This window comes from Lates calcarifer, linkage group LG13, assembly GCF_001640805.2.
Source record: "Lates calcarifer isolate ASB-BC8 linkage group LG13, TLL_Latcal_v3, whole genome shotgun sequence".
NCBI classification, from domain to species: Eukaryota; Metazoa; Chordata; class Actinopteri; family Centropomidae; genus Lates; species Lates calcarifer.
Genome location: NC_066845.1, coordinates 15,580,451 through 15,824,243, shown reverse-complemented (window position 1 = coordinate 15,824,243; position 243,793 = coordinate 15,580,451). Strand labels below are relative to the sequence as shown.

Here is a 243,793-nt window from a genome sequence, read left to right as displayed (position 1 = left end):
ACTTTCGAGCGTACGCTTGTGCCTGAGACAACCAGTGAACCTGCTGAAAAATAATTTGACAGAGGTTACTGCAGGGCTGACCCGCTTTAGTCAAACTGCATTTAGCAGCAGTTGGCTCTGTACCGAAAGTATACGGTAAATAAACACAGCTGCTCAAATCTGAAAGGGGCTTTTTAAAAGTCTTAGAAAAACATTGTCATGCCTGGCACTGAACTACGAACAGAGATGTAACACAGGTCTTGTCACAGTAGTGGACATCATTTTGGCTGTAAATCCTCTGAGATATAAATAGTCTACAATATTCCTGGCATGCTCGTGGTGTGGGAGACAACTTGCTACTTATTTTAGCAGTTTTTATAAAAGGGTCTTTAAGATTTTTCCTTGGCATGACTCCAGTTTTGGGTTGGGACTTTCACCACTTAGCATCTACCAGTTTGTGCTTTTTGTGCCCTGCTCTGCTGCAGAGAACAACATTTTAGGCCTATGAATCATATAAAGAGTCATTTTGGGGGTGAAATGTATGCTTTGCTCACTAAGCATTTTTCTCAGGGTTCCCCTTCCTGGTCTTTCTCAGTGCCACTCAAGTCTGAGACGGCTCTTTCATTCCAGTCCTGAAGGTAATTATTGTTTAACAGACAAAAAAGTTTTGCCCAGACGTTGGGAGACTTTGGGTGGAAAGTCTGCAAAGCACCTGGTTTTAGCACTGTTTGGGTTTTCACTTTGACTTCAACTGAACAGGGACAGGTTTGGGGTCTCCGTGTCTCTAGTTTAAATGAAAACAAGTGATAACTATAGTGGCAAGGAGCGCTTATTGTGATTATGTGGATCCAGACATTTCCTTTCACTTAAGAACAGATGTCTCAAGTCCAACAATTAAGAATAAGCATCAGACATTGAAGCAACAGCCAGACAATCCTAAAATATTTTGCATATCCTATTAACACTCATGCTGTCCTTTTTAGAAGTAATATGCAGTGTAGAGGCAGTGAAATTATTGTAAGCCTTGAGTAAGTAAAGCGCCAATGTGTAGGGAGAGACTAATTTCCTCCTAATTGAGCCACAGGGTTTTTGTTTTGTCAGGAGATTTTAGGCCAAATGGAGTCAGATTCCCGCAGATCTCCTGGGATGACGGGAGGGCCGGGCTGGAGTCTAGCAGAGCCTGGAGATCCCAGCAGTCCCCCTCGGGTCCTTAATCCCTGTCATTAACTCTACTACACAGAGAAAACTTAGCCTGCCTGTCCAGTCACTACCCTCTCATCAGGCCTGTCCTTTGTCCCTTTATTTCTTCCCTCACATCCTCTCTCTCATTAGACTCATCTCACGTTTCTTTATTTTCTCCTGTGCTGCCGTTTCCTACGTTTTCCACAAGCTTTCCTTCCTGATCTTCCCTGTGAGTGCAGGTGAAACATAAATCTTAAGCGTTTCACCTGCGCCTGCACCTTTGTTAAAAAATACTTGTCTTATAGAAACTTTTAATTCAAGGGAGGAATGACAAGATGTGAGAAATGTTTGTGTCACACCTTATCACAAAATCATTGCCCTGACCTATTTTTACAGCTCCACTGCACAAAAACAAACCTGTCGCGGGATGTATGTGGCATGACAAAAAAATAATATTTATACTATCATCCTATCACGCCATCTACTAAATAAATAACTTACCTTAAGCAGCTATAAAACAAAAGTCTGACAGAAGCATCTCAGTTGGAGAGGATAAACTGTCCTATTATAGCACATCCTGTGGTGCTTGCTGTTTTGTCCATTGACACACACAGTGTGTTGGTGGGGAGATAGAGGATGGGTGCGGGGGTGGTCCAGGGTCCTGAGAAGGGAGAGGGGAAACACCTTGTGACCCCCTTGTTCCTGACCAAGCTAGTGGAGGTTCGAAGACAACAAGGATGGACAGCTACTGGCTCACATTTCACATTAGAATTAACTGCTCTGATCTTTTTTAATGTTTTAATCAGGGAGAAAATGTGTCAGAAAAGTGAAAATTTGAAATTAGAATTACTGCTTGAAATGGTTTAAAAACAAGTGGGACATATCCTGCTCTAATCCTCTCTGTGTGTGCGTGTGTCTGTTTTTTTTTTTTCTTGGCAGATGTACAACAAGGAAGATAGATAAGTAATAAATAAACAGTCAGGATTCTGTTTCTCGTGGCAACAACAATAATCGTCTGGCAAACACTGCTGCAGTTTGGCTGTGACTGGGTCATGTTTGGGTTTTGATACAGATGTCAAACTCGACTGTCTCCCAGGCCCAGACTGCACGACTTCTGCTGCAGATAAACCCTCTGCTCCGCTTGAGCCATCCAAGGAAAACTATGCTTTGATGCACGCACATGCTCACTGTCACAGAATGAAAGCCAAAATAAGTGAATCTGGGTGGGTTTACCTCCTCATACTGAAATGCCAAATAGGAAATAAATAGGAAGCGAGAAGCTCTTGGCACCTTCCAAGACTCAATGTAGCCTTGCACTCCTATGACTGTTGAACTCAACGATGGATGGTTAACAAGAAAGTATCAAAATGATTCAGTGCAACCAGAGATATTGTCTTTTTTTTATTCCAAGCATTCTTCTTTCTCGTCAAAACCTGGATTTTAAACATAAAAAATGTGGTTTTGTGTTTATGTCTCAGGTCACAAAGGTCTGTTTTGCAATGGACAACAATCCTGTCATAATATTGGCAATTGGTTCCTTTGTGAAAGTCATTGTTGCATTAGCATATCAACCTTTAATTTGGTTACATATGAACTTCCTTATGCAGCTGGACTAATTTTGTACTTTATATTACTTGGGAGAAGTGTGTTTCAGTTTTTATTTTACTCAAACAGGGGTCAATAACTTTAATGAGTCAGTATTCTGCATTACATCACACAGTCAACTGTGTTCCACATGTTTTTGGGACTACTTCACCAGAGTTGGGTCCTCGCAGTCCTCGCAATGGAAGAGTCTGCAGTCTGCAGTCTCAGGGTCACACTGTCAACTGCTGAGTTTGCAGCATAGGCACTGTCTCTTTATACTTTTTGATCGCACTCCATAAAGACCAGGCACAAAAAAATCACCAAAATCTCCTAAAAAGAGACATTTTCTTCTGGGCTTACTATATACATACACACACACACACACACACACATATATGTATATATATATATGTATGTTTGTATTTGCATCTGTTGTTTCAATCCAATCCAGGACACTTGATGACATTTTTAATCATCCATCCATCAACAGGTGTATTGCTCATTAAGAGAAAAGTGCTTAGAGCGACAAAAATGAAACAATAGAGCAGTCTTATCAACGCAAACAATTCTTATGATTGGGTGGAGGTCTGTATTTAGTTTAATGCTGAGGTCAAGAGTAGGCAGATGTGGAGGAAAGATAGCTAGTTGAAATATGGCTGACCTCGAGCATAAGGATTTAATTAGCCACGTACAGGGCAGTACAATGCCCTCTGGACGTTTACAGGACTTTCCATTTCATACTATGAGGATGTATTTATTTATTTTTTTTTTTTAATTCGACATGCAGAAGCAAATTTTCACGCGGGGGCAGCAGACGCACGACAGCCAAAGATCCTCAGATAACCTGCAGTTTGGCTGTGTGCTCTGCCAGTTAGCAAAAATCCCTCAGTAGGAGCAGTGCCCTCACACATCTGAGGGTGTGGCGCTGGCTCCATGGCACGGGAGTGCGACGTCGTCTGACACAGCAGAGTCGGCACTTAGCAGGCCGATGTGAAAGGTCTGCTGCTGTGGCTGACAGTCAGCAGAGGAGTGAGTGGGTGAACACTCGAAGCAAGGCTCGGTATGAGTTATTGTCTTTATTCCAAATAAGTGCAGGGACAGTGTGCGTTTAAGAACTCATCTCTGAGGTGATTCATGAGACACCACACTGGGACCCTAACCGCCCCCCCTTTGCCCCAAGGCTCCAGGGTTCCTCCACATGATTTGTGGGACCTAGGGTCTGATGAATTGGCCACAAATCAATGAACTGGGGGATCTGTGTGCCGCCAACAATTTTTACACTTCAAACAGACCCCAGATCACAGATTACACCTTCAATCACTTATCTCCTCCTCTGGCCACACTGGAGCTGACATGCGTCCATTACAAATGTCCCCTTCAAGTCGCCTGTCATTGACTTCAGTGAACATTTCTACATTTTGTCCACACACAAACACAGTGACGTCTGAGCGAGACAGAGGCAGTCATATCACAGCAGCGGGGTCATTACAGCAGCAGATCAAAAGCAGTCACAGCTGTGGCAGTGACGCATGTGTGGTCCAGGCCTGAAGAGAGAAAAAAATGTGTGACACACTGCAGCTAGGAGCAGCTAAAGTAGCTACAGTCTGCTAATGTATGATGGAGAGGAACTATGACACAAAATAAAAGCATGGAATAACTTGAAATGTAATTAAATCCTCACTCCCAGCTGATAATCATCCTCCCCACATCCACTCACCCCCTCCCTGTAAACCTGAGCTCAGGATCAGCAGTGGGACTTTATCTTAGCACCTATAAAAGCTATGATTAACAAGTGAGGAGGGTCCTCTGAAGATATCCAAGACGATGGTCTAATCTGACCATCTGTTCCTTATCTACTCACCTTTATTTTTTAGATTTGCAAATTTATTTGTCTAAGGGACACCAGGTCTACAAAGCAGCAGGCGCCCAATCCTCTCCCTGGGGAATGAAGTAGAGGTGGGACCCACCTGGTGTGTGTGTTTGTGTGATTGCTTGTGTGTGGTTTTCTAAGGCTGAGGATAAAGCAGAAGCAGCAGAAGCACAGCAAAACTTGAAATATTTGATACACGATGACAGAATCGTGTGAGCAGAACTCAGTGCGTCTCACCTGATCATCAGCTGTGTGTCTGCAGAGCAGAAACCGGGCGCTGGCGTCTCCTCATTGTTGAAAGAAGGATGAAGTCTTTGCCACGTTGGACTCAAGTACAATCACCAACCACTCACTGCAGGCTGATAAGCTGTGAACCAGGGAGCCCTTCCTTTCATCAAACACATCTTTTACAGCCCGTGCATTTACAGTATAATAATCCACAGTCTGGGATTCAAGCAGCAGCTCCCCGTTATCACCACAAGGAGGACTGTTTTACACACATCATCCAAACTAAACCTGCTGTAAATAATGTCCAGCTGCTCACAGCTTGTCCACTCTTTGTTTAACTGAGTGATTCATTTGAGTCTTACTCTTAGTTTGATATATAACATTATTTTTAGCTTATTGAATAGTTTGTAAAACTGTAGTAGAATTTAGCAATGCAAAAATGTAGCTTACGCTTTTCAAAACTTTACTCATGGAAGTTGCATTAAGTGAAACTTGTACAAACCAAAACATCCACAAACCTTTTTAAAACCAAAAAAAGAAGCAATTCTGAACAGGTTTAGTACTGCAGTAAGAACTACACAGATAGTAGATTTGATCCTTTAAAAGTTGATCCCTGTATCAACTCCTGATATGATGCAATCAGCAGTGAAGTTTAATGAACATGTGGTGACCAACAGGTCCAGTGAAAAAGGATTTAGAGATGATGGTGTCAATGTGAAGTTTCCTTTTGTTTTTGTTTCAAACCGGTGTGTTTGCTCGTCCTTTTCTCATGGAAATTAATCCTCAGACTTGAGAATTGAATTCACACCTCCGTCCCCTGAGCTGCCCGTTGACATTTAATCTAATCTTCAAACGCTTTGCATTTCGCTGCCGATCGAATTATACGTTACCATTTCGAAGCACATATGGAATTTTTATCATTATTTCTTATTTTTGGAAGTATTTTCTATGTTTGTTGAAGTATGTTGAAGTTACAAGATTTCGACCAGAAAAGACTCAAATGTGACGCATCTGGCGATTTGCACCTTTAACAGCCTCTCGATTGGAGTGATTGTGATTTAAAACGTGATGGTGAAATGTCCCGACCTGTTCCGCACATGAACCGAATCCACTTTTTCTCACGAAGTTGCTGGGGAAGTGAAACAACACTGAAAAGCACAGTTGTTATGCCGATTTTTTTTGTCTTTTTTTTATTATTAAAAAACGTTATTACAAGAACAAGAAGAGAGGCGCAAGGTGGGGCATCAGTCCACGTTCTTCACTTGATGGGATTTATTCTCATCGGAGATATATATTAACTGATTAAATCATCACTTTAATGACATTATTGTTATTATTATTATTAGCAGCAGTAGTAGTAGTATGAGTTGTTGATTTCACAAACATGCCACATTGCGTAATGTGGGTTTGACCCGTCTACAATGGGAGAACGTGTCGGGGCTCCGCGGCCTCCGAGAGGAGATGAGAGAAGAGGAGGGGGAGCAAAAGATGTCTTAGAGGGAAGGAGGGTGTGTGTGTGTGTGTGTGTGGATGGGGGGGTGGGAGGTGGGGTCGTCCTGGGAGGGAACCAGGGGTGTGGAGGGCCGGAGTTTAAAAAGGCAGGCACTCACTCTCACACACAGTCTGTCTTCTCCTGCGTTTCCAACACCAGCAGCAGCTCAGCAGAACCAGCAGCTCCTGTAATTCACTGGTTTTTGCTTTGATTCACCGCAGAAGCCTTGGAACTGTACAGGACTCTACCTTTTCTTCTTCTTTTTTTTCTAAAAAAATCTAAGGAATTTTTTTTGCAGCATGGAGACCACCACTGGGGAATATGTTGATAACTATGAGTATTATGATGACAATGAGACTGCCTGTGACTTCTCAGAGTGGGAGCCCTCTTACTCCCTCATCCCGGTTCTCTACATGCTCATCTTCATCCTGGGCCTGTCAGGGAACGGCGTGGTCATCTTCACTGTCTGGAGATCCAAATCTAAGCGTCGGGCTGCAGATGTCTACATAGGAAACCTGGCTCTTGCAGACCTCACCTTTGTTGTAACCCTACCTCTCTGGGCTGTGTACACGGCGCTGGGCTACCACTGGCCCTTTGGCGTGGCTCTGTGCAAGATCAGCAGCTACGTGGTCCTGGTCAACATGTACGCCAGCGTTTTCTGCCTCACCTGCCTGAGCTTTGATCGCTACCTGGCCATCGTGCACTCCCTGTCCAGCAGCAGGCTGCGCTCACGGGGCACCATGCTGGCGTCCTTGGGTGCTATCTGGCTGCTGTCCGGCCTGCTGGCTGTTCCCACGCTGCTCTTCCGCACCACCGTGAACGACCAGAACAGCAACCGGACCACGTGTGCCATGGACTTCAGCCTGGTGACCATGAACCAGAGGCATGAGTACCTCTGGATCGCGGGACTCAGCTTGTCCTCCTCCGCCTTGGGTTTCCTTCTACCCTTCTTGGCCATGACCATCTTCTACTGCTTCATCGGCTGCACCGTCACACGTCACTTCAACAACCTGCGCAAGGAGGACCAGAAGAAGAAGAGGCTGCTGAAGATCATCACCACCCTGGTGGTGGTTTTTGCCATCTGCTGGACTCCCTTCCATGTGCTGAAGAGCATGGACGCCCTCTCCTACCTGAACCTGGCTCCGAGCTCCTGTGGCTTCCTGCGCTTCCTGCTGCTGGCTCACCCCTACGCCACCTGCTTGGCCTACGTCAACAGCTGCCTCAACCCGTTCCTGTACGCCTTCTTTGACCTGCGCTTTCGTTCCCAGTGCCTGTGCCTGCTCAACCTGAAGAAGGCCATGCACGGCCAGATGAGCTCCATGTCGTCCACGCTCAGCGCCCAGACTCAGAAGTCAGAGATTCAGTCTCTGGCCACGAAGGTGTAGAAGAGGGTAAAAGAAAAGGTGGAGCGGTGCCGCAGGACGGTCCCAGCCGCCACCACTGGAACACTTGTAAAAAATACAGACTTTACGTGTCCATTGTTCAAAGCTGGTAAGATGAGATGATGAACTTTGAACTGTCACTGCTCACGGTCATGAAATCCTTTCAATGTTCCTCCTGTTCTACAGCGAGAGGCATCGACGCTCTGTTTGTTGTGCGGATTCGGGAAGCCAGAGCCAGCTGGCTGAGCTCCTCAGCTGCTTTGTTCCTCAAATTCTCAGAGAAAAAAAAATCTATTTTTTTGTTTGTTTTGTCCTGCTCTGCAAAAGTTGTCATTTATATCACGAAAGGGGGCAGAATTCTGATTTTAAAAACACATGCTGGTTTTTGGAAATTGTGAATCGATTTGCATGATAAATCTGTTTACACTGGATGAAAACATAAAGCTGTACAGTATTTTCATACCATAGCATTTTCTTTTGTTGTTGTTGTTGCTCAGATCTATTGCTGTTTTGTTTTAGAAGCACTTGTATAAAAAAAATGTGTGAGCAGGGAAATCAAACAGAGCAGTGTCCTCTTACAAAGATTGTTGTTTGTGAAGGTAGAAGTCTGGGCTGCAGGGGAGGGGAGGGGGTCGTAACAGGAGAAAAGGTGTTGCAGCTTAATTATATAGTTTGCGGAGAGGAGACGGGGGCAGACAGGCAGATGGCAGTTGACAAATGTTGGGGAACAGGAACGGGGTGGGGCGGTGGTTGGAGGGGGGGTTTCACAGTGTAGTCACGGCACTAAAGAGGGACAAAGGAACTTTATAAATGTTCCAATTTGATGTATATGTTTTATTTTTTTGACATCACTGTAACTAACTACTGTATTAAAGATGTGTTCTATGAACTAGACCTCTTTCATTGAGAGTGTGTGTTATACTTTTTGCCTTGAAAATGTGTTTTTAAAGGTGCAGAAGAGAAAGTAAAAACAATGCCAAAAGTAAATATTTGCACAAAAAACCTTGTAGTTTCACCATCATCAGTTTCATTCTGTAATTTCAGTGGGAAGTATCTCCAGTGGGTCAAAGCTTTCCTATGAATACCTTGCATTTAGTTTACACCTTCAGACTAATAAATCTCTAATCTCTATTGATTCACAGCCAGCATCCAGACTGTAACTGGATTATGCAAAGCACCGGCCATCCTGAGAGTGTGTATTCGATACTCAGCTGTGACTTCTATCAGCTGTGGTGCTTTAACTATTTGATGACAAAGTCCTGTGGGTTACAATCAAAGGTTTTTGAATTTGAAACAAGGAGGTTCCATCCAAGTATTCTCAGTGACGTGCTTTTAGTTAAACAAGGGAGTTAAGTCCATTTTAAAGTACCTGCAATTCATGTGAAACAATGTTATTCACTGTCACAAAAAGACCCATCTATCCACAGGAGGTAAAGCCAACCAAACCCCACGTTCCCTGAATAATAGGGTCATTACCAATGAGTGACTCTTCTGAAGGATCCTTTGAGTTGACAGTAATGAGCTCTGTTGGACATAATCACCGTTTAGAGATGGCGGTGGTGGCGGCGGCAGTGGGGGTGGGGTGCGGGGGGGGACTCTAATCCTGGCAGAAGCCGGGCCTACCGAACAAGTCAATATTTGTCCCCGCTGACAAGAGATTGCAGTTAGAGCGGTTGCTGGGGTGCGGGGAGGGGGGGGGTGATGCTGGGCAGGGGAGGGCATCTGACTGCAGATGCTCCAACGCACTGAGCAGAAGGTTTCACTAGAAGAGAAGTAAAAGAGAAACTGGGGATGAGGTGAGGAAGTTGGGGAAAATCGAGACCTTCTGTTAGGAAAATGACCCCAAAGGTCATCTGTGCAAGCAGCCTATTATGACCCATAGTTTTATTATCAGGCGACCTCTAGTGGTGACCTTTTAGAATTCTGACAGGAGCAAAGGAGGAAGTTGGATGATGAAGAATATGAAGATTCGGAGGAGGCTGGGGTATCTGTCCTTCACACACGAGACCACCATTTGTTTCACATGTGAAACCAATAGTCAGCTCTGTTTCTTTTATCCATGACTGTTCCACAACCTTAACTGTATGTTAATTGATATTACCATGATGATTATGGTCTTCGAGGCTGGGCACAGGCGACCTATATGGTGTTGTAGTTTGGAAAACTTATTGGGAAAAAAAAAAATCACAGCTATAGGAGTTCGTCCTGCATCACATCTTAAAGTAACAACATGTGTGAAAAGACAAGAATGTGAAGCCGCATGATTCATCTTGCGTTTGTGTGTGAGGGATCATATGTTACTTATTGTCCATCCTGGCAAAATGCAGCAGGTTTGACAGCGGAGAAGCGTAAAGAAGATCAGAGGATGGACATTGTGATGAATGTGAAAGGCTTCCACACACACAAATAGAAATGGGATCACTTAAACATACAGTTATTTTTCATATGGTTCAGTCAGATGCCAGTTGGAAGGATTTATAAGTACAGTTTGAACCTGTAACACAGACTTTTACTGTCATTTAACACTATAGGATCATAACAGAGGAATTTATCTGGTTCATCTTCACACTAAACAGTTGATATACGTTTGACAGTGGGAACAGGGTGGAGTCAATCATGCATGCTGGCCTGGCCAGACTTGTTGTTGTTATTGAGATGAGCTGGGCTGACAGCTTGTCTGATGCTGTTAGCCAGCAAGTCCACTTTGGGATAACTCATCCAGAATACCAGCTGAGCAAAGCACCAGGGGTCCACAAGGGGCACAGCCAACTCAAAAACAACAGTTGTGTAGGCCTCTAAATGCACATAAATGTTGCCTGTGCTCGTGTGTGGCCTGTGTGACCTGTTTGTGTGTATGGATGTTTGGGTGTGGGCTTTACAGTGCACCCACAGTATTCTTAGAGGGAGGTCAACCATGGTAATCCACTGGCCCCCTTAAAATTTTCCTTATCAGGAGAGTGGAGCGTGAACTTTCTCATTAACATAGTGGTTTTAGTATCTCTATTTAGTATCTATACCAATGGCTGCCACGTCTTTTTTTGTTATTGTCAGATAATCCCATGAAAACACCAACACCTAGCTACCTAACTGTCTCCCGCTCTTAACTCCAAACCCAGTTGTTCCACCTTAAGACGGACATCTTTGAAAACAGGTGAGAAATTAATTACATTTTTCAAATGGGAAAAGTTTTTCCTAAAACAGCTGAGCACCATAGTTCTCATCAAATGTTACTCAAAAGAATGTATATGTTAGGGACTATTTTCAGCTGCGAATTGATACATACACACATAGGTGAGCATTTACAACTGCAAGACACTATGTGGGATTATGTTGAAATAATCTACCCAAGCCCATTTTTATCACAATGAAAAAACATGTCCGCCAGTGCAACAGTGAGACTTACTCACATGTTTTTAATGGTTGGACAACAATGGAGCTCCATGTTGCAGAGGAAGGAGATCTATCAGGCTTTGGCTCGTCATTAGGATCAATTCATTGTTGGTTTTGGTCTTACTGCCGGTAATAAGAACAATATAAAATATCACCAGACTCCTCTGTAAACACATTAAAGCAGGCCACACAGGTGCCTGCTCCTGAGTGTGGGTGTCAGTGTGAGCTGCCACACCCAAATGGGACTTCTGAACCAAAACGCAACTGCTCGCCTCTCCTCAGATCTCCCTGCTGTTCAATCCCACCCAAGCAGCAACAAATGCACTTTATAGTGAGTGTGTGTGTGTGTGTGTGTGTGTGTGTGTGTGTGTGTTCATATGCACATGTAAACAGAGATCTGACGCATTCCACGGCCTGTCAACGCTAACCCTACTTTCTCTATAGCATTCGTCCACCTGTTGCCCAACCTTAACATGCACACACACAAACTCTCTCTCTCTCTCTCTCTCTCTCTCTCTCTCTCTCTCTCTCTCTCTCTCTCACACACACACACACACACACACACACAGAATCAGCTCCCCATTCCAATAATCATTCCAAAAACAAACAGCATTAGCTCAGGGAAACATATCACAAAAGATGCAGTTAGGGAAAGTATCTCTCCATACAATCCATCCATTAGTTGATTTAACACGGAGTGGGTGGGGGGATTACTTTGTTTTTCCCCCAAACATACAGGATCCTTTTGATAAGATCAAAAGGACCTTTAGGTGTCCCTCTCCCTGCCTGACTGTCTGCCTTTACCTGTGAATATTGAGCACAAAGGGTCTACCATACCAGAGCCCCCACAGAAATCAGGAGAGAGTATTTGGTGGAGGGGGTGAGGGTGTTGAAGTGTGGCCTGCATTTGTTCCCATGTGTGAGAGTGTGTGTGTTAGGAAGGTGAGGAGGAGTGTGTGTGGTAATGTTTGTGTTCTTCTCTTCCTCTCCCTTTTTCTGGAAATATCAGTTATTTCTCAATCAGCATGTTATTCTAAGCTGTGGGAGTTTTATATGAATACAATATTTTCCACCAAGGTTTGAACAGTTTTGGTTGTTTAATTTTAGAGAAAGTTATATTTTGATACATGTTGTTTTTTCCTCTCTCTCTTTACTTTTCTCAGTGGTTTGAAGTGGGCGGGGCTCAGCTGGAAAAAGATGATGTCATGTACATCACCACCAACCAGAGTTTGTCACTCAGCTCTGATCAAACCAGTTAACCTTAGACTTAGACTTAGACTAGACTTTATTGATCCCTTGGGATGACTCCCTCAGGGAAATTAAGTTTCCAGCAGCTTATATGGACAGAAAAGCAGCACACACAGGACAGTTTGCAAGCAACAACAGCAACTGCTTGCAAACAGGTATAGAGAATAGAATAAAGAAATAAACAATAAACAGTAAACTCTTAATAGGATAAAAAAAAACTGTAAACTCTTAACCAAATATACAAAATATATAAATAGAATAAAATAAGAATAAAATAAGAATGAGATAGGATAAATAAATATGGAGAACTGTATATGGCAGAGATAGGATAAATAAATATGGAGAACTGTATATGGCAACTGTACTGTATAACCTGTACTGTATAACCCCAGTGGCTAACTGAATTTATGAGTGTTACACTCTTAATAAATACACCAAAGCTGTCTTCCCCCCTCCCCCCCCAGTTTTTATGTTACAAAGAAATTCTAGATTTCAAATCAAGTTTTCAAAAGCAAAACAACATGTCTATTAATTATTAAATTATTTTTTAATATTTATCAAACTTTTTTAATTGAAGTTCAATGAATAGTCTGGCATTTTGGGAAATAGTTTCATCCACTCTCTTGTCAAGAGTTAGACATGAGAATTGATACCATTCTCAAATCTGTCGCTCCAAAATAAAACTTACTAGCAGTGGTCAAGTTATCTTAGCATAAAGACTAGAAGCAGGGGGAAACACCCCTCTCCAAATGTAACATAATTTCCTGAGCTGAACTTCTAATGCCCAAAAATTAATGTGCAGTGTCAAACTACTGCTTTAAATAAAAGATATGATTAAAAGTTGCCTGTGTAACCCAGATTAACTACAAACCCTAAGTTTACAGAAGTTCCACTTATTATTATTGCCATGTACCTTCTTAATCCTGTTAATGTGTGTGTGTGTGTGTGTGTGTGTGTGTGTGGCTAATGGAGGATAAATCTGTTATTCGCAGGATTGTGAGCTTTTTTGTTTAATGAGGAGCATCAGACTGATAATTTTTAAATGCCAGTTGTATTTTACACACACTTTATGGATCAGTATATTGCTAGCTTTGATCCCTCACAAACCCTGGAATGAAACATGAGGAGGAAAAATGAACATACATTCAGTGAACAGGTGGAATTTGGTATCAGGAGCCTTATTTTTTAAGCCCCATTCATGCTCACTGAGGGATTGACAGCTTTGTGATGAGAAACTGTCCAGAGGATTAAGGCTTACACTGTACTGTTAATAACATAAAGTGTCTGAGTCAGAGTATGAACCCTGCACCAGTCTAGACAGCAGAGCCCCTGATCCATCAAAACAAGTCGGTCCAACCTAACACAGAAACCTGGAAAGTAGTAGTTTCCCTCTGTAAAAACTGACACCCCCTCACACTGATGCCATACTTGTTTACAGGGTACCCACCTTAAAAATGCTGATTTTCTTTGTTCCTGTCTTTTCTGTAATGTAACCCCTCCCCAGAGTGTGAGATCCATTCAAATAAAAACCCATTTCCTACATTGTACTAAACTGTTAGCCTCAACAAAAACTAACACGTTGCAAAGCTGTCAGTTTCAACAGCTGCTCAAATAATCTCTTAGCTGATCAGTAGAAAATGAATCAGCAGCTGTTTTGATATCAATCATTTTAGTCATGCTTTTACTGTAAAATGCCTGGCTTCTCTAGTTCCAGCCTCTCAAATGTGGACATTTGCTGGTTTTCTATGTTGTTTGTTTTTTTTGGGTGTCGTAAAATTTTTACTATTTTACGACATCTCACAGACCAAACGATTAATCCAAGAGAACTGTCACATTGATTGAGAATAATAAGTAACTGTTGTTTTTTTTATAACTAATGTGAATAAAAGATATTGAATGAAGTTGAGTAACATCCTGTTTGTCCTGTGAACTTTTTGCAGTCTTTTCTTCTGGAAAACAAGCTAAAGGCCACCCAGTGCATTAACAACCTCCTTTACCTTCACATCGTTTTCCCTTTGCAGATAGTGATGATGGAGCCTTGGAAACTGAGCCAAATTGCCATGAATTTTATCAATACGGTCTCACAAATAATGGGGTATTATATGTCTAATCATGCCTCGCAAAAGTGGCCACTTTGAGTGCCCAATACACGCCACAGTCTCCCTCCTCAACTTCTTCCCCACATGCTGGTTGTAAATTGCTACCACGTCTGCTCCCAAATCACTACTGAAATCAGTTTGTTTAGTGTAACCTGGAAGTGGCCTCTCTCTGTAATTGTCCAGACCTTGAGAACAATGGAGTAGAAAAATACATCATTTACATGAGATCAGTGTTTTCATGGTGACGTTGTTATCTTTTGGCACATTTGAAGGGGTGATTAGGAAATCAGGGCTTTCAAATGGATCCGCACCCCCCCCCCCTCCCTGTCATTGTTATTCACTGTTGCTCAGGGTCGTGTCCACTCCACCCATTACAGCACTAACTGGGTCTGATTGAGGGTGAGAGGATTTTAGTCAGCTGAGAAAATACTGTATGTAAGAGGATATACCTTGTACTGTAAAGGCTGAGGTTAAACCTCTAACATATGTCGCACATATGTGGAAATCTATCTATCTATCTATCTATCTATCTATCTATCTATCTATCTATCTATCTATCTATCTATGCTCTATCTTGCTGCATAGTAATGAGCCCTGCTGCTGGTGGATATCGTTAGGCGAGAGATGCTGCTTCCGAGGACAGCGTGGCTTGGCCAGACCTGAATGTGCTGGGCTCTCGTCCCCTCCGGATATGGTCGCTCAGGGCTCATCATCCCTTAGACACAAAGATCCTCTTCACATCCTTCTCTATCCCGTCCATTGTGGAGGGCCCGCCTCGAGGCACTCGGCTCCTGTGCCTGCCTCAGGACTAAATGCATCTCCTGTCACTGGCCGGTCCCAGTGCCAGTTCAGCTGCTGGAAGCACTCAGGTGCTCAGGTCTCGGCTAATAAACGTCAGAGGTAAACGACAGGGTTCAGATCACCTTACTTGCATGAATTATACCTACACCACAGGGAGTGTGATCCCTCATAAAGGGGGAGGAAACAGGATTAGGACATAAATATGGTGGTATGTCAGTTTTGAAATGTTGCCTGTGTGTATTTTACCCCTGTTTGACCCTCATTAAAAGATAGAAAATTATATCATATAATGTTTTTGCAGGGGTTTTCTTTAGGAGGTCATATTGATGTAAAAACTGAGTAAATGGGTTTTGTCCCATTTGGAAGCCCTCCTTCATCACTGCCTTGTTTACATTCACTTAGTTACACATCTTCTTTCCTGGGAGCTGATCAGCACAGAGCAGTCCTCTGCTGTTTGGCCACTGGGGAGCAGCAGCAGTCTGTAGACTGCTGGTCTCTGACTTCACACTGGTGACTTCATGGGTCTGGTAGTCTACAGTGCACAATCACCAATTTGATTTTTTGTCGATGGGAAGAACCTTCCCAGTCACAGGGTCAGCTTTGTATTGGATAACTACAACACCAACAGTGTATGTAAATATGTGCATTCATATTTACTTTAAAGACAAGCGCTGCACAGGACAACAATAATGTTCCTCCACTGCAGCTACAAGTTGGGGGGATTCTTGTGAGCCCATATAAGTGAACTGCTGCCACCTGTTGGTCTTTTTGCAGAAATACCAAAACTGTACAACTGTCAGCAGTGTACCAAGTTTTCATTTGATGATGGTTGAAGGATAGGTTCACATTTTTCAAGACATGCCCACGTGTTAAAAGGGTCACTGTGGTTGTTCCTCCTGTCCATACCAGTGGATGTCAGTGTAAGTGATGGGAGACAAAATCCACAAATGTTTACCTGGAGCTAATATGAGGCTTCAGCTCTGTGAGGTAGACATGCTTGTTTTAGCAGCAGAGGGATGTTGACAGAAAGAGGGAGATGTGCTCCTAAAAAACATTGTTAAATCAAAATATATTCTTGTAACCTTGTATCTGTAAAACATGTCCCTGTAAAAGCCTGGTTACTTTTAAATGTGACTTTTATATCTTAAAGTCTGGATTTTATATCAAGTTACTGTCCTGGTTGAGGCCTGGGGAGTACTGACCCACCCACCCCAGCTGAACATGTCTGAATCATCAGTAATCACTTTTGACCAGGTGCAATGATTATATACTGAGTCCCAATTACCATTTTTGTTTTGAGAAGATGTACACTATCACAAATAAATCACATTGTCACAATCATTTCATGCGAAGTGGTATAAAATATTTTATTCCGACCTTATGGGCAACAGTATAATACCACAAAAATACACTGAAGTGAATGTGAAGTCTCTTTTCAGTCTCTCTCAAGATGCTTTATTATTTTTACAATCGTAAATACAGTTTTCAAACTTACATAGCAGTGTAGCAGGTACAGTCATGATCATGGGTAAAAAGCAATAACAGATGTTCTTATTATATGTAACAATGTTAATGTGTGTGCATAAATGATCAAGATTTCCTTTGTTTCACAAGTTGAGTCAGTTTCCTGTTTTAGCGTTGGCCTTGACAGGCTTTTTGCGCTGATGCAGTGGAGGGCAAGTTGGTGGGAGGGGCTTGCGGCTCTGGTAGGGCCTGTTTCCTGGTATGGAGACCATTGGATCTCTGGGCAGAAGTTGAGAGCACCTTCCCTTTGAGGTCAGAGTTTCTGATTTAGCACGTGGACCAATGATGACGGGAGCGCATGTTTTAGGGATGATGGTGGTCATGGTCCGAGTCAGGACTCTCCCTCTTCTGGACGCCAGTGAAGGAGTCTGTTGCAGAATATCAGATCGCCAGCTCTGCATCTTACACTCCAGGTCTTTCAGAGCCTTGTCAGTGTAGGCCTGCATTTCTTTACGCACCTGAGAAATCTGCTCCTCAAACTCATCCCTTAAGGCTTTTTTATTAGCCTCAAGCTTTTCCTCAAAAACTGCACACAGCACCTCCTCTTTTAGATCCATTTCATCTTTGCTCTCATCTGTTGCCACCTCTGCCTCTCTCTTCTCTTCACCGTTGACAGTTTTGCCCTCAGGTTCACCGTCCACCTGTGCCAACTCTATCTCTCTGTCTCTGACTATTTGCACCAGCTCCATTATCCTGCTCTTTGGAGCCTTCGCATCCACCTGTGATCTGATCTGTTTACGCACCTGTTGAAGAACAGACTGCATCTTCACTTGTGTCTCCTTCTCTGTAGTGGCGCTGTCCTCTGAACAGTCACCATCCAGACTGAGCTGCTCTTCCACTGTAGCAGCACCGGTGCCCTGGTGCTGTTGCTCACCGTTCACCAGTATCTGCGGGTTTGTTTCGGAGGATAATTCACTCATTTTTTTTTCTTGTCTCGACAGCTGCACCTTCAACTGAGCTACTACAATTATGTGAGGAGTGCTGGTGTGGGAAGGACCTAATTGACTGAGGTGTCTGTCCTTAGAGATGCTGAACACCATGGGATTTAGGTGCACAGTCTAGTGTAATGCAGTGTGATGTAAACAGTGCAACAGCAAAGAAAGTTAAGCCAGTTAAATCATCAAATCTATCAACACTCACCATTTCCAAATTGATGACACATTAAAAGCTTAGAATAAGAGCTGTGTAAGTGTATCTCTCTCCAGTGGCACTAAAACTACAACAAACTACACCTCCCATATCACACTATTAAATTATCAAACAGCTGTAGTTATGAGAAGCATCTGTAATTATTTAATCCAGTATGTTATGTTCCTCTGTCTGCATGTGTGTCTGTGTGTGTGTGTGTGTGTGTGTGTGTGTGTGTGTGTGTGTGTGTGTGTGTGTGTGTGTGTGGCTGCATCCCGTGACAACAGCGATTCTCCTGGTAACAGCATGAAAAACATCCAGATCTTCAGGGACAGTCACAGTGGGATCGCTGAGGGGTGGGCTCGCAATTCTCATTAGTGTTTAGTGAGCAGTTACTGGAATGCAGAGCTGTAACACACAGCTAATAAGTCTGTGACACTACACTGAGGCTGTTCATCAACATGTTTGACTAAGCTTCCATAAAGGTACTGATAGACCTCGAGCCAATCAATGTCTTACCTAAAGCTGCAACTAAACAACCACACAACAAAGACAAAAGACACCACATAGAGTAAACAGCAAGCTAATCTATAACAACCAAGTTGGTATAAAACAGCGATGCTTTAACATGACTGAGGGAAAATAGGCTTGTATAAGCAAAAGGAGCCATTATTGAACAAAGATGAATGCTGACCAGAGTGACCTAAATGCCCCCATACTCAGATATTTGGTCTCAGGTTCATCTTTTATTCTTAAAGAACTTCAGAGGGCAACTGACCAATAGTTCTGCTTTTAAAGTTATAAAAGTCCCTCATTGCATGTCACTGCCTGGTCAGGCAGTTCCGACATTTCACACTATTTCTCATTCTTTACACAAGCCACCAACTATTATTTTTATTTTTTTAACATTTGCATAATTAATGATGGGACATACTGTAGCTGATGATAGGTTTGTTGTAAGAGAAGCAAAATTATACCAAACATGATAAAGGTAAATGTCATAACGATCTAATTATTACAATCAAATCAGTCAGAATAATCCTAAAATAATGACTTGGATTTGTTGCAGGATTATTTTAAGGTAAAGACAGTTTTATTGCCTGGTGTCGAGACTAAGGGAAAAGAATGTGTTTTCCTGCCAGGATTGTGGTTCAGGAGCAGTTTACATTACACAGTTGCGGAAATTATAAATTCACTAATTTGTTTGAACTAAACTAAAGGGGAGAAACTGTAATTAACTATACATGCACTATGATTCTGAAGTATTTTGAGACATAAGACAAAGATATGTCCCAAATTAAATAGTTGTAATGTAATTAGAGCATATTGGCACCAGCTACACCCTTTTAATCCCTGCTATAGTCTCCTCAAAATGAGAGTACTTACTAATCTTGTTGTTTGATTTTTTCCTTATGATGTTTGTTCGGCTGAATCACATTTTCACAGTATTACAGGATGAGTTTGCTTTTTCCCCTCAAGAATAGTCTTTTTAAGTGGAGTAAACACAATTAAAGAATACAAAAGAAACATCTTGAGGGGGACTGATGGGCTGGAGGCATTTCAAGGCGCTCAAGGGTTCTCTCAGCTCAACACCACTGAGCCAATGAGAGTCCTGCATTAGTGAGCCTCCTCTCGCCACTAAACGCTAACATATGGGCTTTCTTCTTCTTCTTCTTCTAGGAAAATCCAGCTGTAATTCTAAACCTTTTTGGACAAACGGTTTTCAGTGTCTCTGCAGAAAAAAAGTTTTAACTTATTCATTCATTCATTTATGTATCCACATGCAAAATCTGATCATGATGCATTATGAAGCAATGAAGAAAAATAACTCAGTTACAACAGTTTTTTTTTTTTTAATTTGCAAAAATAAAATCTACCCCAAGTCTCTAGACAGATATATTTCTTGACGTGACATTTATTGGAAGCATTGCAGTCAGTAACATCAACCCGACAGTGAATTTAGTGGGGATTGGACCTGTGGTATGTTGACATGTTTTCCCAAGTAATCATTGTATAACAGCAAAAGTGCACCAAGCATCAGTGCTCTCTCCTCCTCCTCCACCTCCTCTTCCTCCTCCAATACCTCCTCCTCACCGGTGGGCGTTGAAACTTCCCTCTCGGTATTTAAATTCAGAACTTCTTTGTAGCTTTCATTCTGACAGTCAGGTCAGGTCACCGGACACAAGATGGTAAGTCTCCAGTTACTTATTTCTATCATTACCTTCATTATTAGCAATCACAGACACCTTTAATTTATATAGAAATAATATTTGTTGGTGTATTTCAACATGGCTATTCTTTTTCTTTGTAATATGATGTCTTAATGACGTGCTTTTGTATTATAGACGACGTACACAGACAAAGGAGAAAAGGTAGGTAACCTGACAATATATGCCATACTGAACGTGTTGAGTTCTGCTACAGCAATCAGGCAGACTGACAGTGAGTATAAAATTTCTGCACTAAACAAGGCTTTTAATGCTATTTAACTCAGCACCTGTTACAGTTAATTTTGCTCTCTCTCATTAGAGATTTATTTATTAATCATTTCCTCTTGTCTTTAGCATGAGAAGGGCAGGTTCCTCTGCTTCGATCACTTAACATTCTGGGTTGGAAATGCAAAACAGGTAAGTTAGAAAATATCTGCTCGCTGTCCATTTTTTTGGGCAAATAATTTTTTTTTTTTTTTTCTGATCAACTTCTCTCACAGTTTGAAGAAGTAGACTATGCATTCAGCAAGACTATTGGTTCCCCAGAGGGGTGGAGGGGACAAAGCATGTAAAAACCCCTGACCACATACTCCTTATCCCACTCCCAAACTTTCATAACTCCAACTGAGTCAAAGCTCGCAAATCACCAGGAGATGGCGCTACCAGACAGTTTAAAGCCACACCTCTTGCAATCATGCTCGATTTTAGCTTCACTTGGAAGTGAAGCATCTTAATGATTTTCTGGTGAGTAAAAATGATTGTCTTCAACAGGCTGCATCGTATTACTGTAACAAACTGGGCTTTGAGCCTTTGGCTTACCAGGGTTTGGAGACAGGCAGCCGTGAAGTGGTGTCCCATGTGGTCAAACAAGGAAAGGTAAAGAACCTTCAGTGTTTTAAGCCTCAAAACACATATCACCCCAGCAGGAAAGTCAGGCACAGGATACAAAAACAAGCAACACTGCTCTGTGTAGGCAGAACTGTGTGTTTGAATGTCATTGATCAGTCAGTGTATGGATACATATGATCCAAACTATGGGACTGTACTGCAAAGTAAATGATTCATGCCAATAGGATTTGCTTTTAATGTGCTAATGTTTTGAATTTGTATTTGACAGATCATTTATGTGTTCGCATCTGCCCTCAATCCTGGAAACAAAGGTACAGCACTGATCAAGAGCTGGGTTCACAATATGGTCATTGCTGAAGTATTTGCATTTTTCCAAAAATATCACAAGACACAGTTTTAAGCCAATATCTTAAAAAGAATGAGATGCGCCTTGGGCACATCATCAGTGATCAGTTTATCCCTCACTATCTTGTTTAGCCCTTCTGTTATTCTACAAATGACCTTTTGTTCTTGAAGGTTGTGGTCTCTGATACTCAGTTTAGGCAATTAGTGGTTACTATTAAAACATGTTCTCTTATGTCTCACACACAATTTTTTAATATCTTAAATAGCCTGCTACAAGAACACTGAGCAACACTGACAACACTGAACAACTGAACCATAAATGTCAGTAAAAACAGCCCAAGGAGCCCCAGGAGTAAATATTTAAAACATTTCCTGACAAATACTGAAAGGCTTTGGTAAAATCAAATAAACTCCAAACAATGTGTTTTGCATGAAGCTTGCAAAGGACATTGAAAACAAATGTAAAGTGCCTTTGTTTGGCTTTTTCCCAGAGATGGGAGATCATTTGGTCAAGCATGGGGATGGAGTGAAGGACATCGCATTTACAGTGGAGGACTGTGACCTCCTTGTGCAAGTAATAGTTTGGAGGTTATATTAAATTCCTGCTAATGAACACTATTAGATGAGTGCTTTTGCTTTCAATGCAGTAACATTGTCTCTACACACAGAAAGCACGTGAGCGAGGTGCAGTTATCATAAAGGAGCCTCACACTCTGGAGGACAAGTATGGTAAAGTCAGGCTGGCTGTGCTTCAAACGGTAAGAGAAGTGTGAATCCTTTGAATTAACACTGAATATTTTTTAGCATAGCACATTAAGAAATGAGTTGAAAATGTCCATAAGAAATTCCAGATCTGTAGACCTGCCTTTCTTTGCTGCAGTACGGTGACACCACACACACATTTGTGGAGAGGACGGGCTACAGTGGGTTGTTTCTGCCAGGATTTCATCCCCCTCTGTTCAAGGATCCCTTTTTAGCCAAACTGTGAGTAAACACAAGTTATTCTATTGTTGCTACACTTGTAAGATGCATGTTTCTGTCTGAATGATAACTAATGGTTCTGTATTCATCCTTTCAAACAGACCGAGTGGGAAACTGGACTTCATTGATCACGTTGTGGGAAACCAACCGGACAAAGAGATGGTTCCAGTGGTGGAATGGTAATGGACTTACAGGGAGTCTAGCACATGTGAAAGCAACAGACCTGCTGTTCATGCCTCTGCATTGTGATGTGTTCCACGAGAGCAAAAGTCATGGGGGTGGATAGAAGGAGGAGTCAAAGACGTCTGATTTTTACATTTGTTGGCATGACTCAGGGACTAGCATGACTTTGCGTTTTCTTAAGTGAGTCTCCAGTGGTGCTCCACATCTGGATCTTGTTTTTACCCCATCATATAGGCACGAAAAGGCGGGGTAAGGCAGTTCTCTAAATGAGCAAGCTCATTGGTTACTTCTGGAAAGAGGGGTGTAACATAGGCTGGTGGTTTTAAGATGTGAGGAACCTCATAACTCTAAATGTCACTTACTGATGCTGAGCAGGCTGAAATTCCCAATTCTCTAATTTAAATAGTGCGATTCCGTAGTGGGATGAATTCCAGACACCAGAGTAAAGCAGAAACACAAAGCATTTAAAATTATTTAGCACATGGTGCATTTACACGTGTGTTGAACCCACCATATGATGTCTGTCTGATATCTGTGGCCGTGTATCTCTGGCTCATGATCACACAGGTACCAAAAGAACCTTCTCTTTCATCGCTTCTGGTCAGTGGATGACAAGCAGCTTCAGACAGAGTTCAGTGCCCTGCGCTCCATTGTAGTGGCAAACCACGAGGAAACTGTGAAGATGCCCATCAATGAGCCTGCCATGGGAAAGAGAAAATCTCAAATCCAGGCACGTTCTGTGCACTTTAACAAATACATGGACAGATAAGTGGACTTTATTTGAGCAATAATGGTTAAATAATCAGGAATCCTTTCCTTATGTTTTCACCTACAGGAGTATGTGGAGTACTATGGAGGGCCAGGAGTGCAGCATATAGCCATGAACACATCAGATATCATCACTGCAGTAAGTCCATGAAACACTGGCTTTGTATGTGGATGCATCCCAGATGCAGCAATAATAATGCTCTGATGAATCCCTTCCTTGCAGGTTCGTAACCTGAAGGAGCGTGGGATGGAGTTCATGTCTGTGCCGGACACCTACTACGACCAGCTGAGGGAGAAGCTGAAACTCTCCAAGGTCAAAATCACAGAGGACCTCAACGTCCTGCAGGTCAGAATTATGGCCATATTTTAACCAACGTGGAGAACTAATGCTGTGTGCAACAGGTTCATTTACTCTTCAATCACTGTGAGTTTAGAGAGAAATATCCATGGTTAATGTAATTAGTTTACAATCAATTGTTCATCAACCTCATGGAGAAACTCCCTCCAACACACAAACATTATGTGACCCTACTCATACACAGGAGCTGAAAGTCTTGGTGGACTACGATGACAACGGCTATTTGCTTCAAATCTTCACCAAGCCAGTTCAGGATCGCCCCACTGTGTTCTTGGAGGTCATTCAGAGACACAACCACCAAGTGAGGGCACCACTGGACAGATGAACTCTTTTTCTCCATGCCTTAATATGAAAACATCTGTTGTAGGTAAAGGATATCAGTAACTTAAACATATAATTTGTCCACAGGGCTTTGGTGCAGGAAACTTCAAATCTCTTTTTGAAGCCATTGAAGCCGACCAGCACGCCAGAGGAAATCTGACCATCCTGACACCAAACGGAGTTTCAGAGAACATGTGAACCCAGTGTTAAGTTCATGTTATACTTCAGAAAAGTCTCAATAACTATCAGTTTACTATGAGAAGACACTGTCTGTTGAGGGTCCTGTTTACTTCTTAGTGTTATACTGATAATATGCTACATAGATGCTCTGATATTGTCAGATATACAACAAGAATGTTTATTGATGATGTTACTTGATGTTTTTGTGACTTGCATGTTTTATTAGAATTAAGTGTTTGTTTTGAGTTACTTCATTAGTGAGAAAAGTACATCACAACTAAACATTCATAATGCAATGCTTTCTTATTATAAAATATTAACAACAACCATTATTATTGATATAAGCTTGACTCAAGCAAAACACCATTTAAGCTCTCATAAATGAAAACAATTAACTATACATTTGTGAAATCATTTGGACAATGAGGTCAACAGACATTTCATTGTAACAGAGGCCTTTAGCATGATATTTAGAGTGCCCATTCTTCCCACTCAGTTATTGACTATACAGTTTTGAACAGTATTAAAATGGCTTTTGACACATATCCAGTGTCTGCGTTTGTATTGTGCGGTACCTCAGGCAACTTTTGCTCATGACATAATCAGGACACTTCATTAGAGATTAGTTCAAGGAGCCCCGGCAGCTATCTGCTCCGCACAAACAAGGAATCTTTGTTTCTTCAATGGGAAATTTGTAGTCGTATGTGATCTCCTCATTGATGCTTATTGGCTGTCGGGAGTATATCACTATCTTCTTCTGAGACTCCACAGTGATGATCTTAGCGTAGCAGTTAGGCTGCAACACACAAAAACACAAGTGCAAACTTATTAAACAGATCTCATTTTGCATTTTGAATCCTATTAAAGAATTGTTGATCTTATTCAGAATCTCTTTAATCTCCAGCCACCGGCCTAGCAGCTCTTACTCACATTGCAGCTGTGGTTGATAAACCTGGCTAAGTTCCCACATTTAGTGGCATCAATTATGGTATCCTGATCAACTCGGAACAAATAGCTGCTTCCAATCCCTTCCTCCTCGTATCTCTGCTCCCTCATGTCAGCGATGACCTAGGAAAATGGAAAACAGGTGACGCCTATTCATAACAGCGCTGTTTATCTCTCGCAGTCTACTCACACTCCTGGAAATTACCCAGAACAACCAGAGGGTCCCAGTAGGCCTCTGGGCCAGTTCACAGAAATAGTCAGGGGGAAAGTGGTTTATTTGAAAGCTCATCTCCAGTGTTTGCTAAGGGAGATGTCTACAGTATGGATTTGTTTCTGAGTCTTGTCATTAGTTTTCCTTTGTCTCACCTGTCTGATGATTTGACCCACATACTCAATCACCATCTCGTCTGCTGCTATAGGCTCCATGGCAAACAGCCCCCACTCGTGGATGTGACTCCGGCTGAAACAAATCCTCTTCTTTCGAAACTGATATGAGGAAATACAGAGAGTTTTGTATCAAAATGATGCAAATACTAATGAAACTATCTGAATGGCTAGATACCACCAGGGCTCGGAGAAAATGTACATGTATATTTGTGATTTAGTTAAATTGAGCCTAGTTATTGTTTCTCATACAATTGCTCTCATTATTCTTTGTTGTCCATATAAGCATATGGGGAAGTGCAGTTATAAAACAAAGTTACACACAAAGAAGTAGCTGAGATATATCCAGTTCATATTTAACAGACCGGGATTTAAAAAAACAATAAAAGACTGAACAGTTCAGATAAATCCAGCGTGTGGTTTAAGAATATTGACATGCGACAACATATTTATGTCATATATATATAATCTAACCTTAGAGTAGTATAGTAATCTTACTAACAGTAATGGTTTACTTACCTTCAGTTGGTTGAACTTGACCAGGTCACTATCACAACTGAAAGACGAAAGCAGGCGGCGCTGTTCAGACCTGAAGTCAGATCCAGCACGCAGCAGTGAGGTCGGCTGCTGAGCTGGGATGGACATTCCCTGCAGAAATATATATTGACATGTAACAATGAATGGAGTAAACTAGGCATTCAGATCATCACAGTTTCCCCTCTTTAATACCTGACTACTTGTAGATGGAAGGTCAGTGGTCAGCTTTGTGTGGTTGAGGTATTTAATTTTGTCCTTCCTGCTGATTTTATAGAAACCTTCACTGCGAGCCGAGCCGGTCCTGTGCTTTGGCTGCCAGGACTTGTGTTCCTCACTCCTCTCGGTGTGAACTTTAGTCAGTGAGCAACAGTTAAAGATATGATCAACTGTACCATGTGTCAATCAAATATGGTTTTCAAGAAGACTGCAACAGTACTGTACGCCCCCCCCCTCCCAAAAAAAAAAAAAATATATATATGTAGCTCATAAAATTAATCTCAGTAATTTGTGCATGGTACAGTACAACCTATAAGATAATCATACCTATGTATACATTATCAGTTACTTAGTTCACTTAGTGTAACCTCACTTTCATTTCACATTAGTTTAATTTGATCATGAAACTCTGTTGTGAAGGATATGAGGGTGAGGTATCCAGAGGGTGTCACTGAGCCACCCACAGCCATTATCCTGCTCTTGCAGCCTTTCATATGTGCACTTGAGCAGCCTTGCATCCTCTTCATCCAGACCCTCCTTCCAAACACTATGAAGGATTCTCCTCTCCACACACAGTGGACGCCACCTGTGAGGGTGACTGTGGAAGGAAAGTGAACCTTTGATTCTTTTAAGTGATCTCTGCCGATGATGGGTCCTCCATCTCCTCTTTAGCCTCTTCCACCTTTTTCGCCTAAATAAGGATTTTTCTTCATCCAAAAGGCCAGGCATATTCTCCAGTCCCTGCAAGGGTTTTGTTCTCATGGATGAACCGATCCACACGCCTCTCCCATCAACAGAGTCAGATGAAGATTCAGAAAGGCTGCATGGGGAGGACACTGTGGTGGGGGAGCCTCTGAGAGAATCGTCACACAAGAGGGGCAGTGATGTGGCCACCCTGTGTGTTTTCCTCCTAAGGACTACTGCTCTTCGGGGGAGGATAATGTCTCTTCCAGGAGTTTTTGGGGCTGTTATATATGGATTGCTGGATAGAGATGGAATAGGTGGTGGGCTGCTAAGAGTGGTACTGCCCTCTGACATCTCTCTGCCAGGTGTTGCCGGAGCTCTCACAGAGCTGTACTGAGCCCATCCATTTCTCTCCTCTCTACCAGGAGTTTTAGGTATCTCCTGGTACAATGAGGCAGAGGGAGCTAGAACTATCTCACTGCTTACCGGAGAGAGAGACAGGACTTCACTGGCTTCATACAAGTCCTCACTTTCCAGGTCAGCCACTATCCCCCTGCCTGGTGTTTGTGGTCGTTCCACCTCCTCCACAACAGGAGATGTTGGTTTGCTTTTAATCAGAAGGTCAGGGTCACTGTCCACCAAGCAGCCAGTAGGAGTGGGAGGCCTCAGGTTTTCTATGGTTTCGAGAGACTCCAACGGCCATTCAGGGCTCTCCATCTCCACCTCAAGCTCTGGTTCCACTGCTACACAGATGCACAACAAAAGATTATTATATAATCATATTTACATCATTCATTCATTATTATCTAATCTATAGAATGTAAATGCTAGATATTCAGGAATTTCATGTACATCAAACAGTATATGCTTTAATAGTTATTTTATCCACATTAGGTGCCAGAAATAGGAAAATCACAGGAAACTTTTTGAAACTTTATGAAAATAATCTTTGACATGAAACATTATTTGAAATGTCCTTGTGCAGTAAACTAATTAAATCTACAGCATGCTGGACAAATAACCTGGACGTCCTAGAGGTGATGGAGGATGTAGGTCCTGGGGTTCGCTGGTCTGGAGCTCCATCAGGGCATCCAAGTCACAGGCATCTTGCTGATAGGGCGTGTACTGGTTTGACTCTCTTTCTTCCCTATGAAACGGATCTGACCAGTCCTGCAGGCACAGATCCAGCTGAGCGCCAGGGGTTCGCGGGGCTGCGTGGTTAAGCGGGGGCTCGAGCTCCATTGACTCTTCATCTGACGATATCACTATGCACTCATCACTCCTGTCGTCCTCCTCATCCTCCTCCATGTCCTCATCTTCAGGACTGAGGTTAGAGCAGGATGAGTCCTCAAAGCTCTCTGAGGAGAACGAGTCAGAGGAGTCAAAGTCTAACGAGTACTCGCTTCCCCCTGTGGAGCTGCTCTCTGAAAAAGTCTCTGTAATTGAAAACAGAAACATATTACTCGTAGTTATGTGATTCTTCATCAGCTTTCAGTGTTGCAATTATATGACCTTGTGACCTACCGCCATCTAAGCTCTGCACTCCATCACTTGTGTGGGAGATGACAGCTAAGTCATCCTCCATCTGTTTTTGTGCCACTTTGTTTTCTTCCTCAGGATGATTACTGTCTTCATCATCATCATGATCTCTGTCACACTAAACAGGGAACCAGTTATATGATATATGATGAAATTTCAGAATCAACTATTTTCAACTTCTCTAAAACCACCACAAACAATTATGAGCTGCTTATGGAAATACATGTAACACAACTTCATCAACATGAAAACAAAGTTTTCAATTAAAAAACTTGAAATCTTAATACCAGGTTGTGAGCAGAACTGTCATCTAGCACAAAAGCCTCTGGTTTATCAGGTATCATTTCTTCATCTTGAATTGGGTTACCGGCTTCTTTCCTTTCAAAGTCATCATCATCATCACTGTCAAGCGCATGTGGTCTTGCATGTCTGCGTTTAGGTCTCTCAGATGCAGAGCTCAATATGTCATCCACCTGTTTCACATCTACAGCCACGTGGAAAGAGAGCAACACAGCTGATCAAGCTACAGTCTGAAGTAGACAGGTGAAGATGGTAATATGTAGTAAATGGGTTAGGTGCACTTGTTACCAGAATTTTCATGTGTAGAAGATGACACATTTTCTGTCTCTTTTGATGTAGCAGGATCATCGGCTCTTTTCCTTTTTACCTGCATAACAATTTGTTATTTTACATTACATCACATTTTGCATCACTCAGACAATACATGCTGGTATGTTTCATAGACCAGTAAGCAGAACAGTTTACCTTAAAGGATGGCAGTGGAGGTTTTTTGCCCTGGCCAGTGAGGGAATGTATTTGTTTGTTCATCTCCTCCACACTTCCCAGTCCACTTTTCAAAGGGGAAACTTGCGTCTTACAAAATAAACAACAACAATAAGAAACTAACTGACTCCAAAATTTTAGTACAATTAAAACTGGCAAAGGACACAGCAAAAAAAAACAAACCTCTAATTCATGTAATTTCATTGACCACTGTAAAGAACTTACCTTTGTTTTCTTCTCTTGACAGTCCCACCAGTCTTCAAATGCCTTGAAAGCGACCCCTTCAATCATTCTACGTGTAATGTCCTTCTTAATGATTGACTTCATTTCATCCATGAGAACTTCTAAAACTTTTTCTACTGTGACCTTATGAGGGTTCTCCCGCACAAGCCGGTAGTCTGGTGGTGGCACAAAGGGGTTAAACCTTGGAAAAGGAAGACCAGGCCAGGGCGGTCGGGGGAACAGTAAAGGTGCGCTGCCATGTCTTGGAGGATTCCCCTTATCCAAACAGCCTGCAGGCCGCATGGGTAAGGGGTACCTGTGCACAGGAGGTGGAACAGAAGGCGGCACCATCAAAGGTGGAGGAGGTCCCAGAAAAGCTGGTGGGGGAGGAATAGAAGGAGGTGGTGGAAGAGGAGGGGGAGGAATGGGGATGGGGATGTGATGGCCCGGAGGTGGGATCCAACCTGGAGGTGGGATGGGGATGGTGCCATTTGGCAGGCGAGGTGGGACAGGTGGAATAGATGGGGGAAATGGAGGAATGGGGAAAGGGAGAGGGGTGACTGGTGGCTGGGAGCATCCAGCTGTAATCACAGGAGGAGCTGTGGGGGCAAGGTGTTGAGAAGAAAATGATGTAAGCTGAGGAAGCGAGGTGTCTTTTGTTGGAGTCAGAGCTCCAGATTGTCTGTTATCCGACTGCTCCTCATCCTCATGTGCTGCATGATGGTCCTGAGTACAATGACAAAAAACTCTCAGTGGCTGATTTGTAACACAATAGAAATACTAGACAGACAAAATAACTACTACTTTTAATATCATCATGATGTAAATAGAGATCTAAAAGAATTACCTTTGGACAGGATAATGACTGGAACCTCTCTACATCTCTTTCATTGTTTATGTGAGCCCCGATTTCAAAATGTGTGAAATCAGATGGAGAGGGAGACTGGGAGTTTCTTGTAAGAAATGAAACAGCTTGAGTAGTTTCATCCTCTTCGTTTTCAGTGACAGATGTTTGACTGACAAGCTCCAAGTCATTGTAGGGGCGCTGGTGGTTTGTTGCAAAGGGCCCACAGGATGTCAGAGTGCAAGTAAGCGAGTCATCTGGGAGAGGGATGTTATGATCTGGGCAAGGTGAAGTTGGGCTGTCCTGAGAGTACACAACAGCATCCAAAGTCTGTCTATCAAAGTATGAGGCGTTAGTGCTCTGGCTGTTTATCAGCAAACTTTCAATGCGGGAGTCCAAACTCTCTACCTCTGTCTGGGGGCTGTGTACAGGAGATGGAGATAATTCCGTTATACATGCATGGTCATCAGGTGGGGAGGAGGCTGCTGTCTCCTGGTCAGCTGTGAAATTAATGCTCAAGATGCTAAAAGACTTGCAGTTCAGAGATAAAGTCTTGGAGGTATCTGTGACCACGTCTCTGGACTCTTGACAGGGGGAATCAAGGTTAAAGGAAGGTTCTGTGTTATTCTGAGTAAAGGACTGTGCACTGTGACCCCACGGTGCAAGCTGCTGGCTGCTAGTTTGTATTTGAGTACAGAGGGTGTGTGGAGGCTGTAGTTGGCAGTGCTTCAAAATCAAGTTGACATCGGAGACTTCACTGAATCCCCGGTGATACCTTGCAGGTTTGCGACGGCAGAGTTCTCGTCTTAAAGGTTTGAGAACACTGTAGGTGGAGGGCTCTCCCTGGAGGATCGGAGTTGCCTGAAGACTGGAGTAGCAAGAGTCCTGGGAGAGAGGAGTTGCAGACAAGCAAGGGGTACGAGGGGTTCCCTGAGAACGCGGAGTAAGCCCAAAGCTGCAAGGTGTATCCTGCCAAATACTGGAGTAGGCTGTGTCCAGAGAGAGGGGTGTGGCAATGCTGGTGGGGCTAGAGACACTCCCCTGTCGCTGTGTGTCTGCATTGTCCTATACAACATACATAACACAAAGAAAACAAGAAAACAACGGAGACCTTTAAAAATGTGTTCATTTAAAAGCTGCTAAATAAATATTGAATAAAAGATAACAAGATAACAAGCATCTTTAAATATTTACCAGCAAACTGTCGACTAAGCTTTGAAGAGCTTGCTCACTGCTACCCACTGGCAATGTCCAAGGAGTGTAAAGGCCACGTAAGAGGAGCTGGAGATATCGCGCCCTGTTTTCACCTGATGAGGGTTGCAAATTACAATTAATTGACAAAGCCAACGAGATTAAAAATCACACTTGTATAACACAATTGTATATACACTCTCTGTATAAAAATGCAAGGTATTCCTAAAATCGGCATTACCTTTCGGATCAATTTCCACATGAATAATATTTCCCATCACAGACGTCTGATGGAGGTGCTGAACAGCGTCTCTTGCAGACCGCACTGTGTCAAAGACAGCCTTTGCGATCCCTAAATGCTTCTTGTTTTTAGGATTGTAAAATATTTCCACTTCTTCAATATTGCCATATTTTTTGCACATACTAATCAGGAAGGCCTCCCTGACATTGTCATTCAACCTGGAAAATGTCACTTCTTTGGGAGGAACAGGTCCAATATACCATTCATCAACCTCAAAGGACAAAGGTAGACAATAACAACAATCATTATTATGATCATATATAGTAGCAGTAATAGAGTTATTATCATTATGTTGACGATAGGAATTACCTTAAATTTAGGCACCAAAAGATCAGTTTTATTGCTTTTGCTCCATAGGCGGCAGATGCGAGGATCTCTGACAGTATCCAAAGGAAACAAACCTAAGTCCTCAACCTGTTGAGGTAAACAATACCCATCATTATAATTGCAAAAATATATACCTGTTTGGCGCAATATTATGGCGGGAAAATATATTTAAAAGCTATTATCTATAAAGGAGAGACAGTAAAAAGATATTTAAAAAATGCTTACGGGTATGTTAAAGTGTTGTCCATCATAACGGTACACTTTGTACAGTCCTTTTGTCAAAGCGGGGTCAATAATCAACTTGCAATTTCTCCAGTGCTGAGGCGGTGTCTCTCTCTCAGTAGTTTGTTTTTCGCTTTCCATTACATTCGTCAAAACCTGGAAATATAACAAATAACATCACCGTATGCCGTCACTTTCTAGCAAGGTTAAGCTGTTTAGCTAGCTCACATTAGTCCTTCACTGCAGGTTAACACGCCCCAACAGGTGATGGAGAGCATCACCTGTAACGTTATTCCTCTCTTCAAAGAGAACAGGTTGTAAAATGAAACATACCCGAGTGCTCCACACTATTTACTTAAATCTAACAAAACATTTTTACTTCGCTTACCGGTACCAAAGTTTTATCCTTTGATGGAACAACATTGTGGAAAAGCTGTTGTGATTTTCGGTGCCGTCGCCCAGGTCGGATGACAAATCCATCCGCCAACAGACAGGGGAGAATTACAGATCCTTTGCCGAGGCGGAAGAGTACCAACAGTTAGAGGAAGGTGAGTTAAGGTTACAGGTGAGAAATTTCTATGCACCTTCATGAGTTTTTGTTCGCAGTTATAAGTATAACTGTTGATTGAAAATCAACACATTATTATGTAGTGGCCACATACTGTAACTGTAATGTGCAATACTATACATGGTCCCTTACAAAACAAAACAAAATAGAATGAAACAAAACAAAGTACCACCCCTAGCATTTTGACTGAAAATGAAAGGAAATGTTCTGAAATGATCTTTTAAATATATATAATATTATAACACCCAAATAAAAATAAACGGATCCCCAGCAATACAGCAGTACAAGAAAGCCACCAGCAATGATAGCAGGAAAGGGATGCAGGTAAATAGAAAAAATATGAAAATAAAAGCAAATATCATAACATTTTAAACACTAACACATACACATGACATGAATAAGTTATACATAAATAACAGCTATAATACAGTGTATTGATTATACGATAGTGTAGCTAATACAACTTCATTTGAGGCTGTTCACATACTTGAGATATTCAGACAGAAGGTGGAGCAGTACATTAGGAAAAGGTGGGACTTTTTGTAGGTGTGTTTCACACTGTGAAGCATTTTCAAACCTTTTCATCTGTTCACACCTATGCCTCCATTATGTTGTACCAATGACTTGTAGGTAATCTGGCTTCCATACAGGGCTTCTACTGTGGTCTCAGTTTTTGTTTGTCTCTGGGTTGTCTCTACAGTATATACACTGCCAGGACCAGAGGCTGGAAGCATCCTTCCCCATCTGTCTTTCCACAAAACATGACCCAGAAAGGATCAGGAGCGAGCAGAAGAAGCACCAGCCAGCAGGAAGAATTCAAGGTTGTTATTGTTGGAGACAGAGGTTGTGGGAAAACCTCACTGTTCACAGTTTACACTACAGGAGTCTTTCCAGAGGTGAGAGACTTACAGTGGAGCTCAACTGTACTTGGCTGTTGTCACTGAATCTTATGCATTGTTAGTATTTTAATGTTAGTGGCTGAATAAATGCTGAAGAAAGCTATTTTCAGTATAAAAACTAAATAGAATAAAGTGTTTATGAATAGTATCATCACTGACAGTCAAGTGTAAAGAGACAAAAAAATAATCATTTCTTTCAGGAATATGTCCCATCTGTGTTTGACAAAAGTGTTGCGAAAATAAGGTACAGAGGGCAGCAGTTTCAGCTACATCTCTACGACACTGCAGGTAAGGTTTCATTCTTTGCTCACACTTTCGAAATGACCTTGTTAAACAGGTAGCCCAAGTCTGTGGAAGGCGTGTCACGTCATTCCTCGACAATGTTTGTTTCCATTTGCGTCTACTAAAGTGATGATTTTTATGTTTGAGGAAGAAAAGCCCAATTTGTCTGTCTTTACTCCCAAAAGTCAGAATACTACAGTTAGATTGGTGAGAATCACCTGAGAAGTTTGCAAAAAAAATTCTTGTATTTAATTTTAGATAAGTTGCTTTATTATTTTGATTTATTATGAGGCACGACATTTTAAAATATGATAGTATATGGAGATATATCATGTTGTAAATCAAATATGTTGTCCAATGTCAGGTCAAGAGGAGTATGATCGCTTGCGGCCTCTCTCCTACCAAAATGTCAACGTGGTTTTGATCTGCTACAATGTCATGTGCCCTTCAAGCTTTGATAATGTCTTTGTAAAGGTATTGTAAAGGGGTTGTTTTTTTTTTACTGTTTGTTGTTGCTCTTGCTCATATCAGAGTTGGTGTAAATTCACTCTCACCAATTACTCCAAATCATTATTTAAAGACAAGTTGTGCTTTATAATTATTTTGCAGGTAGTACTTCCCAAAAATAATACTACAATATGTGTATGTTCAATTTATTTTAGTGGTACCCTGAGGTGCAACATTTCTGTTATGGAAGGCCTATCATACTTGTTGGGTGTAAAGCAGACCTACGAGAAGACAAGCTGCAGATGAAGAGACTCTGGGCATCAGGCCAGAATGCTGTCACATTTATTCAGGTATCCTGACCTCCTGTGGGCATGCCTATAGTTGGTTATTACTTGACAAGCAATATTAGTATGTAAACACAGGATAGAGCTCATTGATAAGTAACACATTTGTGGGACTAAAACTCCACTCTAACAGGGTGAAGAAGCCAGAAGGAAAATTGGTGCTGTGCTGTACCTCGAGTGCTCTGCCAAATATAAGGAAAATGTGGACGACTTATTCAGACAAGCAACAAAACAAGCGCTAATGGCCACAAGAGAGCCGGAAGAAGCCAGTCAGCAGGGGAGTTTGTGTGCCTTGTTGTGATGCATGCGTGTGGCTCTGACTGACTGAAAGTACATGTCTGGACGCATTTCCTGTGTGCTACTCCTTTGGACTTCATAGTTTAAAACTGATTTTTTGTGTGAGATTATGTTGTTATGTTTATTTTTCCTGGTATTTTTATATATGCAAATACACAAATAAATACAATAAATACAAATATGACACTCACAAATCATCTCAAATATGTTTTATTCAAACTGGCAATGTAGATCCTGGTGAATCCTCCCAGGTTAAAAAGCTGCAGCCTCTTGAGCTGCTAACACCACACGAGTAAAACTTAAAAATACAGTATTTGCTAATAATTCACTTTAAAGCTGTGTATTCACACAAACAGTGGAACCTCCCTATATACAGTAACATACACTGGGTTAAATAAATAAACCACAAAAATGAACCAAAGAAACATGCCTCTGCTTGCATTCATCTATTTTTAAAGAAAGCACATGTAGAATATTCCCATTAGAAGTGTTATGAGTATGTGCAGACAACCTGCATTTAAAAAACAGAAACACCATTGGCAGTGTGTTGGAGAGTTGTAATCATCATTTATAGTCTCAGCTCCTTGTTCTCTGTTCTGTGTCCCAGAGATATAATCATCTGGTCAGGATCATTCAAATGCAAATATAGGGAGTTTGTGGTCTACAGAAGCTATTACATTACCATGACTCACCATAAACCATGTGTAGGAGGTGGATAAGAAAGACAAAACTGATATTGCAATAATGATCATAGCATTACTTTGGTATAAACACAGTATTACAGTATTACTATTACTAGTAAAAATGCATATTTTCATGTTGTGTAGGATTATGCTAATTCAACATATTCTGGGATGTAGAATCTGAGATATGAAAATGACAGCATCACATGAGAGAATAACTACTGATAATGAATTTCTCTCCAACACTACATGACTGTACTTCTTCTGAGTTTCTGTGCCAATTTTAAAAACAAAAACAAAAGTAAACAAAATGGTCAAAATCCAAAAGGAACAATTCAACAATGCACCACAGGACAACACACTTAAAAACATCTGTAACCTAAACAATGTGTGAACATGCTCAAGCTTGTAAACTACTCATAGTACAAAACATACAAATTTATACACAAAATTTCACATATGTGCATTTGTTGTAATAATACATTTAACAATACTTCTTCAAAACCAGTAACTTTTTTGGATTACAGAATGGCAAAAGCAACTTTAAAATTGAGCAGATTTCTCAAATTTCCACCCAATATTGTTTTACAAGAGCATGACTCCTCTGAGAGAAGAAAAATCTGTCTTACACAAACTCAACCATCAAGCTCAAAATGCTGCCCTTAAATATTCATATTCATCCTCACCATACCGTCACTATAAAAATATGTGCACTGCAATAACACAATTTGGTTAAAAGCATTCCCTGGCCAGCATTTATTTTAAAGAAATGTTTCCTCAGGTTGCACACAAATACTGTTGGATGTTAACATTAATTAATTTTATTTGTTTTGATAGAGAGCTGAGAACAGTGTTTTGCTCAAATCATAATCTTCAAAACGTGGATTGTGCAAGTGGTACAATTGAAATTGTTCAGAAGACTGAAAAATCTTTCTGAGGGAAAATGAAAGGTGCAAACATACGACACAACCTAAAAAAAGTGGGAACTAGGGGAAATTAAAAAGTTAAGCAACCATTCAGTCCAGTGAGGATGCATGTGTGAGTATGAACAAAACCAGCGCACAAAGGACTGCAGAATGTTTTGAAAGGATGCAACTCCTTCCATAATTTTGGTTTGAAAGCAAGGAGATTGTGATTCTAATACAAATGACATTTAATTCAGACAATTCACATGTTGAATATGAACGTCTGTATTGATGATAAAGGCTTGGTAATGCTCCCTACAGAACCTGATTTAAAGCCAGGCTTGTGAAAGAACAGAAGAATTCAAATGAAATCATGATGCTATAAAGTCCACAGGTGGATGCTGTGGTGGTGACAGGTTTTACAGTATACCTCCATCAGTAGCACAGAATGAACTCCTTAAACTTATAAGTTTAAAGAAAGAGAGTTTTAGCTTCAGCTAAAATAGGCCAGCAAAAAGAGTTACAGCTAAGATAGCCAGCAAATTACTAAAAGAAAACCTGAAGAAAGGACAGCACCACTGTTCATTGCAGACATCACCTACATGAATATTGAAAAGAATTTCTTGCCTTGTCATATTCAAACAAAGAAGGAAGTGCACCTTTAATCTATTGTTATTGTTTGGCTCTGACGTGGATCTTCAATTTGACCCAGATTTTACAAGTATGGATGATATTATGTACTGTTGTTTACAACTAAACAGCAACAAATTATTCTTTACTATAGTACATGTTTCTGATACCATCAGTAGCCAGCTTTGTACTGTTACTTCATAAAAAAAGCAAAATGAATGGGTATCACTCAGATGCACTCAAGTGCCCATGAGAAGTCCTTTAGAGACTTAAGCCTTAAAATGTGTAATGTTAGAGTATGATATGTTATTCTGTAAGCCACTGAAATGCTAGTACCTGAGAGCAAAAGATGTACCTTCAAGTTAAAGGTAAAAGTATTTCCCAATATATAATAGGTTGAAGTTGGTGCGCATGCATTATCCAAAAGTGGACTGAGTCAAAACCTGCAACACTCGACAGATGAAGCTTGCAATTAAAAAAAAAAAAGCATCCGAGTATAGTTCTTAGACATTAAAAATAAAGCTTTAAGAGGAGATTTCATAATAAAAGCACTGCTGAATGTCCGGTGTTGTTGTATGCTGCTTGGCTATGATCAAGGGAAATGAACAGCTGCCTTCAGGTCGTCATTCTCAGCCCTGTGGTCGAGCTGGTTCTGGAGCCGAATGACCTGCTCCAGCTCTCGGATCTGTCGGTCCGTTTTGTGACTGACCAGTGTGCGGTAAAAGTGGACGGCGAACACAATAAAAACAATTCCAAAAGGCACCATGATGCAAGTGGAAGCAATGGCTGCAGCCTCACCAGAACTTATGGTCTCGTTTTTTCCCACGGTTTTGAGGGGTAAGAACTTCACCCAGCACAGGAGCATCACCTCTGTCAGGAAGAGGAGGGTGCCGATGACTGTGGAGAAAGCCCAGGCCAGTTCTATGTGGCGGTGCATGCGCTCGTGGGGAGACTCGTTGACAGAGTTGAGGTTGTGAACGTTGCTGACGGCCTCGAGGTTGGGCAGGATGCAGGTGCTGATCATCAGGGCAAAGAGGTGCACTGCAACTAGAACTGTAGTACAGGCACTGAAGGCTATGAGCAGCCCTGGAGGATACGTATCCTCCCGCTCCAGCTGTACCTCCACCATGGCAACCTGGGAAAATCAAACAAGAAAGTTTATATATGTGTTTATTAAGTGTCTAGAATATCAGGTATTAAGGGCTACCTGATATTCTAGACACTTAATAAATAAATGAACAAATCTACCCTGCTCCACCTAATAGCTAAAGATAAACAGACAACTGTGCAAATAATATAGTATCCACCTTAAATCATTTAATCCAGATTCCATCAATAACACAATAAATAAGGCTGTTATGTTCACAGTACATGCACCAAGGCTGTACATTATGTTCTGGTTTCCAAAATGGGATCCAAGGCCAAATAAGTGTCTCTTTGACAATACTGTTTGATTTCACTAGATGCTGTTTGCGCAACGAAAAATAACAATAACAATAATAATGTTGATATCTCCACCTCACAGTAAAGCCAGCTGTCTACAGAAGCCCTATGTCAATAAAAATAAATGCAATGCTGTTATATTAAATATTAAACAGTATGAGACAAAAAAGACTGTTTATGAAAAAGGGGACAGACGTTTCCACAAATAGTTGTCATTCTAAAGAGTTGACTATGAGTCAGGAGAAGAGCAGGGGCTGTGTATATACAGTAGGTGTATATGCAGGAATGTTTAGCATGTGGACATTTTTGAAAGAGGTTCACAAAGGAGGAGGGGAGCAATATTTTTATAATGTCTTATGTTGTAGGATAATGCATGTCATACTGTGTAAAAACACATTCTGAGAACTTCACGCAATAAATGTTTAATGTGTAAAGAACAAAATCGTGTGGTTTAATACTATGCATGTTTGTGTATATTATGAGCGTGTAGTTTATAATCTTACTGTTAATCACTGTGTTGGCATCATAATCACTGGTGTATTTTTGTGTGGTTTTAGAAACAAATATTCAAACACTTGGTTGCACTGCAGGCTCACATTATGGACTTTTGTATTTTAAGCAATTAGAAGGTGTTGATGTGTGTGTGCTGAATGTTGGCGTGGATGCCTCAGCGGTGCTGCTGTGCGGTCTACTTGTCACGGCGGAAGAAAAGCATGAACTTGAGGGTGTGAAGACATAAGGCAAGCCCCCTGAGATTTACACAAGCTGTGTACTTCACTCGGTTCGCTAGTAGCCTACTACACTGTCGCACCATGAGATACATTTCATGCAATGGCACACATGACTTAACTTACTGACTGTTTCTTTCTGATACAGTGACCTTTTTGTTCTCACAGACTCAGTTCACTGTCCTTGCAGAAATAAAATGGTCGTTAATAGTAATTAGTAACACACAGGAGCTGCCATTAGGCCTCTACAGTGTAAGAACCGCCACAGCCCTTCAAAACAATAATCTGCGTCATGTGCATATGTGCGGTTCATGACGACGTGGCCTAAACTGTGCGTGCATTCATGCAGTTCATATTGTGGAACCACTTAAGTCAAAGCGAACTCACCATTGCGAAGCCCGACAACAGAGCTGAAGTGCGACTGGTGGCTTTTAACTTGGCTCGACTCAAGTACAGTTTTCTCCATGACAGAGCCTGTAACGAGTGCTCGTTCAAACTCATTCCGAAAGTTGCTCCAAGTGACCAGTTGTTTTGTTCTTGCTTTTTTTCGTTTTAAATTAAATATAAAGCTATGAACCGGATTGGTTTACCGGGCGGTACTCGATGATAGATGACAAGCGCACGCCGGAAATGAAGTTCCGACAAGCTAACATCTAATAAACACTAGACACGGGAAGCTATCAAACTATGTCAAAACTTTCCTGCAGCAGCTGACTGTCTGTCAGAGTCTATCAGGAAACACAAGATACCCACAATCCAATGCTCTTCACATGCGCTGCAGGAGTTCGCCTCCTTGTGCCAGTAACAGACAATGTTTGTCATAAGGCTGGTCAACATTTCCCCCTATTAATATAATGTCTTCATCATAAACCAGAAGGGTGCACTTTTGTGCCACTTTTATGCCACACTAGCATCTGTATGTGTTTGTAATGACAGTGTTTCCTGGATTTACCGTCAGCAGTTTGTAATGACTGTGGTGAAACTGATCTCAGGCTGAAAGTCACAACAATGAAGCAAAAATATACACAAATCTAACCGAAGTCTGGTGGTCTCTTTTATTTGAAGCAGTCTCTAAATTCTCTCAGTCAGGTCGTTGCCAGAAAGAAAAGGTTACTGAATAGTGAACATTTATTTACACCACAGTGACATAATCAATTATTTGTTGTTGCCCTTTCTCCTGTTACAGTAATTGACTGATATTACTTAATAATTAATTAACATCAACTCTCCACATATTAAAATACAATTTATTAGATTTGTTTGACAGTAATTAAAGTAAATTCAATCCTGCAAGCACCCACTCCTAAATACTCCACTGAATTAAAGTTAAAAACAGAAAGCTAAAAGTTTATTTCTGTCATGGTGCTGCAGCAGCACTGGAAAATTTTGAGATGTCTTGTCACAGAAACAGCACGTCCTCCTGCCACTTTTAGGTTGTTTTGATGATGAGGTTTTGCAGGCCTCCCTGTGAAAGTTCACACCTCTGAGCACATAGGACAGAATTAACAAAGTAACCACTATGTAATCCCACAAGTCAAATGCAGAGACACATGCACACTTTAAAGTTAAAAAGCAGCGAACTGCAATATGGCTCAGCTGTGTTATCTGGACAATAATAAACATAATAAAATAGGCTTCAGGTGCCACTGTAGAGGGAGTAAATGGAGAAAGCTGCAATAGAATGTCATAGCAGTCCTTCACCACCTGAGGGCTGACAAGCACAAAATATCTCCGGGAAAAAAAATCAGAAAAGGGGAGTTTATTTTTTAAAGGCAATACAGAATCATATAGAAAAGCAGAGTAAAAACATATGGTGGTTTATGCCTGTGCAAACATAGATGCATGTTTGCATGTTCTCCATTACCCCAGAGAAAACTCCACTCATCACAGAGGTGTAGCAGAAGTACATTTTGTAAGATACTTTGGTTCATTTCTCACCGATTAACCATAACAGACATGTAACTGTCCCTCATAAAATCAGATGTGTAACATTTCCAATTCTAATTTTGAGCACATTGAAATCTGACCTCTGCCACATACAACTTTGCAGATCTCCTGCCCCCATCTATCACAGTCTAGATGTAGTCACATTTCACCAGACTCTGAAGGAGCTGGAGGCAGAAAAATGAATCGGGCCCTTCTGACAAACAGACTGCAACAGTAAGAGATCGTACATACAGAGTTGACATTCCCTTTATGAAAGAAAATAATAGCAGCATAGTTAGAGGGGGAAAAAAAATCAAATTTCATGTATGAATTCCTGAAATAAATCTTTTAGATTCTCTACATGGACACTTGGCACATCACACAACTGATTCACTACACAAGCTGTTTTCCCACACTGTTTGCCATAGCGTCATTCTTGATACTACCACCAGATGCCACCAAATTACGACATTTTCAAACCATAAACAGAGGGTCTTTTACATGACTCACAATTAAATCACTATCATTATATCATACAATTCAGTCCTGAGTAAGTCAGTGACACATCTCTTGTTGTGCTGGCTCTGTACTCAAGTGCAATAAATCTGAAATGAAGAAAGGCTAAAATGCTGACTCTCGCCTTTGGTTTGAGGGTGTTTATTAACATCAGATGAGCAGTGTGAGTGCTTGTTTTCATTTTCAGGGGAATAAAATGTATTGGACAAATAAACCAAGCCTGTCATGGCTCTCATGCAATCAGTGACGAGGTCTATGACCTGTAGACATAAGTGGACACTTGAAATATTGATGATCAATGAACTACAGCCATACTTAGCTCTTGCTCTTGACTTCACCTAAAACACCTGCTCAGGTGGACTGAGATCAGGTGACTGACTTTGCCAGTCAAAAAAATACCACACTGATTGGCCACTGGGTCATAATATGTGGAAAACGTGAATAATCATTACTGACACCAAGGCTAATAGGCTTCACATAATGTTAAGTAAACGTATTCAAGGGCATGTCGTTTGAATGTGAGACCATTAGTAACGTACTAAGTCTTTAAGGATTAAGATGTTAAATAAATCAAATTAATCTTTGAGGAACCTGTACAGTCATTAGAAAAACAGCAGAAGCAAACTGAGACGTGTGTGGGAGTGAACTTTCTTGTCTTACCTGCTTATCTTCATTTCCTGTTGCATCATGATGCATTTACGCCATACGTCAATAACGGATGCAGGGTATGGCAAGGTCCTTGCGACTCTAAGCAGCGACAAAAGGTTTATATGTACCTTACCTTTTGTTTTATGTTACTGTTTTACATACTCTTAAGCATTTGAAATGTGAGTGGAGTCACTGTTATTACTTTCATCGTCGACTGTTGTTTGGTAGTTTGAATGCAGTGGGTGGATAAAGTAAGCAGGAAGTTGTTGTTTCCCATGGTTAGTGAACGTAGCACAGTGAACTTAGCAGCTAGCAGCTAGCAGCTGCCTGTGTCGGTGTGATGCGAAGGAGGAGGGACGGGGGCTGAGCTGGTCTGGAGGAGCCTTGTTCAGCCATGTTAGTTTTCTCTGCTGTTCACAAACGATGAGAAAGAGGAGCCATGGCCTTGTCATTGAGCGGAGACGATGAGGAATATGATTCAGAGTCTGAGCAGGTCAGAGCTCTTACATTTCATAATGTGACCTCAGTGTGTGCCTGTGTTGCTTTAGTTTGCGGTTTCGAAGGAAGCCTTTTGTGAGTTGGATGGTGTTTTTCTTCAGTAGGTTCAGGTTAACGTTTGGCTTTCACCCGCTCTTCTTCTTCTGTGTAATTTTAGTCGAGTTGAAAGGAGAAAGGCGTCTTTTAAAACTCTCTTCAACAGTTAACCGGGTTACAGAGGGATATATAGCTAAACATTTAAAACATAGCACGGAGTTAAATGGAGACGGACAGCTTATCAGTATACTGACCGTCCAAACACAGTGTCCTCTTCTCCTTAGACACCATCTATCATGTTTGCCACAACTGACCCATTTTGTACTGACCGCCTCTCAACACAGAGCATTTACCTCCAGTAATGTTACATATCCGTGGCTGTGACCAGACCCCAGTGTCCTCCATTTAGCTGTAAGACCACCCAACTTCGTGCTCGTAAAAACTGTGATTTACTCATGTACACTAACCTCCCATATTTCCTCTCAGAAAAAATGCTTTTCTTGCGATTAATTTCCTCATACTTCCTTAACTTGTCTCATCACCCTGTGCCTTTAAGAGGGCTTTAGGCAAAATGTTGTTGAAGCAGGGACTGAGAAGGGGGGATGGGGTCAGGGAACAATGAAGTGGCTCTACTTATACTGGGTTCCCAAACTGGGGTCCCAGTGACCTCCACAGACCCCTGGCAAAATTATAGTTGGTTTGGTTTCAGCTGCATTTTGTCCATGTTTTCGACTGGGAGGAGGGATATACAATGCTGATGACTTTTGCTAGACATCTTACTTAACAAACTGTCTTAGACACAAAGTTTTTATGTGATATGAAATCCATTTTTACTGGGATCCACAGCAAGAATACTTTGTAACAGGGCTTTTATGGGATATTGCACAAGTCTACATCAGACAGTTGGCTTGCACTGTTCAGGAGAAATGTGAGAAGTGTTGACATGTGAGCCAGCTCCTTGTGCTTACATAATGTTTATACCCACACCGCCCATTAACAGTTCCTCATCAGAGGGAGTATTTTGACCTCTTCTGTTGTTACACATTACTGGAGACAGTAACACACTATTATTTGTGTTAAGGACCACTGACTGTACATGAGCAGCAGATGATGAGCCTTGTGACTCCCTCCCACTGAAATCCATGTTGAAGCTGAGTCAGAAGACTGTGCTGAGAATATAGGCCATGTTTTTGTTCACAGGCCTCAGCAACCAATCCCAAATTCCTGACATATTACTGCACAGAGTCACAGTAAAGACGGATCAGGTGATGGTTGCTTTGGCGATCATGCTCTGCAAAGTGGCCAGAGCTGTTTGATTTGTTTGTGGCCACAGTTCTATGCTATTTAAGTAGCTAGGTAGAGGTCTGGGATGTTCAGAGAATAGAAGACAGTCAACTATTAGTTGTGGTCAGAGCTTTGCATAGACATCAGATTCTCTGCTCAGAGGCTCTGCAAACCTGACTTTAGGTAAGCTATTAGAAAAAACAGTTGTGTCAGACAAGGTCAGGAAAATAATGAGGTAGCTGAGGCACCAAAAACACTGTGATGTTGACAGTGACAGTCATCTCTGCAGTAGCAGCAGCAGCAGCAGTCATTTCTTTTGATGTCTCCCTCCCATATTTTCGTGGTAGTCCAATGGGTTATGGAAAGCTGTCAGATGGATTAAGCCCTATTTTGAATAAATACTCCATCAGCAGCAGCAGGCAAAGAACAACCTATTGTGTTGAAGAGAAAAAATCTGCTATTTAAAAGAAACTCAGTGATGTAAATCTATAGAAACAAATCATCTCCTTTCAAAATCCGCCTGAGGAAAAGTGCTAAGAAGAACAGTTTCTAGTAAACATGAAGGAGCTTGTTGTTATGAGGTTGTCCTGACAAAATCAGGACAACATTAATAACCTACTGAGTAGGTTATTTTTTCACAGTCAACAGAGTCAGGGCTGCTTTCTCCTCTTTTTATGTAATGTTATTCAGAAAGCATTAGTCTAGATTGTCGTTAGCCTGGAATGTCTTGTTCTATTTCCATCTTGTTTTACCAGTTGAACCTGTCCATAACCCTCCAGCATTGTTACACAGAAATGAAATCAATGTGTGCTCAGAAGCTATTTGATAAAATACTAATGTTTCATAAATATGAGTTGAGTGATAATTACTCAAAGAGTCATCAGTAGTATGTGGGCAGTGTGTAGTTTCCAGTAATAGAGTCAGAATAAATGACGCTGGAAAGGTGCTCACAGCCTCACACTAAATAATAACCTCCATTGTGAGCTTATTTTTATCCATCTCTTGCAGCCCTCTATTCACACAGTTGCCACCAGCAAGGCAAATGTGTTGCCAAGGTAACCTCTCCTGCTACAAGAAGAATCACAGAAATGGTCTATGATTTGTCTTATTTTCACAGTGCTTTACAATCCTGCCATGGCAACAGGGAGGAGACTAAAAATAAATGTTAGAAAATCACAAATGTGAATTTAAGGTCGTTGATCGAAAGTTCAGTACTGGTGGTGGTGGTGGTGGTGGTGTGTAGGTGCCCGGTCCTTTCCCTTGCAAATTTGTAAGATGAGTTTAATCATCATGCTGCCTTTTCTTTCATTCACTCCCATGAGTCACGGGTACAGTTTAACTAATATGATGAGTTTCATCTTGTTACCTTTTCTTTCAGTCACCTATGAGTCACGCATACAGTATATGTGCGTAATTCACCAAAAAGGTCAGAGCATAAGGCAGGTGTTGAGCAGGTTTTGATCTGATAACTTCTGCCATCAGCATTTCATCTGATGCCATTTTAGATTCTAATATCTACAGCTGAAAAAGAGAAGTCTATCAATTGATTATCTGATCAAGAAAAAATTAATTGTCAACTACTTTGATAATTTATTAACTTTTTAAATTAAATAAATCTCCGTAAACTGAACATTTAAAGACTTCACCTTGAGCTCTTTAAAATTGTGATTGACCATTTTTCACAATTTTCTGACATTTTAGTCTAAATGTTTGATCTATAAATTGAGAGGGTAATTATTAGATTAATCAATAATTGTTCATTGGAGCCCACCAAATATTTGTCCACCTAAATGCCACCATATGTCTGGTGTCCACTAGTGTAGCAACTAATTGGATAATTGAGTAATTTCCTGTTTCAAGCTTCTGAAATCTTTCTTTCTTCTTTGTCTGACATGACTGTAAACTAAATATCTCCAGATTTTGGATTGTTGGTTAGACAAAATGAGATATTTCACCTTTGCTTATTTTGCTATTTTCTGACATTTTGTAGACAAAACACCTAATCAGTGATGAAAATAAACATTAGTTGCAGCCCTAATGCTTGGTGCAGACATGTAAAGACAACCCTTTATTAGTACCTGTTTCTTTGTGTCTCCATTCCCTGAATGAGTTGTAAAATCTCTTCAACACAAACACAGAAAGCATGTTTGGTCTTTAATTTTTTTTCCAGCAGGTGGATCCTTGAAAGCTTCCCTTTTGTTTTAATCATCACATTCAAAATTGGCTTGGATTTGTCAAACAGCAGCAGAAATGGCCGATTATGACTAAAATTGAAAATTTGAATCATGTTGGTGCAACACTGTCAGGAATAACTTCAATTTCAGCAGCTCCATACTGATAAGTTGACTTATATGCAGTATGCTGCACCCAATATCTTGCTTAAACACCCTTGTCACAGTGGACGACACAGTTGTGGTTTCCAGGTACAATCCTGTCTCCCAATTTTCTCACCTTTGTCTCACCTTCATTCTCACTATTTGTCTTCCAGCAGCGGGCAGCCAACCGGCCGAAGCCCAAGATGGGGACGTCGTCAGCCGTTAAGCTGCCGTCCAACCGCAGCTCATCCGGTGCCAGGCGCAGGAGGACACGCTGCCGAAAGTGCGAGGCGTGCCTCCGGACTGAGTGCGGAGAGTGTCACTTCTGCAAGGACATGAAGAAGTTTGGAGGGCCGGGCCGCATGAAGCAATCCTGCATTATGAGACAGTGCATTGCGGTGAGTCAGTAGTCAGAGAGTTAGAGATATTATGAGATAAGATATTAAAATATTTTGATAATAAATATTTATATATGATAATAAATATTTTTTAGATTTATCAGTATATAAGTCTGAAGAAAGTTTTAGAAGTTGTAAGCTTGTGTTAGCTGACACAGTCACAATGAAACAGAACTCATTATAATATGGTTCATTGATGTTAAATTTATTTATTCCTAGTTTTTTGTTTGTTTTTGATCCATGCAGCCTGTCCTGCCCCACACAGCGGTGTGTGTGGTGTGTAAAGAGGCAGGGAAGGAGGACACACTGGAGGAAGAGGAGGACAAGTTCAACTTCATGCTTATGGAGTGCTCTATCTGCAACGAGATTGTCCATCCCAACTGCCTCAAGGTACAGAGGGCCAAGCTGGGAACACTTAAACAACTCCACCTCAGTCAAAGTCACACAGTGACTCATCTGTATTAAAGTAGTGTGCCAGCAGTCCCAGACCATCGAAACATAATTTGAGTGACTCAGGCAGTGGGACTGTAGACACTGAAGGTAACTGAATGTGGGAATGGTGTTGTTTATGTAACTCTGCAGACACTCATCATTGTTGAATTAGAGGTTATTATGGCTCAAGCATGACAATACCATGTTTGAGGGTTGGACTCCTTCCACGTGCTCAAGTAATCAGGGGTAAAAATATTTACAAAATGAATGAAAGTTGAGCTCATTGCCTTAAAAGGAAGTGTGAGTGTAGACTTTACTAGTACTAAAGGCATTTGATGAGATAAAGGCAAAACAAAATGTAAAGCAGCACACACCCTGTTTGCAGCTGTTGTGTCAAAAACACAACAGGTTGTTGCTAGCATAGGCTTAGTCAAACCTGTTTTTCAAACTTGCACGGCCCAGTTGTTTTGCATCATGCAATGACTAAGATCTTATTTCCAGTTTTGTATAGTTATAGTGTATCAGAATTTAGACATTACAGCCATTCAGCGGTGAGCATTCAAGCTCCTCAAGTAGGAGTCTTTAACTTCCCCACTACTTCCCTTTTCTGTTTAATGCATGAAGCAAGAGTGCATGTTGACTATGGTTGAGGTTAAACTGAGCTGACCTGCCCAACGGCCACACGTCACAGCCTTCACTCTCACTTCCCTTGTCTTGTTTGTGTTAAACAAACTGTACATAGGAATCCGTTAAAGCTTGTTGGTCTTGTTGAAATCCGCCTCACTCTCTCATCGGTTCATCAGGTGAGCGATGCATCAGGAGTGGTCAACGACGAACTGCCTAACTGCTGGGAATGTCCTAAATGCAACCATGCTGGGAAAAGTGGAAAAGTGAGTACAAATATGTGTGAGTCAGACAGTTTAGATTAACAGTTCATTAAGTGTGTGTTGGAAGTATTTTTAGTCACTACTAAAGAAACATTCTGAGTTTGGTTATTATTCATAGATAATAATAACTGTTTTGTTATTTCAGTATTGCTTTCTTTATTTCGGTTTGTGTTTTCAACTTGCCACTTCCTGTTTATACTTTCCTAGTTGGTGAAAGTCATTCACATGTGACTGTGTTTGTCACAGAAGCAGGAAACCACTGACATACAACATATTTCTTGTCTTGGTTACAGCGATGAGTTTATTAAACCTTAGCTGCGCTTGTAGCACAGTTGCTGTTCCCCGTTGCTTTAGGCTAAAGGTATAAAGTTGTCTTGCCATTTTTGTCCCCTCTGGTACTGAAGCAAAAAAGGGGTCCAGGCTTCAAGTATGCTTCCAACCTCCCCGGCTCTCTGCTGAGGGAACAGAAGCCCGTGAAGGAGGAGGGGGACACTTCTTCTGCAGCCAAGAGGAGGCCAGACAGAGAGGAAACACCCAGGTACAGACCTGAGGAGCCTCTCCACCGACAGCCACCGCTGCTCTCCCCCAGCAGCTTGCCCAGGCCCAGGCCCGAGGACAAACTGAGGAAGAAGAGGAAGCTGTTTGATGATGATGAGGAAGAGGATCTCGGTGTGAGGAAGAAGGTTTGTATCATTTACACAGTGACTGATTTTTTTAAAAAACACATTATAAATAAGGTGTCTGGGGGTAATTCTCATGCCATTTATTCCTGCAGGAAAAGTCAGATGATCCTTATTTTTCCAAACTTCTGCACCAAATCAAGACAGAAGAAGAGGATGAAGATGCTTATGAGGAAGAGGATGAAGAGGGAAAAGAGCCTCACTTCCGTAGTGGTATAGAGAGGAAAGGGCGTTTTGGAGACGCTGAAGAAGAAGGGGATGACAAGGACTCCAAGAATGAACTTTTGAACCACTGCATTAAAACACCAGTTGGAGACAGCGACCAGTCTCACTGCAGCTCTCCGCAGGCCGGCCCCAGCAGCGAGGGCGGAAGCGAGACCCAGGAAAAGGGTCCACGTCCAAAAGCTCGCCGCAAGCGCCGTTTACCCAACAGGGAGCTGAGCCGAGAACTGAGCAAAGCACTGAACCAGGAAATCCAGAAGACAGAGGACTGCCTGGCCAACGAGAACCGGCAACCCCTCAAGGTGGAGCCGGAGACGGAAAACGAGGAGCCCAAGAGGTTGTTCCGCAATGGCAGCGAACTCGGGGATCAGAGACCCCACCTCAAGACCAAAGAGATGAACGGGACCCCATGGGAGCTGCGCCACTTCTACCCAAGTCAGATCACTCCGCTGGGCTTCAACAGGAGCACCCCAACCAACCGGCCGGTTCCCCCACGCTCCCCGCCTAAGTGCGTCCAGATGGAGCGGCATGTCATTCGGCCCCCTCCGATAAGCCCGCCTCCTGACAGACTGCCTCTAAAAGATGGTAAAACACACATCATACAGCGCGAGGTCTGGATGAAGATCTTTGGCTACCTCACACACCAGGAGCTATGCGTCTGCATGAGAGTTTGCAAGACGTGGAACAGATGGTAAATGCACAGCACAGACTTAAAATAGCTTGTTTACATATTTATGTTCAACACCACAGGCATTGCAAAATGAAAAATATTGCTGCACAGGCTGCACAATTTTTTTCTTTTGTAAGTGTGAAAGAGCAGTTAGAGCTTGTGTTGTTTTTTTAGCTCTGCTTTGACAGTGTAACATAAGATTTTGTTTCTGACATCTAGGTGTTGTGATAAGAGACTGTGGACAAAGATCGATCTGAACCGCTGCACCTCCATCACTCCACTAATGTTAAGCGGGATTATTCGCCGACAGCCAGTTTCCCTAGACCTCAGCTGGACCAACATTTCTAAGAAACAATTAAGCTGGCTTATTAACAGATTGCCAGGTACCCAACAAGGAAAATTCTTTTTTTTTTTTTTTTTTTGTTTTCAATCTGTTCTGCATCTGTATTTCAAAGTGCTGCCTTGTCTTTCAGGTCTGCGAGTGTTAAAGTTGTCAGGGTGTTCTTGGGCTGCTGTGTCTGCGCTCTGCACCTCCAGCTGCCCTCTGCTGCGCACCCTGGATGTCCAGTGGGTAGAGGGACTTAAAGATGCACAGATGAGGGACCTCCTCTCACCCCCTACAGACAACAGACCAGGTAAATCAGTAGGACAATAAAGCACAAGTGTTGCCATGGATGGAGGTTTTATTCCTTTGTCCCATGCCATAATCCTCTGTGGTTAACTTTTCACATTACCTACTCAGTTCACACTTTTCTAGAAACCAGAGATTATTTTTAGTGAAAGACAGGTGTACATTTTTTCCCTCATATTTTTAGATTTCAGGTCTTAGGACTAAAACATACCTTTAAGTTTATTGCCAATAAGAACATAATGTGAGGGACGCCTCCTTGTAGACTATTATGCTGCTATTGACAAAAAACAAATATTAATCAGTGATGTGACTTTATGTGACTGACAGGTCAACTGGACAACCGCTGCAAGTTGCGGAACGTAGAGGACCTGCGGCTCGCGGGACTGGACATCACCGACACATCTTTACGTCTCATCAGTCGGCAGATGCCTTTGCTGTCCAGGCTGGACCTGAGCTACTGCAACCACATCAACGACCAGTCAGTCAACCTGCTGACAGCTACAGGGACCACGACCAGAGACTCCCTCACAGAAATCAACCTGTCAGGTGAGAACTGGGACCTGAGGAATACACAGGCACAATTGCAATGGTTTCTGGGTTGTAATTACATACAGGAGTGACACAGCGTGAAGCTCAGTGCTTTTGCTAGGTGGCTGCCTGATTCAGGTTTTCGGGGGGATCCAGACTGTTTTGTCACAGCTATGCAGGAGACCAGTCCCGGGGTTCAGTTACTATGGAGTGCATTCTCAGTAATCCGTGATATCCATAACAGATAGTGAAAGACTATTAGACTACTAGAGTATTATCTTCGCTTTTTCTTTTTTCTAAACTTCAATGGCCACATGTACCCCAGGTACTAAAGGAAAAAGGAAGAGGCACACAAAACAGATATTTTTCACAGCGTGACAGAGCCAGCAGACAAATTACCAGGACACTGAAACCAAATCAAACATTTATGATTAATTTCAGCCATCATGTATTTTATTATCTACACCTGCACATTTTCTACTGTGACACAAGTCAAAAGACTTATACTGCCAATGATTTTTATACTTTCACAAACTGTACTTAAATTGCCACCACAGGTATCTGTTTAATGATTTTGAGGTATTTGGATAGGTGGGGAGAAGAGGTATAAAGCTGTGCTCATTTATTCACACTGAGCATTCTCAATATAGACAGTATAAGCACAGTGGACAACTAACATGCCTTCAGTATGTGCAAACGACAGAGGAAGTGGAACGAGTATTTTTACGTTAATGCATTGCAGGCAAAGAGGGTATATCACAGCTGATTTTAATCACATGAATAATTTGAAGGCTGTGGGCTGCATTTAATCAACGCATTAGAAACAGTAAGTAGTTGAACATACTGAGATTAATAATTAAAAATCAAATAATTACATTTTAAATTTTGGAGAATATAAACGCGACTGGAGGTTTTTCAGGACTTTTTGAAATAATAAATCACTTCTTGAGGTGTTCTGTCTTACACAGCTGTTTTGACTTAGTCTGGTTGATTAGACCTCTGTTCAGGGTGGACAGAGCTATACCAGAATTACATAAGGTCACCAAATTGAATGAACCAATAAGAATGACACCACCTGGACACATGTAGACACACACAGACAGTCCTCAGAAGACGTCTAATCAGGGATAACTCAAAACACCTGTGTGGTCTATCTGAGTGCCTTTTGAAGGCAATCTCAGTGTTTCCGTGAACTGTGGCACTCAAACATGGCTCAGATTGTAGGAGTGTTTTTTGTTTTTTGTTTTTTTTTTGTAACACAGACACATTTGAAAATCAGATGTCATCACACAGATTTTACAGATCTGTTTAATATTCCATGCGTCTCCTCTTGAATGGAATATAGTTGAAGGTGAAAGTTGTAAATGAAGTGAGTCAGAGCTCTACTGAAACTGGCCGTACAGGAAAAGACAGGACTGTATAAGAGTTACGCGTTTGTGTGATAATATTCATTTGTCCTGCATAAATAATCTACATGCACTTGTATTTTTCTTGACATTACAAATGAAGAAAAAAAGAAGAAATTTCTGATTTTCAGTGCATTTTTCTATACATATCCATTTTAAATATCAAGCTTGACTGATTATTGTCTCTCTGTTTTGTTTTAGTTTGTAACCGGGTCACAGACCATTCCCTGAACTTTTTCAAGCGCTGTGGAAGCATCTGTCAGATAGACCTTCGCTTCTGCAAGCAGGTGACCAAGACGGCCTGCGAAAGGTTCATCGCAGAGATGTCTGTGAGCGTCCCGTTCAGACTGAAAGAGGAAAAACTGCTGCAGAAGACAAGCTAGTTCCTAACAGGACACAAATGATTGAAAGACTGTCTTTGCACTTAATGGAACAATTAAAAAAAAAAAAAATTGGTCCCTATGATAAATCTCTGAGTCACAGTAAACAACCTGAAATGGAGAGACAGATTTCTGGATGGAGAACTTAGATGGACTCTCAATGTGAGGAGGTGATAGACATTCACTGGATGGACAAAGAGGAAACAACATGCATGTATTTGTGTTGAGATTGTACTTTTCTAAAGACGTGCTTGTAATTGACAGTTGGGTTGTTTATTTTTAATCTTAAAATATTAGAAAACACAGTATTTTTATACAAGCATCATTTCATGAGTTTACAGTGTCTCAGGAGCTAAATATCACAGAGAGACTATACGGCATGTGAACTGAAATTTGTCCCCTTCCTCAGTCTGCCTTCATACAATAATGTCTCCTATTGTGCCAAAATCTGTATTTGACTTTATAAAAAAAAAACATGTACCGTGATAAATATGTGACTAAATTATCATATTTCCTGAATATGTAGAATGTATTTCAGATTGATAAAACAGAGTAAACAAATTTCATATTCCTGTTGTACCCTCATGTCTTCAGTTACATTAATACTTTTATAAACTGTTGAGTGTTGGTTTTTGATGGGGTTTTCATCAACATTTCAACATTAATTTATTGTTTTTATTTTTTATTACAGTTTTTGTATTTATTCATTTATTCAGTAATTTGACATGGATGTCTCTCAGAGCTGCTGGGTCAAATAACGCTTGCAAATTATTTATCAGGGTGGTTTGAGCCTATCGCAGCACCCAGTTGGTGGGTTTAACACCCAAAAGCCAGTGGCAGGGATTTAACAGTCACAGCGAAAATGTGTCTGACACTGACTTTCTATAATGCAGTCAACCCAGCATATCTGGTTCTCTATACAAGTTTATATAAGCAACTAATTAAGACCTTTGCAAATAATTCATTTGCATACATTTAAAAATAAAAAACTCCATACAGTAGGTGTTGTGTGTATTTTGGGTGTTGTGCTGTAATCTCCGATCACCTCAAGTGAATGTGATAATGTTTATATTTGTAAATCCAAGAACTAAGTGCTAATATGCATTAAAAGAATTTTCATTTGTACCATCATTGAGTCTTCAGTTTTCTTTGTTGTATGCCTCCAAAATTTATTTTAAATGATATCTTAAAATTGTTGATTAATTTGTGTTGATCAGATAATTGACCGATCATTTCAGCATTAATTATCACTTCATCCAATATAATACAGGGACACAGTTTGTGATGCATGATTATACAAAAACAGACTTTAATTAAAATCTTTAATTACCAAAATAAAAAGTTCAACATTCCAAATACAAAGACAAAACCTTGCACACAATTATACCCTCTGTAAAGGAAAAGTGCAACCTGCTCCACTACTATTCATGATTGTAGGGGACATCTTTACTGTAATAGCAGCAACGTTGACTTAGTGTGGGTACAGTAGAGAGCTGAATACTTCTAAATGAGCAGGATTAAGGGAAAAAAGAAAACCAGGAAATTTGAGTTTTAGACATGGGGTCAGATGGTGGATATGACATAACCAGTCTCATACAGGTTATGTTATGCTCTGGTTCAAGAGGGACTGATAGTTCAAGCAAACCTAATGCAGTTTAAACACATTTCAAACCACTTGACAGGAGAATGTAATAAACTAACCCAATCTCAGGGACATTTCAATAATCTGATATTACGCAATTTAAATCAAATGGAAAAAAAATATAGATATATACATCTCATATGGATCAATATATGCAAATGTACATTAGCAAGTCATTATTTCTATATACTTCCTATACCACAGGTGTCAGTAAACTCGTCGCTATATCTTTGAATAGTTAGTTCAATATATTACTCCTACATGAGAGAAAATCAACTGAAAAGCATTAAGACACTTCATTCCACTCCTGACAATATACAAGAACAGAAATAAAAACATTCAGAGTTTCACATCCACAGTTCAGCTGGACAACAGGGAAGATGGTTGGATGGAGTTAGCACCAGTTTTTGTCTTTTGTCTCCACTAAAGTGCTGAGACAGGACAGAGGTGACAGCGGAGGTTAGCTATTGCTGTAATGATAGTTTGTATGATCATTATAATATGTAATGCATTACAATAAGCTCTTTGATAAGAAAATAAGTGAATATAATGAAATTAATAACACATTGATGTAATCATAAATCACCATTCTAAGTCGTCAGTATGCTTGAATCTCGGCAGAGCACCTGCTCATCTCTGCTCATCTGTGGGCTGAGTAACACCATATTTAACTTGAAAAGTTCAATGATTTCTGTTTAGATTTTCTCACTGACCCTAAACAAAGTTATTGGCCTTCAAAACTCAAAAAACAAAACAAAACAACAAGTATTCAATAATTACTACATGTGCTACCTCAGCCACTATTACTGGTTTGCAGTCAGTTGTGAGCAGTGGTACATTAACACACAGAGTGAACAAAGTGCTTTTTGTTAAAACGTGCTGAACAATCGACAGCAACACACTGGCCCACACAGTCGAGGGAAAAGAAAGAATGGGTGAAAGAGCCTAAGGACACAACCCATTATTTGGCACCTAACTCTCCTGTGCTCAGGCTCAGTGTGTGTCTGTCCTTGGTGTTACTAAGATATGTATTCACTTGCAGCAGCTGCAAAGAGAGGTGCTCTAAAGAATACTCAGCAAGAGTCGAGTGCCAGCTACAGTTTATAGGCAGATCTGAGGGTGATGAGTTGTGTAGAAGGAGACTGCACGTGGCTCAGCGCCACACATTCTTTGTGTTGAAAAAAATTGTAAGAAAAGCAAAACGAACATTTAGGAATGAACACAGATTAGAGATATGTTTACTTGAGGAATGACTCACAGGAGGGTACGATTCTACACTCTGCCCACTGGTGGAAAAAAAAGAGTCAAATTCTTAAGAAAAACACATTTCTCATAATATTTCAATGTGCAAATAATGTGAATACAAACATGAAACATCCACAAAATAAGTCTTTTGGGGATTCAAAGTTATGAGCTGCATGGTTGAGTTAAGGTACAGTCTCAAGTCTGAACTGCTGCGGGTGCTGTGGTCGTTGCAGTGGTGCATTAGGACTTGAAGACGTGCACGGCCCTCACAACATACTGCCTGCAGATTGGGCACTCGTTCATCCTCTTGCCACACTTGGTGCAGGTGACCATATGACCGCACTCCAGGAGGACGCAGTCAATCGTGGCGTCCATGCAGATCCTGCAGAGGTTGTCATCGTGGATTGTCAGCGGACCCTTCTCGCCATCTGCAAGAGGCAGACAGACACACAGAGGGGTGACTGGAAATGTTAAGAAACTGTTTTAAAGTGGGGGAAAAACACAATAGTGATATCTCATGCACTGAGGAAGGATAACTGGGGCAGCAAAATACTCAGCAGCTTAATAAAACACCTCTTCTTATCCTGTGTGCCTTGTCTCAGTCAGGTCATGCTCACAATCTCCTGAAAAATGTCAATGCCTGATGTGTCAAGGTGTTTCTATGGCAACCACACAGTCTTTATCACTAGAGGTGTGCTGATAACAGAGCAAATGTACATGGCTAACATACTGCAGTTCTCAGTATAATTAGCTTCACATGCTGAACACATGAATAGATGACCTTGGGGAGATTGATCTCATGGTGGATCAATGATCCTGGAACATGACAAATGGAAATGAAATATTTAAATCCACATTTAAAATAGCCGGACGCCCTCACAGTAAATGCCATTCCACAGGGGAGGAGCACACATGGGGATTTCACAAAGAAAGGGTTAGATAACGAATGAGAACAGGTTCATGGCGAGTACAGATGTGGTGTAGATGTGACACAGTTCATACGATGGAGAGGCGAGCCACAGATGGTGTGTGCGACCACGGCAACGGTGGCGAGGAATCTATAAGCCTTACCTCCGATGGCACCGTTGCAAATAGGAGGGGGGAAGGCCACCACTTTAGTGTGGGAGGAGTAGAGCAAGCAAGAAACACTTCATCATCATTGTGAATCACTAAACTCAACTACATGTGATCAGAGTAGGTGCTTTAAATGATCATTATTACCTACAAGATGTAATATTGTCAAAAATATTAGGCTTGTATGGTTAAAAACAGGATGTGGCACCCAATACCAATCAGGGACAGTTCAAACAGATGAGTGACAGCTTACCTGTGGTTACAGTACTGCTCACATTTTCCACTGCAAGACAGAAATAAGACTCAATCATTGAGTGCACAGTAAGTGAATACTTATATAACAACTTAAATCAATATATACTCTATACTTGAGTTTGTATATTTAACAATACATAAAATTGGGATTTTTCATAGCTATCAACTAATAAATAATAAGAAAACTGCAGACAGTGTCATTTCTATGCACAGTATTTACTCTCTGTGCTCAATACCCACATGATTTCCTGTTCTCCTCCGTCTCTCTGTACAGTCTGCTGACACGCTCCACCAGCTCCCACTTCTCACAGCACCCTGAATAGTTGACAAAGTTCCTGGCCAGGATCTCCTTCAGCTGCCTGACAGACAGACCCTCGATGTCTCTCAGGCTGGAGATGTCGGAGAGAGATGCTCTGGCCCGACGTCGCGTCTGAGGACTCACCTAAAGGGTCAGAGGATACACTAAATTACACTTTCTGTGCATAAAAATCTTGTTGTCCATCACAGATCATTTTATTTATTACTGTTGCTTTTATGCAAAAAGCCCTTTTTGACTATAATTTTTTTTGGGGGGGGGAGTATATTGAGTTCTGCAATCTGCAAGACACTGCAATTTTTGCAGCAGGGGAGAAAGCAGGTTTCAGATCCAGCCAAGAAGTTCTAAGCATTAGCATCTCATTTTCTACCGCCACATTGATTTCCTTGCACTCCCATCAACACTCAGCAGCAGAACTGAATAGCATTCAATATGTCATGTCAATAATTCACATATAAATTACTTCAAAATAATTGCAGGAAATTTGATCACCTCAGGAGTGTGTTCACTGGGATCCAAGTTGAGGAGAGACACCGATGTGGCATCACCTATATCCTGCAACATAACAACAGCAACAACAAACATTAGTGTGCTCTACGAGCAAAGGAACAAGACTGTTAACTGAGGATTAGGATTAGACACTCTTCAGACAGCCCATTGACACCATAGGAACAACAATGCCTCGTCCCTTCCATTCATAGAAAAGCTTACTGCTCCCTAAGCAGGCCAAGTACAAGTATTTATAGTGGATCCTGGCTGCTTGGAGCTGAGCTTCCTTTTCTCCAGTTATGGTGCTTTTCATTCTCTGTTTTACTTTTTGTCTCTCTGCTTTCTAGAATCCTGAACAGTTTCCTTTCAGGCAACTTGCAAATTGTAGTAAGCCCAGAGTGAAAAGATGAAAAATAAACCTCTCTTCAACGTTTTGTTTCTATATTTGTCTATGGATGTGTCAAGTGGTTCAAATGGTTAGACTCATTTGTAGCAGCTCAGTAGTCTCCTGGAACTGATGACAAATTGTACTAAGAATGGCACAAATAACCTAACTGTGAAAAACACCATTACTGAAAATCCAAACTTTCACCAACTGAATTTTAAAAGCAAGCATGTAATGCCCAGTTACAAAACTAAGAGGCTCGCAGTTATATTTCTGTGTCTCAGCAGACAATTACAAGGATTACAATCCTCCATGTTTTAAAGGTGGTTCTGACCTGGTTGGTATCAGAGCTATCACTCCTGCTGAGCGGTTCCTCCTGGGAGGCGACGAAAGCAGACAGCTCAGAGGCAGATTGTGTGGTAGAAGGGGTTGGTGTATACAGGGAACGCGAGTGGAGGCTGGTCGTGTCGGGGTCCTCCTCTTCCTCTATACCTTGGTGACAGAGCACCAAATCCACCAGGTCCTCCTTTTCCCTGCAGGTATCGGTGGGGATGTTACGGAGCAGCAAGTACTGACGCAGGTCCTTTACTCGTAGACGCATGAGCCGAGGCCGCTGAAAGGCTGTTGCTTTCAGCAAGTGACATGTGGCACAAATGCGTAGATTCTCCTGAAGCACAGAGCACAGCGAGCAGAAGCTCTTCTTGCAGTCGCAGCAAATATACTAGGGAAAAAACAGAGTGAAAAAAACAAATGATGGAATGAGGCAATTAGCGATTTATGCACACCTTCTACCAAGTGTTACTGCCAAAAATCCCTCATATCAGAGTGATGCATTAGATATGAAAATGTGGCCAAATGTCTCTATCTGCCATTTTTTCTTTTAACATTAAGCTGTGATATTACAGAAAAAATAGGAAATCACAAGTGGAGAGACAACATTTAACAAATCACTGTAAAAATATATCCATGCCAGTCCATCTGCATTTTTCAACCTCTCACATCTGCTCTACCTCTTCAGGCACAGAAGCAGGAGGCTGTTCATTTCTTTTAAGTGACAAACATCAAACAGTAATAAATGCAAGACATGGGATTAGTCTGGCACGATGAGTGAGTGAAGCACAAGGTTCAGGCAGAATGAGACCCTGTGAGCCCTACATGAACAGTGAAGATCAGTGAAAATGACATTACAGAACCAGTATGTTGTCCATCTGTCTCTGCAATCAGCTAGAACAGCACAGAGCTTTCAGTAAAAATTAGTAGCCTCTGGGTGTAAATTAAATCAATGTTTTTTTCCCCCCACACAGCTAAATACTGTTTCAGCTCTTTAGAAAACATTGGCTAATTACACCCTGCTCTATACACCACCTTTGCTATTTGTTAGATTTGGGTATATTCTAAAAAAAGAAAATGTGACAGTTTAAGATACAGACTTTGACTAATTTCACTCTTAATTTTAAGTCCACTGGGCAGCATTAAAAAATAAGAAGAGCCATTACAAATGTTGACATGCATGAAAACATGCACTCAATCTACATGCCAAAAACTAGATTGCTGTTTCTCACAGCCAAGTACAGCAACTAATTAGTACTTCTGTCTAAAATATTCATTTAATATCCCCCTCTGCTTCCACACATGCACCTTTTCCCTCTCATTAAGTCAGCAGACCAATTAACATGTACTTGCATCACACAGAGCACCCAGGCACCTACCTTCCTCCTGAAGACCGAGAAGGCCTGGCCACAGGCCTTGCATACAAGACTGGGACTTCCTGAGCTGGTGGGCGGGTATGTAGAGTATCCCGCACTGGGGGCAAATCTGAAGGGTCCAGCACCGGCCCCAAACCCTGGCTGCTGGCCTCTGACGGCCCCAGTACCCATAACTTCATTCAGCAAACCACAGCATGAAGCCCACATGGACGAGGCCCCTGCCTGACAGTCACAAAACACCTTCACTTCAGTATCTCCTATCTTCACATTAATCTTCTCGATGCTGTAGATGCTGACAGGACATTTAACATGAATGGGTGTACACATGGTTAACACAGAAACAAGCCCTGCTCCTTGCATAGATACCACCTATGGGTATTAATTATAAATGAGATGACTAAAAGCCTTTATCCCACAGTGCTGGTTTAACATAACAAAAGCACATACCAGAAGGAGCAAGCAGCTACAATTGCCACAACACAAACACACAATTAAGCTAGCTACATTGATAGAATATTTAAGATAACCAGCTAACGTTAACGCTGCAAGGCGGCAGAAAAACAACGAAACAAAATCTCAAATATGAAAACAAATTTAGCCTGATAATTGCATGCTTAACATTACTGTCTAGTCGATTTTCGGTGACAGCTGTCAGCTGTCAAAGTTCCCGTTTTGACAATTAGCTAGCACAGGCTCGATAACACAACGGCATCTCCCTCGACACAGCGACGAGAAGCTTGTCTTGCATTAGCTAACGTTAGCTGCTAGCGATAGCCTAAGAAGAGCTAAAACTGGAGCAGGGGTTATGTAAAGAAAAATGCACCTTCATTGCAGCTCCGGCGTTTCTACTGTGAAAGACCAGACTGTCGGTGTAACCATTGCAATACGGAGCGTCACTTATTTAGCTGAACTGCCTGAATGCGTCTCGGTGTGATGAGAGCAACGATCGTACCCCGGGCACAGAAACAGCTACTGCCTCTTCTTCTCTCTGGTGTTGCAGTACGGTGGACGCTGTTTTGCTGCCCCCCACAGGCCACACGTAGAACTGAGCGGACAAGCGGACTGGCTATGTTGTATTTTATTCCTCATCTCCCACCCCTTCTTTCTATCATCTCCCTACTCTCAACTCCACGATAAAAGAATACAAGTATTAATGTGATTTCATCTGTTTGATAAACAGAGGATCTTTAACTTCAGCCTGCAACACATCTGGTTTCTTCAAAGAAAGCATGCTGGGTAATATGCACTGCATAAAATGTGACAGTGGCAGAAATTATGCTAGGATGTGGAGCTACAGGACTGACAGGGCCCTTGTAACTACTTTGATACATCAAACTTGTTGGATAAATCAAATGTATCTGAACTGTGGAAGATAAAATTTGCCAATTTCAAAGAAGAGATATAAAAGTGGTTCTATTTCAGGATTTTGTACTTTATATGACAAAGGCCCCAGATGATATATTAGCAATATCAAAGAGTTAACCAATCACACTGGCAAGTTATTTGCCAGTTTATTATTCTTATTTTTTAATATGTGTGTTTGATTTTAGCAGGGCTATAGGAGTCACTGCCTATTTACTTAAATTTTACTTAGATAAATAAATTCATCTCTCAGCTAAAGTCTGTAGTTCCACACCTCATTTAGGGGTCTTTGTGGAATAAAATCAATGGGAACCAATGGCAGCTATAGTTTTGATATACACACAAATAGGTAACATCTCTTACCTTCTTGAATTATTAAAGTGCACTTATTTGTTTTCTTTGGTATAACTGATTATAAGATGCAAGATGAAAGCCAATATTCTATTGTATATTTTATTCTCTATTTTATAATAATATTTTACGAATGGTCAGATTCTGTGTAAATGTATGATAGGATTTTAGAAAATGTTAAGGCTATGACAACTTTTATTTACCACTTTTGTGCATTATCTTTTATTTATTTTATTCATTGCTAATTGTATGTGTTGTGACTGACTGTACATGTACATGGTTTGTGTCACTGGCTATAAAGAATATAATTATTAAACGATGAAAAAAAGGAAAAAAAACACTAACGCTACTTCCGGTCCATTTCTCCCTCTCGGTGAGCGCGCCAACTCCAAACGTTTCCACGTGATGACGTGAACAGACGCTGGTCTTGCTTTGAGTTTCAGCGCGTTTACAGTACAGGAAAGGTAGTTTAATCCTGTTTGGTGATGGAAACCGTGGCCGGTGTCAGTTTAATGATCATGTATGAAGATGAGTCGGTAGATGTTCGCTACTTAAACGGATCCCGGTTACAGCTGTCGCCGTGCGGCTGCGAATTCCTGCTGGTGAAAGCCACACACCCCTCCGGCCATCCTCTGCAGCCCAGTGAGAGTGTCCGACAGAGGACGAGGTTCACCATCAGCACGTACAAGGTATCGTGTCTTGTCTTGTTTGTTCTCTGTATTACAGTAACTTCACACACTCAACGTGCTGATGTCATTTCGCAGGAGTTGATGGTAGCTGCATTGGCCTTTAGGAATAAATATGCAAGCCGACCATATCTACCAGAGGAACTCATCCCTGCTGAACATAAGAAGGTGCCAAGATCTACCTCCTAGCAGACTGTTAATCCTTCATAATGTGCTGTGCCATCAGTGTCTGTATTTTTGATGCATCTCCTCCTGCAGCCTTTCTTCAGCATCAACTCTGACGTGCAGTGGCCTGAGTGGTCTTCCAGTGAGGCTGAGCTCGGGCCTGGAGGCGAGACCATTGTCAGGTCAGAGGAAGGTCGAGCTGCGCTGATGCTGTCGCCCTCGGGTGAAGAATTCACAGTCAAGTTCACGTGCAGCCTCAGTCAGATGCAGAATCGGCACCAGTCTTTCAGCAGAGATCCTGATGGTACGCCAGGCAGTCAGCAGCAAGTTGGCAGTCTGATCCATCAGACCACCAATAACAAGATCAAAGAGGCTCATCAGGGGAGAGGAAGCAGAAGGAATGAGTCAGTTAGATCAAGGTCTTGCTCTCCTCGGTTTTCCAGCACTTCTCAGCCAAAGGTAATGCTTCTTAGAAACACTCCTGTGCTCATGTCTCAACTTGGATAAACTATTTCATTTCTTGTTTCTTCCCATTCCCAGCCAGGGGAGATGTACCAATCCACCACAGTGGTCCAGCATCACTCCTGCAGTGCTTATGCTCCCATGTGGTCCTACCCTCTCTGCTTGGCTCATCATCACTGGACGACTCGTCTCTCTAAATCTAAAGATGTCGGGGCAGAGGGAGCCGGCGATTCTGCCCAGGCAGAGAGGAAATTAAATATGTCTGACACATCTAGTGAACAGAGAAGGTCTCACTTACCTCTGGCGCTGCCCCTCACATGTCCTTCACCTCACAGGCACAGGTTTGTTGATTAATAGGTGAGGTGAAGTGCACTGTTTAATAATGTTCAGTGATTGATTTAAGCTTACTTGCTCGTGTACCTAAGGTGGAAGATTAAAGACCCCCTGGCTGAAAAAGAACAGTTAGATCAAGACCTTCCTACAGAGCTGGTGAGAGTGATGTGGTGTCAGGGAGTCACCTACAGGTAGGTACGCAGGTTTTCAAGGACCTTAAAGATCATTATCATATAAAATCTTTTTGTGTGTCTGTGTGTGTGTGTGTGTGTCTGTGTGTAGCTTTAATTCATTTTATAACAGCAAAAACAAGTGGTGCATATTTTTTAGATGTTTAGAATTTGATTTTTTCTCTGCTTTAACCTTTCTTATTTAAGAAACTCTTTGTAGTGATACATAACAGATACAGCGACACTGTGACTGTGTGTTTACTTGTATGTCTCTTGTGTAGGATATTGAGTGGAGCTGTCTCAGTCATAGAGGTTTCCCCAGGAGATGGATCAGTGATCCGGTCTAACGGTGTCCTTAACACTTACTTTACCCATCACCAACCTGAGCTCCAGTCTGGGCAGGTGAGCTTAAGCCTCTCATCTTTAAGCCATCATACAGTCTAAGTAATAATAGCATGCTGTTATTTTTTTGAAAGCTAACATACAAAGCCATTCAAGTTTCTCACATGTTTGTACAATGCCTAATTATTTGATTGTGTCTACCTCAAAGGTGAAAGAGGTATTATACCACCTGAATAACCTTCCACCGGATGTACTCGGACAGGCCTACTCTATACGCTCTATTGTGAGTCGTGCGAGCAGGTAAGCTGCCACTTCATCACAGTCTGATGAGTTTCATGGCTTTATGTCATTTAAGTCTCCAACTGTGACATGACATCATTTTACAGGATCCTCACTTGCTACGACCAGGCCAAGCAATCGCTGAAGCTTCCTGCCACACCCAGCTGCTTGCAAGAGGCCAAAAAAGTAGTCCCTGCTGATATTACTACAGTATTTACACTGTATTCAAGCTTCTAAGATGCTAATCATATTGTTTTATTTTGTTTGCAGGGTAGACATTTTTCTAATCCACTGGTGCTTGAAGAACATCTGTCCAGTCCTATACCTGTTGAGCATCACATGAATGTGACACAGACAGTAGAAAGTCGGTGAGTGATATCTTTCTGCTCACTCGTTTGGTATTATAATATTGAGAGTTGGATACTGCGTTGACAGCTCATGTGTAACGTTCATGTGATCTTCCATTCGCTTCAGGTCAGATCTCGTTGCTGCAGAGCTGGAGAAGATAAAACGGTTCAATTGTATCCTTGAACGCTTAGATGACGGCACAAAGTGCTGTGGACATGGATAGTGATTTTTCTGTCATGAGATTTTGCACATTATCAGTTTCTGTTTTGCGTTACTCTGCGCGCTCTTTGACTTCCTGTGTGACCAGTTCTTCTGGAGAACAGCCGCCTGCAGATAAGTATGAAAGGATGTGCGGTGTTCCAAGGTAATTCTGGAGAAGAGGTGACTCACGAACCAGTGAATGAGGCCTGCGTTGCTGAAGCTCTTCAGAGGACATCCAAAGCCATACAGGACATTGATGCTCTCGTATCTGCAACCACACTGACTTGAGAGAGTGAGAGAAAAGTAGAAAAAAATCCTGCATATAAACTTCACTGTCAAAATGTAAATCAATTTACCCATTATGTACAGATTCTCAAATAAAAACTTGAAGTTATGTGTTGCTTTATTTGAATGTTGTATTTAATATCACAAACCAACAACATATATATGTTTTCCCTTTTGCTAAATAGCACATCTTTGTGACCACACAGTCCCTTCCTGTCAGAGATAAGCAAAGGTGCAAAATTACTCCTTCCTGCACCCATGTCAAATATAGAATGGGGTTGTAATGTACAAGGGCTAATGAAAAAATGGCTCTGTGATATGAAAGTTTCACTATTACTGAGTTATAACTAAATAAATAAGAATTAAGTTTTAAACTTAAGTGCATATATATATATATATATGCATGTATGTAGGTCACTAGTCATACATGCTGCGGTTTCAAATGTAACCATATTCCCCAGGTGCAACACGTGTATTAGGACGGTGTACGCAGCCCAAAAAGGGTTAGAAACTTCTAAAATATTTCACTGAATGACATGCAGTAGTTTTGATCTACAAAAGGATCCTCTCTAAAAATGCATTTGTGTTTTTACCTTCCAGTATTAGCAGTCTACATTTATACTGAAAGATATAAGAGTAAATCAAATTTTTGCAAATACACTCCATTTGCCAAATAAAAGAAAAGAAAAAAGACACCAGTCCGACAACACCAAAACCTATGGAATCAGTAATGACACTTTTAGGCGTCTGAACAGGGTTTTAGAAATCTGATATATCAGTTTATATCATAGCACTTTAATATATAACTTAAATTCTTTGGTGGGTCTCTTAATCATTCCAAGCAGACAGGAGTTTCCTTTTTTCACACAGTTAAGTGTCAAATACTTCCTTTATAGGTGGAGCATTTTTGCTGAGTGAATTGTATCACATAAACCAGCAACGCAGACACACACAACGTCTGCATGAAAAGATCAGGTGAGTAATTAAGGACTGTGAAATTCTTACATTTGTGTTTTGAAGGTTTTTTGCTCCTCAAAGTGTGCATGCAATTCTGTTATTTATATTAATGTTTGTTACATTTGGTGTAAGGCTTGTCTTCAGTTTTTAATAATTTCTAACCTCTGTGTTGACAACTGGGGGATTTCTTTCCCTTAGTTGTAACAGAAAAAAGTTAATGCAAGAAAAAGAGGCTTGCTATACTGAACAGGGATTCTTTCATTTTTCTACGTAGAAAAGACAGTCATACATCAGGGCTCTCATGGCTCAGTCTGACACACGTCACAGCTTTGTGCCAGATACTTCCAGTAAACTCCAAGAAAAGGTCTGCACTGCATCCTCTATTAAATCCAGAATAGCTGTCCTGGAGGTGAATCTGCCAAGTGCTGCAAACACAATCAGCAGCTCCCACACTCCTAAGCCTAACAGAAGATGCACTGACTCCTCTGGACCTGCTTTTCATCTCAAAAATGTAGCAGTGAAGTCTGCAGTGAAAGCAAATCCTGATATTTCCAGCAACTCCAGTGTCTTCCCTGCTTCAGCCAAGCCACCATGGAATAATAACAATAGACACAAGCCTATTAGAGCTTTGCAAGCAGAAATCCAGAAGTTCAACGTGCCATCCCAGAGCACCAGACCATCTCTGCTGCAGAAAAACAGTATTAGCAAACAGCAAAGTTTTACCGACAGTGATGGTAGGGTGGAGAACATCATCTGCACTAAACCCCCTCAACTCCCCAAATACCTTAAAACCAATGACTGCAGAACCCAAAATCAACTTCAAAGAGAGAGCGCTGAGCCCTCTGTTCCTATGACAAGGTTCCCTAATGTGTTTGCTGTGGGAAGCCCTCCTCCAAAGCCTGACAGGCCTCCCAGTGTTGACATCCAAAGATTTAGGAGGAATATGAAATCTCTGACTGATGGTGAGAAACAGTTTTAAATGCAATGTGACTTTTGTTGTGACTAATGTTAAAAAAATGTTAAGTGACAGAATGTTTGGTTAGAGTTAAAGAAGATGCCATTTTTTGTGTGACAGGATCATGGATGAAGATACTACATTGTGCTAAACCTGCCCCTGCACCTCAACGTCTGCGACCACCATCCAACCAGGCTGCTGTTTTGTAAGTGTTTATATTGCAGAGCTGCTTTATCATAACACTGGAGATTTGTTGTTGACATAATGAAATATGCAGGTATACACTGTATAGAGTGGCTCCAGAAAGTATTCAGACACCTTTCACATTATTGTGTTGTCGGTGTAATTTTAAATGAAAAGAAGTTTCTCAATGTGTAATGAATAATAGATTAAGAATCCAAATTATCAGGACTCAATCACTTTTGTTGAAATGATAGACTGGCTTGATTTGTTGGCACAACAAACACAGCTTTCACTTTAAATTCTGAAAGTTTAAGCGTTCAAGGCCTAATAACTAATAATAATTCATTCATTCATTCATTCATTCATTCATTATCTATGTGTACCTTCCTAAAATTGTCCACTCAATTCAGTTAGCCACAGTTGGACTCCAATCAAGATTCAGACACATCTCAAGGATAATTAAAGCAAACAAGATGAGACTGATGGGCAAACATGGCTATTTTATCTACCTATGGTTGAATCTACAACATAATTAAATGTGCAAAAAAAGTGAAGTAGTCTAAATAGTTTCTGAAGTCACTGTACATTAGGTCTTTGGTAAAGAGTTTCATCAAACTGATCTCCTGTGGGTTAAGGCCTCACAGCTGCAGCACTTTGCCTGCTGCTTCTCTCTGGAAACTGTTGTAATTTGTCAGATCCTCACTGATCTTTAAGAAAGACCATAGCCAAGGAGTCAGCAGGGACAATAATGAGTGCTATGATGGTCATCAAAGAGGACAGAGGTAATCCTGCCATTGTTAGATTGCTACAGAAACCCATGGTGGTTGGTCCAGTGAGCTAATATTATCTACAGTGGATTGACTGTTAGTTTTCAGTTTGATCGACTTTGTGTTTGCAGGCAGATTTGAGTGATGATATGTATGAAGAGGCTGACAGATGGTAAGAGTAAGCCAGTAAAAAGGCAAATTATTGTACTGTGTATAAACAATATATCATTATTATCTTTTCAAAGGATGGAACCAGCAGAGAGGTCTGACAAACATAAAAAAAGTGAAGTCACAGAGGGGAAACAGGCAGTGAGTGGTTTCAATAAATGTGTGCCTTATATAAAGTTTATACTAATTACCAAAGTGATATCTTTGATGGAGGTTTGACACAGTGATAATTATGATAATCAGGATCCAAAAGGAACCATCAACTCAGAGGAAATGAAAAGTCATGCTCCGAGAGAGGACAAAACACATCTGAAACAACAGAAAGCCAAAGAGGAGGTGCACCAAGAAATACAGAAGATATTCCAGGTCAAAACAGAAAAGCCACACACTGGATTTACTTTTAGCACATTTAACACATTTAAATACATTGACACTGTAACACCAGTAATCTCATACATTGTGCAGACAACAAACAGCACAATAACAGAGATCAGGTAAATTAAAACAGACTCATAACTGATATCTCCTTGTCTTTAACTAGATTAAAGGACCTGCTCATATAATCAAGAAGGGGAAGGCACTTTTTGATTTTAAAAGAGTAAAATCAGATGTTACTCTGAGTCAAGGAGGACGTGTCCACAGTACAGGTAACGACTGGGCAGGAACATGCAGGGCTACTGTAAGTTGCTAACAGACATTCTTGGCTTGCTAACAGTTAACAAATATGGAAGAGAAACAAGAGGGTGATGATGACACATGCAAACTACCATAATATCCAGGCAGTGAACTATGCTGATATGTGGTCATATGTTCTTTCAGTTGTCTCTATGAAGTCAGAGTCTTTTGATACAGACCATGATGTTTCAAACAAGGACGAGGAGCCAATGTCTATGTCCAACCAGAGTGATTCAGAGATTTACGATGACATTGGGGCACCAGATGATAGGTACACATCGTAATGCCTTTGACTCCCTTCATAAACGTCTGGAAAAATAAAAAATGTTTTTTTGGTCACACATATAATTTCTTCTTGATTTTACACTCCTTCCTTTTCAGTGGCGCAAACGTGCAAAATGGCAAGTTGCTTATATTGCTTCTGAGTCATTTAATTAATTGAAATATACTAGTACAATAATAAGATGTCTATTCAGTCATGACTGTTGATTTTCTTTTCTTTCTTTTTTCTTTTAACTAGTTGGGGAGGATGACATTTATTATGATGTGGATAATCCAGAGACAAGGTTGTACTGTTTTTCTAGGTTTTGGATGTGGTTATTCAAATGCTAATAAAATGGAGGGACAGTGAAGCTCAGGGTTTAACCAACTATCAAGGTTGCTAATGGAATCAAGTGTTTGGTTTATTATACACAAAAAATGTTCCTTAGTCAAAAAGTCCATGTGTCACTTTAAATTATTTTCTGCTGTTTGATAAAATGTAGATTGTTATGTATGGCTGACACCTAGTGGTTATGATGATTATTACAACTATCATAAACTAATGCTATGTTGGTAAAAAACAACAGTCTATGGGAAAAACATGCATCTGACCTGGTGACTACAGCCTTGAAAATCTTGAACATCTGTGTAAACCAATTAAATCCAGCATAATACATCTCCACTAACTCTACCTTATATCTTATAACATAGTGTTTTGTTGAGGCTAAGTGTTAAATTGACTCCAAGACAACCATATGTGTGATTGTTTATGGTTTAATGTCCATTAACCTCATTTACAACTTGTAAATACATCAAACCTGTTTTAACCACAGCAAACTTCTTCTTATATTTTTTTTCTCCCCTCCCATCAGAGTTTCTCTTTTGCCACAGTCAACCGTAGATGAAGGTAACTAGCTGAACCTTTTTACCTAATTTTACCAAACAACCGTGGGGGTCATAGTGATGTTATATACTAAAACACTACTTGTCTCTGTGCCCATAGATGACGTGTATGATGATATTGCTTCCCAAAGTCCTCAACTGCCTTTTGATGGGTAATAATGTTGATGTGATAAATACACATTGTGACTCAGTGTAGGTTTTGAAATCTTTCCAGTGATTTATTTACTTTATTTTTATTTTTTTATTTTTTTTTACTGCAGTGTTATACAGATACACATTTTCATCCAACTGCTGCACCATGTCATGTCTGCATCTGTATGACAGTATCTTATGTTCTGATTATTATTTACACAGGCTTGAGATTTATGGCAACATCAATGAAGGTATGTTCTGGTGACTCAAAATACCACTACCAGCAGTGGTGTCAGTGTTTAGGTACTGTACATTTTTGGGGGAGGGAGATGTTTGACTTTTTATTCCACTGCATTTTATCTTATAAATGTGTTTATGAGTTTACATAAAAAATATTCTGATGATAATGATTCCTTGTTAAATACTGAGCCATATACAATCGTGAAGTATTTTTAATCAGCCATGACTAACTGCATACACATTTAAGCATCAGGAAAAATAAAATAATGATGTACATAATAATATAACATCATGAAAGAGGATGTTCTTCATAATGAGGTCTTTTACTTTACTTTTACTTTACCTACATTGAATTGTTAGTAATTCTGCATGTTTACTTCACAAATATTTTGAGGTGGCATTATGGTATTTCTTACTTTTACTTGTGGAAAGGCTTTGAGTACTGCAAATATTCATTAGGATAAAGAACAAAAGAAAGAATAACCTACTATGAATGATATAGACTTGTTTTTTCCCTGCAGACTGTGTCTATGAAATCAACTAATCTACAATAATGACAGTGCCAGCACAGATCTTCATTACCTGTATTGATCATTTACAGTTTAAATTATTGTGCATTTTCACAAAGCAAAGCTTGTAGGAATTAATCCAAAAATGTTCTACATTATCTATGATTAAAACATGAAACGTTTTGGTGAATATCATGTTGCAACCTGTTGTAGCAACTGTGCTGTGCTTTGAACTGTTACCAGTGCAATGGTGACATGGACTGACAAATATGGACAAATCCTGTTTATTTTCAGTAGGCTAAGTGTGTTGGCTGGTACATTATTTTGTTGGAGAAAAAAGCATAATCATCAGCATTTATTAAAGCAACTTGTCTGTATATTAAACAGATTGATCAATACCTTGTGCATGGTTTATTCATTGTTGATGCATAAATTTACTGTTAAATTATTGGAACTTTTATTCAGCAATAAATTAATGATTGGGTGTGGTGAAGTTCATTTTAACCTCTATTTTAAATGGTAATGGTAATGGCAATGGTATTTTAATGGTGACCCAATACCGAGCTGTTGAATAGCTCTCTGCTCACTGACCATAAAGCAGTCGCCAGGTCAGATGTATGTTTTTACCACTGATAAGATTAGAGGGGGATTGAGGAGGATCCAACTGATCTCGGGTCTGTGGGAGGTCTGCTGCGGCTATCTCGCCAACATCCCCCCAGTTGTCTGCCTTCTCGCGAGAAGGCGCGAAGTTTCCGGTGTTGTGTATGTTCCTGGAAACATGGCGGCCAGCTTCCGCGGCCGTCCTATCCGGAGTCTTCGGATGCGAGGTAAGCGAGAAAAACTCGATTCAGCGGTATCTGTAATAGCGGCATGGAGCAAAAATAGATTTTCCCAGGCATGTGATGACCTTGGCGTGATCCCTCACCATGTGCGCGGTGTGTGTTTCTGACAGGTCGGAATGACAGCGGGGAGGAGAACGTACCGCTGGATCTGACCAGAGGTAAGCAGAGGCTTCATCACATCACCCTGAAAGCGATTATTGTTCAAAATGGATGAGGGGCATTTCTGCAAACACTAGCCCGTCAAGTGAGAACCCAGCTAGTCGGTGCACTTGTCCTGACAGTGCTGTTGTTTTGTTGTCACTTTCCCCTCTCTGTTTCGTCTAATAGCATTGCCAGCGATATCATAATAACAGGCGGCAGCGAGCTAACTAACTAGCAGAGTTAGCGTTAGCTAGCTGCCAGAGCTAACCAGCCATGACGACGCTCTGTTGTTTTGGTTAGTGTGAGTGGGCAAGATAGCCTGTTATTTAGCCAACCAGACATAAGTGCTGTAGTCATGCATTGGTCATCGCTGGCTGTAGGAGAAATTGGGTTTCAGGGCTGTTAGCTGAGTAGCAATTAGACAACACAGGGTGCGCAGGGTGTTTTTTTCTAGTGGTACTCTGATACACAGCTGCACGGGCTGGTCAGATGTAGTCCTCCAGCAGCAACACTGCACATCAGCCCTCTGTCCGTATCTCAAGGACGTAGACTGGCTTTATTTCAGTCGTGCAATACAAGGTTATTTTGCACCTGAAATATCAGATGAATTTATCATATAAAGCTAACAGTCCCATTGACATCGGGAGCCACTTAATCTGTCAGCTGTTTCAAGACTAAACTATGTCCATGTCCTCACAGCAGTCCAATGCAAGAGACCATTGCATATGCATATCACTGCCCTGTCAGTTAATGGACCTTAGGCTATATCTGGTACTTTTATGCAACATTATATTCTACCCCATGATCGGCTGATCAGGCCGATTATCAGTGCTTGTGTAATTTCATCAAATCTTAACATCTCAGATTACATTATGCTTCGGTCTAGTAGTTTGCTTTTATGGATATATTAGTACATTTTGCAGTCATTTAGGGAAAATAAATTCAATGTTTGCAAAAGTCCAATATTTTGAAATTCTTAATTGTCTTTTCATGTGTTTGTGTTATTGTTTTGACTGACTAATACTCAGCTTTTTGTATTTGACATATTGAAACTGAATCTGGCTCATATTCTGACTAACTTTGTTACTGAGGAGAAAATATTGTATGCTATTCATTATCATAGTTTCTGCAGCATTTATGTTTTTGTTGTAATGCAGTATCTGGAACTTGTTTACTCTGTTTTAACATGATAGCAGAAAGGAACTGAAAACGAAAAACACTTCCCTGCTCAAGTCGTGCTTTTACTGTCTAGACCTTGTTTTGCCTGTACACACTAATTTAGTTTGACCAGCTAAACCAAGTTCCTTCCTGCATCATATCAATTACGGTTCATCGACCGTTATTTTGGCAATATGCCTTAATGCTTGTCTTAGTTACATTGTATTTCCGTTTCGTTCTTCCTGCAGAACCATCAGAAAACTTCCGTGAAATTCTTCAAAATGTGGCCAAACCGCACGGAGTCAGTAACATGCGAAAACTGGGCCACCTGAACAACTTCATAAAGGTAACGCCGTTGAGTTATGATGCTTTTACCCCAGGATTTTATTTGTTACTTGAGGCAGTCTTGACAACACTGAGAATTGGTGAAAGTAATTAAGTTGAAAGGTTATTATCTCCTTAGAACCAACATGAAAACCCTGTTAAAGCTGCATATGACAAACCTACAGCTTTTCAAGAAGGCTGATTCATCACTTACAGATTGTCTGTAAAGATCGACTAGCTGTGCTCCCCCTCCTCTGTCATGTCACCACTGACCTCTCCTTGATCCTCTCCTCTTGGGTGTTGCTGCCAGCAGGCCTAGCTGTGCCTGTCATTGTGATGCTGACAGTGAATGTAACAGGAGCTCTAGGGATTGGAAAACACTCTGACCTAATGTGTATCAAGAGCAACACTCTGACTTTGAAACCTGAGATTTTTAATGTCTGGTTATTGTTCTTAGAAACCTGAGATACTCTCACTTCTAAAAATCTAAACTTTTCCCTATATAGCCCTCTATTCTCTATTTTTCTATTCTAGTTTTGTTCTGTAATGTTGATGGTAAAAGTGAAGATTTTCCTGTACATACTGTACAATCTGCTTCTGAATTTCTCATATGTCAGTGAGACCAGCTAAATTGTCTTCAGCTAAAACTGAAACACAAAACAAGTGATCGTGGATTTTATCAGGCACTGGAGAAGAAGTTTAAAATGCTGAGACCAAACTGAATAACTGGGCTGTGTCTGTCCCACCTATCAGCAGATGATGGCTGTGATGTGCAGATTTATTGTTTGCAAATGAAACAAGAAGGGATTGAGAGATTTATTTGTTGCAGATAGAGAACATTTAAAAAAAAACTCTAAAAGCAAGTTCACATGGAAGTTGTTTTCACATATAAACAGTGTTTTTTTTTTTTTTTTAGATTTGATTGTTTTTCTCAGTGTGGACATGGCCTGTGTCTGCCCTGTGATAGGCTAGTGACCTCTCCAGGGTGTTTTTCTGCCTTTCACCCAACATATGCTGGAATAGTCTTGAGCCTTCCTGTTATTCTGAACTGGGTGTAGAAAGTGACTTGCAAGTCTGAAAGCCAAATATAAGGGGGGGGGAAACTAGCAGTTTGTTGTGCTCTGCACACATTGTTTTTGCTCACTGTCACGTCATTGAGAAATGTCAAAACCATTTACGCAACTGTCCAATTCGCCAACCTTGGGGACTGATTTTTGCTTAGAAGTTTGCCGATTTCTGCTGAGCAACCCTGCTGCCTTAAACCACTTCTGACTGTCTGCCATGGACATGTTTTGACCAATTGTTGGTGGCCATGAAGCCGGTGTGTGTTGGCCTTCAGAAAGTGGTGCAGCTGGCACTGCAGCAGGCTAAAAGCTGAGTGTGGGCCTGAGTTGTGCATCTAATCCGTAGACCTAGCTCGCTTGTTTACAACTGACAGCAGGGTAATAACCATGACGTGTGTGTGTCTGTGTGTATACGTCTGTTAGAGCACCGTGCCTCTGATTCCTTATAAGGGTTCCAGGACAGTGAGGGTGACCTAATCCCCCCACAGAGTGTCACATGCCCCTCTCCCCATCTCCTCTCTCCCCTCCTCCTGCCTGCTTGGGCTCTGACATCACAGCTGGTTTAAAACAACCCCCGACTCACCATGCGTCTGTCCACCCATCCCATCCTGCTCCATCTCTCCTGCTGCTCTGCTCTGCTGTGTTTTATGATGAAGGAGAGGGGAGGTTTATGTCCAGCTTTAAGAAACTATTCATGCATAAATTACCACTTTAATGTACTCATCGGCTCCCCTGCTGATGCCGCATTGGGATAGGCAGAGAGAGACTGTGATGGAGCAGCACTGCTGTGCTCGGGTGCCTCGGGGTGCCCATAAGAAAGGTGGCAGCTCTAAAATGGCAGCATCCTTTGCCCGAGGAGCTCATTGCTTTGTGCGTGTAATGAGTTTTGTTGGACTGTGCTGTTGTTAGCCTTGGCCTGCCCGTTGACACTGACCATCACTGAACACTTATGTACACAAAAGCAGTCCATTGTGAACTGCTTTGTGTACGTAAAATTTGAATCTTGTATACACCAGCTGTGTGTGGGCCGCTGTTAACGATGGAGGACCGGTGGTGAAGGAACTGCTAAAATTGGATATATATGCTGAAAACAGGGTCCATTGCCAGGCCTTGGAGGGTACACAAAAACAGGAGCATACAGCCAGGCTGTGGGCAGAGGAATACAAAAGAATTGATCAACCTATTGCTCACCCCCTGTTTTCATTTATCCAACGAGTACGAGCGCAGGCACTGATAAACAACAAATGGTGGAGGTGACAAAAGCCAGTGCCAACTATTGGACCTGTGCTTTTGTAATTATAACCTCCATCTAGCACAAGTGAAAGCATAACATTACCCATTCACGATTCACCTACTCCAAACAAGCTGGCGTGTAACAGACAAGTGGAAAACTACAACAAACACACCTGTATGGCTGCAGGAATGTGTTGTGCTGTTTGTTGGTTTGGTGCTTCTCATGTGTAGGACACTACCATTTTGTAGACACTGAACTTCCCTCTAAACAGCCCTAATGTCACCATAACAGGTTTACCTTTATCCTTAAAGTTATGCAGTCCTATTATAAATCAAATCATTTAGGTTTTGTTTCTTTATTTTTTTGTGTGTTACAGCTGCTATGCAGCATTGGCTACCGTGAGGAAAACTTTGGGTTTACACATGAAGAAATCATCATTTGGTGAGTGTCAGCAGCCAGTAGTTACTGATTGTGCATTGTGCACTTTTATCAACATGTGCTTTTTTTTCCAATTCATTGGCCTGTTGTTTATGCAGCCAAGTGAAACTGTTAGTAAGACAGGCCTGGTGAATAATCACTTTGGATGTTTTTCATTTGGAACATTCATTTGATGAGTTTCAATTTAAAAAGCATCAGATATTATCATGAAAGATTTCAGGAAATAATAGTAGTTTGTCAAGTCTTAGTAAATCTTTGGCCAGTTTTGGATTCATCTAAGTGTCTGATTTTTAACCCTTAGTCTGCGACTAGCTCTACTCAATGAGGCCAAGGAGGTGCGTGCTGCAGGGTTGCGGGCGCTCCGCTACCTCATTAGAGACACCAGCGTGCTGCAGAAGGTCCTCAGACTACAGGTGGACTATTTAATAGCCAGGTGAGATCTTCCTTTGACCAGTCGGATGGTAAAGTGCTGTCTGGCTGACTTTACATATAGTGGGTTAAAGCGTATTCTTTTTTACAGGAAGTCACTTGATTTGTTCAGAAATTTGCTAGGTCTTTTGAAGAGTCATGCCTCAGTCATAGTTAGTTTTCTTTTACTGACACCTTTTTTTCTCTCCTACTTGCTGTCTGTAGTAAAAAGAAGACGTGACTAATAATGCCTCTATGTTGTTTCAGATGCATTGATATCCAGCAGAGCAATGAGGGGGAGAGGACACAGGCCCTGAGACTAGTCCGAAAAGTAAGATAATGTGTCTATTTTTTTAATTTCCATTCCTCCACAGCCATTAATTTGTAGACTCCGTGTCATGTCATGAGGGGGAATTTGCCCTCACAGCTCAGCCTTAGTGCCTGTACAGTACCAGCAGAAAGATCATTGGGTTAGCAGCAGTGTCAGTGTGGACACTTTGCACAAGTCTGCAAGGTTATTTATAGCTCTTTTTGTAGTTTACTGTAAACCTTCTTCACACATACACACACACATACACATACACACATACATACACACACACATAGTCAGACTCTTGTTTCAGTAACAGACTGTCAGCCATACGGGCAGTAAGATAACTGCTGTGTTCACGACATATAGCCCAGTCTCTTATTTGTCCTCAGTACTACAGTACTGTTATCACTTTTCATATTGTGAATTTTGAGATATGTGACCCTCAGAATACATTCAGATGTGCTATATTTGCATTTCTAAAATTGGTCCTCATTTTCTAGAGAGTTAGAAAAAGAGGCCATTAAAAAAAACATTGTAGTTATTTTTTGCCTCCGTTTGTCCAGACTTGTTTGATGACTCACACTCCCCTCCCCCCCTGCAGATTATCACCGTCAATGCAATGCTGTTCCCCACCTCTATCGCAAACTCTCTAATTGCCGTGGGCACTGATGGACTACAGGAGAGAGACCGCATGGTCCGCGCAGCCATCGCCATTGTGTGCGAGCTAGGTGAGCGCCTGGCCTTTGTGGACGAAAGAACTTCATAAAATACCTCATTTGTGAGAATGGAGTATGAAAAGCCTCTAATATATCTTTGTTACCGACTTGTTGCACGTGCAGCCCTGAAAAACCCAGAGGTGGTGGCCAAACGAGGAGGCCTCAGCACCATCCTTAAGAGCGTGATCGACTGTCAGCTGAGTCGCATCAACGAAGCACTGATCACCACCATCCTGCACCTACTCAACCACCCACGTACCCGTCAGTATGTGCGCGTTGACGTCGAGCTGGAGGTACACGCAGATGTGAATTGTGAAATAGGAAGGTGCTGTTTATAAATGAGCCAGTGTGCTGGGAGTCATTCCAGTCAGGATTAACAGCCGGAGGTTGCCCCTCTCTTTCCCATGGAGCTTACAGTAATCAGTTACAGTTCTCCAAAGCCTCATTGTCTGCAAACAGACACCTGGGACAGGGGTATCTCATCATGGCAGTCATTATATACACATGGATGTCATATGAGATCTATAGCAGGTTAATTATTACTGTAAGATGTTTGGTGGGAATGTTTAAGAATGTCTCCACTTAATTGCACTTAATAAGTCTGTTTTATTATGTACTCATCCATCTTTTGTGTGTGTGTGTGCGTGCATTCTGTCCTGCAGCAAATCCTCGCCCCTTTCACAGATTTTCACTACCGTCACAACGCAGACACGGCTGAAGGGCAACTCAAGTGAGTGTGTGTGTGTGTGTGTGTGTGTGTGTGTGTGTGTGTGTGTGTGTGTGTGTGTGTGTGTGTTGTGGGCGGGGGGGGGGTGTTATGAAGAGAGTTAGTATTACAGTAGAGACAAAAAGATAGTGTTCTGACATTTCCCTCTGTTTACTGTTTGCTGTATTCGTATGTTGGTAACAGCATGCGTCGAGAAAGTTGAGGGTTTGTATAGTGTTTTTGTGATATGACCCTTGTTATCAGGGCTGCTTGACTCCAGAATGACTTCCCCGAGGATGTGAAGCACGCTAAGTCACCACAATCCTTTAAGTCACTCTGAAAAATTAGCTTTTATATCAAAAAGATCTTTTACTTGATTCTCTTTGACTTTGTTTGATGTTTTGCCTTTGCGGTCTAGTTTGAACCTTTGTGAAATGCCTTTCAATGCTCTGTGCAAAGAGAGAACATAATGATGTTGTGTGTATGGAACAAGGTGCCCAGTTATTAATGTACATGTGCGTGTGTGTTTTCATATTCTCAGGGAGGACAGAGAGGCACGCTTCTTGTCGAGTAGAATGGCCATAGTGGCAGCCTTTCGCTCCTGGTCTGGTAAGAGCTTAGATTTAGTGATAATTGTATGTGAATAGTTTTGCTTCACATTAAATGTGTTTTCATTTTGAGGGTATCATGAGTTAAATGTGTTCCTTTTGTCTCCTTTTGTTACTCAGGGATTATCAACCTATGCAAGGCTGGAAATTCTGGAATCCAATCTTTAATTGGCTTACTTTGCATACCAAATATGGAAGTTAGGGTGAGTATTGAAACAGCTGCATGCCAAATATAAAAAAAAAAATCTTTGACACAGAATCAGGAAGTTGGTAGATTTAAAAGCAGTTTATATCGCTTTTGTTTGCCCCCCTAGCAACCAAGACCTCACCGATAAGTAAATCTCTTGCCTGTGAAGTTTTTGTCCCATCAGCTTCCATTTTACTGTAGCTGTAGTTAGATGGAGAACCAAACAGGCTTTCACTTGTGTCTGGTTGCAGTCAGAGTATCAAAGCACACAGTGAGATATATTTGTCATGGCACAGACTGATCAAATCAGATCAGCAGATCAAGTGCTTGCAGATATTATTGTTCTCTTTCCTGTGGACTCAGAGTGAAACTAGGGCTCCCTCAAGCCTTTAGAGCATTGTATTACACAGCAGTAACATTAGGGTATTGGAGGTTCTGTTTCTAGCGCTGCTTAATGCACTTTGTGCCATATCAAACGTGTATGTATCTGATTCCCTCAATGTTATTTGCCCTGCAGAAAGGTTTGTTGGAGGTGTTATATGAGATATTCAGACTCCCTGTGCCCATTGTAACTCAAGACTTCACTGAAGCTCTTCTAAGTGTTGGTGAGTAAAACATCTTTTGTACCCCCAGAATTAATTTTTATATTCCCTCCCATTATCATGGTGTCTGGAAATTTGGGTGTTTTTACATATGGTATTTAATACTTAATTGCAGTTTGGCTGCATGGCTTTGACAAAAAAAACATACTACAGATTTTTCAAGAAGAAGAGGGAGTACATATTTTACTCCCACACAGTGTAAGTTAATCTGTGCTCTTTTTTTACTTCAGACCCTGCCAGGTTCCAGGACACCTGGAGACTCTCTGACGGGTTTATTGCTGCTGAGGCCAAAGTCATCCTACCCCATCGGGCCCGCTCGAGGTAAGAGAGAAGAAATGGAATAGGTTGACAAAACTGCTGTGTCTACACAAGCCATGAAATAAGTTTTGACTCTGTTTGCTTCATTAGGCCTGATCTGATGGACAACTACCTGGGATTTGTCCTGTCTGCCTTTATCACCAGTGGGCTGTTAGAGGTGAATTGATAGTGTGTTTTTTAGACCTTTGCACCTAAGGATTTATATTACATTTGGCACTTGCTAGTAACTATTACTAAACTAGCAAGCAATATTTAGCTTGAATGTTTTTCAGGAGGAGCACACCTCATGGCTTCTCTCTGTCCTTCCTTTTGTCTTTGTAGGGTCTTGTAGAAGTTGTGACCAGTAGTGATGACCAGCTTGCTGTCAGAGCTACCATCCTGTTGGGAGAACTTCTGCACATGGTAACATAAAGAAAATTTCAAAGTATCTCTGACTCATGACATATTTTAGAGCCCTGGAAAAAATATTCTTTTGCCTTCTGAAATTTAACTCACTAAATAATCCATAAATGTTTCCTATGATTCTAATTCAAAATGCTTTTGTGCTTTTTCCTCCACCTGCTTCTCTCATGTTTAGGCAAACACCATCCTTCCTCATTCCCACAGTCACCACCTGCACTGCCTTCCCACCCTCATCAACATGGCCGCCTCCTTTGACATCCCCCAGGAGAAACGACTGTGAGTATACTCCGGCTCACCCACATCTGTTTTTCCTCACAAAAAATCATTTTCAGCCCAAACACGTATTTATTTACCAGAACTGTATATTTTCTCACTCTTTCTCTCGCTCCCTCTGATGAGTAGTGCTCTTTAACAGTGACATGTGCTGATAACAAACATTTTTTTTGGGAGGAGGGGGACATCCCTGATATTTATTGTTTATGTTTCAGTCGGGCGAGTGCAGCAGTTAACAATCTGAAGCGTTTCCATGAGAAGAAGAAGAAAGGATTGAAACCGCACAGTCTTTACCTGGACCACATCATCCGCAAGTCTGTGTCTTCACATAACCGCAGAGAGTCACACTCACGTGTCCACAGAGACATCTATGTCATTAAGGTAAAAATTACCATGCTTTTAACATCCTAGATTTTAGGTTTAACAACCGTGTATACTTACATACAATACATTTTTGGATATATGCTTATTTGCCATTCTGCCTACAGTGGATATCAGTTTTATTGTTCTGTGTTCAGTACAAACATCCGGGGTGAGTTTAGTTTAGCACAAACACTGACAAAAGGGGAAACAGATACAGTAGCTTCCAATACAAATGGAAAGAAAAACCTTGTTTCACCTCCAAACGTCCAGTGGTTTTATTTTTTCATCCAAGAATGACCTGGAGGTTGGAAAGTCTGCAAAGCCAGCTGTGTGCAGCCAGCTGTTAGTCAGGAAATCAGCTTCAATTTGTATACTAAATTCTGTTTAAACCACCACTCATTTCCCTTTTCTATATATGGTAAATATACAAGATGCAATGTGTGAATGAGGTCACTTTGAAGTTATTAGAAAGCACCTTAGACAAAGCTAGGCTAACTGTTTTGTTTTGCTTTCAGCAAAGTAGATGAATGAAACAGATAAAATGAATACAATTTTCTTGCATAATAATTAGTGCTTTTTATCTTGCACAGTGAAAAACATCAGCAGCTATGTGTAGTTCATATTGTAAAATCTTTTTTTGTCTCTCAGGACACAGAAGAAGCACTGATGATGAACCTGAGAGACAGTCACATTCTCAACCACAAGCACAACCTGGAGTGGAACTGGCTGCTTATTGCCACCATCCTTAAGGTCAGTCTCATCTCCTGTAGCACCATAGACTCCATTATCACCCTCTTTTAACCTGTCTAATGTTTAAGTGTGTTGTTTTTCTCTCTCAGTGGCCAAATGTAAACCTCAGGAACAACAAAGATGAACAGATGCACAAGTAAGACCCCTTCATATCACCAAAAACCCACTGCAAGATTTGAAATAATTTTGACCTGCCTAATATCTTGTTTTAAATACTTACTTGTTTTCTGTGTGATGCAGGTTTGTGCGGAGGCTGCTGTACTTTTATAAGCCCAGTAGTAAATTGTATGCAGGGCTGGCACTGGACCACGTAAAGGCCAGACAACTCACTGTGGTTGGTTGTCAGTTTGTTGAGTTCCTCATGGACTCAGATGAGGTTAGAGAAGTGAACATGTGCACACAAACACACACATTCCTGTTTTATCTTCTGTCATTTTCTAACTTGCCTCTTTTCCCTCTCTCTCTCTCTCTTTCCTCTGCCCTGTGTCACCAGGATGGCCAGGGTTATTTGGAGGACCTGGTGAGAGACATGGTGTCATGGCTCTCCTCGTCCTCAGGACTGAAGCCTGAGCGCTGTCTGCAGAGTAATGGCCTGCTCACCACACTCAGCCAACACTACTTCCTCTTCCTGGGGACACTCTCTGCACACCCGCAGGGAGTCAAACTGCTGGAGAAATGTGGCCTGTTTCAGTGGTGAGTGAGCAGAAAAACCTGACAGGCTTTTCTAGGATTTTCTGAGCTCATGGAGTGCAAGAATCTCAGACATGTTTGTTCTATGAAATAATCACAACACACATTTGGTGTCACTAACAACTCAGTGTAACGCCTGTCCTTGTTTTCTGTATTCGCAGCCTGCTGAATCTGTGCTCTGTGAAGAACCAGGATGCTGTGCTGAAACTTGCTGTATCCACACTGGACTACAGCAGAGACGGTCTGGCCAGAGTGATCCTCTCCAAGATCCTCACTGCTGCTACTGATGTAAGACTGCCACAAGACACGACACTCAAACATACTTCTGAAAGCACGTAATTTTCAACATCATTTTTACAATAACCATGCCCCCTCTTCCTCCCACCAAGCAGACGTGCAGGCTGTATGCCACCAAACACCTCCGTGTGCTGCTGCGTGCGGGCGTAGAGTTCTTCAGCAGCTGGGGGATGGAGCTGCTGGTCACGCAGCTTCACGACCACAGCAAGGCTGTGTCCATGGAGGCCCTGGACATACTGGACGAGGCCTGCGAAGACAAGGTGACACACATCACTTAAAGTACAGTCAGCACAGTAGAGCTAATCGAGCAGGAGAAGGCTGTGGCTCTAGTGTGCAGCTCATATGTGAGAGTGTGAGAAACTGAATGAATGTAAAGCAGGGTGTTCTAATGGAAGGTATATGAACACTCCAGGACCAGTATAAAAAAAATCAGGTGTGACTTTAATAGGTAGATGTAAATTGTGGGTATTTTTATTTGTATTTCTGGTGGCGTTGTGTGTCCATTCTTCCTGCTGTCTGACTTGTTATGTCACGCTGCCTCACAGGCCAACCTTCATGCTCTAATCCAGCTGAAACCAGCTCTGTCCCACCTGGGAGACAAAGGCCTCCTGCTGCTCCTCAGGTGAGTGTTTTTACCACATCATCTCTGCTTAGCACACATGACTCAAAAGTATTGGGTATGCTGTAAGTCCTGAAGCATTTACATTCCCTCTTAAACACACTGTACATCTTGTTTCTGCTTTTTAGGTTCCTGTCCATTCCTAAAGGTTTCTCCTACCTCAATGAGAGGGGTTACGTCAGCAAACAGCTGGATAAATGGCAGAAGGTATTATCAGGATGTTGGCAGGCAGCAAAATAAACTTTCACTTGTAATCCACTTATTAATGATTTTTAAATTCATTAGGCTGCGAGATTATGATGACACCAGAAATGACTTAAATGTCTTCTGGATTGCAGGAATACAACCTGAAGTATGTGGACCTGATAGAGGAGCAGCTCAACGAAGCACTAACAACCTACCGTAAACCTGTTGATGGAGACAACTACGTCAGACGCAGCAACCAAAGGTGAGAAGCTCGACTTAAAGATGTCATGAACTGTTGGACAGCGATACCTGAAAAAACCACAGGATGCTCTGCAAATTGAGTTTTTGTAATTTCTCTGGTTGTGTCTCCAGGTTACAGAGACCAAATGTCTATCTCCCTGTGCACTTGTACGGTCAGCTGGTCCATGATAAGACAGGCTGTCATCTTTTGGAGGCTCAGGTAAAGACTTTGTCTTGCTCTAACAGCACACTGCGTTCTTGCTTCCTTTCAATTTCCTACGTTGTGTTTCTCTGGGGATCAGTGGGTCATCCAAATTTAGCTGCCTTTCTTCCTGACGTCAGTCTCTTTTCCAGAGTGTGGTTCCTGACCTCAGCTACACAGTTCGCTCCCCGATGCTGGACACCTGGGAGGGCATTAAACAGCTGAAGGCTGCTCTCTGGGCACTGGTCAGTAACACTTGCTATCAGTTTATGTCACCTCAGTTACCCTGTCACTATAATAATGATAGTTACAAAGAGATGGCTCTGGTGACGTGTTGTTTTCCATGCAGGGCAACATTGGCTCTTCAAACTGGGGTCTGAATCTCCTGCAGGAGGAGAATGTCATTCCTGACATCCTCACTTTGGCTCAGCACTGTGAGGTGCTGTCAGTAAGAGGGTAAGGTTATTATTTTTAGTTATTACCAGTTTTCACTAAACTGGAAGTTGTTTTGTTTTCTCCTACAGGAACGCAGTGTTGACAGCAAACAGGATTCCTGGAGATGAGAACAGCTTAAAATATAATTTCACCAATAAACAGTGAAGAGTTTAAATCAGTTAATTAGCTGAATAATAGATGCAGTCCATTTAACTATATTGATCTCTGCAGTCGAAGTCTATAATGGCCCAATACAACATATATATCTCTTTACTAACGGTCCTCTTCCATCCACAGGACGTGTGTTTATGTCCTGGGTGTGATCTCCAAGACCAGACAGGGTTGTGAGGTGCTGAAACAGTACGGTTGGGATGCAGTCAGACACAGTCGCAGGACGTTGTGGCCTGTCACTCCAGATGAGGTCGACACGCAGCTGACCTCTGAACTTTCCTCAGTGCCAAGCACGCTCAGTCTGAACTCCGAATCCACCAGCTCGCGCCACAACAGTGAGAGCGAGTCTCAGCCAAGTACGTGGGACTTGATTGTGTCTGTGTGTTACTGGCAACATTTGTAAAGAGTCAGGAAAAAATACTAGTTTTGTTTATGATGTTCCAACATCATAGTAATCAGTAATTCTTGGTGCTAGCTATGATAGATATCAGTGCTTTTTTGCTCCTGTTGTGTTCTTAATTCCTTCTTTGTGCTTTCAGACATGTACATTCTAGACGATGACAAGTGTGATGTTCTGGACCAGTCAGACGAGCCCTCTTTCTATCTACACCCCAAACCAGTCAAGGACCGCAGCCCCTTCACCATCCTGGCCTCCTCACGCTTTGTTCGCACTCGCTTCCTCAACTCCCTGTCCCTGCCCAGCAAGAAGCTGCGCTCCACCAGTGACCCGAAGACCCCTTCAGGCTCTCGCACCCCTACTGATCTCAAGACAGGGAGTATGAGGCGGAACCGGACAGTGACAGAACCATCGGTCTACAGCCCAAACCAGGGGGACGTCTTCACTCCTGTGTTTAATGGCAGAGGAATGCCGAAGAGTCCCACAGTGAGCCTGGAGACGTCCTTTGTCGGAACCAGGGGGGGCTCTGAGGAACACCTTGTGGACGGAAGGCTGGCTAGGGGAGGGGGCTCAGGCCTCGGACTAAGTGGTCTAGCCGGGCATGGGACTATGGAGCACCCCAGCCGGGAGAGGGAGCAGAGCAGCCGAGAGCGTCTGGCAGGAGACGGCGGCTCCTCTTCTAGCGGAGGCAACGTGGGAGGGGGTGGAGGAGGTGGCGGAGGTACGCAGTTTAAAAGCCGCAGTCAGAGCTTTAACACAGACACCACAACCAGCGGAATCAGCTCCATGAGCTCCAGCCCCTCCAGGGAGACCGTTGGAAACCCCGAGCATCCCGAACCTGAACCAGACTCTTCTGACTGTGTGAGCCTCAACACAGTGGTATCTGCCAAGACTGTCAAGACGCTCCCCTCTCTCACCCCCCAGGCACAGACCAACCACATGTCAACGCCTAAGTCCTCCACTGTCTCTCTGGTACCGCCCGGCTCCTCACACACTCTCCCCCGCCGAGCTCAGTCTCTCAAATCTCCTTCAGTAACCACCATCAAGAGCCTGGCTGACTGTAGCTTCATATATACCAGCCCAAGAGACGCACTGGGCTACGCCACGTTGAAGAGGCTGCAGCAGCAGAGGATACACCCGTCTTTGTCTCACAGTGAAGCACTGGCTTCACCTGCCAAAGATGTGCTGTTCACCGACACCATCACTATGAAGACCGGCAGCCTGGACTCCAGATTAACACCTCGCAGGTAAATCAGCCATTGCTACAGGGACTGTGTGACAGAAAACCAGCACTGCTGCATGTGTTTTTCTTTTGTCTACATTTTATTTATGACTGTTTACTCCTTTTTCCGAATCATGTGTTTCTTGTGGTATGATTAGAAGTGTTCAGTTGTCTGAGAGAAAACTCAAAACATGCCTCCTCCATTTGAGGTACTGTAGCTTAAGCAGCTATGTGCCTGGGGTAGAGTTTTGGTTTCTGTCTACCTTGGCAATAACAGGTGCAAGTGTTTTTTTGTGTGTGTTTTTTTTTTTTTTGCACCTTCTGCTGTGTCTGTCAGGCTGTCAGATAGGAGGGATACCTGTCCAGAACCCAGCGCCTTAAGTTCGCACCGCAGGCTGTCCAGAACACTCGTACCGTGGTGGGTGGACCGACCCCAGCGTCCTCCATAGTAGAGCTGTAGCTTCCAGACAAATACGTCCTTGCTGCTTTTACTTTGGTAGCAACTACAGCTCTATGCCTACAGTTGTTTTTGTCATTGCTTTGACTCCTGTAGCTCTGTAGTATGAGTAAGTCCCATGTAGACTGTTTGGTTGCTGGTTGTTCCCATCCTCTTGGAGCTGTAACCCTTCTTAGCACACAGGTAGAGAAACATGCCACAATATAGCTGCGGCTGTACTGTTTGTGGATTTTAATCAGGTCTCAGCTCAACAACTCAACTCACTGCATTTTAATCCGTGTCTGTAAACTTCCCTGTACTCATATATCACAAAGAAAGGTGGGCGAAGAAATTTTTGCTTGGAACCAAAATATTAGGGAACATGGCAATGAGCATGAGTGAATTTTTGAACATGTCCAAACACACAGGCTCTTTACTCTCAATATAAAATAAAATTTCCCTCTTCACAGTCACTGTGAAGTATTTTATTCATGATGGTTGTTTGATGATGGCTTAAATTTCGTGCTGATAGGCAGTCAGACTTATGAAATTAAGAAATTATGAGGGAAAAAATGAATCTGTGAATTACGTTCTTGATTAATGTATTAATGCTTTGGTCTATTAAAGAAAAGAAAATAGTGAAAATGTGTATCACAGGTAACAAATTCAAATTGTCTGACCAACAATCTAAAGAGTTTGGATTATTTAATTGTTTGACTAATGTTGAGAATGTTTGCTAGAAAAAAAAGCTTAAACAATTGTCAATAATCAGTTATCAGAACAGCTGCACCTGTTGATTGACTTGAAAAAAATGTACATTCTGTGACATGTATTTGTATTGTCTAGTATTTCATCCAGTATTTGACCCTTCATATAAAATTCAGCCTCTTACCAGGTCTTTTTTCCGTGTAAAGCTATAGACAACTGGTCATTGGGTGCTTTAGTGTATTTTAAAGCTTTGGCGTTGCCTGAAGGCAGTCATATCAAACTTCAGATCAGCACATGCCCTCTGCTGCAAATCTACCTGTTGCTGCTGCCCTGATAGCTTGCTACAGTAAGCTGGGCTTTAGAGCCCCTTGTGATCCCAACTTCCTTCTCACTCTCTGCTCACCAAGTCTCTGTCTCTGTGCTTTTATCCAACATTTTTTCATTTATTCCCCATGTTCCTTCTCTGTCCCAGTCTCTCCCCCCGGATCCTCTCACGCACCTCTCCTCTTGCCCTCCCTAGGTTTCTGAAAGCTCTGAGCTTCGCCTCTCTGGATAAAGAGGAACTACTCAGCCCCATCAACCAAAGCACCCTGCAACGCTGCTCCTCAGTGCGCTCAATGGTGTCTAGCGCCACCTTTGGGTGCAACGATGACTACATTGGCCTAGCACTGCCCATGGACATCAATGACATGTTCCACATCAGAGACTCGGCCTACTTTCAGCAGAGGATCAGCCCGCCGTCCGAAGAGCGGAAACGCTTCCTCTTTGGTGATGGAGATGGTAAATGCAGCTTTATATCTGATTAACATATATGTGAGATTTTGAATCTGATTGGTTGGTGTAAGTGTGTTTGTGCTCACCATGAGTCTCCCCCTGTAGGTGATCGCCCAGCTATCCCAGTACTAAAGCAGCAGTTCAGTATCTCTGAGCTGATTATTTGCCGAGGCGACACCCAGAACCACACGGTGGGTTCAGAGGAGACAGGACTACAGGATCACACTGAAGAAAACTGCCTCTACTGCGTAGGAGCCATCGTCCTTGGATACCCAACACAGCCACAAATCAACAGCACGCACCCTCGGACGGGTGAGCTGACATACGCTCAACCAGTCATATACATGGATGAACTTTAGACTCAACGCAGAATATAACAAATGCTCTTTTTTTTTTCTTGGCAGACTATGTCGACTTCCCGTCATGGGGAGGCCAGAGCGGCCATCGTCTGGAGGTGATGCCTCAGTCCAAGTTCTCTGGGGTGTCAGGCTGCAGCGATGCTGCTGTGTCACAAGGCTCAATCTGTAGCACGCCCACACCTGGTGACATTGTCATTGGTAAGAATAACCACAATGTGTAGGGTATTTTGTTGAATACCAAAGTGAATTACTGCTTTGTTCCCTTTTCAGTAAAACTGTTAGAATATAACAATAATTGTTGACACCCACCTGAACAAGAATAAGCCACCATGATGAGAAAGAAGATGGAATAAGGAAAATATTTATAAAGCACTGGTACAGTTCTATATTGTATTTACTGTGGTGAATACTTAATATTTATTTATGTGTCTTTCAGGTGGAAAGGCGATATCAGAAGACGGCCCTGCCTCTCGTGTTCTGCTGAGGAAGGAGGTGCTCCGCCTCATCATCAACCTCAGCTCCTCTGTGGGAACCAAAGGCCACGAAACAGGACTACTGACGTAAAGCTCTTTTTCTTTCTGTCATCATGCATACAGTATTTTAGATGCACATTCACTTGCAGAACAATAGAAGGTGTTTTTAAAGGCCTGTTAATTTCCCACCTCTCTTTAGGATAAAGGAGAAGTTTCCATATGCGTTTGACGACATCTGCCTGTACTCCGAGGTTTCTCACCTCTTAGCCCACTGTATGTTTCGCTTGACCTCAAGACGCTTCATACAAGAACTCTTCCAGGACGTGCAATTCATGCCAGTAAGACATGACATCACCCCTCCCCCCTATATTCTCTGAAACTCTACATCTAGCTCATGTATTCAATCATTTTTCCTCTTTTTCAGATGTATGAGGAAGCAGAGGCAATCCTGACAAAGCTACCAAAACCTGTCGAAGAGGATGTTGACCCTCCTACAGAATCCTGATTATCCTTCCCCCACTTTTGTGTTCCCTGCACAGCCCCGGTCCTGCCACCCTGCAAACACCGAACGAACGCTAGACAGAGAAAATTAACTTATGGCTCTAAGGATTTTGGGGGGGGGGGACTGGCATGTTTCTGTTGCTCAAAACGGAGTAGCATAGCCAAGGATGGAGGAGGAGGAGGAGGAGGAGGAGGTGGTCATCACTCACCTTTCTTCTAGCAAGTACGAGCTGGAAACAAAGGATGTCAGTATCTGTAAACAAAGTTTAACCCGACATGCCTAATGCTGTCTCAGACCTTTTTTTTTCTTTTTTTTTTTAAACAGGAAAAAGGGGGAGCAGTTTAACCAAATACTGTTTTCAGATGGGTTGGCAATCTTGAGCAACACTCAATAATACATCAACATAATGCTTAAGGACAAGCTGGATCATTAAGACAAAGACTCACGCTGTGTTTAAAAAAGAAAAAGAAAAAAGAAAAAATTCTATCAACATTTTATCTCTTTTCAGAGGTGGTGTTTTTCTGTAATGAAATTAATAAGGCATGTTGTTGTGTCTACCCAGTGATTCCTCGGACCCCACGTTCTTTTTCTCCTTACGAAACAAAACACTACAGGGGGGGGGAGGGGGAGTCCTGCTGTTTTTAAAACCGTATCTGGAGCCTTCCTGGTTCATATCCCACCCCAACCTGTGATCTGTTTTAGCCAGATATGTGCTTTTTGCTTCTCTTGCCTCACCACTTCCTACAACCTGTAGCCTCTTGTCAGCACAGACAGCCAATTACTTTTCTATTTCTTGTATCTCAGACAATCAAAACATCACTAGTATTGTATTTTCTAAAGCACTATATATGCCATCCTTACACAGTACATGAGAAGAATAGCATGTAATTTAATGCTAGTCTATGCCATCCTTTACTTCCTTAGGACCTTTAATGTTTTTTCTTCAGCCACTGCATTATTAGCAAGCTTCTCAGGAGGCGGGTTTATCTCTGGAGTAATGCTCGGTTGTACAAGTTATCTGTAGATTGATTCATTACAGATTTTAGTACCAAACTCTGCTCACAGACGTTTTCCAAAACATGCATAAGCCCAGCAGCTACCCGACTCTATGCCTTCTTACCTCTGTGCTTCACCTCCACTGCATGTGCAACAAGCATGGCAAAGTTGTAACATCACCTTAACACGTTTTCTTGCTTGTAAAACTTTTGAAAAAAAAAAGGTTGCCATTACATGCTGCCATTACATTGTAGGAATATAATAACCCCTCAATCTGTTTCCACAATGCAATATCACTGTCTGTCATTGGCTGAGATGGAGGAGGGGGGAAGGGGGTGTGTGTGTGTGTGCGATGACTAAAGGATTTGTAAAAGGTTTCCAGGGAAACAGGGATCTCTGTTTCCATTGGCTTGTTTTTGCTATAATGCTGCTACAAAAATGGACTCATAGAGAGATGATTCATAGATCAGCTGAGTGATGTCAGATCCGATCTATTTATTATATGTCTGTACCATAGAGTGAGCTCAACCAGAGAAGAAACAAAGTTATTTATATTTTTTCCTCAAGACTGTATTATAATTTAAAAAGATTTTTTTTCTTTCTTTTTTTTCTTTTTTTTTCTTTTTTTTGCCTGAATCGTGGTTTCCCTTGTATAATGTGTACAGTATGTTTTTGGGGGCATTGATGACCTAAAGAAACATACAATCCTATCAAAGGGATGCATTGTTAATAAAACAAAATTTGAAATACCCAAGATATTTGACACATCTTTCCATTTTTTAAATTTCTCTTTATTTACTCATAAAGTGTCATAATGTCCTTTTGTCTGAAACTGCTGAAATATTCAGTTTCTGCTGTGGATCAAAGCGTTGAAAGATTTTTAGGACATGCGGTTCCTTAATGTTCAAGTTCAACTATCAGATACAGTACCTTCCAATTAACTGTCACCTTACAGATTTATCCACTGTTCACAAAGTAAAATTTGTTGTTAAAATTGTTTCCTGTTTAGTTCCAAGTTTTATGCTTTCATAAAACATAAACAAAAGTCAGATTTCCATATTTTACAACAATTTTAACTGTACATCCAGCACCCAAACGTACACCTGTAGTGTACCGGCTGCACATGGTACAGTGGGTACATGTATATATACAAAGTCTGTGCGATTCAGAGGCAGTAAATGGGAACATGTGGAGCACGATGCTCCAAATCAAAAACATACTCAGAAGACACCAACCTGGCTGCAGCAATCCCTGTCCCTTTTGGGGCAGCTTATGGAAAACTTTCAGGGAAAAAAAATCCCTTGACTAAAACCAAACTGTTTTGTCACAAAGTCAGATGCAGTGCAAAGTAATAAAAGGAGTTTATCTGCCTCAACACAAATCGATCAAATGGAGATAGAGAATAAAAATTATGAGATGATCAGTAAAATTAGTGACAAAAGTAAACCATTCATTTTATTTCTGCTTCCAGAGGACTCCTGTTACAACATTGTAAAACACCCTTAACTGTTGTTATTTTATTGTGTTAAAAAAGGTTTCAGCCCAGACTTGGTATTCAATACTTCGGAACTTGAAGGAGAATTTGTCTTTCTCCTACTGTGGGAAAATACAAATTTTAAAGAGAGTACTTGACAGTGTTGTGAGTCCTTGGGAAGTGGAAATCACAGTCACAGTTTTGGACCCAAAACAGAATAAAAGTGTATTTTTCTCACTGAATCAACAACGACATGTTATTACCATGTAAACATCTCTGCTAGGTCATTCCTCCCTATTTGTAATGTAACACCTAAAATAGAAAACTACAATGCAGAAAGTTTTCAATAAGGATATTTATTCATGTAATAAAAACTAATATTTTTTTCAGTGATTGCATATTGCAATTGAAGAAACTATAATATGAAATACTGGAGTGTGAGTTCATTCAAATTACTGGACGCAGTGCTATGAAATACTCACATACAAAATAATTACATTCAATATAAAAATATAAAATGACTAATTCAGGAATGTTTGACTTCCTGTACTGTCAGATAATTCCACAGTTGAAAAACAAATCTTGCGTAGCCACAGGGCCTGTGAAGAGACACGTGTAGTTTCTCATTTGCTGAGACACAAAGATTGACTCTCATTGCAATAGTCCACTCTTGCATTGCTCAGAAAAATTGCACAACTGAGTGTTGTTGTTGCCGGTCCCACCAGTCCAATTCTGATTGAGGTACATAGTTAATGATTTCCATATGGAAGAGCCAAATACCTGACTCTCTGTTTGCTATCTCTGTCCTTTTCTGTGTCCATCCTTGTGCAGTTTGTTACAGAGGTATTTACTCATCAGAGCTTTTAGAAACAGTTTTTGTTGTTGGCGCTCAGAAATGGTCAATTCTCTCCTCCTTTTGGTTTTCTATAACTTTTGAAGGTCTGCTGTCGTTTGTTGCAGCCTGTGTCTCCCGTTTCATCTCATTGTCGTCGTAGCTCAGGTTATCATAGACTTGTCTCATGTTGTTCCTCATCTCCAGCTCCTTGGCTTTGGCCTGCTGGAGCTGCAGCAGCACCGCCTTATTCACACTAGGACCTGAGAGAAAAAGACACAGAGATTTAGTCATTGCTCTCGGCTTCACCGATGCCGTCTGCTGCATAGAAAAATATGTGCAAAATAAGGTGCATACCAAAGTAGCTGAGCAGCACAGGGAGGAATATGAGTCCATGAGCCATCCCTAGAAGTGTGATGACCAGGTTTAACCGGAAGAAGAAGATCTGGATGAGCTGAGCTTTAGCAAATGCCAGCACAAGGATGCCCGGCAGGTTGGTCATGGCAACACCAGCAAATACCTTCAGGGTAAAAAATAAACATGTTTAACTCAGATAGCAGTTACTGCATGGTTGGTTATACAATTAACTGTGTGCAATGTGTGCTCTAGGCAGCCTTCTGGTTCACTTACTGCACTGCCCATATTGGCTGTAGCCTCCATTGCTCTTTCCACATGTGTGGGCTTGGTGCTGAGTGCAAAGGATCTTGTCATATGTGACACAAACTCAACAGAGATGCCCACTGCCTGTAAGCACCATAGAGAATGTAAGTTAACAAAGTAAGACATGTATTATATTTCAATAACAGTTATCACTGAAAGGTTAGGCTACAATTTTACTTGTGTATATCAAAAGCAAGAGTGTGTTAAGTTAGTCTGCATGCACTAAATAGTAAGTAAAAAGTAAAATAAATAAATAAAAAAATCACACAGAGTATGAAACATTATGGTGATGATATAGACTATAAACAACAAGTATAACATCATAGCATACTGTGCAGGACATGGTAAAATTAACTTCATTTGTAAAATCTGTGGATTGCCCCTTTAATCCCCATCACAGACATGTTCTCACCGTGACCAGGTTGATAAGAGCCACCGCGTTGTAATCGATGCCCCACAGCGTCATGATGCCGACAGTGTCCACGACGATCATGATTATGGTGATGAGGTTGAGCAGGCCGGAGCGGAGATCCAAACCCAGCAGCAGGCAGCACACCACGAAGGTTGGCAGCAGACACATGGAGATGTTGAAGAGTCCCTCTGGTACAATAGTCAGGTACTGCTCGTAAAATACGTTAGTTACCCTGGACGATGGAGAAAAGCAAAATAATGGTCAGAAAATACAGAAATATGAATAATGAAAAGAAACTGACCCGTCCACAGTGTTGTGGACAGATGGTGACATGAAGGAACTAAAAGTACATACGTGTAAGGAAATACTTCAAAGTCAGGTGAGGTGCCTGGTACTTTCCGCATGCCCATTGTGATGTTGTGGGCCAGCTCTCTGGCCATAAGCAGCGCAGCAGTGAACTCCTGAGAGTTGGTTAAAGGTGTGTGGTAAGCCATGAACCGAGAGGCTGAGGGGAACGTGGGGGGAAGAGTTGACTTATTGCCATCATTTCTGTTTAAGAGGAATTGACATCGTTGGCTGCTCTGAGATTATTTGAAATGACTTACCTATAATTTCTCCACTCTGATCTCTCACCACGGCCGTGTCATAGGCTCCTAAACCACTGTTCAAAGAGAAATAATAAGCAGTGAGAATGTTGTTCCCATGTTCTGATGAATTTGTGTTTAAATGTGCAGCTACAATACACACACCCTTTGGGGCACTGCAGGTCAGGCCTGTTACCCAGGAAGTCAGGCAGGAAGCGGTTGAATTGTTCCACACTGGGCCTGAGGACGCCGTTCGGAGGAGTAGCCATACATTTACGCCCACAGAGGAAAGCAGCTATGGAGACATAGGAGCAGAATGGGAGTGTTGATAAAGTTAGGGTAATGTATTTCATCATATAAGGAAATTCACAGAAGAGTGTGTTTTAATTAGGTGTTTTCTCAGCGGTGATTCTCACATTGATTCGCAGGACAGAACTTTCCAGCATTTGGACCGAGGGTGTAAAGTCGACAACATTTGGATCCAGGGTTCAGCCAGTCGATAAAATCATCCACCCAAGAGTTGGCAGGAATAGCCAAGTAAGATCTACAGACCACATCGTGAATGGGTTAAAGAGAGAATGAGAATGCAAATTTCCACGTTTAAGGATAAAAGTAGTGTCATTCTTTATTTTTTGAATAATTACCAAATCCCATGAGTTGACCAAAAACAACAATGCATGAATCCATCCATCAATACTTGATGGATTCACAACTATGACTGAGATGTAAATCTCAAATATATAGTTTTGTTTCTTTAAAAGACAGGAAATATTTCCTGTCTTTAAAAGACAGGAAATATTTGTTTTGTTTTGTTTTTACCAGATGTTAATCAAATACAGATAGTCCATTTGCTGGGGACTATTTTCAGCTGTGGATGAATACCCCTGCTGTGCTCTTATGAGTATTTAGGGAACACATAGACAGATAGAGAAATGTACTTATTTGCAATGAATTAGATGAAATGATACCACTCTCTTGTCTCTTGTCATAAAAATGAAGCTATGACCAGCAGCTAGTTAGCTCAGCATACATGGAAGCAGGGGGAAACTAGCCTGGCACTGTCCAAAGGTAACAAAATCTACCTACCAGCACCTTTAAGGCTCACTGATATAACAATATACAATATAACTCATTTGTTAAAACTGCACAAAAACTAAAGTGTAAGTTTTCTTGACTGGGCTAGCTGTTTAAGCTAAGCTAACCAGATACTAGCTGTGGCTTCATATGTTCTGTACAGACATGAGAGCGGTTTCAATTTTGTCATCTAATTTTCCGCAAGAAAGTAAATAAGCTCACATTTCAAAAATATTTAAATGCCATATTTCTCTCTCTTTTGTTAGTAATATTCACATTACTGTTTTTAGTAAACGCAGAGGTTTGGCTAATGTGAGCAAACATTAGGAAGGTAAACTGTTTCACTTTCATACGATACAGTTATTCTTACAAATAAAAATTTCCCCATTTACGAGAGTAGTTTCGCTGTTTACCAGTAAGCAACTGATAATGTTAGGGATAAGTGAACTCCATAATGCTTCTTATCTCAAGGAAGCAAAAGTGTGTTGTTAATTATAATCCATCCAATGGTCATGATCTCCTTCAAGGAATCTGATGGCAATACCATATATCATAATAACAGATGTATGACAGTGAACATGGGGTAATATAACTCTCTATAATGGATATAGAGCTTAATTTATGCATCACAAGTTTTCTACTGGTTCTATTTAACTGGCAGAAATATACCAGGAAGTCATACCTATTCCTATTAATTGCAGTAATTATAGAGGATATAGAGTGTTTGCTCTTACTGCATGGTACAATCAGTTAGAGGCACCTTTTATCTACTTAGTGGCGTTCATGTAATTTAGTTTATTATTAACTGATCTGATTGGCTAGTATGCAAGAGGTTGCTACTATGATATCAGCAGGTTCAAGGATCTGTCAGTGAAAATAATGGTGAGTAAAGAACGAAGCAGAAAATCTCTCTTTACTCCTCTGAACCACGAAAATGTCTGATGCAGAGTTGAGCAGCAACAGTGTCTGCAAGCTCACATTTTCTCCTGTCCAGTTCATAAAAAAACTGACTCGCTGACTCACCGATCGGGGTAAGTGGTGGCATACTGGATCTTCTGGGTTAGTGAGAACTGATCACAGCCCACGCTGGAACAGACGGCATTCATGCCCTCCACAGAAGAGAATTTGAAGCCCTTTTTTGTTACAAAATAAACAGGGACTCCGACTTCAAAGTATTTGTACAGGTACTGGAAATAGTTCAACATATAAGATCCCTGCAGCAAAAAAACGAACAGAAAAACATTTATAAGGGTTACGTTGAAAGACTGTGCCAGCATTCATTTTATAGCAGTGCGCACTGACCTTAGGCATAGCCAGCTCCTGATCCAGGCCAACTGTGACATTAAACATGAGGAACAGAGATCCACAGAAAACGAAGATGAAAACCAACATCTGGAGAGAACACAGGACAGAATACATTCAACAAAGAATGACGTTTTAACTTTGGTTTTTATGATATTTGAAGCACATCAGAGTTTACAGATTGATAATAACTGTGAATCTGTCTTATGTCACAGCTGAAGTGTTACTAGCTTTACCACTATGATCCTGGTGAAACGGTGCAGTAGGACCGGGGCGTAGCATTTCCTCATGAAGGGAAGCAGAAAGCCTTCATTTGGCTTGTTGGGACGCTGGGTTGACACACTAACACAGCAGAGCAGTTCACAGCGGTTGTTGTCTTGGCGTCGGGCATCCAGGGACAGCAGCGCCACAAAGGCGGTCATCTGGAGGATGAAGTCCATGAGCACAGCCAGAGCAGCGTACAGAGCAAATGACTTGACTGCTGGCATAGTGGACAGGGCCCCTTGGGTAGCAGGACAGAGACACGGGTACAGGTTAACACATTGTATGGAAACTCAACGATGCCTTACTACGCACTGTATGTGGACAGACCTGTGCTGAAGTGAAACCTTTTAGTGTGTCAGTGTTACCTGTTGCACTTTGTTCATATAGTTTTTTCAACAACTAAAAAAATGAAAAATGTTCCTACCTAGAAAGAAGCAGACAGACTCAGAGAGACTGCACAGGAGCATGCTGGGAGCTACGTTTCCAAGGACACGACCAATCTGCTCCTCTCTCTTCTCCCCAGGCCTCCGTACATCTCTCTGCAAGGAAGGAAGAGTAGGGTAACACCACTAAAAATGATGCACATATTTTACAAAATCATCAATATTGCACAGTCATGGTGCACACATATATACATACCTGGTACTCCAGAACAAAAATGAAGATGTTGTCAGCTCCTACAGCGAGCACCAGGAAGGGCACAACCTGCAGAATGACCAGCGAGGAGGGGATGCCGATCCAGGAGTAGAAGCCCATGGAAGCCAGGACAGAACAGGCAACCACCAGGATCCCACCCAGACCCACCAGGAACTTAGAGTCCACCTTGAGGACACAGAGATAAGATTCCAGATTCATTCAACTCAGTGTACTTTTTCTGTTTCCCACATCTTTGCTATATCGTGACTTCTGTATTGTATAACTTTATGGCCAGTAAACCTAGAGATAAAGATAAGAACTATATAGCTGACATGGCCATAATACTGCAGTTTCTCCTTATCATATATGTAATAAGTACTGTTTCATCCATTTTACTTTCTTGGTATCCTATCACAGGTATTTCTATTTTAAGTAAAACAAAAACAAGTTACTTAGTCAGGGCAGTCTAGACATTACAGTGAGTCAATCAGAAAGTGATGAGCCAGGCCATCCAGACTGGTGATAGCTAGTTAGCATACTAACTTCTTTAGAAGAAAAGAAATGAAGGAAATAGAGGTAAAACTGTTGCTTTCCATCTTTTGGCAAGTAAAAGAATGAAGTTTGATGCTAAACTCACACAGTTTTTTCTTTACTGGTAGTAAAGTAAACTGCTGTTAATGCCAATGTTGGCTACATACTAGCAAAAAGCGTACATTTATCTCCTATAACACATAATACAGCTGCGGCTGCCAGGAATGTCAACAGTTTTGCAGGTGTTAAAAACTTAAGTATTAGACAATTTAAAATTCTGACTTGATGAAGTGAAAATTTTGGAGGGGTCACCAAAGTTATTATTCATCCTGAATGGGACATGAATGTGTGCAGAAAATATCAGGGCAGTCCATCCAGTAGTTGTCAATACATTTTACTTAAACCCACAAATGTCAGCCTGCTGTCTGAGTCATTAAGATTCATCAACTGGGAACTATGAATGTCTGTGTAAAACTGTATGACACTTGATCCAATAATTGTTGAGTTATTTGGACAATGTGGTAGAGTGACATTCCCTGGAAAAAAGCTGAGTCATGTGAAGTCTGCACTATAATAAATGTAGACATTTCTATCTGTGAAGTCTTACCAGTATACGTTTGCATGAAGAGTACTCCCCCAGTGCAACCGCAATGTAAACAAAGATTACAGCATAGCTGATCATAAAGATGGGGATATCCTCTGCTGTTGTCCGATTAATCTCATCCTCCAGAGACCTCTGTGGACAGAGTGGGGTGGGTAAAGTGGGTGGTGGGTGGCAGAGAGAAGTCAAAGATTAGGGGCTTAAGAGTTGCAACAGTGAGGTGATGGAAAAAGAGGCAAGAATTCAACACGCCCTTTGGAAAAGCTGTTACAGCACGTCTTTATCAGCATGTCACTGATTGCTTCTTTTTTTGTTTGTTTTAGCATTTTTGCTTTTAATAGATATGATATGACAGAGAGCAGAGCGGAAATAAGTGGAGAGAGGTGAGACTTGACATGTGTCCCTGGGTAGGCTCCAACCGGACACATTAGAATTAGATAGTCAGGGTCTTAAACCCCTTAGCTATCAGGCAAAATTAAGATTTTTAAAATGTGAATCATAAACAATGCCTTCTGTGAGTTGTCACTGTATGCCCTACCTCTGCCATATATGCAAAGGTGAAGTTGGTGGAAGGGTTTTTCTGGTAATCTTGGACAATTTTAAGAAACTCTTTCTCCCACTGCATGGCCACTTTAAACTTGGGGTTGTTGCGAGCATAATTGTTGAGGGAGAATGTCAGGATGAAAGCTTGAGCATTGGTGTAGTCATCATCTAGGAAAAGCACGACATATAATGTTCAAGTGAGTTAGAAGAGCCTTTTTGCGTTGATTGTAAAGGTATTATGTGTGTATAAGATGGTGCTGAAGGTCACTCACTCTTATAGCCTCCTACAGCCAGAAAGGGGAAGACTGGGGCTCCATAGTCAGCCATGCAGCTCAGACCCAAATCAGTGATGTCTTTGAAGGACAGGGGAGAGCTTGAGAGGAGATGGAAGATGAAAAAGTAAAGTTATGTTTAAGTCACTGAGAAACTGCAAATAAATCTGTGTTTTTTCCAGTCTCATTTGAAATTCCATTTGATGAATCTTTACTTAAGGCAGTAGATTAAGTGGTCTCTCCAGTCCACCTCTTTGGTCACACCCAACTCTGTCATATTCACTTTAGCATTAATGTTGTCCAGGCTGTTCTGGAAGTACTGTGGCAAGCTGTTGACTGCACAGTCCGTCAGGGAGGGGTTGGATGGGTTCAGCGGTGCAAAGCACACGTCCTTCAGACTTGCTGTGCGGTTCAGATCCTCTGACCAGAACTCGATGCCCTAAAAAAGAGACATCATTGTGTCAAAGCAATACGATGAGCTTTTGCAAACACTGTCAGCATTGATTCTGGGCTTCTTACCTGTATGTTTTTCTGGAGCTGCAACAGTTCGATGATGAGATCCTTCGATACAAGCCCGCTGAAGTTCTGCTGTCCAAACAGCAAGGAATCATAAATGTGGCCTTTTCTGCCCGGGGCTGTCAGTATGAGCTGGTTCGTCCTGAAGAAGGGGTCAAAATGTGTGTCATGGAAGTCTTTCTCCTGGCGGGCCCGGCTGTTGGCTGCAGACCACAGCTCGACCGGGTCGGTGGTAAGTTCAATGGATTTGAGACCAGCAGAGAAAACAGCCACGACCACAGCCGACAGCAGGAGCACCTTGAATGAAGATAAGATACTAACTGAGACATATCTTCTTCATCTGGCTGACAACCTTTGTTTTTCTACTGTGCAATTTGAATGTGTTTCATTCTTCTTAGTGTGCCTGTTTGAAACACCAATGCCAGAAATTCTGCACACAGTGACTTTTAACTTCTATAACTATTAGTACCTGCGATCATGCACTCTAAATTTCCTGGTGGAAAGTACTTACTGTGAGGGGATATGTGGCCATGACGGTCCCCCATTGCTGAAATTTCAGGCTCAGGAAAGCTTGAGCTGCCAGGCTGTTCCTGTCAGCGCACGTCACCTCAGAAGGATGAATGACCTGCTGAATCACATCGTTACTGTTCTGGTCTTTGCCTTTCTTCTTTCTCTTTCCTCTCTCTTCATCCTTTCTTTTCATAGACCTCATTGCGCAAGAGACAGAGAGGTATAACAGGAAGGCAAGTATCAGGAGACAGAATAAGACAATAGAAATCAGAAGGAAGCCATCTATCCCCAATAGTCTGAAGGGGCTGGGGGGTGGTAGTAGAGGAGGCACACTCGGGCACGACTCTTGGCAGTCTTGGCAGGAGCAGACCTGACCTCCTGACGGTGTGGTCTCATTACACTTCAGAGCGCGTCCGTTGTAGGGAATCACACCCTCTGGCACTCCCTCACTGTATCCCTCTTTTATCAACCTGAAGTCAATGTCCAGTGGAGCCAGGCCGTTACTGGAGTCTCCCTGGAAATCATACCAACGCTGGGGGGTGCACAGCTTGGCGCCGTACCGACCACACATGGTGCTGATGGCAAAGCCTCCTGTGGCAGGGATCCTAACATTTTTACAAGACTGGAAGGCGGCGTCTGCAAAGGTGGTGGTGATGAATGACTGGTAAGCCACCACAGCCTCCTTCGTTTTGCCCAGCGTAGTGACATTCATGACCTTTGTGACTTTTACCCTCTGGCTCTGGTTGGGGCTGCAGGTGTTGATGCAGTGCAGGTGGGCAAAGTTCTCAGCACAGGAAGGGCAGCGGATCAGCACAGCCTTGGACAGGGTTAGACTCCTTTCCAGGGATGACAGCTGTTTGATGGAACAGCAGGTGTACGTATTGTTCTCACCGCGGTCCAGAATGGGACACACCTGGAACGTCAAAGTAAGACTCAAACACAAGCTCACTTTTTGTGAAGTGAATACATAAAATAATTTCCTAAGAACAGATGAAGAGGACTAAGAATAGCTACTACAATGCTTTATTCATTCCAGTTCTCTGCTTGATTGAAACAGTAAGCAGGATCTACAGACCTCTTTGAGTTTCCTGTAGTGCTCTCCTTTTATATGTCGGGCTTGGCTGTAGTCGAGACAGGGGACAATAGGAGGAATGAGGGACTCTCCTATCGATGGGTTACGACCGCACTCCTCATAGAAAACACAGTGGCCAGGCTCATGTTGGGCCTCTGACAGCACCTGTGTGAAAGAGACAGTCAAACATTGTCAAAAATAAGACAACTAGAAAGAAGGTGGGAACATTTAAATGCAGAACATACACTTTACAAGTTATATTACAAGTAATCATTTATGTATATTCTATATAGTTTTTTGGCCCAACCTTGCATCTCCATCTCCATACGTAGTTGACACAAATACCATAAATAAAAGTTAAGGATGATATTTTCAAAAAAGTTGCAACTAGCAACAGGGTTTGATCAGGTGTATCAAGTTCATCATGAGTAAGTTTCCTCAAAACATACAGTTTTAATCCATAAATGTCTTAATAGTCATAATTACTTTAGAGCTGCACATTGTCCTGCTATGTCAGCTTATTGACACTGCCTTACAAGAACAATAAAATGGAAATGCTCAAGGTCAAATATGTTGCGTATGTTCAAGGTGGATGACAATATCCAACGATTTATTACAAATTAATGAACCTCTTTTATATAAAAATAAGTTAAATAATGATTTTGATAAGTTTATAGATTTATTGACTAGAAAAATGGTTAGCCAAACAGACTCTTAGAATAAATAAGTAATAAGTAATAATAATAATAATAAAAGAAAAGAAAAAGAAAAGAACATTTAATTTAGTACATATTCCAAGTAGAATTGGAAAATGTAAAATTTAGAATTTATGACTGAAAGCATTCATTAATCTGGAGATAATTTACAATATGTTTCATGTTTACTCTATAGATATCAACCAAGAACAGAACTACAAATGTTAAGGCTATTTATGATGAAGAATTAAAAGAGATTAATATAGATTGAAAAATGCTAACATATTTTACTTTTGAAATGTCATTCCACAAATGATTTTTACTACTAATTTATATCACATTACTTAATTTAAATATCATGTGTGCTATTTAATTAGAACTTTTAGTTGTATGGAATATTTAAAATGTCTAAACAAATCAACAAATCAAACTGGTAAAGTGAAATACAATGTACATTATTATAGTTCATTTTTATGTAGGCATACATGGAAATGGAATACATCTCACAGTAAGTGTTGTATTTCACTTTAGTTTGAGTTATTTAGGCATTTAACAACTTCCATACAATTTAACTCACACCACCACTTTGTTGCTTTTTGGTGCTTTCTTCTCTAAACAAATTCAGGTGTATTCAATGTGTATGCAATATAAAATTATGATACTGTTGAATGAAAAAAGCGTAGTGTTTATATTATTACAAAACTATCAGTTATCAGTTTCCTAACAAAGAAAAAAATGACCGGACCAACTCACCATACAGGTCAGAAAAATGATCAGTGCCGTGACATGGATCATGATTCTTGAGGGTTTTTCAGCAACAGAAGAGTCAGGGTCCTCAGGTACAGTAAAATGGAGTGTATATTAATCAGTTTTGGCCTGTTGGAAGATGCATTAGACAAAGTAAGACAGTGAGGGAGGTGCTCTGTGGTTTCGAAGTTGTCGTCTCTCTCCTATCGTCTGTCTGTCTGTCCCACAGTGTTAGGTTTGGGGAAGGAGAAACATCATGACATGCCCAACGTCATCACTCCTGTGACGTCTCACCCTTCTTATCTGGTCTGATGTGGTGGCTGCCCAATCACAGCTGTGGATGATCAATTCCTCTGTTTGATAATTAACATGGGAGAGATTTTGATAGGGTTGCTGCGGAGATCCAAAACAGATGGTAGAAACTATAGGACAATCCAAAACAACATCCGCACCCAGTTCTTCACTTCTGTGCCTCATTTCACCAGCAGTATATGCAGTTTTTTTTATTGTTGTAAGGACAGTGTATGTAACAAACAGCAAAGTACAGTACACTACAGATGGCCTGAATGTGACCTTTAGACCATCATCCAAGTAATGCTTCTGTGTGCAGGCTATCTGATCCCAAGGCGCAGAGAGAGTATCTGCTAATATCCCTGACACTTTTCTTTTTGATAGAATTTCTTTTTTTGCCTTTTCTTTTGTATAAAAGTTTTACATCAAACCCACTGACAGTCTGTAGATGGAATCAGGCTGTCTTACCAACATGACTAATCACTTCCTGGATCACATCCCACTATCTAAGATCAGCTGTGTAATTAATGTCGTTATCACATGTCAAGGTCAGAGCCAAGATAAAACTGACATCCAAGGATCCATGTTCGTACCACGGGATCATCAGAGCATTAGAGCTATCAGGGCGAAGGTGCATAAGGATTTCAATTCGTGATAAACAGAGATGGTAAAAAAGACAAGAAGAAATGGGGCAGATATGGTGATGTTCTTTGTTCTTTTGTATGCTGATAAGTCACGGCAACACGTACAATTTTGTAACTTGGCCAGCACACCAAAAACTGCTACAGTGCACACTATTCACATCAAAAGGTAAAATCATGTGGTTTATCAGTGTGAGTATTTTTTTTATCTATTGATTATCAATTTGCACTGTGTCCAAGCACTCTTACAGTGGCTGTGCAGTACTGAAATCACATTACGAACCAGATTCATTAATCTGAAAAGTACCTAACCTTTTCTATTTGCAGTGTTTTACCCTGCTCCTCTGTGAATAAATTAATTTGTATTTATATTCATATCTTGATTATTTTATTCCTGCTTGTTTTTATCATATTTATATGACCTGGAGAGGGACAGGGTGCTCTGACACTCATTTTTTATGACTGTTTATCTGCAAATACTGTATACAAGAGACTGCCCATTCATAAAATTGTTTTTTACATTAACTGAAATTCAGTAAACATCTGTATTTCCAAAAGAAATAACATCCCAAAAAATCTTTATGTACAAAAGGGCACAGACTAGATTAGATTAGATGGCCTGGACTTCAATGTAACCTTAAGGGTTTGATGAAGTCTACATATACTCTACAGTTATGGTTTTAAACATGAAAAAACAATATTAAAAAAAAGAAAAAAAGAAAAAAGACATAAAGATCTTTTTCTCTTTAAAAAAATATTCACAGAATTTGGTATTAAAAATTAAGTTCCACAAATAACAGACATCTCATTTATCTAAAGGTTTGGCCACTGCTGCTTTGCAAATTTGTGCATGTTTTTTCAAATAATTCTATGTTACTTTAAATGCACAAAGCAACATGTAATGTAACACAAGGGTAAAAAGAACATCCCTAAATAATGCAATGCTTAAATAAGCAATTAAAGGCATTCTGTAATATTTCAACACCATTTCTACATACCATATACACATTTTGTCTGTAATTCCCCCTTTATTATACTGAGCACCAAAAACCAGCTGTTCCTTGAAAAGAGGATACAAATTAATATGTAAAGAATATGAGGGAAAGCTTCTTATATAGAAATGCTCTCCTGAATTATCTTACAAAGGACATACAGACATTTGACTCAATGGCAAGAGGACAAGATTAATGCAGGCATTACTTAATAAATAATAATAAATAAAGCAACAAAAATCACCATAGCACTAAATCATATTTCTCTGACAGTCTGAACAAAAATGTAATGTTTTTAAAACACATTTTCAGAAATGTAGCATACAATATGTACTACTGTTTATATACCATATTTATTATGTTTACCTTGATAATGCTGCATATTTGTTCAGACTGTCAGAAATATGAATTTAAATGGTACGGTCATTTTTGTTGCCCCGGTTTTCCGTATCTTATGTAAGCAGTGTATTATCTTACACATTAGATCCTATTGTTCCCATTGTCCTGTTGAAATGAAGTCGTCATCAAAGTGGACTGAGGATTAAACAAATCAACAAATTTGATAAAATAAATGTAATTTGATAACCAATGCTACAATATTTTATCATAAAATGTTATTAAATAAAAACCTCAACCAAATCTTTGAGTGAGTTTGAAAGAAGAAGCAAATAAAGTTAATGCTGTGATCCTTATTGAATTAAGAATGAGTGACAGATGCAAGAACAGTTTTTATTATCATTATTTTTGCAAAAACGTAATATTTCAGCAGCACTATATTTATCTGACAGCTAAAACTGAAAATTGAATGGAATAGGGTTATAAATGGAAAACATATTATATGCTCATTAAATATGATACCATTGGTCATTTAAACTACTGTACCTACACCAGGTGCAACATTACATGATCATGATTATTATTTCTTTATTTATTCATTCTTTCATTTATTTATTTGGTATTTTGACAGTCACACACAATAAGCACCTGAGCATTTCATTTATGTTAGTAAACAAAAATCTTTATTTAAATGTTTTTTTTTATTGCAATGCACATTCATATGTCATAATAGTACTATTTGATATTCATACAAAAACTAATAATTTCTTTCTCTCATAAAGGAAACAGATTCAATCATTAGACTATATAAACTATACAAATTCATCTAAGGACAATACTATGCTTCAGGGTCAAATGTATTAGTCTTGCATATCTTATATTTATATAATCATAGTTGCAAATCTACTAAATTGTGCTTTTGAAGGGTGAGCCTCAGATTCATGACTGATAAAAAAAAAAGACACGTCTTACACAGAGAGAACTGCAGACAAACATCTTGCCGTTGATCGTCCTGAGTTGAGAGTGTTTAAAAAGTACTTATCTAAACCATTTCTGCTGATCTCATCTCCAGATAACACACACTGTCCCCTCTTTATGATCGAGTCCTTGTCAACCATTATTTATTGTGCTGGCTTGATGGTGTAGTAAGCTGACTAGCTTGACTTTTTGGACTCCGATACGGGTTAAGGGTAGTTTCCTCGGAAAAGATCTTGGCTATCAGCTGAAAACCACCTGAAAGGATATAAAACCTTAGTGTGATGGAGACAGGAAGATCCTCCAATATCTGCAATTCCCATCAGACTCTCATAAAATGGAGGGTGACAAATCACCAACAGCTGGATGCTTTGATATTGAGAATGATCAGCTGGTGCATTTGATTCTCAAGTTCATTAATACATCCCTGACTTTATTCTTAAACCTTTTGTATAGAAGTTTAGTTTGTACTGAACAGATGTTAAACCACCGGTGACTCTGAACCATTCACACGATCCTCCTGATGACATATTTTCACTGCACTAGCTTGGCACATGCGTGCTGCAACTGTTTAGCTATTATGCAAGCCCGGCTGTTTATGCAAGCCCAAACAGTTTCAGTTGGCTTCCATCAACTTAGACCTTGTTTACAAACCAGACTTTCTCTGCATGGTGTTTCTATTTTGGTTTCATCTTGACAGGTCACTAGATGAGAGGTTCTCCCCATGAAACTCAAACACGAGAGCCTGGTGTAAGTGACAGACAGCAGACATGGCACAGATTGGTGCTGAAATCAGCAATGGGAGCAGGCTGAAACATCTGAAAACTTGAAATAATTGTGTTTCACTCTGCTGAGATTGATGAACTTTGACCTTTAATCTTTGAGTAAATTAAGCTTTTCACAGAGCTGTACATAAAACTAGCTTCCCTCTGCATGACTGATATTTGACACCACTTGTGTTAAACTGGTGTTAAGCCTCATCCATCCTGTTTATTAAGCAAATAAAAGAAAAAAAATGTGAATCGGACCAGCTTCCTACCACTTCCCTCTACTGTAGGTTTAAGATAGTCTACCCCCTCTCTTTTGAATCAGTGCTAGTTGACAGTGAGTTGTGACATTTTTGGACACTGTTCATACAGACAGTGGTTGTTGTCACTGTGCAGGTATGCAGGTGTCACTACCCTGTGTGTCACTACAGACTGTGTGGGCATGATCTTTATTCTTCACTCAGTGATGCTCTTTGGTTAGATGGTGAATGAGTCACTAAATGTCTTCTTTAGCAACAACAGGAAGAGAATTCCCCAGGAATTCAGACATCAATAAAAAGCGGGGAGGATTATTTGTCTTTTTAAATACACACTGTGTTGCTATAACAGGGATAGTACAGGTGCAATTAAAACATGAATTATGGCTCTGTTAACCTGGGACACACCTAAATGCATTGTCCATTATTATTTACTTCACCTGTTCCTTTCCTGCTTTGAAATGTGATAACATGATGAAGGAAACCTGTTGCTTGCTGAGTGGAAGAGACATCACTGTATGGCCAACTAACCCATTTCACAAATTTATCACAGCAGCTAATGCTGAAAAGTATAAAGTACAACTACAGCACCATACAACATGTTAGTTTGTACTGCTTATTCTTTACTTTTCATGAACTTTTACACCATATTCTGCCAACACCGCAGAGATTATGTTGTTATGCGACATTATATGCTGCCTTAGAATCAGGTTTCACATCACTGATTCATCTGTACCACTGTTAATTAAACTCAATACTCTAATCATTGCCAGAAAACCAATTGAGAGCAGTGATTTAACGTTGAGAGTGAGACACACTTTGCCGAAGAATCACATAGATAAAAAATGTCCCGATTTAGTCTGTTTTGTGAGTAAAAGTGAGCTTGTTGAGGTGGTTTAATATTTGGCCCCACGCTGCTTTGAAGGAGAATATGTCTAATCTGAATAAAACAAAATTCTTAGGGAATCATGAATTTATTCCAGAAAAGTCAACATATCCAGGACAAAAACATTTTCTATCCCTATGAAAAATACATTAATGTGAGACATAAAGTAAAAACACATGGCTCATTTGGAGAGTTTAGACATTTTAGTACTAAAACATAATTCAAAAGTACAAATAAAAAGAAAAATTAAAAAAATACATGCAACAGTTTTTAAAGTTCAAAAGTAACGCCCACTATCTGAACTTTAAATTACAGTGAGTATGAAAATGGGGGGAAAAAAATAGATGTGATTCAAAATCTGCGTTGCTTATTAGGTCCATAGTCCCCCGGCCCAGGGAGGCCTCTGGGGAAGCCGCCCTGGCCTCCTCCAGGCATGTTGTTGTTTCCTGCCCCCTGCATCATTGGAGTATTCTCAGCTGCCATGCCAGGAGTACCGGCAGGACCAGAATTACCACCCAGAGAGTTTCTGTTCATGGGCATCCCATGGCCGCCCATATGCATCCTCATGTCTTGCTCCCTGTTTTCAGAAAAGTTGCCTCTGAAGCCCTCCTGCTGCCTCTTCATCATCTCTTCGTTGCGCATCCTCATCTCCTCCTCTCTCCTCCGGCGTTCCTCCTCCTGCCGGAGCTCAGCCTGTTTCCTCTTCTGCACCTCCTGACTGTGGAGCTCCTCCATCCTCCTCAGCTCCTCCTGTCTCCTCAGCAGGTCCTGCCTCATCAGCATCACCTGGTGCTCATGTCTGGCTGCCTCCATCTCCGCCTCCAGCTTCTCCTGAGCCTCTTTCATGTTGCGGTCCACCATTTCATACTGCTGCTTCTCCATCTCCATCAGGGCCTTCCATCGCATGGCATACTCGTACTCAAAGGAGCCCGGCTGAGCAAACCGGGGTGGCTGCTCACGCTCTTTGTGATACTGCTGGTTTTTGTTTATGAGCTTTTCTGACAGTCCCTCCTCTTCATCAAACTGATCCAAAGGCTCCACTGTAACAGGACGAGGGAAGGCTGTGAGAAGATAGGCACCATCACCGCACTTATCCAGTGCTTTCCTTGCAGCTGGCTTTGATGTGTACTCCACTATTCCCTTCCCTGTGGGCCTTCCTCGGTCATCCACGATGACAACAGCTCTTTCTATCTGACCAAAGACGGCGAAGGCCTCCTCCAGCAGCTCGTTGGACACGAACTCTGGCAAATTCTTCACAGATAAAGCAGCACCATGTGTTGCAAACCTCACCCGAATTGGTCTGCCTCTGAACGGAGTATCATCAAGCTCTGCTCTGGCTATCTCTGCTATGATCCTGGTCTCCAGCCGGATGAAGCCGAAGCCTCTCTCCTTGTTGACAAAGATCTCACTGGCCTTGCCGTACTTGGCGAATAGCTTCTCGATATCCTCCTCGGTAACTCCAGTTGGGAGGTTTCCTACAAACAGCCTGCTGCGTTGGGTGAAGGTCTTTTCTCCAGGCTTCCTGAAGCTCTGCAGGTCCAGGGTTAAGGCCTCATTGGGGCTTGTCTGCTCACTGGGCTCAGGCTGCTGGCCGTTTGTGTTTATTCCTCCGGGTTTTTTCTGGTCTCCCGGGCGGTTGGGGCCATGGTTCTGCTGTGGGCCTCTGTTTCCTTGCATTTTTTGCAACACAATTTAAACTCAGGTGGGCCAAAAGCTCGATAAAAAAGACGCAAACTCTTAGCAGACAGTGGCGCACAAAGAGCTGCGAAAATGGCGAGGCTGCGTGCTCCCGCGACGCTATTATGACCTAAACTAAGTGCGACCTATTGATTTGAATGAGTGACGTTGCTTGTGTGCGACGGTGCGAGAAAAACAACAACAAAAAGTTAGACTAATCTACTCTTCTTTAAAGTTTTATATTAGCATTGCCTCTTGCCTCTTAAAGCTGATGTAGGTTGTTTTCATTAAGGTTTATGGTACGATAGTTTTTGTGGTAGTAACAGCGGAACGTACTTTCACCGCCCTTTCTCGCGAGAATTCACGCACGCGTAGAAAAACAAGTGATGTTGAGCGGGTGATTTCGCGGGAACTGTCTCTACTTCGCTGGCAAGGAATAAAATACAAAGCATAACTTCATACCCGATTTAAGACGGACAACAGTTGGAGCTTGATTTTCCACATTCAAAGGTATGACCGTTAAATAAGTTTCTTCAGCGATATTCTCAAAAATATACGTTATGTTTTGGAGGAGCACCCATGGCTGTCATTAACGCGAGGCTAACACCTGGACTTGCTAGCCTCTTAAAACCCCATAACAAACGTGCACGTCAGTCATTAGAGTACATGTAACAAGGAGGATATATTTCTACGAACCTTTCCTCTGTCTCTGCTTCAGGGCAGTCATGTTCTCCGACTTGAGCGCACAGAAAGAGGGCTCCTCTCTGCTCTGTCGCCCTGCCTCCGAGGACCAGGGACCAGTGTTTGAGAGGATGTCGCTGGCCTACAGTCCTTGTTCCGAGCACTACAGAGTTGGCGAGAGGAGCTTCAGTCGCCAGTATGCTCATATTTACGCAGCACGACTTATGCAGATGAGGCCGCTGCTGACAGAGAGAGCCCAGCAGAAGTGGGGTAAGCTCAAAACATTTTAAAACTTTCAAAAAAATTGCTGTTACATGTTAATATGTATTCTCATGATGTTTGTTTTTTTCTGTCTCCACCAGGATCAGATGTGCTTATCAGGAAGCTGTGTGATCTTCAAACAGGGGAGCAGTGTTGCATTGTGGGCACCTTATTCAAGCGCATGGAATTGCAGCCATCTATTCTGAGAGAGATCAGTGAGGAGGTTGGCAGACATGCTAAATTCACCAGCTGACCCACTACATCTTAGGTGAAATTAAATCAGCTGTCTGGGTAGTGTTGAGTATCATCTCTGTGTTTCCCTTCAGCACAACCTGATGCCCCAGCCCGCACGAGTTAAATACATCAGCGAATCGGATGAGCTGATTCTGGAGGATGAGCTCCAGAGGATCAAACTAGATGGCAAAATTGACAGAGACAAGTGTGTCACAGGTCAGGATGCTTTTTCAGGATGTCACCTGGTGATCAGATCGGCTGTGAGCGTGTCTCTTGTATGTCACGGTGTTCTCTGTTTCTCTCTCAGGTAGTGTTATTGCAGTATATGGAGCTGAGAGGAATGATGGGAAGTTCACAGTTGAGGACTTTTGCACAGCTGATCTCCCTTTGCAGTCAGCAAGACCTGCCCTCAGCTCGGACAGGTGAACACCCACATGCACACACCTCCAGAACTTAAATACCGGCCTACTGTGATATAGATTCTAATGGCCTTGTATGTTTTTATTCAGGTTTGTGCTCCTGGCCTCAGGACTAGGCCTGGGCAGTATTCATGCAGATAGCATGCTGGGGCTACAGCTGCTGGTTGACATGGTAACCGGTCAGCTTGGTGACCAGGGGGAGCAGAGCGGGGCAGCAACAATTTCCAGGGTCCTACTGGCTGGAAACCTTTTGAGCCAAAACACCCAGGACAAGGATGCAACATCCAAGGTACCTGGAACTTACTAAACCTTGACACACATTTGATTGTATCTGTTGTGTTGCTGTTTCAGTAAAGAAGAGACATGGTTTGGAAAAGAAACATAAATAATCAGTTACTACTTTATCCTCTGTCTTATTCAGCCCAAATACCTCACCAAGAAGACTCAGGCAGGCAGTGTGGAAGCCATTCGTCTGCTGGATGAACTGCTGCTTCAGCTGGTGGTGAGTCTGCATCTGCTCTGTCAGGCTATATGCATGTATTTAAACTCAGTTGGTAGTTTATTAGGTAAACCAAGCTAAAACTGATGCTGTCTAGTACAATAACTGTGATACATCCCACTTTCATGAAGGTTATAATGTTTAGTTTATGTTGAAACTGTGACAAGGTGCTGATTTAACTTTCTGGTTATTTTGGAGGATGTAGGGACTGTTTTAAAGCTGTTGAACTGTGTTGCTTTATACAGAGAGGTGCTTCTGTTATTTGACCTACCATGACTGATATAAATGGGGTGGAAAATAATAGAAACACCTGTCAGTTCAACAGCACTACAAACTGCAGCCTCCAAAATTACCATGACATGAATCAATTTTAACACAAACTGTCCATTATAATCTTTATGAAGGTAGAATTTATTTCAGGACTGTTGTATTAGCCTGCATTAGTTTAAGGTAGTTGGACCTAATAAACTGCCAACTGAGAATATATTTTCATCTTATTTTCACCCTGTGTGTTGTCCAGAATGACATAAAATGAGCTGACATAAAGATAAGACAATTTGTGATATTTTACCGACCAAAGGATTAATCAAAATAGAGAATAAAGAAATTAAATAAAGAAATTAGTGACTTGAGAGAGAAGTATAAAGAAAGTAGTGTATGACCTGGAAGAAGAATTGATGAGAGAAAAGGTGAAAACCTTTCTTTCAGTTTTAGGATATGAAAATGTGACTTCATGTAGGTTCAGAGAAAGATAACATTACGATCTTGAATGTTATGTGTCACTGCTTTGTGCTGCTTTAGGCCTCTGTTCCCGTGGATGTAATGCCAGGCCAATATGACCCCACCAACTACACCATCCCACAGCAGCCTCTCCACCGCTGCATGTTCCCCCTGTCCGCAGTGTACCCCACACTAAAGCTAGCATCCAATCCATACCAGGCTAACATTGATGGAGTGAGGTGAGCACGACCACACACACGTCACTCACTGTCTGCCATCTTGCATTCAACATGTAATCTAAAGTGAGTGAACAGATATGTTTAGGGGCCTGTTTTTGTTTGTTTCCACTAAGGTTCCTGGGCACATCGGGCCAGAATGTCTGTGACATTCAGAGGTACAGTAGCATGGACAGTCATCTGGAAATACTGGAGGAAACGCTACGACTCAGACACCTGGCCCCTACGGCACCTGATACACTCGGTTAGTCAGACAGATTGATGTAGAATAAAACCCAAACTTTTTCACTGATATAGATTCAAATTATTCACACCATATTCTGTATATTTTGTGCCAGGATGTTACCCATTTTACCAAAAAGACCCTTTCATCTTGGAAGAGTGTCCCCATGTTTACTTCAGTGGCAATGCCCCAACCTTCGAGTCCAAGCTCATCAAAGGTCAGTGTGTGATGTCTTCATGTACACATAAAAAATGTATTGGATAATCACTATGGTCTTTCTTTACACTCCAAATGGATGAAATATTTAGATAATTTCAGCTATATTCCATTTGAACAGTGTCCATATATATTTCTTCCTCTGTTCCTGCTAGGTGCTAATGGCCAGGAGGTCCTTTTGGTTACCATCCCTGACTTCAGCAGCACCCAAACAGCATGCCTGGTCAATCTACGCACTCTTGAATGTGAGCCAGTCAGCTTCTCTGCCTTCTCGGCTGACGACGATGAGGAAAGTGAGATGAACATCAGTCACTGAGGGTCCATATCCACACACAGCACAACATGCTGAGAACTCTCGGACACCACTCATGTATATTCAGACTTTTTCTTGACTAGAGACTCTGGAGTCACATCTACATTGGGCCAGTAATTACAATCCTTGCTACACTGTTGCTTTCCATTATGATAAAGGTCAATGAATTGCTGTTAAAATTGTCTCATAAGGTTGTCACAAATATGATGAAAAAAGAGAACACAAATGTTTTGTATAAACAAGCCTTTATTTGAAAAATAACTCCTCTAACCCAGCTGTGTCTTAGGACACACAGCAGAAGACTCTTATCCTCTGACTCTGCTACCAATTGTTAATAAAAGCTTCTCAGACCTTTAGTGACTGTTCATACTGTAAAAACTTTCTGTCATGGATGAAGGCTGTAAATAATTCAGCTCTAGTGAAGGAAAAAAAATGTCACGGCTTTTTTAATGTGCAGCCACAATAAACCTTTTTTTCATAAAAAGAACTGAATAATGAGTCAGGAAAAATGCAATGTGAACTGTCAAACTGAAACGGGCGTCAGTTTCTGTGAAGAGGCATTGTTTCAAGTGTAAAGTAATAGATATGCTATCTTTATACAATTAATATAGTTAATAGTCTGTACATTCCCACTGCTTATATGCCCTTCAAAGACAGGATTCCTCTTTTGATTCTTTGTCAACCTGCTCGAAGTACAACAATGCAATGAGAACTACAAATAGGAGAGGGTGATAGTTTACAGAAACTGGCTGTGAAACAGGCTGTGAGTGTTTGGTTTAATAGTTATCGATCTTGTACTCGTAGTTATAATCCAGAATGGAGTCTGTGAACCCGCCAGGCGTCGAGGATTCTCCCTCATTTGTTAGCCACGAGTCGTACCAGGACGTGGTGGTTTCTGGTGTTGTGGGAATTGTGGTGATGGTTGTTGTTGTCGTCGGGGGTAACGTCGTCGTTGTCGATCTTAACCTCAGTAACCTCTGTTGCCGAAGGCGACGGATACGAGCTATCCTGAGCCTTCTCTGCCTTTCAGCGCTGATTCGTGAATTTGGTGAATACCCAGTGTTGCTCTCTACCACACGATTGTTGCCATTAACAACTTGGGGATAATGTGCTCTGTTGTTGCTATAGCTGAGTCGAATTGGCTTGTTGCCGTGGAGAGCCATGATCTGTGGAGAAGTTAAGACATCAATTTATTAAATACTAGATGGGCATGTATTGAGGGGATGGCAAGCTCAGGATGACAGTCCCTTACCTGTTTAATGCGGTCCCAGTTGGACTTAGCCAGGTTGAAGCTGCAGGCGGTCGCTCCTGACTGGTAACCCACCACACAGAGTTTGGTCACGGGGGCGAATCCCTCAGCTCGGGCTGTCACACGGTACTCCCCTGGGTTCAGCAGCCTCCAGTAATCTCCTGTTGGAGCTATAATAACAAAGAGGGGGTAAACATTTTGTTATGTTTTGAAGCACCTGACTTTAAACATACTGTATGATGAGACTCAGGAAGTGGAAAAGAGTGGAAGTGTTTCACCAGACCTGTAGTGACATCATGGTTTATGCCCTCTACAGACACAGTGGCATTTTCAATGGGGTTCCCCTGCTGATCCTTCACAATACCCCTGATGCCGCGATGCACCTAGATAGAGAAGGGGGAAGGGGCTTACTGGGCTGCTCACACTGGCCAAATATATCTACACTTGTTGAGTAATGGTGAAGTTAAATAATGGCACTTTCTCAGTATGTTCAGTAGCATGTTCTCTCTCTAGTAAATGGTAAATAAACTGCACTTCTATAGCTCTTTTCTAGTCATGTTGACCATTCAAAGCACTTTACAGTACTGGTCACATTCACCCATTCACACACATTTTTACAGCACTTGTTTGGTGGTCCAGAGACAAAAGCAGTGTGTATGTTTGTGTGGGAATAAGTGTGTTACTGACCTGCTCCATGAAGATGAGCATTGCCTCTCTGTTTTTCTCCCACTCATACGCCAGCTCACTCTGATGAGGGAATTTATCACAGCCCAGAAATACTGACAGCTCAAAACAGTTGGTGTGCAGGTAGCTGAAGTCATTCATACCTTGAGAGAAGTGCACACACAAACATGACCCTCAGAGCTTGCAATTCACACACTGTCCACCAGGGTGTGGTATAAACATTCAGACAGTTGAGACAAACCTACAGGCCTCTACTTACTGCCTGTGACTGGCTTCCATTTGGCCCGGTTGACAATGCCAAGAGCCCCTCCAGCGGTGTCTCCGTGGCAGGAGCCATGGTAGTTGTGGGTCATGGTCAGGTGAGTGGAGGCGTAGGAGACGGCCAGCCACCTGAAGAGGGACTCGTCTGCAATCACCCGAGGCTCGTCCTCAGGCTCAGTGTAGTGGTAGCCGGCGCCTCTACCTCTGTCATCCTCCTCTTCCTCTCTGTGGTCTTGCCCTTGGTTGTAACCTTGGTTGTAACTGGGGTCGTAGCCATGGTTGTAGCCGTGGTCGTAGCCGTGATCGTAACCATGGTCGTAGCCGTGACCCCTCCACTCCTCTTCTGGCTCTGCATATCCCCTGCTTCTCCAGTCTTCCTCTGGCTCCTCGTGGTAGCCCCTCCCCCACTCTGTCACATCAAAAGTTTCCTCCTCATACCTGTAAGAAATGATTTTAGTTGAACTATTTAACCTGATTGTCACTGCAGTGGGAGATATGTGTGTAAAGCAGAGGAACAAGCACAGAACACAGAGGGAGATGAAGAGAGTAACTCGTACTGTCTCTTCTTGCGGCTATGGGGTTTCTGGCTCTGGTCAGGCTTGTTGGGACGTAAACTGTCATAAGGATAGGTCACAATTTTCTCCCCGCCCTGGAAGTTCGCACCCAGCACAAATGGATGGCTTTTCATCCAGGAGATTATGGCCCTGGTTTCCACAGCAATCTGGAACAAAGGCAGGAAGATCAGGATCACCCATATAGTGGAGGGAAACCCAGTGCAAGCACAGTATACACTCATTTTTACCATCAATTAGACCACAGCCACTTTTATAAGAAAACAAAGGTCTTGTACAACAATCGTAGAGTAAAAAAAAAAAAAAACACTTGTACATGAGGCGAGAAGCTCTCAAGGGCAAACTGTTAGAAGTGTATTTGGAAATATGATACCATCCTCCTTACCGAGCTGTTGAGCTCTGCGTTTTCCGGTATGGGCACGTGATGGTTTGGGGTGAGTTTGGGCACCATGCCCTTATCTTCAGCATCCCACAGGATGTTGTTCAGGTCAGGGAAGTTTTGGAAAATGTCAAAGCCGTCGTCAGTGAAGTGTCCGGTGGTCCAGCTGCTCAGCTCTGATCCCTGTGGAAGGAGAAATTGGATAATTCAATTCAATATATAGCACCAAATCGCAACAATTGTCATCTCAAGGCACTTTTCATAAAGAGCAGGTCTAGACTGTAGTCTTTAAAATAGGTATTTATAGTGAGAGACATAACAAATACCACAATAAACGTCCCATTCAGCTAAATCACTTGAAACCATACTTTAAGTGCACAATGATCCCCTGGCATTTCCTATACGTGTCCCCTTTTTTTTTGTCACTTAATTAGAAACATACACATTCTTTCCACTGACCGCTTCAAAAGCTTCTTCATGTCCATCGGGGTTGAGCGAGGGCACCAGGTGGATGCGTATCCCCTCCACCAGCTGCTGGGCTCTGGGGTTTCGGTCCTTGTACTCTTTGCACAGGTACTGCATGAGAAGCAGAAGCATCTCCCGACCTACCGCCTCGTTTCCATGGAGACCTGCCGTGAAGCGAAATTCCGGCTCACCTGCAGAGACAGACAGACAAGACTGTAGCTGTTTTGTCTGTTAACCGTAATCTGCTTGACTTCCACCTGGTGTTTATTAGGGATTCACTGGAGTCATGGGCGGGGCCACCAAGACCCAACATCCTCCAGGTTTTAATTTCAGCAAATCAGCATTTCAGAGTGTTAGAAAACAGCTGGCTTTGGATCTGCTCGGAATGAAAACATGCTTTTGGGATTTTATTTTGTTGCATTATGAAATATATTGGAATATAAGCAATTTAAAAAACAGTTTTATATGCCTCTTTCACGGTTGTATAAACACATTCCCACCTATTTCGTGCTCTGTGGGGTTGCCGGAGATGATTATGGCCATGATTTCCCGTCCCTTGGAGCTGCGGCCCAGGCTGTAGATGCTGGTGATGTTGGGACACTCATCATGTACTGACTTCATAAGCTGTTAGAGGATGGAAACAGCCAGTGTGCAAAGCATTGTATATCATTATATTTACACATTATTTATGAAACAGCTCATGGTTAACAATGAACATTGCATTAGCTTGGACAGGTCACGTTGTCCTCTGGTGGTTGTGAAGGAATGAGCCCTCTGCAGGGGTTTCAATATAAGTTTATATTAAAGTGGATTAAAGCAGACCTTCTGCTTCAATGTTTAATTGTTCCAGGAGAAATTATTTTGTTTTAGTCTTTGGAAAAATAACTGAGGATTTTCTGTGGAATTTGAATCAGCCAGCAGATGTTCAGGGGCCGGGATATGCAGGGATACTTACTGCAACCATCTCTGAGTAACTGTGATGTTTGAACTCCAAGTAATCCACTGGTGTCACTTCATTTTGCCTGTACTGAACATCAGCTGGATCTATGAGGCAAAGGGGAACAAAAAAAACATTTTGTGTGTTTTTAGTTGAGTGTGTGCGTATGCATATGTTTGTCGGTACGTGTGTGCGTGAGGCTCACCAGGCAGTGGGCAGCCTAGGACCTCCAGCCTCATGCACAGAGAGCCGTTCCAGCTCTGAGGGATGATCCGGATGTAGCGGGCCAACACAGGCTCTGCCAGCTGGTTCATCACCGGAACGTCTTTATCACTGTTTCCAAAGAACAACTGGACAAGAGGGAACAGGTCAGAGGAAAGTGAGTCCGGGGGAAAGAGAGAGGAGACATCGTACTGGTTGTCCAGGGAAGTGAGATGATTTTAGGTGAACTCACCCAGTCAGCGTATCCATCATGGATGGTGGTCCATTCTCTGCTGTCGTTGCTGAAAGCTAGGAAGTAGGATGTCACATAGTCGCTCCTGCAACAAAAGCAACACACGGGCAACATGTTGAATTCAGGAATGGAAGATCAAGTGAATTCATGTCCCTGTTCTTGTGTACGTGTCTTACTCGTTAAATGAGTCTCGTCCCTGAGTAATGACTCCGGTGAATTCTGTCTCCCTGCGAGCATCAATCTCAAACCAGTGGATTCTGTCCTCTGCGTTTGCACACCACGCTCCACCTCTCATGTCGTCCTCATCGTCAGAGCCCTGGGAACCACAGAGGCCAGGACACATGCTGCTGGGTCCTTTGACTGACTGACATTTTGAGCACAAACTGCATATCTACTTTTATGCAACTTCATGTTCTGCACATAAATTACAGATGTATAGACTGGAGTAAAAAAAACAAAAAACAACAGCAGTGATAAGCAGAGTGATGTTTATCATCTGATTTAATTATTCTGCTACTAAAACTTCTCTTCTTAGATTCCTGAACGTGGAAGTGACAGATTCAGCAATAGCAGTAATTACTTTTCCAACATGTGTTTATTTCAAGGCCTGGCAGTGTGTAAGTGATAGCTGTAGTGTATGTAAGTGTTGAGACCAGGGGAGTCTTGCTCTGATTGTGTACCTGCATGTTGAGGCGCGCCCTCTGAGGTGCAAAATGATACTGAGACATAGATGAGGCTGAAAGCTGGTCTGGCTCGATCTTATGGGACTCCATCCCCAGGGGAGGGCACTCTGCCACATACACAGACACACAACAGAGAAGAAAACTGTATGTTAATTGTGTTAGCAAAGCTTATGCGATGTTCTCCAGATTTAAACAGACGTCGACTCACTCTTTGGCTCTTTGTAGACACGTGGTCTGCTCCTGGCTCGCTCCTCTGCCTCCTTCAGCTTCCGCGTTCTCTCTGACAAGAGGTCAGAAAAACTGTCTTAATGCAGAATAAATTGTACTGTCTTGGCTGATTTTTTCTCTCTTTCTTTCTCTGCCCAGAAATGATCTAGGAGCTCATCATTATTTTGCAAGAATGCCCAAGAGGACCTGGAGAGCTGGAGCACAGTGAAAAAAACACAAAAACCCAGATGTTGTGACTTCCCTCCGAGTCCAAGTGTGCTCTGATCAAACTCAGATCATCCTGACCCAGACAGCTTACTACTGAAGAAGAATTTCATCTATCACTATCATTATTCATGTTCTGACACACTGACCTGAGTGGCTTATTGACACACTGTACTTTATTGCAGGTAGTATGGTTGCCAGAGTGGGAATATAAAACATGTTGTAAGCGAGCTCACCTCCTGTACACACATGCACAAGCGGGCATACACATGCACACATTAACAAACACAGTTACGTGTATGTGCAGACACATCTGCTTTGGTGCGTCTGTGTTGCAGATGAGGTCTAACGTCTTAGAAACTTCGCTCCAAGTTAGCTAAAAATGCTTTTCACCTTAGACCCAGATAGCAGTGATCCGCGCACACAGGAAGTGCCCCATTGACACCAGTCCTGACAGTGCTATATATCATTGGCTTAAGGCTCGACCCCTTAACCACCAGCACCTCACCGCACACAGCAGACACATGGCAAAAATGAGCTGAATGTGATGTGAATACTTTAGATTCCTACATTACAACATCCTCTGCCCACTAATTCTCCTTAGTTCAACACTAATCCACTGCATGTGAATCACTCTCAGCTCACCTCCCCCTCTCTTTGCTTTCAATCCAGCTCATGACACATTTCTCAACCTTTTTACAAGCCCAATCTCCATTTTGTTTGGGAACGGATGAACATTTGTTTCTGTCATGACATCAATATGGCTGGAAATCACATCTGCATTTCCTTATAGAGAGAGATGTAATCCAGTCCAAGGGAGTGCGCACCTTTCCTCTGACCTGTTATCTGTTACTGCTTTGGCACTTAGGGTCACAAGCCAAGTTCATGGCTTTGGCAACAACAGTACTGCATGTAGTCTGACATGACTGTGCACAGTGGGGTTATGTAAGAAAAAAAAAAGATTCACATCTGGGTTTTCTTACCTCTCTCTTCCCTCTCTCTCTCCTTTGCTGCTCTCTCTCGCTCTCGCTCCATCCATTTCTCGTCCGTCTCATCTTCTTTTCTCCCTGTGGAAAATCATGTATAATTTTACAGAAATATCTATAAATACATCAGCCCCATGTACATCAGTGTATATGCATGTGTTTCTGGGTTTTTGTAAGCCATCAGGAACCATAAACAGAAAAAAAGGTCACAAATCATCATTTATAAATCTGGAAGGTTGTTGACCTGGCTGTTGTTTATGCTTTTTCCTTGCTGTTTGCTTTGTTGGCAGAAGTGTCACTGTAGCTTAACCAGTGGGTCTAATATAAAACACTTGGGTATGTCTATGTTTTGTGTGTGTGTGTGTGTGTGTGTGTGTGTGTGTGTGTGTGTGTGGTTTTGTTTTACTGTACCTGTGGGGTTTTAGAAGTTTTAGGTTAGAATTGGGTTTAATTCAGGGTTAGGGTTAAGGTTGGCCTAAGAGGCTAAGGAATTCATTATGTTAATGATGGGTCCCCACAAAGATAGGTGAACAAAGGTGTGTGTGTGTGTGAGAGAGAGAGAACATACTCATTCCATATTCGTCGTAATCATCATACCATGTCCCCTCATAGGGAGCAGTGGCTGTGGGCTCTTCTATGTAGAAAAAAAAAGACAAAGACCAAGCACAGAGTCAGACGATTCATTCATTCACTCAGTGGCACCACTACATTACAAGTGAGATTTTATGAGATTACATGGTTTAATCTGCAAAGTTTTACAGTTTAGTACAGCCCTGATTTATTCCACCACAACAAGTGCTTTCTGTTTGGATGCCACTGAAACGCCCACCATGTAATTGTTGTTAAATCTTTAATTTACATTTACAAGAATCATAACACAGTTGTGATCTGATGACAGGGCTTTCTTTAACTCCACAACAAAACTATGGAAAGTTTTGTTGACTATGGTGGAGCCAAGCAAACCCATCCACTCCTGTTTGAAAAGTAGGGCAGGTTAGTGCACAGACTCACTATAATGTTATTCCCATGTGCTGAATTACTCACAAATTCTCATCTGCCTCCAGGATAAAGGCACAGATGGAATGGATATTTCATCTGCATCTCAACTTTAGATACAGACTCCTAACAAGTTCACTGCCTAAATGGAAATCTGACATATTGACTGATGGATTCAAGTGATTTTCTGACATGTTTCAGAGACAGTAGTTACCTGGTAGAGTTTCTACTTCGATCTCAGGGCTGACCTCTTTACCATCAGGGAATGGAAGATTATCTGGAACCTCAACTGCAAGGATGGAAAGAAAAGAGATGGTCAAACACATTATTAGTGTCAGAAGCAGACTGAGGGGGGAATGTAATAGAAAAGGCAGTGTGGACGGGCCAGTGTGAGTCAATCAGTAGAAATGCTGGAAGAGCAGAGGTACAGTACAGTATGCTGGAAACACAGAGTAATGAGAACATGTCCGGTCTGGTCCAGACGAGTGTCACAGAACCACACGACACACTGTTTCCAGCATCTGATCCTGTGGAAAAATTAATTTGGTCACTGCTGACTTCAGGTGGCCAGAGGCTGGAAGAGATAGCAGTGGTCATAAATGTTTTCAGCATGAAGTAAAGGATATTAGTCACCAGGTATTAGTTATTCAGCCTTATTTGAAAAGGGCAGAACAGTGTGCCGTGATTATCATGGGACTGAGTTTGGAAGATTCTGTATTCAGTTTCAACCTGTGGGTGTCAATGAATTATCCTCTGTTGCTAAAACTTGTAATAAAATGGTATATTTCTTATACAGTTTTTGTGTCCTGTCATTTAAATGCTGTTTCAGAGTATTTCTTCTGCTCTAAAGTCTTAAAGTCACTTTTTTTTTTTCACTGTAAATACACCAGTTTGTACTCTGGATTACATATTGTTTAAAGTTAGAGAAAAACAAAAATCACTATCTAAAGTTCAAGCCCGTAACTTGCTTCAACAATAATGAGTGAGTCATAATAATTTTTGATCCTCAGCGTTGATTCATCATAACGTGCTCTTCACAGCATCACAAAAGTTTGGTTATCTTGTTTTCTTTAGTTGTGGAGCCATTTTAGAAACTATGCTATGTGGTGTTGATTAAATGTCCAGCTGATCATTCACTTAGCTCAAATCAAAGCAAGTTGTTAGAAACATTGTTAGCTTATTGCATACCCACTACCCAGCATGCACTGGGTAAAATTCTCCAGAAAACCATCTTTCTATGAATTGAAGGAAAATGTCCCAGATGAGTCATGTGGTTTCTCTGATCAAAATTAAAAAACCAGGATCTACTGATCCATGTTTTTATGTGGCTGCAGTAAAAGCAGTAGTGATGGGGCAGTGTGGTGCATGCAGGAATCAAACCTGAAACACTGTTAATGAGAAATACATACAACTGGAAATTATGTTTAACAACTCTTGGCAACATAACTAGAAGTCAGTGGCTCATCTTAATTTCTTAGGTTTGACTAGTTCAAATTAATCTGAGCTGAACTAAAATGTATCAGTTGCCAGAACAAGAAAAGTTAATTTTGATAATACAAACAGTAAATCTTGTTAAACTGAGCTGATGCAACTAGGCCCTGAAGTTGACTAAATTCTAGTTGCCTTATTTTTTATTGTCTTTGTGTCTACATTTTTACACCAATAGCATTCTTTTGCATAAATAAACCATTGTACATTGAACATCATAATCAAAGAAAGTTTCAAAAACCTCAGTTTGGTCAAACTAAATTTTCTTCTGGACTCAAACCTTTTTTCTTTGTTGTTGCAATGACCCCCCCCCCCCCCACCTCATCCTGTTCATGATTCATAAATAGTCACGCCACAAACATCCTCAATCAAAACGAAGCAGGAAGAAACAACAAAGACTCAAACATACATGTGGCATCCCAGTAATCGCTGTCATCTGTCCCAGCCTTCCCATCAACCTCAGGGGCAGGGGGCGTTGGTTCCACCTCTTTCCAGTAGCTGTCATAGTTATCAGTCACAGGAGCATACGGCTCTTTCTCGTCTGGTATCCAATAGTCATCGTAGGGTGGCAGGGTGGGCGGCTCTTTCTCCTCTGGTTTCCAGTAGTCTTCGTAGGCATCTGTTACAGGAGTGGCTGGGTCTTCCTCCTCTGGCTTCCAGTAGTCGTATGGAAGATCTGTGATTAGAGTATCAGGCGGAGGCCTGGATGGTGTGGGCTCAGCGTCCCAGTAGTCATCGTCCGGTTTCCAGTAATCGGTGTCTGACAGAGAACCAGATGGAAAGATTGGCTGATGGGCTCAAGTGTCTGGACAAAAATATTTTGTATGGCTCTCAAGCTTATAATTATATTTACTTTTATTTTACACTATTTTGGTTTTTAAATGGGATGTGACTGAAATGTGTTAAATTACAAACCTCCTGTACAATGCCTAAAGTTCCTAAGGGACTGAACACAAACTATATGGAAAGGGAAGGTCAGAAAAAGTGAAGGGTTATTTATTTTTTATTTTTCCTGAGGGGAGGGTACTCTTACTTTTTTGGGGGAGTAGAAAGTGGTCTTAGTTATATGTAATTATATACATACCTATATTTCTGTGTTACCGTGGAGGAACATCAATCAGTGTATCAAAAAAGAGTACTTTGTGATGAGAGAATATGTCTCTGTTGAAGGGATTTATTTTCTCATCATAATAACTATGGTTTCTTCATGTTCCTCTGCATCATTAATAGTTTTAAAAAAAGGTGGATATACAATTTTAAAAAGTAACAAAACAATACAACAGAACCAGAGATATTGTCTTTTTTATTCTACACATTCTTCTTCTTTGTCTAAATCTGGCGCTTTTATTACCCACAATTCAACTTCAGTTCAGTCAGAGATGCAGATGTGTCAGGCTAGTATTGGCTAATGTACTTTAGAGTGCTTAGCCTCAAGCAGAGATGAGGAGCAGAGAGAGGAGGTCTGGAGATCTCATTTCTTTCTACTTTCACACCTCCAGATTTTTTCTGGAGTTGGGTCCAGTTTATGTTGACTCAAGTGACATCACTTGAGTCAACATCACAGCTCCCTCTGGAGCCACAAAAGATTTTATATTACTTTTTTTTAATGTAATAGTTCTCCCCAGGACCCATAAACAAACTTTGATGCATAAAATGGGTGTAGTTCTCCTTTAAATTTTCACGGTGGAAAGAGTAGAACCAACACAGTACTATATTTTGTCATATTAGGGTGCTGCAGTTTATCTCATTGGTAGGGTCCAAGTAGAATAGGGTCTTGCAAATCTACAAACTGAAATGTAAGGGTTAAACCCTCCTTCACAGCCTATTAATTTCATACAGTCCCTAAGTTTGTGCCACTTACCAACATCAGGATAGGGGTAGTCTGTGTATGGCTCAGTGGGTGGTTCTGTCGGGATTGCTGGAGGCAGCAGAAAGACACAAGGTCAACAACATTCATTCGAGGTTCAAGACGTTCAAGTTCAGACTTAGCTCTCTGTTCTGCCCTGTCCTCACCTGTTGTGGTTGGTGGTAGAGTTGTGGTTGTTGTTGTCTGCCTGTCCTTCTTCTTCTTCTTCTTATCAGTTTTGGGCTTTTTGGTGGCTTTAGGGTCCTTTGGCTCTTTGTTCTTCTTCTTGTCCTTCTTCTTCTTCTTACCTTCCTCTGGTGCTCTCTTCACTCTGCCCAAAATACCTGGAAAGATGAGGACATTAAGAGAGAAGTTTCCAAAACTCACTTAGTCAACTTTCTCCCACACAAGCCCCCTATCATCAAGTGATAAGATCCCAGATTATTGATTGGTGAAAGCAAATTGATATAGAGTACCAAAGTAAAACTCAAAACTGTAATGTAATTCTGATTTGTATTTTTGTGCTTATCATTTATGAGTGATGCATTTGAGAATTATGCAATGATTTCTTCCTTGCAATGTCGTAACGCAACACAGCCAGGGGAAAATCCAGACAGCCAGATACATTTCAGTGGTTGCTTGAGGTCCATCAGTATTTCCTTCTGAGGTTGTCTGAAGTACTGAGGCTCTCTCATGGAAAACACTTCGCTCTTTTTCCATTAGTTGTGCTCCATTAACCACAATTCAGATTTAATGGCACAAAATGCGTCCAGATACTCAATAAATATATCACTCTCACCTCGGTAACATCTTAACCATGAAATGATAAACCCATCAGTGGGACTCATTAAACAGCTAGTTTGGACTGATACGCTTTACATGTGAAGTTCAGTTGGAAAGCTCCAGAAAATAGACTTATTGTTTATGTGTGTTAGTCTTTAAAAAACCCATTCCTCTAGCTTGAATGTACACCAGAGTCAGCATTAATCATGCAGGGTTACAGAAACGGAGGCGGTGGAAAAGGTCAGTGTCATAAAAATCTGTCTGCAAGATGCTCGACTCGACTGTCTTCTTCTCTTCTCCTGAAACAAAAAACATCTGTCCTGTTTATTCCCTGCTGTGGAGAAGTAGTAGTGGACAGGTGAGTACTTGGACTTTCCTGTTGGAGCTGACAGAGACCAAATGGGTGTGTGTTTGTGTCTATGTTTGCTTTTCCATGTCGTGTCATAACTCAGACTAAACCTGAGATGCTTTGATGGCTTGTCTGTGTAACATATCTGCACTCTTAATGTTAAAATTAATCTCACCTGCCCCTGCAGCCTCCTCTGTGCCTCTCTTGGCCTTGCTGCTGCTTCCCAGTGGGTGTGGGTCCTCTGCGAGTCCCTGCTCACTTTCTGGGTCATCCAGGGACTCATCTTGCAGCTGATCCCCTGCCTGTTTCTCCCCCTCAGGCTGCCGGAGAGAAACTATCCCCCCAGCGCTCTCCCCTCCTCTGGGGATCAGCAGGCAGCACAGGGCCAGCAGAGCCACAGACACAACCACAGTCTGGCTTCTCATACCTACTGCTCTTCCAACTGCAGAATCCTATTGTTTGGAGTTTTTTCTTTTATACCTCAGCCGTCCAATGCGCGGTCCAATTTGTCTGTCCTCCACGAGATTTATATTTCACCCTTTCTTCTCCTGTGTCCTTTCCATATGATCCACGCTTTTACTCCAGTGGTGAAATCTCTGCGGCTCCACACGTCCCAACAGCCACAGTGTCAACCAGGCTCAGACTGGGCTAGACAGAGATGGAGTGGGAGGGGGGTAGGGTTAGGCAGGGAGGGGAGGGAGGTGGGTTGTAGAGGGAGACAGAGAAAGATAGAGAGAGAGAGCAGGGCAAAGCAAAGCAAAGCAAAGCAAAGCAGCAATCCAGTCAAATGAATAGACTGGCTTCCTAATTGCCCTGCAGCTATGGTCAGCTGAAAAAATAGCGTAACGCCAAAGGATCCCCTTCACCTGGCTGACGAGTCACAACAGGTGCAGGGCTCAGACAGGATGATGAGGGGAGGGGGGGAGGATGAGGGAGGGCAGGTAAGGGCCTCAGACTGCGGGGTTTGCACCTCCTGTGTTAAGAAATAGACCAGCTCCCTCTTGTCTGCAGCTCCTCTTGAATTCCTCGGCGGAGCAGTTTTCGCCCTGCAGACTCACCAACGAGCAGAACAGCAGGAGAGAGGAGTGACTCCTTGGACACAGAATTCCACAAGAGGAGGAGGAGAGAGGGGCTGAAGGGGGAGGATAGGGATCTTTGTGTGTGTATGTGTGTGTGTGTGTGTGTGTGTGTGTGTGTGTGTGTGTGTGTTAACAAAACCAAACAGCACTTGTCATCAGAGAGAGGAATTCAAAGAAAATGAAAGCAAGCATGAATAGAACATAAATTCTTTTTCAGTTCAGGACTTGTTTTGATTGGGAATGAATCTTTTCTTTTCCATCTCGTCTCTGTGGTGCTCTGTCATTCTTTCCTCAGGGTGTTGCGCAGCTCGCTTTCTGCTTTCTGGAGAAAAAGTTATGGTAGGCAAGGGGGCCATGGAGGAGTACACATGCACACACATTAATAGGACGGGAGAATTGTTTGAGCAGCTGACAGAATTATAATCTTTTAAGATTTTGTGTTTTCTTTGCCATTGTCCGTTCACGTCCTCCTCTGTTGAGTGTTTGGAGAGCCTGTCAGGGCCTTCAAATGCTGGATGTGCTGTTTATTTTGCCACCAGTCTTGTCAAGGTAAACGTCTAGTCCTTTATTCTCAGTGAGGAATATGATAATGTAACTCCAGGTGAAAGTGTCAGACAGAAATCACATTTTTCAGTTCTCAACAAAATCAGATGTGTGTGTGTGTTTTATCACATATTCAATTAAAATGCACAAGCACTGCAGTATAAGTAAGGAAAAAGAAAATTAACCTGAGTGTAAAATCTGTAAAAAAAAAACCTAAAAACATCATGTTACTCTGCTTTTGCAGACACTTCTACAAAATGCAGTGACCTCATCTCAAGTTTTCGCCCCAGTTTTTCTTCACAACTCCATCGTCACCTGCACTCTTCCATGACAGGAGGGTTATTACCCAGAAATGTCTGATGTTTGAATAAAGCAGTGTAGTCAGAACGCTGTACAGCCCAGTGAAGTCCTCTTAACACTGCTCAGGCAGACAAATTTGTCTGAAAAGAAAACAGACTGTGGAGGATTTGATTTTAAGAAAACTGCAAGATTGCAGCACACAATCATATCTATTAAGGATATGACCACGGCTGTGAAGAATGCAGCAGATAATTCAGACTACAGTAAGGTCAAACAGAGGCCATTTTCAGCTGGCAAGGATACAGACACACACAGGGGAGCTGGCTGGAAAATGCTTTTTCTCCAAGGTTATTTCACAATACTGACAGAAATTTATGCTGGTCAGTGTTTTCAGTAATAAAACCAAATGAAAGCATAGAAAACAATATGTAAATATTTACTTGTAAAATACAGGTTAGAGAAAAGGCCCAATAAGATAAGAGATGTCTCATCTGGTGATGGAGGAAAGAGTACAGTTTTGAGGTACTTGTACTTTACTCGAGTACATCCATTTTATGCTACTTCTACTTCTACACATTTCAAGGACAAATGTACTTTTTTTATTCTGTGGATATCAGTTGGTACTTTTATTTGACAGTTATAGTTATGTTACAGATCATTTTACATACTCTTATGATCAGCTCATAAAACATCACACTGTTAGAAATTAAACTACTAAACAGGTAAAGGTAATTATTAGCGGCACAACCTACATTTAAGTGAGACTATGTAACTTTTGAAAGGAGAAATAAAATATTCTTCCTTTAATAAATGAAAAACTTAAGTTGTAAGCTCTCTGGTATGACCACTAGCTTTCGGTGGCTAACAGCATTTTAAAGTGATGATACGTAATCTTTGCTGAACAGAGAGAACTTTAGCTTAAAGTGGCAATTATGAGCAGTAATGTTGTATAAAAGTAGCACAAGTGGAGAAGAGTCATAAAGTTAATAAACTGAGTGGGAATGTCAGTTAGCAGTTGTTAGCTAACATTAGCTAACATTAGCCACCATAACTACTGGTCAGAGTACACTGAACAGTTTTATGGCTTGTGAGCTTAACTTTTCATCTCATTTCCTTGTGCAAAAGTAACAATAACACACTGTTAAAAAAAACAACCCTTGCATTATAAAGTAAAGCATGTGAATATTATGCTCATTGTAAATTATTCCTATATGTGTTGTACTATTGTATTTAATTCCTGGGTTATTGTTATTGATATGTTAAAGTGTGAGGAGCACTTTTCAGTTGTTCTTTTCCCCCGGGTAGTTTAATCTATAGCAATTCATCGTATTTTATCAACTGTTAACGTTATTTATGTGAAATCTTAAATTGTAAAGTATAACTGTCAAATTAATGTACTGAAGTAACAAGTAGAATATTTTACCTGATCCTATATGACATTGACAGGAGCCATTTTTTTTGCATAAGTTTAGTTTTGAATGGAGGAATTTGTATTATTGTATTTTTACAGCTTGGTGCTGCCAAAAAGTTAAGAAAAGGATCTGAATACTTCAGATATGGGAGTATGAGTGTGTACAAACATACGCAGCCCCCTCATGTCACTCACATGATTACTATTCAGACAGTATATCAGAGTGAGTTGTGATGACTCTCCTCCAAGAAGATTGTGTATATTTTGGCTGTTAGCAAATCCAGAAGAAACACCATGGATGATAATGACCATGCACACTAAAGGTCTTAAAGTAACTTACAACTGTTCATATTGGCCACACACACATTTCCACACAGTTTAACTGCAATGCAGACAACAGAAACCAGGACACTTCACAGACTTGGGTTTTAATGGACCTGACATCACTTTTATTTCTATGTGTAAATTCCTATAGGTCAGCATAAGCAGTATATATTAAGTTTAGGGTCTGCGTAAATAGCCTTGAGCTGAGCGTCAGCATCTACTGGGCAGGAAACAATGACATCAGAGAAAGAGAGAGAGAGCGCGAGGAAGAGAGTTGGGGGAGGGAAGGCAAGAGTAAGAGTGAGAGAAAAGTGCTGTAATCCAGCAGGCTCACTAGGTACAAATGGAAACAGACTTAAAAAGCTCCATCCTGCTCTTTTCTCTTCATTTTCACCAGAGACCCACTAACACATAACACTCCAGTCGGATATCTGATACTTGACTGATTTCTGTGTTTTACATTATTAACCCTTTAAAGGGCTCCTGAGTGATATAACTGAAGTTATGTCTTGTCCTTTGGTCTCCACTGAAACCACGTGCACATTTAATAAGGCTACTGCAAGCACAGACAGTATGACAAACTATTAGCAGATATGAAAAATAGCTTATGGAGCTGTGATCTTGACTCAGATTAGTGATATAAAAAGTTTTTTCCATCCTGTCTGTGCTGTGATTCAGCAGGTCCACCACAGCCCAGTCATCTGGCACTGTGGGACTGGTGCCATGAGTCTGATTAAGCACAGATGTAGAAACACACAGCACCAAGATTCCTTTGGAGGCATCCCAAACTTTATTGACCCACAACCAAAATTCCTTCTCTCTGATCAGTTGCAAATATTTCAACGTTGTACTGGACTGGGCCGGTATTATAATTGTGCTTCAATGACATCTAAGTGATTTGTTTTCCTGATGGAAGGTGAAGCGCAGAGTGAAAAGAATACAAACGTTTAAACAGTGTGTACTTAGCTTGCCAATATTGGTGCTCCTCCCCTAATGATGCTGCTGCACCAGAGGAACTCACAAGGTTCACTTGAAACTAAAAAACCAAAGGAAGAAAAAAAATATAAGGATTAGGTTTAAATTTCACAGGAGTCAGCTGACACTGTGCTGAAAGCACTGGCAAATAGTTGAGTGTGAATTATGTAAAATCCAATATGTAAATAAAATTTTAGCTTTTGCCAGTGAATAGACAAGAGTTGACAGATTATTTGTGTACATGAGGATATTTTGCAATACTATGATATGATACATAAACACCATGTGAATTGTGTGGCACCTGTAGACTGTGTCAGCTTACAGCTGTATTCATATGAGCTGTGGATTTATCAAAGTATGCACTCTAGTGGCTGAAATACATAAAAGCTACAGAAAAACTGAAGGTTCCTGCAATCCATAGTGTCCTGATTCTAAACTACATAGGAATTCTCAGCAATTTTTGAGTACTGTCAATTTTTGAAATGTCAGTATGCAGAATGAAACCCCTGCTTTCTAACTTTGCCATTTATGTACAAAACAGTATTGCTCAACAGTGCATTGCACCAAGAAAAGGGAGGAACTGCTGACAGTTTTAAAAAGTATGAAAAATAATTCTGGGTTTTGGACTGTTGGTTGGACAAAACCAGACATCTGAAGATGTCACCTTGTGATCAAGGAACTGAAAAATAATCATTAGTTATAACCCCAAACAAATGACAGTGAATGGTGGTGGAAGAGCTCCAAGATGATCTTGGAAAACAGAAAACAGTATTAAATCTTTGGGAAAACATTTTGCTCTCTCTTTGTTAAATTGGCAATGACATCCCAAAGTCATTGCTTGACTGATGTCCATTGGCACTCTTGTATAATTTTTTGTTAGTACAAAACTGTCAAGTAAATAGATCTGTTGTATATTAACTGGAAAAAACAGCATGCTGTTTGCAGATTTGCATATGTATACAATTACTATGTAAAATAGTAAAGTATATATATGAATGAGATGTGGCAGGACAATTCGTTAGAGAGTGAGGAAGGATTCAGTGATTTCACAGAGAAATCTATAGTTTTTAAACAGCATTTATTTAGCTTTCTCCATACAATACATTTAATGTACAACAGCACATACTGTATTCTGAAATAACTCTCAGTATAAAATAGGGCTTCTACAATCAAGGTACAGTCATAAAATGCTCTGAGGGACATGACGACGACAGCAACAGTAAAACATCTTCATATAAAGCGCAGGATATTGAGAGAAGTGATTGTATTTGCCGAGCTGCTGCTGTAGGAAGCAGAACTTCAGACCACACCTCTCAGAGCATCCGACATCCCGCAAGAACCCGTTTTTTTTTTTTTTTTTTGTTAGTTTTTAGTTTTTTTTTTTCTCTCTTGGTTCTGGTTTCACAACTGAGGAGATTCCAAATGATGATCAACGCATAAGAATATGATCTATTACAACTGCTGAAAATATAACTTTTGGTAATATGAGAGGATAAATCAGGCCTCGTTTGGATACTGAATATATACCAAGGTCAAAGCATACACAGTATTATGACTGCTAATCAAGCCTATATCTTTACAATCATATATTGAACAGCTTGTTTGTGACTGTAGCTGTAAAGACGGGATTGTTTCTGAGTGTTTTCCTGACATCAAACACTTAAACACAGCAAAAGTATACTGTACTATCACTGAAGCCACAAGAAAACCAGCTTATTTCAACATGGCAAACATCAGCCAATTATAGATCGTTTTTAAAGGATTTTTTATCTGCAGATGTGCATCAGAGCGTGTGTGGGCCTATATAGTGTCAATAAATGTGTCTTTAAATAGAATACACATAACATTGATCAGCTTTTGTGTTAGTTTGTTATTAAGTAGTGCTTCAGGTGTTGAATATACATTATATAACATGTCCAATTGGTATGAGAGAAGGCCTAGGTACAAGGAAACATAAAAAGATAGTGTCTGACGGAGAGGCCAAACAAACATCAGGAGAGAAAAAGGAGAGATTTGTCTCAAGTCTTGAGGTAAGCAATGTGTTTCAGTATAATGCCCTACAGACAATCATACAGTTACAATCATTAATTCTCTATATACAAACTTCCTGATTTACATACACTGTACTGCTCCTCAGTTTAAAATTTAATAAAACTAAATGCGAGATCATATCCGTGGTGCAATTCTTTTAGAGCGAGGAGGGGAATCTGACTCCACAAAGCCTGTTTAATGAGGTGGGTGATAATGAACATTATGGCTATTGGAGATGGCCTGTTTCCTCTTGCATACGTCACACATACTATCAAAGATCTACGACAGTGCAAATTTTCCTGATCGATCAAAACACTCGCAAACAATTGGCAAAACTACATCAGCTTGTTTTTGAAGTTATATGGTGGAGAACGGGGATGGCAAAGAACAATTATCTGAGTAGGTGCTGACATTGAAAATTTACATGCCTGTGTGTTTTTTTTTTTTTTAATGTATCTATCCATTAGGCCTGCATGTTTTAAGGGTCACAACAACTCTGTTTACTGTGTTACATGAATGGAGGAAGTCTATTGTGGCACGGTGGCTCAAATGAAAGAAAAAAAAAGGACCAGCATTCTACCCCACATGACTCCATTGGATGTAGGCACCATTTTTACCGTCACCTTCTTAGAAGATAGGGTTGAGCTCAATAACATGGCAAGCATATCCCACATCTCTGCAAAACGTACACTGTGCCACCTAAATGTATGTCTACTGAGGGAGGCTTAATGAAAATATGAAATGAATGTGCTATAGTAGTAACAGTTTGCGCACTCATTGACACTACAGACTGTAACTGAGACATGACATCAACAAGCTTTACGAAGAGGAGGAGGCTATAGGATGCTACAGTACTAGTGCTACCTGAACATGCTACAGATTGAGACTACGACGATGGGAGACGGTTTCACATTCGCACAAAGCAGGAACCAGCTTTGCTGAGGAGCTCTACCCATTCCAGGCCACAGAGCCGCTGAAACCATCTGTGTCCAGAGCCAACATCTGGTTTTTAACAAAAAAAAGCAAACCAAAGAGTGTGTACTTCGTTTTAGGATAAATCTTCAGCAATGTTATGTACCATTTTTTTAAATGACAAAAGTACCGTCTTTGCAGCTTGATGGATCAAGTACTTAGTAAAGCTGGCTTATTGTGTGCAGAGGAAAGCACCCCATCTGTAGTCAGTTCCTGTCATACAACACACATACATATACATACATACACACGCTCACACTCACTCGCACAAGCACACAAACCCTGAAGTTAGGAACGATTTCTATCGTCACACAGCACTATCGTTTTGATTATCATTTGAGTAAGAGCTGGGATTGCATACTGTACCACACATCTCCTAGGAGAGGCACCCTTCATCAATATCAGCTCATTCATTTTACCACACACAAGCTTTCACACTCTCTCTCTCTCACACACACAGACACACTGGAATAAATTTTTAACTGGTCAAAAAAATTACAATCACATGCTTTGTAACGGAATGTAGAGAAAGCTCATACCAGACCTTTGACTTTAGCCGGGACCAAGCCAAGCACACAGACTCTGCTATGAAGTGTCTCCTTGGCTTTAACCGTGAAAAGCTGAGAAGTCAGAAAACTTTCAGACCTTCTGGTGGAATTTAACAGTGTTAAAAATCCTTCTCATGGTCACTCAGCCATCTATTTAATAACAAATTCTGAAGTGCTTTTATGCATAACTGTGAAGTTATGACAGCTGTCCCTTCAGAAAGGACTAAAATAGGTATTTTTAAAATGATTTAAAATATATTTCCCCCATATTAAGTAGGAGCTCTGGACGTAGTCTATTACACCACTGGCAACAGACATCATGTGTACACCAACAAGTAGCTTCACCATTACCACCACACATATGGACCGAGTGTCCATCTTTCACATAACATATATTTCCTTCACACTCTGATAGAGAATGCAAAGTGATTAGACCTTCAAAGCAAGCTGCATTCAAAGCCTACCGTGTAAGATTTTTGAGAACAGCGTATACTTGCAATTTACTGCTGCCTGCTCAAAAGCTTCTGTAACCTCTCTGGGTTTTCTATCTGACACTCCCCACTCATGCTGAGAGAAAACCTGCTTGTGTTTGCTCTATGGAAGGGCTTGAAACTGGTTCATTTTTTTCCTCTTAGTTAAGTTAATCGAGCATGTAACAATATGCTTAACAATGCTGCCCTTCAGTTGCATTATGGGCCGTTAGCATGCTCACATGATGGAGCAGTATCTTGGAGTGAGAGAGATAGCCAAGCCTTTTGAAAAAGCCGCTCCATGCTTTCTCCCTCCTTCCACAATGCTAACATAACCAGATCCTTGGAACACAAGTGTGTATGTTTTGGATTTCTAGGCAGGTAGTTTAACTGCAAGAAATTGGTAGCTATTGTTTTGACTACTAAATCCACAGAAAAGTGCAAACATTCACTTTCTTGTTGTTTTGTGACATCTTGTGTTTCTGACCTGCATCAGCTCTTTATATTTGACTGTTCTATGTTCTCTGTTTAAAAAAAAATAAATTAATAAAAAAAAAAAAAGGAAAAAAAATCAAATATAACTTTGAAAGACCCCCAAGCATAATCTGATCAAAGTGCAGCACCCCAGCATCAATGGAAGGAGTGGAAGTGTTTAAAAAGGTTCAGATAGCAGGTCCTAGATCAGGGTCTGGTGGGGTTCTTCTTCTAGCTCTCTGAGTAAGCCATTCGCAAATACACTAAGATATACTCGCAAACAGGAATGCTAACACACATACGCATACATACACACACACACACACACTCACACAGAGTCTAGCTTAGATGAGTCTGGCCTCTCCCTCCATGTCTGGCGGTAGATCACACACTCCTGTGAAGTGCATCTCCTTTCCCTTGCTTCCCTGTCCCGCTCCGGCTCTGGCCACTCGATCCCCCAGGCTGGGAGAGGGCTGTTGGGCCTGAGGGTCTGGCGATGTCCCACGGGGGATTCCACCTGCCCGCCTCTCTTTCAGGAAGACCTCTAGTCGGCGCAGCATCTGCTTGGGGTTCTTTTTGGCAAACAGCTCCACCTCTGAAGGGTTAGAAAACACAGAAACTGTGGGACTCACGCTGGGATGACAATCTGTGTTTAAGTTCAATGCATATCAGTGTGCCTCATGTTTTAAAGGGAGAGTCTGACATTTTGGGAAATGTGCCCTCTTGGTAAGAGTTAGATGAGAAGACAGACATCACTCACATATCTATCCATTAAATATGAAGTTAAAGCCATCTGCTGGTTAGCTTATCTTAGCACAAAGACTTAAAACAAGAGGAAAAAGCTACTCTGGTTTTTAAAGTGGCAACAAGATCACCCTACCAGTACCTCTAAAGATCATAACTAACACATTATATTTCATCTATTTAATCCATAAAAAACAGAGGTGTAAGAATGACAGGTTGTGGGGTGCAGGACATGAACCGGTTATTTTTCATTGTTTTTCAGGCAGATTTTATTCCCTTGAGACAGAGCTAGGCTAGCTGTTTTCCCATATTTAGTCTTTGTGCTAAGCTAAGCTAACCAGCTGCTGGCTGTGGCTTCTGACATATATGAGAGTAGCATCTATCTATCTATCTATCAGCCTGATCACATACAACTGAGCAGCAGAACTAAGTCAAGAGAATGCTCCTATAACACTGTTCGCCTCATGATGGTCCATTAAAATAAATAAATGAAAAATAAATACAGTGGAAATAGAGATATTGTCTTTTATTCCACACATTCTTCTCTGTCAGAACCTGGTGCCTACATCACCCCCAATGCTACTCTGCCAACATCTCAGTCAGAGATTCATGTGTGTTATGCTAGTAGAGCCTTAAAAAAAAAAAAAAAAAAGGTACATGCAACACCTTCACCCCAACACAATGCATCTGCAACAGAATAATAGATCTTTTCATTACAAGAATGAACAAGGTTGATTTTAGTCCTTATTGTCAACAGAAACCAACACCAACACCAATTCCTTTACCTTTTAGTACAAAGCCAGAGTCAGCAATGGTCTTCTGTTGGGTCTTCCACACTTGGTACAGATGCAAATATGTGGCAACGTAAAACTCGTTCAGCACACCAACCACCTGCTGACGACGATTGCACTCCCTGGTATGACCAAAGACAGAGAGGGGCATTGGTGTGAGGAGATCACAGCATACCACATACAGACTCCAAAAGATGTGGTAAAACAATTACTGAGGACCAGTGACTTACTTAGACAAGGCTTCCTCTCTGAGTACTTGCAGAGCGATGCGGGTCATGTTGATTGACATCACACTGAATGGAAAGTTCTAAACCAAAGGAAATGTACAAGGAAACTTAGGCCCACAAAATCCTGAAACATGCTTGTCTTGTAGCCGACTTTACTGATCCCTGAGGGGAAATTCTCTTTTTCACTCTAGTTCCCTCTGCTGGGAGGACAAAGGTCAGGGTCAGCTAGAAAGCAGCACGCCTGGAGTGGGAGAAGGGAGTCTCTCTGAAAAAATGAGTGAAATCTGATTCCTGAATCAGTTGTCTAAAATAAAACAGCGTCTTTTTGGCCTGGTGATACCTGTGTAGGGTGTTGTGATAACTTGTAGATGTCTCTAGCCAAAGGCAGAGTCTCTGGGTCCATCACAAAGTACAGAGTATGCATCAGTCCCAGGAAACCAGTGCCACGTAAGTCTGTAGCTGGGTCTGTACCTGCAGTAGAGAAAACAAACCACCATATAGATGATACAAAAACACATTATCATAGTGTTTCCTTGTTTGGTGTGAAATGTGACAATTCTGGATACAGATTTTCATTTCTAAAACAGCAATCATAGCATTACTCTACCACACAAAGGCTTCAGAACCATTTATTTTGATCAACTGATGCATTTATTTAGAGAAACATTTAATACCAATCTTCACTAATAAACCTTGAGCTTTCTTAACAATTAAACCAGTAGTTCACAAGCAAGATGAATTTAATATGAACATCCACAGTCCTGACCCACTGTACTTATAGTGAAGCAGTGTACAGGCGTCCTACCCTGAAAGCCGATGTTTTCCCAGTGAGCCCCATAGCGAGGACAGTCCAGCCTGCTGCCAATCAGCCTCTTATAAATGGTCTGAAGGACACGCATGTGGACTGTTTGGCTGTTGTCCACAGGACCTACAGAGAATCACACACACAAATATGCAAAAGTGAAAAATAGCGGTTTTTTGAAAACACTGAGTTTTACACCCAGTAGGATGGTTACACAAACAGAACCTGCAAACACACACTCACACTGTGCGATGGCAAAGACCAGATCCCTCTCCTCCAAGAGTTCTCGATGCAGACGTGGAGGTCCGAAGAGGAAGTGTGTGATAGCGGCCAGACCTGTCCTGCGGATGGTTGGCTGGATGTTCTTCTACAGATGGAGGGGGGTGGCAAAAATAAGTCAGTTTGAGTCAAATTTCCCTTGGTTCTGATTTGCTCTTTTTTGCTGGTAATTTGTTCATTTCCTGCTGCTGGTGTGTGCTGTAAGGCAAAGTCCACTGCCTATCTCTTTTGCAACAAAATGCATCCAACAGTTCCTTTCCCATCCCTGGGCTTTTACATCACAGTGTTGTCTCACTAATTGAAATGATATGGAAATTGCACATTATGCTGAGTTTATCATATGAGTGGAGGTAGACCACATTCCCTGCTATTATTTGAGACTTGGCCATTAATGAAAGGACGATTTTTATGAGAGAAATTTGAGTATGTGGCATTTCTTACTAGCAAGTCCCCGAGATCTGTGGTCTGGAAGTACTGCAAGGCTTCATTGAAGGAGATGAGTGGGGTTGGGTTGGAGTCCTCAGTGACAGCTGGGGGATATAACATAAAAAGTTTCTCTTTTAGATCAGCAACTTATAGACCAAAATAAATACATAAATAAATAAAAATCCACAAGGTCATCTTCATTTTAATGCAAACAGGTGAAACAGCAAGATGCATCTGACCTGGTTGGACGTTCTCCAGAGCCTCCCACTCCTCTCTGGCCTTTTCCAGCTCCACATTTTCCTCTGTAAAGAGAATCACAAAGGTGAGGTAAGAAAACAAACTACATTTCTCGCGGTTTCCACATGCACAAATTTCACTGGCTGTAGCACTCAAAGGGGATGAGCATCTACTCAGCCAATGAGCTATGGTGGAAAGGCCGACACCCATCCAGTTCATTCTCAGTCATAAATCCTTCCTCTCTAAAAGACCTGCATCATGAGAGCCACTGAGACTCAGTGCTTCCTCCAAGCAGACAACCTTTACTCCTGAGGGAGGTTTTACCTGCAACAGCAGCCTGGTATCTAGGATACACTCACAAATTCCTGTGGGAAGAGGATGTGAGACAAAAGAGAGGTTGTGTGAGAGTATGTGTGTGTTACCTGTAGGCTTAGGCTGGTCCCCTCCAGCTGCCAGGGTCTGCAGAAGACCATTCTGCTTCAGTGCTGAAATCTGGACAATAACCAAATAATGGATTACCTTACATTAAAGGAGCGTTACACTGGTTAAAGCGAGATACTAAGAATGAAATTAAATTACCGGCAGGGATCTGAGTGGTGCACTGCCGTTGGTGTGGTCTTTGACATTATGACTGATAATCAGTCCATTCATGACCTGTAAATAAAATTAAGGTAATAAGGTAAAATAGCCAATGCTAAATAAAAGACAGAACAAATTACAACAGATCAATGAGGTGATTTTTAGCTCTACTCACGGGCTTATGATTGGAGTGTCCATTGGTGATCTCCTCTAATGGTTTACATTCATGGGACAAACCATTCAGCCCCTAACAGAAGGGCAGCCACACAGAGCAAATGCACAATGTAAAGACAGTGCAGCTTTCACTCCTTCTAAGACAGATAATACATTATCACTGCATGCCTCACTTTATCCTGCTGTTTTTTTATTTGTGGCATCCCTGAAATCTAATGCACACATCACACATTACGAATCAGGTCATTTAAGGGTGTACTTCCTTTAAGGAAGACTTTCCCTGCCCTGTTATATTGCATTCAGCGAGGCAGGGGACGTACTTATCCAACTGTTTACAAAAGAGGCAATACACAAGGATAGAGGCCAGGGAGCAAGAGGTAATGTTAGGGCTAGAAAACCAAGCCGTGGATAAGGGAAATGCCCTGTCAGCTGCAGCCATGGCAACATGCCAAGCAAGCCAGACCAGAGATTACAGCTAAAGCAGAGGGAGAACTGTTGACCTTAGGCCTTAAGTTAAACACATGTGATAGAACTGCTTAAACAAATGAGCTCTAAATTGTTTAACATTAAACAAGAGTGCAGAGCAGGAAGAGAACATTTATCCCTGAGGGTAACTACATTCATATAGTAACAACAGTCAGATAGTGCCCACTTCCATTTTGCTGATCAACAGGTGTTGCTGTTCTGTTTTAATAGTGTAAACCCAAACACTGGAATGAGATTAAACGGTTAACAAGTCCAAGATCGAAGGTGTAAGAATGTTACCTCAGTATGGGGTGTGACATCAATGTCTTCTTCCATTGCATATGAGTGTGTTGGCTGGCGAGCGTGTTCCTGATCCGGGCCTCTACAGACTTCTGAAGTCATGGACTGAGATGGGCTGAGGAGCTGCTGCAAAGACCACCATGTTTTCTGTAGTGCACATCTGTAGTGACTGCAAGTATCTAGGCTTTTCTCATTTTCTCCTCATACACACAGAGAACTCAGCGCCCACAGTCATCAGTATGATTTCACAAAACTGTCACCAGTGTAAAATCCATGTTGTGCACATCACATTCTCTGTTTCTGTGTAATAGTGACGATAGTGTGGTTTTGATGGGAGCCTGGTTTTATTAGCTACTCCAAAGTCTAACCTTGAATGTGTACACAGAGGGGAACGTGCAGGTATTTGTCTACAAGAGCTGACTGGAGGAAATGGCTATCCATCAATACACAAGTTTCCTGGAAACTTGCCTCCTTCCTCTCCTCCACAGATCTGCTTGGCCAGTGGGTTCACTCCTCAGCCCCATCAGAGGTGCACAGAAGTTGGATGATGACATTGCTTTTCAGGGCTGGGCTCTCCCTGTCCGGGACACTTCATTACTTTGGCACTAAAGTCAAATCCAGTATGCACCTTCAGGTACCAGTGCAGTTTGATTTTCTTTGCACCAAGGCTGTGTTATGTCTTCAGCCTAATATGAAACAGCAGCACACATCGAAAATAAGAGCTGCAGGTGTCCAGTGAGATGTGGCTCATGGATAGAGTTGTTGTATGGCCAGAGTCTTGAGGAGGGGCTGTCATATGTACACAATATCTGAAAGCCAGAACAAAAATATTATTAAACTACACAAAGTTAATAAACATCTACATGATGGTGCATTAAACATGAAAATTGTGGCACAAAATATGGGTTTAATCACATCAAAATCAATCAATATGAGACTATGGAGCTTTTTTACACACTTTGACTTGTCATAGCAGGAAAGGCAGAGGTGAAACAAATTTTGTTAACTATGGCTCCGTTCCATCAAGTGTCCCACTAAGTCATGCCAGTGAGCCAGCATGCACAATATCAGGACCCTGGAACTGGATTGTTTAAATGGAACGTGGTCATGTCTCATGTTACTCTTGTGGTTTTCCTGCTATGACAAGCCAAAATGTCTGCTGTGAAAATGGTCTATAAGTTGAATTGCCTCAGATAGGTTGGTCCCATGTATTATTGCTTTTGTAAGATATTTCTCAACAGAATAACCTTAATTCAGTGATGTTAAGTGAATAAGTACATTCACTCAAGTACTGATGTAAATACAAATTTGAGGTATTTGTACTTGAGCCATGCTACTTTGAAAATCTAATACACTACAAATCATTGTTTTATCATATTAGTTTATCAGCTATACTAGTTTTTCACAAATGAATATTTTACATATATACATTGTATGTAATGCTCATGCATGTAACAGATCGAACTGCCCAACAGTACATGAAATAGCCAAATATTAGTTACAACAATTGTTATACATTAACAGACTCACAAGTTTTGCTGAATTGAATTTTTGTATTTTTCATACTTACATACACTTTTACATATACTTTCATTTAAGGAACATTTTCAATGGCTGACTCTGATTTGCAAAAGATTTTTTTTTTCTTTACATGTAGGATTGCTACTAATACTCAAGTAAAATGCCTAAAATTCGTTACACTACAGAGTTACAGTAAAGCACTGCAGAGTATAAGCAAAATGCGGAGACAGAACATCAAAATTTATCGAATAAGTCTTTTCTTTGTGAGATGACAGTTGTCTACTGTAACATATCACCGCTTTGACAGCTACAGCAGCAGCCTAACGTCAGCTAGCTAACATTATCTGTAGCAACCAACGAGCTAGCAATATGTCAGATAGCAACCCCGCAGGCACAAAGACGCAGCCACAGCTTCATCTCAAACCGAGAAAGCAACGCCTGCAAATATACTGCGTGCAGGCCAGCCTAAATTTGCGGCACACAGCTAAAAGACTTATGTCATGAATATCAAGTGCAGTTAAGTAGTTGAGACCTGGCTAGCACAAGAAAAGCCAGCTGTCAGGCTAACTAACGGGCTAGCCGTAGCTCTATTGAACTGTAACGGGGATGGAGTCTATCCCCGAATACGACAGCAACATACGGATAAATCTGCTTTTGTCTTAAAGGTATATCAAATACGCCACAAAACATTACATGCTGCGGCCTGTCCGACTATATGATGCGATATGAAGCAATTTAAAAGTACCTCAGTTTCTGATTGTTTCTCCCTCCAATCTCAGCTTCCCTTCCCCCGTCCAGTGGCCACGGTAATTTCAAGTGCATCTTGGGAATTGTGGTTTCCTGTCGAACTCTAGCTTCATTACGTCATTGCTGTCTCTATCTCTCTCCCTGTATTGTAGACTCAGAGAGCAGAGAGCCTGTGACCTCCTTTTCTGTCTACACCTCCCATCAACAGAGATACTCTTCTTTGCTCAAAATACTGTAAAAAGTTTCCTTTTTTCCTTTTAAGAAATTATGAATATGATAATTATGAAAATGTCTCTAATATGAAGAGTTTTTCTTTTGACTAAACCCCTCCAGAAAGCTTTGGTGTCCCCTATAAAGTGCAATAACTTGCCTACATATCTCACTAACTGGAAAAAAGTTGATGTTTAGAGTTGAATTTCAGTCAAGAACACACAGATGGATATTGGATGCAGAAAAGAAAAGAAAAAAAAAGATTTAATCAAGGCTGTCATCAGTGCCAGGGATTCGTTTGACTGCCAGATAGTTTGTTTTGTCTTCCCGGTCTTATTACACAACTTATCTGCACTGGATAATTTTCTCTTCCCCCAGAATTTCTCCACTCCTTCTCATTACACAAATAATGGAACAGGATCTCTGAGTGGCTACAACCCTCCTCACATCTGCTTATGTGCAGATTTTGAGGGATTTCGAGCAGATGTCAATTATTACCCTCTGGAACATTCTTTCAAGGAAAAAAAAACATTTTTGTTTTGCATTACATGAGCCAGCACTTGGAACTATTATGCTGAAGCTTGTGTTTTTTTTTTTTTTTTAACACACACTGGAGTCAGGCTCAACCAAAGTGGGCATTTGTCTCTCAAAAGGTCTTTGGGGAAAAAGTGAAAAACAGTCACCACAGTTCACAGGTTGCAGCCAGCCATAACTTCCTATTTCATGTCCGAAACTTCCTTCAGGTCTTAATGGTATGACATAATTACATAATTCTGAAGTCATTCTGGTGAATATCTTGCAGCCAACTAAATCATGTGAGACAGAGAGTGAAACCTCAGCTTGTCAGCTTAACTAATCCTGGCCCGTGTAGTCTGCGCTACATCCAAGATGTCCAAAATGAGCTGTTACAAAACATTTTGGATCTATTTAAACTGCACAAAATAGGAAAAATGTTACACAACTGGCAGTAAATGGAGGACAGATTTCCTGTTCGGGATGAGATCCACCGTTACTTGATCTCGGGGAATGTGCTGCTGGCTCACACAGGACTGCTCGCTGCTGGGCTCCTCACACATCTGAATGGCCAAACACCTGCTCATTCTGGCAAACTGTCAGTCTGAAAACCCATCAAGCAACAGAAGGACATTTTACTTTACGGACTGCATTATTTTCATGGTTTTAAAAAAGAACCTTCAAATTCATCCGTCTCCTCCCTGTTGAAGTGGAATAATTGTGCAATTGCTGTGGAGTTTCCAAGACGAGTGTTATGTTTTCTGTTCAGTTTTGTGTTTTTTATTTTTCCTACGGGGCTAGAGCTGCTGTTATTCTTTCAAAGCGTGCATGTGGGCTGTGTTTTCAGTCTTTATCTTTCTACTTAAGCATGCTGATGGAAATATTTTATGAGCTAAGTTCTCATACATCAGGATAAGACAGAGTAATCATTCTCCAAACTGCTTTTCTCCTTTTCCAACAGCGTAATAAAAACATAAATATCATTGACATTGCAATTGTTTATTCACATGGCAGTCACTGTAATGTAATGCATCTGTGGAATATCAATAAATAAAACATTGAAATAAAAGTGCAATTTCACAGCACGGGGAAGGACAAGAACTGAGGTGTTATCAGAGGGAAACAATGTGCTGTTTGTGTTACAGGTTTCACTGCTCACGCCGGCTCGGGGTGTGTGCTAAGGTGGAGCGATGTGGACGAATGTGTCAGAAACAATCAAGGCACACAGTGTGTAAGATTGGTGTCAGTGATGTAAAAATCTCGTGACAGATTTTCTATTCACAGGGGCAAGAAAAACACACACATTTGCCAATTGAAACAAACATTTGCTCTCAGATTTTCCTAAGATTTCAGACAAGTATCATCTTCATCTGATCTCCTTAACACTCTCTGGGTTAGCAGTTATAAGCAGATTTATATGTTTTTTTAATGAGCAGGGGTTGCTCATCTGCCACTATCAAGCGCACTGTGCCAAAGCTCAAGAGGCATCTTGTGTCAGCAGGCATGAGCCATCTCCATAGAAACATTATTAGCCATCCTTTGCCTGAGGTGGTTGGCAAAGTCCACCTGCGTCTGAGAGAGCACTTTGTTTATGATTGTCTTTGGGATCCAGCCCTGTTTAAGACAAAGACAAAGCCAGTGTTAGACTGGATATCATGATATTAAGGTGCTGTTTTTCTTTTTTTAATATAACTTTTAGTTTAGAATAGATTTAACTGCAAATCACTGTGTTTTCAGTGGAAAGAAAAGACATAGTCCTAGCAGTCATTTACCTTTAGGTCTATACTTAGTAACCAGGTGAACTTGGTCTTATTCGGGTCCTCAGCACAGGGCTTCAGTACTATACAGGTGGGCCCGTTCTCCGCTCTGAAAAATGTAATGATCAGTCTACAAACGTTGCTTTAAACAGCATGAAGTATATCCATCCATCCACTGCACACAAACTGTCAGACTGCTCTATATCCATTAATTTCTCCTTATAGGTACATAAATGCTCCCACATATCACAAGTAAATGACTTCTCTCATTGGTGAACTCACCTGACTACACCCCTCTGCTCAGGCATTTTTGGATGCTGGGTGGACATTCCAGCCAGGAAGCAGGTGGAGCCTCTGCGTTTGGCACAACGGACACTGACAAAATCCCTGGGTCCCACCACGTTGCCGGGCGTCTCTGCAGACACCTCATGGGTAATCATTGTGTCTTGGCCGATCTTTTGAAGGATCTGTTGGATACCCATTGTGAAATCATACCAGTGGTCTTGGAGAGATCACATTTATGTTTCTGAATATTTCTTCTATCTCTTACCTTGACCTGTTTGACATTAGGGTTCCACTCCCCCATTTGCTCCATGTTCCCAACCAGCTCTTCATAGAGATTGTCAGGGTGTTGCTCCATCATCACTTCCAGCTTGAACACCTTCCCGATGTCAGGCAGCATCTTACTCAGGACTTTGTCTCCGTTTGGCTGTGAAAGGGTGTAAACAAGCATTGGAAGAATTCAAGTATCTTCCCTTAAATTTGAAACAGTATACAGATATAGATATGTCACATTTCTGCTAGAACTTTACATCATGAGACACACACCTTTAATCAACCTTGCAATGTGCCAACAGCTGTAACGTTTGAAATAAACTTAGTACTCACAGCTACAGTCTCAGTGGTCCAGCCATCCTGCTCACCGAGAATGCTGATGGCCTTCTGCAGTGCATCCTCACCTTGCTTCACATAAGTCATCTCCTCCTCACTATATCCTTCCTCCTCTTTGATCCGAGAGCCTTAAAGCAGAGTGATGAGTTAGTAAATCACGTCTGTTATCCTCCCACAATTATGTTACTGTATTTCTAGGAGGAAGTACTAGCATTACATGTCCTATCAGGTCATGCATTATATGTATCAGTGCAGCATTTTACTGACTCTAATAATCATGAGTAACAACTCACTGAGAAGGGAGCTTCGTCTGCGAACTTGGCTGATCCAGTTACTGGGGCCTGGACCTGCCAGTCTGCTCAGCTCATGATGAATGGCCACCATGGCATTCTTCCTCAAACCTGGGAGACATAGACAAACAGCTTACAGCTAATACAGTATTAAATCCGCTGATTAAACATGCAGTATATCAAAAGAAAGGCTTTATTCATTCATTCAGCCACTCAGATCCTGTGCTCCATGCAGAACTCCACTAAGGAAATGTACATTAAAACAAGAAGAAAACTAGGCCAAGGCAACAGTGCTGAACATTTGTCCAAACTGGATTCTGTCACTCACCTGTCATGTTTCTCATATGCCGGTAGGAGATGCCAGCACACAGTTTGAAGGTTGCAGGCAGCATTTTTCTTCTGCAAGAGTTTCAAGTAGCTTTAAGAGAACTGGAAAACTATGAAATCAAGGAGATCACAAAGATTCAAAATCTGGCTAGGCTGTAAATGTTCTGGAAAGAAGTGGACGAACGGCTGAGAGTGCTGTAGAGATGGGTTGGATTTCTGTCTGTAGGCGCCTGAGAGCGTCTGTATATATAAGAGCACTGCTCACAAGGCCGCCACACTATCATCACATAGATAAACACACACATCATCTCACTGTTCCAACGGCCATGTCACCAAGGTTGCCTAGCGGACACGGCGAGCATGTCTCAGACTCTCACAAACACTGTGTCAGATAACGTCCAGTGCCCAAGCCCACTGCCTTGCTCACACACATGCTTGCATGCTTGCACACACACATATACACACACACACACATACCAGTGGGCAACAAAGGAGAGATAGTCTCCGTCAATGATGAAAGAGTCCAAAAGAGAGGTCAGAGGGAGAGACCCTGAGTGACTCATCCGTCCCCTCCTGGTCCATTACAGCCTAAACACTCATTGAGGAATTTAAGGGCAAAAAAAAAAAAAAAAAAAAATCCATGCACGTTGGCTTGTTTCCTCCCCAGAATGATAGATATCTTGGTATGAGCTATGCATATCTCTAGTGTCATTATCACTGAGTGGAAATGACCAGTCATTAACCATAATGTTCTGTTTGGAGCCCTGGAGACTCTTGGCTCTCTTTAACGTCTCACCTTTTATCACTTTGATACCTCATGTTTTTCCCTAACTTTCATGATTGTGTGATGTCTCAGAGACTCAGTCTGTAAAACAGACTTAAACACAATGGATTTTCACATGCTTTATGTCAGTAGTTGGTGTTGACAGTACTTTTAGTTATTTTGGTTTTCTGGTAGTTATTATAGTTTGTTCATAAAAGGTCTGACAGAGACTTTAACTGATCCCAAACATAGTTCATATTACAATTTACACCAACATATTGTGCATTTCTTTGTCAGTGATATATATATTTGCTCCTGCATAGCTGACATATATAAAACATGAAATATGTCCTTAATTGGTGTAATAACAATGATTTATGGTCATGTACCTTCTTTATTACCTTCTGCAAATGCACAAGATTGTAGCAAAGTGATGATGGGTTACTACTTCAATGCTTTTCTACATATTGGGTTTTAGTAGGATCACAGAAAAAGAAAAAAAATATTTAAAGGGACAAACTGGTTTAGTTTGGCATTATTATCATCATTATTAGTACTATTACAAATACAGTGCAGCAGTAGGGTCTGATGGACCACAAACACTGAGGAAGTAAAGCCAGTTTTGATGAAAAATAGGAGTTAAAAGTGAATCTAAACTACTATGCTGTAAAACTACAGAAATCAGGAGCAGAACGTAGTCAGCAATTACATGACTGTGTGGGATTTTGCTCACAGTCCCAATGTGTGTGTTGATAACCACATTCCCTTTGGAGAGCTGAACCTGTAATTTTTAAGCTATGAGGACCCCTGCTTAAACATCATCATTTTTTATGTTACACATTGTGGCAACTGTTAAGTTTCCTTATGTGCAAAAAGACACAGAAATCAGGGCATGAAGCCATGAACTGTAAACTCTTCTGAGGGTTTAGCATTGTTCGAAAGCAGCCTTGTCAGTTTTTCCATGGCAGTTGGACTTGTCAAACACATCACATTTCATAATGCTGACATCCGAACATCAGCTTCATGATTCTGCTTCAGCCTCTCTGTCGGTGAGACTGAATCACCCTCTGGAAGTTTACCCAAAAGTCTTGCTTAATTGTCAAATGACGCACAGTGATCTGTAAAAAACATGTTTTTATCAAGCTTCTCAGTGTTTTGACAACCTTACTCACTCCACCTAAGCAAAATCCAAACTATCTAACAGCAATATTGCCTCAGCGAGTCAAACATGCTCTCAAGTCAACAGTGTACACGACCACAGGAATGGAAAATAATCAGGAGAGTAACGGGCCATCTGATTAGTGAACAGGAATGGGTGCAAAGAAAACAGGAACACATTAATAAATCACAAAGAAAGACTGAAGTCACCTTAACCTGCAACCTCACGTCCCTCTGGCTAGATGGCAGGAATTATCCATCAATCCCTCTGGCCTTCTGCAGGGTGAGTTCTCTCATTTAATTTGAGAACACGCAGGCCTAGTACTATCTGACCCCTTACTCAATCATGTCTCTTGTACTGTAAAGCTCTTTTTTTCTGAGACAAAGTGGGTCATATGTTTTTACTGGTTCTCTATTTGACTTGAAAATCATTATGTTTTAATGAGCCTCAGTGCTGGGGCAAACTGCATTTCTCTAATGTGGATCCTGGTGAGGGTTTAAGAACCTGAGGAAGGTTAAGTTATGTCCATGGTTATATCCAGACAAAGTAATCACAGATTTGATGATGACTTACATGTCATATGCGTTGCATTTAAATACAGCTTTATTCTGTACTGAAATGGCTTCAGGAAAAATGTGTGTGACCATAACTCCTTTGCAAATATCACCCTGTTGTGGCACCTCTGTTTTTCAAGGTTAGGGTTATTGAGGCCATTCATCTGCTGTGTGATGGAGTTGTAGAGGGGGTGTCTCCTGCACTATATCACCCACAGTTCATGAAGTTTCATTTTCTTGGACTAAGTGCTCATTTAATAAATGTACCAGTGAGTGATTCTCATTGTAGGTGTTCTTGAAGGATGGATTAAGGATTTTAACAGTGAGTCTTAAAGCCATTCTTACATGCCCATACGCACAATGAAACTGTTTATTGTTGTTGCAATTGCTCTTCCTGTTGTTACTGGCCAAAAAGGAACAAGATGCTTCAGTGAAAGAGATGGGGGACAGAATCCACAACTGTCTCTCTGTACATTGTGAGTTTCAACTCAAACAAATAGCAGTCTGTTAGTTAAATCAATTGAGCATCTTCCATGGTTATAATGTTTTTAGTGTAAAATTCCCTCCTTGTGCTTCCCCAGACAGTGTTTTCTTGCTGAGCTGTGGTGGAGGGACAGTAACACAAAGAGGATTTCTCTAAAGAGGATATTTTGGTGTTAAAAACACTTTGGGAAATATTTTCTTGATTTGTCTCAGACTGCTGAAGCCTCATATCATCTTTGACTGAACTATGTGTCTGTGTGTCTTTTTCAAACATATTTTAAATTTCAATATACAGTACATATGGCCATGCCAGTGTTGTTTCAGGGCAGACCAATCTGTTACTTAGATTCGGTAGATTCAAAGTACAATAGTAACTGCATGTTAGAGGAACATAGTTATGATCAAAATGTAATGTTTTTCCCTAAAACTAAAATGAAAATACTTACTTCTATTATTACTTATAATATTAATAATAAACACTGGTGGTCTATGGCCATATGGTCTCTTCGTGAAGAAAATTAAACAAAACAAATGTTAAATGGCCATATTATTACAGTATGACAAGTAGTAATGCTGCAAAACTGTACTATAGCAGTATTGTATCACCATACAGATACAAGCTTTCCTATCTACTGTTCCACATACATGAGGAACTATAATAAAATGGCGTAAGAAAATAATATCTCTAATCAAATAAGGGCATTTGCATATAAAGAAGGAAATGTTCTGTGGTCAGTGGAGACATGGAACAAAAAAGACACAGGCGAACTGTGGAGTACTCAAACTATAGCACAGAGTTTATTGGGACTTGAAGGACACAGTGGGTTTGGCTTTCACATGCACTCAGCACTTTGCTGTACATCACAATAAGAAGGAAAAACTCCCTCGTTCATCAGCTCCCTCCTCCCCGCGTCCTTCGCTCGTCCGTCCCTTCACTTCCAACGAACTGTGTGTGTTTGCGTTGACGCGTTCCCCAGTGAAACAAACAGAGCATGACAGTCAGGGAATAAACAAAGTGCTGATGTCTGTGTGGGCATTGTCTGGGAGATCATACTAACAAGGAGGCACTTCAGTCTGATTCAGATTTTTTTTTTCCCATATCAAGTATGCAAAGAAAAAAAAAACAGGCTTGCATGAAATTGTAAGGACGATTAAAAATTACTGCATGGACCGGCTTTCACGACATCAAATAGAGAAAATACCACATTCTTAAAACAAGCAGAGGAGACTCGGGCTCTTCCCCCCCGTTTAATTGGCTGTGCTGCTGCGAGAAGGCCACTTCTTTGTGTGGTGTTTTGCAGGATCCTCTGGCGTCTTCCTCTTCCCCTTCTGCTCCAACATGAACAAACTGGACTGATTAAATAAAAATTCAAATAGGATAAATGCAGCTGTCGATACCCTGTGTCTTCAATTATGGTTGAACACAAAACAAGAGGAAGACCCTTTAGATTTGTGAGGCATTTTGAAGAGCATGTTAAGAATAAGTGTAAAGGGGCAAAATATAAAAAACCCTGTACAGCAATGGCTACGCAGCAGTGTCTTTTAAATGGAAAAAGGCATAGGGACAGCAAGAACACTTTTAGTTTCGGATGTAGAAAATAACCAGCGTGTGAGAATATCAATACAACAATGTGCCTTAATGGTCAGAGGTAAAAACACTTTTCATTTGGTGACAAAACAGCATGACATTATTTTAAATTGTGCAAATTGTAAAGTCAGGCTGAGTGCATGTGTTCCTCTCCATGGGGACTGTGCAGAAAATTGAGCACAAAAAAAAAAACTAAAGAAGAGATTTTTGTTTCTGTACAGCATATTAATTCGTTTTCAAACTCCACATAATGTCAAATATAAAGTGACACTGTAAACCGAGGGAGACGTCCGTGTGTATACGATGCTAACATCAGTGGAATGAGGTATGCAGAAGCGAAAGGGATACAGCTGTCCATACTTACACTTGTCCATGCAATGAAAACACAACACGATTCTCACAAGTCTGTGTCTGTGTTTGTGTGTCTGTGTGTGTGTGCGTCTATCTGATTGTGTATGTATGTATGTATGTGCTGTATGTGTGCTTTAAGCAATATGATATGTCTGCAGGCTCATATTTAAAGAAAGTGTATAAAACGGATCGAGCATTCTGATCCTCCTGTGGTTCTAAACGACGGCTAAAAACCTTCAAAAAATAACCCCCAAGAAATCAACATGACAACAGTATCACAAAACTAAACTGTAATCTTTGGCCTGAGTGTACGCAAGGCAATGTACATTATGTGTTGAGGTTGCTGAGGTGATGTGTTCTGAATGTTTAAGGAGTGAATTGAGGTATGGGAGGAGGAAATACAGAGAAAGAATAAGTTAGAGTGTGAGTTGTACAGATGGTGGGGTGTAAGTAGATGGAGAGATACCGGTACAAGATACAGGCCAGAAAGTAAAGGAACTGAAAGTGAGTGGAAAAGAAATTCAGTTTCTGGAAAAACAAAAATTCACTAAGACCCCATCTTCTATTCCCTATGGTGGTCTTTATTATACAGTGGATCCCCTGAATATTAGCTTGTTTTCTATCTTTTTTCTGTTTTCATCAACATCAGTGGCTCTGCTCTATAGTCCAACAATCCTGAGGGTGAGTAAGGTTTGTCCCAATATTTCCAAATGTCTCTGCAACATTAACCATCCCACTACAAATGCCCAGGGTCTCAGGGCCTGGTCACCCCCCCCCACCCCCACCCCCCACACCCATGGGCTGACCGTTTAGGCTTTTTAGACAGGCTGTCTCGAGCTGCTGCTCAGGCCCCGACTGTGGACCAATCAGCAGCAGGGAAGCCCCTCGGAGCTCCTTCCCTTTGTGTGTGTGTGTGTGTGTGTGTGTGTGTGTGTGTGTGTGTGTGTGTGTGTGTGTGTATGTGTGTGTGTGTGTGTGTGTGTGTGGCTCCCACACTGTCACTGTGCCACTAGGGGGCAGAGTTGGACATGGAGTCCACGGAGTTTACACTGGAAGACTGCACACGGCTGTGGGAAATGGACACTTCTGGGTGCTGCAGCAGAGAAAGAGATAGAATTGTGTGGGTTAATTTGTATGGGGGTGTGTGTGTGTGTGTGTGGGTTTATGATATGTGTATGTGCGTTCACTTACATGCCTCCTGAAGATCCTGTCCAGCAGGCTGCGTCTGGGTGGCTCTGGCGGTTGATTCCAGTCCAGATCTGGAGGTCTCGTCCCTTGAGGCCCAAACACATTCAAATCTCTGAAACATTCAGTTTCTATCATCTGAATGAGAGGAGAGGAGAAGAGAGGAGAGAAAATTTGATGAACTGTGGTAGGTGAGTTCTTCCAGCAGTTGTACAAACTGCGTCGAGGATTTATGTCATATTAAGTGGACACACTTACCTCATTCTGCCATGGGATGGAAACGCTGCCTGTAGCAAATTTGGAGTAGAAGTCATTGTCAGTTTGGTCCAAATTTACTCCCTTGACTGTGGAGAATTGCTCTATGTCCAAAACATCCTTACAATACACTGCCCGGGGCTGGGAGAGGGCATTGACCACGAAAAAGATGGGGTTGGGAGGAAAAACAGGAGACAAGTTTATTTTAATAAATAATTTACAGTATAATTATGGAATTTTACTTGCTGTTGTTGAAAGGACAGATTTTTCTTCCAGAGGCCATTTTGAATTATTCTGGTTAGTGTAAGGATTAAAAAGAAAAGGTCCTTACTGAGCTTCACTCTAGGTTTTAACAGTGGGATTGACTGAAACATGCAGTGTGTACTGTAATGTGAGCTACTCACATCAGGAACAAAGGGAGGCTCCACTATTCCAGCCTCCAGCCTCTTGAAGTTGATGTTTTTGAAGAACGAGTGGGCCTTGACACCCGCTGCCCCGTCCACCTGGCACCCCAGCCTCTGCTTAGGGTCTTTGGTCAGCAGCTGGGCGAGTAGAACCAAAGATGAATCATTAAATAATTACATCACCCGTCCATTTTCACCACACCAACATCTTCCCATTAAGCCTCACCATTCTACAGATGGCCTTAGTGTCCTCTGTAAACTTGTCATTGTACTCCTCCTCTTCCTCCTGCACTCTCCTCTCCACCTCCTCCCGTTTCACCCGTTCTTTGCGGGCGCGAAATGGTGATCGCCCGGCGGTCATCTCATAAACGAGACAGCCCAGCCCCCACCAGTCAGGACTCATGCCGTACTTTTCATTGTTTATCACCTCCGGAGCTGGAGAGAGAAAGGGAAACAGGTTGTTATGGTTGAGAACTTGCAATTACTCAGGTAAATTTACTCATGGAAATGTTGACTATGGTGTTTCTTACCCATATAACCCACAGTCCCCACCCTGCCTCTGATGAGTTCTCCCTCAGGCACTTTGATGGCCAGCCCCAGGTCAGAAATACGGATGTGTCCTGCAGCAAAACAGCAGTGAGAATGATAGCGTGAGAAATAAAGCCTACATCAGCAGCAAAACAAAAATGCTGTTCATAACCAGAAATCTAATCTTTCAAAACTCACCATTGTCATCTAATAGGATATTCTCCGGTTTCAAATCCCTACAAATAACACAGCGTGTGAGGTCAGCAATGTGTCCAAGAACAAAACATTCATAAAATGATCTTCAAAATGTGTTTAAGACTGCGTAACGTATACAGTGTTACCTGTAGACAATACATTCCCTGTGCAGATGCTCGAGCCCGCAGCAGATTTGAGCAGCGTAAAACTGGACCCTGTCTTTCTCAAAGCCCGGCGTGCCCATGTTGTAGATGTGAAACTTCAGGTCTCCGCCGTTCATGATGGTCAGCACCAGACACAGAGCGTCTTTGGTCTCATATGCATATGCTAAACTCACCTGGAGGACGGGGAGAGCGTGTTTAGATGGTGTAAAAGTGTGAGGGACGAGACATGCTGGCAAAAGAGACGGCGAGATGACATCAAGCGTGCTGCACATACTCTTCTCTTATGTTTACTCACAACAAATCTGCTGTTGACTTTCTCTAAAATCTGCTTCTCGTTGAGTGCCATGGACTCTCCTTTCCTCTTCTTTATCCTCTTCTTCTCCAGCTTCTTGCAGGCGTACATCTTCCCTGTCGCTCTGACCTGGCAGGCACACACCTGGGAGGAAAAACAAAATAGCAAATATTATGGTTATTTAAACCACAGTATTTTTAAGCATCATCATCACCAACATTTATCACTATTACCAAAAACTGTATCTCTTACCTCTCCGAATCCCCCCTTCCCCAGCACTCGGTACTGCCTGAACGTGTCTTTAGTGATTGGTTGCCTGACAGAACACAGACACAGCAAAGTCCATTAATAGACTCTCATATAGTATTGATTAGGGCAGAGATATTATCTGCGGAACTCAGTGCCATCCTGAGTCTGTTTCCTGTACAGAGGGTGGGGCCTCTCGGACGCAATTTCACTTTCCAGACACGGATACAATCAAGGCAGCTCTGAAAGCCTGCTGTTTACTTCTGACTGCCTCTGACATACACTTTCCATAAAATATTTTCCTGTCTATAGTCGTTACACTCCTCTAAAATGTCTCTGAAGTGAAGTGTAATTCTTTCCAAGTCAGTATTCCCCACCTGCCACTGGTCAGTTATTACATGTTAGTATATATTATATTAACAGTGTTGAAAAATATTTAGTTACCTGTGCATTACAGAGCTTAGATCTATTATTTCTATGGTATTAGAGGGCACTCAGGTTGTTTTAAGGTGTGATTTAGATTGCCAAGAAAAAAGATTTTTTTAATGATGGTATAAGATATATTATTCGTGATTTTATAATTACACCTATGTTTAATCCTGATTTTTGTGATCTGTCTTATGTTGTTTATAACTCAGTGTTATGATTGCCTATCTTGGCCACAACCCTCTTAAAAAAAAGAGATTTTAATCTAAATGAGACTTTCCAGGCTAAATACAGCTTTAATAAATACACTTAAAAATTTCTAAAATGATTAACTGACTATGGATAACTAACCATATATATGAAAGTACGTACGTGTACTTCACTTGACTGTGCTCCATTACATAAATACTGTACTTTATACTGCATTATATTTTCTGACAGCTATAGTTACTAGTTAAAATACAATACAGTGTAACGGGTTAAACTACCTAACAATAAAAAAAATGGCTAAAATCAGTTTCACCTGCACCAACTATGACATTAAAATGCTCCTCAGACAGTGATGAACTTGTAATAATAGACTTAGACTTAGACAGACTTTATTAATTCCTTTGGGATGACTCCCTCTGGGAAATTATGTTTTTTTTTTGTTGTTGTTTTTAAAAAATTGAAATAATATTACATACAATATAACATTTAATAGGAGCCATTTTTCTGCACAATGACTACTTTTGATATTGATATTTTAAGTACATTTTGCTAATAATACTCACACTTGAAGTAAGTAAAGTAAATAACTGAGACACTTGCTTGTTATGGTGTATTTTTGTAAGTTCACAGGTTAACCCACAGACCACAAATTTACCTCTCTACTAAAAACATCTTTGTGCTGTGAGCATTTTAATATTTTGAATATTTTAATATGTTGAATATATGAAATGGGTGCCAAATAATAATACCTCTCCAGCATTTTCCACTGCAAGAATCGATCAAAATACATGGAGTTCTGGTAGTCTGAGAATGGAGCTCCACTCAGGTAGTCATGAACGGCCCTGGTCAGACACACAACACATCAAGTCCCAACTGTTACAAATGAGAATACGATGCGCCCTCAGATTCAGTTGGCAATATCTGTGCTGTTTGTAACATACATGAGATTAAAAAAAATAGAGACAAGGCAGAGGGAAAACAGGTGAGAGTCTAGCAGACAGGTGAGAGGGAGTAAAGTCAGAAAGGAAACTCACTTGCGGCAGTTGCTGAAGATCTCCTTACATGGACTGAGCTCGAGGTTCTCTCTGCACTGGTCTGCAAAAACTTCTGCTATGTCTACACGCTGAGGTGACTACATCAACACATGTAAACACACACAGTGACATATGCGCACACATACATAAATATATTACTTTTTTATTGCACACACTAATCAAACTAAGGAGAAACATACATAACTTCTCACTAAGCACAGACTGGTATCAGCACATGTTCATGTAAAAATTACATTATTTTTGTACTTTTAATGTGTACATTGAATTACTACACCCCAGTAAGTACCCTTGTGAGTGTTTGGGAGGCTTTCATTCAGCTGTAACTCAACATCATTGTCTGCTGTCCACAGGTTTTTACCATCAATCACTGTAAAAGGATACTAAATACACTTTTACAACAAAATGTGAAGTAAAGAAGGTTTAAACACTTATCAGATAAAGATACTTACTTGTTTTGAGAGAAAAGTCTTGATTATCTGGTCCCCTCTGCTTTTTCTTTTTTCATCAGGTGTTACCTCATAGTCTTCCTAAATAACAAAATAACTGTCATCAACAATGTCCTTTGAGGAAGTTCATAGTCACATGTATTGTATAAGTAGAAGTGGGTGCCACTCTGTAAGTCACCTCTTATAAAGAAGATTTATATAAAAAGATTTATTAGGTTGTCACAAATAGCATTAATAAATAATTTACTGCATTTAATACTTTATAGATCAACATTAATAAGATCATCTTCTGGGGTGGTGTTTATCCACCATGATACTTTTTAGCTCTTTAATTCACGTAAAGATCAAACAATGGACTGTTTGACCTCTGAACTTCTGGAGAAGAGCTTCAGTGCATCTGGACCAAAATGTATTAAGTGTTTATTAAATCAATTGATTAATTTACAAAAACTGTTTTGTTAAACATTAATATATCTGTTTGTTACAACTTATAAATCCTTTACAAAAAGCCCAGATGGAACGATAAGACACCAAATATACATTTGCAGTAACATAAGCATTTATTCCAAAAAAAAAAAAAAACTAAACTAAACTAAATTCTTACATAACACAAAATAACGAATAAAAACCTTGTCTCCTCTCCCAAGTTCTAAAAATAAAATATGCTACAAAAAGTCTCCTTTCCTAGTCAAGTAAAGTCAACTCAGAAATCAGACCTGTAATATGATTAAAGAAGGAAAGACTCCTTTAATGGAATAATCATCCAACCAGAAGATTTCAGCTAAGATGAAGGACATGTTACTAAAAAGTACATCCTCTTAAATTATACTGATGATGATTTAGGATCAAATCCTTGGCCAGAGAGACTAGAACCAGATTCTAAACTTTCCACCCTTTCTCTGCCAAACTTCAATCAAAGTCTCTCTCTGCCCTCAACGAGAAAAAAAATGCTAAATTTGTTGTTTATGTATGTGTGTTAGAGTAGCTGCTGTTAAGTCGTGACGAGGCCACTTCACAGACACACACCTCTCACTCTCTGTATCTCTCTGTGTGTCACTGTCAATCACACATTAACATATGCTGCTCTTGGCTCCGTGTCTGAACATACGAAGCCGTTGATATGTGCTGGACATATTGGACATCTTGCAGGGCAACAATGTGAAAAGCACTCTGGTGCATTTTGTAGCAGCCAGCACTTGTAACTTCTCAAAAGGGGGGGGGGGGGGTTGGGGTGAGGTGGGGGGAGCAACACGGCGCCCATGCTGCATGCTGTGGCCCTACTCTTTTCTATCAGTGGCTTTTTTCCAACATGGTCCTGTGTTGCCTGGCAACCACACAGTAAACACGGCGGGATTCCTTGAGGTCCTGGAGTGTCACAGTGTGTCACACCAGCGACACCGGCTTTCCACTACAAAACGCGCGCGCACACACACACACACACACACACTCTCTCATGTATATATACAGTACCTACACACATAAGCCCGGAGCTTAAGGAAAAAGAGGCTTTAAAAAGCCACAGCGTCACTGACACTTCAGAACAAAGCTAAAAGAAGCCCAACAATACATATATACAAATGTAAAGGTATATATATATATATATATATATATATATATAGGAGTATGACTGTAATACTGAAGTAGAAACAGCAAAAGAATGAATTGTGATTGCTGCCAAGTGTTGATTAACTCAGGCTTTGTTTTCAGAGGCTCCAGTGAAATTACACACGCACACACACACACACACACACACACACACACACACACACACACACACACACACACACACACACAGAGTAAATGAGCTGTCTGACTCCCACCCTTTGCCAGTGGGGGGGTCAGCCAAAGGGAAAAGAAGACGCCCCTTTAGCCTTTTGGAAGCAGAGGGGATCCAACACACAAAAGCACACATAAAATTTGTACGCACACACACACACACACCTTCTCATGATGTAAGAAGAATCACTGGAACCCCTGAGCACATTCTTTCCTCTGCTGCACACAACGAAAACACACACACACACACACACACACACACATACACAATGTCTCCAGTCCTCCTGAAACGATGGAGTTCATGGCTTCAGAGAAAGAAAAACCCACATCTTTCCCATATATCTTACTAATTTTTCTGGCTTGATCAACAAACTTTATCTATTGTAATACTTTCTGGGAAGCGTGGTGACTAGATTACATAATGAAACTGTTTCTAGTAAACTTCATAACCGCACAGGACTCGCATGTTATTTAATCACTTGAAATACAAGCACCTGCCTGGTTGTAATCACCCTCAGGCCTGGTTTATTGTCAGTAAAGTGGTGAGGATAATGCTCAACACTGAGCGCGGCCACAGAGTTCGTCACATGGACTGCAGAATTAGCTCCAACATGTGTTTGGGATGAGTGTGTGTAAATGGTTTCCCCGTTGCAGTGGTCAGTTTTAGGCCTGGATGGTTGAAGGGGGCAGAGAAGGGGAAGGATGGGGATGTGTGAGTGTGTGTGGGGGTGGGGGGTAGAGGGGGTGTCGGAGGATTAGGATTGGGCGGGTGTTGGGATTGGAAAGGGGGCGGTGTGGGAAACAATGCAGTTCTTTCTGCCCTGTCACATGCCCGCAAAGATATTCTAGGCATAGATAAAGACTTAAATGTGTCATGTGGGAGGTATTCTGTCTAGACGCACAGAGATTGGAGGGCCAATGGAGGTGGGGGGGCAGAGAGGGGATGTAGGGGGTTGAATAATCACTACTCACTTTAATTGTCTCCTCTGGCTGCATGGCCCAGCGCGTGCATACTTTCGGGCTACGTTGTAATCAAAGTGAGTGCACTGAAAAAAGTGGATGGGTTTTCTAGACCTGCTTCATCCTGGAAAGAGTGATGTCTTTCCCCCCACTAGTCTCAGCATTATCACACCTGGGAACATTGAGGGAATTGACTGAGCCCCCACCCCTTTTGTGGTTTACAAAAGTGACAATTTTTACTGCTCGAAAATTGCAATAATTTTTCTTTGAAACAATAACATCAGCCAATAACGTCCACGACTGTGGATGTTATCTGGCTGAAGTGATGACTGTTGGTGATCTCATCAGATGTAGCTAGCTAGCATAAACTAACTCTAATGCTAAAACTCTGTGAGTTGGTTGAAAATTCTTGAGTTGGCTTTAATGTCTCCAGCTGATTCTTTTAAAACAAAACTCTTAAAAACTTAAGCTAAAGCTAGATGTCCCAGGCAAAAAGTCACCATCACATACTATTAATCCATGCAGAGGAGTAATGCTTTAGGTTTCTGCTTTGGTGTTTGCATTTCAAACAGTATGTTTCACAAGAGAAAAGCTAAGCATTCTTCACTTCATTTGAGGACGAGGGTTACCGATGACTTTGCCAAAATGTTAACACCAACACATTAGATAGTGTTACTTTGGCAAATGTAGCACTGTCTAATGCAAGTTTGGCTGGAGTGGAAGTCTAAGCTTCCCCAAACCAAATAGAGAGTAGGGCAGAGCCACTATCATTATTCTACACTATTATAAGCTCCCATTTTGGCAGCCAGAGGGCTGATTTTCCTTGAGTAAGGTGGATGTTATTTTTCAAAACATAACGCCACAAAATAATGTAATTAGCTCATGACTTGACCTTTACTTACTGTTTTATCCATTCCTTACAATTTGCTCTTGGTGGTTTTGGAAAGGTTAAAAAGACACCACCCACCATCCTCCTTGACATACAGAGTATCTGTCTTATTATAGCCCCATGCACACTACTCAGCAACTGGAGAAATCTGTTCCCAGTTACTAAGCTATGATTGGACAATATCTGTTTTGGGGTTGGGGGTAAGTGAATGCTCAATTAAGAGTAAAATGCTTTGTTCACAGACACTTTGATTGTGACTATTAAAGAGATAAAGACAGCTGATTGTTGATTTCCCAACATTTTCCCAGGGATATTCCAGGATTCCTAATGGTAAACTTATGGTACAAAGACACCCACTCAGTGGGTGGGCGTGCGCGCGCACGTGTGTGTACCATTGCGTCCAGTAGCTGGATGCATCGTTGCAGTTTAGGTCTGGTCTCACAGTAAAGACGGAAGAGGAGCCGTCCAATGGGCTGTTTCTCACATATGCTGACATAATCCCTCTCTGCAATAAGAAGAAAAAAGGGCACACACACTTTAAATAACAGCCAGTAGACAAACCTGCACACTTCAGATTCAGGTGAGCAAACACAAAACCCGTACCAATGCTGTTTCCCAGCTCAGTGCACTGGCTTATATGGGGGAAGCGGAGGATCTCCTTCCATTTTTTGCTCCTCCCTTTCCGCTTTCCTCCTCCACCTGTCGCGACAGAGAAAAACAAGAGGTGAAAATGTTATAATGAAAGAACATAAAGCTGTCAACATTTATTTTCACTAGTGAGGAGCAAATGAAGGCCTAATGGCTAAAAGGAGTGGGGTAAAGGGGAGGTGGGGGTTATGAGTGGGCTCTCCCCTGAATGAAATCATAGTCTCAGTGTGTATATATAATTCATAGATTATGTCTCACTTCCTCCATAAATCTCTCCTCTCTCTGCTGACTTTCTTCCTAACTCAGTAGCTTTACTGAAAGTGGAACAGTGTGTGTTTAATGTGTGTGTGTGTGTTTGTCTCCACACAGACAGAAAGCCTATTCTGACCGGCTCAGTTCCCATCAGAATCCGGGACTTTGCCAGACTGGATTCCACTGCTCTGAATAATCATGCATCAGCTTCCTGCAGCAACATAACACCATCATGATCAAAAATCACTTACATCCACATCATCTCCTTAGATCTATAAAGGAAACTTACTGTGCAGTCATCCATTAATTTAATTTATCCTGTCTTAAACTTGCCTTTCACATTTGACCACCTCCACATTTCCCGTCTTAACTATGTTAAAATTCCCCTCTGCCCATCCACCAGATGGGATTAAATACAACTTTAAGCACTTCACTTCACTGTTTTCCATCTATTCCAGCATGCTGTGCCGTACGTCATGTTTTATTTTTTTCTTGATAAGACTGCTCTAATGAACTGACAGGGATTTCCTTTAACCGCTCTGTTCAGTGGAAATTGGCTGTGAGCGTCTCGCCTAATGTGAGAGGCAACATTAAGAGCATGAGAGCAGAAGAGGCAATGACAAGCAGACATCTTTAAGTAATAACCCAGGAATGTGAGAGGCACTACGTCATGCTGGAGCCTCTGAGTGAAAGCTTTAGCAGTTTTCCCATCAATTCTCCTGAATTACTGCCTCATCCTTCCTCATGCTGCTGTGTGAAATTTATCTCAAGATGAATCTTAGACACAGTGTGCTGCTTTTGTAATATTATATGACACGAATTCAAGAAATTTAAATTCTTAACAATGTGAAAATTTAAGACCTGAGACAACTGACCATTCGCGATGTGCCACCATTGCTATTTAATATTGATTTCCATACCAGCAGCACACAAAGACAGTTTCTATATATACCACTCCAAATTCATGGTATTTTATCATCAGACTAAATCTCTAGCCGACAACGGTAAATTAAGTCAGCTGAAGTTATCTGACGCTAATTCTGTGATATGGCTGAAAATTGTCAAGTTGATTCAACTTAAAAGGGCCCGAGATATGAACCAGATGGCTACATACTGTACATGACACCATGTTAATACTGAGGCTAAAGCTACTTTGAAGCAAAAGTCAGCATCCTCACCAGTAATTCATGTAGAGCACATATAAATGTTGAGCAACATTGTTCTTGCATTGTGGGGTACATAGTACAGCATTAAAAATAAAAATGGAATTAAAATGTTAGATATGCTTGTTTGGATGCTACCTAAAGAAAAACACATTTGAACTTTTTGCATTTTAATTTGTGTTTTCAAACAGTCTCTTTAACAAGAGACAGATGAGTGCTAGGCACTGAGCTTAGCAGACCAAATGGTCTCTCAAGTAACAAGTTTGGCTGAGGTTGCTGGAGTCTAAACTTTCTAAAACCCAATAAAGAAAGAACAGAGCTGCTAATGTTAGCAGAAACTCTGCTATTGTATCATCCAAGGCCTCCTTGGGTCCCATGCAGTGAGTGTGCCAGTCCTGAACAAAACTTTCTCTAACATAACTTGAGTAAATATATATTGTTGTTAATGCAGCTAATCATGCTAGGTAGCAATGCTAGGTTACTTGTGTAGGTGGTAAGCTGGTTAGCCAGGCATGCTAACCATTGCAGCTTACATTAGAGTGACAAACACACTTTTTAATCCATTCCCTTCATTTATAATCCACAAAAAGGGCTTTACAGGCCCTTACTCTGACCTCAGGTTGGGTATTTTATTATTTTATTATTATTATTTTCAGGGTTGCCAACTCTCACGCTTCTGATGTGTGACACACGCTTTCACTCTCAATCTCACACTGTCATGCTGCCCAAACAGTTCTCACAACAAAACCATATGAACTGGCGGGACTGGCATAAGCAATCAGTTCAGAGGAAGACAGAGACAGAGGCAGCAGGAATGAGAATGTGGGAAAATGGAGAAGATGAAACACACGTACAGTGTCCAGAAATGAGACTATCACAGGTAACTTTTGCTAGCAGAGATTACTGTTTACTACACTTACATCCACATTTTGATTCCATTATGCTTGTAATTTGTCATGATTTGTATGTAATATGTTAAGTCAATGTCCACACGTGTTCAATTAGCTAATTAAATCTCTTCATATCTTCCCCATAGACCAGAGACAGGAAGTGTGTTAATGGAACTTTGTGCCCTATGTTGGGTCAGTGTAAGTCTAACATTGTGAAGTGTTGTGAGTATTTACGTAGGTGGAGGTCCTTGGGTGACATAGTCAAGCTCCTTAAATATTAGACCTAAGGTCCTGCTTCAAGTGTTAGCAGCTGCATACTTTTTTAATCCATGATGGTGAATTGAGTTTAAATATGTGCCCGTGACTTAGTGTGCATACGTGTGATTAAACCCATGGCATCAAAATCTCACTCCAGCAAGGTACCCAAAGTTGGCAACCCTGTTATTTTATTATGTTTTTTAGATAGAGGACCCGTCATTATTGCAGCTCACACAGACAAAATAGTAGCCATATCACCACAGACAAACACGAAGCATGAATGTATTAATAACTCAAGTCAAAATATCCTCAGGAGGATCATTAACTCCTAGCACCTGCTCCTCATCAACATTACTGTAGACCAAACAAGCTATAAACAGGCACACTTCCTTATTCAAGCACCAGTTGTTCTCTGAAAACAGTTAATAGGTCTATGTAAAGTTATGCTCTGCAACAAAACCTCAGTGCACTCTGCTGTGTTGCTGTGTGGTCCAATATTTTAATATTTTAATCTCTTTTAATAAAAACATGACGTCTGCCAAAAAGCACAACAGTACAGTGAGCAGAGAAGGTCATTCCCCATGGGGGCCACCCTGCTAAAAATGAATGCACTTGTGCTACTGTAAGGCATTTGTGGATCAAACTGTCCACCAAATGGAGTAGATTTCCTGTGAAGGGTCAACGCCATGTCAGATAATTGTACCAAACATCAGCGCTCCACCCAGGCATTCAACTTCTACACAATGCTGAGACAACCGCAAATAACGTAGTTCCTTCTTTTTCTTTCTGTGTCCTGTTTGCTTTCCCTTTCTTTCCTCCCAACCTATTTATTTTTCATTTTCTCCCGCGCTCCCCACCTCCCCCTCCTGCTTTTTATAATTTGTGTCTCCTGCCATCACCTTCAGCCCTTTCTCTGTTTCCTGTAATCCAGTGTGGTTTTTTTCTTTTCAGACTTTATTGAGTATTTTCTGTCATCATCACCTCTACATCATCGCGGTTAAGTTGCTGCCAGCCAACGACTGACCTCATTTGCTGCTTCAGGCCCATCAACCCCCTTTGTTTTAGGGTTGGGTAAGGTTGCTAGTTTACAGCTTTATGGGCGTATAGCATGAATAGTGCTATAGATCAGTGGTTCCCTTCCTTTTTGGCTTTTTTACCACCCCAACAAATCTATTTATGGCCTATCGTCACAAAAGATTATCCAGTAATTCGATTACAAAGAGCAGCAACAACTAGAGTGAAAAAAGTGAGGAAGCTTTTTTTCTGCTTTGTCATCCTGTTATTCATCCCTTCATCCATCCTGGGAGTCTTGACCTCCAGGTTGGGAACCACTGCTACAGATGATCAGATGCACAGTATGACTGAAGACAGTGTTCTGTTAAGGGGCCAAATTTTTTGCCAAATATAGCACATTTATCATCATCATGGCCAATAAAACTTTAACTGTCATTTGTCACTGTGTGTGAAAAAAGAGAGTTAGGGTGTGGGAAAGTTAGTGGAGATGAAAACATCCAAACTGCCTGCCAGTGTCTTACCAGTACTCCTGTCAGCATATTTAATTTGTCCAGCTGTAACAAACTACTCATTCCAGGAAGGAATATGAGAAACAGCAGAGGCCTGTTGGGTGCAGAGACCTGAACATTCATACACAAACACACCCAACCGCTCCCATAAACATGCAAATATTATGCATAAATTATTCTCCATCTCTGAATAACAGAACCATCCATCTGGATGTAATAAGTAATTTCCTGTCTCATCCCAGTGTCCTTTGACATCTCTGATGTCTGTGGCCTAAAAAACCCCCAACCCTAAATCAGTTCAAAGGAGTTCAAGTTCTGTGTTGCATTGTTGGTGGCTGTCAGCTGTTGTGTATCTGCTCACTGAAGGGGAAATATTTTGGCGGGATGTAACAAACTAGGTCTGGCGGGGAAGTTTACCAAAGGATTGTAAATATCAACATAAAGGGAAGCACTGCGATTTTAAAATCATGGTATGAAGCAGCAGGAAAAACCTCCACTTGCACATGTTCTGTTTTATGTCCAGATCAGTAACTCTGGGTTTTTGTTTAACAAAACTGGGCAATTAAAAGTATGAATGTGCTTGTAAATAAACCCTTGTGTCCTCACTCCCCCATCTATTTCTTTCTCTGTCAAGCAACCCTCGCTTTCTCATGGTCTGTCACTTACACATGAGTAGAAATATGCACTGCGCCATGGGTACGCTGCACACAGGAACTCGTCGGCCTAATTTGTTCCATGCGGGCAGTGTGGTTGCCGCCCTTTATTTGTGTTTCTGCTTAGCAGCTCTGACATCATGAAGGCATGTCAAGTGAAGCAAAAATAAGGTCAGAGAGGGAACGACATCCGTCTGGCGCGTCACCAGGGGGTTACCGGCATCCCAAACATCTGTGTGTGTTTGTGCGCACACAGTGTTTCCTCTGTGACCTCTCTCTAGTGATGTCCTCATGCTCAATTTAACCGACTCGGGCAGTCCTGCAAGCCCTATCCATCCACACATTCAAAAACGTCCCTGCGTAGCTGTGAGGTTATGTTCATAAAGTGTTGAGACACAAAAGAATACACACACACACACACACACACACAGTCTTTGAGGTGTCAAACACCTCCACTTGCATTGTCACTCCAGACGCGCTGTGGACAACCAGCTGAAACCACATCCTGAAACTCATGCTGTGCATCTGGCTTATATGTAACAACATCTGCAACAGAATGTGATGAGAGCGTGCTGGAGGAGAGGAGTGCTGTGTGACTATGTGCTATTCTCTACACCTACACTGTGCAAAAAGTGAGAACAATTTTGGTAGATTTCTTTGACTCTTTGCACTCATCTCCTTCCTGCACCGACCTAAAAAATTTCATCCTCGTTCACAAACAGCTGATTATCTCTTTCTGATTATCCAACTCTCGGTCACATTCTCACATCAAATCCTTTGTCCGATCTGTTAAATGTCGGCCTCGCGGTTGAGTCATACCGTGGTGGTCAGTGAGGTACCAACTCAGTGAAGCCAGCCACCATCAGACTATCATACAAACGCCTTTGTTCTCTCAGAGTCTCCCTCTTCCTTCTCTCCTACAATGTCCAGCTGTTCAATACTTGGACTTGATTTGCATTAAGTCTGCAGATAAAGGCAGGCATTTTTATGTATGCAAAGCATGAGTGGTAAATAGACAACAAGCAGATGACCACGCAAAAAAGAGAAGTTTGCATTGGCACTCTTTCTAAAACATCTTCTTCCTGCTTTGAGGGGACCTGCCAAGTATACAGTTCAGCTTTATCATAGCAGCATCTAGGTGACATGGGACTAGATATACATCTCCTGCAAGCAAAGACAGAAGACAAGGCTGTTTGGCGATAAATCACCTTTCCAGACTGTGCTTTTTGTGGTTTGTGCAACAACACGTGTGCAAATTTGAATATGTTCTTACAGCACAAGCAGAGATGTAGAGATGCAAATAAACATGGAAGATGAATGAACTTAACACCAGTATATACCACGTTTTACCAGATTGTTAGATATACCGGTACAAGCTACTGTACTCCAGCTAACAGCACTGCTATAAACCCCACTTGTTCTCACTTGCTCACGCTTATCAAGCTCTATAGTAGTATTAATATTTTATATGCCAGAGACATTGTCCTCCACTTTTATCTCTACACGTGACTAACTTGTTATTGAAAGGAGGACACGTTAAGGTTAGCCCCTAGTTTAGTTAGGGTTAGTGTGCTTGTGTGGGTGGTCTGTGTGCCACAGGAAACCGGGGGAAATGCTGCCCAGACCTGAGCAGAAGGGGAGGACTATAGCAGGAAGACGCTCTTTGTTGCCCTGTTCCACCATGATGTCATGTCGGTGCCTCTGTCCAGCTGCCTTATTACCATCCTGAACGAGCCTCCCTGTCCACGTATTCCTCATTATCGCAATAATAAACGGGATGATCCTGGCTGTAACATCTGTTAAGGTGCTCAAAGCAAACATCTGTGACGTACATCATTTATCTGGCAACACTCGACTATTCTTTTGGCTGCAGCGGGGGTCACATGTTAAACCACTTAATGAGGGGTCATAAACTCAAAATCAGTCATAGACAATAAAAGGGAGATCTTATCGGCAGTATTGATGCTAGCATACAGCTTTGTCCCCACACCAAGTGAGCTGCGTTGACAATAACACCTGAATCTAACTTGACCTTAACCATGTCACTATATTTAGCATGAAAGTTTAATATGTTTGATAGATTTAGACATATTTTCACAGTGTAGCATGTTGCCCGCAATTACATTTGAACACAGCCTTAAGAAAAAGAATTCACAAGGGGACTATTTTCCTATCTTTATGTCCTTGTAAACATTACTGCTATAAATAGCAACCAGCCCAAGGGCAGGAGCAATGTGTTAATACAAACTAAGGTGGTCAAACCGGTCCATGACCTCAGAGCTGGTGAGCTATGACAGTTGTCGCTGGAGTAACTGTGTCTGTGAGTGTGTATGTTCATAAGTGAATGTGTAGGAAGACACTCGGTGTGAAAACTTGCATGCAAGGGCAGAAACCTCACAAAAGCAGCAGAAGGAAGGGTACATTTCCTGTCTGGGAAGAGTCAGGTGCCACAAGTTTCCTGTTCTATAAATATTTAAAATATGGAATGTGAAGGGCCCAACAAAGCACCACACACAGTGCAGGGAACGCTGGGTAATACATGGTGTTTGCTCATCCATAAAGATCCAGGAGGACAGAGCATAGTCCACATGAGGCTAGCCATAATATGACGCACCTAGGCTCTGACACGATGTTAGTGTGTTTGTTCACCTCCATAAATGTTTTGATAGGGGGAACATTATGGCAGCGTAATCTTAAATCTCTATGAGGGATGGCTTTTATTTCTTCTCGCTTAGAGTGTAACTCTACAGTTACATCACAAGTGAGCAAACATGGAGGAAAGTGCTTCCAGTGAAAGCAGGACTTATCAAACTGATGGAAAACATGGTGCATGTGGATAGATATTATTGAGCATGGCCATGTGTGCGTGTACACACGCACACAGACACACACAAATGGCACAAAAACCTATCCCGGAAACAGGGTTAAAGTGATTACATTGCCCTTCTCAAGCTGTCTTTATCATTGAAGTTTGCTCTCCATTTCCTTTTGGTCCTCAAACACACACAAACACAATCTCACACTCTCTTCATGGAGATGTTTGTTCCATGTCTATGTTGACATTCCATGATCTTTTGTCCCTCTTGTAGCAACATCCCTCGAAAGGAAAGAAGAAAAAAAAAAGGTACTGGAGAGTGTGCTGTGGCCTTAACTGAGCTGCACTGCTGAAAGAAAGCTGCTGTTTCAAACTCAGAACAAACCTTAAAGAAGAGTAGTTTGCGATTTATTGTTTTCACAACATTAGATGTGATAAACTGCTCTCTGTTTCTCCCAGAATTCACTGTGAAGAATCCACAGGCCATAAACTCCCAAAAATAATCTACGGTGGCTCATGTGGGATTATACCCACATGACTATTCCTTCTGCTGTTACCTGTTACCTTTAAATAAATTGCACGGCCTCATGTCCTCACTGTTTGTGCATCAGCATGTTTGCATGGATGCGTACCAAATGAAAAAAGTGCACACATTTAGCTCCTCATACAGAAGGAGACATTAGGAAGGAAGCTTCAAAAGTTACAGTATTGATTATTCACCGATTAATGCACATCAAATATTCATTGGATGGTCCATTAAACAGATATGGCAGCGGTGCAGACCACAGGAAGCACATCAAGACCCAATAAAATGCTGCATAAGTAATCACCTGTATGTCTGACGTGGGGGAAAAAAGATATCATCAGCTTGGCTGCTCAGTGCATTCCTGGAGTACTTTAGTGACGAGCTGTTAAAATTCACATTTTTCTACACCCACTTTCCCTCAGCCCGCCTTGTCTACTTCTACTTTAGATAATTAACTCCTATATTTCCCAGAATTCCATTCGACAACCCCCAGAGAACAGGCGTGAACTTGTTGCATCCAGCTGAGTTACGTATACTGTATGTGTGGGTAGAAGCAGCAATAACAATAGAGATAGTAAGAGCCAGAGAGCTGAATTTTTCCACTCAAGAAAAAATGAGTCACACTCCTACTCAAAACACAGCGAGCCTTGTGGTGTATTGTCGGCGGAGAAATGGGTATCTCTGCTTCTTCTCTGCTTTATATCTCGATGTATCACCGCTGGTAGAAGATGGGGAGCCAAGAAAGGAGCCCATTAATTCTGAAATATTCATATTAAAAAAAAACCCTGACATTAACTGCTGACGCAGAAAACTTCATTTCAGTTTCAACTGAAACTGTGCTGAAAATATCTCAGCATGGGGGCGTCCAGTAGCTGCATGATTAAGGTGAATAACCACAGAATATACCCAGTTTGGTAGGCTGGGGGGGGCTTTGTTGCAGGTCAACCCTTGTGTCTTGTCTCTTTCTAAACTGTAATATACAGACAAATTGTTAGAAATTGTTTTAAATAATAAATTAAAAAGACTTTATATGAGACCTGAAGATGGCAGTTTACAGATGCTGCCCATCCAGTCTGACAGAGCTTGAGAGGATCTGCAAGGAAGAATGGGATAAACTGCTCAAATCCAGGTGTGGAAACCTTGTAGAAACTTAACCAAGCAGAATCAATGGTGTAATTGCTACCAAATGGGCTTCTAAAAGTGCTGAATTAAGGGTATAAATACTTGAGTATTATGGGTTATTCCGTGTAGACTGGTGGACAAAAATGGCAATTATATGCACTTACAATTAAATCTACAACACAGTTAAGTGACCAAAGGGGAAGGGATCTGAATACTTTGAGATATTAGAGGTTGAACTGCAAAGAGGTGTGTCTATTGTTTAGCCTACCTTCACTGATTTCAATGGGATCAACAAGATAGTAGGAACACCTGTCAACATAATGCAGTAACACAATGCAGTTCAACAGCATCACAAACTACAGCCTCCAAAATGATCACACAGTAGAATCAACACCCCTTTAACACAATTTCAACGAAACTGAAAAATCTGAAACCTTGTGTGCCAAATCATGGGGGAATTACATGGATGCCTGAAGTTTATGCTCAAAAACTGGTGAAAACACTGGCTGGGTCTCTGGATGGCACTAAGGTTCCAGGAGTCCTGAATGAACCTGGTTCAAGAACCAGAGCAAACTAGGTGGAAAAGTGGTATTTCAAGCTGTGCTTAGCTTGCAGCATGCTAACATGCTAATTACATAGCTAGCATGCTGAAGTTTAACAGGTATTCTGTTTGCCATCTTAGTTTAGCGTGTTAGTATGCTAGCATTTGCTAATTAGACCCAAGTTATCATTATTATGTCATTATTTTGGCAGGTTTTTGGTAAAATGTTGGACAAAATAAAATACTGAGCTTCATTTGGTGTGAGATGAAAATTACAGCGATGATTAAAATAGCTTCGGTTCATCCTGTGGAAAAAATTCATGGCAATCCATCCAATAATTGTCTAGACATTTCAGTCAAAACTACAAATAGCTTCATCCTCTGGGGACCATGAATGTCTGTACCAAATTTCAAGCACAGTCTGTCTCTCAGTTGTAACAGTTCAGTCTGAACCAAAGTGGTGGACGGCACAACTTTATTTTTGGGTCACTGACTTAATACTAACAGTGTTTCCAGTAATCCTGACTGCCAGTAAACACAGTGTCTTGGGGGGTCTAATGTTGCAGGTTGAGTGCTCCTGAAGCAGGCATGCCGGGAAGTAAAAACATTTAAAAAACAACAACAACAAAAACAAACAAAAAAAACCCCACACAGCTATCACTATTAATAATCAAAGTGAATCACCTCTGAGAGAAGTGATGAATATGAGATGTGTAACAATGAACAGCCCTGTAGCTACTTATAAGACACTTCATAAGTGTTCTTTTCCTATCCCTCACTTCTTTCCCATCAGAAGAACCCAGTGAGGAAATGACTGGCTGGTTTTCCTCTCGTGTATTTTACTCTCCCCTCCATTAAGGCTCTCTACCCAATAAAAGTCGACGGCATTATGTCATGGCTCCGTCCTTTCAGAGGGGTCCCCGAGGGAGGAGCACTCCAGGCAAGTGTTTTTGTTTGTGTGGGAGTGAGAGAGAAAGTGTGTGACAACAGAGACAAAGTGTCTCCTGTATATTATTCATACCGAAGTTACTATTATCTGACGGGGGGGTGGGGGGGTCAGGTGCTGTGTGTTTGATGGTTGAGCTTGCACAGTCGATCAGGTTACCCAGCTCATTTCACTGAAATTCTGTTAGCTGTAACGACGGCAGCTCCACCAGCTTGCCGAGACTTGCTGTGGCATCACACAAGGAAGGAGCACCGCCTCCCCTCCACCCCCAGCCCTCTGCAGCACCAGCTCCAAGCCACTGTGCACGTTCAAAGCCCACACAAATCCCTTGTACAGACAAATAACTCACATTTGTTATCTTGTCTCATGCTTAGCTTCTTGTGCTGACTAATCAGCTGGTCTGTAATGTTTGCACTAATCAAAATATCCTCTCAGGGGTGCAATGGGGCAGAAAAAAACTGATAGTAAGAGTAGACACAGCAGAATCCAATCTGGGCTTGTTGCAATCTAAATCTGGGACTCAAGAATTCTGTTGAACTTTGGAGGATGCCAAATGACTGCATACCACCATATTTAGGTACTGACTGTGTCAGGTTTTCCCCTTTGGATTCTCCCATTTGTGCTTTTACACAAAATGCAGTCCTACATTGATAAAAAACCATATAATGCCAGATACTATTCAAGATGTAATTACAGTGTTTTCCACTGTTATCAATTCAACTGCTGATTCTTTTCCCAATTAATCATTTAGTCAAGGAGATGTCTTCAAATGTCTAACACTCTAACACAGTTATTTAAAAAACAGAAAACAGAGAAAAATCACATTCACACACAATTCACACACTGGAGGAGCTAAAAATAGCACATTTCGGGCATTTTAACTTTTAAAACATTGATTTTATTTCAGTAAACTATTGACCAATCATTGCACCTGAAGATTATTCTGTAATTCTCCTCTATAGGCTGCTAACAATTTTTTCAACAAGTGTGATTCTCAATCTAATGACAGTATTTAAATCTTTTGTCTGAGACATACGTGTGTTTCTCTCAGTGCTAACGTTCTACTGTATGAAGCACTTCCCTGCTCTGAATTTGTGGTGATTTTGACTTGATTTTGACTTATGTAACTACAACATCCAAAAACAAGACAGCCCAAATGAGAAAGCCAGCAGGCAGCCGAGTGGAATTCGGTCTAGTAGCCCAAACTAAATACCCCGGCTCTGTTACCGCAATTCAAGAAAGGCATCTGGATGCAGCAATGCAGTTTTTCCCCCTTACTCTCATTCACTTCGACAGCTGATGACGTTCGCTCGCCTGGCTTGGAATCTATGGCTGCTGCCAGCACGAGTTGTGAATGGGGAGGCGGGCAGAGGCACACACACACACAAGCTCAGGGTCTACTGCACTGATGTTGCTCTCGTCAGAGCGGCCGAGTTCAGGTTACATTTAAACAAAGGAATTCACCCCCACCCCCTTCATCTGCTAACGCTCACATAAATCTTCAGCACACCCTGGTATTAAACCTGCACACTCAGTCTACCTGTGTGTCAGCTAACGTTAAAAAGCCCCATCCAAACAGCTGGGGCTGGAACAAACGGCCACATCAGGCCCCAACAACTTTGCACAACTTCTTCCTGATCTGCTGTGACCCCCACACACCCCAAATGTTCTCAGCTGACAAAGATCACACGAGACAGCGGAGCTTTTCAGATCAGCACATCAGCGTTTCCTGCTGCTCTGACATGGTTAACAGCACAGGAGCTGTCAGATGATACTCAGATGACCACACTGGAGATCAGGGTGTTTCATTTCACCGCACACTCATCATCCATAAAGTATCTTCCACAGAGACCGGAGAGCAGCTCCACAGGAAGATGGAGCTCAGATGGCAGTGGCCCACTCAGTTTGTTATGTAATGATCAATTTGATTAAATAGCTTATGGGCTGCATCTGACTGATAGTGTATAATACCATTTGGCTTTATGTAAGATAGTAGTCACTTCACGAGATGGCTCAGTATGGTCAGAGCTGCCTCTTTTTTCTACGAAAATCAAAATGTGTTATGTTTTCCACTCTGTGATTATCATGAAATAACATATTGATCGTAAATCCTCTTTGATCCAAGAGTTTTAACCGAGCTCCAGCTGGTTTGAGTCTCCCATCTCAAAGTTCTCATAATCAATGACTAGTGTTCACAGGACCTTGGCAGCAAAACCCAGACCAGTAGTGTCAGACCAGTCATCGCTGACACAGAGGAGCCAAAGAGCGATACAAGGTTGGCACAGGGCCTGTTTTGCTGCCTCTGGCTTGGGGATATCAATAGCTTTTTATTTCTACGCTTCGCTGCCGCTCACACTGTTTTACTGATTTGGGAGGTGTGAGGACGCTGGCATAAACAAGGCAAAGGCTGCAGTGTAAACTAGGCCTTCCTGTCGTGCGTCCCCGGGAGCGCTTTGGACTGAGGATGCTTGCCTCTCGGGTTCAGGCGCTGCCCGAGACGCACTGACATAAACAAACAGGGATAAACACTCTTTATTTGCTCCATTCGCATTCTCTCACTGTTGCCGGTATGTGACCTAAAAGGAGCCTCTGTGTATACTTTACTCTGCTGCCATTCATATGAGTGAGAAGCAGAGGAGTTACCACCAGCGCACAGGGATCTGCACCGCCTTTGGCACTGGGCCCTGTAAGATAAAACCTCTAATGATTCAGACAGTTAAAAGACACGACCAAGAACACGCTCACAACAGTCTGTGACATATTTCAGTGAGCAGGCTGCAACAAATCTTAGCTCAACTGTTGAATCAGTCTCACACGGCTGCGTTTGTAGGGCCACTGATCAGGCTTGCTGAGAAAGTCGTGCTTCAGTTATTAACTCAAAGAACCATCTCATCCCTTCATGTAAAATTGTGAAAGGCCTTTTTCTCTCCCACACACACACACACACACACACACACTCAGTTAGGGAAGGGACTGGAGGAGCACCAATGGAGCAGCTGGGACAAGCAAGATCTGTCACAGGTCATTAACTGTTCTTATTAATTCATGAAGCTTAATTCACCCGACCCAGTCGCGCTCCGCTCCCATGAAAGAAACGTCCAGTCTGACGTGCACGCAGATGCATCCTTCATAAGAGTTTCGACAGCACGTCAGCTTCCTGTTTCACTTTATTATTCCATTAATTCTCATGAAACTCTCTCCGGCCTCTCCGCAGACTAGCCCCCCGTTTTCTTTTTTCCTCCAAAGTATGTCATCATTGTGGAGATAAATGGAAGGAGCTGCCAGAGGCATACTGTCTTCGCCTGCGTCACCCTGCAACTCCACAGAGGCTGTTGCCACATGAAACCACGTGCTGCCTGCAGCGAAACTTGTGTATGCACTTATGATAGTCTGTGCATGTTTTACACACACAGCAGCACAGAGTTCCAAGGAAGTATAATGCTGGAAGGTTTTTTTTTTTTTTAACAAGCTGATTCCCAAACACCTCCAGAAGACTTCAAGGAAGTTCAGATGTGGCCCAAGTGCCTTAAGGAAAAACGTCATTCCTTATCAGTTAAAGTCACTGGGCATTATTTCAGTTATAGAAGGAAAAACAAAGACTATTTTCACCACAATTCATCCTCCTCTGGATAGTTTAGTAATCTAACAAAAACTGCTTTAAATGACAGTTATAATTTGATCTTTTTAATGCATTGTTGCCAAGACTGCTGACAGTCCTTAAAAGTGAAATATGAGTGTCTCCATTACCTGATTCCCATTCATGACAGGCAATCATGGAGTCAGGCTGTGTAATGTTTACCTGCTGGCCTTCCTCCTGCCCTCTGCGCGACCCCCCCAGCACACACAAACAAAAAGCAGCCATTAATGACACTATGTACCTTCTTATTTCCGACTACACAATCAAAGTGCATGATCTGGCCTTCCTAGAGGTTTACTCGCGTATGCACACACACAAACACACTGATAACCACAGTATTTTTCTCTGTGCAGGCCCCATACACAGATTTCAACACCGGTCACGTCATCAGATCACCGTTCAAATGCCAGCCAGCCTGAACTCATTTATTCCCTTCTCAAGTAAAAAGGAGTTATTCCCTGCTTTCAGACTGTGTGTGCGTGTGTGTGTGTGTGTGTGTCTCAGCATGAATAATATTGCGAAAGGGCGCATTCATTTGCACAGACAGCGAAAGCGGATGTGGGAGGCAGACCCCCCCCTCACCCCCCGTTTCATATGTGGGAAAACGCATACGAGCTGTCAAAATCAGTGAGAATAAAATAATCCACGAGGCTGATCTCAGGTTAGGAATGATCAGAGGATGGGTAGCAGTCAACGTCAAGTGTTGATATTGCCCTGTAATGTTGCATAAGACTTTTTTTCTGTTGCATCTGTAGGATTTACCTGCTGTAGTGAGTCGTACAGTCCGCAGGGCTACCTAGTGCCGTCATCATTACGATGATTCCCACCTTTTCTGCATATTGAACGCAAAATGTGCCACAGCCAGGCCTATACTTACTATTTGCACTTAGCTCTTTTATGTGTCAACTTACCCTCTCTCGCTTTTAGCAGTACAGTGTTGGCTACTATGTTCTCCAGCTCCATCAAAAAAAGAAAAATCCTAAATGCAGAGGTTTTCGGTACAACAAGCGTCTGCAGCGAAAACAGCGTCCTTCAGCTTGTACGCTGTATGTGTATGTGTGGGGTCTTTTTTTCTCTTCACTCCTCGTCGGTATCCGAGCAAATTTCACTCATATCAAAGTCGTAACGGATAAAACAGGATGTCATAGATTTGCTTGCAATGTAAGCTGGGCATGGTTCTTGTTGTGGGCTGGAAGTGCGGCGCTGCATTTCTACTCCAATCCCCCCAAAACCATTCCATGCGTAATTTTGGGAGCGGAATCTCTCCGATGCAGAGAAATGACTGAAGTTGGAGGCGCCGACGTACGCGAACCGGGGGTCCCCTTCTCCGCGGATCCTTTACAGCGGTACACCAGGATACTACCAGCTTTACATTACAGCAGCAGGGGTTGGCTGAGTGCACCAGAGAGGACATCAGCGCACCCCCCACCCCCCACCTCCCTCCATCCCCTCCCCTCCCCTCCCGTGTTGGTGCGTAATCAAAATGGGCCGGGCCTCGTGTGTCACAGCTGCGTCAAGCCAGAGACAGGAACAACTCCACCAGAAGTTCAGCCAATTTGGCAGCAAAATAAAACTACCAGTACTAGTTGTTTTTTTTTGTTTTTTTTCTGCCTCCGCTCCGTGTATATTACAGCCAGAATAGAAGTTGAGGGATGCACCACATCTTAAAATCTAGGAATAATTATTCAAATTCACATTTTCTGTGTCCGGTCACAACTTACCATATGTGGAAAACAGCCATGGTCCTCGTACACAGGTGTTCACACAGGTGTAAGCCCCTGCAACACCTGTGTGGGAGGACTTTGTCACACATTACTCCAGATGTGAATGCATGTCTGCTGAAACTCTTGTTGTAAAGACCTTAAATCCTCATTGTTTCTTGCCCTTGCCTGAAAACAAAACTGTTGTCTATGTTGCAATGACACAGATGATGGTAAAATTAGCAGCCTTAATGAGGTAGTAGTGAATGTGGAGTAGGGGAAAAGGTAAGGTCGCCCTCTGGTGGTTGAATTTCTACATGATGAACTACAATTGTTTCATGAATAAGGTTATGGACACACCGCATCAGGCAGCACTACCTCTTGACCTAATCTGGCTGTCTTTGTGCAGTCACAGACATGTTTCTAATTACTGTAATCACTTTATGAACATTTGATAATGGTATAAAATGAAGAATGTTGGATTCATCTGAGAGAGAGCAGGTAAACACCTACATCCTACATTGATAGATATATTTAAGATACACTCTTCATTCTGGTGAAAGTCTAAGGTAACGTCTTCAAATTAACCTGACAGTCCATACAACCAAAGATATTCAAATTACTATTATATGACAGAGAAAAGCAGCAAATCATCACATTTAAGAAGCTAAAACCAGAGAGATGTCAAGCTTTTTGCTGTAAAAGTGACTGAAGTGATGATCAAAATAGTTTCAGATTCATTTTCTGCTGATCGACTAATTGTCACAGCTGTAATACAGCTTCAACTTCAACACAAGTGAGGACTACGTTGTTAAAACACCAATTTTTGTCTTCACGGCAAATCTGACAATCCACTCTAAAGAACAGACAGTTTGCTTGTTTGTTTGTTTTCCTGTTATAGAATTTAAAACAACCTCAGAGACCCATTACATTAGTGTCCGGGAAGATGTGTCATGTGATGCCTGTCTGACATGGTAAACCGTGATGCAAACTGAGTGGAGCCATGTGACTCGAAGTTTTATTTCTACAAATCAAGATGGAGCTGAAATCAGATCAGTGTTTGCCTGTTCCTTGTTGGTGGCATTTAAAAAAACTGGGAAGCTCTAACATCCAGAAACGCCTCCATGCAGCTAATACTGTTTCATATTTTGATCATCATTATTACACTGTTTGTTTGTGAGTTGATGTTCATTCTTGTCCAGTTAATATGGAAGCCGCACTGTACAAAGCATTATGAAAGAGTCTTAAAATGATTGTACTGTATATAAAAACATCCACTCAAAATGTACACAATAACTGTGCTTCATTTACATCAGAGTGCACAATAAGATTCCTCAAAAACAAAAAAGGCTGTATTTTTATGTCTAGTCAAGGATGTCGCTAATTAATAATACCTGTTTTCTCTACAATCCATGACATATAGGACCACAGTCCTGCTCTGGTTCTGTAAAAGGTGAGTGTTTTATTCTGAAGTATGACCGGAAATCGCACTTTTTTTCACTATACACGGCTTGATGTTTCACTGAAAACGTTTTTTTCCGCCTGCGGGCTCCTGTACAGTGTTCACAGTAAGGAGAAAAAAATCAACATACATTGAATCTCGGCGCAAGGCTAATTCACGTGGTACCACGATAACTCGTTTAAGAGTTCACACCACCCAGCAGGCCTGAGCACCGCCGCCCCGCCTGCTGCTGCTGATACTGCAGCCGGTGTAGAGGGCGCACTGAGGCGGTCACAGGGTGCTCTGCACAGCGGCTGTTTTATATTAAATCACTGTATCCGTCCAAACGATTAACAAGCTTGTTATTGACTGATGAGAGCAGATAGGATCGATTTCTCCGGCCGCGGTCTTATCTCCATAAACTGGACATGGAGTTTTCTGATGCACTGATACGCAGCCTGTTTTAAATTCAATCACCCAAATAAAATGTGCTCTTTCCTCAAAGATAGAAAACAAATGCAAGTTTGAGTTTACGTTGCGGCTGGTCTGCTGGCCGTGACTGAGGCGCCATCACACAAGGCTATGGGCCCAAATGTTCCTAAATATTTCAGGCTTTAATACAACTAAGTAAAAGTGAACGGGCAGCATGGTCAGATAATGTGAGGACAAAATCTTCTGCAAGCAGGCCTTTCATAAAGAAAAACTAAACTCTTTAATGGAGCACAGTAAGTAGTTTTTTGCCAGTAGCATGTCTCCAAATAAAATGACATGTCATGAAGAGAAAGTGCTGCTGTAAAGTAACTGCTAAATTACCAACATAGTGATCTTAAGACAAACACATGATTTTTTTTTTTTTCTTTTTTTGTTTTGCCACCATGATCTGCAAAACTTAGAGCAGCTATCACGTTTTTTCTCCAACTAATTGAAATCAAGATTCATACAGTACACTACAGTTAACAGGCCTGGTATGATGCAGCCATGTACCCATAGTAGAAAAAACAAAACCAAAACAAAAAACAAAACAAAACAAAACCAAAAAAAAAAAAAAAAAAATGCTGCCGTGCTCTCTCAAACTCAAATTCACCATAAAACTTATCAGTCCTGTACAAACTGAGAAGGAAGCTCATGGGAAATGACGGTGGTGTTAGTATTCATCCAAGTTGTCAGCTTTGGGGATGGAAAGGCCTCGGTCCTTTAGGACCTGCATTTTGACTTTCTCTGTCTCCTGTTTGGCTTGCTGCTGCAACCGCTGCTCCTCCAGAATCTCTTCGATGGAGACTTGCTGCAGGACTGTGTCACAGGGCTTATCCACATCCTGCACACACACAGAGACCACGCATCTGTTAAAGGCTCGTAAACTCACAAAAATACAATGTACATTAAACATACAGTTTCCAAGTACTCTCCTGTTGATACCGACTCACCAGATCATCCACTATCTCACTGGATAAATCTGAAAAGCCCTTCAGCCCCGCTCGACCACAAACCTAGCTTGTTTCAGACTGAATCGCTGCCAACATCTCCATTTTTGTCAGCAATTAAAATAGAAATAAATGAATAATGAGTGATAAATTAATAATGAGATGAAACTGAAATGACAAATCAACCTAATTATCAAGCTACCAAAAACCCCCAACACCACAGAAGATGTTAATATCTTCTGACAACACTGTACTGATGTGTCTTAGTTAAAAGTGAAACCAGTGTTACATTATTACATCCACTGACGCCCATTAACGTCTCAGCATCTCATTCTCTGTTGTTTACATGAACTGCTACACTCAGCATACTGTCCAGCCTCTGCTGCTGTTGTAATGCAGATATGTGATTGACTGCTTAATGCATATTTATAGAGTGAGAGAAAGAGTCTGAATACTGTCACTGTCATGTGCCTGGAAGGTGTCTTTGCACAAATTCACACACATTAGAGATGCATGATGATGGCAAAAATCTAGTCATATGGATATTAACTCCTCTTTATTGTTGTGAATAAGAGCCTGTTTAAGTGGCTGAACAGCAGATACAGTTTTCTGTCTGGTTTTTTAAGTCATGTCTTATAACTGGGTTAGGGTTAGGGGTTGTTTATACTTATTTTATTTACTATCAGCAACATCATTATTTATTTTATCCTATTTTAATTTAGTAACATTTTTATTGTTTTACTATAATGGTTTTATTTTGTGTAGTATTTCATAATTTTTATTCATAAATTCTTGTTTTTATTGCTTGTTATCTTTCATTAGTCATCTGTTGTTTAGGTGCGCATTATTAATTTTGAACATCCTACTTTTTATCATTTGCTTGTAAAGTACTTTTAATTGATTGATTTTATATGAGTAGCATTTTATAGTACATCAAGATGGGAGGAGAACTGATACCCACAGTGTATATCTCATTAGATTTTCTCAGTGACTCTAGTCATAAATCGCAGCCAATTGTTGGAGGCTGTATGAACAAAAAAAATGCAGAAACTCCATAATAGTATAATAAGAGCCGTCAAATAAAAAATAGATGCATTTAGAAGATGTGATGTGTTGTATTTACTTAGTTATCTATTAACTTATAGCCATGAAAAAATTAAAACAGAAGGGTTAACTCAGGTAAATAAACTGGATTCATAAGCAATATGTCCACCTTTTGATTCTCAAAAACCTATTAAAAATATTCAAATGAACAGAATAAGCAATAAAAATAAATAATGACCCCACAATGTTTATGTGAACCTCCACCCCAAGACTCATTACTGTTAACTTAATCTAATGAGTGAACATCATTTTGATCATGATGATAATCATGATGACAGTCATTATAACTGATATTAGCACTAGTAGTAGTGGTGGTGGTGATTACTCACCACCTACTGATGTTGAACCCCAACTTTTATCTTTCCAACTATTCTATCATCCTACAAACACACAAACACACACACACACACACACACACACACACACACACACACACACACACACACACACACACACACACACACATAAAACGAGGACATCCCACTTACTATCTCTCCCAGCAGGACCACATTCTCTCCTCTCACGATGAATATTCCTCTGGGGATGTCACCAAATTTTTTCCCCACGTGGATTCGTTCAACTGTCTGATGAAAAACTAAATTGGCTAGAGGAGACAAGAGAAACAGATTAGAGACAAACATTGCAATTTAAGATAGAAAAACACTTTCAGACAAACACCAATACATCAGGTGGGATTCATATGCACATTTGAGATCAGCCTTTAGCTGAAAATGTTTTGATTTGTGTCTATATGAGTAGAAACAGGTGGGAGATAATGAAATGAGCTGTACCAAACTGATCAATGCTTCTGAGGTAACCGATCAGTGTTCTGCCATCTCGGAGCAGCACCAGGTGCTTCTCTGCAGGATAGAACCAACATAAGCACGTTTACAAACTGTATTTTTGATCCAGTTTGAGTCAGACACGATGCCACATCTTGAAACGATTTGTCACTAAAGCATCTCTCTCCCTCCACCCTCCTCTCCAACTTACTGTCGATGTCGTCAATGAGGCTTGCCGTCCCCGGTACGTAGTTCATCTTGGGCTACTGTTTATTTGCTTCGTGTATCTTAATATAACATTAAGCCATGAATGTTTCAAAATATGTTTCTCTCAAGAGGAGCACAGGAAGCGTCTTTATACACGCCTGGAATAAACTTCCTGTAGACGTTTAACCCTTTGCGCACTGGAGTTATGTTACGTTTCTTTTCGTAAACTTTGTAGGACCTGTGCTGTAAAAATGCATCTTTAAATAAATGTAAAAACAAAGACAGATCATTTTTAACATTGAAATACTGGTTATTGATTAAAAAAACAACAACATAATTTTATGCCGTTTTTCCTATTGGCTAATAGCTTATGCTGACGCACATGCGACACCAAAGATCGTATATAGAGGGAAGACAGTGCCACATTTGGAACAGCACAAAAAATGTTTATGTCGCCATACATTAACCAATTAAATGCTATTTTTAATCTGAACACAACTAAATAATAGCCCGTCCACATAACCATGTATATATATTTTTTATTCTTTGTCAATGTAGTGTGGACGAAAATGACAGCAGAACCCGCTCACTCTTTGGGGAAATTTACGGTGCCAGAAAAAAGCGTCAGAGTGAGAGCTCTGTAGTTTGACTAGCGCCCCTCATTAAAGAGACAGGACCGGATTGCCCGAGCTCGGCGTCATTCAAACATTTCCTGATCTCAATCAGCCGATCTGTACTTGTGTTGAAAAACACCAACACCGTCGATAACGGTGTGGACCGGCTGGTGGCACAGATACGCGACGCTAGGCTCGTTAAAGTTTGGTGTTTTTGCTATGGCAGATGACAGGACGGTTGCAGGGGAACGCGCTTAGCTGATGCATCATCATCAAATGCAGTCAGATCTGAAGTCTGGCTGGCCCTCGACTTGTAACTCGGGAACTAATAACGCGAACTGGAATAACACAATGGTAAGTAAGTGGCTACAGCTTAGACAAATCCCCAGGGTGTGTTCTCTGTCTTTGGGTATGTTTTAACTTTCTAGGGGAAAAAACGGCCTGAGTTTGCACAGGAAAAACATCATTACCCAGCTAGCTAGTATAGAGCTTTGTCCATGCTAACTGGACGGCTAACGGAGCTAGCTGGCATTATGTAATAGTTACCGCTGCCCTGCTAGTTCAGCTGTTGCCTGAGTTTGTCACGTTTATCTTGACGTGACGACAACGCTAATGGTACGACAAGTATTAGAGTTGTGTCAACAACAAGTAGCAGATGTTTTAGTAATGGTGCAATTCCTCAGATATTCAGCATGGCCTCCCCTCGGTGAGCTGTACAGCTTTGAATAGAACTGGCTCCGCAAGTAATGAATGAGTCAGTGCCACTGTTCACTCAGTTATTGTGTTTTCTGGGATAGGCTGTCGAAAGCATGTGGTTTCCAGTTTCCCGTGTGTTAGCTCGCTCTAATCACAGCTCTGAGTATGAACACTGGTGCCTAAGAAGAGAGACGTCTTCTTTTAAATAAATCTCCTTTGTGATATTCTGTGTTCACAGGACGCTCCTCAGTATCCAGGCTACCCTTCACACTACTGGTATCCTCAGTCTCATTCCACAGGGCACTATGCAAATACCTATCCCTCGGGATCAGATGTTCAGCCACAGTACAATCCACAGGTACAGCTCATGATGCAACATAACCTGGCCCTCTAAATCTGACGGTGTGGGAGTAAATCTACTCATTACCTTAAGTCTCTTAAGTGCTTTCACCTTTCCCTCACAACAGTCAGCTGCTGTGTTACATCACTGTGGCGTACACATTTACACACACACACTCACACACACAATGGCATCTCTTCTCATTAATTCCCCCTGTTGTGCTGTTCATGTAGGTAATGCCTGGAGGTTATCCTAACGGACATGGTGTCTACAGCCCAGCGCAGAGTCAGTATTCAACAAGTGGTTTCCACCCATCCAACCCTTTCTACTGTGCTGACCCTCAGAGACCAGCTCCAGGTCCTTATCCTAACCAGGGCTGTCCAGCTGAGCAGAGCAGTGGGCCGTCCAGCCAGCCACACTCTCAGCACCAACATCATCACTATCCTGGTCCACACTGTCAAGGGGTGAGTCATGTAAATGTAACATTAGATATGATTATGTCAGACTATATTTACTCTACAGAGTGATATTTGTAGTAAATAAAATTTACTTGGTCCTTTTCTGCGAACTAAAGTTACCTTCAGACCCAAAGGAAATATTGCATATATTGGAAATATTACTTGTATGTAAATATACCTCCTTTGCTCTCAGGCTCCCGGATATCCTCCTGGACCGTACCCTCACTATAATGAAGGTGGTCATGCGATGCCTCCAAACCCCCCATACCCCAGTGGCCAGTCTCTCCATCCCAATCCTCAGGCGGACGCGTGGGCACACTCTGGTGCGTATGCACCCTCACAGCAACAATGGCAGCCGGGCCAACAGCCTCCACAAAGCCACTATGGAAATCCTGTCCGTCCACCACATCCCCCAGCGTGGCCAGGGACCGGAACTGGTGCTCCACCACCTTACCAACCCAAGGTAAGAATCTGCAGCTTTTTGGGTGTAGTTTTCATTTTTTAATAATTTATCTTACAAATGCTGTCAATGCTGATGTTTACAAATGCTGTGCTCACACGTTAAAGAGATGAAATATTATCAAACATCTAAAGCACAATCTTTTATTTTGTGTCGCTTTAGGACCAACAGCACCAACGTGCCCCACAAGTCGGACCGAAACCCAGGCCGACTCCATCCCCAAATCCCCCTAATGGAAAGCCCGCAGAAATAAGCTCACCCCCCCAAATGTATAACAAAACTGGGAGAGGTGAGCCTAATCCTTCACAAGGTGAGCCCCCACCCTCTGCCCCGGCCCAGGCTCCAGGTCCAGCTCCAGGCCAGGTTGGACCGCAGCCCCTGAGCGATAACCCCGGCCTCGCTAAGGTCCAGCAGGTCATGGCCAGAGTGCTGCTGCTCCAGGAAGATGTCGATGAGTTTGTTGGCAAAAAGACAGACAAGAGTTACAGGTGTCTGGAGGAACTGCTGACCAAAGAGCTGCTGGAGCTGGACTCTGTGGAGACTCAGGGACAGGAGAACGTCCGGCAAGCCCGAAAGGAGGCTGTGCAGAGGATTCAGGCCATTCTGGACCAGCTGGAGAAGAAGGCCTTCTGAAAGTGGACTTATTTATCAGTTTGTGGGTCACTAAGTCTTGTTTTCTTCTTCCAGATCTTCCATGGACACAGTGAGGGTCTAGTCTTGTTCTTCAGAGCTGTGTTATCTTGAAGTACATGACACGGACCTAAGAACAAGAGCAATTAATGGTACATGGAATCAACCTTTTCAATCCTAATTATGAGGGTATTAGAAGTTCAGACTGATGTTTGTACATATCTTAAGACTTTCAGCCTCAGTGAGTGACTGTGTCTGTCAACACACCCTTACACTGTTGCGCAGCTTATCTTTTATGTCATGCCTTTGCCAGCATAATGCAGGGCAGAGTCACTGGAAGATGGATTTATTTAGTGCCACATTGCAACTGTTAGTGGTCTCTAATCTGTGATACAGGTTCAGATTATTATCATGCTGTCCCTCAGGATTGTGGGTCGGCTCTAGTCTGATCCTACATCTAACAACGTGCACTTCCTTAAGCTGTCTATTATTACGTTTCACAGACCATTTGCATGATCATGATATTGTCCTCACCCCCGATGGGGGTCCATGCACTTGGTTGCCCATACTTGCTTCTTTATGTCTGCAGGAGTAGGTGCAATGCTCTCCTTTTCAATTGTGCTCCCAAGTCCCGCATGCATTGTAATGTCATATTAGCACTAAATACAGTCATGACATCTTCAAGCTCATAATTGGTAATTGGTGTAGCAGATTAGTGAAAATCCCCCAAAGATTACTGTCCCCATTTTTCCATCTTTTGAATGAAATTGCTTCCTAAATGCGGACCTAGAATCAGACCTACTTATGAATGCCATGTATTTCACTCTATGAACTACTGTTATTACAGATATATAAGGAAATGGTTAAGAATTACTTGAAAAGCTCTTAAATTGTGTTCTTTCTCTCCCTTTTTGAACACTTAGAATATCCATAGGACTAAGCAAGTATTTGTATTTTCAGAGGTGAGTGTTCAATCAGGTGCTTTTAAAGAATATAGAAAAAGATGTAACTTGTCATGTTTTCAATAATGTTTTGTGCTTAAGGACAATGTTGGTCACAGCAAATCAATCAAATGTTTAGTTTGATCTTGTTTCTGTTTTTTCTCCAGCACTAATATCCTCATTATATCAAATCCAGATTTGTACCACAGTCCATTTTCTTTGTGTGAAGCAAGTCTTTTTTTCCCAATCAGTCCTGATGTGTTGATTTAGAAAAAAAGAGTGCCATATTTCAGGGGATGGTTTTATATGATGAGAAAAAAGAATAATAAAATAAGATTACAAGCTTTGCATGAAAAAAAATCATCTGTCACATGTGTTCATTTTCCTGTGCTGTTATGTTTCTGTTTGGGTGGAGCACAACTGTACAGTTTCAGATGTAATGCATGTTTCCAACACAAGGTGGGAATCTTTGCCTGATAAATACTGAAGTTATCATAAGCAAGAAAAAAAACAGAGAAGTAATTAAATGTCAGTATATTTTCTAACCTGTGATGAATTTATTTTTTTGCTCTCACTTTGTTCAATTGTATTCAAATACAAATGCAGTTAATGGAGTACATTTCTTTTCTCTAAGGTGAAACATGTAGCTCTCTGTGAATAGTGGCTCCAGGTCAATGAGCATGTTTTCTTTTTAAACAGAAGTAATAACACCATCCTAACTAGAAAAAGTAATAAATGCAGTGTGAATGCTGATAGCTGAAGGAATCACTGAAGCAATGCTGAAAAATGTCAGAAAGCAGCAGAAAAAACTGCTAAATTCATAAGCAAAACTTGGAGGCTGAAAGCTAAAAACAACAGCTGAAGCATTCATTTGAATGGCAACAATCTGCAGAAAAAAATTAAATATTTTAAAAAGTATAAATAGCAATAAATAAATAAATGAAGTTGGATTCAAGCATAAATGTTGTGAAAAGCTAAACATTTTGATAGTTAAATGGTTTCTGTAGGAGAGAGTATGCAGGAGTGGTTAGTTACAGCCAAAAAAAGGAGCAGAGGTAGAATGAAAACAGCTAAAAACAGAATAAGAAGCTGGAAGCAAAATTGTAAATGAGGTAGAAATGGCTTAAAGGTAAGATCAGGTGCTGAGCGGTTTGACATAAACAGTTATAATTGAAAGAAAGATGTATGACGTGCCAGACACTGCTTAAAGTCTCTCATCTCTTCCTTTGTATCTATGGATTCATCATATTCTTTTCTCCACTCCCTGGATCCTTTCTCATTCTCCTCAGTTTTTTTTTCTGTGTTTGCTTTTAAACAGCAGTTTAGTTTCTGCAAGGTTCATCTGGGACTTGAATCCAGGACCTCATTCACCCAAAGCAAGAACCATGCCCCATAGACCAATGAGCCATTTGTTGCTGTTAGTTACACCTGTATATCTCTGTGATAAAATCCTTCAGACTGGTGATGTGACATCTTAGGACGCCAAATCTCATCCATTTTAACAGCATCAACATGATTCACTGTCATGTAGTTCCTCAACAACATAGTATTTTCCTCTGTCAAGTTAAACATTTTCCTCAGTGTAAATACTTGGATTTAACATTGTTATTGTATGCACATTACTTGCACGTTTTATACAAGTTGAAATACACAGGCTTTGTTTTTTTCCCCCTTTTCCCATAGAAATTAACTGTACAACTATTTCTCAGCTGTGTGTGACCCCCAGAGGGCTCATCCAGGATCATCCGGGACCTCTCGCACCCTAAGCGAGAATCATACCCCTAGACCAACGAGCCAGCACACACAGCTAGCCACATCTGTATTTCTTGCTGCTGAGACCTGTGATTGAACTCATCAGACTGGTAAGTTGGCCATTTGGGGCTCCACATGATTTTGTCTGCCAGTGTACCTTCAAAGTGCTTAATCATCACAAGTTGTTGAATGCTTTCAGTAATCACACTGTCTTCACTATTCCTGCTCTCAACATAACTGTTTACACTACATGATGTGGCATGGATGCCTACAAGAGCAGATATAGTTGTCAACAAATACATTAACTAATACTTACATTTGCATATCTTCATTATAGTCTGTTATTAACTATTTATTTCATGTTCATATACTGATTATAAATGATAAATATGGGTACTTTGAGTGTTACTTAAAGTGTTTGTTTGAATATATCCCTGCTTCCCAGAGGATAAACGTTTTCTTCTTTCAAAGGAGCAGTGTGTAGAATTGTCATGTTTCTACAGTAGCTCAGAATGAAAAACCAAACACTGGCTCTAGAAAGGGCCTTTTGCATTTTTACATTACCTGAAGGCCACTGTAGGTTTTCTCATACACGTGGAGAGGGAGGGGTAATCAGTTGGTTGCAATCTGCAAACTTATCATTAAATGCCACTAAATCCTACACACTGGTCCTTTAATTACCCCACAGCCTTTCCTCAATATTGGCAACTTGGAAGCAGAAAGCTGAAAACAACAGCAGAGGCATTTTGCAGAAAAAGCTGAACAGTTAAAGTATATAGTATAAATAGCAGAAAAAGTTGAATAAGCATAAATGTCCTTAAAAAGTTAAATGTTTTGATAGTTGAATGGTTTCTGTAGCAGAAAGTACACAGGAGTAGTTAGCAACCAAAAAAGGGCAAAAGCAGAATGAAAAAAACAGCTAAATGCAGAATCAAATGGTGGAAGCTAAAATGTAAAACTGGAGCTGAGAGATTAAGTGCATTATATGGAAAAGCAGAGAACACAAGCATGTTGTAGGATCAGCTTAAAGGCTGGATGTTAAAGTGGAAGTTCCTAACAGTTAAAATGGAGAGAATTAGGTCTCAGCTGGTCCTGTGTGAGGGTCTCACAATACTCAGATGTGGCTCTGTGCACCTCTCAGAATCTCCCTATTGAGTCAAACAACATAACTACTTGACTATGTGACACCACCCACTAACCCTCTCCAATACACACTCATTATAAATTCATAAATAGTCAGAAATTAATATTAAATATAAACTGTGTTTATTCAAAAACTGTACAAGCCTAATAGCTGATTGTGACCTGTTTAAAGCTTAAGTGAAGTTTCTAGCACAAAGTATGCCGAACTAGTTGAACAGCATTCATGCTAATTATTTTTTATGTGGAAACTGTTGCTGGGGTCCACTTTCTCTACATCTGCCAGCCAGCATTCAGATCTTTAAATAGACAGCTATTTTGATGCAAAAGCATAACACAGGCCCCTGAGGGCTTGAGGCACACGAGCTAGATTTAATTTGAGGGTCAAATGGCCTGACAACGCTTAGGACACCCTGTGGTGAGTACATCTGAGGCAAAGAAGCCTGCAATCACCCACTCTGTTTGACACAGCAGTTGCAGAGGACCTGCTTGGGAATACTTCTCTTACAGTTTTTCACTGTGAAGCCACATGTAAGAGTTGTTTGGTTTAAAAGGTTTTTTGGTTTTCTTTTCTTTCTATTTTTTAATTGAACTTTTTGCATATTTTGAATGGACAAATTTGGAGAAGATAGAGCTGCTGTGTCACATTAGTAGTCTGGCTTGATCCCCAAACAGAAAAAGAAATGTCATATACATCTAAACTTCCTGCATCCTGGAATGACAAACCTCCTCCTCGGAAAGTGGAGATTGACCTGAGTTCACCTGGTCTCGCAGTGTTTGAGTTGGAGAGACTCTTGTTTACTGGCAAAGCCATCATCAGCCATGCAGATGAAGTGTGGCCTAGACTTTATGTTGGTGACCAGTAAGTAACTCACTCTTTTCTTTTGGTAAAAACCAGCAGACAAAAATGAAGCACAGCCTTGTAACTTTTTATCTTCTAAATATTATTCTCGTGACAGAGAGAGAGAGACAGAGGACTGAGCCCTTCTTACAAATGTTACCCAAGTCTAGACTTTGATTCAGAGTCCACATGTGAAAGTGCTGAATGGATCATAAATCAGTTTTAAATGCAGAGTGAGTAACTTAAGATCCCTTAAGCTGCATTCCACATTGGGAACTTGCGTAAACTACAGCTACGATGTGAGTTTCCACTGATGCCTGGGCATGAAAGCATGTCTCAAGTTTCTGGTAGGTACTAACTGACATATCAGAAGTGGTATTCTAAGTATCAGTCCATCACTATAAAATACGTTGCATGCAAATGGTTCTTCAGGAATATATAATAATATCTAACCATAAATTCTACCTATTGTCAGATACAGTCAGTGAATACGGGGTGTTGTATTTTTCAGACACAGTGCAGAGAATGTGGCTGATCTGTACAAACATCGAATCACACACATCCTGAATGCAGCTCACAGCAAACGCAGAGGACAGCCCGATATCTATGAGAACATGAGGATCACCTACATGGGTATAGAGGCTCATGACTCCTGTGGCTTTGACATGAGTGTCAACTTCCAGGCAGCGGCAGACTTTATCCATAGGGCTCTCAGCAGAGGAGGTAAGTGGGGGGAGGTAGAAAAAGACAAAGGCAGTTTTTAAAGACTGTTAGATTTGGTGTCTGTTTCAGAATTTTATGTTGCAATGTAATGTTTCTCTGATTCTCAGGCAAAGTGTTGGTGCATTGTCATGTAGGGGTGAGCCGCTCTGCCACCCTGGTCCTGGCTTACCTGATGCTGAAGCAGAATCTGACCCTTGTGGAGGCTATATGTGCCGTGAAAGATAACCGTGGTGTAATCCCTAACAGAGGCTTCCTCAGACAGCTCATCAAACTAGATGGAGAGCTGTTCGGCACACATCACTGAACCCCATCTGATAGTATTACTGGGTCCACAACATAGGGAAGACAGATCAAATATACTTCCTAACATAGAAAAATGAGATGCCCTAATTTCATTAAATGAATATATCTTTTTTTTTTTTTAACTTTTACTTTTACTGCTACTAATTTAAAGTTTTTTCTAAGTTTTTGAAGAGGGACTAAACAACATCTTATCATTTCCTGGATCATGTTTTAATTGCCATGAACTAAGAAAAAAAAAAGTGTATTCTGTCATTTTGTACATGTTAATTTTTTTTACATTAAAAAGATTAATTTGATTCAGCGTTTGGTGAATGTCTGGCAGTCAATTTGATGTACATCCACTGGGTTTCTACTGTATGGTGCTGTATGATACAGAATCATCACTAACATGTTTTTGTACATGTTGGTGACAGCACACAGTGGCTGCTTGGTGATTGTATTTATACAGCAATCATTACACAGAACATGTACAGTGGACAAACAAATAAGAGGTTGTGATAGAGAATAAACAAAACCAAAGTTCACTTGCTTTGATTACTCTTAAAAACAGGACATCTCCCTCTGTCCAGTCTGTGCTTCACTGTCAGTGGTTGATGAAACATGCTGTGAGCTGCAGCCAGAAGAAGGTAAGTGGTTACAAACAATTAGAACATCGGACAGACCAAGAAACTGCACTATAAATGATGACCTGTCGCCTGTTGCAGACACCAAAGATGGTGGCAGACATCAAAAACTGCGGTGTCAACTTTTTCAAAGAATTCACTAAAAACCTGTCCAAATCCACTCCAAATGGCATAAATCATGCCCCTGATTGAGTTTGAGTTGTTATGGGAATCTTCTGTTGAATAAAGCATAGAGTTGACGTTTGTCTTTCTGTAAGTTTAATTCATACATTTGCAAACAGACCCACTGCACTCCTCAAGCATGAGATGCACAATGAGTGCAGAGTACAATAGATTATAGATTCTATGCAATTCAGAGTATGCACTATCTAACAAGGTGACGTCTGGAGAAGAAAAGAACAGCATCTTCAGGAGACTACACAACAGTGTAGCCCTGAGAGAAAGGCGTCAGCACCCTCAGGAGATTACACAGCTATGCAGCCACGTTATCACTCTCTGTCCTTGATGGGGATAAGAGCCCTGCCAGTTTAGCCTGGCTGGTGTACAGAGGGTGGGGCGCCCAAGATCTGATTATTTGTTCACAGATCTGGGGTCTCCACTACCTGTCCACTTTGCTGACATGTAGAACAGACTGCAAAAGAGCTGAACATATGATATTTCATAAGGCACAACTGAAGTACAATACAAGTGATCAAGATTATCAATAAATCACAATTATCATGAATCATATGAAAATTTTCATTACAGAGCCTAAAAATGTGAATTCACCAAAACCTTGTTCAAATCCACTTCAAATGACATAAAACAATGGCTGCTTGGTGATTGTATTTATACAGCAATCATTACACAGAACATGTACAGTGGACAAGCAAATAAGAGGTTGTGATAGAGAATAAACAAAACCAAAGTTCAGTTGCTTTGACTACTCTTAAAAACAGGACATCTCCCTCTGTCCAGTCTGTGCTTCACTGTCAGTGGTTGATGACACATACTGTGAGCTGCAGCCAGAAGAAGGTAAGTGGTTACAAACATTTAGAGAGCTAACATTAATCATTTTAGCAATACATGTGCAAAACTGGAAATGAGCATGATTGTCAGAGCAACATATGCAAATTCTGACTTGATTTACCAATCTTATTATCATGTTGAAGGTACAAAAACGCTGCATTGTCTGTAATGTTGTAATATCCACTGTATGTAAAAGCATTTCCTCTATGACATTAATAATCACTACTTAACCTGCAAATATTAAAATGAAAATTTGTGATTAGATCAGGTTTGATTGACAGTAATCAAGTCAAGTCAGTTTTATTTATATAGTGCCAATTCACAACAGATCTTATCTCAAGGCACAGCAGGTCTAGATAATAGTCTTTATAATATTATTTATAGAGATCAAATAATTCCCATCATAAGTGAGCACTAGGCAACAGTGGCGAGGAAAAACTTTTTAAGCTGCAGAAACCTTGAGCAGACTCATGGGGAGTGGCCATCAGCTTTGACCTTAGAGTTGAGAGAGAGAGAATGATAATAAAATCCTGATTAGTGCACAAATGTGAAATCACCTTCTCTAAACGAGCCCCACCCTCTTTAAACTAGTGAGAAGAACACAGACAGAGAGAGAAAACAAAAGATACACAGAAATCTGAGTCTAAGAACCAAATACTCCAAAATTGTTCTAACTGTAAAGAAAATAGTATGTTCTTGCGGGAACCAATAACTCACAGTGAGACTGAAAAATAACTTTCAGGGTCTTTAAAACAACATACATACTGTCTGTTTATTTAGCATATTTGCTCTAGCAAACATTGTGAAACCCAAATGAACAGTGCTTGAACTTTTCTCTCAGTAAACCATGATGCGTGCAGCCCTGAATATCTGGATCTTATCAGCAGTGGTCTGCGTGGGGAGAGGCCACCATCATCATGAACATCAGACAGACCAAGAAACTGTACCCAACACCAGCAGTGTCTCACTGGTGGCTGCAGCAAACAAAGAATTTACCTACCGTCTGTACCGGAAGTTAGCAGCTCACGCAGATTCACAAGGTAAGAACATCTTCTACTCACCAAGGAGCGTGTCCATCGCCTTGGCTGCCTTGTCTGTAGGAGCGCGGGGAGAGACCCACCAGCAGCTTTTCAGTGGTCTGGGTTTCAACAACTCCCAGCTGACACAGGCAAATGTAAATGAAGCTTTCCAAACGCTCCTTGGAAGGGCGTCTAATGAAAACACCAGTGAGGGGACCGCTGTGTTCGTGGATAACCGCTTTAAACCCAACCCTGATTTCTTGGACGTCCTGAAGCAATCTTACTCTGCAGAAGGGTTTAATGTTGACTTCACCAAAACCACAGAAAGCGCTGATACCATCAATAAGTATGTGGCTGACAAGACAAAAGGAAAAATAGACAAGCTGGTGGAGACCCTGGATGAAAACACAGTCATGTATCTCATCAGCTACATCTATTTCAAAGGTAAATGAAATCCTATTTGGTTTGTCTCCTGCTCATTCTGAAGTTGCACCTTTTAAGTTTGATGTATCAACCAACAATTTCTGTTTTATTTCTGCTCACCATCAAACAGGAATGTGGCAGACTCCATTCAATCCTAGGCTGACCACGAATGACGAGTTCATTGTGGATGAGAACACCAAGGTTCAAAGCTGCAGAATGGACTGAAGTTACAATGATTATGCATCATATAGCATCCTTCATACTGTGTGTCTATTTTCCAATTGTCATTTTCCAGGTTCCAGTCCAGATGATGAATATGGAGGAGGATGTTGAAATCTATTACGAACAGGCAATTAACACATCAGTCCTCCACCTTCCCTTCAACAGCTCCTACTCCATGCTGCTGATGTTGCCTGACAATATGGCAGACCTGGAGAATGTTATTTGCCCAGGCCATATCACCAAATGGCTGAAATGGATGAAGTCCAGGTTGGAAGAAATCATCCTAAAATCATCCTTAAATTCTTGGTTTCTAATATGGATGGTTTGACATTGAATGAACTGCTCATCTTTGTCCTGTCAGATCAGTCACTGTTTGTCTATTTCCCAATTTTTTAGGAGATATGACATATATGTTCCAAAGTTCTCCATCAAGGCCTCCTACAAGCTGAATGATGTGTTGACTGAAATGGGGATGACAGACATGTTTGGTGATCATGCAGACTTGAGTGGCATTTCAGAGGGGCAAAAACTGGCAGTCTCAGAGGTAAGAACATGCTGTTGCATTCACATTCACTTCCCCTATGTTTCATCTGCCTTTTATCTCACTGTACCTCTATTGTACCTCAGGTTGTGCACCAAGCAACCCTGGATGTAGATGAGGCTGGAGCCACTGCCACAGCTGTTACAGGCATTGGCATCACGCTTCTGTCCTTCCGCCATGTCCCGGTCTTGAAGTTCAATCGTCCATTTATGGTCGTTGTTGTTGACCGCACCACAGAAGACACCCTCTTCATGGGCAAGATTGTCAACCCAAACATATGATGGAGGAAACATTGTGTTCACCCAAGCACAGCTGTTGCATCACATATAGAATACAAATGCATAAAAACATTTACTCTGTGGTCTCTTCTTTTATGACAGAGTGTGAGGATGTTATCAAACAGGCATTCCCATATGTATTTGTCATTATAACAGAGATCATCTTTTATAACAAATAAAAAACATTTGTTGACTGGTGAGCATTTTTAAATTCATTCTACAACTATTCCTCAGTATTTGACTGAGCACTTGTGTAGTCCCTAAGATGGTAAATGAAGACATCCCAGTTGGAAAAACATTGATATATTTCTCTCATTAGACACAACACAACTATTTTGTGTACAGACCCTTTTTCTGAGATGTTCTGTGGGATATTTGAGGTTTTTAGTCTCTTTTCTGAGATCATGGGGTGCCTAGGTTGGTTATTAACTTAAAAGGTAAGCACTGGCTATACAAGTGTATGAAAATAGGCGGTTTCATGAGGAAGACTGAATGACATGTCAGCCCAAATATAACACAATAAAATGTGTTAGGTATCACTAACTACTTATTCATTACTTAAATCAAACAGAGTCAGTCTTAAAGCAGCCTAACACAATTTGTGGTTTGTCACACTCAGTAAAAGCCTCCAGGTTAACTTCTGTAGCTAAACAGTACAACAGCTTTTAATATAAAGCAAAAACAAGATGGGGCTTGACAGGCGATGGACCAAGCAAAAGGGGGCACCAAAAGGGAAATAATGAAGTAATAATGTATGTATGTAATTTATATAGGTTTTCTGTGGCGGTTTGCAAGTTTTAGTTCATTAACTACAAATACTTATTATTAGAAATTTCGAACGTGTAAACATTATATTTTTTCCTCGTAATTCGTATAATCCGCTGTGAATATGGTTGTATTAATTTATTTGTTTTATCATATATCATATCAACTGACTACAGTGTAAGCAGCTGACTGTGGGCGGCAGCAACACGCCTCCTGGAATCTGGTCTTCTGAAAATAATACATCTCACGAAGAAGAACTTTGGCGCGATCTGATTGGACGACTGTAAGTTTGTTTCAGACATGGCCGAAACCGGAGGAGAAGGAGCGCAAGGTGGAGCATATTTTCACAAAGAAAGAATAAAATACAGCCCCGAGGAGGAAGCCAGGCTGGAGAGACAGCATTTTTGGAGAATAATCGATGCTTTTAGGTTTTACAGGTATAAAACTGCTTTCAAGTAAAGAAAGAGCCAGGTAGCGACAGTTTGTTTCAATAAACGATGTTGCTAGCAAATAACAATAGCAGAGGACAGATAACTAGGTTTGGAGGGATACTGCCAACTGTGATAGTTTGTCTTTATTCTAGTGCAGCCAGTGCTTCTTATAGTTAAGTCAGCTTGAATTTAACCAGGTTCTTGTGGCATTTATTGTTAATTTGTTTTGATTTGAGCTCCCCTCATGTCATTGGTATCACTACCTCTTTATGATCCACCCTCTCTCCCTCTAACGTCGCTCACATGTCAAAGCAAACTTAAGAGAGGAATAATATGTGACGTAGACATCTCGTTTTAAGACAATAATAGAGTAAATAACCTGGGAACCATCTGGACCAAAGGGTTAGACCCACACCATATCATTACACAGTTCAGATCAGCCAAACACCTGTTGTTCCTCAATATTGTTTCATTGACATGAAAACACTCACAAACCTCTGCTGTCACCTGTGTTTCTTCCTGTCAGGGTTCATGTCCAGGAGCAGGTCAAGCGAGCTGAGCGTCAGTTTCGGAGCCTACCACAGCACCACCAGAATTTGCTGCCAGGTGTTTTGTCCAACCTGACCCGGATCAGCCAGTGTGCAGACCACAACCAGGAGGTGCTGCAGGCCATCATTCACAACAGCCTTGACATGTTCGAGAACATCGGGTACGGCGAGAGGGTAAGGCCAGACGAAACCAGGTTGCCCACTGCACAGGTACTTAGGTACTTACATAGAGAGATACATTTTGTAACACTTGATGAATTTATGTAGATGTGTCTTTCTTACGACAGGAGGATCCGAGGAAGGTGCGCCCATCCACTACATTTGACATGGACAAGCTTAAATCCACCATAAAGCAATTTGTCAGAGACTGGAGTGAGGTGGGTCAGGCTGAGAGGGACTCCTGCTACCAGCCCATCATCCAAGAGATCCAAAGACTCTTCCCAAGTGATCAATAGTAGGAAACACGCAAGCGCACATAGACAGACACATGCATGCTAAAAACAGAAATGCTTCATATTTCGCACAAGCATAAATATAATAAACAGAAATAAAGGCATATGGTTGCATGATAGCTAACAGCTTTTCCATGGTTTCAGAGCACCATGTAATGATTCTGATAATGTGACTTACTCAGTGTTTTCCATGTGATATGTGCATTTTGTGCATTTTATTATGTCAGTGATGTGTCTAAGGTGAGCGTGCTGATTCCGGGTGCTGGGCTTGGCCGTCTAGCCTGGGAGATTGCCCGCCTGGGTTATATATGCCAGGGCAACGAATGGAGCCTCTTCATGCTCTTCTCCTCAAACTTTGTTCTCAACAGGTAACACAGACACTAACACTCGTGTAACTCCAGGTGCCTTACACCAATCCTAGGGACTACCACCACTCTTACATACATTCATCCAGGATATTTTTGCCTGCTTTAGTTGGAACTATGAATTAATGACTTAATTTTATGTCTTAATTCTGTAAGTATTTGTATGTGATCACAAAGATACTCAGAATTCATAATTCATCTTCACTTGTTTGGTGGTGCAACTTCATACTCTGCAGAATGCTACCTCCATCCACCTATCCTCATGAATTTGGACTGCTCCATTCAGGTGTGAAAAGGTGAACGCTCTGACCCTGTACCCTTGGATCCACCAGTTCAGCAACAACAAGAAATCCTCTGACCAAATACGACCAATCAGATTCCCTGATGTCAACCCACAGAGCTTACCACTAACTTCAGACTTCTCCATGGTAGCAGGGGACTTTGTGGAGGTCTACACTGATGCAGGTAAATAAATGCTGTTGGGATTCAAGTTTCAGCCTTTGTAGCATGCAGGAGAAATGTTCTTGTAAGGATTTCAAGCAACTTTGTGTTTTCATCAGCCCCTCTGGGAATTTGCAATCCCAAAAGTAAAGTTATATTTATTTCCATTCAAAATGTCTTTTCAGGCAAAGTTAATTCTTAATTCTTAATTACAAAACGACAAACAAAAGGAAGAACAAAAGTATGTAGTTATGTTTGGTGTTTTTAGGGATACACACTTTGCATCATTGACAAATTGTGCACCTTAGAAGAATTAATTAAAAGTGATCATATTATATTGTCCATTCTCTCAGATTCCTGGGACTGTGTGGCTACCTGCTTCTTTATAGATACAGCTCACAATGTCATAGAGTATGTGGAGACCATCTGGAAGATTCTTAAGCCTGGTGGAGTGTGGATCAACCTGGGTGAGTTAGTGTGTGTATAGTTACATGTAAACTCTCCTGGGGAACAAAATGCTTTCCATGAGTAGATAACCTGCTGTTGAAAGTGGTGAAAAATACAAATACCTCATCATCAGCCAATTGTCAGTTTATTTAGGTGTTTAATGATACGACTGTTGGATGTATTCTAGGAATCATTTTTTCCTACTATAATTGTTGTATTTCATATTTTATTTTTCAGATTTTACTGAATTTGCTTTAACATAAACACATCAATTAGAAATTCTCTGCATTATTTAGATCTGTTGAGCATTTAGAGAAGTGGCTTCTCTGCACTGGAGACACTGTCCTTTCTCCATTTGGGCAAATGTGAGACTGGAGTGAGAGAGAGAGGAATCTGTGCTTCTTGTGAAGCTGATTAAACAAACACCAGAACCAAACCAAAACTGTTAAATTTTGTGTCAAATTTTCTGTTGTTATAAACAACTTCTATTTGACCTTGTATCAGCAAATAAGAAAACACAACAAAATGGAACAAGAAAAATGTGCATCACTGCTATTGCTGTTTGTTTTAAATGTTTTTGAATTTTTTTTTTCTCATTGAATAGAAAGAAGTGTTGTATGACACTTGTCAAAGTTAAAATCTCTAATGTTTCTTCAGGTCCACTGCTGTATCACTTTGAGAACATGGCCAATGAGCTCTCAGTGGAACTTAGCTACGAAGACATTAGGACAGCAATGGTTAAATTTGGCTTCCACATTGAGGTAAACCAGTAACTTTAACATTCATTAACATCATGTTTCCCTTCAGAAATCTTGTTCCAGTTGTAAAGCAGTGTTCATATTTCTCCTGCAGGTGGAGAAAGAGTCGATGCAGACCACCTACACAGAGAACGACCGCTCTATGTTGAGATACGTTTATGACTGTGTCTTCTTTGTGGCACGAAAACCTGCAGACGTATACTTTGATTGTCAAGAAGACGACCAACAACAGAGCTCTCCATCGGCGGCAAAGTCACCACGAAGAGAGGGCACTGACAGCCTGACGTGACAAGAAATCCTTTGATGTCAGTGAACTTAGAGCACAACCATTGACTGAAGAAAAATTAGACTGTCAGAGTGAAAAAGAAAATGGAAACAGAAGAAAAAAAATCAGTGGACATTAAGTTTTTTTCCGTCATATATATTTTTTATAATTTTTATTCTATTTTTTTTTTCAAGGTGAGTCATTTACCTTTGGCTGCTATTTTGTTTAAGTGGTTTGTGTGTCAGCTACAAGCCATGAAGCCTATATTTCTTTTAACTATCACAGCCTGTAATCTTACTCATTCTTATGTCCATTGACTTTCACTGCCTGAGAAAGGCGAAGAGAAAGATAGAGAGAGAGAGACAGTGTGTGTGTGTGTGTGTGTGTGTGTGTGTGTGTGTGTGTGAACAGAGAACATGATGTGAAAATATGCTTTTGAAATCTATTTATTTTTCAAATATGGTGCCAATAATTAAATCTACTCACTTGCATTGATTAGTCACCTCTGAAAATGTCATGTCAAAACATGTTCCAGCTTTTCAGGAATAAGTTGTTTTAAATTTTCATTGACTTTTCTGGTTTATAATCACACTTTGGAATAAAGCCAAACATTTTAAAAATATGAATCTCCACTGTTTTACTGTTTTACATTTGGTAGTTCAATTCTATGCCCACTTAAAAAATAGTCTCACCCATTCAGCATTTTATAGGTTAATAGTATCACCTTAAAAGCTGATCTAACATGAATAGAAAGTCAAGAATTAACTAAACTCTAGAGGATACTTTGAGCATTTTCTGTTCAGTAGGAGGAACTGAACGCATGATTTTAAGATTTCTTGTCTTATAATACATACATCGTGTGTGAGCATGGAGCAGCACGAATGTACCCGCCACAGGAAGAGCAGAGGCGCTGGGCGGAGACAGACGTCGGTGCTTCCCTCTGATTGGTTAATCGCAATAATTTCACTTCCGGTGCTCAATGTTTTGTGACTGAATACCACCACGTTTAATATCAGCAGTGAGGAGCATCTAGAGTCGGTGTTTTATCACCACGTGTTTTAGCCGTAAACCAGTGCACTGGCAGAGCTGATATTCATGGCAAAGAGACGCGCTGAGGACACTCTGCTGCACGACTCTCCCTCCAAAAGATGTTACCGTTCACTTCGCAGTGTTGACATGCAGCTGGAGAGCTTTCCTCCAACCGGGGGTGTGAGCTTGAGCCCTCCATCCCTGCTGGCTTTGTTGGGCAGCCGCTGCAGAAAGAGGCCCTACTACTTCGAAGACCCAGAACAGAAACAAGAAGAAGCCGCCGGTCTTTATCGCAAGACCACGCAAGTCTGCGACGCTAGGAAGCATGCAACAAGTGTTTTGACGGTGCAGACTTCTGGAAGCTTCCAGGACCGACGCAGCTCCGGTACACTAACAAATCTCAAAAAACGACCTCGAGAGGGCCCCGCGGGTTCAGAGACTGCTGTTCCTAAAGCTGGTGATAAAGTAAGTTACTAATAATATCGCAGAAGTGGGCATTTTTTTGTCTGCAGATAGTTGGGCGGTTCAGAGAAAGTAAGTCGGTGTGATGGCAGCAAACCACCACTAGATGTCAGCCCTTACCCGTTGTATAGCTCGTTGTAGTCCCAGCTACCTGTCAAAATCTGCCTCAGTGGCTGGTCTTGTCCTAATTTGGTTGAGCTCACTCGGGCAGCTAGTCTAAAATGTTACTGTTTTCTGTTTTTGACATTTCTCCTGAGCTCAGTCCTTCTCTCTTACTCATCACTCTTAGGTGGCTGATGGAGACACCAACACTGAAGATTGCACTTACAACTCCTTTCAGTACTGGAGGGTTCCGTTACCTGAACTTGACCTCTCACTGCTAGAGGATGTTGACAGCCATTCCCAAACAAAACAAAAGTCAGACGTGAAAGACTCTTCGTCTGATGCCATGGAGACCTGAAGATGATGGGTGCAGTGAGTCTCCTCTGTTCTGTGCAGACATCAGCAGCTGGTCCACTCTGTAGCAGGCCAGAGACACGCTGTTTGCTAGAAATGCATCTAGGTGAGAGGCAACAACCTTATGTTACAGGCCATTGAGTTAACCCTGTCATAGGCTGTAGTAAGTGACCCTCGTGCTGGTGTAAGATCAGTGACTGAGATGAACCAACAATATGATCTGCAGTGTAACATCACTGTAATAATGATGGGTGCCCATTCACCCTCAAATTGTAGATATATATTTTTGTACTGTATTGTAAAAGTTCTTTTAAAAAATAATTGACATTGTGTGATCTATAATCTTTCAAATCTTGCTCGGTGTAACTCATACCAGAGTTGTTTATAGATTATATGACTGAGTTGCAGTTGTGAGAAAGTTACATTTTGAATGCTCCTCTTTGAAGGCTTTAGTGTATGTTGTGTTAGCACTATTAGACTTTTATTACATACAACTCTCATCGATGATTGTCACTGCCAGCTCGTTTCATTGGCAATAAAAACACATGTCTATAATCTGTGAATTCACATCGGTTTACTTTAAATTTTACTTGTTTTCACCAGTGTATCTGTCAGTGTCAGTGCTACATGGGAAAACAGGTTAAACCATGGCACAGTAACATACAGCCTGCTGTAGTCCACATACACTATATATCATCGTTGTCGCCTACATCCATCAATCACCATTCTCACGTCTCTGCTTGTGGACCGGGGGTGGGGGGCGACATACTAGTGGAGACCATGTGTTGACAGCTGAGGAAGTGAAACAGTCCTGAGTGTGTTTGAAGGAGGAGCTCATGAACTCCTTGAGGCTTCTTGGAAAGACTCTCCCTGCCCTTTGGACCAGTGGCTGATAAGAGGGCACTCAGTCCCTGTCAGAGGACTAATGATGAGGTGGTGGGATTTAACTTCAGATCTCTGCAAACTCATTCATAGTAAACGCTACACGTTTTTAATTCAAGTGTACAGCCATGGTAAGTCACACATAACTAATACTTGTACTGAAGAGGCCAGTTTGTTTCCAGCTAGTGTCTACTAGCACAGCTCAGCTATTCAAGACAGTTTGAGGCTATTTATTTACTAATCGCTGTCGTTAGCAAATAAGCAAATAGCTAATGTTAGCAAAGTTTCGCTGTGATTTCATTGTTTGCTAAAACATGTAAGTAGCGTTAAGTAACAAACTTCGTAAAAGCAGTTTAATCGCCTTTGTGTTTACTTTCGTCTCTAACATGCACTTAAGATTGATAATAAGTTAATTGTACAGCGTAGCAATAATTAGTCGTGACTTCACAGTGTAGCTGGCGTTACATTAAATAACGTTACTTCGAGTAATTAGCGTTACTAGCTGAGTAAAGCTTAAGGATAGTATTTTCCGTATTTCCGTATTTTTTCTGTATTTACTTTTTGGGAAACTTTATAGGTAAATTCCACAACTTATCAGGAGAAAACACTGTATGCTTTCGATATTCATCTATTTACATTACCGGTTAAAAGTTACCAACAGTACAACAGATAAATAATAAAGATGAATTAAAGGAATCCTAAATTTAAATATTAGACTCGCTCAGCAGCTGAACACACTCTTCGCTCTCTCTATTGCTGCTGTAGTTCCCACAAATGTGTTGCTTTTCTCTCATCATCTGTCCATCTCATCCAAGACCAGCTGGATGGGGTCTAGGCCTGGAGATTGTGCTGGTCTTCCATCATGTGAAACCACTGTCTAGTTCTTTTTCCTCAAATGATTTGGGTCATTATCTTGCTGTAGGATGAACTGCTGAGCAACCAGTCTATCTCCCTTTGTTATCTGCCTTTTCCTCACCATTCTGATATAATGACCTTTGTACTATTTAAGGTTATTCACTGGACTTGAACTGCTTAAATTTCAGTAAAAACTGGGGCGATCATCCCGTGAAAGAATGAAGGATCCTTATAAGGGAGGTCAGAACACCCTCACCTGTTTGCCCACATATTAAATTATGAAGCATCTTATTCATTATGAAGAATATTTTTATATTGACAAAAATGTACATAAGTAACTGTATATGTAAAATTACCATATAGCACATAGGATCATCAAGTACTATAGCTGATTTATGTTTCATACTAGTTCTAAAATTGCAGCTAACACTGTGAGCTACATCAGCTACATCAGTTCCCTGTTTGGTGTTTACACAGTCTGACCCAGGGAGGGTGCGCACCAGCTCCCCAACCATGTGTACTAATCTCAGGAAGGGGATGTGTGTATGTTTCCTACCAACAATACTCTTCACAGTAAGGCCATTGTTAAATCTGGATGGGAAACTGAGCACAGGAGCAGGACAGACCTTGAAAGTCCACGGGAAGCATGAAGAAAAGACTTCTGTCAAGTCGAATGAGAGGCTAACCGTCAGTGTTTTTAAGAATGTATTTTGGGTTTCTATGACGAGGAGGGACCCACGATTAGTTCTCTGTAGATCCTGCATGTAGGCTGCTGCCGGCACTGCAATAAGCTTCACTGAGAAGGTCACTGATTACATCTTCTCAGGAATGGTGTGTTTCCTTGCTGGAGGATGGGTTTGACAATAACGTTGAGAATATACTGCTTAGCTTCTCCAGGATTTATGTACTGTAAGTAAACATTTTCTCTTGTTATATCAGTCACGAAAGTCTTGGATTGAGGAAACCTTCTTCAGGAGAGAGTGCGTGAAGTTTATCCCCTCCTCTCGTGACCTACACAGGTAAACTGGAATTTGACAGCATCGTTGAGCTTCCAATGATTCTCAGATGAAATACAGGCTGTATTTCTTTTTATTTAGTACACTGTATAATATTAAAAGCAGTTGCTGGAAACCACATTTTTCTGAGCAGAGCAATTTGGCAATCTGCCCTTCCTTCCAGGAAGAGGGACCATGTGGATTCTTTGGTAATGTGTTATTTCCTGTTTTTTTTTTTTTTACAGATGTATTCCAGTATGTCAAGTATGCCAAAATTTGATCAGGTATAAATTTATGAATTATGAGTTTATATGTGTCTTTATACCATCTCCAAACCTGCTACCACCCCACCCCCTTTTCCAATGAAGCACTTGTTTTCTTACTCTGTTAATCCCCCCCCGCCCACAGCCTTTATTTTAACATTTCCCATTTATCTTCTCTTTCTATTTCTCTTAACTCTTAATGGTATGGAAGTTAGTGGTGTCAGCAATGTAGGAGATTTATGAGTGTGTGTTCATTTTGTGGGCTGTAAAATGATAAACACAACCAAACACAGAGAAGCAGACCTAAGGACAAAGGGAGGTGAAGAGGAGTGAAGTGAAGGGAGGGAGACAGGAAAATGGGAGGAACAGTAGCCTGACTGGGGGAGGTCTGTCAGGTGCCTGTGAATTATAACCTACAACACTCCCTTGATTTTGAAATACTTTATATAGCCCACACATACTTTTTTTTTTTTTTAATCTCAAAAGGGTGAAAAAGAACAATAAAATGTATGTGAATGGTGTCTCTTTTTCTGTGATTCTCTCTTCACCTTTTTCCACATTTTTTCATTTGCCAGATGTTGTTGTGGCCGCCTGATGGGGGAGCACTCTTGGGAAGAGTCGTCTCCTCCCATATCCCTCTGTCCTGGTCCAGGTCAGGATGTGGCAGAGGACTGGTCCATAGAGCTCCATACCAAAGCAAGTCCCACCAATGCCTATGGAATTATAGACTTTGAAGACACTGCCACACGCGTCTGTCGGGCCAAGGTCTGTATGTTGCCACCTTAATTTAGAAAACTCTAATCCCATTTTTTTATATTACCACCAAAATTAAATACTTGTCTTAGAGTAAACAAATGAAACTCCATCAAGAGTTTGATGGTTGTCTAAACAAGCTTTGGTTTGCTATGATGTAAGCACCCAGTAGTCAGTTCAAGCTGCATGAAAGCAAAGATACTATCATTTTAAAACAGTAGTGACAAAACTTTCACACTAGCAATGCCTGAGAAAAGCTCAAAGATCCTCTTAGACCCAAACAGTTGAATATGTTTCCTCCAGTATGTTCGTGTGGCTGTGGACTCAAAGGCAGAGGCGCTGCTCCAACTGATGCTGAGGGAGTGGCAGATGGAGAGACCCAAGCTGCTGCTGACCATCCAGGGAGGCTCAGAAAACTTCACCCTGCCTCCTAAAGTCAAGCAGGCCTTCAGCAAAGGGCTGATCACTGCTGCCCTCAGCACAGGGGCATGGATACTCACTGATGGCATTAATACAGGTAGGCGTTACAAACGATCTACATGTGTGTGGGTCAGTAATCTTAATCCTCTCAAACGCCTCTGGATCTTGGGTTAGTGTCTGATATGTGCTCACATCACCTGTGGGTTGTAGGGGAGTGTTGTGTCCATGTATTTGCAGATTGTTACACAGAAAAATAGCGTGTTTGCTTCCTGTCTTAAGTCAGCAGAATTCTTTATTATACTGTTAAATTGTTTATTTGCTCTGCATTCAGCTGCTCTTTAAATACTCCCTAGGTGTGTCTAAGTATGTAGGCGAGGCAGTGAAAATATTTGGGGGCCATGACCTAAGGAAGAGAAACACAGTCGGCATCACACCATGGGGTGTGATCGATAACAACATGGAACTTATAGGCAGAGATGTAAGTAATAAAGAAGTAGTAAAATGTTGTCTGAATTTAGATAACACCACCTCACCATTTTGACACCAAAAATGTTTCTAACGTCATTGTTTTCCTACAATTGACTCCTGGTTGGCACTTGACGTGACTTTCATTCAACGTGGTTCAGGTGTTCAGGCCCTACCAGCCACTGGGGAACCCTTTGAGCAAGAGGGTCTGTCTCAATGGTTTCCACTCCCACTTTCTGTTGGTGGATGATGGAACACTGGGAAAACATGGCTGCCAGCAAGGCTTCAGGAAGAAGCTGGAGAAACACATCCAACTACAGAAGATACACCCTCGTGAGTCAGTGTGTGTGTCTGTGTGTTTTTGTGCCTTGCATACAGGAAGTGAGAAACTCACTCTCCCACTCCTCTCCTCTTTTGCAGGACTGAACCAAGGAGTGCCTGTCGTGTGTGTGGTGGTGGAGGGAGGCCCTGCTATTGTGTCCACAGTGTTGGACTATGTTAGCAATGTGCCCCCTGTGCCGGTGTTGGTGTTCGAGGGCTCGGGCAGGGCTGCTGACCTGCTCGCCTTCTTACACAAGCAGACTGCTGCTGACAGGTATGCATGCGTACCTCAGTGCATCTACAGCAGTAGATCTAATGGATCCACCTAGTTGTGTAAAATGAAACCACATGTTTTTTGTTATACCTTATGTTACAACTTTAATGAGCAGACATGCCACAAATATAACTTTCATGTTCACTGCATTTTAGGGAATTGGATGCAGACATTAAAGATGATTTCCTCATCAGGATTGGAGATGCATTTGGGGTGGACAGAGTTGAAGCCTCTCACCTCTACAGTCTCTTCCAGCAGTGTATGGATCACAGACAGTCTGTAAGTAAATCCCCATTTTGGGAATATTTTTGTTGTGATTTGACACATGGATCACTCACTCAGTGTGTCTTTCAACAACAGATAACGATCTTTGACTCAGAGTCAGAGGACCAGACGGCACCTGATGCAGCCATTTTGACAGCTACTCTCAAAGGTACTTGTTTTTCTCTTTTTAGTCATGACAATAGAAATTTTGACATGTCATAGCAGGAAAACCACAGGTGTAATTGATAACATTAACAATTGGCTGCATTCACCACTTTCAGGCTTGGTATTGTGCAGACTGGCTCACTGGCATGACCTGGGCTTTTTCCTGCTATGATAAGCCAAAATGTCAACTTTGAAAAATGCATGTTACACCTTGGGAAAGCAGAAATATAAGTCCTGTTGTTATATTGTTTCTGTATGATTAACAGGCACCAAGGCCAGTCCTGCGGAGCAGCTGAGTATGGCTCTTGCCTGGGACAGGGCTGACATTGCACAGAAAGATGTCCTGGTGTATGGACAGCATTGGCAGGTGAGACTGACCAAGTGAATCAGCACTACAAGCTGTGGTGTAATTACATGCTGTTACTGCACATGAGGAATATTGTACATTTTCACATTGTTTGGTTGCATGATCATACTGATGTACTGTGTGCTGTATCTAGGTTGGTTCCTTGGAGCAAGCCATGCTGGATGCTCTGGTGATGGACCGCGTCGGTTTTGTCAAACTGCTGATTGACAATGGCATGACTATGTGTCGCTTCCTCACTGTGGATCGCCTTGAGGAGCTCTACAACACGGTTATTATAATATATTTGACTATCTACTTCTAATGTTTACTGCTTCACAATTTCGGATTTTCTTATCTCTCTGATCAAGAATAGAAATACAACATTAAAAAAAAAAAAAGTTATCATCAAAAGATTTTTTCAAAAAATACCTTCATCCCACAGTACTTTTGTTTGTCTTGCTTTGTTATCTCTTCTTTTGTTTTCCCTTCGCTCTCACTTTGCTATACAAACAGAAGAAATTCAGTTCTTTTGTTTGTGGCTCTTGAAGCACAAATTCCAAAACTGTGGCTTTGATTGAAATCACAATAATGCACTGTAAGTGTTTTGCACCATTATTCTCTGTGTTTCGTGGTCAATTGCATCCAGGGTATTTTCCCAGTTGTTGTTTTAGGATGCCTCTGAGATCACAGAACTCTTTGTCATCACTACACTCACACTTGGCTTTCTCCACACTGCCTTTATCTTTTGTGTATTAAAGCCTGTTTACTTATTCATAACTCTGGGATAATAAGTCCCTCAAAGAGGCAAACTAAGGATCCCAGAGCTGCTACTCTATAAGCAATATGCAACTGTGTTAAAAAGTAACCAGTAGATTTTTTTTCCTTGTTATAGCCGGTATTTTCTGTTTGCATGATGTCTGTTCTGTCTGAATAACAATACAAATTTCTCTCCATAGCACCAGGGGCAGGCGGATCGTTTCCTGCACCACCTTGTTGAAGATGCGAAACAGGCAAGTAGTGAGGATGAAAAGGGCTATAATCATAAAAACATTAAGTTATACAACTAGCAACCTTGTTTACTCACACATTATTGGCTTTTACACAGGACATTGAGTTGAGGTGCACCTATATGCAACATAAGCATACATGGATACACACTGATAACTATGGCAGTTAATCTCCATCTATATATGTGTATTTACTCTGTGTGTGTGTGTGTGTGTGTGTGTGTGTGTGTGTGTGTGTGTGTGAGTAGACCTCTCTTCCCATAGGTTACCGCCTTTCTCTCATTGACATAGGCCTGGTGATAGAGTATCTCATAGGAGGAGCATACCGCAGTACCTACACACGGAAACACTTCAGAGCTGCCTACAGCCGCCTGCAGGACAAAGTGAGCTCTGATAGTTATATCCACTGTGCTTTGATATGTGTCCTAGTAAAAACAGCTTGGCTTGTGTTTATTAGTTGTAATTACTCTATTTCCTACAAATCATAGACTTGCTCCCCTTGTTTTATAGCAGGGAAGATGGAACAGCTCTGCCTCCTTGTCTAAACAGAGACGAGGATTAATACCAAGTTCTTCAAGGGGCAGGAGTCTCCAGGACCTGCAGTTCTTTAGAACTGCTCAGCCCTACAAATGCAAGGTTGGTGGGGTGTTTTTTCATTCTAGATTCAAACCTATACTTCAGCTTTGGAGCTATTTAAATTTTATACTTTGTGTGCTTGAGAAATTAATTTGGATCTCCATCAGCTGTTACTGATTTAAGAGCTGACAGTGTTTCTTGTCCTGTATAACCCAACCATTGTGTAGACATACTATTGTTTTTGGCAATGATCTCTAAGGCAGGCCTAAAATTTCTAAAATAGCCTCGCAAAACAGCTTATTTTCACATTATGTTATCTGATTCATTTATCTGTTTGCTCTTTTTTGCCCACTTTTTCCACTGTCTTTTGTCCATTCTTTTGTGACTACTTCTGTACATCTAGGAGCAAGATGTGTCACCTGGGAGCAGTGGAGAGATCACGTTAAGCCCTGGCCTTGATGATGCTCCACTGCTGGTTCCCTTCAACTTCAATGACTTGTTTGTGTGGGCTGTGCTTCAGCAGCGGCAGCAGATGGCACTGTTCCTGTGGCAACATGGCGAGGAAGCGCTGGCACGAGCTACAGTGGCCTGTAAGCTTTACCGCTCCATGGCCTTCGAGGCACGGCAGAGTAGCTTCGATGACAACATTGCAGAGCGATTCAAGGCATATTCACTGTGAGTGTATACTGTGTGTGTGTGTGTGTTGTCACTTGTCAACATACGGGACAATTGGAACCTAATAAAGGATTGTAGTTGCATGATTTAAGACCCATTCAATAATTTTGACCATTTTCAGCACATTCCACTCTAGTTTTATGCAGTGTCAGTCTGTGTATTGGAGACTTGGTCCTGTGTTTTTCATTTTTGGTGGTATACTTTAATTAATATTTTCTTTTAAATTATTATGGACTTTGTGAAGTTCATGCTATTAAAACTTGCATGTAATTGCATGTCTCTCCTGCCTCCTGCCCACCCGTGTCTCAGTGAGTTTGGTCAGCTGGCGGTGGATGTGTTAGACTGTGCATTTCGTCAGAACGAGCAGATGGCCATGAAGCTGTTGACTTCAGAGATGGAGGCATGGAGCCACTTCACCTGTCTGCAGATGGCTGTCTCCTCATGTCACAGGCCATTCGTCTCACACTCCTGCACGCAGACCCTCCTCACAGACCTCTGGACTGGTCCGCTCAACATGACAAAAAGCCTGTTTTTAAAGGTAAATGCGGCAGATGAACCAGATAAAATTCATGTTATGTTTACATTAATTACACCTGTGAAGTTGTCTGTGGAAGTGTCATTACAAAGATTTTCTTGTGTTAGTGTATGATTTATTTGCAATGACATAAAAACACAAATGAATATTTAAATATAATAAACATAGTTCTGAGTGGGATCGTCACTCTCATGTTACGATAAGTTATTTGATTCAGGTAACGCATATCAAGAATATTGCTTAAGTAAGTTCATGTTGGAAGGTATGGTTTCCTAATGTTTCGGGATGGTTGCACAAGCTTACATGACATACTTGTTTTCTCTTTTTTTCAGATAATTTTGAGCCTTCTTCTGCCCCCTTCCATCTTGCTACTGGAGTTTAAAAGCAAAGCTGAAATGTGCCATGTTCCACAGTCTCATGAGGCAATGCTGTTTGGACTTGACTCTGTGAAGTCAGCACCGGCCCACGAGGGAACTGATCGCACGGTAAAGTTCCAGTAGTGCATTTATCCAGCACTGTTTTCAAACTGGAACCAGAATCCTAAAAGCCTCGGTATCATACTTATCTTGTCTTTCATTCTTTTCTCTTCTCTCTACTACTCTACTCTGCTCTCATAGGGCAGTCAGGATGCAGAGCGAGGCCAAGGCAAATGTCTTGGTCCTGTGTCAGAAACTGTGTCCTCTATGACCATGCAGTGCCTTTCCTGGATCACAAGAATATATGAATTCTACACAGCTCCTGTTGTCAAGTTCTGGTTTCACACAGTAAGTTGAGTGCATATTACTATACTTATAGATAATTGTAAAATATTTCTCTCCCTGAAAAAACATTAAATGAGTGGGCCTAGTGAACCTCCTTGTTTTTAATGCAGTACTTTTGTTAACTTGTGTTATTAAATGTATATTTTTCATGTCTCCCTTGTGATTTTTTTTGGTCTCCATTTTAGATGTTCTACTTGGCCTTTTTGATGTTATTCTCCTACGTCATCCTGGTGAAGATGGAGGATCGACCCAGTGTTCAGGAGTGGCTGGTAATAGCATATATCTTGTCCACTGCAGTGGAGAAAACCAGAGAGGTGAGACAGCCAGCAGACATTTTCTCTTCTTTATTTCTCTTTTCTCCTTTGTAATTATTTAACAATTTATGTGCATTGTTGTATACATTTATGATCTGTTTTCTACAGACAGTATCACTTCAAAAGTGTCATGTTGACGATACAATAAAAGTAATTTGTATGCAAGAATCATGTTTGATAGAACAGTACTGCTTAAAGTTACACAACAAAAATATATACTTCTTAATCAGGTACTAATGTCTGAGCCGAGGAAGCTGCGTCACAAGCTGAAGATTTGGTTCTCAGAATACTGGAACCTGTCAGATTTCATTGCCATTCTGCTATTCCTGGCTGGACTGGCAATGCGCTGGCATGTGGATCCCTACCGGACAGCAGGGCGCATCGCTTACTGTCTAGACATCATCTTTTGGTTCATCAGGGTGACAGATCTGCTGGCTGTCAATCAGCATGCTGGTCCTTACCTCACCATGATCACTAAGATGGTAAGTCGAGACTGGAAACCACTTGCTGGAGAGCAAGAAAGCGAAGAATCTCTTTTTCTTCATCCTACTGTCCTCTCTCTGTTTCTGCCCAGACCACTAACATGTTCTTCATTGTGGTGATGATGGCAATAGTGCTGCTGAGTTTCGGGGTGTCCAGGAAGGCCATCCTGTCACCGGATGAGGAGCCGTCCTGGAGCCTTGCTCGAGATGTAGTCTTCCAGCCCTACTGGATGATCTATGGAGAGGTCTACGAATCAGAGATAGATCGTTAGTAGTTTAATAATAATAATAATAAAATAAAAAAAAACATGAGACGCTTAAAACCATCTTAGACTTAAATGAGTAGTACTTGGCCCCGACAACTTTGCTGTTGCCTTCAGTTTCTTAGTTAAAGTGTGTAATGTCATATTGCCTCAAAGTCAGCTTGGCACTTGTCCTTTGCCACATGAGAAAAAGTTTTTGTATGATCCACTGGGGTCAGGGTAGTTAACCCTTTTTCTCTGTTTGAGGCTTTGTCTTTGTGCCATATGTCAGTCCTACACATCATGTGCCAAACCATTCCCTTCACTTCAGAAGTACGTGTTATGAAACAAACTACATTGTAACATTCGTAAATGAGTTAACAAACATAATTTGATCACTAACTCAAAAATGACCCTTGACATTTTGCAGTGTGTTCTCACTGTAATGAAGGTAATGATTGCCAGTAGTGTTAAGATCTGTGCATTTGTGTTTGTGTGTGTTAACAGCATGTGAAGATGGTAATCCATGTCCCCCTGCTTCATTTCTTACACCATTCCTCCAGGCTGTCTATATGTTCTTCCAGTATATCATCATGGTCAACATTCTCATTGCCTTTTTTAAGTAAGCATGTTTATTTAAAAAAAAAATAGCTTTAATTTTTTTACAGTAGAGGACCTGCAGAAGAATAGTTTTATTTAATTGAAATTTTGTCCTCCCAACAGCAACATCTACTTTGACATGGCATCAACATCCAATAAACTGTGGAAGTACAACCGTTATCGCTATATTATGACCTATCAGGAGAGACCATGGCTGCCCCCTCCCCTTATCCTCCTCAGTCACATTACCCTGGGTTTGATGGCCATCTACAGGAGATTTAGTGGGGATGCTGAGCGGGAGGAGAGAGGCTCTGGACTTAGTAAGTATCGCAGCTTGTGTGGATAGAAAGCTTATTGAGCAACATATCTAATAATGAGGTCAATTCTCCTGTCTTACACGTCTTTACCAGAGCTCTACCTGGGTCATGAAGATCGTAAGAAGCTCCATGAATTTGAGGAGAAATGTGTAGAGGCCTACTTCCATGAGAAGAGTGAAGGTCTCCACAGCAGTCAAACTAACAGGATCAGAGCCACAGCAGAGAGGTTGGTTTGATATTCTAATCAACGTTAGTGACATTGGTATGATTGGTTCCGTCAGCCATGAGATTAGGTGTATGGCAAGTGAACAGCGAACATGTAATATCATTATTAAAAGGAGAAAAAACATGTTTGAACAGTGTGGATGTCTTTTTTTTTTGTTTCACTAGAGCAGAGGAGATGTGCACGATGGTGGGGGAGGTCTCAGAGAAGGTCAACTTCATTCAGGACAGCCTGTCAGAGCTGGACTGTCAGCTGGGTCAGCTCCAAGACCTTTCTGCGCTGGCCGTGGACACCCTCACCTTGTTCTCTGCCTCTGACAGCCTACATCAGGAGGAGGCACGCCTGGCTCAGTGTCGATCCATCACAGCCTCCCGACACATCCTTCCACACAGCTGGACCCTCCCGCACAGAACTGGAGCAGACTTCGATTTACTTAATATGCGGCGGCTGATGGCCAAGTCGTGTAAAAGTACCCCGCCCTCGTTGCTGAAGTGCTATACTCTCGTGTCGAGTAGACTGGCATCACAGGAGTGCCATGTCGGATCCAAGGAGAGCAGGGGAGGAAGAAAAGAACATGCTGGGGAGGGAGAGGAAGGAGTTAAGGAGGTACTTACTGCTTTCTTTTGATGCTGTCATTTCATAACAATAACTATTGTAGGAAGTGAAAGAAAAAGAGGAATAAGAATGTTGCAAACCTTACCTTTGACGGGAGCCAAGCCAAAAGATAATTTTCTTACAGGCTAATGACTTTTACAGTGTAAAGTATTTTGAATTCTAACTTACATTTTCCTCCAGGATTCCCATCCTGCCACTGTTGACCTTCCTGGTGAGAACTGGTTCGGAGTTTCTAGACCTGCGTCTCGTGCTTCCCTCTCTCACTCATACGGAGTTCATCTCAGTGGTTTCAGGGATCAGACACCTTGTGAATCCTGGGGACCGTCCCGCTGTGGGTCTCCTCTTCCTGCGGAGTCACCACATCATAAACTTTGGACATGTGACCCATACCTGTATCCCAGTCAGGAGGAGAGTTCCATGGAAGAGGAGGAAGAGGAAGAGGAGGAGGAGGAGGAGGAGGAAGAAAGGCCACAGGAAAAGCTGCCTCACATAGAAGTATCCAGAACCTCTAGCACTGCTGTCCTTCTGTCTGACCCTCAAGACATCTCTGAGGGTTTTGATAATCCTGCCTTTTCTCAGGACAATAGCCAGCCAAGTTCTCAGTCCAGATCTTCCAGCCAATGGGGAAGACCTGTTAAACCCCCCAGGTGGACATGTCTGTCCAGAGACCGTCCCTATGGCTACTGCAGGTCTCTGTCCTCCAGCATGGAGAATATGACTTTCTCTGGGGCACCTCTCAGTCAAATGAGGGGATCATTCCCCTCTCTTCATGAACCAATGAATAAAGGGAGTTTGTCTGGTGTTAGGAGCTTTAGGGACGACACATCACTACAGTGTAGCAGGGACAAAGGTATTGTTGTAGTTTGTAATGCAGAGGTTATAAAGTACAATTTTTCATTGCAGGTTAATGGTTGAAAACAAAAGAATATGCATTAGCTCTGTTATCTCCCTGATGATAATAGAAAAACGAAAAAGAAAAAGAAAAAGTTTATACTAATTGAAAAAATGTACTGTTGTGCACTGAATTTGTTTTAGTATTATTGTAACAGAGAACTTGTGTTTTTGTTTCTGCAGAGTGGTCCAAGTCCTCTGACTTCACTCAAGTCTTGGACAGCAGAGGCAAACGTCAGAGCAGGAAGACAGTGAAGATACAGGAGCACAGTCCAGATACTGTAATGTGACATCTTTTGTGGTCCTCATAGCATACTGTTGAGATTTTCATTGATGACAATTAAAATTTTACCATGAAGTCTCAGTAAAGCAACCATTTTTTTTCTTCCCCTTCTTTATCTCTTATGGAAAATTGGTAACAATGCAGTCCCATTTGTCAGACACCTGCTGGAGAAGGTGGCGGCGGCCAAGAGGAGAACCTACATGTTGGTCAGCCTCAACCAGCCTCAGTCAGCTCTGTAAGGAAATGTATTAGTAAATAGACCTTTGTTATACCAAGGCCCAAGTCCAACCCAGCATACATAAAGAGACAAAAAAGGCCTTATAAAATATCCAATGTTTGTGTTACACACAGTTCAAATATTTGAATATTTGTAATATCAATATTGTTTCAGATTTTGAGCCCATGGATTTGTTGCAGAAGCAAGTGTTTTCCCATCAGGTAAATCTGGGGTAACTTGGGGAAATATATTGTAATAATGGTGGAAACGCAATAGAGATATTGAGGAAATATAAGAAATATTCAAGATTGGTCTTATTGTCTTTGCACTGACCTTCAGGATGTGTGGAGCCCCACTCACTCGGCATGGAACAGCTGGGCCAGATCCATGAGCCGCAGGTCTTTGTAAGTCTGCCTTTCTTTTGGCCTGCTATAACATCTCTGAATTTCAAAACACTGAAAATTGAAATATTACATCAATTTTTCTTTATGTCTCTGTTGCAGTTTACAGAGCGGCACTGCACCTGAAGGTATTTCAGAGCTTGTAATTTGGATACAATATGTTTGTATAATTAATTTTGTTCATTATTGTGAGATTAACTGTTTTTGTGTTTTAATTATTTTGATTGCTGCAGCCAAGACCTCCTCTTTCCAGTCTACTGACAATTTGTATCCACATTATTCAGGTATTAAAAATACATGCAGAAGATTTATGTTTTACTAAATCAGTGTCAGTCATTATATTCCTTCCCTGAATCATCTGTTTTTCTGGGATTTTGTGAGAAATTACAGTTACAACATTCAACTTGTATTTTAGCTCTTATGTAGTTTTGACTGTGTTGTGCCTGTGTGTTAACAGCCATGGAGAGAAACAATCTGATGAGACTGGCTCACACCATCCCCTTCACTCCTGTTTCCATTTTGGGTAACTTTTTTGTTTGGTGTCACAGGAACCTTATTTCTTTTTTGTTATTTTTGTTATACTTAAATAATAAGATAAATAAGATAATCAATGGGAAAATTTACATTGTTGAAAAGAGAGATTGAAAAGATAGAAAAAAGGCATAAATACAAGTAAAAGACAAGATGTAAGCAATATATTATTATTAAAAAAAATATATAAACATAAGAACAGCAGAAACAGGACAATGTTATAAAAATATGAACAAAGGAGCAATATACACAGGACTATATACATAGAAACAGATGGAACTAAATACACATTTTGAAATGGAATTGCACACAGTGAATGACTGATAGCAGCTGTTTTGGATCAGTATGGAGTAAAGTGCAAAACCTAGTGAAATGGTCCATGTGAGTATGTAGTGAACTACGAGCAGTGCTGGTTGTAGAGTCTGACAGCAGCAAGGAGGAAGGACCTGCGATACCTCTCCTTCACACACTCTGGGTGAAGCAGCCTATTGCTGAAGCTGCTCAGAGCTGTCAGACTGTCCTGTATGTGGTGGAACTTGTTGTCTCTTCCTGTCCACTGTTGAGATGCTGCTGCCCCAGCAGACCACCCCATAGAGGATGGCTGATGCCATAACAGTGTCATAAAAAGTCCTGAGGAGTGCCCCCTGCACTCCAAAGGACCTTAGTCTTCTGAGCAGGTAGAGTCTGCTATGAGCCTTCTTGTAAAGTGCAGTGGTGTTGTCTGTCCAGTCCAGTCTATTGTTTAGCTGAACACCCAGGTACTTATAAGATGTCACCATCTCAATGTCTCTTCCCTGGATGTTCACTGGTGTTGGGGGGGGGGGTTGTCTGCTCCTGCGGAAATCCACCACCAATTCTTTGGTTTTCCCAGCATTGATCTGGAAAGGTATATATAAAATATATCCCTTCTCTTTCTATAGACTGCTTTTTTTCTCCTCATTCTCTACAGGAGGTGAAGAGGTGAGCATCTACTCTCTGGAGGAAGTGCCCTCTGATGCTGACCCTGAATCCAGCACAGTCTCCTCCTGGTCGTCACGAGGCCTATCTGCAATGCTGCAGCCCCTCTCCAGTGAGGAGGGCTCTTTGGATGGGGGACTTCGGCAGGGCTGCAGAGTGTTGTGCACATGGGCTGAAAGGGATGTGCTCAGACCTGGTCTGGTATATGTGGTCAAAGCCTTCAGGCCAGAGGTGGTTCGGGCCTGGCAGAAGTATTTCCACGGTAGCACGGCACTGCAGCTTTGTTTAAGGGTAAGTGTACCAAAAGTCTATAAATTGCACATAGGCAGGGAATTACAGAACTTTTGCGATGACATTTCTAGAAGCCAATGGCAATGCCAGTCAGCAAAATTGCACTTATTTAGGTACATTTTAAATTTGCTGTAACTTTAGCTTCATGTAGCTTTCTGTTTGACACCCCTGAAGGAGATTCAGCAGCAGAGAGCAGCCCAGAAGATGATGCGAGTGTTCAACCAGGTCAAACCTGATGATATGCACCACTCGCCAAGGTGTGTGTGTTTTGCATTTTGTGTGTCTTTTGCATGTGTATCTGTGTGTGCAGTGATTGTCTTTTCTCACCGCCAGATTTCTTGATGTATCGCTGGTCCTCTGGCATTCAAATGGCCAGTGGCTGACTATTGAGAGAAACATGTCCGGTGACTTCAGGAAGTGCAACAATAACACAGGAGAGGAGATCACCCCCTGCTGTTCACTGGAAGAAATGCTGCTAGCGTTCTCCCACTGGACTTACGAGTACTCAAACAGAGAGCTGCTGGTGCTCGATATACAAGGTAGATGTTTGGGTGTGTTTGTGGCATGTCTGTGTACTAATATGTATCTGTATTTTTTCTTTTTCTCTGTATTTATTTTGCTTTTTCATTTATTTCTTCCTGACAGGAGTAGGAGAGGAGCTGACTGATCCAACTGTCGTTATGGCAGACGACCAAAGGTACTGTGACCATTTCTGACAAATGCATCAAGTTTATTACTGAGGTCTTGTTTTTAATTTCAAATTATCTCAAATATATATTGTTGAAAGACAGATAACATTTTTTCAGTCTTTATTCCCTTGGTGGTTCTGACCCTATTGCAGTGGTACCAGGGGTGAGATGCTTTTTGGTCCTGATAACCTTGGATATGCTGCCATCAATGGTTTCCTGCAGAAACACTCTTGCAGCATCTTCTGCCACAGACTGGGCCTGGAAGGTCAGAACTGTACAAAATCAGAAAGAAAGCATGTGCATGTCATCTTTGTTCAAATGCTATTTGTGTCTAAATGCGTGTGTGACATGTTGATTAGCATTTACATAGGATTATCTTTTCTCATTATGTTTTTTCTTCTCCTTTGCACGTGTGTATATGCATGTATTCGTATGTCACCTCTGTGTCGTCACTCAGGAGGCCAACATTGGCTCTGAGATAAATCCCCGACAACTTCAAATGAAAACAGCGCATACCAACAGCCAGCTAATTAAGCCACGAGTGTTCGTTTATTTCTATAACAACAGTAGCATTTGAGGCATGGGGGTGGGCCCTGCTTTGTGCGTTGTGCTGCACGGCCTTTGATTACGTATTAATCATTTCTTTGTGCTGGCGATGTGCTGCTGAGACATTAGCTTTGATTAGCTATTAATTAATGTCTCTGGGTAGACGCGGTACCGGCATCTAGAGGATAACTGCTCAGAAAGAAACTGTGCTCAAAAACAAACAAGCCCAGCAAACAAACACACAAACACAAACATTCAGACACAGTTGTTTTGATATTTCAAAGGTGCGTTGTGTTTCCTCTTCCTCTTCTTGTGTCCTCTCCAAGATTTCTCCATCAAATCAAACCAAATTATTCATGCTGGATGCATGGACTTCCTCCCAGGCCTGTCAGTATTCTCTTTCTTGTGGTAATGACTGTGTTATTGGAGCGACATGTCGCTAACTGATGTTTCTGTTGTTCAGATTTAAGGAAGCGTCTGGACAGCTGTGAGAACAGAAGTGAGGCAGAGCCGGTGTCAGGGGAGGAAGAGCAAGAAGACGATGAAGACAGGGTGTGACCTTTGACCCAGGAAGTAGGGAAAAAAAACACACGCACTTTTATCAACATATGTACCAAACCATGTCTGCCTGAACAAACACTCACACATAATGTCTGAGAAAATACTGTGTTGGTGTACTGCATCACCTCTTACTCCTTTACAGCAAAACAGGGTGATGGAAGGGAAATGTCTCATCATGATATTGGACACTACCTTGTAATTTGCACAAAGGTTGCTAATACATTCTTTCAAGATATTAAGTAAATACTGTCAGGAAGAAAGAGATATTACAGATAATAAAAATGAATGAATCATCTTGCTGTATGTAATCATAATAGTAAATTATATTGACTATATTGCATTCATTAATTTACAGTATTTTATACATTTACAGACATCACAAACATTCTAAATGACTATTTTTTGTACTTTATTTTCTAAATTTTTTGATATTGACACAATGACAATTACTGTTTTAGTTATTATACACTTACACATTATGGATTAATTTACAAGGATAGAAATGTTTGTTTGGCTTAAATTTAAAAAAAAAGTTGTACTCTAACAGTGTGTATGTGTGAGACAGAAAAAGGACACAGAAATGCACCCATAAAATTTCTTTTATTTTTTTTCTTCCCACAACAAAATGTCTACAAAAGCGATAAAATATAGAATTTAACAAAAATCACTTCAGACCTTCACATTGTATGTACATCTCAAAGGAGGACTCACTAAGGGCCCTGCATAGCTCTGAACTTCAACCCAGTCATATCCATCTGATGTGGGTGTTAATGGCTCTCGTGAATGCGAATGCATGCATGCACACATGCGCTCGTTCATTGTACTGTGAATATGAAAACTCTGCAGCAGAGCTCATGGAGTTATAGTAGAGTCAGAGTTCAGAGTCAAGCAGAGTCCCCTCTCACCAAATGAAAAAAGCATAAAATGTAAAAACAGTTTGTCAGTGTAATCAAATACACATTTTCCGTGGAGTTCCCCTTTTTTGATTGGTTTCTCAAGTAAACTCACACAGTAAAGCATCTATGCCCCACTCTGCCAGTCCCTCGTCTCCTCACTAGCTATGGCACTTTGAAAACAAACAAAAAAGTATTTTTTTGTGTTTTTTTTTGTTTTGTTTTGTCTTGTTAGTCCTGTGTAAAAGAGGTTCTGTAGCCCAAGTACCTTTTAGGTTTCGGTTACAGATTGCTACATTTTGTTTTATTTGCTCTTGCTGGGACGCAAAGACATTCTAAACAATAAATTAACAATTTTCAACACTACTCCAATTGCACGCATGTGTAATGCATCAAGAAAGTTTACAAAGCATTGGTAGAGCAAACATCATCACTCATCATCACTCTCTCTGTTTCTTTGTCTCTCATACAGACAAACACACGCACTCTCACACAGGTTTTCTCAGGAAAGGGAGGAGGAGGTTTGAGGGTGGAGTGTATTTGACTAAGTGTAGGAAATGCATTTCAAACCAAGTGTATTAAAAATGTCTATGCAATTTGTCCGAGTCGCCTCATAAAATGGCAACCAGTTTTACTGTGCGCTCTGCGATGTCAGTCTGTGTCGATGGTGTGGTAAAGGCTCATGATGCGTTCAGCCCCTCACACTGAACAGGCTACTCCATAACATTCAGAATAGATTTTACCCTCCCCCACATGGTTCCCTCCCGCTGCAGGTTGAGGGTTTCTGAACCGGTTCAATAAGGCCAGTTCAGAAAAGGGCCGTTCACTTACTGGTTAAACCAACTCCCACATTCAAAGGTTGAAAAAAAAAAATCATTTCAAATCCAACAACAAATTTTTAAATTGGTCATGTATAAATAAGAGCATTTTATTTAAAAATTATTTCAACTTGTGAAAAAAATTTGCTTTGAACTGATTGAACTGACGTAGAATTTGCCCTGAAACCCATCGCCCACCCTGCCAATAACCCCTCCCACGAAACCCGCAATATCATGAGAAGAGAAAACACAAATAAGCCCCGAAATGTTTCATTGCAATGAAACGTCATGCAAATAGAACAGAACAACAATAGGCTAATAGTAATAGAAGAATAGTAGTCATAATAAGAACAATAATAATAGTAAATAGTAATAAAATAAAAAATAATCTTACAATGCAAACATGACAGTAGTAAATGCCTCCAGTTCTTATTGCTACAGTATCTTACTTACAGTGTTGCGTTGCCACTCGTTCTTGCCAGCACATCCCCTCTCACAACCCCATCCCACCCCTCTGATTCACAGTCTAACAAGGGAAAATAAAAACATCACACACAAAAACTTCATATTCAGAGTTGGAATTCACTGTCCCAGGGGTGTTGTGATGGCGCTTGATTCACAGCTTACTGGTGGACTTCCCTCACTGTCCCGAAAGCAGCAAAATAAGCAGTAAACATGAGTGTACAGTGGTGACAAGAGCACACTGACATATTGTGTATATATATGTATATATATGTATAATTTTTTTGTTTTTCTTGTGCTAAGTAACAATGCTTGTCATATAGTTTGGGCTCTAAAGAGATCTGGACAGTGAATTCATGCTCTATACACACATACACACAGACACACACTTATCAAAGCCTTGTCTGGGCAGATTCCATTGCAGGCATACGTTGGCGGCGGACAGTATGCCATTTTTATCCTAAAAACGTATTCTTTTATAATTACATTTTTTTTGTAAATTTGCAAAAATATTAAACCCTCTTTTAATGCAAAGTCAGAAAAAGAGCTGCTCCCTGAGAGATGCTGTGTAGTGCATCAAGCCTTAATGAGCAAGTGATTGTCTTAAAGAGTCACCGGCCTCTGATCTGGGGTCGGGGTCAGGGGGTTGAGGGAAGGAACCTGTGAGTGGATCTCTGATGCAGCGTGGAACAGGTGGATGTGAGCAGATCACTAATGTTTAACATTGATGCTCGTTCCCTGTTGTTTTGCTCACCACATGGAGAAAACATGTATGGATGGATGAAAATGTTAATGTTTCAAGTGTTTTAATGGATGCAGAACTAACTAGTGTGACTGTGTCCATGCCTATAGAAATTTTGAGATTTAGCCACTGTGCAATGAGCATTCGCAAACATCAGACAGCCTAACAGGGATGTCCACTTTTAGTGCATAAATAACACTAGAACAGAGTTCACTAATATAATCATGGTAATTAAAGCTGAGGTAAAAGTCTACAAGCTGTTACACTTGTCCATAGGTCAAACAAGTATTTAGGTAACAAATTGTAAATTTATCACCAACAGAATTATTTTTCGCTAATATTTTTTAGTTGGTGATCTGTTTTAGTGAATAGTTCCTTTTAAAAAAGACACCCCATAACTGTTAAATAGACCTCTCTGTAAAAGTAATGCATGCAGAGCATCTAGTGGCTGAATGCAGAACTGCATAAACCCCTAAAATGTGTCTCTCAGTGATTTTACAAATTCTTCCCTCACCACAAAAGATAGTGATAACTGCCTGTCTGTTTAGTTGGTTTAAATGTCCATTGAAAACAGTGGGATTTTACACAGTGGCCAAATGCTTATCAATTATTAATAATTATAGAAACAGGGACTTATCACAACTTCCTGTCTGAATCGTTAATGCAGTATGGCAGCTTCAAATTGCTTGTTAAAAATCAATGGAGGCTAATCAGCGTTTCTTCACATCTTTCGGTCAGTGCTCTGTCTCATGTCCTAACCCCAGATCATGTTGTGTCACACTGAAAACACTGCAGAGTCTGTGGTGGAATGAGTACCATCCATAGAAATGATTGTTAGACGTGTTTCATGACGAAGATTCAAATATATTGCATTCTAGTTAAAACTGCTACCCTGTTCTGAACAACTAAAAACAAGAAGAGGAAAGGAATAAGATCAGAAAGGCAGTGCGTAAAGTTATTGCTCTTTAGAGAAAAGGGTCCTTCATATTCACAGCCCGGAGTGGTTTGACATCCATGGACTGGATTGTGCAAATAGTAATTGGAGGAATGAGGGCGTACAGCACTCATACACATGTTTAAGATTGGAAAGTTGTGAGTTTAAGGTTGTCTTGATTAATATTTTTTTTTATCTGTGGAATTTCTATCCACTTCTATCTGCTGAAATCTCACATCAAGGCCCTAATACATAAGAAATAAGGGGCAGGGTGTGGGGACTTTGGGAAGAGGTGGGGTTCATTGTGAGGTCCTAGTTTCTGATTGGTTATTTCTGGTTGAATGATTGTTCCAAAGCAGTCCAGCCTTTATTGGACGTAAATTATTGCAGCGAGAAAAAAATGATTGATAGGACGGCAAATCTGCCAGATTCTTTTTCTTGCAAAATAGAATATTTATGTATATATCTTCACCTTGAAAAGTAGTAGCCATTATTTTCTTTTTAAATCCTTCATATGCTCTCTTTACATTTCTATAAGTTCTCATCAGAAGGATGCAGTACCTTCTTTACATATGAACAAAATCCAGACAAGGCTTCTGTATATCAACAAACCCGAATCGGCTCCCGGTTTTTACCCAATATTCTTTTACAAGTCTCAACTTTACAAATTCTGTACACAAGAAACTATCAAATAAAATAAAAACACATAGACAAGGTATAGTCAGCCACAATGGGCTGCTGTATATTTAAATTAGGACTAACTTATTTTAACAGAACAAGAAGTAATACTGGAATCCGCTCTGCACTAGAAGAATATCTACAATAGCTTCTCTAAATCCACAGTTCCCTCCCCCATCCAGCTTCAACTTCACAATGTCTTCATGTGAAAAAAAAAAATTAAACAACAAACAAAAAAGTTTTTTTTTTCAAAGTTAAAACAAATTAACTTACCCATTTTTTTCTTAAAGATCGACAGCTTAAAATTGTTCCTAGATGTTTTTAAAGTCTGTACATTTCTGGTCAGTCAGTTCAGTTCAGGAGACAGGAGGAAGCCCCGCTCAGGTTGTGGCTTAGGGGCGCATTTTCATTTATATATACATTCTTCAGACTGTATCGGTGAACAGGACGGGATAAGTGCTGGACATTCCTAATATTGTTGGCGGTAACTGTAAGTTTCTGGCAGATGACTCCTCACCCCCCAGCCTGAAATGCGGCTGGGGGAGCTCAGGAATATGTGGTTGCCACGATGATGACATAGTCGACGCTGCCATCTCGTCAGGCGTGGCTGTGGTCAGATTTTCTTGGTCCTGCGCTGGCACCGTTTGTTGCATTTGAACCACAGGCAGTCACTTGGGCATGGCCATGGTGGAGTTGGGATCAGGATTGAAGAGTTCTTTGTAGAGCGGAGGGAAGAGGACGTTGACTGTTTCTGGGTGGAGCTGCTGGAAGGCCTGGAGCTCCTCGGTGTGGAGAGTGCACAGGGCTGACAACGTTGGGATTCGGCTGATCAGCTACCAGACAAGACGGAGAGACAGTGGAAATTTAGACTGATAAACTACAAAGAGACAAGGTTAGAAGCCAATTTTTAGAGTCAAGCCACTTTGTTTTTTTCATGTTGCTACCTCTCCTCTCCTTGAGGCCAGAGAAGTTGTTCTCATTTTGTCTCTCGATTTGTCAGCCTTAGGGGGCTGTCCTGGTTTGACTTATCTCACTACAAAGGCTTGGCCTACCTTAGCTAGTGCATCTTCATCCATGTGGTTCTTCTGCATAATGTGCTGCAGAGCAAAGTAGATCTTCTCCTGGAGCTTCTGGACTTTCCGAGGCTCCATCAGCCACGGCCGATCTGAGTAGAAAAAAGGAGATGTTTTTTCTAAGTCCACGCAGATGTCTTACTTTCTAATTGTAAAAATAAGGAAGGAACATTCACTGACCTGTGGAAATTAGCACAGCTGCTGAGAACAGAGCGATCTCCTCTTCTGTCAACTGCAGTGAACACAAACTCTTGGCAAAGTCAAACACTGCACTCACTAAGTCATCACAACCTTGGAGGGATACAAGGAAGAGGACAGGAAGGGGCAGACAAAAAAAGACAGATTTTCATTACACTTAGTTCTGGTCATGCATGAGCTGATGAGCAAAAATAGAATTTTGATCGTCCTTCTCCCTCATTTATACCAAGACAAAATGAATAGGTATTAATGCCTTACCTAGAGCTTTGAACATCTGCATGCCTCCGTACTTTCCTTCAAAGAGCACAGTGTTGTTGAGAGGGTTGAATGCCCTGCACATCCGCACCAAGACTACCTCCAGACAACCTGGAAGAACATGAGGAGAGATTGTTTGAATCTGACAGTGATGGACTGACCAAAAGGCAAAAAGAACAGGAAGGCAAAGAGACGGTCCTCTTCCGATGTCTCACCTGACTTGAGCAGGAGGATCTGGTCATTCTGGCACAGCTCCATGAACCCTGAGATGCGCTTGGCGAACTCCACCACATACTGGATTGCATGGGTGATCTGGATGGCACACTGCTGCCACAGCACGTCCCGGGGCTAGAACCAAACACACACAGTTTATGGGTTATATATTCTGTTCTTAAAGTAGTTACAGTCATGTCAGCAATAACAGTAAAAACACCAGAAAAGCAGACATACTGTGACACTGTAAGTGTTATGTTCTGTACATGAGGACGGCATCACAGCAGAAATTCTCACCTTGCTCTGGTACATCTTGACCTCTTCATAGGAGTGTGTCTGCCAGGCTAGCTGCTGCAGCTCCTCTGTTGTGTACTGACATGTCTCCAAGTGGGACTTGATGATATTCTGAGCAATACGGTCTGGAAGAGGAGAGGATTTATATTCATTTATTCCTTTCCAAACAGTATGTCCATCCATTTATTCATTCATTCATTTATACTTTTGATACAGTGGTATATGGTGTGTGTATGGGTAGGGCAAGCAAGTATTCTGCACATTATACTGTAGATGCAGTGATCGCTATATGTTGAAAATTTAGAAGAAGAGCTTTACAGTATTTCTTTCATTGCTATCTGTTTACGGCTTAATTTAACATTCCTGTCGATTTCTGTTATGTGTTTAATTTGAACTAAATGTTAACATATGCAAAGTGCCTGAGCTGTACATACAGTAACATGACACCTTGTCAGCTAGCTGTGTAAGCCTGTCTGATCTCCTGTTTTGCACTCAGATTAGCCCTCTGACTCAGGCTCTCTATCAGGACTACTTTGTGGGTAACCATTCATTTTCCATGCAGATAATTCATGTCAATTTTAAAAGTTCTACTGTGTCTGTCTCACAAATGGAGCAAAATATAATGCAGTGCATACCCAGCTCTCCCATGCTGACGTTATTGGGTCCCAGTTGACTGTCCTGGTAGCCTCCGTAGCTGAACAGGTTTGGTACTGGCGTCAGGTCGTACACCGGCTCCTGCTTAATGTGCTTCATGCCCGACATGTCCAAACCTGACTGGTCTGGAGACGGTTGGGTGGAATCCATCCCATAGTAGCCCCCTGGGACTCCGCCTCCATTACCATGGCCACCTTTGGGCAGCTCAATGACATGACCATTGGCATAGGTGCCCCCAATCTCATGGTTAAGGGTGGACAGTCCGTTGGTTAGGCTGGATGAGTAAACACGTGCCAAAGCTTCTGCTTCACCTGTCTGCTGCTGCCGCTGCTCCTGCAGTCGTGCCTGGTGCTTCTGAACCTCTGCATACAGGCTGTCACGTTGCTTCTTGGACATGCGGCCAAATTTTACCGCTGTATAGATAAATCAGTAAGAAATCAGTAAGACACAAAGGATTTAAAATCTTATTTCAGGGGAATACTTTACAAGGCTTTAGTGTAAAAAACCAGCAAGAACAAAAAGGTGGGAAAACAGTACATATGATCCTATGAGCTTTACCTCAGATAAAAATGTGCATTTGTTCTACATGCATGATGATCATTCCAGTGATATAAATATAGACACACTGAGCCTCACCATCTCTGGACATTCCTAGGGCGAGACATTTCTGCAGGCGGCAGTGTTGGCAGCGGTTGCGGTTTGTTCTGTCGATGAGGCAGTTCCTCTGGCGGGGGCAGGAGTAGGATGCATTGTTCTGCTGACTCCGTCTGAAGAAACCCTGGTTACATGTCAACAAAAAAACATGAATGCATGGTTCATACCCGCAGAACATAGAATGTGCATGAGTGTGCAATATCTGAGCCAAAACAAAGAAGAACAGGCATCTGATGAAAACAATGCATTGAGCCTCACCTTACATCCTTCACATGTAATGACTCCATAGTGGATACCTGAAGATTTGTCTCCGCAGATTTTGCATGGTATAACTTCGATTTGGGCTGCAAGCAAAGAGAGAGGATAGAAAAGACCTGTGTTACAAAACTTGTTTTACACTTTCTGAGAACAACACCTGATTCAGTCACCTCACAGAATTTTGGACCTCAACTGGTGGTCTAATTTGAGGTTAAAAAACAGCACCAAACCTGGTTGGCTGTAGGACCTGATTGAGAGGTTACAGTGTGTGTGTGTGCGCGCGTGTGTACAGTACGTGTATGACTTCAATTTCACAAGGGCACAGTGACTCTGGACATTCTGTTTGTCCTTGTAGGAGTTTTTCTAATGACTGGGACATTGAGGTCTACATACATGCACATACACACACACATACATTCACACACACATAAGTAACAGGATGACATTAATTGTGTGTGTGGGTTCTTTGTGTTACACTTCAAGGAGAGACCCCTGCAGGTTAGCAAGGTTGCCCATAATGAGAAGACAGGTTACATCACTGAAGGATCACACTCTTCAACTCTCTTTTTTTCTCTCTCTCTCTCTCTCTCACACAGACACACACATTGAGTTCTATAGCCTTTTTCAGTAGCTTTTTCTTAATCTACAAATGTACTAATTTAACTACTTTTCACTGGCGTTAAAATGTTACTCACTGTGTATAGGTAGCTCCATGTACAGATCAACCAAAGGCACAGAATATGAACACCAGAAAGTATTTCAGTGTAACACACAGAAGCACCTGTCACTAGTGTCTTTCAACCTATTATCCATAATATATGGACAGAGAAAGCCGCAGCTCCTGTTAAGAGGTATGAGATGGATGTGGAGGTAGGCAGGTATGTCTGCTGAGATGGCACACTGTCTCTATAAAGAGATTAGACAGCCTATCTAATCCTAAATTATTTCTCCACGAGCTGGTTCCCTCCTCTGGCTTAGCCACAGCTGAAATAGCCATTCACATGTAATCTCCTTGCAAAGTCCCACCTGTAGGAAATTCTGCAACTTTTATTAACTTTCCCAGAAGCTCCTCAAGAGACAAAGTCAACGAGCGGAACAGAAAAGAAAACTTATTCAGTTTTAAATTTGTTATTTGCATACATTTTGACTGATCCCCTTTAAGAACAATACAAAACTTGTGCTGTTTGACTGTATTTGGCACGTTGATGGTGTTTATTTGCAGACAGTATTATGTCTGTGTTTGTATTAACATATGCATGTCTGAGTCTGTCTGGAGTCTGTATGCTGTCTGCATGTGCATGCTGAAGTGCATTTGTTTGCCCTCTATCTGGTTATTTTTTGTGCATATGTTTACTTATGTTCTATTTAGACGGTGTGAAACATTTCTGTGTGTATATACTGCACAAATATATTTTGCATATGTGTGTGTGTGGGTATACTAAATACCTGTGTAGGAATGAGTGTGCAGTATATATAATTGGATAATCCCATATGCGGATCAATGGAGACAGTCCTGTCTGTCCAAGCCACTGAGCAGGTGAACACAGCCACTGCTGTCTATACACTGCATAGTTTGTAGAGTTTGACTATTTTCATAGTATATATATGATCAAATCCCAGCTGTAATACACACAGGTACTCACAGCTGGTGGGCCAGTATCAGCTGATTCATATGAATGAATCTGTACTTGGTACTGAATACTCCTTACATGAACCTGAACACCCATTGCAGAAACACTGTTGGAAAACAGTGGTTAAGAGAAGTGGGAATATGGAAGTAGTGATTTACAAGTTAGAGGACCAGAGGGCCTGATAGATCCACAAAGTAACTCATGTATATAGTCATTCATTTATATTTCCTCTCATTCATCTATTCACTTATCTGCCCCCTAGTGGCCATTAGGGAGCATAAAAATGTCGACAAACTAAAAGCCGACCTCCAGTCTGCCATGACCCTGGACTGTGCACTGTCGTTCATGCCTTCTGCATCATGCATTGTCAGAGTTATCTTTATAGGTGTCATACAAGATGTGAATGGGCCTTTAGTGCCCATATTTATCTCTTGACAAATTATAATTTTCAAGTAGCACCTCAAACCCAACAATGCATCATTGTGTCCTGTCACAGTAGACGCTCTGTGAATAAATGACCTTTGGATGGAACGACACGCTGTTTGACTGTGTGCTTAAGGTAGCATAGCTCATGCTGAGAGTTCTGGTGTGGCTCAAGACATGACACATTTCCACCAATTTCCTGGCCAACTGGCTTCAAACTGGGTCAGAACAGAGCACTGGACTGGGACGACACACACAGACTACACATACACAGAGCTGTCAATGAACATGGCCTGTAACATGCTATTTATAGTCTGTAAAACAGGTCAGTTGCACCCGGGATATGACTGTTATCATCAGAGCTGTAAACAGACGGCAGGACAACAGTGCATCAGCCATCCTTCATATAGCCTTCATTCTTAACTTTTCACAGTCTTCTTACTTTTTGTTGTTGTTGATGCTTATCACAAACTTTTAGTCAGATTGCTTCAATTTTTGAACATGAAACAAGTGAGTCTCTGTGGGTTTAGATAAGCTGAATGCCATCAGCCCACACCTGCTGCTGCTGCAACGTGGATATACATAGTTATTATTTCTGTTGATTCTTAGAAAAAGCTCTTTACATTTTCCTACCTCAGAGGAATGTGTGTTTACTGTTTCCCTCCAGTGATTACAGTATTTCTTTTTACCCCATGGGAGATTGTACTCCTCTTTGTATCACATAATTATGCCCAAAGGAGCATGGGCGTGTGGGCATGTGCATTGTTTCAGTCTGTGTCTCAGAGAGGGTTTGAGTGAGTGTTTCACTTATAAGAAAGGCACAGAGAAAATATAAAGTATGTGTACATGTCTATGCGAGTTCGACAAAGTGTTTGCAAGCGTGTGCTCGAGTGTGGGTGTGTGCATTGTTGAGTGTGTGTTGTGTTCACTGCCAGCGGGGACTGTCAGGTAGGATATAGGGAGACGGTCATGACAGCATCGCTGTTGCCAGGGTGACCACCCACTCGCTGCACTCGTCTGGCTGTCACTGCGATGATGTGCTAAGCTGTCACACTCTTAAAGGAAGTGATGTCATCGATGTGTGCAGTCCCGTCGCCCTCTCTCAGCTGCGGAGGCTTTGTGAATTGTTTACCAAAAAGGACTCCCACTTCCACATCCAGTCAACAAAAGATGCTCGCCGCCTTGTTACTCTTTAGCTGCAGCAATAGATTATACATGTAGCAGAATTAAGACGTGTTATCTGTTGGCTGTTTAAAGGAGGCTGAGCTCCTATTGTTTTCAAAGTTAGGATGTATGATAATACATTTTGGGTATTTGATTTCATGGTTTTACATTACAGAAGCAAGCTTAGAGCCTCTAGTATAAGTGAACTCCTAAAAAAGAGTAGAACTTCAGAGAAAGGAGTCTAATGCAGCTATTCCCCTAACCTCTCTGTGACAGCCTTTACCAAACAAAACCTTGGTGGAAAAAAGCCACTCATTTTTTTTTTTTTTTATAGAGAGTACTTTGCTCCTAGCTCTTTCACAGAGAGGGGTTGGACTTCTTTCCAACCTGGGTTGACCCAGTCCAAGTGGAGTGACTGACAGCATCCTGGGCCAGCGGGAGAGCGTGTGTTATACTGAGGTTATTATGTAAGAGCGGGACTGCAACGCTGGCGATTCCTCAGCTAAGAGGAGGATCAGGCCTGCACAATCTCTTGAGAGAGAAAAAGACAGAGAGAACTAACTAGAGGTGGATTTCACAAAGAACATGGCAAAGATAGTTGTTGCAGTGCACACCACACTACTGAGAGTTTGCACACGTGCATGTGTGTGTAGCTGATTGTGGCCATGAGGGTTGTATTGCACTGGCACGTGTGTTATGATAATTGATTTTTAATGAAGTGAGGATCTCCTGTGTATTTCCTGGGCTGGTCCTCTCTCTAAATAGAGTCCTAATTATCTACATTGCACTGCAGAAAAAAAGCAGAGCCTAGCACCAATATATCAGCAATACCTCATCTGAAGCACATAAGTAGTTCACACACAGATAACCATTAAAGTTTATACACACATGCCTACACACAGAATTACATGACTATTTTAAAAGGGCAGCTCTCTCCAGCTATACTGATAATGTAACAGTAAATTAAGGCCACTAGGTGTTGCTGTACATGTTTGGTTTCTGTGTGTCTTTCTGTGTGTGTTTCAAAAGGGGCAGACTGGACATGCATGTTTCATTCATTCAGCCTGCGGGGTAGGACTACAACAGAAACATATCCAAGCAACACACACACATACATGCATTGCACACACAGTATCAAGCAGTAATAATAACATAGCAGTATACACTAGAGGTCGGTGCTGTAGTATCACAGTTTATGGAACAGTTAAAATCACTTTCTGCCATAACTTTTTTTTTTTTTTTCAAATGTAAGGCACTTCAGAAATGCAAACATAACTCCTACTGTAGTCCCAGGGGTTGATTTGTTGGGGATGAATGTGGGTGGTATCTCCACTTCATTAAAAATATGCATAGCTTCTTCCCAGTTAACTAGATATCTTCTGGGAAAATGAAGGAGATCAGCACTTTACAACCCTCCCCCCAACCCACCCCTCGTTGTTAAATCTGAACAACTCAGACGCTGGTCTTAGATGTCTATATACTGTGAATTATGCTATCACTGTTCACCATCCACTCCACTTCAATCTGTTTGACTTTTTCATTTCTCTCTGAGTGTTTCTACTCGCTGTAAGTGGCTGTGTGACTGGGAAATCATTTCAGTTTCTGTATTTCATGATCTATTTCCATCTCTCAGCGTAACTTTGTCTTCTGTGTCTCATAGAGCTTAGAGAGGAACAAGCATTTTTTTTTCCCTCTCTGCCAATGATGAAAAACACTGAGAAAACTTTTGGTGGCGTGATCACTGAGTGGATGAGCATACACACAGCTGGGAATAGCATATAGCAGTGCTGCTTGGGTTACATCCCCTGTGTCTCCTGTCATGTTTTCACATCATACTGTCCCATTAAAATCAATGAGACAATGCCATTGCATATGGTTTCAAACGGACTTGTGCTGTGTGCTGTCATACTTCTCTCTCTTTCCCATCTCTTTTTACTGTCTGAAACATCTAAGAAAATATATTGAAGAGTGGTGGACTATCTGCTCTCAAATATAAATAAAATTACACGCATTTCATTCACTTTCATCTGTCTTCCATACTGTATGTCCTTTTGATTAGTCAGACACCAACGTACAGTATTTGTCATGAACATCACTGTTTTGGGAGCTCTGATAACCTTAGGGTTTAAGACACTGACGATGTAAAGTTCCCAGTTTGAGTCCAGTAATGTCACCACTATGCCTGATCACCAAGCATTTAAGTCCAGGTGCCATTAAAAATGTTTTCAATAAGGAAGTGCCAATATGATATATTACTTTCATGAATTCTTCTACAAAACTTTGTTTCCATTTAACAAAAGAAGCCAAACTTCTCAAATTTGGAACATTATTTTGACTTTGCCAAATAAAATAAAACAGGCAAAAGCATGATTTTAAATCAGTAAATATCTAACAAGACTCCAAATGTGACCAGGCATCTGATGCCAACTTTTGTTACTTGACAATGTGTAATACTTAATGCTACAGACAAATTTTTATTGTCTGTACCCCGAGGTTCAATACTGAGTCTTCTGCAATTTTGATAAACGTTTGCTCTTCATTTTAACAATGTTGAATACTCATGTTAAACATGCAGTTTGGATCTTAGTATCGCTGTTACCTGATGAACTGTTTTTATTATTTGGAATTAGAAGCAGGTCTTAAACACCATGATAATTAATTGATTAGTTGATCAGCACAAAATTAAACTGTTATTATTTAAGTAAAATCTGTCAGTCATTCTCTGGATCAAGCCTTTCTTTGCTTTCCTGCTTTTCTCTAGTTTATGTCACTGGAAATTGACAGACATTTTTAAAAAACAATTTTCTTACATTTTATAAAACAATGGTTTAATCATTTAATTGAGAAAATAATCATTAGTTGCAGCCCGGAACAGCAGCAGTGAACTTGATGCCAGTGATGATCATCCCTGACTCCAACACCTCGGCCTGATCTGATTGATAAACATAATGGCGACATAAAAACACAGACCACCCCCATTAATACAAGGTGACACAGACGTTCACCGGTTCTGTCTTTGTTTGTACAGTCTGCTGTTCAGTGTGTGCTACAGTAATAATCATAATGCCATGCAGCGGGCCCATCTCCCCTCCCCCATCACCATCCCTCGCTGCCAAGCATGTCTTTGTCCACTCTGTAATATAGACAGTCACACTGTTGCTGCATGAGCATACATGCTACTACCCCCAACCTCTGCTTTTCCATCAGTGTAACATCATCGACCCTCCTCCCACACTTTGCCAACACACACACGTGCGTACAAACAGTCAGAAAAACAGTTGCTCTCGCCCTCCCCCCATGCTGCATGTCAGAGGGCATGAGCTTGTCCAGCTTGCCATGTGGCCCCAAAGCACTCTGGGTAATTGCTCAGATAGCAGGTCTGGGATCAGCTGCGGTTTGCTCATAGAATATTGTGCCGCGGCGTGATTGGATGCCACAGAGAGGGAACAGAAGGGGGCCACTGGCTGTCATCCAGTGCATCGATTCACATGCACACACACACACACACACACACACACACACACGCTCACACAGACACGTTCAGACAGAGGCGCACATTCAGATGTGCTTGAATGCATATATTACCACAAACTGCTTTTGAAACTGCTTTTACTGTATGATTTCTATGTTTGCCCCCCCCAACCCCCACCCAACACACGCACACACACTCACACAGTCTTCCACCCAGTGCAGCATGTGTCCTCAGATGGATAAGAGGAGAAGGAGGCGTGGGAAAAAATCCACAGGGTATACCCAACCCCTGCCTGAACACATATATACACACACACACACACACACACACAGAGTCTGCCCATCTGCCTCCTCAGATCTGCCTCTCATGGTCACTGTACACGCACAAATACACAGGCGTACGCTCACACTCCAACCCCCTGGGTGACCTGTAGGACCCAGACGGCCTTTGACCTTTCCTTAAGGACCAAGAGAGTGCATCAGAGTGGAAGGAACGAGTCCAAGTGTGAGAGGTCTGCATCTGGTCATTATCGTCCTGAGAGCAGCCATGAGAATGCACACACACTGAGGCGCACTTGCCGAAGCAAACATGCGCGCGCGCACAGAAATACACACACACACACACATATGCACAGAGCGCTTTAAGCTCCCTCTCTTATATATTTCTTTTCCTCTCATGCCTGCACCGTCACGTTAGCAGACATGCATGTGTGCACACTGAGCTGTTGAAACACTGAGTGGGTCGTGGTGTTCTTGTTTTGTTCGGGTGAGAGGAATCACTGCAGAAAAGAATATGTTTACACAGACACACACACACACACACTGCCAGACATCCTGCCGTTTCATTCTCTGATGTGAGGAAATAACGTTTTGTTGGCGTTGGCCATGTCCTCATCCTCCCTTAACCTCACACTCCTCCTCCTATGGTGTTTCTCTTGAGCCTAATTGTAGATGACAGTGTGTGTGTGTGTTTGAGGGGGAAGGGAGAGGAAAAGGTGGCTATCCCAGTGTGGAGAGAGAAATAGAAAGAGAGGGACATCCACGCAGAAACAGACAGAAAAATTGCTCTCGGTTCTTACATAAGGTGTAGAGAAATTTGCCCTCAGTTTTGTTGGAAGTCACATCCTTCATAGTGATGGTCGGTGGTCAGTCAGATAAAATGGGGAAACAGGAACATCAACATGAGTGAGGCTGGACTTTAAAGCATTAATGAAGAGAGCAGCACTTAGTGTGAATTGCTGACTGAAGGATGGAAACATTGTCTGGGTGAAAGCTTGTTTGAAATGCTATTGAAACTGTTTCCCTTTAAAGCTGATCAAATCTTAGTGGAATTTTTATGTATGCGTCTCTACATGTACTGAATAAATGAATAGACATGTATAGGCTTGTGTGCATGCAAGAAAAGTGCAGATGTGAGCAGTGGCGCAAAGTAACATTTACTTATGTACAGTATTTAAGTGCAATATTTGGAAACTTGAATATTTACAATTTCTGCTACTTTATACCACCATATTACTACAATTTAAGAGAAAATAATATACTTTTGACTCCATCACAGACGTATGACAGCTACTACTTGGAAGATTAACATTTTTTATGCAAAACATACAAGCAACAAATAAAAAGACTGCAGTGCAAGAGATTAAACTATCCATCACTATAAAAAGAAGCAAAGATTAGCTCCAACAGCGTTAAATCAATTAGAATTGTTCAATAATATAATATACATGTTCTATCTCTCATAGGGGCCATACTGCATTTTGAGTATTTTTACTTTTAACATTTACAATGAAAAATTTTAATTATACTTATGTTTTTTGCCAGCCATTTCCCCAAGCATGAAAATGTATTTAAGCTTTGTACTTCCCTGATTTTTCAAAATTAACCTCTACAGCCACATGTAATGGAGTATTTTTACACTGTGGTATTACTTGTAAGTGCGTTTATTTATATAACACCTCTCAAGAGCAGAACATCACAATGTCACTACTACTAAAGAGTCTTGCTCCACTGGCGGTGGGTTTATGTATCTCTCAGAGTGAAACAGACTGTGCACTTGAGAGTGAACGCGAGCTCCCATTTGAGTTTTATGTGTGTTTTCAAAAGGCTTGAACGTATGTGTGCATTTCAGCGTGCCGGTTTAAGCGAGTGTGTGAGCACGCATGTGTGTGAGTATGTATGTGTGTGTCCTCTCCCAGGGATGGCCGCTAATAGCTCGCCTCGGGCAACAATTTAACTCAGCCTAACAAGGTTCTCCCCAAAGTGGCCCCAGGGGCATCTCTCACAGAGGCAAATTGATCACAAAGACTATCACACAGCTCAGCTCAGCTAGACCGGGCCTGCTCTGCTCTTCACCTGCTCTCGCTCTCTCCCCCTCTCCCTCTTTCTTCCTCTTGTGGGATGATTTAACAGAATATGTTATGAACATTAAATCTGAGTAGAGAGAACAAAAGCAGCAACAGCAGCAGCAGTCTTGGTTTCGTAATTGCATTCTTTTTGTGAATGACAGCCACTGCTTAGGACACACACACACACACACACACACACACACACACACACACACACAGGTTAAGAAAGGTAACACAGTTAGAGAGAAAGAGAGAGAGAGGGATGTGGAAGAAACACAGACCTTATAAGAGTCTCTTCAATGAGATTACAAGCACTAAAACAGGCTAATCTTTGTCATTAAGAAAAGATGCCGCAGTAGGCTAAGTCATATTATAGGCTTATTGTTGCTAGTGCGTGCTATGCACCTGCCAGCACTGAACACCTTCACAAAGTAGAGACATTTAGCAACAGTCTTAGATTTCAGATCGCATATACAGTATCAGTCTTACGCCTGTCTTGTATCTGTAGGGAGACCAATGCTGCTTTTTTAAATGCAGAAGTAGCCACAACAACATTTTGTTCTTTTTCTTAATGAAAACCATTTATCTTCAGAGTGTCAGGGTGTAGTGAAATAAGAAAAACAGCCTTGTTTTAAGTAATGAAATTTTTAGCTAAATCAATGTTATTTTAAGGGTTTTTTTTAGCCCGAGACATAGGTTTTCTTAACCCATGAAGGAGCATATATATATATATATATATATATATATATGTGTGTGTGTGTGTGTGTGTGTATATATATATATATGTATGTATGTATGTATGTATGTATGCATATAATGTGTATAATGTGTAAAGCAGAGATTTAGAATGTTTCACTGACACACACCCACAGAATATGGACTAATCTGCTTTGAGTGTTAGCTAAAGTCTAATGGGTGGTTTGCAATTGTGGACTTTGGATACTTCTATTATGGGTGCTGGCGTTATTCATTGCTAAGGACAGCTACAGTGAACAAGTGTAATATGAGGACAGGACAGTTTGTTTCTGTGTGTGTGTGTGTGTGTGTGTGTGTGTGTCAGTGTGCAGACAAGTAAACACAAATTCAGTTTTATCCACCCTCTACTCTGTTATCTGTCACTGTTTCACTCACAAACACACACATGTACTATTATATAACTCTCAAGTCTCTCTCTTGCTTGCTCTCTCTTTTCTTATCTCACTCATTCATTTCTGTTTATCTGCTGCTCTAACTTTAATTTGCCATGTATTCACTCCACAGATTCTTCTCTTTTTCTACATGACAATGACACTTGAAACTGGAGAAGCACTCTGTATCTCTCTCCACAAAACCAGATTGATTATGAGACAGCAAAATGAATTCCTGCTCCTGATATGAGTGTCTTCCTCATGAAAGCTACCCCACCAATGATATATCTGGTCTCTCTGTTCATACATTACTCGGTTTCTGCGTTTAGCAAGCGCAGTCACCCTCTTCCCCCGGTTTTTACTTGACTGTAAGTCGGAAGAAAATGTGAATATTGAATATCATTGTGCCTCCATTGAGACACGCTGCCTTCATGGATGAGTAAAACTGACAAAACAGAAGGAGCTGTCAGAGGACTCTATGACTTCAAGGCAGATTTAGAGTTTAGGAGTGGTTCAGGCTGAAATCCCTCCCGGCTAAGATAAAGTGGAGACACAAACCGAAGCGTGCCGTATAGCCCACGCTTTGTGTGTATAAAGATTAAAAAAAGAGAGGGAGAAATAGAGAGAGAGAGGGGTTGGGGGGGAGGACTGTTCGCCTAGACTCCCCCAGACAGCCGCGGAGGAATAAAACCAACATGGAGTGCACGCTGAGCGCATGCTAAACAAACACAGGCTATGATAGCAGCTCAGTGGGACCACAGAAGTGCCATCCAGGCCACACACACACACACACACAGCATGGTGGGATGTTTTTAGTAGATGGCTCGAAAAAAGGTCAGGCAGATGCACTAGGTGAGGAGTAGACTGGGGGGTATCTGAAGACAGGTGCACAGACAGTGGGAAGTGAGTCCTGAGTGTAAGCTTGTGTATGTGTGTAAGTGTGTGTCTGTGTTGCAACAGCGCTCTGGTGGTACCTCAGTCAGTCAGTAGGACTGTGTTGAGGGATTAACAATGTGGCCTGCATGGGCTTGGGGTAATCTCTCCTCTCTTCTTACATAACACTGGGCCATTAGTCAGCACAAACACACATTAAACAACACAATCAACAACACAGAGCTCCACAACAGACCACACATGCCCTGATAACACTGCAAACCAGAGATTCACTCAGGCCAGGTGCCCACTATTGTGTGCAGTGAGTGATTTCATGGCAATGGGAAACAGTGACTCGGTGACAAAACCCTTTGCGCTAACCTGCTATTTCTGACTGAGGATGGTGCTGCTGGTTTCTGAAAAGGCTCCAAATAGTATGTCATTCCATATTTTGGTATAGTTGTTCATTGTCGGTGAGATTTTGATTTTGTGTTACCAAACTCTTATTTCAACACGTTAGAACCAATAATAGGAACAAAATTACAAAAGCAAAACAAACTGAGAACAAATCAAGTAATAAATATATAAAACCCCTGCTAATGGCTCTAATTCTAAAAAGTACAGACTTAAAGGTAAAGTAAAGCCCATCCAAGTTATGTGCAATAGATTTATCTGAACAGACTGCTTCCGTTGGCTTCAACTAAAAATTGATCCCGGGATGCTTTAGAATCGGCCAAATCAATGCTCACACAAGCCTCCAAAGCAAAGCAGGATAGGACTAATTCTATTGGCATGAGGCCGTCATGCATAGTATTGCAGCTGTTTGTGTGTGTGGTGGTGTGTTTTCAGTGCTTTCTGTGTTTGAATGTGAGCACATGCCATCTTGGAAAGATAGAATAAATAACGTTGGATTTGTTGTAACCACGTCGGCGTATATTTCCTGTCTGTTAGTGATTCCTGTCCTCTTCTTTTGACACCGCTCATCATCACCTTACTCGTTTCTTGCTCTCTCACACTCTGCCAGTTTCTGTCATCCTATCTTTTCCCATGGTGAAGGAGTGTGGGAGAATGTGATTGACACATATCACTAACAGAGGAGATCAAATGACGCTGTGAACCCCTCCTCCCCTGTTGCTCCCTCCATCACTGAACTCTTTGACCTGTCTGACCCTGTGTGGTGTAAAAGCTCTTAGGCTTATAGCAGTAATACAAAGCATATTCAGACACAGGCTGATGGGGACTAACGTAAAGATTCCCTGTGAAAATAGGAAAATATTGATATGTGGAAAACATGTCTACAGTGTCAGTTTATGTTCGTGTGGTTCTTTAAGTTCATGTGAATGTTTCCAAGTAGATCTCACTAGAGGCACTGTGCTCAAACTGATTATAACTAAATGAAACATTTGGGAGGGGGATGTCAATGATGTTCACTGGCTCTGATATGCGCTCAAAACCCAAACTTATTTCTCCAGGATATAACATGTAATTGCATTTTAATTAATTTTGTTTTGTATGATTTTGTTTTGTTTTTTTTTTGTCCATTTAGAGTTGTTTATTATACAGGGCTGTATCTTGAAACTAAAACTTTGCTATCACCAAAACTTTTGAACTCTGAAATAAAATGCCACTTTTACTGATGTCATGTTATGATGCAGCTTCTCTGTTGGATTTTAGAGGAACATTATTCATCATGTTGCCGCTGAAAATACAGAAATAATTATCCTGTTTACAACATCCTACACAACACTGAGCCATATTGAAAAAAACCCACAATGCTCCATTTTCTGACAAGAAGAAAAGGCCTTGATGATATTATTCTATCTGTTATTTCTCTGGCGTTTCCTGGCCGGGCAGTGGGGTGACATCATCTTCGGTCAGGGCTTCAGGAGTTGTGGCTATTGTTAAATGATAATTACCATGGCTCATGAGGGGCCTCTATTTTTTATAACCTTGTGGTTGTGAGCACATTTCTGTGTAAGGGCAGCCGAGACTCCACACACACATACACACAGGTTGAGAGTGGGGGCCGCACGGCCCACACTGATTTAATTCTATCTGACAAAACCCTTTGGGGCGTGCAGAGGGAGAGAGGAAGATGGAGAGAGGGAGAGAGAGAGAGAGAGAGAGAGAGGGAGAGAGAGGGAGACGCTTCAGGGGCCTCTTCTGCCAACCATGGCTATAAAGTGAAAGCAGGAGCTTTCGGTATACCTCCCAAAGCCTCCCATGCACGAGAGTGGTCGCAAGGCCCATTAAAATGTGGATAAAATACAAGGTGCATGACAGAGGAGTTTGCCAGGGGATAAGAGGAGAGAGACAGAGAGAGAGAGAGAGAGAGAGAGGTGGGGTGGGGGGGTTGTTTGGCCTTCTCATGTTTTTTCTTGCCCGAGGTTTAATGGCCTGAAGTTGGGGTAGCAGAAAGCTTTATATGACATTCAAACACAAAGAGCATAACAGGAAACAGATAGATAGATAGATAGATAGATAGATAGATAGATAGACAGATAGATAGATGCATCAACAGTTTAAGCTACATGTTCGATCATTTATTTCAGCTAAAAACTAGATTAAAATTAAGTTACTTGAACCTACTGAACAGTAGTGGTTTAATTAATATAGCTCATAACATCTTAACTGGAATCAGTTGTATATTATAATGCTGCTCAATCATTTATCCTGATAGTAGAACACACTTTTATTATAACAAAACAATACATCTGATTACAATATGGCCACAGACCAGTGTAAAAAGTCAGAAAAAGTGTGTGTTTTATTTTTTAAAAAACTTCAGTCTGTATTTTAGTTCGACATAGTATTTTTCCTCAAATTATAGCGCCGAGCTTTTACGTTTTACATGAAGTTTAGACTTTCTGCATGTGGATCGAATTTCTCTCTTCTCTCTCCAAAATTCAGACATCCCTGTGAATCAGTTAGATTTTTTCCGATGTCAAACGGCATCACGAGGACGTTCAGACAGTTTAAAAAAAAAAAAAAAAGATCAGACAGATCGACTTATAAATTAGAATTCAAGATCATTCAGTTGAGCGAGTGTTGCAACTTTGCGTTGGCGATAATTGGACAACATTACGAAAGGTAAATAAAAACAAATCAAAAGATCACTGAGCTGATAATAATCGGGTTAAATATTGAAGCATTTGTGTTCGACTTCTGATCACCGATAAACTGCAAATACTGACCGAGAAACGAAAAAACGCATTTTCCGATTTAAAGGGAATTCAAACAGAAGTGTGAGGAAAGGCTTAGTGAGAGTGGAAAGAGCTATGTTAACCTGTGTGTGTGAATGTGTTATCCGTGTGTGTGTGAGAGAGATTGTGTGTGTGTGCGTGCGTGTGTGTGTGTGTGTGTGTGTGTGCGTGCGTGCGCGCGCACAGGACGACATTGACGTTGAATTTCAACATCCCCGGCGCGGTGCAGAGCGTTTATGGAAATGGGTTAGTGGAGCGCGTGAGAAGTATCCCCGAAACATCCAATAAAGTTTATCTGGATAATATAACAAAATAAAGTTTGTTTTCCTGCACATCACCTGATCTCATCTGAACCTGGGGGTGAGGGGGTGGGGGGCAGCCTGTCCGTTAATTTCCCGTTACTGTGGAGTGGAGCTCAAATGATTAAAGCTTTAATCAAATATCATGCGCCACTTTTAATTTCCAGTCACAGACTCCGACGGCTTTACGGATGAATTTGCAAAACTGTGGGCCTGTACCACACAAACGCACACACTTGGAATCAAAACACACACACACACACACACGCAGAGAGATCCAAATAAACTTTTAGGCTTTGCATTTGTAGTGTAAGGTGGCTGCTGAAGCTGCAGATAAAATCGAACCGCGCACACTCTCAGTTTTTACTGTGAAAAAGTGACAAAACAGCTATGCAGCGAAAAACTCCCAGAATAAACTTTCAAGACCAAATCTGGGATAAAGCCGGCTGTGCTATGTATGTGTGAATTTGTATGTGTGTGTGTGTGTGTGTTAAGCTTGGGGAAAGTGCGGCGGTGTTTGGGAGCAGTGGGATGGTCTTACCTCGCATGGTGTTGGCGTTGCTGGAGCTGGTGCTGAGGCTCGCTTCCCAAAGCAGCAGTCATGAAGAAACAAACATAAACACTTAAAAAATGGGGAGGGTTGCTGAGAGGAGGAGGAGGAGGAGGAGGAAGGGGGGCAAAAAAAGATCCTCGGTTAAAAATAACAACAACAACGAAAAGAGTGTAGATGATCTGCGTCGACGTCCACTGGCTGCCCTGAGTGGAGGCGTCTCTGTGCTAAAAGCATCCCAGACCGGGGCGCAAGGGAGGCGGACTGAGGTTGGTCGGTGCGTCGGTCGTTGCGCTCTGGTCGTGTGGTCGCTTTTCTCATGACATCTGCGCTCTCACCTCTATGGGAGGGTTTCACTGTTTTCTGTGGGCTGAGGGAGGGAAGAGCGTATAGGAGAGGCTTTACCCGGCGGCCCGGATTGGACTGGAGCACTTTCCGCTCCTCCCACTCTCTCCTGCTCAGCCTCCAGCCCGGAGCCTGCACAGACACACACACAAACACACACAGACACACATAGCCTGAGCGCTCTCTGCCGCTACAGTACACAGATACAGTCACAGCAAAGTTTTTAATGTCACCTCACACATTTATATTCAACCCTGTGCAATTTGGACTATTTTCATGCATGCACAGAAAAAAAAAGCTTTCTACTGGTCACTACTGAAATCCAACATTCACCAATAGATTATTCATTTATTTTTGTCCCATATTGACAATATTTATAGAAACGTGTGGCATTGTGTATGTTATGTTAAAAAAGGCATTAAACTGATCATTTGACAGTGAATTTACAGTGAAGACAAGTCAAATCGTTTCAAAGAGAGGACAGACTTTAAAACGGTGGCACAGACACTTGATATCGTGGGGTAAGGTTATTTTGTAAAGTGCAGAGGCTGATTGGTTGTGGTTCAGATATTAGTGTAATAACGAAAAGTGCTGGTAGGTTATAATATATGAACTGATGAAAGAGCTAATCTATAGATTTTAAATTGATATACATGAACAATATATCATAGAAACATTATCATGAAAGCACTGGACACAGAATATGACAGGTGACAAAGTTTTAAAAAATGTGTTTTTTGTTTATTTCAGTTTGAAGCTTTAATACTTTATTACATATGAGTAAATATATGAAAGGATATGTATTCGCCACAGCAACTGATAATCTC

General features: G+C 41.4%; 25 protein-coding genes across 41 annotated transcripts; 14 read left to right on the top strand and 11 right to left on the bottom strand.

The window, feature by feature from the left end:
* The first annotated feature begins 6,441 nt into the window (after positions 1-6,441).
* On the top strand, positions 6,442-8,611 carry aplnra (apelin receptor a). The gene has a single exon (XM_018669765.2). It carries the CDS (start codon positions 6,635-6,637, stop codon positions 7,718-7,720), a length of 1,086 nt encoding a protein of 361 aa, XP_018525281.1. The 5' UTR covers positions 6,442-6,634; the 3' UTR covers positions 7,721-8,611.
* An 11,409-nt stretch (positions 8,612-20,020) lies between these two features.
* On the top strand, positions 20,021-24,647 carry hpdb (4-hydroxyphenylpyruvate dioxygenase b). Its single transcript, XM_018669743.1, has 14 exons — positions 20,021-20,096; positions 20,253-20,279; positions 20,472-20,534; positions 20,889-20,993; positions 21,235-21,277; positions 21,803-21,885; positions 21,980-22,069; positions 22,192-22,295; positions 22,394-22,471; positions 23,043-23,205; positions 23,311-23,382; positions 23,467-23,589; positions 23,786-23,902; positions 24,010-24,647. Exons 1-14 carry the CDS (start codon positions 20,094-20,096, stop codon positions 24,118-24,120), a joined length of 1,182 nt encoding a protein of 393 aa, XP_018525259.1. The 5' UTR covers positions 20,021-20,093; the 3' UTR covers positions 24,121-24,647.
* A 60-nt stretch (positions 24,648-24,707) lies between these two features.
* LOC108878029 (histone-lysine N-methyltransferase SETD1B-like) lies at positions 24,708-32,438 on the bottom strand. The gene is made up of 14 exons (XM_051075162.1): positions 32,301-32,438; positions 32,058-32,156; positions 31,689-31,959; positions 31,451-31,563; positions 30,434-31,321; positions 29,416-30,138; positions 28,393-28,525; positions 27,891-28,304; positions 26,610-27,611; positions 26,161-26,327; positions 25,951-26,079; positions 25,414-25,533; positions 25,033-25,170; positions 24,708-24,898 (listed from the first exon to the last, which is right to left on the bottom strand). The coding sequence occupies exons 1-14, from the start codon at positions 32,436-32,438 to the stop codon at positions 24,725-24,727; spliced, it is 4,509 nt and encodes a 1,502-aa protein (XP_050931119.1). The 3' UTR covers positions 24,708-24,724.
* Positions 32,439-33,489: 1,051 nt separating this feature from the next.
* Positions 33,490-35,192, top strand: LOC108878715 (rho-related GTP-binding protein RhoF). Its single transcript, XM_018669668.2, has 5 exons — positions 33,490-33,761; positions 33,965-34,052; positions 34,411-34,520; positions 34,709-34,843; positions 34,971-35,192. The coding sequence occupies exons 1-5, from the start codon at positions 33,627-33,629 to the stop codon at positions 35,136-35,138; spliced, it is 636 nt and encodes a 211-aa protein (XP_018525184.2). The 5' UTR covers positions 33,490-33,626; the 3' UTR covers positions 35,139-35,192.
* Positions 35,193-35,328: 136 nt separating this feature from the next.
* Positions 35,329-40,278, bottom strand: LOC108878716 (calcium release-activated calcium channel protein 1). The gene is made up of 2 exons (XM_018669669.2): positions 39,911-40,278; positions 35,329-38,487 (listed from the first exon to the last, which is right to left on the bottom strand). Exons 1-2 carry the CDS (start codon positions 40,022-40,024, stop codon positions 37,945-37,947), a joined length of 657 nt encoding a protein of 218 aa, XP_018525185.1. The 5' UTR covers positions 40,025-40,278; the 3' UTR covers positions 35,329-37,944.
* A 2,634-nt stretch (positions 40,279-42,912) lies between these two features.
* kdm2ba (lysine (K)-specific demethylase 2Ba) lies at positions 42,913-54,111 on the top strand. Of its 3 annotated transcripts, none has more exons than XM_051075251.1 (10): positions 42,913-43,106; positions 46,923-47,144; positions 47,391-47,534; positions 48,380-48,468; positions 48,861-49,146; positions 49,239-50,056; positions 50,255-50,418; positions 50,509-50,670; positions 50,994-51,212; positions 52,802-54,111. In XM_051075251.1, exons 1-10 carry the CDS (start codon positions 43,053-43,055, stop codon positions 52,981-52,983), a joined length of 2,340 nt encoding a protein of 779 aa, XP_050931208.1. In that variant the 5' UTR covers positions 42,913-43,052; the 3' UTR covers positions 52,984-54,111. The 3 variants fall into 3 exon arrangements, with proteins under 3 accessions (XP_050931208.1, XP_018524657.1, XP_050931207.1); XM_018669141.2 differs by having other exon boundaries at positions 46,920-47,144; positions 48,380-48,466; positions 48,868-49,146; XM_051075250.1 differs by having other exon boundaries at positions 46,920-47,144.
* Positions 54,112-54,258: 147 nt separating this feature from the next.
* On the bottom strand, positions 54,259-61,108 carry rnf34a (ring finger protein 34a). Of its 4 annotated transcripts, none has more exons than XM_018669144.2 (8): positions 60,916-61,105; positions 60,096-60,384; positions 58,721-59,107; positions 58,005-58,067; positions 57,437-57,638; positions 57,195-57,224; positions 56,939-56,980; positions 54,259-56,295 (listed from the first exon to the last, which is right to left on the bottom strand). In XM_018669144.2, exons 2-8 carry the CDS (start codon positions 60,297-60,299, stop codon positions 56,108-56,110), a joined length of 1,116 nt encoding a protein of 371 aa, XP_018524660.1. In that variant the 5' UTR covers positions 60,300-60,384; positions 60,916-61,105; the 3' UTR covers positions 54,259-56,107. The 4 variants fall into 4 exon arrangements, with proteins under 4 accessions (XP_018524660.1, XP_018524659.1, XP_050931209.1 ...); XM_018669143.2 differs by having other exon boundaries at positions 60,096-60,314; positions 60,916-61,103; XM_051075252.1 differs by lacking the exon at positions 60,096-60,384 and having other exon boundaries at positions 60,916-61,108.
* Positions 61,109-62,171: 1,063 nt separating this feature from the next.
* Positions 62,172-65,179, top strand: lg13h5orf34 (linkage group 13 C5orf34 homolog). The gene is made up of 11 exons (XM_018669142.2): positions 62,172-62,494; positions 62,570-62,659; positions 62,750-63,115; positions 63,197-63,459; positions 63,544-63,642; positions 63,903-64,023; positions 64,172-64,263; positions 64,350-64,428; positions 64,513-64,610; positions 64,717-64,763; positions 64,898-65,179. The coding sequence occupies exons 1-11, from the start codon at positions 62,291-62,293 to the stop codon at positions 65,077-65,079; spliced, it is 1,641 nt and encodes a 546-aa protein (XP_018524658.1). The 5' UTR covers positions 62,172-62,290; the 3' UTR covers positions 65,080-65,179.
* An 823-nt stretch (positions 65,180-66,002) lies between these two features.
* Positions 66,003-71,224, top strand: LOC108878031 (FYN-binding protein 1). Of its 2 annotated transcripts, none has more exons than XR_007814448.1 (13): positions 66,003-66,051; positions 66,308-66,995; positions 67,109-67,193; positions 68,184-68,247; positions 68,350-68,472; positions 68,648-68,753; positions 68,926-69,052; positions 69,163-69,182; positions 69,302-69,347; positions 69,915-69,949; positions 70,046-70,137; positions 70,300-70,328; positions 70,839-71,224. XR_007814448.1 is itself a non-coding variant. In XM_018668327.2 (13 exons), the coding sequence occupies exons 2-13, from the start codon at positions 66,335-66,337 to the stop codon at positions 70,859-70,861; spliced, it is 1,371 nt and encodes a 456-aa protein (XP_018523843.2). In that variant the 5' UTR covers positions 66,003-66,051; positions 66,308-66,334; the 3' UTR covers positions 70,862-71,224. The 2 variants fall into 2 exon arrangements, 1 of the variants encoding a protein (XP_018523843.2); XM_018668327.2 differs by having other exon boundaries at positions 70,046-70,097.
* A 321-nt stretch (positions 71,225-71,545) lies between these two features.
* LOC108878223 (rapamycin-insensitive companion of mTOR) lies at positions 71,546-91,134 on the top strand. Of its 2 annotated transcripts, none has more exons than XM_018668694.2 (37): positions 71,546-71,653; positions 71,779-71,826; positions 73,216-73,313; positions 75,966-76,030; positions 76,329-76,460; positions 76,703-76,766; positions 77,350-77,476; positions 77,588-77,757; positions 78,127-78,194; positions 78,712-78,779; positions 78,899-78,981; positions 79,483-79,570; positions 79,798-79,888; positions 79,976-80,042; positions 80,207-80,287; positions 80,463-80,563; positions 80,776-80,941; positions 81,572-81,673; positions 81,763-81,809; positions 81,914-82,049; positions 82,167-82,366; positions 82,525-82,651; positions 82,756-82,920; positions 83,206-83,282; positions 83,408-83,486; positions 83,618-83,727; positions 83,838-83,925; positions 84,060-84,152; positions 84,257-84,363; positions 84,640-84,869; positions 85,053-86,157; positions 87,797-88,056; positions 88,156-88,362; positions 88,455-88,607; positions 88,846-88,969; positions 89,082-89,220; positions 89,307-91,134. In XM_018668694.2, exons 1-37 carry the CDS (start codon positions 71,605-71,607, stop codon positions 89,385-89,387), a joined length of 5,196 nt encoding a protein of 1,731 aa, XP_018524210.1. In that variant the 5' UTR covers positions 71,546-71,604; the 3' UTR covers positions 89,388-91,134. The 2 variants fall into 2 exon arrangements, with proteins under 2 accessions (XP_018524210.1, XP_018524209.1); XM_018668693.2 differs by having other exon boundaries at positions 87,749-88,056.
* Positions 91,135-92,189: 1,055 nt separating this feature from the next.
* On the bottom strand, positions 92,190-103,343 carry npc1l1 (NPC1-like 1). Its single transcript, XM_018668695.2, has 21 exons — positions 103,112-103,343; positions 101,667-101,828; positions 100,593-101,504; positions 100,085-100,378; positions 99,781-100,004; positions 99,566-99,666; positions 99,289-99,461; positions 98,757-98,885; positions 97,622-97,804; positions 97,407-97,521; positions 96,955-97,220; positions 96,719-96,808; positions 96,440-96,630; positions 94,759-94,886; positions 94,508-94,637; positions 94,364-94,419; positions 94,113-94,263; positions 93,759-93,990; positions 93,317-93,430; positions 93,044-93,206; positions 92,190-92,949 (listed from the first exon to the last, which is right to left on the bottom strand). The coding sequence occupies exons 1-21, from the start codon at positions 103,151-103,153 to the stop codon at positions 92,744-92,746; spliced, it is 4,062 nt and encodes a 1,353-aa protein (XP_018524211.1). The 5' UTR covers positions 103,154-103,343; the 3' UTR covers positions 92,190-92,743.
* Positions 103,344-108,319: 4,976 nt separating this feature from the next.
* nono (non-POU domain containing, octamer-binding) lies at positions 108,320-110,069 on the bottom strand. Its single transcript, XM_018668700.2, has one exon. It carries the CDS (start codon positions 109,925-109,927, stop codon positions 108,602-108,604), a length of 1,326 nt encoding a protein of 441 aa, XP_018524216.1. The 5' UTR covers positions 109,928-110,069; the 3' UTR covers positions 108,320-108,601.
* Positions 110,070-110,652: 583 nt separating this feature from the next.
* pold2 (polymerase (DNA directed), delta 2, regulatory subunit) lies at positions 110,653-114,085 on the top strand. The gene is made up of 10 exons (XM_018668699.2): positions 110,653-110,878; positions 110,971-111,092; positions 111,196-111,319; positions 111,411-111,525; positions 111,613-111,811; positions 111,944-112,024; positions 112,823-112,980; positions 113,094-113,221; positions 113,316-113,417; positions 113,572-114,085. Exons 1-10 carry the CDS (start codon positions 110,653-110,655, stop codon positions 113,730-113,732), a joined length of 1,416 nt encoding a protein of 471 aa, XP_018524215.1. The 3' UTR covers positions 113,733-114,085.
* Positions 113,958-127,384, bottom strand: aebp1b (AE binding protein 1b). 2 transcript variants are annotated; one of them, XM_018668697.2, is made up of 22 exons: positions 126,469-127,384; positions 125,329-125,505; positions 125,177-125,233; positions 123,725-124,075; positions 122,042-122,116; positions 121,400-121,462; positions 120,829-120,912; positions 119,622-119,693; positions 119,411-119,520; positions 118,907-119,046; positions 118,731-118,815; positions 118,482-118,626; positions 118,295-118,383; positions 117,840-117,963; positions 117,334-117,530; positions 116,881-117,057; positions 116,481-116,644; positions 115,922-116,361; positions 115,666-115,805; positions 115,262-115,361; positions 114,982-115,148; positions 113,958-114,895 (listed from the first exon to the last, which is right to left on the bottom strand). In XM_018668697.2, exons 1-22 carry the CDS (start codon positions 126,716-126,718, stop codon positions 114,506-114,508), a joined length of 3,597 nt encoding a protein of 1,198 aa, XP_018524213.1. In that variant the 5' UTR covers positions 126,719-127,384; the 3' UTR covers positions 113,958-114,505. The 2 variants fall into 2 exon arrangements, with proteins under 2 accessions (XP_018524213.1, XP_018524212.1); XM_018668696.2 differs by having other exon boundaries at positions 121,400-121,465; positions 126,469-127,383.
* Positions 127,385-131,986: 4,602 nt separating this feature from the next.
* elmod3 (ELMO/CED-12 domain containing 3) lies at positions 131,987-142,802 on the bottom strand. Its single transcript, XM_018669539.1, has 13 exons — positions 142,711-142,802; positions 140,445-141,253; positions 139,681-139,752; positions 139,506-139,580; positions 139,349-139,418; positions 138,929-138,991; positions 138,705-138,793; positions 138,228-138,351; positions 137,988-138,110; positions 137,523-137,653; positions 137,186-137,262; positions 136,950-137,077; positions 131,987-136,015 (listed from the first exon to the last, which is right to left on the bottom strand). The coding sequence occupies exons 2-13, from the start codon at positions 140,544-140,546 to the stop codon at positions 135,765-135,767; spliced, it is 1,305 nt and encodes a 434-aa protein (XP_018525055.1). The 5' UTR covers positions 140,547-141,253; positions 142,711-142,802; the 3' UTR covers positions 131,987-135,764.
* Positions 142,803-144,418: 1,616 nt separating this feature from the next.
* On the bottom strand, positions 144,419-146,933 carry star (steroidogenic acute regulatory protein). Its single transcript, XM_018668342.2, has 7 exons — positions 146,702-146,933; positions 146,377-146,484; positions 146,081-146,211; positions 145,743-145,901; positions 145,475-145,659; positions 145,208-145,301; positions 144,419-145,049 (listed from the first exon to the last, which is right to left on the bottom strand). The coding sequence occupies exons 1-7, from the start codon at positions 146,763-146,765 to the stop codon at positions 144,930-144,932; spliced, it is 861 nt and encodes a 286-aa protein (XP_018523858.1). The 5' UTR covers positions 146,766-146,933; the 3' UTR covers positions 144,419-144,929.
* Positions 146,934-150,430: 3,497 nt separating this feature from the next.
* grk5l (G protein-coupled receptor kinase 5 like) lies at positions 150,431-177,038 on the bottom strand. The gene is made up of 16 exons (XM_018669451.2): positions 176,515-177,038; positions 161,233-161,328; positions 161,022-161,134; positions 157,008-157,085; positions 156,538-156,635; positions 156,253-156,345; positions 154,874-154,937; positions 154,625-154,765; positions 154,312-154,502; positions 154,169-154,206; positions 153,973-154,062; positions 153,669-153,877; positions 153,443-153,580; positions 153,042-153,179; positions 152,790-152,921; positions 150,431-152,691 (listed from the first exon to the last, which is right to left on the bottom strand). Exons 1-16 carry the CDS (start codon positions 176,564-176,566, stop codon positions 152,608-152,610), a joined length of 1,755 nt encoding a protein of 584 aa, XP_018524967.1. The 5' UTR covers positions 176,567-177,038; the 3' UTR covers positions 150,431-152,607.
* A 2,301-nt stretch (positions 177,039-179,339) lies between these two features.
* Positions 179,340-182,438, bottom strand: lsm1 (LSM1, U6 small nuclear RNA associated). Its single transcript, XM_018668286.2, has 4 exons — positions 182,263-182,438; positions 182,061-182,129; positions 181,758-181,873; positions 179,340-180,059 (listed from the first exon to the last, which is right to left on the bottom strand). The coding sequence occupies exons 1-4, from the start codon at positions 182,306-182,308 to the stop codon at positions 179,889-179,891; spliced, it is 402 nt and encodes a 133-aa protein (XP_018523802.1). The 5' UTR covers positions 182,309-182,438; the 3' UTR covers positions 179,340-179,888.
* Positions 182,439-182,927: 489 nt separating this feature from the next.
* On the top strand, positions 182,928-186,942 carry bag4 (BCL2 associated athanogene 4). The gene is made up of 5 exons (XM_018668719.2): positions 182,928-183,226; positions 183,807-183,926; positions 184,142-184,372; positions 184,560-184,829; positions 184,989-186,942. Exons 1-5 carry the CDS (start codon positions 183,134-183,136, stop codon positions 185,457-185,459), a joined length of 1,185 nt encoding a protein of 394 aa, XP_018524235.1. The 5' UTR covers positions 182,928-183,133; the 3' UTR covers positions 185,460-186,942.
* A 2,039-nt stretch (positions 186,943-188,981) lies between these two features.
* On the top strand, positions 188,982-191,452 carry LOC108878238 (dual specificity protein phosphatase 26). Its single transcript, XM_051074888.1, has 4 exons — positions 188,982-189,820; positions 189,965-190,151; positions 190,642-190,853; positions 190,961-191,452. Exons 2-4 carry the CDS (start codon positions 189,973-189,975, stop codon positions 191,155-191,157), a joined length of 588 nt encoding a protein of 195 aa, XP_050930845.1. The 5' UTR covers positions 188,982-189,820; positions 189,965-189,972; the 3' UTR covers positions 191,158-191,452.
* A 213-nt stretch (positions 191,453-191,665) lies between these two features.
* LOC108878236 (serpin A3-5) lies at positions 191,666-195,470 on the top strand. 2 transcript variants are annotated; one of them, XM_018668718.2, is made up of 6 exons: positions 191,666-191,782; positions 193,629-194,250; positions 194,360-194,430; positions 194,525-194,718; positions 194,848-194,995; positions 195,079-195,470. In XM_018668718.2, exons 2-6 carry the CDS (start codon positions 193,635-193,637, stop codon positions 195,271-195,273), a joined length of 1,224 nt encoding a protein of 407 aa, XP_018524234.1. In that variant the 5' UTR covers positions 191,666-191,782; positions 193,629-193,634; the 3' UTR covers positions 195,274-195,470. The 2 variants fall into 2 exon arrangements, with proteins under 2 accessions (XP_018524234.1, XP_018524233.1); XM_018668717.2 differs by lacking the exon at positions 191,666-191,782 and adding an exon at positions 192,718-192,793.
* An 833-nt stretch (positions 195,471-196,303) lies between these two features.
* Positions 196,304-200,364, top strand: carnmt1 (carnosine N-methyltransferase 1). Of its 2 annotated transcripts, none has more exons than XM_018668716.2 (8): positions 196,304-196,472; positions 196,993-197,188; positions 197,302-197,468; positions 197,694-197,834; positions 198,118-198,296; positions 198,626-198,739; positions 199,377-199,480; positions 199,572-200,364. In XM_018668716.2, the coding sequence occupies exons 1-8, from the start codon at positions 196,336-196,338 to the stop codon at positions 199,764-199,766; spliced, it is 1,233 nt and encodes a 410-aa protein (XP_018524232.1). In that variant the 5' UTR covers positions 196,304-196,335; the 3' UTR covers positions 199,767-200,364. The 2 variants fall into 2 exon arrangements, with proteins under 2 accessions (XP_018524232.1, XP_018524231.1); XM_018668715.2 differs by having other exon boundaries at positions 196,993-197,224.
* Positions 200,365-200,650: 286 nt separating this feature from the next.
* wu:fa19b12 (uncharacterized protein LOC560551 homolog) lies at positions 200,651-202,244 on the top strand. Its single transcript, XM_018668729.2, has 2 exons — positions 200,651-201,236; positions 201,523-202,244. The coding sequence occupies exons 1-2, from the start codon at positions 200,838-200,840 to the stop codon at positions 201,691-201,693; spliced, it is 570 nt and encodes a 189-aa protein (XP_018524245.1). The 5' UTR covers positions 200,651-200,837; the 3' UTR covers positions 201,694-202,244.
* Positions 202,245-202,328: 84 nt separating this feature from the next.
* Positions 202,329-220,665, top strand: trpm6 (transient receptor potential cation channel, subfamily M, member 6). Of its 7 annotated transcripts, none has more exons than XM_018668722.2 (40): positions 202,329-202,702; positions 204,366-204,445; positions 204,667-204,705; positions 205,260-205,449; positions 205,741-205,954; positions 206,211-206,335; positions 206,484-206,655; positions 206,743-206,917; positions 207,073-207,196; positions 207,278-207,350; positions 207,613-207,713; positions 207,847-207,981; positions 208,649-208,702; positions 208,948-209,082; positions 209,210-209,335; positions 209,679-209,950; positions 210,260-210,488; positions 210,818-210,970; positions 211,103-211,249; positions 211,432-211,560; positions 211,791-212,042; positions 212,135-212,309; positions 212,792-212,906; positions 213,008-213,204; positions 213,295-213,427; positions 213,592-214,030; positions 214,220-214,889; positions 215,114-215,211; positions 215,358-215,448; positions 215,605-215,651; positions 215,770-215,834; positions 215,934-215,959; positions 216,065-216,115; positions 216,289-216,354; positions 217,312-217,610; positions 217,785-217,867; positions 217,944-218,149; positions 218,256-218,307; positions 218,452-218,564; positions 219,309-220,665. In XM_018668722.2, the coding sequence occupies exons 1-40, from the start codon at positions 202,700-202,702 to the stop codon at positions 219,401-219,403; spliced, it is 5,949 nt and encodes a 1,982-aa protein (XP_018524238.1). In that variant the 5' UTR covers positions 202,329-202,699; the 3' UTR covers positions 219,404-220,665. The 7 variants fall into 7 exon arrangements, 5 of the variants coding, with proteins under 5 accessions (XP_018524238.1, XP_050930842.1, XP_050930843.1 ...); XM_051074884.1 differs by lacking the exon at positions 202,329-202,702 and adding an exon at positions 203,577-204,257 and having other exon boundaries at positions 207,112-207,196; XM_018668723.2 differs by lacking the exon at positions 202,329-202,702 and adding an exon at positions 203,578-204,257.
* On the bottom strand, positions 219,988-242,953 carry rorb (RAR-related orphan receptor B). The gene is made up of 10 exons (XM_018668728.2): positions 242,613-242,953; positions 227,533-227,618; positions 227,257-227,398; positions 226,602-227,033; positions 225,970-226,091; positions 225,675-225,807; positions 225,463-225,570; positions 225,187-225,297; positions 224,986-225,098; positions 219,988-224,766 (listed from the first exon to the last, which is right to left on the bottom strand). The coding sequence occupies exons 1-10, from the start codon at positions 242,617-242,619 to the stop codon at positions 224,602-224,604; spliced, it is 1,419 nt and encodes a 472-aa protein (XP_018524244.1). The 5' UTR covers positions 242,620-242,953; the 3' UTR covers positions 219,988-224,601.
* Positions 242,954-243,793: the final 840 nt, after the last annotated feature.

What these genes read in the sequence shown, in the direction of transcription:
- aplnra (XM_018669765.2), top strand. Translation starts at nt 6,635, where the DNA reads ATGGAGACCACCACTGGGGAATATGTTGATAACTATGAGTATTATGAT.
- hpdb (XM_018669743.1), top strand. An exon ending in ACTGTGACCTCCTTGTGCAA is followed by an intron (nt 21,886 to 21,979) that starts GTAATAGTTTGG and finishes CTCTACACACAG; the next exon opens with AAAGCACGTGAGCGAGGTGC. An exon ending in GGCTGGCTGTGCTTCAAACG is followed by an intron (nt 22,070 to 22,191) that starts GTAAGAGAAGTG and finishes TCTTTGCTGCAG; the next exon opens with TACGGTGACACCACACACAC.
- LOC108878029 (XM_051075162.1), bottom strand. Translation starts at nt 32,438, where the DNA reads ATGGAAAGCGAAAAACAAACTACTGAGAGAGAGACACCGCCTCAGCAC. An exon ending in TGTGGAAATTGATCCGAAAG is followed by an intron (nt 31,564 to 31,688) that starts GTAATGCCGATT and finishes AACCCTCATCAG; the next exon opens with GTGAAAACAGGGCGCGATAT. An exon ending in TGGGTCAAATCATCAGACAG is followed by an intron (nt 25,171 to 25,413) that starts GTGAGACAAAGG and finishes CCATTTTCCTAG; the next exon opens with GTCATCGCTGACATGAGGGA.
- LOC108878715 (XM_018669668.2), top strand. Translation starts at nt 33,627, where the DNA reads ATGACCCAGAAAGGATCAGGAGCGAGCAGAAGAAGCACCAGCCAGCAG. An exon ending in CTACAGGAGTCTTTCCAGAG is followed by an intron (nt 33,762 to 33,964) that starts GTGAGAGACTTA and finishes CATTTCTTTCAG; the next exon opens with GAATATGTCCCATCTGTGTT. An exon ending in TTGATAATGTCTTTGTAAAG is followed by an intron (nt 34,521 to 34,708) that starts GTATTGTAAAGG and finishes AATTTATTTTAG; the next exon opens with TGGTACCCTGAGGTGCAACA.
- LOC108878716 (XM_018669669.2), bottom strand. Translation starts at nt 40,024, where the DNA reads ATGAGTTTGAACGAGCACTCGTTACAGGCTCTGTCATGGAGAAAACTG. An exon ending in TGTTGTCGGGCTTCGCAATG is followed by an intron (nt 38,488 to 39,910) that starts GTGAGTTCGCTT and finishes TGATTTTCCCAG; the next exon opens with GTTGCCATGGTGGAGGTACA.
- kdm2ba (XM_051075250.1), top strand. Translation starts at nt 43,053, where the DNA reads ATGGCCTTGTCATTGAGCGGAGACGATGAGGAATATGATTCAGAGTCT. An exon ending in TGCAAGACGTGGAACAGATG is followed by an intron (nt 50,057 to 50,254) that starts GTAAATGCACAG and finishes TCTGACATCTAG; the next exon opens with GTGTTGTGATAAGAGACTGT. An exon ending in CCCTACAGACAACAGACCAG is followed by an intron (nt 50,671 to 50,993) that starts GTAAATCAGTAG and finishes TGTGACTGACAG; the next exon opens with GTCAACTGGACAACCGCTGC.
- rnf34a (XM_018669143.2), bottom strand. An exon ending in TCTCGGTCTTCAGGAGGAAG is followed by an intron (nt 59,108 to 60,095) that starts GTAGGTGCCTGG and finishes TTTTTTCCCTAG; the next exon opens with TATATTTGCTGCGACTGCAA. An exon ending in GGAGGAGAACAGGAAATCAT is followed by an intron (nt 57,225 to 57,436) that starts GTGGGTATTGAG and finishes TCTGTCTTGCAG; the next exon opens with TGGAAAATGTGAGCAGTACT.
- lg13h5orf34 (XM_018669142.2), top strand. Translation starts at nt 62,291, where the DNA reads ATGGAAACCGTGGCCGGTGTCAGTTTAATGATCATGTATGAAGATGAG. An exon ending in CCAGCACTTCTCAGCCAAAG is followed by an intron (nt 63,116 to 63,196) that starts GTAATGCTTCTT and finishes TCCCATTCCCAG; the next exon opens with CCAGGGGAGATGTACCAATC. An exon ending in ATTGTGAGTCGTGCGAGCAG is followed by an intron (nt 64,264 to 64,349) that starts GTAAGCTGCCAC and finishes ATCATTTTACAG; the next exon opens with GATCCTCACTTGCTACGACC.
- LOC108878031 (XM_018668327.2), top strand. Translation starts at nt 66,335, where the DNA reads ATGGCTCAGTCTGACACACGTCACAGCTTTGTGCCAGATACTTCCAGT. An exon ending in TGGCGCAAACGTGCAAAATG is followed by an intron (nt 69,183 to 69,301) that starts GCAAGTTGCTTA and finishes TCTTTTAACTAG; the next exon opens with TTGGGGAGGATGACATTTAT. An exon ending in TTATGGCAACATCAATGAAG is followed by an intron (nt 70,329 to 70,838) that starts GTATGTTCTGGT and finishes TTTTCCCTGCAG; the next exon opens with ACTGTGTCTATGAAATCAAC.
- LOC108878223 (XM_018668693.2), top strand. Translation starts at nt 71,605, where the DNA reads ATGGCGGCCAGCTTCCGCGGCCGTCCTATCCGGAGTCTTCGGATGCGA. An exon ending in GCGTTGACGTCGAGCTGGAG is followed by an intron (nt 77,758 to 78,126) that starts GTACACGCAGAT and finishes TCTGTCCTGCAG; the next exon opens with CAAATCCTCGCCCCTTTCAC. An exon ending in AGCTGGATAAATGGCAGAAG is followed by an intron (nt 83,487 to 83,617) that starts GTATTATCAGGA and finishes TCTGGATTGCAG; the next exon opens with GAATACAACCTGAAGTATGT.
- npc1l1 (XM_018668695.2), bottom strand. Translation starts at nt 103,153, where the DNA reads ATGATCCATGTCACGGCACTGATCATTTTTCTGACCTGTATG. An exon ending in ACTACAGGAAACTCAAAGAG is followed by an intron (nt 101,505 to 101,666) that starts GTCTGTAGATCC and finishes TTGACGTTCCAG; the next exon opens with GTGTGTCCCATTCTGGACCG. An exon ending in CTCTTATCAACCTGGTCACG is followed by an intron (nt 93,431 to 93,758) that starts GTGAGAACATGT and finishes TGGTGCTTACAG; the next exon opens with GCAGTGGGCATCTCTGTTGA.
- nono (XM_018668700.2), bottom strand. Translation starts at nt 109,927, where the DNA reads ATGCAAGGAAACAGAGGCCCACAGCAGAACCATGGCCCCAACCGCCCG.
- pold2 (XM_018668699.2), top strand. Translation starts at nt 110,653, where the DNA reads ATGTTCTCCGACTTGAGCGCACAGAAAGAGGGCTCCTCTCTGCTCTGT. An exon ending in AACTGCTGCTTCAGCTGGTG is followed by an intron (nt 112,025 to 112,822) that starts GTGAGTCTGCAT and finishes GTGCTGCTTTAG; the next exon opens with GCCTCTGTTCCCGTGGATGT. An exon ending in CGAGTCCAAGCTCATCAAAG is followed by an intron (nt 113,418 to 113,571) that starts GTCAGTGTGTGA and finishes TGTTCCTGCTAG; the next exon opens with GTGCTAATGGCCAGGAGGTC.
- aebp1b (XM_018668696.2), bottom strand. Translation starts at nt 126,718, where the DNA reads ATGAGAAGCCAGACTGTGGTTGTGTCTGTGGCTCTGCTGGCCCTGTGC. An exon ending in TGCTCATCTTCATGGAGCAG is followed by an intron (nt 115,362 to 115,665) that starts GTCAGTAACACA and finishes TTCTCTATCTAG; the next exon opens with GTGCATCGCGGCATCAGGGG. An exon ending in AAACCATGATGTCACTACAG is followed by an intron (nt 115,149 to 115,261) that starts GTCTGGTGAAAC and finishes TTGTTATTATAG; the next exon opens with CTCCAACAGGAGATTACTGG.
- elmod3 (XM_018669539.1), bottom strand. Translation starts at nt 140,546, where the DNA reads ATGACTTCAGAAGTCTGTAGAGGCCCGGATCAGGAACACGCTCGCCAG. An exon ending in GGAAAACATCGGCTTTCAGG is followed by an intron (nt 137,654 to 137,987) that starts GTAGGACGCCTG and finishes TCTCTACTGCAG; the next exon opens with GTACAGACCCAGCTACAGAC. An exon ending in TATCACAACACCCTACACAG is followed by an intron (nt 137,263 to 137,522) that starts GTATCACCAGGC and finishes CCTTTGGTTTAG; the next exon opens with AACTTTCCATTCAGTGTGAT.
- star (XM_018668342.2), bottom strand. Translation starts at nt 146,765, where the DNA reads ATGCTGCCTGCAACCTTCAAACTGTGTGCTGGCATCTCCTACCGGCAT. An exon ending in CAGACGAAGCTCCCTTCTCA is followed by an intron (nt 146,212 to 146,376) that starts GTGAGTTGTTAC and finishes CTCTGCTTTAAG; the next exon opens with GCTCTCGGATCAAAGAGGAG. An exon ending in TACTAAGTATAGACCTAAAG is followed by an intron (nt 145,050 to 145,207) that starts GTAAATGACTGC and finishes TGTCTTAAACAG; the next exon opens with GGCTGGATCCCAAAGACAAT.
- grk5l (XM_018669451.2), bottom strand. Translation starts at nt 176,566, where the DNA reads ATGGAGCTGGAGAACATAGTAGCCAACACTGTACTGCTAAAAGCGAGA. An exon ending in ATCTTCAGCAACTGCCGCAA is followed by an intron (nt 156,346 to 156,537) that starts GTGAGTTTCCTT and finishes GTGTCTGACCAG; the next exon opens with GGCCGTTCATGACTACCTGA. An exon ending in AGCCTCCCTTTGTTCCTGAT is followed by an intron (nt 153,180 to 153,442) that starts GTGAGTAGCTCA and finishes GCCCTCTCCCAG; the next exon opens with CCCCGGGCAGTGTATTGTAA.
- lsm1 (XM_018668286.2), bottom strand. Translation starts at nt 182,308, where the DNA reads ATGAACTACGTACCGGGGACGGCAAGCCTCATTGACGACATCGACA. An exon ending in CAGAAGCATTGATCAGTTTG is followed by an intron (nt 181,874 to 182,060) that starts GTACAGCTCATT and finishes TGTCTCCTCTAG; the next exon opens with CCAATTTAGTTTTTCATCAG. An exon ending in TGGTCCTGCTGGGAGAGATA is followed by an intron (nt 180,060 to 181,757) that starts GTAAGTGGGATG and finishes GTGTGTGTGCAG; the next exon opens with GATGTGGATAAGCCCTGTGA.
- bag4 (XM_018668719.2), top strand. Translation starts at nt 183,134, where the DNA reads ATGCATCATCATCAAATGCAGTCAGATCTGAAGTCTGGCTGGCCCTCG. An exon ending in CGAACTGGAATAACACAATG is followed by an intron (nt 183,227 to 183,806) that starts GTAAGTAAGTGG and finishes CTGTGTTCACAG; the next exon opens with GACGCTCCTCAGTATCCAGG. An exon ending in AGCCACAGTACAATCCACAG is followed by an intron (nt 183,927 to 184,141) that starts GTACAGCTCATG and finishes CTGTTCATGTAG; the next exon opens with GTAATGCCTGGAGGTTATCC.
- LOC108878238 (XM_051074888.1), top strand. Translation starts at nt 189,973, where the DNA reads ATGTCATATACATCTAAACTTCCTGCATCCTGGAATGACAAACCTCCT. An exon ending in AGACTTTATGTTGGTGACCA is followed by an intron (nt 190,152 to 190,641) that starts GTAAGTAACTCA and finishes TGTATTTTTCAG; the next exon opens with ACACAGTGCAGAGAATGTGG. An exon ending in TAGGGCTCTCAGCAGAGGAG is followed by an intron (nt 190,854 to 190,960) that starts GTAAGTGGGGGG and finishes TCTGATTCTCAG; the next exon opens with GCAAAGTGTTGGTGCATTGT.
- LOC108878236 (XM_018668718.2), top strand. Translation starts at nt 193,635, where the DNA reads ATGATGCGTGCAGCCCTGAATATCTGGATCTTATCAGCAGTGGTCTGC. An exon ending in CTGAAATGGATGAAGTCCAG is followed by an intron (nt 194,719 to 194,847) that starts GTTGGAAGAAAT and finishes CCAATTTTTTAG; the next exon opens with GAGATATGACATATATGTTC. An exon ending in AAAAACTGGCAGTCTCAGAG is followed by an intron (nt 194,996 to 195,078) that starts GTAAGAACATGC and finishes ATTGTACCTCAG; the next exon opens with GTTGTGCACCAAGCAACCCT.
- carnmt1 (XM_018668715.2), top strand. Translation starts at nt 196,336, where the DNA reads ATGGCCGAAACCGGAGGAGAAGGAGCGCAAGGTGGAGCATATTTTCAC. An exon ending in TCAAACTTTGTTCTCAACAG is followed by an intron (nt 197,835 to 198,117) that starts GTAACACAGACA and finishes TGCTCCATTCAG; the next exon opens with GTGTGAAAAGGTGAACGCTC. An exon ending in GGAGGTCTACACTGATGCAG is followed by an intron (nt 198,297 to 198,625) that starts GTAAATAAATGC and finishes CCATTCTCTCAG; the next exon opens with ATTCCTGGGACTGTGTGGCT.
- wu:fa19b12 (XM_018668729.2), top strand. Translation starts at nt 200,838, where the DNA reads ATGGCAAAGAGACGCGCTGAGGACACTCTGCTGCACGACTCTCCCTCC. An exon ending in TTCCTAAAGCTGGTGATAAA is followed by an intron (nt 201,237 to 201,522) that starts GTAAGTTACTAA and finishes CATCACTCTTAG; the next exon opens with GTGGCTGATGGAGACACCAA.
- trpm6 (XM_018668722.2), top strand. An exon ending in ACAGTGTAGCAGGGACAAAG is followed by an intron (nt 214,890 to 215,113) that starts GTATTGTTGTAG and finishes TTGTTTCTGCAG; the next exon opens with AGTGGTCCAAGTCCTCTGAC. An exon ending in GCTGGTGCTCGATATACAAG is followed by an intron (nt 218,150 to 218,255) that starts GTAGATGTTTGG and finishes TCTTCCTGACAG; the next exon opens with GAGTAGGAGAGGAGCTGACT.
- rorb (XM_018668728.2), bottom strand. An exon ending in TCAAGATGTACCAGAGCAAG is followed by an intron (nt 225,808 to 225,969) that starts GTGAGAATTTCT and finishes GTTTGGTTCTAG; the next exon opens with CCCCGGGACGTGCTGTGGCA. An exon ending in GCAGATGTTCAAAGCTCTAG is followed by an intron (nt 225,298 to 225,462) that starts GTAAGGCATTAA and finishes TATCCCTCCAAG; the next exon opens with GTTGTGATGACTTAGTGAGT.